General features: G+C 38.8%; 1 protein-coding gene and 1 non-coding gene across 2 annotated transcripts; one reads left to right on the top strand and one right to left on the bottom strand.

Annotated features, from left to right (window-relative positions):
* Positions 1-81,941: 81,941 nt before the first annotated feature.
* Trnad-auc lies at positions 81,942-82,013 on the bottom strand. The gene has a single exon. It is a non-coding gene; the product is annotated as a tRNA-Asp (tRNA).
* Positions 82,014-84,784: 2,771 nt separating this feature from the next.
* LOC5573874 (calexcitin-1) lies at positions 84,785-245,458 on the top strand. The gene is made up of 7 exons (XM_001654857.2): positions 84,785-85,084; positions 185,657-185,782; positions 209,024-209,076; positions 209,155-209,274; positions 220,995-221,071; positions 244,453-244,588; positions 244,946-245,458. Exons 2-7 carry the CDS (start codon positions 185,722-185,724, stop codon positions 245,054-245,056), a joined length of 558 nt encoding a protein of 185 aa, XP_001654907.2. The 5' UTR covers positions 84,785-85,084; positions 185,657-185,721; the 3' UTR covers positions 245,057-245,458.
* The last annotated feature ends 7,603 nt before the right edge of the window (positions 245,459-253,061 follow it).

Here is a 253,061-nt window from a genome sequence, read left to right as displayed (position 1 = left end):
CGGACACCTGGCTTCTTTTAGTTGTCTTCTTTTCATCCATAAGCCCAGTTGTGAATTTTCCACCCTTGCGTGTTACGTAAAAACAGTGTTGCCATTTGTATGGAAGACGGTACACTATTTCACAAAAAAATATTCGTAATTATTATTTATTTTTTAATTGTATTGATTAGGTGAATTATAGTGTATTCTTCTTCTTGGCATTACGTCCTCACTGGGACAGAGCCTGCTTCTCAGCTTAGTGTTCAATGAGCACTTCCACAGTTATTAACTGAGAGCTTTTATTTCCAAAGTGGCCATTTTCGCACACGTATATCGTGTGGCAGGTGCGATAATACTTTATGGCCAGGGAAAGGAAATTTCCATTACGAAAAGATCCTGGACCGACCGGGAATCGAACCCAGACACCTTCAAAATGGCTTTGCTCTGTAGCCGCGGACACTAAATTTGTTTTTTTTTCAGTTTGTTTTTCAATTCGAATAATTTCAATCGATTCAATTTGTCATATATTTACTTTAGACATATTTATAGGGCCTTCCTTAGCCAAGTGGTTACAGTCCACGGCTACAAAACAAAGCCATGCTAAAGGGTTCTGGGTTCGATTCCTGGTCGGTCCAGGATCTTTTCGTAATCGAAATTTTCTTGACTTCCCTGAGCATAGAGTATCATCTTATCTGCCACACGATATACGAATGCAAAAATGGCAACTTTGGCAAAGAAAGCTCATAATTAATAACTGTGGAAGTGTTCAGTGAACACTAAGCTGAGAAGTAGGCTCTGTCCTAGTGAGGAAGTAATGCTAAAAAAAGAAGAAAAAGGCATATCTATCAAAGGCAAAAGTTCTGTCACTTCGCCTTGTGCCGTCTTCTCCTGGAAAAGTTACTATTACTTGTAGTTTTGCAACATACAGTTTCAAATTTTTTATTCATTCCGATCTGATTTTGTTTCACTTTTTTGTTAGGTTTACATCAGTCGGCTACGAACTTTTATGCATAACCGCAAAAAATAACGACCCAATATAGTAATCCGGCAACACGGGCAAAACCAAAACAAACGCATCCGATGGTAACTTTCCACACGCAGCTACACACTCGCAGACATCAAATTCAACCAATCAGCGACTGGATCACAAACTGGATTCAATTTTATTCCCAGTTGTCCTATCTTTATCTTAGGTTTCAATATTCAATTTTTTACATTGACGATACCTAACTGCACTTCGTATCTATCAGATCACTGTGCCCAATGGAGAGGAGGACGACAACACTGCTGGACATTCGTTCGAACAACGCCTTTCACAAGAAGAAGAAGGAGAAGGACGAGGTGGTGAGACAAACAACGTAGTGGAGACAGACAAGGTGAAGAATCAGACAACGAGGTAGAGACAGTACAACGTGGCGAGTCAAGACAACGTGGTAGAGGCAGGAAGAGGCAGCGAGACAAGGCAACGAGGACGGGACACAAATAGGTGGCGAGACAAGACAACGAGGAAGAGACACACTCAGAAGAGAATTGAAGGATACCAACGAATGCTAAGGAGCTGGGAAGGTTGAATTGACAACGTGGAAGGGACATTAGTAGATTGTATGAGAGTCATTTACAAAGAAATCAGACAAACATTGAGATGAGGCAGAGAGACAAGATCGTAGCGGCATAAAAGAAGAAAATTAGAACATTGAATTAGTAAAGAAGGAAAATGTTATTGCAATTTAAAGTAGACACACAGGTAGATCAATACTAAAAATTCAGGCGGCCGGTATGTTTGATACGTAATTTAACAATGAATTTTTATGAATCACACACAAGTACTGGAAACACACGATCCACAAAAACACAACACAAAAGAACAACACGGAACAACAAAACAGCAATAGGCATGCACACATAACAATCAGGCAGTTGAGATCTAACCGCCGCCGCTTGATACCACACAAATCGATCGAGCCAAATAAACGGGAAATAAGTAAAATTGCGCGCGTTTTGATTTGTTATCCCTACGGAATCATTTGAGCCCGATACAGTGACGAATTTCATGAACAGCAGTGATTCCCAAAGTGGGCGAATTCGCCCCCCGGGGGGCGATTTTCAGGTGCAAGGGGCGAAAATTTATAAAACTGAATTTGGGGGGCGAAAAAGTTAGAAAGGGGGCGAAAATTATGGTATGACAGCAATTTAAAAACAATAATTAATTCAAAGTTTGTAAGAGACACTCATATTTCAATGAAAGCATCTACATCTGAAAAAAAAAATTGACTCCTAACTATTTCATCTGTGTGTGTACCTCTAAACGCGCTTGATTTTTATTATGATAGACAAATTTTTCGATTTTAATTGAGATCTGAATGGTTTTTGACTAATATAACATTTAATGTATTTTGAAAGAAGAAAATATGTGAGAACTTCTAGCGATATTTTAAATTTATTTCCAAGTTTAATGTAATGTTTGGTAGCTTTTTGGCGATCTTTGGAATAGGGCAGATTAAGTTTTTATTACATTTTTTTTTTTTTTTTTTTTTATTAGGCTCATGCGCCATTAGGCATTACGGAGCCGAGTTCTTTTGATTTTATTTACAAATTCATGGTGTTTTCTTAATTTTCTATGTTAGTTTTGGGGAACCGAAAAACTCGCGGTTTGGTCGAGGTTAGGGGTAACAATAATTTAAAGGAAGGGATAGGACAATGGGATCGTTCCGTTGACATTCAGCAGCTTTAAGGTGTGACGTGTTTGCTTTGCTGCTGGTCGAACGTTGAGTGGACAATGACAACCTGTAACGATACAAAAAGACGGGTTTCGAGGGGACACAAGGTGGACAAGTGGACCGACAAGAAAGGGGAGTTAAACAAGAATGTTAGCTTGTTTCAAAAAATTGTACATAAGCTTCATGTACACAAAGTCAAGTTTACCCAACACATCCCTAATGTCTTCCTTTTCTGGTTTCCCTTGGGCCCTGAGGGATGCACAAAAATCAGATCTGGCAAAACCGTATTCGGGGCATTCCCAAACTACGTGGTTGATATCTTGGTAACCTGCACCGCAGCTGCAGTGATTGCTATCTGTGAGCCCTATTCGATAGAAGTGAGAGCCTAGAGAGTAGTGATTGGACATAAGACGACACATTACCTTAATAAAGTCTCGGCTTAAGTCCAACCCCTTGAACCACGGCTTCTTCGATACCCGCGGGAGAATGGAATGTAACCACCTGCCCAATTCTCCGGCATCCCACTTTTGTTGCCAGCTGACCAATGCATGTTGACGAGCCATTGAAAAAAATTCATTGAAGGCAATTTGTCGATCATAAATATCGCCTTCCATAGCGCCCACCTTGGCAAGCGAGTCCGCTTTCTCATTGCCCGGAATCGAGCAATGCGAAGGGACCCAGGCCAAGGTGATAGTATATGATTCATTCGATAGAGCACTCAATGTAGATCGTATTTCACCGAGGAAATACGGAGAGTGCTTTACCGGCCTCATTGAACGAATAGCCTCTATGGAGCTAAGGCTATCCGTAAAAATGAAATATTGATCAGAGGGAAGAGAGGCAATTCGCTCTAATGCGTAATGTATAGCCGTCAATTCTGCGATATACACGGAGCAAGGGTTCTGAAGTTTATATGCGGCGCTATGAAACTCATTATATACACCAAATCCAGTGGAATCATTTGTTTTTGACCCGTCTGTGTAAAACCTTCTATCGCAGCTGACGTGACCGAACTTGCTTGCAAAAATTTTTGGTATTTGCTCCGAACGAAGCAGATCTGGTATTCCACGGATATCTTGCTTCATGGTCAGATCAAAAACTACAGCGGAACTTGAGAAGTCAGGGAAGCAACCGTGATTGGAAAGATTCAAAGAAGGGTTAACCTCCAGAGTCATGTACGCGTAGTACAATGTCATAAATCTTGTTTGAGGATTTCGTTCGATTAGCTTCTCAAAATTTTCAATTACCAACGGGTTTAACACTTCACAGCGGATGAGGAACCTTAACGACAATTCCACGAACCGATCTGATAAAGGCAGTATTCCTGCTAACACCTCTAAGCTCATGGTATGAGTCGAGTTCATACAGCCTAAAGCGATCCGAAGACAGCGATACTGAATACGCTGGAGCTTCAGAATGTGTGTTTTCGCGGCGGATTGGAAGCAAAAACTACCGTATTCAAGAACCGACAGAATCGTGGTGCGATAGAGCTTTATCAGATCATCCGGGTGGGCTCCCCACCATGTTCCTGTGAGTGTACGCATGAAGTTGATTCGTTGTTGGCACTTCTGATACAGATATCTAATTTGTTTTCCCCAGGTGCATTTAGAATCAAACCAGACCCCTAAATACATATGTGATAAACCTTGAGAGAGTTCCTTACCCATGAATTGAAGCTCTAGATCCGCAGGATTACGCTTCCTAGAAAAGACAACTAACTCAGTTTTCTCCGGAGAGAATTCGATACCCAGCTTCACAGCCCATGCAGACAAATTGTCCAGAGTATCTTGCAACGGTCCTTGCAAATCGTCCGCCTCTGGTCCTGTGACAGAAACAACGGCGTCATCCGCAAGCTGTCTTAACGAGCAATTTCTCATGAGACAATCATCAATATCTCTTACGTAAAAATTGTAAAGAAGAGGACTTAAACACGAGCCCTGGGGGAGACCCATGTAACTTATTCGCAAAGTTGTCGAGTTTCCATGTGAGAAAAACATATGCTTCTCAGACAACAAATTGTACAAGTAGTTGTTCAAAATCGGGGAAAGTCCACACTCGTGGAGTTTGTCTGAAAGGACATCTACGCAAACTGCATCAAAAGCCCCCTTAATATCCAAAAAGACTGAGCCCATTTGTTCTTTTTGAGCATAGGCCAGTTGAATTTCAGTAGAAAACAACGCAAGACAATCGCTCGTTCCTTTGCCTCTGCGGAATCCAAATTGAGTATCTGAGAGAAGGCCATTCGATTCAACCCATTTGTCCAGCCGAAAGAGAATCATCTTCTCTAACAACTTTCGAAGACACGACAACATCGCAATAGGACGGTACGAGTTGTAGTCCGAAGCAGGCTTTCCTGGTTTTTGGATGGCAATAACTCTCACTTGTCTCCAATCATCCGGAACAATGTTGCTCTCCAAGAATGCATTGAATAAGTTCAACAAGCGTCTCTTTGCGACGTCTGGGAGGTTTTTGAGCAAGTTGAACTTAATCCTGTCCATACCTGGGGCAGAATTGTTACATGAAAGGAGAGCAAGTGAGAATTCTGCCATCGAAAAAGTTGAGTCCATTTCATTCCTTTCGTCTGGATAATCTCGTGTGATCGTTTGCACTTGGACAGAATCCGGGCAAACTTTCTTGGCGAAGTCGAATATCCATCGAGAAGAGCTTTCACGATCCTCGTTTACCGATTGTACGTTCCGCATTCTTCTACCGACCGTCCACAAGGTTCGCATCGAGGTTTCCCGTGATAATCCGTTGACGAAGTTTCTCCAGTAACCGCGTTTCTTCGCTTTCACGAGGCTCTTGAACTTGCGGTCAAGAGAACAATACCGATCGTAGTTATCGCGCGTGCCACGTTTCCGATATTCTTTAAACGCATCTGATCTTTCGCGATAGACTCCGGTGCATTCGCCATCCCACCACGGGGTGGGCGGCCGACGTCGTACTGAAGATCCTGAAACCGGTTTACGCTGAGCTTGAAGAGCACTGTTTATAATCAACGCGGATAAGAATTGATATTCTTCCAGCGGTGGAAGTATATCGACCGATTGCTCACCTACGGAGATCGCTTCAGCGTATTTTCCCCAGTCGATATGCTTCGTGAGGTCATACGCTACGTCGATCTGGTGTGTTCGACACGAATTATTGGTAACTGAAATTTTGATAGGCAGGTGATCACTACCATGGGGATCCTGAATTACTTTCCACATGCAATCCAATGATAATGAATTCGAACAGATTGAGAGGTCTAACATACTTGGGGGATCTGGAGGTTTTATTCGTGTTGCTTCCCCAGTGTTCAAGATTGTCAGATTGAAGTAGTCGCAAAGATCATATATTAAAGTTGCGCGATTGTCGTCCTTCGGTGACCCCCAGGCTGTACCGTGAGAATTAAAATCTCCTAGGATCAACCATGGCGCAGGCATAGCTTCGCATATTGCCTCAAGGTCTCTGCGAGATACTCTAGCATTTGGCGGTATGTATACACTGGCTATGCTGAGGCTTTTCCCTCGAGCTGTGATATGACATGCAACTACTTCAATGCCTGTCATCGAGGGGAAGTCGATTCTGTAAAAGGAGTGGAGCTTATTAATCCCCAAGAGCACCCCTCCATATCCATCCCCTCGATCCAGACGAATAATATTAAAATCGTGGGAAGAGATATTTTTATCAGAAGTTAGCCATGTTTCACAAAGAGCAAATATGTCACAGCGAGTGCTGTGTACTAAAAATTTGAACGCCTCCATATTTTTTATAAGACTTCTACAATTCCACTGTAGCACTTCGATCATATCTCCGACCTCATTGGATAAGTTAGCCATCGAAAGATATGAACGAGTCAAGAATCGGCCACTTTGAAGCTATTTGCTTTAGAAAAGGTTTCACCAAAGAAAGTGCCATGTTGATTAGGTTTCTCGTTTCGGGTGAAATCTGAAACATTTCGAAGATGAAATCCACTATCCCAGAAAGAGTCAGTTTACCGGAAGCACTGTTTGGCTCCTGCTGACGAGTTGGTTGAGTTTCTGGGCGAAAAACTGGGGCAACTGGGGTTTTAGATGTTCCCGGAAGTGACGGAAATTCTCCAGCTGAAAATTTGAAACCTGGAGGTGAGGATTTTTTGGTATTTCCGCCATTTCTTGATTTTGCCAAAGGGTTTTGAGGAGAGTTTTGAACAACAGGAACGTTCTGAGAAGCCTGTTGCTTCAAGTGCCGTTTTGTAACCGCACGCTTCCTTTTCGTTCCTGTTTCAATTATGGTATACTCTTCCCCATCCTCAGAGTCATCGCATTGATCATTATCCGGCAGGGATGCGAAGATATTGTTACTGGTTATAGAGTGGGCCGATGGAACAACAGTCGGAGCGATCTTTTTCAGCATATCTGCATAAGATCGCCTAGACCGTTGTTTCAGGGAGTTTATGGTATGTTTCTCCCGCTCTAGGTACTTCGGGCATGCACTGAGCTCGTGAGGAGCTTGGCCACAAGAGGTACATCTTGGCTCCATATTGCAGGAACCATCGGCATGTTGTTCGCCACACTTACCGCAGCGTGGTTTGTTGCTGCAGTAAGGTGCAGTGTGGCCCAACTGCCGGCACTTTTCACAGTGCATAACCGTCGGTACGTAGAGACGGACGGGTAATCGAAGACGCCCAATCACAAGGACGCTTGGTAAGGCTGATCCGGAGAAGGTCACACGAAACGAATTTGACGGCTGTTTTGAGCCATCGGGGAACACTTTGTTCATTTGATTTGCATCAAGAACAGGGGCTAGCGGAACGGCACGATTTTTAAACCCACCAGCTCCTGACATGATGTCTGCGCGAGTCAAGTTATGCTCCGTGACCACTCCATAACATTCGACCTCTCGACTGGGAATGTAGACTCTGTACTCCATCAAAAAGAGCTCAAAGGCAGCAATTCTATTCGCCTGGTCGCGGTCACCGACTGTGACACGCAACTTATCACGGCTGGGTGAATCTATCTCGAGGATACCTCGAAACGATTTTGCCAGATCCCTTTCAATTTGAAGTTTGTTCAATGGTTTACCATTCGCTTTGGGCCGAAAGAAAACCAGAAAGGGACCCTTAGATCCGGGTGGGTAAGCTTTACGGCGGGGGGGCGCCGGGTTTGAGGAGGAACCAGAGGGGGGAAACGCATGGGATTGGCTTAAACTGCCGGGCAGACCAGAATTAGTAACCATTTGCTTTTGAGACGAATGCGGTAAATCATGAAGAGAGGGATTAACATCTCCTGACAATGCAGTACCTGAGTGTACTGGAGGCACAGATGAGGGAGATAAAGGAGGAGAAGGAGTATCATCATCGATGGTCTCCATACCCTCACTATGTTGGGTTTTTAGAATTTGAGCTATCTGACCCAAAACTAACTCATCGTCAGAAGAGACTAAATATTCCGGCGAGCCCCCGCCAGTATCATTTGGTTCCATTGCGGAGCAATTTTTGCTCTACCGCAAAGGAAGGTCAACACTCTAATGAGCAACTCTAACTCTAACTTCACTTAATTTAATCACACTGTTTTCAAAGGAATTAAATAAAAACCAACTTACGTGCTATAACTAGTATGGCGAGAAATTCCTAATAGTGTAAAATAAAAAAAAAAAAAATAAAATAAACAAAAAAAATATTGACGAAAAAAAATATATATAACGAAAAAAAAAATTAACAAGAAAAAAAATTAACGAAGAGAAAAAAAAATAACGAAAAAAGTATTTACAAAAAAAAAATGTAATAATAAAAAAAGAGAAAAAAAAATATATATATTTATTTACAAAAAAAAAAAAAAAAATAAAGCGGAAAAAAAACTAATTAATTGAGCAATAAAACACTCCGAGACCACTGTGTCACACGGTGTGTGAATATTACTCCAACAAAATGTTTTGAAAAAATTATCAAAAAATATGCCAATTAATTGAGCGAAAGAGCACTTCGAGACCACTGTGAGAATATCACTCTAACAACGGGGACTAACAGCAACCAAGTAATGCGGATGGTATGGAACTGGAGAGGAACAATACCTACAATCTCCTTTCTGCTGCTTTAGCTGCGAGGACAGATGTACCGGCGTGGTGCGATCGTCTATTTCTGCAGCTTTTTTTGATGCGATGAAACGATGACGCCGATCGCCTTTGTTCTGCCACGTGGTGCGAATTAGATGGTGCCTCTTGTGGTATTATTGCCACCGATTAATGCTGGTGGTGATGTGGTTAAAGATGTTCAGTCTACCAAACTGGGCTCGGCCAATGGTAGCTGCTCCTTGTGCGGGTGCACTATCGGCAATATGCTTTCCAATCGTAGCCAGGAAAAAAACCATATACTTGGAAAAAACACTGGTGAACTTCGGTTTCGGTATGTCACAAAGCGCGATAGTCGACTGACTCGGGCGAGCACTCAACAAGGAATGAAGTTTTTATTACTTCTCACGCATTTGTTTTACTACTCATTTTGATATTTTGTTTTAAAAAATGGGCCTTGGTGTCATAAAAGTGCATGGTTCAAAGCCTGAAAAATAAAATTTGCGCTGAACGTTATATTTCGGTAAATGGAAAGTTGAAGAATAGTCTGAGTTTACTTATATTTTTTATAAATTGTATTATTTTTATATTTGCGATAATTTTTGCAAATTTGTACAAATCTTTTCGAAATTTATGAATTTTAAATCAGAACAGACTTTAGATTGGACTGTTTCCAGAACTGCAGAAAATGTATTAAAAAAATTCTTAAATGTATTTCTACAACTTAATAAACTTTTAAAAGAAGACAAAAAAGCAAAGTGAACTACAATTGTTTCGTTGATCGAACAGAAGCCAAAATAATAGATTTCTTGATATGAAAACAATTGATGCATAATATAGATATTGCACAACTCTTTTATGGATATACAAGTAGAAGACATTCTCTTTGGGGTATTTTAAATGAAGTATTATGATTGACTACTACACCCTTTAAATTTGACCAATTTTCGATGCACTTATGATGAGATTTTGATCAATACTCCAACGTAAGTTTACTACTTAATACAAATGATTAAATTTCGTATCAGGGGGGCGATTCCAAAATATATTGGTCTAAAGGGGGCGAAAGTCAAAAAAGTTTGGGAAACACTGGTCTAAAGCAACCATGGCCCGAACGGACCTGTGTCAGGTGGAATGTTAGTTCCCCATGGCGCCTATTGACCCAGATATCTAACCTTGGAATCAACCTGTGAGTCCACACTCCCTTGGTGGAACTGCCCCACGCACGCTGCCATTTGACCATGGAGGCCAGTCTGGCAGTCCTGCGTATGCCTCTTGTGCCGCGCCTTTCGAAGCACTCTATGTCTTTCATGATAAGGATACCAATAGGCACCATACCGGTGATGACGCAGAGTGCATCATGTAACACAGTACGGTACGCGCTCGCAACCCTCAGGCACATTAGCCTATAAGTACTCTCTAGCTTGCTACGGTAGCTATCGGTACTCAAAGCCGTGCCCCAAGCCGGGCCACCATACCTCAGTATGGACGAGGCGACACTGGCCAGAAGCTTACGCTTACTGGCGTACACCGCAGAGCTATTGGACATCATCCGGGACAGTGCCACAATAGCTGTGGAGGCTCTCTTGCAGGCATAATCGACATGGCTACCGAAGGTAAGCTTATCGTCGATCATCACCCCCAAGTGTTTAACGGAGCGCTTCGAAGTGATTGTGCAGTTGCCTACACTGATCACAGTTTGCTGCACCGACTTTCGGTTGTTGACAACAACAGCCTCAGTTTTGTGGTGAGCCAATTCCAGTTTCCTGGAGCTCGTCCACTCCTCCACAATTGCGATCGAGTGGGCTGCAGTCAATTCCACTTCTTCGATCGATTCACCGTAGACCTCCAGCGTAATATCGCCGGCAAAGCCAACGATGACCACACCCGCCGGGAATTTTAATCTCAACACCTCGTCGTACATGACATTCCATAACACCGGACCCATGATGGAACCTTGAGGGACTCCTGAGGTTATGTGAAAGCACTTCCGACCCGCCTCTGTGTCATAGACTAATACCCGATTCTGGAAGTCACTTCCGAGAATCTTTTACAGGTACTCGGGTATCCCCAGACGCAGGAGCGCATCAGCAATAGCCGCCCAACTGGCACTATGGAATGCGTTCCTTACATCCAGAGTCACTACTGCGCAGTAGCGAATCCCCGTTCTCTTACGCTGGAGTGCTATCTCAGCGGTTTTCTTAACCGTCAGAATAGCGTCAGGTGGACCTCCCTTTGCGGAAGCCGAACTGGTTGCTTGAAAGACCATTTACACCCTCGGTGTACCTCAACAGTCTGTTGAGGATGATCTTCTCGAGCACCTTCCCCACCGTGTCAATCAAGCATATTGGTCTATACGCCGACGGGTCACCGGGTGGTTTCCCTGCCTTTGGCAATAGTACCAGGCTCTGCCTCTTCCACACATCTTGAAAAACTCCCTTGTCCAGGCATATCTGCATAGCAGATTTGAACATACAGGGAGCCTCCAAGATTGCGAGTTTGAGGGCCAGGTTTGGAACTCCGTCCGGACCTGGTGCCTTCCCCATGCTTAGGGATTTTGCAATCCCTACAAGTTCCTCATCGGTTACTCTATCCTCATCGCCAGCCCCAATCCTCGGCTGTCCTACTAAAGGAGGCCATGGGCTAGGGTTGTGGCGCGGAAAGAGCCCCTCGATGATCCCTTCCAGCATCTCTGGAGGTTGCTCGTAGGAGCAATTCCACCTCTTGTCTTCGCCATAACGATCCTGTAGGCATCACCCCACGGGTTCGCGTTGGCACTCTGACAGAGTCCCTCAAAGCCGGCGTTTTTGCTTGCCCTTATCTCGGACTTAAGCGCGACTTTGGCGCCCATCGTTCTTCACGCTCCTGCTCGGTACGTGCTCGCTGCATCCGCCTCCTGGCCCGTAGGCAGGCACGGCGCAGGTTCGCAATTGCTTGAGTCCACCAGTACGTCGGTGGTCTCCCATTTCTAGGGTGGACTTTCCTAGGCATGGTCGCATCGCATGTACGCGAAAGCAGCGCTACCAGTTCGTCCCCGCTTAGGCCGAGTAGATTACGCTCAGGACGGAGCGCCTCCTTTAGTACTTCGTCATTGAAGTACGATGTCTTCCACCTACGAGGGCTTGGTCTTGACCTAGCCGCCGTTTCCTCTACGCGCTGCCTGCTGTTGTTGTAGTCGATACTGCAGCGAACCGTCAGGTGGTCGCTGTGAGTGTAGGTATTGTCTACCCTCCAGTTCGAACTACTCGTTAGGCCAGGACTACAAAAAGTAACGTCGATAATCGACTCCGCTCCGTTTCGGCTGAAACCAGATCGACATCTAGCACGGCCGGTGCCTCTAGCAGGATTTGACCCCGCTGGTTCGTGATACGGCTTCCCCATTCCATGGCCCAGGCATTGAAGTCACCCGCTATTACTACTGGCCTTCGCCCTGTCAGCACGGTCGTCATCCAGTCCAGCATCTGCGTGAACTGCTCGTTCGGCCAACTCGGAGGCGCATAGCAGCTACAGAAGAGCACCACGTTTACCTTGGCGATCACGAAGCCCTCGTATGTAGTAGACACCAACTCCTGGACGGGGTATTTACCCGTCGTCCATATCGCCGCCATTTTTCCGGATCCATCCACGACCCAGTTGCCGTTGCCGGCGGGTACTCGGTATGGGTCCGATATGATGGCGATGTCTGTCCCCCACTCAGCAACTGCCTGGTATAGCAGTTGCTGAGCTGCGTCACAGTGGTTCAGGTTCAGCTGCGTTACCTGCACTGTGACTTTTCGTTTATGGCTCGTTTGAAGGTCGGGCACCTTGAGCCTCCGGTTGGATGCTTGTTGTTCACGGACTTGCCTGAACAAATCAAGCACTTGGGAGGGTTCTTGCAGCCTAGTGCCTTATGACTTTCCTCACCACAACGCCTACACAACTTGGTCGTATTAGGGCTTTTACTTGTGTCCTGGTTCCCTACACCTAAAGCAGATCACCGGTTGCTCATGTATGTTCAGTGAACATACTGACCAACCAACCTTGATTTTCCCTACCTTAGCGGACTTATTTGCGTCCGCCACAGGTAGGTGTACTAAGGCCATCTGAGTACCTGTCGGACCTTTCCGTAGCTGAACGGCGGTGGTGGGCACCTGAACTTCGCACTGTTGCCGCAGTGCCGTGACGAGCTCTTCTGCGTTGGTGATCTCGTCAAGGTTCATTACCTTCAGAGTCACTGACTGCGTCAGAGCTCTCACTTCAACACCCTCGCCAAGGGAGGTACACAAATTATGTCACGCTAAATTTAAACTTTTCGACCCCCACTTGTCACACTTGTATGAGTCCTCCGAAAATTTTGTAATGCTTGTCACGCTTGGCTCGACCACCTCCCCCCCCCCCTTGGAGCGTGACGTAATTAGTGCATGACCCCCAAGGACCTCTTCCGCCAAACTTTTGTAGGCGGCGCCCTTGCGCTCCTTGTCGCGCTTAAGCTCGAGGATCATTTCACCTGTACGAGTGCGTCTGACACTGCGTACGTCGGCTCCTAGATTTGCGAGCTTCGCGTCACTGCGCATCGCTTTCAGAACTTCCGAGTACTTGGACTCTTCCGTCTTGATGATGATCGCATCACCCTTTTCGCGCTTGGCACCTACCCTCCTACCTTTCTTAGGCCTGGCATCCTGCGCTCCTGAACCTCCTGCTTCTTTCTCTTCTTCTTTCTCACTACGGTTGTCCAGGGGGCGTCCCCCCCCCCCCCCTGATCCGCCCTAACCTGTGGTGATTGAGGACCTCTCAGAGGTCGCAACCCCCTGTTCCCATCACTCCGTGAGGGGCCAGCCTTTTCGGGCCCACCCTTCTCGGCTTTCCGGGACGCCTGGCTGGGGTCCGATTTTCCGGCATTGCTACCGGTTTTCGGGGTTAATATCCGCCTGGCCTTGCGAGCTCCGCCGGGTAGCTCCTCCCCTGACGGCTGCCTCGCGCGCTTCTGCGATTGCTTGTTGTAAGCATTCGCTTCCGCACTTTTGGGGCTACCCGCGAAGACGAAGGGCTCCGTCTGGGTAGACTTCGGCACCTTCAATTCCACGGTTTCTGCCGCAGCCACAGTCGCCATGGGTTCAGCATGGTTCTGCTTTGCCGCCAACATTGACTTACGAAGTCTGAACAGGGCCTGCTGTGCATCCACTTCCATCGCAGAGAGCCCATCTCTACTTCTATTGATGGCCCTCATCAACCACGCTCCATCCATAACCTCACCCGATGCGTTAGCCGGGGATGAAATATGGTTTCCAGCACTGGCACTACGTGCACTGCTGCCTCCTCCTGCTTCCACTCTCCTCAACGGAGACCTAGCTAACCCACTTCTTGCGAAAGGGTTCGCTTCCCTACTACTGCTACTACCTGCACTACCACTACTATTTTGATTTTGGTTTGAAATTGTACTCATTTTTGGATCCCACGAGTAGCACGGGAAAGAGGTCCACCACGCCAGAGCCCTGCATCAACGCGGTAAGGGACAAAATACTGTGAGGGGTGCCCAGGTGCCCCACAGGCTCCGTTAATGGCCGAACATCTTTTTCACCCCTTCGACCACACATTCCTCAGCACGGTTTTTCGCTTCACACCTTGAATTGGGGTTACCCTGTTTGGTGGACTCTTACCACCGGAACCGGTCATCCATAGTTCTATTCTATTAGCCGGAAACTACACAGCAAAAGGGAATGGTTTAGTGGGTCGGGGATGTAGTCCTGTCTATTGCTTTGCATGTAGTAAACGGTCCCCAACCCCACACTCCTGGACTTTCAGGATGAGCAGATTATCCCCCCATAGCTTAAAAAAGGGAGCAGTGTTACGATAGACGGGGATACGTTCGAAGTGGTCGATGAGTTCGTCTACCTTGGATCCTTGACCCTAATCGTCTTTAGTGGGTCAGTATAAGTGCAACATCAATGGATCGTACCTGCTTTGCTCTTGTCCACAGTTGATCAGCAGAAGTTTTCTCGTTTATTTTGTATGGGGAAAGGCATCTAACTTCATTTTTTTCGTAAATGAAAGCAGTAATCGAAAAAATATTTGATAGGCGTGATAGCCATCATCATTACGTACAACCGGAACCAAATATTGTTTTCTAAAATAGTTCCCAATTTTGAAAAATAGCTCGTTAGATGCATTTCGCCATACAACTATCATTCGGGTTACCTTTTAGCGATTTTTCGTGCATAGACACTAGCGCATGTGCGTTACGGTGTGGCGAGTAGGGAATCAGAGCATGCATGTAACCATTCCTCCCCCTTCCCCACATTGTTCTGCATTCGGACGTGGCAGGCGCCATTGTTGCCTAAAAATAGAAGATCACCAGCACTAATACACTGAGGGTGTCTGTTAATACCAAGCAGTCATCTGGTTGGTTCCTTGTGTAAGTTTAGCTGATCTGGCGATACTGGAGTGGCATCTACGGGCGGCCAATCAAGCTCATACTCAAACCAGTTATATATTTCAATAATAATCAATATTCTTCTTCTTCTTGGCATTACGTCCTCACTGGGATAAAGCCTGCTTCTCAGCTTAGTGTTCAATTAGCACTTACACTGTTATTAATTGAACGCTTTCTTTGCCAAAGTTGCCATTTTCGCATTCGTATATCGTGGGCAGGTACGATGATACTCTATGCCCAGGGAAGTCAAGGAAATTTCCATTACGAAAAGATCCTGGACTCCTGCGATTTCGGACAGAGTTTTGACTATTTCGCCCTTCACCTCCGCGAAACTGTACAACGCGGTTATCTACAAACACGGCTGGGGTCTCCACGTTCGGCCCCTTAGGCTGAGTCTCTCTGCTTGGAATCTTGTATCTTCCGCCGAACAAAGTTACTACCAATGACAGTTTTTTCTGGCATTAATCACTTTTTTCTCCTTTTCAGCTTCAACGGACACTTTTCTGGCACCGTACTGAGGTTCTAACTCCCGTACTTCAACACTAGCCTTTTTCTAATTTTTCTGGGATTCTCAATGGCGCACTTCTAGATCGCACGATAGCTCAAGGCAAAAAAGACCGTGTCTTCCAGTTGAAATTCGGAAAGAGCAGCCTCGGCCACTGGTATAAATTCTCGGGACTCCTCTCTCTAGTCCCATTTGCAACCAGTATTATCCCCATTATTGCAGACAAAGCGCACACGCTAGGCCAGCTCCGCGCAGACCATGTGTTAAAACTACACAGAATGAGGCAACTAATGCAGAACGGCTGACTGAGCGAAAATTCTGTGTAGGTCGCACTCATTCTGTGAGTAGCCGACGTGTTGGCCTTCGGCTGTGCGGGGATCAATGGAAACGAAACTGACAATTGTAGGAGTTTTCTCAAAATAGGCCGAAACCAATACAACACCTTTTGCAACACATATTCTTTCTTTTATTTTATTTTATTCAGCACTTATTTTTTTACTTTTCGTTACATTTTTATTCACTTCACCACACAACTGCGACTGCTTTCCACTACAATAATCTCCAAACTGAAGTCGTTCGAGAGTCAGTGCTAGTTCCTTCAATCGTACATGTTCGTTTTCTCGTCGTCCGTGCGAACGAACGTCGTCATCGTCATCATCAGCTTCGGTGTCGTTTTGAGACGATCGGATGAATCGTCACCGTACTGCGCGCACGACTTCGAATTCGTCTTGGCTTGATGATCCTAAATAATGCACTGATAGAAACAAAGCAATTATATTGAATTGACAAGTTACTCAAATACATACTTACTAAACCATTATTTTATTTCTACTGTATATCATTACTACAACAATCATCTCCCGCGCGGCAGCAAACAGTTGGCCGTTGGTAAGATGGGGAGTTTTCCGGGATTTTTTTCTAGCGAAAAGCCGGAACATGGTCGCAAATGCGAAAGTTTTTTCCCCATTTGCTTCCGTTTCGGCTATTCAAATGAAAAAAATTCTGAAAAACTTTTAAATTGTAATGTTTTTTTAAATGTTTCCAGAAGCAAAACAAAAATGAAAGCGAATTCCGCATTCCAAGAGTTCCTCCTCTGTGCGCATTTCACTCATTCGGTTTGTTTACCACCGTTTGCACAAAACTATGTACCGTCAAGCTACCATTCACCGTGCATTTAAGAAAAATGGCACTTCAAAAAAATATCTAACTTTTCCGAATAATTTAAAGCGTACTAGAATACCACTACGTAGCGTGAAAATATATAATAATTCAGGGAAAAATTTAAAACTAGTTATGCATAACTAAAAATTACCCAAAAATTATGTTTTAAAATGTCATGCTAGGGTCGCCTCGTACCGTTCTATGTCACCATTTACCGTGCGTATAGTTTTCGTCATGATTTAATTTTGTATCTTAAAGAAACGTTGTTGATGGAGCAACTATGTTGCTAGTAGTGGACGCACTCATTTTTAAGAGTATTCAAATCTTCATTTACAATAAAAACCATAAAAAGTTTAAAAATTGGCTAAATAATTATTTTTCATTAAAATCGTTATAAGAGGTTTGACTGTATTGTCCAAACCATTCCATATTCACTCAAAAACTAAATATGAAGTAGTTTAATGACGATATAACAATAAACCTAATATTACCGAATAATTGCATGCCTTTTACACTTATGCACGGTAATAGGAACCGTATATATTGAAAAGGATCCATTCACCGAGCATTTGGGTTTAGACTGAAACACAATAAAAAAATCTAATTTGCATAAAATCTCATTGCTCATACAATGAAATACATCTTACTTATAGTATCCACAGTGAAAACTTGTTGAAATTTTGAAAAATTTCATATTCTATAGTTAAAATGAAAAATGTGAATTATTGACGTTTCTACTAAGAATGTTGAACAATCTCATTATCAAACAGAATTCACATGATTTTGACTACATAAACTAGGTTTTTCATAAGTCTTTGTGACAAAAACTACTTCAATTCATCAGTTTTATCTTATTTTGCTGACAAAAGTATAATTTGTAAAAATTGTAAGAATATTATGTAGGAATTTGTATGTGTGCACGATGAATGGAGGCCGCACGGTGACTGGTGACTTAACGGTACAGCCCCCTTTGCACAGAATCTGTGCTGCACGAAGAGAGGCCGTTTTGTGCGCTCGGCACTCATTTTTGAGTTTAGCAAGTTTAGCGTGTAGGTAGGCCAAAGTTGTAGAATGTACAAAAGGTGTGATAGAAGTGCACTGTAATGAATAAGTGCAAAGAAGACATCATCTTGATTCGACGTAACCCTGAGCTGCTATTACACTTTGACGAAGCGTGTACACTTTTGTGACAGTCCAATTCGGGGTGCAATAGACAATAAGACAAGCAGCAAAGGTACTTAGCTCAAAACAGTGAATGTTCCTTCCGCTGAAATATTTCGTTCCGCATTTTCAAGCCATGATTCCGAGGATGTCGGGGATTAAGATATGGCCTGTCGTCAGCGGCACTGATTTTGCCGCCAGATTTTCCGGAAGGTAAACAAATGCGGTGCCTAAGCACAAAAAATAATACACGTCTTATCATGTTGATCGGGTTATCGATAGCGATGGGCTACCACCCACTGTCTGTGTGGTTGATAATATTAGATGCGGTATTAAGCGTGTGACGGCTAAAGTACGTCACGGTTAAAATCAGATAAGAGCAGACATAGAAGTATGTGACAAATTCTCTATAAGCTGTTAAAAGTTATCAGTAAAGATTAAATTAAGGTTTGGATGATCGTTGATTAATTCTTCATACCGAAGCATTAAGGAGATACAAACATTATGGAACTTAATACGTACATCGTACTTTTGTGAGGTGCGTAGATAAATTGTTTTGGTTGGCGGAATCTACTTAAGTAATAAAGTATGATACCTCAGTGCTCCACTATGAGTAATGTTCATATCAGTTAAATCCTTTAAGGGGCTCATGCTTTAGGTTTTATCGATGGACTTGTTAGCGGAAGTGAAATTTCATTAGCGATGGTAATAACGTTAAACCAAAAACGATAGTTCAAACAAATTGTTTAATATAATTTTCAAATGTCAATAGTTAGCAAATCTAACAACACAGTAACATTTTGGCAATATATTCGCTGATGTGTGCATGAATTGAATCCAATAATTTCAAAATAGTGAAAGCCTTAGAAGAAAGTTTTACAATGAGCCATTGGACGTAGCTACCTCGTTAAGCATAGCAAGTGGGACCTCGACCTATCCAGTTTCATGCGTCAATCCACATCAGTAAATCAACCATTGCAATAACGGGATTGATAAATTATAAATTTGCAATTTTGAGTAAACATTTAATGTGCATAATGGATCAATCATAAAATACGTAACGCTTAAGGAGGAAAACGTTCATTAATGGATATGTCACATCGCACTTAATACTAACTGAAAATTTCTTACCAAAAGCGTAAAAAACATGTTCAAAACCCTTTCTAAGTCGTTAACCCTCTAATACCAGTTTGCCTCGTGCGTTCGCCGCGTTCAGACGCAAAATCACTGCGCTGATAGGGTTCGTTCGAGTTTTTTTTGTATACACCTAGGGTGTAGAATATCTTCTGTTTTCGCGTCAGTTTTTCTGGCGACACTCTGTGTGAATTGCATTAGTAAATGCACAACGCAACATGGCTCAAGTGAAACCAAGAGAAAATACATTCAGGGTTGACCTGACCAACTTCCCGAAGCGTCCTTCATTCGAGGATTTGCACTTGTTTGTGCACAACGTTCTGGGCTTGAAGCTGGAACAGGTGGTGAGACTGCAGATGAACCATGTGCAGAACTGTGTACATGTCAAATGTGCAACCCTCAAAATTGCACAGGACACGGTCGATCTACATAACGGTAAGCACGAGATCACCATCAACAAAACCAAGGTCAAGGTTAGATTGGTAATGGAGGATGGGGGCGTAGAGGTTAAGATTCACGACCTCTCTGAAAACATCCGAAACGACGACATTGTGGCGTACCTCAAACAATATGGCGAGGTCATTATTCTCCAAGAACAGATGTGGGGAGATATCTACACATTCAAAAGCAGACCATCGGGAGTCCGAGTAGCCAAAATGATCTTACGCAGACACATCAAGTCGTTCGTAACGATACAGGGCGAACAGACACTTGTTACATACAGAGGGCAACCACAGACGTGCAAGCATTGTATGAATGCCATACACACTGGCATTTCATGCGTTGAAAACAAAAAGCTAATTGGCCAAAAAAACGATCTCAATGCAAGGCTGAATTCAGATCGTCAGAGAACTCAAGGGTATGCGGGAGTACTCAGTTCTCCACCGCCTGACCAAGAAGCGCTCTCCATGAACTTCGTTGATTTGAACGAACACAACCGCAAAGCTGCGGCAGTTTCTAATACATCGACGAGTACTCAATCCAAGGAAGAAATCGTCGTGAAGATGGCGAGTGATGCGAATGAACCCCAATCATCAGCGGGACCTGCCTCCTCAGATGCTGCGAGTGCTGAGTAACTTATTGAAAATGTGGATCAACCTAACGATGTGGAACTCAACAAGGCTCTCACTGGAGCGAGCTGGGCTCAACTTGTCAATGCGGAATCACCGAATGATGTACAAATGCAGCTTTCCAATCGCCCTAATGGTCAAAGCAGAGATTCGTCTCTACTTGATGAAGCCAGAGGGGGATCGACAAAGATCGTACCTACACAGGTAAGAACTGACATCAGTCCGACGAGCGTTTTCAAAAAACCGCAGGATGGTAACTGTGGTGGCAGTGACTACTCCATGGAAATATCCGACAACGAAGGTAATGCATATCAATGTTCATCTGAAAAAGAGTTCACGACTGTTAGGAAAGGCCGAGATCGATCTAAGAAGCAAAGAGTAGGAAAATAGATTTGCGATGGCCAATCGAACATCTAGTTATAACATAGCCAGCATCAACACTAACGCAATTTCAAGCAACACTAAAATTCAGGCCTTACGTACATTTATCAGATTAACAGATTTAGACATAATCTTACTACAAGAAGTTGAAGATCCATACCTTACAATACCGGGTTTCAATGTGATAACCAACGTTGATAGCCAAAAACGAGGAACCGCGATAGCTTTGAAATCCCACATGACATGTTCAAATATTGAACGTAGTCTTGACAGTCGAGTGATAACCGTTACTTTGGAAGGTAGTGTAAAGATTGTTAATATCTATGCTCCATCGGGAATTACAAATTATGCTAGCAGAGAGAACTTTTTCCAAAATATTGTACAATTTTACCTACAGTCGACCACGGAACACTTAGTGTTAGGTGGCGATTTCAATTGTGTTGTATCACATAAGGATGCAACCGGAACTAGCAACTTCAGTCCAGCTTTGGGGAATATGCTAAACAGTTTGCACCTAAAAGATACGTGGGATCTGCTCAAACCGAACCAAATTCAGTACAGTTACATTCGACCGAACTGTGCATCTCGTCTTGATCGATTATATATTTCGGAATCTTTGATAGAACAGCTTCGAACAGCGGAATTTTATGTAACATTGTTCTCTGATCATAAATCTTATAAAATTAGATGCTGTTTGCCGAATCAGGGTAGAAATTTTGGAAAGGGTTTTTGGTCAATACGTGCTCATGTTTTGACAGAACATAACATGCAGGAATTCGAAATCAAATGGAATCGCTGGCTTCGCGAACGTAGAAATTTTAGCAGCTGGATGTCTTGGTGGGTGAATTGTGCCAAACCAAAAATTAGAAGTTTTTTTCGGTGGAAAACAAACGAATAATTTCGAACATTTCATGCAGAAAACGAAGTTCTGTATCATCGACTAAGAACAGCATATGATAACTTATACCAAAATCCAACGGGAATGACAGAAATTAACAAAATTAAGGGGATAATGCTCTTGTTGCAAAATCAATTTTCGCATTCTTTCGAAAGACTGAATGATAAACTCATCTCGGGAGAAAAACTTTCAACTTTTCAGTTAGCTGACCGTATTAAACGGAAGAAGAATAGTACAATTACTACAATTACTGACAATGGTAGAGTTTTGCGCAATTTAGACGACATTGAAAGTCACGTTTTCAATTACTTCAACCAGCTTTACGCCACTCAGAATCATCAACCAAGTAAGAACTTTCCCAGCAATCGAACAATAGATATGAATTGTGTAGCTAATAATGAAGCAATGAATGAAATTACAACTGAAGACATATTTTTTGCCATTCAATCAGCGGCTGGCAGAAAATCGCCTGGGAATGATGGCATTCCAAAAGAATTTTACGTTAAAGCTTTTGACATTATTCATAGACAATTGAATTTAATTTTAAATGAAGCGCTCCAAGGAAACTTGCCTTTAGAGTTTTTGGAAGGAGTAATTGTTCTATGCAGAAAAAACTCCAATCATTCATCAATAACAGCATATAGACCCATCACTTTGTTGAATTGTGACTACAAATTATTAGCTCGAATTTTAAAGTTACGTTTGGAAAAAATAATGATAAATAACCGAATCCTAAATGAAAATCAAAAATGCTCCAACTCAGGTAAGAATATTTTTGAGGCAGTTTTAGGAATTAAAGATAAAATAGCTGAAATTAACTGTAAACGCAAGGTAGGAAAACTAATTTCATTCGACTTAGATCACGCTTTTGATCGGGTCGATCAAAATTACTTACTCAGTATTATGAGAGAAATTCGGTTCAACAATGATTTGATCGCAATACTGGAGAAAATTATGCAAAATTCACGATCTAAAATTCTTATAAATGGACATCTATCCCAAAATGTTCCCATCCAACGATCCATACGCCAGGGCGACCCTCTGAGCATGCATTTATTTGTAATATATCTGCATCCGTTAATAGAAAAGTTATGTACAATCTGTGATAACCGGCTGGAACTGGTTGTTGCTTACGCAGACGACATTTCCGTAATTATAGTTGATGATCATAAAATTGGAGTAGTAAGACAAGCTTTTGAAAATTTTGGGCTCTGCTCAGGAGCAGTTTTAAATTTAGCAAAAACAATAGCTCTCAACATTGGATCGAACAATGATCGGTCCAATATGTATGAATGGTTGAATAAACACGATTCTGTAAAAATCTTAGGGATAACTTATTTCAATTCACTCAAGAGGACAATTGACCACAACTGGACTGAAATTATTCGAAGTACATCACGACTAATGTGGCTGTACAAAACTAGACTTCTTTCTTTGCACCAAAAGATTATTCTCTTAAACACATTTATAACATCTAAACTGTGGTTTGCAGCATCAATTTTAAGTATTCCAAATGCCATACTAGCTAGGATAACATCGCAAATGGGATACTTTATTTGGGGCAGGTATTCTACAAGGATAGCGATGGATCAGCTGTCACTTCCCTTTGATAAAGGGGGCTTAAATCTTCAATTGCCGATGCACAAATGCAAGGCCCTTTTAATAAATCGATTTTTGAGATGCAAGCAAAATTTACCTTTCTCAAATTCATTTGAAGAGCTTATGAGCAACCCACCCCATATTCAAGGAATTCCGGCTCTATACCCTTGTCTTAAAGTAATTGCTAAAGAAGTGCCTTATCTTCCGGAGCACATTATTGAACATCTATCAGCAATTGAGCTACATAAATATTATAAATCTAAGTTAAGTACACCGAAGGTAATGATAGAACAATCCACTGTATCCTGGAGTAAGATTTGGAGTAACATAAGGAATAAATCTTTATCACCAGATGAGAAATCATGCTCTTACTTGCTAGTAAATGGTAAAATACCTCACGCTACTTTGCTTTATCGGCAAAATAGGTTACAGAGTCCGATGTGTCAAATCTGTCGAGGTGCAAATGAAGATCTCGAGCATAAATTTTCAGTTTAAAAAAAAAAATAATAATATGTGTGTATGTATTTGTAAATAATGTTCTTAATAAATGTGTTTATAAAAAAAAAAATACCCAACCCCGCCTTTAGACGGGGTACACTTTGGAATTTTGTGTATTTTTTCGTAGCTTGGAAATCAAAATGATTTTATTTTTGGCTTATACCTCATAACTCAAACTCATAACACGCATATAAGAAATTTTTTTTATGACTTTCGAAACTTTTTTGTATTTTTAGAAATTGTTTGAAAAATTGCATTCTTATATAACCTACAAATGCCTGGGCTTCATTTAACGTGTAATATAAAAAATCGTACCTTTTATATTTTTATAAGATTAACCTATCACAAACGAAGAGCCTGGTGGTATTGAAATCATTTCAAATCTGTTTTTCCGTTAGTTACACGGAAAATAAAATACGCTCCGAAAAAAAAATTGAAAATTTAATATTTTTCAAAATACCGTAACAATTAAAATTTTTATTATTGCCAAAAATCAACAACTAGAATAGGCTTCAAGAAAAAATGAAAAAAGCTAGGGATGTTCAAAAATAAAAATTATAAAAATCAAAAACCAAAATTTAAAAATTTGCGAATAGAAATAAATAAATGCCCAAAACGTGTTTAGAACGATTTTAGATAACGAAAAATAATACTTAAATCGAAAAATAAAAATTTGGGTATTAGAGGGTTAATTAAAAAGGAGCACGTAAACATTCAATAATTGACGAAATTGTATATGTGTTAAGCTATTATTGTTGTGCATGGCAGAAAACCACTTAATGAGATAGAATTGTTTTCCGCAATGGGTTACATGCATGGCCTGATTCGCTACTCGCCACATAGTAACGCACATGCGCTAGTGTCTATGCACGAAAAATCGCTAAAAGGTAACGCGAAAAATATTTGTATGGTGAAAAGCATCTAACGAATTTTTTCTCAAAATTGGGAACTATTTTTTCGTTTTTCAAAAATAAGAAATATATAGAAAATTAGTCATTTTCACTCCTTTTTAAACAATTACGTAATTCGAGATTGACTTTTTTTTCATTTAAAAAAAAACATTTGTTTGAATGTTTAAATGCTGCTTTATAAAAATATGTTTGAAACGTGATTTGATTCCGATGTTTTTTTTTTGATAGGACCAACTACATATGAACATATGAACATATGAATTTAAAATAAAATACCTGTTCATCGTAAGCAGCTACTTAAAATTGTGATAAATTGTGTCACGATTTATCAAGCAAATCTCGCGTTTAGTTTCATACATGCGTATCTACAATGATCGATTACTCTTCTTCGACTTTCTCCTTGAATTAGTATACGAAAATGAATGGATTTTTGTAATATTTTATGATGCACTACGACGAAGAACGATAAAAACTTTCTAGTAATTCGAAAACAGCAGTCAAAAACAGTCGTCCGGCCAAGTTATTAGCTAAAGAGAAAATCGATCAACGCAGTTACGCCCTTATGATACTGAACGAGAAATTGAAAATGGCGATGAACTGACAATTGTTAGATGGAGCACATGGTTGTAAAAATAAAAGTATTTTGTGTACTAAATGCATTCCGTATCATTGTATCTTCAACTTTATAGAAGAATATCCCCTTGAAAAACTTTTCCTAAATGAGCTATGACGGAAGGTCCCACTTACCCCGGATTCTCTCTTGCCCCGGGCTACCTTACTTCTTGGACTATTGCTATTGAAAATGAAATGAAAGAGTGAATCTCGGATTTCACAACTTGCTTCTAGAAAATTAGAATTCAAATTAATATAATAGCAATCATACTAACCCAATGAAGCACTGACTAAAGACCCATTCTGATAGAAATTTGAATTTGGTGCAAAAAGTCTGGATTTTGAATACCTTTGTTTTATCAAATATATGGTATTTGGCACAGGTGTTTCCACCTAATAAAAGCCACCTTGCACAAATAAATGCAAGTTGTTGGATGTTTTTATGGAACCGACAGATCTTTAAGGTTTCCCGTAATCAATTGTACCTGGATGAGAGTAAAGGAGGACTCTCTCTCATTGACCCTGTCCTCAAATGCAAAGCATTATTCGTAAAAAACGTTCTGTTTTCTGTCCATGATGAGGATCCAATCGATCATTTCATGATGATTCAGAATCAAAACAACTTTTTAAAGGCCAACGCAAGAGAATGGTTATCTTACGCTTTAGAGATAACCTCAAATCCTTTATTGACTTCCACAAAGTCCATTTATAATGCTCTACTTGCAGAGCAAAGTTGCATTGTAAAGGTAGAGAAGGAAATGCCTGACCTTCAATGGGATATAGTCTGGGAAAACTTTAGCAAATCGTTCCTATCATCTAACGCTAAAGAAGGACTTTACATGTGTTTGAATGATATTGTTACTACTAAAGTTAAGCAGTTTAGAAACCAGATAAGAGGAATAAGTTCTGATAGTTGTGAGTTTTGTGGACAGCTAGACACAACAGAGCACCGTGTTAAACAATGCATAGGATCAGAAGAAATATGGAGTTGGATACATGAATTGATTGTGAAGAGACTAAATTTAAGTTTTGATGATCCTGAAGAAATTATTGGTGTTTCTATGAATACGGCAGCCTGCCAAGAAAAAGCAGCACTCTGGTTTGTTTGTGAAGCAATTGCGTTCAACTTGAAAAATTTTGGAAGGAATAATAGAATGTATAAGTTTCAACAATATCTTCGACAACAACGGTGGAATAATAAGGACGCAGTACACAAGTGTTTTAAAAATTGTTTGTATGTATTTTAAAAGATGTGTTTAATAAATAGTGGTTGCGTGCCACAAAAAAAAACCCGTTTACTGAAATGATCGTACCGTAATCCGGGATAATATTGATAATTTTTTTTTGAATAATGTTTTAAAAAGGTCGTTACTTACTAAAATATTGGCACCTGATGCCGAATATGAAGGCCAAATTCTAACAAATCATTTACTTTCTCAATTACTTTAAAATCAAAACTCCATGGACTGCAGGAATACGCCTCAATGTAGGCAATTTCATAAGGGAATTTCGGATAGGAAGCCGGATCCTACTCTTGGCACTTTCAATACACTTCGGCAGTGGGGGTTTTTGACAGCTACAGAGTTAATATTTGGCCACAAAATGAGTCATACTGAAGGGCTTCTTATTGCAAAGTTTCAGACAATTTGGTGGAGAAAAAAACCCCATGCCAAAGTGAATCTTGGAAGTGCCCAAGTGGTTCTGCGCCCTACTTCAAAGCTATTCGCTCATTTTGCTACATTGACATTCGTATAAACACTTTGAAGACAGAATCGTTTTTAGCGATTTATAAAAAAGTAAAATCAGCTTATACCATTTGCACTCAAGTGAAGCATGAATCTTCGGTAGTGAGATCGACAAACGTTGAAATCAGTGTTTCAAAAAATTAATTAATTTACGCATTAATAGAGCTCAATTTTTGCAAAAACCTTAATTTTCATAAGCTCACTATGAATATAAAAAAGAGACGCACCATTCATACATTGAAAATGTTCGATCGAAAAATGTTGATTCATACTTTCTACGAGGATGGTCATTCCGATCAATGTTACCCCGTTCTACGATAGAGTAAGGTGGGATAAAAGTTTGACTTTAGTAGTATAATCAAAGTTTCCAGAACAACAATAGCAGTAGAAACAAAATAAATACCATACAGTGAACGTTCCACATATTGGCTACAATTTTTCTGAACAACTTGTGTCAAAATATTTAACCATTTTTAGTTATAACAGTTTTAAAATTGATTATCCTAAACGAACTTTTGCTCCACCGGTGGGGCAAGAGTTCGAATCTAGTGTTGGGCAAAATTTTGCTGGCTAAAACACAAAATATTGATATTTTTATGACAGGCATACTTTATACCAGCCGTAAACGTATGTTTGCCGAAAAATACACACTAAATTTTCATCGGAAAATTGCCCAAAACAGGGTTAATTGTATGTACCGAAAAATAACAATTTTTCGCTAAACTAATTGAAAATGTAAAATTTTTACGACATTTTTTGCATGATTAGGCAAATTTCGCTTGATTGGAAGATCATATGTGGATTTTAGACTATTTACATTTTTTTTCCGTGAGTTTATACATGGGTCGAATTTTTGCATCACTATGGGCCAAAAATTGTTTCCATGCATTTATGCAAAAACTAATACACCTCAAAGCATCCTCATGATAGGCCTAGAAATGCCTTCACATACAATATTGCAAAACATTTCATCTTTATTTGGTTCCATGCAATGAAAGTTTGACCAACAATCACAATATGTATGTCGAAAAACAACAAATAGCCATAACTTTTCAAATCTCAATCTATTTTTATAATATTTGGAGTGAAAGTCTCTTACTTGAAAAGCATTTGAAGTTTTGTTTTGAACGTAGCTAAATATCTTGAAAAAAAAAAAAACTCTTGCCCCACTCGAAATATTGCCCACTTTACTCTACATAAAATAAACTTTATGCCTGCAAAGGAAAATACAAATACAATTAATTCAGGTAGCATGTGTGCTTCCGATTTTAATACCTATGTGAACAATTGCTACATACATCATGTTAATATCCCAAACTATGTCTGAAGGTGTCATAGTTGGGGTAACCCTTGAATGCGTAAGTTATTTTGTGTACTTTTAAAAACCTTAACATTGATTTTTTTACATATTTTATTGAGCGTTCTGACCGCACTCGGATCAAATTGATTAAAGTGTTACATTTTTTATTTTGTAAATCGATTCATCGACCACTAAGTAGCCTTTCAATGGCTTTTTATGCCCGATGATGACGTCATACGATGAGCTATTACATGTTGATATCTGCTTGATGCAAAATTTCAATAAACCATTGCTGATGACACTAGAGAGAATATAGATTAGACTGGTTTATTTTGGTTATTTTTATTTGATTATTGTACTTGTGATGGCGTGCAAATGGGTGTGGTGATAAACGACGAATTCCAAAACGTCGCTCCAAAACATCGAATGCCAAAACGTCAAAAGGACAAATTTTCGAAGGGACAAAACGTCGAAAGGAGAGAATTGTCAGTGCGCATCGTGCTGTTCGTGCACATATTCTTCCTGCTCTCGGAAATTTTTTAAAACTACCTAAACAGTAAACTCAGTGCTCTAAAAATAGTAATTTTCAGTTCGGTTATTCACTGAATATGGTTGCAACTATAAACAAAAGAAAGGTTGAATCTCTGAATTCAAAACTTCCCTACAAAAAAGTGGGTTTTAAACCTGTCACGAAAAGCGGAAGAAATAAAGTTTCTCCGGAATGCGCGCTTTCATCCAAGGGTAAAATGGATTATGTTGACAATTGCATCGAAATGAGCAATCAGTTCGATGCTCTAGATAAATTTTCCGAACACCAAATCAAAGCAGTCCCTAGCCCAGACTCTTTAAGCAATGACTGCCGCCTATCGTGGTCAGTTGTTCCGAATTAGGAGGATTTAAAAAGGAGATCTTGAACTCCATTAGGGGAATCAAGGCTTCCTTCCAAATCGCTAAGAAAAGAGACTGTCGCGTTTTGCCGGAAACTCTTAAAGATCACGAACTTTTTCTCAAACATCTTGAAGAGAAGAAGCACAATTTTTACTTATGACGACAAAACTGAACGTTTGTTCAAAGTCGTCTTGAATGGTCTTTCAAGTGACTATAAGTCACCTGAAGATATCAAAAATGGAATAAACGATTTCCTTGAATTTTCCCCGGCCCAAGTAATCATTATGAAAAGAGGAACCCTATCTGGCATTGTTCTGGAACGGCTTTCTCAAGAATATTATTTAGTTTACTTTAACAAAAATGATTTGAATAATTTTAGAGCTTCAGAAAAACCAAAACTCGATGTCCGTGTAATATGGGAACAATTCCAGAAACCAGGAGGAAATGTTCATGACCCCACTAAGTGCCGTCGGTATCAAAAGTGGGATCAAGGTACAAAACATCGCCGTATGGATACTAAATGCATGATACCCTATCTTGAACCGGTCTAGTTGAACCAACAGGTGTATGTTGAGCATGAGTGGTGTTTGCCAATTTAATGGTATCGACTCTTCAGCCTACCAAATGCAGTCGGGATAGAAGTGACATAATTTCGCATCACAGACAAATATTTGTTGTACTCCGTGTATAGCCCGTGTTTTAGAAGGCGTTGGGAGTTCAATTAAATCACTATTAAATTGACCCAATGACGAACTCTAGTACGTTTGTTTTATGATGTGACGTTCGTTCAAGAGATATCACCGGATGCGAGATCCATTACGCACAATGATAGTATGACGGAGTTGAAAGTCAATTGTGTTATGATGTTGAAGTTTCGATATGATTGGTTGCATTGTGAAGAAGATTTTAAAATTTTCCATCTAACCAAAGTAATTTACAATGAAAACATTATTTAGATGACATGAAAACCCATATGGGATTTTTGTAACATATATCCAAGGCAGCATCGGAAAATACAAGCATGAATGTTTCTTTACCAAGCACAACGACCGACTTAACCATAGTAACTTGTGCTGTAGAAAGTACTACTTCTTTGCAAACTGAAGATACTTCCAAGTATGGAAGGATTTACACCTATCGGGATCATTCATAAATCGTAACTAGTTGACATCTAGCGGAGGTGCTGCTGTGTCTACTTCGGTTGCCGGGTGCCGCAGGTGTTGACGAGTTTGCTGCTATGCTGGGTAGTAGCTTGTTACGCGGGAGGTGTTGCAATCCTGCAACGTAAGATAGTGACACTCTTTCTGCTTTTTCTTAACAGGTGAAACTTTCGAGGTGTTATTCAAATCAAAGAGGATGACATTAAGACATTAAATGGTGGACATTAAATTAAATCAATAGTGAAGCACTATTGATATAACATGAAGTGTGTTCTTGCTTGTAGTTACAGAAATTGTAAAAAAAATATTTCAGAACGGGAAATTATTTTGTTAAAATGTTTGTTTTTCAAAGTTGACACATGTTTTTTTGAGATACACAACAAAAAGTTCTTATTTTTCATTCAATGACGCAAGGGGCGATCCATTAATTACTTAAGACAATTTTCGGGGTTTTTCAACGCCTCTTCTCTCCATGGAAAGATTTGTTGTGACGGATTTCACGCCAACTCGACAAAGGGATTGGCAGCACCCCTTCAGAATTCAATGAAACTTTCTGGGTGTGAAGACTATGTGAAACTAAGATACTTTACATACTTTGTTTTTTCAAAATCGATCTAGACTAACATTTGGAAAGGGTCAAAGTTTTTTTTTACTTTTTTTTATAAACCCGTATAACTCGAAAACGGTAAGACCTACAAAAAAGTGTTGTATGGGGGACTGTCGTGAAATTTCCTGACGTTTTAGAAAAAAAATGTTGAAAAAATAAAAACACATTTTCTACACTGAAAAAAATAAAATTAAAAACTTTAAAGTCGATTTAAAAAAAACGGCCATTTCAGATTTTGATCATCCTTTAGCAAAAAGTTTCGTAATTAAATTTACTAAAAGTCGTCCATACATTGCAAATTGGGCATATTTTAGGGAAAAAAGTTTTTCAAACAACGAATTTTTCAAGTCCAAAACTGATTTTTTTTTCAAAGATTTTGTTCTAACTGACGGTTTAGAACAAAATCTATGATATAATCGTGTTTTCAAGTGATAAATGAGTTTGAATCAGAAATAAATTGTATTTTTTATTGAGAATTGTTAAAAAACGGAATTATGCTGTGATTATGTTTTTTAAATGAAGGCAATCTATGGATTTCGCCTCTGCCTATGAGAAAATCAACTCCGTGTAACAATCCGACGGATTTTTATGGTTCGAAAGATTGCAAACATTGAAAAGGAACAACCTGATCCATACCCCATTAAATTTTCTTCTAGAAAATACTACTAAACGTACCTGCGTTACAAGCCAGATGAATAAGAAATAATGTTTGTATTGTTATCTACCTAAAATGTCCGTTAACGACTTGAGTTACTCCACAATCACCGCGTGAGTGTATAGAAAGATAGGTTTTTAACTTATAATTGTCGTTCTACCTATGCATATAACTATTTAAGCTTGATGTCAATAAAACTCTTTTCATTTTATCTAAGTCATATGTGAAAAGAAGTTAAAGATGGATCAACAAGATTTATCGCGCATTAAAATTTCGAGATGTTGCGCCGGTATAAACAATCCTAAGTGCAGGCGTAGCCAGTTGCGAAACTTGTCACCAACAATGATCGAACACATACGTGCTATGGGATATAGTCATCAGCTTGATGAAACTATGCATATTTGTGAGTCATGTCACTTAGTGATCAGGCTCCACAGAAGTCCGCCTAAGAAAAAACGACGTTCGGGTAGAGACGAAGTGAATCAAAATCCACAACCACCAACAAGCGGTCAGGCCTCCAATGAAATGCTAGGTAAGATAAATTTACTTTGCAGCACATTAAACGACAATGATTGTTTACATAGAACCCATATCAATATATTAATTCGACATTATTGTATATTTCAGAAGCAGTCCCGTCCTGTTCACCTTTGCCATCCGTCCCATCAGCGGATGAATTACTAGGCCCCTACAACGTGGAAAAATTCAACAGTATTATTGAAACTTTGAATTTATCCCCAATCTCGTCGAGAAACATGAGGAGCTTGGACTATCGAATTAAAAAGTCAGTGGAGATCACCAAAGCTGTACGTCATGACATACTAGGCATGGATGCAATGGACGTCGACAAGGTGGAGGCATTCGAGGAAATCATCAATCAGTTGAAAGAAAAATTCAACTCACCTGGTATTGACAGAAATGACCAGTTGAAAATATGATCGGTTCTTTCTAAGTCGTGGTCGATCAACAAAATTGTCGAGGAGTTCGAGGCACCAACTTACATGGTAAAACAAGTGAAACAACTTGTGAATGAACAGGGCATTCTATGTACCACAAAGGCTCGAAGTGGGCATGGAATTAGTGAAACAGATAAACAGGTTGTTATTGATTTCTTTGATAGTGATGATATTAGTAGGCCTATGCCAGGAGCCAATGACTTCGTTTCTGAGTACCGAAATGGTACTAAAGAACAAGTTCAAAAGCGTCTATTGATGATGTCTCTTAAAGAGGCGTACATGATTTTTGAAGAAAGATGCCAAAATGTAGAAATTGGTTTTACTTTGTTTACTATGTTGAGGCCTAAACATTGTAGGCTTCTCGATAGCACAGGAATTCACAATGTATTTGTGTGCACATACCACGAAAATGTTAAATTAATGCTTAACAGTTTAGGAATTGTCTCTCAGGCAGAAATTTGTGAAAAACTGTTATGCGATGTTTTAGTAAGAACGACTGATTGTTTTTTTCGAGAATGTGAAAAGTGTAATTCCAAAGAAAATATTACAGGAGAACTAATCTCGCTTTTAAAGGAAAGCGACAAAGAAGATGTAGTTTTTCAGCAATGGCTCACCACCGATCGCTGTAATTTAGAAACTATAATAAAGCCTGTTGAAGAATTTGTTACGTATTTCGTGGAGAAAGTTGATAAGCTAATAACTTATGATTTTATTTGCAAAGAACAGCCTTCTTTTCTATTAAACAAAAAAAACTCCTTAAAACAAGGTGAAATACTGGTAATTAGCGACTGATCGGTATCCACCGACCATGGTTTCAAGAAATTGAATTATGTCTGTAAATATTGTACATAAAACTAACCCTAATTTTAAGATAATTGAATTCGATTTGAACTAACTCACAGTAAATACTGAGCCACCCTAATTGGATTCAAACGTGCTCACGAGAGCTCAAATGAGAGTAAGCATACTCTGCAATGGCCAAGCTGCTGTTGACCATCTATCTTATACCTACGACCAGTTAGTTCGAAATACATCTCGGTAGCGTTCAGAAGGTAGCTCTGTCGGTCGTTTTTACTACCTACTCGTCTGATCTCGTCCATTGAGTAGCCGTGTAATAAAGTGGTGCAACAAACTGGGCAAAGATAGAATTTCGTTGATCGATCCGAAAGATATTTGCGGTAGTGGCCAAGGGGCAATATAATCATTTAAATCAATTACGTGTCGGTTTGTGATATTGCATTCGGTGTGCGTGGGCGATCTAAACGATCGAATCTTTGATCGAGTGAAAGTGATATCATTCTACCTTCGGTGAAGAAGGAGAAGATTCATCGTGAAGCAATCAAGTGGTGCTGATTTATGTTCTACGTTCCTGTGCTCCGTTCGAAGCTCGAACGGGAAGTAAAACCTTCGATCCCGGCACATACAGAGTCCCCGGCTCGTTCATTGGTCCTTCGAGCCGGATCGGAGGACAATCCAAGCCAGGAATCAGCGACGGAGGCAAGTTGGCGCCATCGTGGTAAGTGGTCAAAAGCGGTGACCACACAAAAGGTAGGCCATTCAATCTTTTTCTTTGTGGAGATAGTTTGGGCCTATTCTCTCACGGCCGTGCCAATATTTCGCGCCGATTACGGAGGCAAGGAATGGCGGCAAATTTTGCATGCTAATCTGGGGGAGATCGCACACAGCGCAAAGCAGTACGGTGGAAGCCGAAAAGCAACGGCATATGAAGGCATTTTTTCATTTCGCATGATTGTGGTGGCTAATTGGGCAAATTGATTGCCGTTTTTGACTATTTGCATTTGCGCCCAAGTCGCCGTGCTACACCGTGCTGGGTGGTGGAGATAAAAAGGCAGGGCTCAGTCAACAAGGCAAGGTGGCGTTATAGCGGACACGCGTAACGTAAAAAGGGTTCGTCGCGACGGGAAGGATTAATCGTATCGAATTATCGCACCCTTTTCGGTCGATCGCGTTCGTGTAGAGGTAGCAAGACGTGACGGGAAGGAGTATATCGTTCGATTGCTTGGTACCTCCGTCGTATATTCGCGTTTGGGTAGTGCATCGCGACGGGAAGGAGCAAATCGTTCGATCTTGTGCTACTCACGTTCGGTTCGCGTAGGAACGGCACACCGCGTCGGGAAGGAGATTTCGTATCGATTTGTGTCGTTTTTCGTTTTTCGCGCGTGGTTCGAGTGGTGTGAAAGATGTCGAACAAACAGCGGAAAAAGCTAGAAGAGGATCTTCTGAAGCTGAAGCGTGTGATTGCGGTTCGAGGTGTGGTGGAAAAGTTCGTTGCGGAGTACAATCATCAGCGGGATTCTAACCAAGTGGCGGTTCGGCTGGAAACGTTGGATAGGATCTATAAGGAGTTCCAGCATGTGCAAAGCGAAGTGGAGATGCTGGATAGCGAGAAGTTTGAGGAGCACATCGAAGTTCGAACTGTCTTCGAGAATAGATACTGTGTTCTGAAGGGATTTTTACTCTCAAAGGCAGCCAACAGTGGACCCGCAATGAATTCGACGATGATCAACAGTTTCGCTCACCACACAGCAGCTAGCTTCCACCATCGACTGCCGAAGATTGACCTTCCGAAGTTCAGTGGCGACGAATCAAGGTGGATATCGTTCAGAGACAATTTTCTGTCAATGATCCACAGCAACGACGACATTCCAACCGTCAACAAACTCCATTATCTGTTGCAGTCATTGGAGGGAGAGGCGAGAAAACCGTTTGAAAGTGTAGACATTCAAGCGGATAATTACGCGTCCACCTGGGACGCGTTGATGAAGCGGTATGACAACAAGCGGTACCTGAAGAAAGAACTGTTCCGAGGATTGTTTGATCTACCGGGGATGAAAAAGGAGTCTGCACAGGAGCTCAACACGTTGGTAGATGACTTTCAGCGACACGTGAAAGCTCTAGCCAAGTTAGGGGAGCCTGTCGACCACTGGGATACTCCACTCATCTTTATTCTCTCCAACAAACTCGACTCTGCAACACTCCGTGCCTGGGAACAAGAGACCCGACAGCAAGATGAAGTTACGTACGCCGAGCTGATCGAGTTTCTCGGACAGCACGTCCGAATGCTGAAATCCGTTGCCAGCGATCTGCAACAACGTTCCCAACCGACTAGCAACAAGGTGGTCGGCCAGTTCATGAAGAAGCCTCCCGTCAAATCCGTTGCGAACGCCGCCACAGCCGAATCAAAGACGACCGTTCAACTATGCACCGTTTGCAAGCAAGATCACCAGTTAGTCCAGTGTCCAACTTTCACCAAGCTGTCCATACCCCAACGACGAGAGTTGGTAGTCCAGCGAAGCTTGTGTTGGAACTGCTTCCGCCCTGGCCATCAAGCACGAGTTTGCAAATCGAAGTTCAGTTGCCGAACTTGTCGAGCCAGACACCACACTATGCTGCACGATCAAACAGCACCTCTGAAAAAGCCCAGCACCCCTGCCGCAACGTTGAATCCGCCTACACATCAACCGAATCCATCCGCAACAGCGAGTGCGGGGACCTCCGGATCAGCGAATCCACCGGAAGTCAGCATTGCTGTACATTCGAAATACAGCACGGTCCTACTGGAAACGGTTTCGCTTCTCATCGTCGACCACCGTGGCAGAGAAATACCCGTTAGAGCACTCCTAGACTCCGCATCGATGTCCAATTTCATCACGAAGAAGTTAGCGAACGATCTTGGCATCCGCCGAGCTACCGTAGATGTCACCGTCTCCGGTCTATGAGAATCCGTTAAGAAGGTGAAGCGACAGATCACCGCTACAATCAAATCGAAAACGAACCCATTTCCCACCACACTCGAATTTCTGGTAATGAAAAAGCCCACCGCACATCTTCCAACCATTACCATCGACACTTCGGCATGGAACATGCCAAACGTTCCATTGGCCGACCCGCACTTCCACATTCCGGGCATGATCGACATCGTTATCGGTGGAGAATGCTATCATGAACTCCACACAGGCAATCGCCTATCAATTGGCGACGGTCTTCCACTACTTGTCGACACGCACTTCGGGTGGACCGTTTCTGGGAAAACATCCACCATTCCCGCCGTAGCACCGCCAGTGTGTTACCTATCGACCGTCGACCAAACTCTTGAATCATCGCTTCAACGGTTCTGGGAACTAGAAGCAGTCGATCATGGCCCTACGCATTCCGCAGAAGAGAAAAAGTGCGAGGAAATCTACGCCAACACCACCACTCGAACTCACGATGGAAGGTACGTCGTACGCCTTCCCCGGTCCGATAATCCGCAAGTCACCCTCGGTGAATCACGAAAAATTGCCACCCGCCGATTCTACAGCCTTGAGAGACGCCTTGAAAGAGATGCCACCTTAAAGAGCTCGTACCACGAATTCGTCGAAGAGTACCTCCGCCTTGGACACATGAGAAAGCTCGATTCCGTCGATGATAATTCTCCACACTGTTATCTGCCTCACCATCCGGTGTTCAAGGAGAGTAGCACCACCACAAAGGTGCGCGTGGTTTTCGATGCCTCCTGTAAGACCTCCTCCGGCATGTCGCTCAATGATACACTGCTTGTCGGCCCCGTTGTACAACAGAACCTCGACTCCATCATCATCCGCTTTCGTTTTCACGCTGTTGCCATCGTCGCTGACGTGGAGAAAATGTACCGGCAAATCCTGCATTCTCCTGATGATCAGCGGTTTCTCCGAGTGCTGTTTCGCCGACGACCGTCGGATCCTCTCGATACCTACGAACTACTCACAGTTACGTATGGGACAGCCTCAGCCCCTTTCTTGGCAACACGCACGCTACAGCAACTAGCGAAGGACGAAGGACATAACTACCCCGAAGCCGAGGAAGCTGTCGTCGAAGATTTCTATGTGGATGACGTCTTAACAGGAGCGAACAACCTGGAGTCTGCTTCGGAAAAACGTCGTTAACTATCCGCAATGCTGGCATCGGCCGGTTTCCCGTTGAAGAAGTGGGCTTCCAATGTTCCAGAAGCGTTAGCCGATATTCCACCAGAAGACTTGGCGATCAAACCCTTGCATGATCTGCAAGATGATCAGTCGGTATCAACCCTTGGACTAGTGTGGGATACAAGGACCGATATGTTACGGTTCAACGTCGACCTTCCACTACCGGCAGCCGTTCTCACGAAGAGGAAAGTTATCTCCTACATCGCCAAGATCTTCGATCCTCTCGGCCTTGTTGGCCCCGCAATAGCTACGGCAAAGCTTATCATGCAACGCTTGTGGAAGCTGAAGAACGAAGATAAGTCGCCGTACGAATGGGACCGTCCACTACCGGATAAGCTGCAAGATGAATGGAAGCAGTTTCATGCAACACTCCCGATTCTCGCTGAAATCAAAATTTCCCGCTTCGTATCACTTCCTGATGTTTCCAAAACCGAGCTACATTTTTTCTCCGATGCCTCCGAAGTAGCGTATGGAGCTTGCTGCTACGTCCGTACGTTGAATGCAGAAGAGGTGAAGGTTCAAGCCAAGCCAATCAAGTCAAGTAGCAGCATTCTGTCGACAGCTGACCTTGAAGCCGCCGATCGTGCACTAGTTCGTCTTGCCCAATCACAACTCTACTCGGAAGAGCTAACCGCTGGCAAGAATTCGCTGAAGTCCTCCTCGCTCAAGCTGCTGAAGCCTCATGTCCATGATGACGGAATCCTCCGTGTTGGTGGACGCCTTTCGAATGCCGAAATTCCGGACAGCGTCAAGCATCCAATCGTCTTATCTGCAAAACATCCCTTGGCACAACTACTTGCCGAACACTACCACAAGGTTCTGCTCCACGCCGGACCGCAACTGATGCTGGCAACAATGCGCCAGAAATATTGGGTCATCGGAGGAAGGAATCTTGTTCGTCGTACGTATCACCGTTGTGTCAAGTGCTTCCGGAACAAACCCATCCTCATTCAGCAGAGCACAGCAGATCTTCCAAAATCTCGTGTCACTCCTGCACGTCCCTTCGCCATCTCCGGTGTCGATTATTGCGGGCCTGTGTTTATCAAGTCGCCCATCCGCAATCGAGCACCAACCAAGGCCTACATCGGCATCTTCGTTTGTTTCGCTACAAGAGCTGTACATTAGAGTGGTTCAAAAAATCGTTTTTGCTCCACACCGCTCATTCGATTCTAGATCAAATTCTGAGTGTCCTCCCAAAATTTGAGCTCATTTGGATGAAAACTGAGACTGCACAAGCCCTTCAAAGTTTATATGGGAATTACTATGGGAAAAGCAACCAATTCATTCAATCGGTCATAGTATTTGCCCATGTGCTCTTGGAGATTAGAACTACGTTGATACTGTGAGATACATTCATCAGCTACAACTTTGCCGAAGACCGTTTTCAAATCGGACGCCTCAGTAATTAGTTATTGATTTATATCCAGTCACAAATTCTTCAGCAGTGCTCATTTAACTTCTGAACAGGCAACATTGCTGCACCTGGCGCGAAAGATAGCACGCACAAATCATGGCTACTATGTTTTACTGCATATATCCAGTGATGCCTGCAGAGCAGACCAATAATTATAGCCAAAGTTTTACAACTCATTCAAAAATCAATAACTAATTACTGGGGCGTCCGATGTAAAAACGGTCTTCGGCAAAGTTGTAGCTAATGAATGTATCTCACGGTATCAACGTAGTTATAATCGCCAAGAGCACATGGGCAAATACTATGACCGATTGAATGAATTGGTTGCTTTTCCCATAGTAATTCCCATCTAAACTTTGAAGGGCTTGTGCAGTCTCAGTTTTCATCCAAATGAGCTCAAATTTTGGGAGGACACTCAGAATTTAATCTAGAATCGAATGAGCGGTGTGGAGCAAAAACGATTTTTTGAACCACTCTACTGTACATATTGAGTTGATTACGGATCTCTCCACACCAGCCTTCTTATCGGCACTCCGCCGATTCGTTGCCCGTCGCGGCCTTGTTCGAGAAATTCACTCGGACAACGGGACCGCCTTCAAGGGAGCAGCTAACACTCTCCATCGAATTTTCGAAATGCTGAAGTCCAGTAATGCAGACCGAAATCAGATCCAGACCTGGTGCGCTGAAAGGCAGATCCAGTGGAAGTTCATCCCTCCCCGCGCACCACACTTCGGTGGATTGTGGGAAGCCGCGGTGAAGTCAGCAAAGCACCATCTCCTGCGTGAAATCGGTAATATTAGTCTGCCGTATGAAGATATGGTTACGTTGCTGGCGCAGATAGAAATGTGCCTCAACTCGAGACCGTTGACTCCCATCCCGTCCGATCCAGCTGATTTAGAAGTGCTGACACCCGGTCACTTCCTGGTGGGATCAAACCTTCAAGCCGTTCCAGAACCAAGCTGCATCGATACTCCAGACAACCGGTTGAATCACTGGCAGTTCACCCAGAAGCTGTTCCAGCGTATTTGGGCTCGTTGGTATCCCGAATACCTCGCACAACTCCAATCGCGTGCAACGAAAGGTTGTAAGTCACCAGTCCCGGTCCGGGTGGGCCAAATTGTAGTCATCAAGGACAAAAATCTGGCTCCAGTGCAGTGGCCGTTTGGAAGAATCACCCAGTTGCATCCAGGGAAGGACGGAGTTGTTCGCGTCGTTACGATGAAGACTGCCAATGCCGATGGCGTAGTGAGGCCAGTTGCGAAGGTCGCAATTCTGCCTATTCCAACGGATGTTGAACAAGAACAATCAACAAGCAACAGTTCCTGATTCTCCAAAGACCGGTAGAGCTGTCCGGAACATGCTCAACGCGCATTTGAAGCGCTATCAGGTGATTAGCGTTTCAATAATTTATCATGTATCCGTTCCATCTACCGGGTCTTCCGTTGTTTCTAGTTCGTTTATGCCCTCGTAATTCATCAACCAATCGTCGATCGTCGCTGCAGTTCGCCAGGCCAGCCTGATCATCATCAAATCCTCAAGAAGTCCAGCAATCACCAACCCTGAAGTACCTCAAGTATGCTGTAGCTACAAAGACCGGTAGAGCAGTCCGAAACTGGCTCAATGCGCATAAAAGGCGCAATGAGGTTATCTTCCATCAATTCTCATCCGTTAAATCGTCACTCGCTCATCTCTATTATTCAACATATCTGGTCCGGAGCCTACAAAGATCGGTAGAGTAGTCCGAAACTGCTCAACGCGCAAATTGCGCGCAATCAGGGGATTGTCGCTCCAATATCCATAGTTAACCCGTTCGATCTACCGGATCTTTCGTAGTTCCAGATCATCGTTCCATTCATCCCCATCGTACCTCGTCTTTAATCAGCCGGGCTGAATCCTCAATCAGTCGTGAGGGAATGAATGGCTCCATTCACCAAGGTCTTCCTTCGGTCAAGCGCGTGAAGAGAAGTCGATCGTCGGAGTAGCCGTTAAGAGAGCACGAGAGCGTGATAGTAGAGAGAGGAGAGTAGTTATTGAAACAACCCAATTGTTTCAAGGTGGCCGGAATGATCGGTATCCACCGACCATGGTTTCAAGAAATTGAATTATGTCTGTAAATATTGTACATAAAACTAACCCTAATTTTAAGATAATTGAATTCGATTTGAACTAACTCACAGTAAATACTGAGCCACCCTAATTGGATTCAAACGTGCTCACGAGAGCTCAAATGAGAGTAAGCATACTCTGCAATGGCCAAGCTGCTGTTGACCATCTATCTTATACCTACGACCAGTTAGTTCGAAATACATCTCGGTAGCGTTCAGAAGGTAGCTCTGTCGGTCGTTTTTACTACCTACTCGTCTGATCTCGTCCATTGAGTAGCCGTGTAATAAAGTGGTGCAACAAACTGGGCAAAGATAGAATTTCGTTGATCGATCCGAAAGATATTTGCGGTAGTGGCCAAGGGGCAATATAATCATTTAAATCAATTACGTGTCGGTTTGTGATATTGCATTCGGTGTGCGTGGGCGATCTAAACGATCGAATCTTTGATCGAGTGAAAGTGATATCATTCTACCTTCGGTGAAGAAGGAGAAGATTCATCGTGAAGCAATCAAGTGGTGCTGATTTATGTTCTACGTTCCTGTGCTCCGTTCGAAGCTCGAACGGGAAGTAAAACCTTCGATCCCGGCACATACAGAGTCCCCGGCTCGTTCAGCGACTTTTCTGAAAATTATAGTTTTATCATACAAAACGCTGCTCAAGGATACACTGGAATAATTCCCAAGCAACGATACACCCATTCGAGATTTACCATAAAAAAGATAATAAATTGGAAAACGTTAGTTTTATTATAATATTAGAAGTGTTGACCCATGATACAGTAGCAGTTCAGCTATTTATTTCAAAATTGATACATTTTGTTAAACAAAAAAAAAATTCTCAAAAGTTATTTTTATGTCAGATGAAGCTGCAGCTCATTATAAAAATAAAAAAAAATTGCCAGCTTATGTAATTTCAAGAAAATATAGGGGAACATGGCCCAATTCGGACCTAGTAACAGTTTTTTGGCCATATCTTTTCAGTATGATGAACGACATGAAACATTTTATGTTTACGTAAACGTCTAATTCAGCGCGCACACTTTTCTCTCAGCGAGTTTTGGAATATCTCCTACCGGAACATGACTAGACATGTTTGAACAAAACGCTCCAGAAGGTCCGAATTGGATCAACCCTGTTCCAATTCGGACCCGCCATGTTCTAATTCGGACCACCCTAAGTCTTATCGTTTTGGCTATGGTAGTTATAAAATATAACTCCGATTTGTTTGGTTTCAAAGCTTATTGAACTTCTTCTGTAAGCTCAAGCATAAAAAATAAACCCAATTTGTGAAAAATTTTAATTTAATTCGAGTCAGATTTAGCTCAAGAAAAGGTGAATTTCTTTAAAAAAAACGAGGGTGAATTTCAAAACTGGTTCAAATCTAAGATCAGTTTACTCTCCCTAACTCGATTTTGAACGGACCATCATATATGGGAGATATCATAAGATAAAAATAAAGAACACATATATTTTTTTATTTTGGAGCTTTTTGTTATTTTGACAAAATACATTCAAAAAATTCTTGAATATACTAAAATTTCAACACATTTAAACTTTGCATGAAAATATCGGGTTAAAAAGGTGAACTAAAAAGGTTCTCAGCAATCGTATACGTCTTTTTGTATCGTATTGTCAAACTGTTTTGGGAAGCCGTATCCAAACTAGGCTGGAGATGCTTTTCAAGTAGCTGGATTATTGATTCCTTTATTTTTTGGTAGTCTACCGTATTTGTTAGATTTTTTCGAAGACTTTTTCTTGGCCGCACCAGAAACAAAGACATCATCGATCAATAATACAACTTTTGTGATTTTCTACCAAGTCGAGAAGACTTTCACGGGGTGGAGCTCTTGGAATAGACTGAGTGCTCGTTGAAAATCAAGAGGTCCCTTTTGGACCATATCCAAAGGTCCGGATTGGACCAACACATATTTTGTGATTTTCAAACTAGTTGAGCACAAACAGTGCATAGATATACCAAAACCATATGATCAGATGAAAGTTCAGGCTTGGAGGATTCGATTATAAAATAACACAGAAACATTGGAGATTTATTGTCACTAATAGAAGCTTGGAAAAAATGCTAACCAACAGCACACCAGAGCACTTCAAAACAACAAACTATTATAAAAGTCAAACGAATTAACTGAAAGGCGTCAAATTTATTGTGTTAGATCCAAGCCAGACGGTGGCTAGAACAACGGTACTCACGATCTCTACAGTTACGCCAGTATTGAGAAATGCTTGATGGTCCGAATTAGAACAGGGTCCGAATTGGACCAGGTTCCCCTATGGATTGGAAGCAGAATGGCACTTTTTTGCCACATCCCACGGCAAAGGCCCCTGTGACGCTATTGGTGGCACTCTCAAGCGAATGGAAAAGGACTTTAAAAATTCGTTGTTATAAAAACTTTTTTCCCTAAAATATGCCCAATTTGCAATGTATGGACGACTTTTAGTAAATTTAATTACGAAACTTTTTGCTAAAGGATGATCAAAATCTGAAATGGCCGTTTTTTTAAAATCGACTTTAAAGTTTTGAATCATTGTTTTTTCGGTGTAGTAAATGTTTTTTTTTATTTTTTCAATATTTTTTTCTAAAACTTCAGGAAATTTCACGACAGTCCCCCATACAACACTTTTTTTAGGTCTTACCGTTTTCGAGTTATACGGGTTTATAAAAAAAGTAAAAACAAACTTTGACCCTTTTCAAATGTTAGTCTAGATCGATTTTGAAAATACAAAATATGCAAAGTATCTTAGTTTCACATACTTTTGACATCCAGAAAGTTTCATTGAATTCTGAAGGGGTGCTGCCAATCGCGTGTCGAGTTGGCGTGAAATCCGTCTTGTATGAAAATTAAAAATAAATTGTATGGCGCGTAAGAAATGTCAAACCCCCCCTCCCCCCATACACGCTTACATAATTGATGGACAGCCCCTAACGGAACCTTCTTTAGCTGAGTGGTTAAGGTCCACGGCTACAAAGCAAAGCCATGCTGAAGGTGCCTGGCAAAGAAAGCACTCAGTTAATAACTGTGGAAGTGCTCATAAGAACACTAAGCTGAGAAGCAGGTCCTGCCCCAATGAGGGCAAGCCAAGGAGAAGAAGATGAAAGGAAGGAAAGCGATTATTTGCGCAAATTTGCGTGTGGTAAATTTGAACCCTGTTTAAGAATCGCTATGAATACCGCAACAATAGTTACAGCCTACATGTAGAACCATACTGACACAAAATGAATCGTACAGCTAGTGTACAGATGTTATATCAAATAGGATGGAAGTAATTGTGTTCCATATCAAGTTACTGAATTTGCATTCCGAGAACGAAAAGCTAACGTATCCTACTATGGTAATAATAAAGTTTGGTTCCCGCAGCCTCTCGTTTGGGAACCACGACAGTTGAAACGGAGAAGCTTTTATTGTCACGGTGTAAAGCATTCGGTGGTGTAGAATCTGTAGCGCCTTCTTTAGGACACTAGCAGCAACGAATATCACGTTGTGTGTACACACGTTTAAAGTTATAGATGAATATGTTGATACCGAGCTTTAAGGAAACATATCAGGAAACAGGTAATTATAATTAGTTTATCTTAAAACAGCCAATAAAATAAATCGAAAGAAACAATTCTTAGGTATAAATTCGCGATTAAGAATTAAAAAGAAGCATTTATGAATATATTTTTTGCTGAAAAAATGTCAGGGAGGGTGTCCCAGAAAGTATGGGCACGACTTCACCGTACTGCCATATCGAGATAAGTGCAGATAAAAATATGATTTTCACTATACCATTTAATTCCATTGTATCCTTTGACAGATACGCTTAGAAAGTTTTTGTTTCTGTTTTCAAATTCTGACGTGTTAATATTTGCATATGAACACGTTTACAACCTACATAGACTTTTAAGGGGGCGAGAGACATGGGCGTAGCCAGGTTTTATGTTTTTCATGGAGGAGAAGAGCGGCCCGCACAATTTCATTCTCAATTTCCTTCCAAAATGATCTTTATACACAACCTATGCACTCTTTTTGCGTGAACCATAAATCTATGCAGGATATCCACCCTACTTTTTCACAGTAAGCAAAGAAAGGTCCTGAACGCGTTTTGAGTAACGGGTCCGTTTAATGTCTTGGAGAATTACTTATTGGAAAATTCTGAAGATTCGATTCGTAGTGACCCCTTTGAACGGAGATTTTGCTCTGACCATTTAGACAACCGGAATAAATCTGAATGCTAGTTCTGCATGGAATTATCTTAAAAAATTTCTTAGGACACCGAAATCCCTAAAAAAAATCATACGATCAACTTAAAAGAATTTAGCTTTTTTTCCTAGAAATTTCTTCAAAGTGCATTGCCTCGGTAGTCTTCTCGGAATTCTTTTAAGTATAATTCATAGAATGTTTCAAGTAGAGATTGCTTTATAAATTTTCCTCAAAAATATTTGATATTCATCCAGAAGTTTTTATAGAATCACTTCAAAAATTTTATAAGCTTTTCATCAAGAAATGGACATGGAATTGTTGTAAAAAAATACAACAAAATGTTATTTTAAAGGATCCATTCAAGAGCTCATGGAGTAATTCAATATAACATGAGGAGCAAATTTTAAAGGAATATTTTGATATATTACTGACTAAAAACACCAAAAATGTAAGAAGAAGTAAAAAAAGATATTCCTTTAAAATTATAATTACTTCATAGGAAATTCCGGGCGTAGTTTCTGGACGAGTTCAAAAGGGAACGCATTAGGAAAATTTAATCTTAAACGAATACTTTGAAAAATCCAGTATGTTTCTGGAACAATTTATAAATTTATTAAATTAGTATTTTTAAAAAAAGTTTCATTAGCTTTCCATAGAATAATTTTTATTATTATTTTTTTTTTTTAGGGGCCCAGATAGCCGTAGCGGTAAACGCGCAGCTATTCAGCAAGACCAAGCTGAGGGTCGTGGGTTCGAATCCCACCGGTCGAGGATCTTTTCGGGTTTGAAATTTTCTCGACTTCCCAGGGCATAGAGTATCTTCGTACCTGCCACACGATATACACATGCAAAAATGGTCATTGGCATAGTAAGCTCTCAGTTAATAACTGTGGAAGTGCTCATAAGAACACTAAGCTGAGAAGCAGGCTTTGTCCCAGTGGGGACGTAACGCCAGAAAGAAGAAGAATAATTTTCAATGAACTATTAAGAGAAAATCTTGGAGGAATTCGCGAATCAAGCTAGACACCTAGTTTTTTTTTCGTGAACTCGGCTATGTTTTTCAATTTTAACCAATAATTGTCAGGTTGCTTAATAGCAAAGCACGATTTACTGATACTCGAGATCTTATGAAATTCGTTTGTCGACTACTGGGCTGTGTATATCTCCATTGCGGGCTGTTGATAAACCCTTAGAACAATTTCTGGCAAGATGTTTTGAAAAGCCTGATTGTTTGGTAGACTCTATGAGTTTTAATTCCCGTAGTAAAATTGTTCTATCGTACAGAGGGCAGGAGGCATTGCCATTGCCTCTTCTGGCTAAGCCTGCTCCTCAGCTTAGTGTTCTTATGAGCACTTCCACAGTTATTAACTGAGAGCTTGCTTTGCCAATTGATCATTTTTTGCATTTGTATATCGTGTGGCAGTTACGATGATACTATATGCCCTGGGAGTCGAGAAAATTTCCAACCCGAAAAGATCCTCGACCGGTGGGATTCGATCCCAAGACCCTCAGCTTGGTCTTGCTGTATATAGGGATGGTCGGGTTTCACATTTTTCAAACCCGAACCCGACCCGTACCCGACTTATTTTATTACTTCAAACCCGGACCCGACCCGAATCCGAGACGATATTTGAACAGCAAACCCGGACCCGACCCGAACCCGAAAATGTTTGGCTGTTTAAACCCGAACCCGATCTAAAACCCGAAACATTTTTGTAAAAACAAAACCGAATAAAACCCGAGTTCTAAAAGATGGGATTCGAACCCAAGACCCTCAGCTTGGTCTTGCTGTATATAGGGATGGTCGGGTTTCACATTTTTCAAACCCGAACCCGACCCGTACCCGACTTATTTTATTATTTCAAACCCGGACCCGACCCGAATCCGAGACGATATCTGAACAGCAAACCCGGACCCGACCCGAACCCGAAAATTTTTGGCTGTTTAAACCCGAACCCGATCTAAAACCCGAAACATTTTTGTAAAAAAAATGGAATAAAACCCGAGTTCTAAAAGATGATAAATTCATCGTTCCTAATGCATAGGAAAGCTTTCAGGTGAATACTCTGCTCACAATTCTCACCCAACCCGACTTTTATCAAGCCCGAACCCGACCCGTATCCAATAATTTTGTAGCCTTCAAACCCGACCCGAACCCAAACCCGGAAAATGTCAAATTTTCAAACTCGAACCCGACCCGAACCCGACGGGTTATGTATTTAAAATAGGCTGACAAAATCGGGTCAAAAAGCTGACAAAATCGGGTCAGTACTGTATGTCATTGCTTATTTTTATCAATTTATCGGTAATATGTTTTTTGAGCTCTTTTTGAACGTATCAGTCCTCTGATCTCTCTTGATAGTCGGGGCGCTAATGTACCGGACGCTCTACCGCAACCGGAATCATTGGATCGATTCCGGCGTCTTGAAGGAGAAATGGACGTAGAGCTCTTGCTTCTTTCTGTTCGGGCTCTACCCGCTACCCCAAACGAATGCCAAAGCAACCAAGACCAGCAACTCTGACGCCTTATTACCCTCCTTCTTCTTCGTAAAGCAGCCTGGGCACCCCGAGTACCCCCACCCAGGAGGTAAGTTCCACTCTGTCAATAGCTTTCCCGGTACTCTCAGCTCGCCTAACTCCACAGTACCTGCACTCTCTGTTGGACTTCACAAGCAACGCTACCCAAATCGCATCGAACTTCACTGTCACTGACTGCTCCTTCAATGCCATCGTCAGGGCTTTCCGGAACATCCCTCTCAGACAACTAGTCGCAGCGGATAGATACCCCGTCTGGGCTCTCCGACCACTCCAACCCAGGTTCTAAGTCCCTCTTCGTCACTAGCCCTACTGGTGCCAGCACGGAATTATCCATCACCTCCTTCGGTTTGACCACCAGGCCTTCCGGAATTCCCAGGTTGGACACCTACTTAGCCTTACCTCAACATTTAATCCTAAGTAACCCTGATTCAGGCACAGCGCACTGTGTTTTATTTTCTCGATTTCATGCGCTTGTTGAATAGCGCCTAAACCGTTGATTTTGGCGATATAGTTTGTTCGGAGAAGTTTCTTGGTGTATTATTCCGGCAAACAACAAATCCTAGATCTCATCAACAAAACATGACTCACGGACACTTTCCCGTCAGAATGGAGTGATTCTCTAGATTTGTGCTCTTGAAAATTTGAAGTTTGGCTTCGATGCACCTTCATCTTAAATATATCGACTGATGCGTTGAAAATAAGAATTTCTTGATATTATTGCTTATCATGGCTGTTTTAATCAGTTGCTCTCCTATTGATAACTTGCCCTGATTTATCATTTATTGTTTATTAATTTAGCCATGACCTTCTTTTTTTAAATATAAATCAATAGTGTAGCATTGTAAATTTCCAGCAATCATTTGATTCAAAATTCCTTAATTATAAGCTATATTGTGTTAAAATTTGATATTCATTACGTATTGTATATTCGTGGGTACATTAACCTCAGGAAAAATATGGAATCAATTGCTAATCCTAATGCAGATACAATCATAAATACCTAGTATGCAGTTGATTTACATTACCATGCAACCGTGAACGTTCTGTAACGGAACTTCTACATGCTGCACAACATGGTGTTGACACATATTTATTCCCAGCTACCACCGATGGGTTAAACAAATGCCTTACACATTAATCATCATCATGGTTGCTCGTTTTCAAATTCACTTTGCCATAATGCTTCAATGGTGATGAGATTGCAGGATGGCAATTTGCATACACATCGGGTTCAATTATTGAAACATTACTATCGTTACGTAGGTATCATGTTTGGTTTTGCTGTCGAAGAGCATTCAAATTTGCAAATCATATTTTACAGTTGGGAAAAGGTGCTGATTTCGCTACAGCCGAACTGTGTTCGCAAGCAAAACTATGTTTAGGGAGCAATTCACGCTGAAACCAGGCCGCCATCGGCACACATCGTTAGAATTTCAATTTTATGTCACTGATTGCTAGTAAATGCAAAAAACTAAAGTGTGGTCGTTTTGGTTTTCTCAAATTGCTAGCTAGCTAACTTATTCTACTAGTTAAAATCAATTGCGGTTTCCTCAACACCGTGACCAGGCATTGAAAATGCACAGTTCATGAGCAAAGATTAGCCCATTTTAGGGTAACTTGATGCCGTGATTGAACAAGCTCGTTGAGCGTTGACGATCATTGATCAACCTTCTGCGTGATCAGCACAGATCAGCAGTAAAAACCAACTGAGCATGGCATCCCTTTGAAGAATTGAAATTATTCATAAAGTTGTTGCAGAATAAATAACGCATTAATGGTGCTATATAGGATTAACATGAAAAGTTAAGAAGTCTGTTTTTTCCAATATGAGAAAACGAGTCCTTGCGATATACAGTCAAACCTCCATGAGTCGATATCTGAAGGGACCATCGACTCATGGAAATATCGAGTCGTGGAAACAAATGCTTTGGAAAGCTGTTTGAGGGGACCATCGTAGTAACTATGAAATTTTGGTTTTAGTATGGTTCCATGAGTCGATATCGAGTTATGGAACATCGACTCATGGAGGTATCACTGTAGATTATAAATATTTGGTGTATTGATGTAAGTAGCGAGAATGTTAACCGCCGTACGAACTTCGTTTCCAGATTTACCCAATTATAATGCATTGAAATTGCAACCCAGGCGCCTCTGCCGAAATGTTTCAGGTTAAAGGATTATAGGCTTCTGTGTCACTGCTCGTATACAAATTTAAAGATTTTCATGCAAAACGCATTAAGAAGGACGGGAGGGAGGTGTAAAATTATCCATTTTGACGTTAATTAAAGATGAATGCTGTATTATAAGCATTTTTTAAATTATCAAACTTTGCAGTTCATTATGTTGTAGGAATGGGGTTCAATTGCGTTGATGACATACTTATATTTGTTATAATTAATATGTGAGTGTTTTTATATACTATGGCTAGCTAGTGGCTTGATAGGAAGATTTGTTTTAAAGTTTGGAATAATTTTGTAGCCTATAGGATAATAAATTGGAATCAAAGTCGTTTTTTTTTAATTAATTTTCTTTGAAACCAGTCTTTTCAAAACCACTGACGTTTAGAAATCAATATAGTTTGCTTCGATTTCAACGTCCTACACAGTAGTTGTGATAGCCATACACTTTGGGGTTGCCAAGTGATATTCCATGCTCATTGTTTATCTCTACAGTGAGCTTTCATGATCGCTAACTACAACTGAGCAGCGCTGTTCGCTCGTATCATAAGGTCGCTTTGATTGTCCAATGATCATACTCATCAAGCTCGCTCACGTCTTCAATGCCTGACCCTGACCAATTAGAAAGATGGCGTCTTCGACAAAGTTGTTCAGTAACTTAAGGACTATCATTGTTAGAGGCAGTTGATTAAAAATTTTGCCACCAGGTGGTGCTAGTGAGCATGAATCTTTTGTGTTCCAGATATCTCTGTAGCCTGAACACTTAGAAAGATGGCGTCTGTGGCAAAAATGTTTAATAAGCCAAGGGCTATCATCATTCAAGCCAAAATATTTGAGATTTTTCCACCAGGCGGCGCTAGTGTGCATGAAGTGGCTAAAATAATGATAGCTCTTGGCTTACTGAACAACTTTGCCGAAGACGCCATGTTTACTATTGGTCAGGATTCTGAGATATTTTTTTTCCTATTCTATATTTGGTAAGCTCTATCGTCCGCATGGGCACTACGCGAGCTGATTATCTATTGACATGTTATAGCACATAGTCACAGTTGATCATTACTCTACAATCATCCTATCTTTTTTATCGCATGTGCTGATCGATCCACCCCTATTTTAGTGATGTAGATTGGACTGGCCCAGCTCAGTATGGGAGAAAAATAAAGTTGTATGATTCCACGGGGCACCCCCCAGGATTATTTCTTGGGGTTAGAGGAAGCCTTTCTGAAAAATTCAGCTCATTTGGTCGTTTCATGAGCTGGCGCATTTTAATTGAAGTTAATATGGGATTTTCAGCTCAAACATATGAGAAACAGCACATCATCTACTGTTTGGTTCAGAAAAATTGATGATCGCGTTCAATTGGACCCAAAATATCAAAAACACTACTTGAAATAATAGCGAAGAATATTGTAGATGATTGTACCATGATCAAAATTAATAAAGTTGGTGTTTTAACCATCTGAAGTATATCATGCAATACTGCTTGTATTTCTTCAACATAGCTTGTTACCTTCAAGCTAAGCGCATCATAGCCGCCTATGACGCTGGGCGAGCTGAGGCACATGTCGCATGCATATAAGTGACTGTACGGGAGTGCTGATCTAAGCCTAACTTTCAACAACTGAAAAAAGTAATGAAAATGAGATTAAATCCATATACAACCTTCTGCAATTATGTTCATTAGAGAATCTACTAGTGTATTTGTCATTCTGGGCTTATTTGAACGCGAACAATTAGTATACGGAACGAAACAGTGACATAGGATCAAATTTCAATATATTTGAGACGATTATTCCATACAAACTTCATATCGATTGCGCCAGCTGGTGGAGCAACCAATTGAGTTGAAATTTTGAGAGAGAGAGAGAGTTTTTCTTACCCTAAGGCTTATATTTAGGGGGTGCCCCATTAAGTTTTACAACTGTTTTGTTTAAGGGCCAGTCTAATGTAGATGGGACATCGTGTTACACTGTTGTCGTTGTTCTATCGATTCCTTCAAGAATAGCCCATATGTGTTGGCTTTGTTGTCGGTTATTCCAGGTGTGGTGGTAGATGATTGCCATCCGAGAAAGACAAGATTGATCGCCGTGGTGAACTGATGCTTCCTGGCTTAGCAACGTATTACGTGGGGTGTCTTCCAGCGACTTTATGAAAAGTTGCTGGTGGGGTGACTGATGATCAAACCTTTGACATTCCGCTTATGAAGCGTAAGTGTAGCCAAAAATCGAAAAATATATTGTCTTGTTTTTCACCCTCTTCCCATTTCATGGATCAATTATTTATGATCCTAAAAATGTTAAAACATAAAGTTTATAGACGTTTCCTAATAAAATTCATAGGAGGGCTATGAATGTTTTAAAAATACGTGAAAAATTAATCAATTTCTGCATTTTGTTTATTGTGTCCGTAAACTTCACTTCCGATACATTTTAGAGTATTATGTGACATCTAGGAATCAGTTTTTATGTGAGTAATGAGGATAGAAATATACTCACTCCATAACTACATCACTATATTTGAAATACGTTTTTGAATATTTTAATAAATTTTAGTTTATGTACCAAATCTAAGCATACGACGGCTCAATCTTAATGCCTGTGGTAATCTTAATTACCTGTGACTTTTCTAGCTCAATTTTAGATGAATGACCACTCTGATTCATTTCTACTACCGAAGTAACCCAGGAATGGCCACCGGAGATACTCGTATTGCGGGAAATTTCAGTTTTTGTCCCAAAAGTAGGCATACGACGGCTCAATCTTCATGATTTTGAATATCTGGGTCATTTCTAGTTCAATTTTAGGTGAATGACCAGAAGATCGCAGAAAAACGGGCGCGCGGGCGGCTGCGTTTTGAAGTTTGTGTCACGTTTATCTCGTTCCGCATTTTTTTTTCGTTTCGGCTTGTGAAAATTAGATTCGGCGATGCCACGTGCAAATGTTTTGTGGGAATATATTTTTCAAAGTGATAAAAGTGTTTTTTTTTCCAGATATTAGTTGAGTTTTGTTTTACGTTTACTCGATTTACTTGCCTTTTGCTCGAGAGTGCTCCAACAATTGAATCCGTTTCGCGCGACTCGTTTTTTATGTCCTGTGTTTGTTAAACGTGTTGAAGAAATTGAATTTGGTTAGTGGATGGTCGATTCGGGATAGATTAAAAACTACAGTTTTAGTCGATTTTTCGTGCGGTGCGTGCATTTTGATAAGCAGAAGTTTGCGGCTCACGTTATTATTCATTATTAGAGGAGCGACGGATTGCAGTTTCTATAAAGGAATTTGGTGAGTTTGTTCTGATCAGCAGCGCATGTTCTCAATGCTTAAATATTAACCATTAGTCGGCCAGAACGTTCACCGAACGTTTCCTATGGCACTACCCTTTCCGAATGCTGATCCAATATCCCGTAACACCTATGAGAGGTCGTAGAGTTCTCTGCATCTTTCTTAAGTAGGTGTTCAATCAATCATCCTTTTCCATTCCCCAGCTTTCGCAAAGACGTGGCCAGGACAGCTCTCGACTATTGGAGGATGCGTCAATCTTGTTTAAGAATTAGAGGTTAGTCCCAAATTTCTGACTGTGGTAACGGGCGAGAAGGAGACAACCCTCATACAATGGTCTAGGATTGTACCACCTACGAATTTGTGCTTAATGCTTAATGCTAATGCTAATTTTAGGCGAATGACCACTCTGACTAATTGTGATCGAATAAAACCTGAAGTTCGTAGATAAAAAAGTCAATTTAGACGAATTGAGATGTAAAATTGTGAAAGATATTGGAACCGTCGGCCATCCTGAATCCTGAGTGGACATTTACTTTTAATTGTGTGAGAAAAGTCATGTGTGTTCATTCATCTATAATTGAACTAGCAGAGTCACAGTGATATAAAATCATGAAGATTGAGTTGTCGCATGCCTTCTTTTGGTGCATAAATTTAGTGGTGCCATATTACGGGTTTCCCGGTGGCCATTCCGGTGCTTCAAAAGAACCAGAATAGCCATCCATTAATTATTTTGGCAAAATACATACAAACATGAAAAATCGTAAATAATTCGAATATACATCCAAACATGAAAATTCGTAAATGTCATGTCTACCTATCTTAAGTGATATTCCTTATGACTCTGGTACCTTTTATTTGATCGTACCTACGGGATTTCTGAACTATAAATACGGGCTGCCGTAAGCGCAGAGAAGGAGACTTCCCGGACTGTGCACTGATTAACATATTATTTTATTCTTTATTTGCAGGATATAAAAGTGGCGACGAGGATCATGGAAACGTGTGTTGGCGATTATAGTTTTTCTTTGAGGTGGCGAGTTTGCCAATTTTATTTATTTGAGTATGGTGAAATTGCCAATTTGAGTTGAACTAAATTGTTCTTTAGAGCTGACGAAATCGTACATTGTGAACATAGTTGTTCTGTTGTGAAGCGAGATATTATATTGAGGTGAACGAAATTGTTCTTTAGTGTTGACGAAGTTGTCATATGTAATGTTGAGCAATATGAATCCAATGATTTGAATGTTTTGTTGTGTTTTTAGGTATATTTTCGATTGTTCGTTGTATCAGTTGTTAGAAAATGGAATTCTAAAGGGGAAAGGACTGTCATGTCTACCTATCTTAAGTGATATTCCTTATGACTCTGGTGCCTTTTATTTGATCGTACCTACGGGATTTCTGAACTATAAATACGGGCTGCCGTAAGCGCAGAGAAGGTGACTTCCCGGGCTGTGCACTGATTAACATATTATTTTATTCTTTATTTGCAGGATATAAAAGTTAATAAAATCGAAAACGACCCCAAGTCACAATTTGTAACTTGCAAATATACCAATATGTTTGTAACTAACAGGAATGAACATATAAAATAATGAAAATTTTCGCTTTAACTACTTTTTTCGATATGAATACACTTGTTACATTGTATAGTGATTTAATACATGTTTTCAGTGAGGGTGCTGAGCCAATAAAATCCTAATATATTAGTTATTGTTCAACAGTCATAATATTATATATGAGATGACTTCCCAATGTTTGGGAGAAACGATTTGACAATTTTCTCGTATATATTGTTAGCATCAAATCATTTATCATTCGTAAGTATTTGAAACATAAGGTTAATGGCATTAAGTGACATGTTCATGATTTGGTTTTTGTAGAGATTTCATGTGAAATTGACATTATTGATTTATAAGGGGCTTTCCTTAGCCGAGTGGCTAGACTCCGCGGCTACAAAGCAAAGCCATGCTGAAGATGTCTTGGTTCGAATCCCGGTCGGTCCAGGATCTTTTCGTAAAGGAAATTTCCTTGACTTCCCTGGGCTTAGAGTATCATCGTACCTGCCACATGATATTCGAATGCAAAAATGGCAACTTTGGCAAAGAAAGCTCTCAGTCAATAACTGTGGAAGTGCTCATAAGAAAACTTAGCTGAGAAGCGGGCTCTGTCCCAGTGAGGACGTCATGCTAAAAAGAAGAAGACTAATGTTAATATAAACATTCTTAACATGTTGACATTATTTGTTCAAACATTTTGATGGTTCTATGTTTCCCCTGGTTGACTTGCCCTCTCGGATATTTTTTTTGTATGAGAAGAATAATTCGAGAAAATTTTCCACTCGAAAAGATCCTTTTTCCGTTGAGCATTGCTGAACGAAAACAATCATTCCATCTTGTTAGGTTCATCTTTTTCTTGGCACTACGTCCTCACGGGACAGAGCATGTTTCTTAGCTTAGCGTTCTTATGAGCACTTCCACAGTTATTAACGGAGAGCTTGCTTTGCCAAAGTTGCCATTTTTCGCATTCGTATTTCGATTCGTATTCGATTATAATCCTGCCCAGGGAAGTCATGGAAATTTCCATTACGAAAAGATCCTGAACCGACCGGGAATCGAACCCAGACACCTTCAGCATGGCTTTGATTTGTAGCCGTGGACTCTAATCACTCGGCTAAGAAAGGCCTTATCTGTCAAGTAATACGTTTGAATTGTTCCTCAATATAATAGAAAACAGGACACTCAAAACTGCTGAACGTCATTCGTTAAATGGGTCGTCATTGTGCTTCTGCAATGGTGTGTCCATGGAATAATTGTTCTGCAACACGAATCAGTTGGCACCAATTTTATCTTTCACTTTACAGATACGGAAAATTAAATTTGAACGGATCAGCATCATATCGCAGAGCGTATTTTATATTATAGACTAAGAAGGTTGATAAGGTTGATGAGCTTATGGCTACGAGCCAGTTTATCAGAAGCGTGGCTGATTTATCTATCCTTTTTTTTATTTGTTTTTTAATTAACAAGATTTCAAGGACAAAAGGTTTTTTCAATTATGTAAAAATTAAAATAGTTACAAACCAATTTATCTTCTTCTTCTTGGCATTACGTCCTCACATGGGCAGAGCCTGCTTCTCAGCTTAGTGTTCTTATGAGCACTTCCACAGTTATTAATTGAGAGCTTCCTTTCCCAAAGTTGCCATTTCCGCATTCATACATCGTGTGGCAGGTACGATGCACTATGGTCGGAAAAATATAAAGTTTGGTCAAAACTAGTTTTATCGCCTTAATCGTTGAAATGTGTATTCTGAATATATTACACTGTTCGACAAAAAATTTTTTTTGGATGGATCAGGGACGCGTTTATATGGGTCTTGAAGTGCAAGAAAAGTATAGAAAGAGACCGTTTTCAAATGATTTGCAGCACCCCTGGATTATTTTTTGATAAAGCTTGAAAATTTGGCATTTTTAATCACAAAAAGTATTAAAAGCAAAATATTAATATCTTTTTAAATTCAATTATACAACCATTGACTTTGTCAAATCAATATTTTTTAGCACTGGATGACTTCAAGGAAACGTGCACCATTTCAGAAGAATATTGGCATCTATTTTGTATATGAATTTGGAATGTTAACGATCATCAAGCAAGTACCGTAAAACGGGGTAACTTTGATAGTTTTTTCGATGAAAACTTCTATATTTATGCATGCTGTTTCAAAGAATTACAATTTATATTTTTAAAACAAGTACTGACATCCTAGCTATCGATTGCACTTGATAGATTGCCAAAAGATTTATTCTGAATGGATGTATAATTTTTCATATAATCGAAAGTCGGTTTTCTGTTTTGGGGTAACTTTGATAATGCAGTATAAATCGAACAAGATTGAATGAATTACAGAACATTTATAGGGCGTTGCATACCTCTATGCGTTTAACGCTATATGGAAATTTGTGACTTAGATTACAAAAATGGTCCCAGTTTGTGAAAAAGGTTTTCGCTAAGAAATTTGAGACAGAATTCATGTTCTACTATAACTAGGCTATCATGGGTAAGTGACGAACTCATTATGACTTTATCAAATAGTGGTCGTAGAACAGATTGTTTGTAAGCGTTTCAAAAATGCTAAAATCTTGTAAATTTTTAATATTTGTATAAAAATCGTCAAATGCACTTGATTCAAACGAAAATAGCTTTGACATGAAGTGTCATATTAATACTCTTTACTTTTGCATTCGTTTTTCCTAACTAATTGACAGAAACTTCGTTATTTCGTTCAGTATGTTGGGGGTCTCGCACTATCAAAGTTACCCGCATTATCAAAGTTACTTCGTTTTACGGTACGTGAGGATGTGCACCATATAAATACTACTTTTTTCTATTTCATACTTCTGGTTCATTATGTAATAATTATTATAGGTTCAAGAAGAAGCTTGATTAGGATTTGATTCTTTTCTCCATTAGATAAAGCAATGAGCAATGGAATCCGGTAACATTTGATTTCAACAAGGATACGACAACTACGGAAAATTTATGTGTCTGCTATATTTATATGGGCTGGTTGGTCTAATAAACTCTCAGCAGAAATACGAAATTGATATAGGTTGGACACTGACATGTAAGTGGTCTTACATGCGCTAGCTGGTTTATCAGGAGACGATGTCTGTGATAACATTGTTATTTGCGATTTCTAAATATTTCGAAAGGTTCTCATTAAAAATAGTTTACTTATCGTGAGATTAATTTTCATCAGAATATCCCTACAAAAATTACAGAATAACAGAAAATAGCAATAAATAATTTAGTAATCAACATTGTTACATTTTTTGCGAAAGCCGCTCAGGCAGGCATGAGCTCTTTATGATTCAGTTTTTGCACAATGCTGATCATTTGTGAAAACTGATTTAGTGGTAACATGCCTGCTTGTTACTTGTAAGATAAAACAATTTCTGGTTAAACCATTTCCGATTTTTTTTATTCTACATTTCACATATTTTTCGGCAATTTTAATCAAACTTTCAGTTTTCAGATTAAGAATAAATTACACAAAAAATTGTGATAGAATCTAAATGAATAAAAACACTTATTTTATATGTCTTCCTGTTTAAAGAAAGAAAAACAGACATAACGTGAAGTTTCGCAAAAATGTTTATCATAAATGTATTGATAAATTGTTTCTTCACTTAATCGAAAAGCAGTTTTTACTCATTTAGAGGATATGGGAATGGGGGTTCATAAATGGACACGTTTGGCCTCATAAGGGAAACGAGTTTAAAATTAATTTTAATGGTCGACTTCTTTATGTTTCCAATATGCTTACAACTAATCCCATTTGAAGAAAACATCCCATTGAATAAGAAACTAACGCTTCATTTGAAAGTTTGATTAAATTTTGATTAAAGTTTGATAAAAAATTTAAAAAAAAGGTTTAACCAGATTTTTTTTCATATTACAAGTAAGAAGCAGGCATGTTACCACTTAACCAGTTTTCACAAATGATTAGCATTGTGTACAAATCGAATCAAAAAGAGCTCATGCCTGCCTGAGTGGTTGTCGAGTGGAGTCACAACAAACGTGTAGTACGTATCAAAATCTTTGGAAATCGCAAATAACAATATTGTCACATTGTTCATAGACTTCGCCATCGGTTCCTGATAAACCGACTAGCTCATGTAAGACCACTTACATGTCAGTGTCTAACCTAATTTTGTATTACTGCTAAGAGTTTATTAGACCAACCAGCCCATATAAATATAACAGACACACAAATTTTCCGTTGTCGTCGTATCCTTATTGAAATCAAATGTTACTGGATTGCATTGCTCATTGCTTTATCTAATGGAGCAAAGAATCAAATCCTAATCAAGCTTCTTCTTGAACCTATAATAATTATTATATAACGAACCAGATGTGTGAAATAGAAAAAAGTAGTATTTATATGGTGCACATCCTCACGTACTTGCTTGATGAACGTTAACATTCCAAATTCATATACAAAATGGATGCCAATATTCTTCTGAAATGGTGCACGTTTCTTTGAAGTCATCCAGTGCTAAAAAATATTGATTTGACAAATTCAATGGTTGTATAATTGAATTTAAAAAAATATTGATATTTTGCTTATTACAGGGTGATTACTAATTCCTGTCAGTAAAGTAAATGATCGTAGATAAAAGATGTATGTATGAATTTTAATTTCCAGTGCACATCCTGTTTCGCATATCTATAAAGTTTGTTTTGACAAAGTAAAGATTAAATCTTTTTTCATTTACCTTAGTTTTTAGCCATATGTGTTGTTTTAAAGGCATTGCACCTGGCACGCACGTTTTCCACAGATTTGTATTTTTGACTAAACTCCGCTGGAAAAATTGCCTGATTGAAACAGCATGTTACCACAATCTTAAAGGCTAACTAGGAAATAGCATAAGACTGATTATGGAAAAATTTAGCGAAAAAAATATGTCATTTTTGGTTAAAATGTATGCTTTTGAATAACGTTCGTGTTAACTGTAATGCTTCTGAAACAACGCATGTGGCTGGAAATTGAGGTTAAAAAATTAATATGTTATCTATGTATAGCGAAAATAAATGTTCTAGGTGTCCAAAACTGAATATGCACTGGTAATTAAAATTCATACAACCATATTTTTTCTATGATTACTTATTTTACTGACAGGATATAATAATCACCCTGTACACTTTTTGTGATTAAAAATGCCAAATTTTCAAGCTTTATCAAAAAATAATCCAGGGGTGCTGCAAATCATTTGAAAACGGTCTCTTTCTAAACTTTTCTTGCACTTCAAGACCCATATAAACGCGTCCCTGATCCATCCAATTTTTTTTTGTCGAACAGTGTTATTTGTCATTTCTATTGTTTCAGAATGGGTTATTCACATATTACTTACCATTTTATTTATTTATTTTTTAATTAGAAGTGCAATCAAATTTAGCTGAAAGCACAAATTGTGTTTGTATTTGACCGAGTTTGATCAAAATGTGTATGAAGAGTGGTTAAATATATTTTTAATGAATTTTGTATGAGAAATATCCAAATATGTGTAAAATATTATATTATTCAAATAGTTCTTACTTGAAAATCAGCAAACCTCTGCAAATTTTTTTAACATTTTTGTAAGATCTAAGGATGCTTTTCGATATGCAATATTCGAAATGGCGGCGATATGAGGCGATAAGAGTTGTTTTCATGTTCAAAATCATCTAAGTTACTAAAATGTATTATTGAATTGTATTAAACTTTAACCAAATTTATTTTTCCAAGTAGAAAAATACGTCTTAGAAGTCAATGAAATTTAAATTTTAGGTCAATTTCAGTTAAGGATCATAATAATATAATACATGGGGTATATTTTAAAATGATAAAAACATAAAAATCTCAAAAAAAGTTTTTGGTAGTTTTGGCTGCTCTTTTATATGGAGCCCGGCCATTGTGCGATGATACTCCATGTCCAGAGAAGTCAAGGAAATTTCCATTACGAAAAGATCCTGGACCGACCGGGATTCGAACTCAGACACCTTGAGCATGGCTTTGCTTTGTAGCCGTGGATTCTAACCACTCGGCTACGAAAGGCCAGTTTTTATTCAAGGTAGAAAATATAGAAGACATTGAAAAAAAACTTCAAATTTTAAAGGGCAAATCGAAACATTACACAACCGTTTGCGCTGAAATAAATATAAATCAATTCACTTGTATAGAATATACGGAAAGGCTATACACCTACCAAAGTGGAAGCGATATACGCGACTTTCAGCGAGTTTTTCCTCTAAATTGAGGATTCATGGAACACCGGTTGGGAATTATGGGCCAAAACCAACACGATCAAATTCGCTGTACTGGCTACGGTTAATGTCAAAAATAATACATTTATATCACGTGAAGACTATTAACTATGAGAGAGACAAAAGGTCGACAAACGGTTCTGCATACATCACAAATCCATTAGACTGACTGAACATTAACGCCACGGATTAATTTGGATAGCTGAATGCACTTCGTTTTCATTATCTCCAGTGAAGTGCCAGAAGTTAATTGGATTATTCTTCTCCACGAAAACCGCTTATTCGTTATCATACAATGTATCTTTATTCCCCTCTGCAGTGACATCAAGGTAAACATCATACAATCATGCCATATAAAAGTTAGCATTATCGTATAATACTTCAAAAAATGCGACAACCGGGTGGCCCCGCATCGTTATCACTTATCGCCGCAGTTGCGAATATGCATTTTGGATAGGTATCCCAAACACAGATGGGCCATCAGCTGTTTTATTGGATAACGTCTGGTCTTTTGTTGGCACCGAACCGTTCAACTGTTGAGATTTTACAGGAATCCGTAATAGTTGTTTTTGCAATTTCTCTTCGTAATAAGCTGTTTTTCATCACGCCAATCTGTCATGAAACGATCTACTTTCCTGTACTGAAAAATACAGAACGGGAATAGTCATTACCTAACTGAAACCAGTGCTGTAAGGATTCATTACGCAACGCTTTCTCATTACGCAATTGTTTGAGTTGCGTAATGAATCATAACACAACAATTTATCAGAAATTGTAAAATAATGATGTATGCATTAATTTCTGATTCCCTCAAGTGGTCTCCTACGAAATTGCAAAAAAATGTTGTACGTAACTCGTTGCAGAACTCGATTTTTACAGCACTCGTCGTAATTATCCTACTCGGCAAGCCTCGTAGAATAAATTAACGACCCGTGCTGTAAAAATCATCATTCTGCAACTTGTTCCGTAAACTACTTTTACGGAACAAGCTGTAGAATGATGCTTTTTACAGCACGAGTCGTAAATTGCCGAGTAGGATAATTACGACGAGTGCTGTAAAAATCGAGTTCTGCAACGAGTTACGTACAACATTTTTTGCAATTTTGTAGAAGATCACTTGAAGGTGTTAGAAATTATATCGGAATGCATTCACCATCATTTGTAACAATTGTGTAATGAATCAATCCATCACTGGTTTCAGTTGCGTAATGACTATTCCCGCACTGCATACTTCAGCGCAGGAACGTAGGCCGTTTCATGACAGATTGGCGTGATGAAAAACAGCCTATTACGATGAGAAATTGCAAACAATAATTTTAGTGTGATGGCTGTGTCTCTCCAAGTTCGATTTTGACCCACGCTCTCCAGATCCTGTTGTACACTAAAACCTCAATTTACGAAGTCTTTTTTTACACTACCCTAATTTAAGTCACTTTTTTACGAAGTGATCTCAATTTACGTCACTTTTTTACGCAGTGCGTAAATTGAGTTTTGACAATTCTGTGGGAATTTGTTGACCTTCGTTTGGGGAAAACCGTTGGTAACCCATACAATATGGGTATTTTTGGAACGGGCACGATGATGGGATGACGAAAATCCATGTCCAACATCATTTTGGAATCCAAGATGGCGACCTCCGGTTGGAGAATATTGTTGACGAAAATCGATGTCTGACGCCATTTTTAAATTCAATTCACCAACCTGAATAAACGAAGTTTGTTTTTACGCAAATCCAATTGACGTCACTTGTTCAACGAAGTAAATTCATGAACATCAGTACAGATCACCCAGACGACCAGAAATCGCATGAAAGTTCACGTTACAACTCGTTTATTCATACTAATTACATCAATCCCGCAAAACACCATAGATAAACTCGTCAGATTGATGAGCTTCCTCGCATAAAACACTTCTTTTCTGAGTTCATTTATACATTTTGTTTAGTCCCGTACACTCGTACAAACAAAATCGGATCACTCCGTAGCAGCTGTCAAATCAACATTTGTTATCATAAGTTAAGTCGCATAAGATCACAAGTTAGTTCGGTAGAATATTTATACACTCGCATTGTATGTTATTATTCATCACATTATATATGCACGCATATCGCCTCCACTTTTGCACGTAGAAGGCCTTTTCGCGACATCTTTTAAGTGAAATGTTGCACATACAAAGCCTCCAGGTGATTTCGTTATACGTACATTTTGGTTGTCTGGGCAGTACATTGATCCATTTGCTTATATTAAGGCGAAGTAGGCCGTCATTGAAATTTGTACTGGGCATCGATGATTATGGCCAATCCGTCTTACGATTGCGAGTTAAAGAAAATCACTAGGTTTTGCATTGACATTGCTGAAAATGTATCAGCATACTTTCTGTATGTAAGCGCAAGTAGCGCAAGTATACTTTTATGAATCAATATTACTTAAGATGACTGAGTTTTATCACATTGAAATTGCAATCTGCAAAATCAACATGACTACCGAAACGAATGATGGGCTACTTAGTCTTAAAAATTTAGATTTTATGCTATAAATAAGTATGATACACTGTAACCTCAATTTACGAACTAGATCGGGGGTGCGCAAATTGAGTTGGTGCGTAAATTGAATCAGTGCGTAAATCGAGGGAGCTCAGTTCGTAAAACGAGGTTTTGCCAATTAATCATTTATATGTAGAAGAATGTCTCTCAATACTGGACCCTAAAAGAGTGTTATATTTTTTAGAAGCGTTTGTATTGTCAGATCCAAGTTTTGATAATTAAGTGAGTACAACATGTGTTCTAGTTCATCCAAAAACTTCCTGGAAAATATACCTGCAATAAACTGTCATATTTAGCGATCCTTTGATGTTTTTTGATATGGAACAGGCCCTTATCTATTCATAGTAGTAAAATGAGTATTTTTATTATTTGTGCCGATGTCCTAGGTCCTCCAAGGACTCCTTTGAATATAGGCCTTGGGATCTACGACCGTAATAAGAGATTAGCGGTAACTTTTCAATTACTCCACAGGCCCCTAACCATTCATGTGAGTAAACGGTGTATTGTAATAATTTGTGCGGATGTCCTAGGTCCTCCAAGGACCCCATTGGATATAGGCCTTGGGATCTACGACCGTAGTAAGATATTAGAGGTTACTTTTCAATTACTCCACAGGCCCCTAACCATTCATGTGAGTAAACGGTGTATTGTAATAATTTGTGCGGATGTCCTAGGTCCTCCAAGGACTCCATTGAATATGGGCCTAGGGATCTACGAACGTAATAAGAGATTAACGGTTACTTTTCAATTTCTCCACAGGCCCCTAACTATTCATGTTAGTAAACGGTGTATTGTAATAATTTGTGTGGATGTCCTAGGTCCTCCAAGGACTCCATTGAATATAGGCCTTGGGATCTACGACCGTTATAGGATATTAGAGGTTACTTTTCAATCACTCAACAGACCCCTAACCATTCATGTGAGTAAACGGTGTATTGTAATAATTAGTGCGGTTGTCTTAGGTCCTCCAAGAACCCCATTGAATATAGGCCTAGGGATCTACGACCGTTATAAGATATTAGAGGTTACTTTTCAATTACTCCACAGGCCCCTAACCATTTATGTGTGTAACGACCGTATTGTATAACCCATATTGCATGGGTTTCCAACGATTTCATCCAACCGGAGGTCACCATCTTGGATTTCAAAATGGCGTCGGACATCGATTTTCGTTATCCCCTCGTCGTGGCCGTTCCAAAAATACCTATAATGCATGAGTTTCCAACGATTTTTTCATACCGGGGGTGGCCATGTTGGATTCCAAAATGGCGTCGGACATCGATTTTCGTCATTCACTCACCGTGCCCGTTCCTAAAATACCCATATTGAATGAATTTCAAACGATTTTCTGAAACCGAAGGTCGCCATTTTGGATTCCAAAATGGCGTCGGACATCGATTTTCGTCATCCCCTCGTCGTGCCCGTTCCAAAAATACCCATATTGTATGGGTTTCCAACGATTTTCTCAAACCAGAGGTCGCCATATTGGATTCCAAAATGGCGTCGGACATCGATTTTCGTCATCCCCTCGTCGTGCCCGTTCCAAAAATACCCATATTGTATGGGTTTCCAACGATTTTCCCAAACCGGAGGTCAATGATTTCACACAGAATTGTCAAAACTCAATTTACGCACTGCGTAAAAAAAGTGACTTAAATTGAGTTTACTTCGTAAAAAAGTGACTTTAAAAAAAGTGACTCGTAAAAAAAAGACTTCGTAAATTGAGGTTTTAGTGTAAATGTACAACTACTTGACTTTGTAGATACTCAGTCCTATATATCGTGGAGTCCTTGGAAGTACAAAAACATCGGCACAACTCAATACAACACTTCGTTTGCTAATATGGACGGTAAGAGGCCTTTGCAATACAGTAATATCCCGATTTTGTCAGCCTCATGCTGCATTTATGGTTGACAAAATCGGGAAAGAGCTAAAATCGGGAAAAAATTTTCGACAGGTTTTAAGTTTTTTTTTTATTTAAGGGCTAAGTTTTATGATTTTGTTAATATGAACATTTTATTTTATTTACATTTTATATATACCGCAATTTAAGATAATATTGATCAGTTTCTTGGATAATTGTGAATAATTTAAAATTTTAAAATTTCGGTCTTTTGATGATTGTATAGCCGTGGCCAATTGACTATATGCACCCAATATTGCCGGTAAAGACGTGTTTACTCTGATTTGAATAAATATAAATTTTAGGCTGACAAAATCGGGAAAACAGGATACTAAAATCAGGGGTAGACAAAATCTGGTCAAAAATGGTGCTAAAATCGGGGGTAGATAAAATCGGGGGTAGACAAAATCGGGTCATTACTGTATTGCAGAACTATCTTTTGATGATTGGTTACGCTTGTATATCCTAATGCCCATATTTGATAGAGATTTCAGAGGACCAAGGACATCCGCACAAATTCATACAATACACCGTTTATTCACAGAAATGGTAAGGGGCCTTAGGAGTATTTGAAAACTATTTTCTAATCACTTATTATGGCCGTAGATACAAAGGCTTTTATTCAATGGAGTTCTTGGAGCTCCAAAAACATCCGTATAAATCAATAAAATATTCCGTTGATTTAAATGAATGGTTCAGAGACTGTGCCATATTAAAAAAAAACTACTTATAGACCATTGATCACGTTTGTAGATTCAAAGGCCTATATTCAATGAAGTCTTTGGAGGATCTAGGATATCGGTACAAATTATAACAATACTCATTTTACTGTTACATATAGATAAGGTCCTGTGTCATATCAAAAAAGCAACTATTGATAATTGGTTACGCTGTTACGCTTGTAGATCACAAGACCTATATTCGATATAGATCTTGGAGGACCTAGGACATCACATAAATTAATACAATACACTGTTTACTCGCATGAATGGTTAGGGCCTGTGGAGTATTTGAAAAATAACCTCTAATCTCCTATCACGGTCGTAGATCCCTAAGCCTATATTCAATGGAGTCCTTGGAGGACCTAGCACATCGGCACAAATTATGAACATACTTATTTTACTACCATGAATAGATAAGGACCTGTGCCATATCAAAAAAACATCAAAGGATCGCTAAATATGCCAGTACATTGCAGGTATATATTCCAGGAAGTTTTTGGATGAACTAGAACACCTGTTGTGCTCACTTAATTACCAAAACTTGGATCTGACAATACAAACGCTTATTAAAAATATAACAATCTTCTAGGGTCCAGTTTTGTGAGACATTCTTTTACATATAAATGATAAATAGATCTCCGTTAACTCATGTAGAATCATATGCCCAAACTCCAAAGAGTTCTTGGAAGACCTTAACGTGCCTGATTTAGAATCCAATGGTTTAATAATATGTTAATGGTGCTAAAAGAGCATATTTTTTTCTAAATAATATAAATTAATTTCATACAAGTAGACTCCAAACGGTAAAACCTCGTTTCACGACCTGAGCTCCCTCGTTTTACGCACTGATTCAATTTACGCATCAACTCAATTTACGCACCCCTGATCTTGTTCGTAAATTGAGGTTATAGTGTACCTGATTATGCCACCTCGCTCACTGTGCTTCACGCCTTCTTGTACCAACGGATTTGACGCGAGCACCATCTTTGCAGGGTTGTTGTCCGGTTGTCTCTCAGCATGCCCTGCCTATCGCACTTTTCCGGATTTCGACACCTTGATACCTTCCCAGCCAACCAAAATGTACGTTTAATGAAATCACCTGGAGGCTTTACATATGCAAAATTTCACTTATAAGATGTCGCGAAAAAGCCTTCTACGTACAAAAGTGGAGGCGATATACTTGCATATATTGCAGGACATATAATAAGCTTCCTCGATCAAATCAAATCTATCTTCAGATTGAAAAATGCAGTTTTAAGGAATTTATTTTATTTCTTCTCCGGAAAAAAATGTTTATTGATCAGATCAGAATTATATAGCATTTTCTTCCAAGGATGCTTAATGTTTCGTTGGCTCCACATACATTCTATGTTTTCTAGTTTATAGATGTCTGATGATAATTTTGATCTATTTCATTTGTATTTAGGTCAGTTTGGCATAGAAATATTCACAGTTTTTCAAAGTAAAGCTAATATTTTTAACAGGTAGGCGTTTTAATTAAACAACTAATAAATTATTAGTGAAGAGACAAAGCTTCTTCAATGCTAAATACGCTCCTTGGCACTTCGGTATTTGATTTGCTAATTGGCCTCTAAGAATTTGCAAATCGAATTCAATCTTCTTTGAGTCGAGTCTGTCGTTTCCCACCCGTCAACCGAAAGTATAAATTGCCGTTATGCAACTTTAGCATCCTGGCACGGATTCAACTGGTCTCGTTTTTTGGTGCAAATCCATTTTTAACATGCATGCGGTGCGAAGTGTTGTGGCAATACTGGACTTCGCTGTGTACAGCTATAGAGTATACGCCAGGGCACCAAGTGGCCAACATTTTGCGAAAGACAGATTTCACGCGTCTGGTTTGGGCTGGTGTGGCCTTCTGCTATGGCCGCAGCCACAATTTAGTAGGTCAGACGGACATTCATATTAGCGTTATTATGATTAATAAGAGCAAAAATAGGAGCAATCCACCAGCGATGGAGCCACATAACGAGTTTTGAAATAGGTTGCTTTAGTAGGTAGGAGATGTGGCATTTACCTGGAAACATTCGCAAACGTCATGGGGAAGTGAATATTATACCATTAGCACAGTTATGAATCAATTAGTGTTGAATCTAATTAACGCAATTCAATAAGACAATAAGTAATACATATTTTTTATATAAAGAGTTGTCCATTAACCACGTGGTCAGTTTTTTTTCTTCAGATTTTTCAAATTCCTCTTTCCCCCTCGTGACCCTTTGTCCATACATATTATTTTAATTTGTATGGACCGTGGTCTTAAGCCAGATCCCTTTCCTTCACCCATAAATGACCACGTGGCTAATGGATGGCCCCTCAAAGAGCGAAGTATTCTGTTTAAATTTCAAATGTAGGTTAGTAAACGGTTTTGTTTGTAGTGTTGGATCCTTTGGTTGCGTCACTTGCTCCTGCGGGGGCGGGTGATGTTGCGCGTCGCTCGCGTAGCACGATTAAATAGTGACGCGGATCGCGTTGGTAGTGTTTGATTTTTTGATCGTATCGCTTGCTCTTGCGAGGACGAGCAATGAACGCTTGTTCGACGTACAGTGCATTTATCGAATTATATCGCGAATCCGATTAGCCGTGAATATATCATGGATCACATCACCAATCAGATTTGACTCCCAGATCTTTGTCTTATACAACTAACGCAGATCCTTCCCACGACAAATGTGGAGAATGTGGCTCTCTACACTAGGAAAAAGAGTCATGATTTCAGAAGGAATGTGTATTTTTGTTTTTATGTATTAGTGAAAATACACCATGACTAACAGTCATGAGATCATGCACGGTGTGCTGGAACACACATATTATCGAACTTGCATGAACCTCCGATCTTTTTTCACTAAAAGTTAGCCTTGATAGTCAAAAGAAGCTTGCAGAATATTAAAAAATCTTTCATCGGCAAAAAATTGGAAAAAGACGATTTTTGTATTTTTACCCTTCTCCCATATATGAGTTCATAGGAGAATATTAGAGATACACTAATATGATGACTTTTAACGGCTTAATGATCAATTTGACATATCTTTAACATGAATGAATTCTTAGATGTTTTAAATTAAGCATCATTTCCTACATACACTCACACAATATGACCAGCCCATGGTGGTATGCCGTATTTTATATAATGGAAATTTCACTTTTCACTTCAGCAAAGCTCATACGAACGCTTTGTATTCTTCTTTCTGAATCAAATAAGTAATATTTTACGTATACGGTAAAGTTTTCTAATCAGAATAGGAATTCCCAGAAATGGATACACATGGCAGTATAGGCTGTATTCATGTGCTTATACGCGCAAAAGTCTTGAGAGAGGGTTCACTATAACATGATTAACAGTAAACGGCTTATAGCCTTAATGTGGTCTCAAGCTCATCGTGATACAAGTTTTGTGCTGTCACTTATCTACTCAAATGCAATGCGCACATTATATTTGGGGTTTGAAGTGCCTGATTTTGAGTAAAAGGGCTGGATTACTTCGGATCGACATTATGTCATCACTCCAATTATTTGTCATAGGATGAATAATAAATGTGGCGACGATGACAAATCGATCCAACGTAGTTCAGCACTTTTATTCAAGACTTCGCACTTATGGAGGGGGCAAATTTTGCGAAATAGACACAACAATTTCAATATCCAACATGGACACATACATTTTAGTATCGTAAAACGAAGTATCTTTGAAAATGCGGCTAACTTTGATAGTGCGGTATCCGCAACGTACTAAACAAAATAACAAAAATTATGTCATTCAGTTAAGCAAAACGAATACGAAACTAAGGGGTATCAGTGTGACACTTCACCTCTGAGCTGTTTTCGTGCCAATCGAGGGTATTTGAGGCTTTATATTCGAATATTTAAAAATGATGAGATTTTGGTACTTTCAAAACGCTCACAAACAATCTGTTTTACTATCACTATTTCATGAAACTATAATGAGTTCGGTACGTATGCTTGATGGCCTAGCTATAGTAGAACATGAATCCGGTATCAAACCTCATAGGGAAAAACAGTTTTACAATTTGGAATCATTTTCGTAATCAAAGTCACAAATTCCCATATAACATTAAAAGCCTAGAGGTATGCAACGCCTCATGTACTTTACGGGATTCATTCGATTTATACTCATTCATGTTCCAAAAACGATTGATTTATGGTGAATTCAATGTCGAAACATGATTATCGATAGATATCTATTCAGAGATATAGTTTTATACCCATTATTATCAATTTATAAATGTGTTTATCATGTTTGTTTTGACTGAAAACCGTTTTAAAGATGTTTCTTGTTCAATAAATTCTGTACTTTAATTGATAAAATCTAATCCAGTTTTTCTTTTAACACTTCAGTCGTCGCGCTGTTGTATTCTGTACAACACTGGTGGAAAAACCTCGCTCTTCGTTCCCAACAGCAGCGTGGTGGTTCTGACGGTGGCAAACCGCACGACGACTGGAAGGTTAACATTCTCCAATCCAATTCAAACTGTGATGATGTCAAACAATAGTTTGTTTTGGATTTTCATGTGCTTATCTACTCATTATCAATGTTACCCCATTACCGAAAACTGACTTTCGATTATATGAAAAACTATAGATTCATTAAGATCGAACCGTTATGCAATCTTTCATGCGCAATCGATAACTAACAAACCAGTGCTTGTTTTACAAATAAAAAATAAAATATTTAGATTTTCTCTAAAAAAAACTATCAAAGTTACCCCGTTTGATGGTATGTATTTAGTTTTAAGTATATGAATGTAACTAGGGATACGTTAATGATGTGAGGTTTTAGCAAACGCACCCAACCAGCGGCTGCAAGATTTCCATTTAAATCTGCATGACAACTTTACAAGTATTATATAATATTGTTACTCATACAAGAAATATAAGACTATCATAGTTTTTTTTTATTTTCACATCTTACATTTTCTGTATAAACCCTGTATATGTAACGATATTTTACAATATTTGTATGCGTTCTTGTTTTGGATGTAGACATACCGTATACAGGTTTACGTAGAATCTTCCTCCATCTTTCAATCAAAACAAATGTGAATAACAAGACCAGCTAGATGTGAACACACCATACAAAATTTAAACAGTACATTGCCCTATATAATTGTATGGCGGTTTATTTTAATGGTTGCATGTAATTATACAATTGTCTGTTATCTTAAAAAAGCTTCATGTTCAATAACGAACTCCAATGATTTCAATTATTCTGTAGAATAGGAAACATTGATTGAAACTTGATAAGTTGTAGTATGTTTACCTTAATAAATTTATGTTAAAATGCGATGTCGTTAATAAACGGCATACCACCATGGGCTGGTCACCTTGTGTATGGTGGTAGAAATTATGCTAAATTTGAAACGTCTTGTAATCGATTCGTGATCAAGGTATATCAAATAAGTCTTTGAGCTATTGCAATGCATCAAAATTAGTGTAACTCTAATATTCTCCTATGAACTCATATATGGGAGAAGGGTAAAAATACAAAAATCGACTTTTTTCAATTTTTTGCCGATGAAAGATTTTTTAATATTCCGCAAGCTTTTCTTGACTATAAAGGCTAACTTTTAGTGAAAAAAGATCGGAGGTTCATGCAAGTTCGATAATATGTGTGTTCCAGCACACCGTGATCATGAATCATTTTACCGTAACGCCAGCAGTGCGTTACTTTTTAATTTTTTTGCAACGACAAGGTTCAATTTTAATCATGAAATCATGAAGCATGTATGCTGGAACCATGAATGAAATTCATGAAAACATAAGCACTATTCATGGATTTTATTACATGTCATTGATTCTTATTTTTGATTTGAAAAGTGGAAATTTTGGTCATGAAATCATGAAGTAGGATCTAAAATCATGAATACAGTTCATGAAAACATGAGCACTATTAATGAAATTAGATACCTGTCATTTATGATTCCGATTTTGTTGCTGGAAAGTGGCAAGTTGAGTCTTGAAATCATGAAGCAGGATCATGGAATCATGAACTCTGTTCATGAAAACAATAATTTTACGTTAATCAAGATTCCAGTTTATATTTGTCATAGTTAAACAAATAACATGAGAGTTGTTATCGTTTCGGTCTTTGCGTTGGTAGTTTCAAAAAAAAAAAAACGTCTCGGATTTTTCTTTGAATCAGCAGCCCTTCACCCAGGGGAGACGGGTTGTTAACCACGTTACAGCAGAAGAAAAAAAAACATGAAAAACATTTCAACAATGTCAACCGTAACGAGTTCAACCAAGATCCACAACCAACCACATCTCTAGCAGGAACGCGAGCAACCAATGCTTAAGTTTATACGCAAAACGTACTTTCAAACATAAAATTAATTACAGTCACCCCACCGTTATGGATCAACTAATAGTTATTTTTCAGAACAAAATATGATTAAAAATCATGGTGACCATCATGGTGTTGTACAACCAAAACAAAATTACCTCTCGGGCAGTGCCGAATATACAGTCGCCTCTCCACATCTCGATATCGATCTGGATCAACTAATAGTTATTTTTCAGAACAAAATATGATTAAAAATCATGGTGACCATCATGGTGTTGTACAACCAAAACAAAATTACCTCTCGGGCAGTGCCGAATATACAGTCGCCTCTCCACATCTCGATATCGATATACCATCGACATAGGGAGAGATCGAGACAAAGAACAAATTTTTGATGAATACTAGATTGAAAAACACTCCGCTGCCAAGAAAGTAATACACACACAGACGTCTTCTTGCGCTCCTAATTTGTCTTGAATCCCAAAACTTTGGTCTAGTAACCTTCGATATTGGTCATATCGACATACAGAGAGAAAATCGAGAACAAAAAATCAACAGAAACGCATCGAGATACGGAGATATCGAGATACGGAGGATATCGAGATATGGAGAGTGAAAATGTATGCAGCCTGAAGGGACTTATGAAATCATCGACATAGGGAGAGATATCGAGATATAGAACATCGAGATGTGGAGAGTCGACTGTAGTTGTTTTCTTGAATACACATCAAAATTCGAGGTTATTCACGATAGAGTGCCAATTTCGATAGAAATTTAGAATGTTGTCCATCCCACAGATGTGGATTAGTAGGAGAGGAGGTTCAGTATTATGGATCAAATCGACTCATATTATGGATCAGAAAACAATAACAGCAATTTATCTGCGAGGTAAACGAATGGCGTGTTGGTGAAAACATACGTTTTTGCGTTTCTTTCGGAATAGTCTTATCATTGATTCATAACTGTGGTGTGGGTTTCGATGCCCCACAATTATGAATCAACGCTTCTAGAAATATGGTTGAAATTTTATGCTTAAGCGATTATTGATGGCTATGCTGTATAGATTAGGTTTCCTAGTACCGACCCATTTTGACGAGTACCGGTTCTACGGTACAGTAACTCTCAGTACCGGTAGTACCGGTAAAATACCGGTACTGGAGGACTTTTTTTTGAAATAATTATAAAGCATACAGAATTGGATAAAAAATTTGTAATTTTTCCAAATTCGTCAATAAACACAGGTTTGCTAAAGCTAATGCTTCATTTTTATGCATAATAACACTAAAAAAATATGATCTTAAAATATTAATGAGTAACCAGTTGAAACTTTATAACTCATGAAATACTCAAAAATATACGTTGAAATTCAAGTTTTGTCTAACGTGTTGAAACACATTCATTCAAATTTGTCTTTTTACCATCCACAGTGGACCGTTTCATAGGAAATTCGAAAAAGGTGCGAATGTATTGTGAAATATTGTTTGTGGTGCGGAAAAAACGTTAAAAATCAATAATTTATTGACTTTTGCACATGCATCGTGAAGTGTCAAAAAAATATTTCGCTTTGGACAGACTCTTGATACACGAATCATTCTGAACAATTTCTATCAATCTTCGTCATATAATTTAAGCACCTTCAAATGCTTTATCTTGAATGTTCTGTAACCTATGTGCCTAGTTGTCTGGAAAGCATGATATTTTTCATCGGCAGCTTCATTTGTATCCGATAATTCGATAATCCTGACACTTATATTGAGCTGTTCGGTAATCCAATCCGCATGGTTATTAAACTAATTAACTCATTACGCGTGGTAAAAATGGACAAATTATGGGTGAAATTATGAAAAAAATCCACGTGCTCGGCTGGGACTTGAACCCAGGGCTTTTGTATGCTAGACGAGCGCTTTACCAACTAAGCTACCGAGCCACTTGGTGACCCAGTAACTGAGTTGGTTACAAGTTTAGAATTCAAATCCCTACAGACCACGCGGACCCCTTTCATAAACAATATCCATCCATCTCATGTTCCTACACACGCGGAGCGAGCGAGTGCGATTTATTAAGTGTTGAAACTGTTTGCTTATCGTACCTACATCGCTTCCACAACAACTGTATTGTGGAAGAGTCGTCTAGCATACAAGAGTCCTGGGTTCAAGTCCCAGCCGAGCACGTGGATTTTTTTCATAATTTCACCCATAATTTGTCCATCTTTACCACGCGTAATGAGTTAATTAATTTCGATAATCCTGTTGGTAATCATAGGATCTGCTGAATAATTTCCGTTCAATAACATCACACTCAATTTTTTTTTAATTTTCAAAAACATGTTTAACGAAAACAAGATGCAAAAAATGAGCGTGCTTCTAATGTTTTTATTTATGGAGATAAACCATCCCCTTGCTAAAAATATGATAATAAGATAAACCTTTATGTAATACTCTATAGGGTTTAAGTCACCGTCGATTGTTATATTTGAAGATTGTTGATATTTTTCGGTGATTACTACACACTGAAACACGATTATAACGTTTCGGCTTACTGATTTTCAGCCATCATCAGATTTGTTCAAATTGATCGTTCACCACCAGTGTGGTTTTATTACTTTTATTACTTTATGTAATACGTTCGTTGATTGACCGGAGAAATTTACCAGTAACGTTCTTAACGAAACTTACGTATCATTTATTGTGAAGAAATTTATTCAAACGATTATTACAGATTTTTCATCAGTACCGAAAATACTGGTACTAAGTCCTTTATAGTACCGGTATTTCGGTACCAAAAAATGGTCGGTATTACCGGTACTTTCGGTACCGGTACTCCCGGTACCAAAACCCTAGTATAGATCTATGGTTAACATAGGCAAAATGTGTTCTGCGTAATTGCAACCTTTTTGATGAGATATTCTCCGTTCAATCCGAATCTGATATATATCTGTGTGCTATCCATAACTGGGGGGTGACTGAAGCAAACCGTTCCGGGTCTCACAAAATGCTAAACGATTGTTTGGTGATGAGACAGTTCTTTATTCTGGGGAGGTAGAAAGTGGAACTGGAAAATCCTACTTGTGTGAACCGTTCTATTGTAAAACGTGGTGGAACGTATCATATCCAAACAGTCAAAATCTCCGAAGAGCTTGTCAAGCAATTAAGTGAAGTTAAGTGAATATAAGATGAAAGCTTGCAAGTAAATTTTTGACGTAGGACTATGTCTTTCTTCTCTATACAGGAGTGGAATTGGAATTTCAAAACCAAGAGCGTTACGTTGGCATTTCAGCTCGTGATTTCGACTCGTGATGAAATCAACATTGGTCAAGTCAAGCCCCCTGAGTTGCTGATCCGAGGAGCTGCTAATCGAGCGTTGGACTAGTGAAATCGCTCAAGATTTCAAGAGTGAGCAATGTTTCCAGATTTCGACTTAAGCCCGGTGATCCACTACCCGTTGCTGTTGTGCGCCATCCACGCCACGAAACATGCAGCTGGTTCTTTTTATAAGCAAATAACTTGCTCAAATTTATACATTTGAGTTGAAGATTCCCCGTTCCACCATGGCAATCAACTTATAACATCCCGCAGTGTTATTTATCTGTAAGAGCATCAATGCCAACAATGCCATCGGCTCTTTTCAGGGCTATCAAATTAGTGAAAAAGAGTTAAAAGAGAAATATTTCCGACTTTATTTATGTCTTCTTATATTCCTAAATCAATTTCACAGCTTCATACAAAATTTAATTTCTCATAAAAAAATTATGACTCAAAAATTTGAAACTGTATTCGCGGACGCTGCTGCATTTAACATTTCACAACGATTGTAAAATAGAGTGGCATTTCCAACAGGGTCTTTGATGTTCCATATTTTCTGGGAACATTTTGATTAGGAAAATAGGCACATGTCACAAAATTGCAACATATTTAGAATGCTTTTGAAAAGACATTCTTATTGAACAGTTGTAATAATTTTGGCACCCATGCATTATAAATTTACCTTCATAATAAAGCAAACTATTGATTATCAATAGCTCGTATTGAATTTTTAGTTAATGTCAACCCTTCCAACAATTCATGTTCGACCAATTTCTCACGCATTAGCATTCTCCGCAATTCTCAAGTACCCATTTCGCAGATTGGTTGATCAGAGAGCGAAGGGCCCAAAAAGGAGGAGCATCATCTGCTATTCTAAGGTTATAAAAGATGCTTCCTTAGTCGGATTCAGTTTCATTCCATTTCCGCTTTCGAGCTGGTAAGTGCTCCTCCGAACTTGCTTAGCGAGAAGTACCTCGCTGCTAGAAACCTGCTGAGCTGTTAAGCTTCAAGCTGCCAATCCAGCATCTGGTTTGTGAAATCGCTCAAGATTTCTAAGATGACAGACCCCGCGCTTCCAGGTTTATTGAATAATATTTCCCGATCTATCATGATCTAAATATAGCAGTATTGTACAAAACTTGATTTGGTTCACATAATTTATCCCACATACAAGGGGACGGACCTGTTGTAGTGGTTAGAACACTCGCCTCTCACGCCGAGGACTTGGGATCGAATCCCATCCCCGAGATAGTCACCAAAATTTCAGTGACGACTTCCTTCGGAAGGGAAGTAAAACCGTTGGTCCCGAGATGAACTAGCCCAGGGCTAAAAATCTCGTTAATAAAGATAGAAAAAAAAAATTTATCCCACATAATCTTATAAATTTGAGAATTTACTCGTGGACGCCGCTGCAGCGCCGTCGGACCGTAATAGCATCATAGTACTCAGCATTGTATGGCATTTCTAACAGCATTGTTGATTTATCCTATAATGGGGGAACACTTCCTAAATTCTCGAGTACGGAAATCGGGAAATGTATTAAAATTGCAACAGATTTTAAATATTTTTAACTAAACTGTTTCTTGACCAGTTGTAATAAGCATCTATTGATCTGATATTTTTCTACATGTTAGTTTCAATAAAGAAATCCATTGCAAATGTCGTATTATATAATGAAGAGCATTCATATTAACGCTTGTATTGGGTTTCGAATTCCGATTTCCATAACTTTTATGCACAATAATCAGAAATATTTAAAATTTGCTCGAAGGCAAAACATTCGTGTTTTTTTTATTTATTGTAAACTATTGAAATAATGTTTTATTGTTCATCTGGTTGCGTCCATGAATTTTCAAAGATATTTATATAAATCCCTAACCAAGACATCAACTTCATTTAACTTATGTCCCAGATTGGTTGACCAGAAGAAGGTGGAGAATACGAAAAAGAGGAACATCGTCTGCTATTCAAATAGTGTAAAACATACTTGGGCTTATTCGACGAGTGGCGTGAAGTGACAATTGTTGGTCTCGTATATCGAGGGGACAATTCTTGACTCGAGTGAAGTTACTCACCGTGTAAATCAAATAGAGAGTCACTTCACTCGAGTCGAGAATTGTCACCTCGCTATACGAGACCGATCATTTTCACCTCCCGCCACTCGTAGAATAAACCCAACTACTTTCGACTGATTCTGTTCATTTCATTTCATCTTTCGAGCTAGTAAGAGCTCATCGTGATAATCGCCAGCCACAGTCTCAGTTTAGGACTGCGATGGCGGCCACAACTATCTCATTCTCCTACCCAAGTAACCACAAGCATTATAACATTGCACGTATTCTACTGCATATCAACAACATTGATGTAACATTGCCTTTATTCGACATATTTCAAGAGCTGTCAAGCAATATAGCATTAACTCCACATTACAACTGTATCAATGCACTAATATCACTTTATAAATTGCACTGCTGCACTAATGTTACTTTATAAATTGCTTCATTGCTTTATCGTCGTTTTTGCATTAGTGCAACTGTAAAAGGGCCCTTTTCCACTTTTAAACTACTTTAATGGTAGGCTTACGGCAATGCAGCTACATTATATATGCAATGATATAATGCTCCATGGTTACTTGGGTATGGACTGCTTCCTCTTCTTCTTCTTGGCGGCGGCAGCGGTGATGGCTTTGGCTTCGGACGACATCTTCTCTCGGTCGGTCGACGGTCGGTTTGATTTGAGCGAAGCAAGACAAAAGGAGGGGGGTCCTTCGCTATCGATGTCTGTGGCTGAGAAGCACGCCCGATCAGAGCAAGTCGATCTGTTGCCTGCTGAGATGCGATCCAAGCGGAGAGTGAAAAGCAAATATCGTCAACTTTTCTCTAGCACCCCTTTTTATTGATTTGCTTGAAATCAACGTTCTCTTTTACAACAGTTATTATACTATTTGGGCAGGTATGTAGGATTCAGTATGTAAACGACATGACCATTTTATGCCTTGTCTTTCGATTGAGGTGCTAATCAAGGAATTTCGTTAAGCCAGCAAAAAGTTATAAGAGTTTAAAATATGTCATGCCAACGTTACGCGCTTGGTTTTGAAATTCCAATTTCACTTCTATATAGAGTATTATTTACTTTATAAACTGAGCGGCATAATCAAATGCAAACACATTCAGTTTCCGGTGGTTAGTGCCTGTGCTTTTACTGGTCATAAGTCGCAAGGTGGAACTTTCCCCGGGGTCGTGTACGGCTATGATAAAAGTCAGGATAATCAATTGGTATATGTTGGTTTGCCGCGGGTTACTTCACTGCAAGGACTATTTTTGACAAACTCTACCAATTCTTTCATGTTCCATCACGCCAAAGGCAGCAATTCTCTTAAGATGGTTGACTTGAGAAACGAGCTGCAGCGCTTGGGCAATCATCGATTACAGTCGCTTGGAGATGAACTGCGTGAAATACTGGATCATAGCGGCCCTGTCTGTACATTGATGAGTATCAATGTGCAGATCCTAAATGCTCATGCAATTGATATTACTACAGACCAAATTCTGTAGAGTTCCTTGCACAGAGTGAGACTTGGATAGATGATCACTCCTCCGTCGACAATTCTGGCTACAGCTGCATCAACCAGTTCAAACGCCCAGGCGTGAGAGCTGGAGGTGTGGCGATTTACCAGAACTATACGGCCTTCAACATTGCTATTCCTCACACAATTCAAAAGATTAGTGAGGAATATGACGTTTGTGCGGCATCGATTATGGTTATGGATATTGATGTACTGCTAATAACAGTGTACATTTCGCCAGGTACTACTGTGCAAGATACGAAAATATTCATGACTCGTTGTTTATTCAATTATGTAAAACAAGGTACTCCTATTGTAGTCACCGGTGACTTTAATATTGACGTTTCCAAACAAGAAAATATTAAATATGTCGACTTCATGAATAAACATTTTAATTTAAAGTTGGCAAATCGTCCAAATGAAGCGACCACATAAGGTTGTTCCTGTTGATTTAACGTTTATTAAAAATTTAAGTGAAGAGTGCAGTCGATATTGTGCATACTTTTCTTGCCATAGATCGATTCTATCGATACTCACGATCGAAGCATCCGAGCTATCAAACATCTAATCTACTGAAAAAGTTTGGCGAACTACAGCTGGAGCCAGAAATGAAACCAATCACCCAACCAAACAACACAAGGAAGCGACGACCAAACAAACAAACTCAATCATCTGGAACATCACTGGATTATTCCTGGAAGACCAAACACTGGTTCTCGGATCCACAGAACGGCAAATGGCTTTTTTCAGAACCACCAAAATGAGTCCAAAAATCCGAAGCTATGAAAAAGCTTTCAAACCAAACGAAGTTGTGCCCATAGTAGTCCTACGTCAACCCCACCCACGATAATGTAACAGGAATTACCCACCCCATTTTTTTAACATCCAACTGCACCGATAGATTATTTGGGTAGTGAAATTGGAATCCTTTTCACACACACAAAAATTGTTTTGCTTAAATTTCACTCCAAAACACCACCGAACGACGTTTTGACTAAGGTTAAAAATAGGCGATAGTTAGATCTGTGTAACGCCCGGAGCACACAAATTCTTGAAAAAATATTCATGTTTTCATAACTTGTAGTCAAGGAATCATGAAACATAAAAATTTATGATTTCATAACTTTTTGTTCATGAATCCGTCTACGGTTTTTTTGTGTAAGGGATGACTCGCTGAGTGTTTGTATCGACTTTGAAGTTGTAAGATGAACTTTCTTCCCTGGTGACAAATAGATTCAGAAACGGTAGTTTTCCATCCATGGGTGAAATTGAAATCCTTGTGTACGCTGCTGATTGTATCTAAAATTTCAGCCAGATCGTTCCGCTTGATAACGCAGAAAATGTCGTCGATTTTGTAGATTTTTTTAGTGCTATTGGGTTGTTTCAATATGGATTATACTAAAATTTTAATTGAAAAACTTCAAATCTAGATTTCTTGAGATTGCACCTAATGTTTTTTTATTGGCTCAGAAGTGCAGAATGACCTCAGAAATCGATCCCTGTACTCAGATTTGATGGACATTTTTTCATAATAACGTTTCGTCGGGGCACCGTGGTTGTCTAACTAACATTCCTTTCCTTCTTCGATGAGAATGGTAAGCTAATCCCAAGCCCCATTAATTAAATCTCTGTACAACTTCGATTGCTCTGGTCAATCACGGAATAGTAACTACGAATTGTAGGTCATATATGCTCATGCTCGTTCTCAATTTAGGTCAGTAAACGGTTTTGTGTGTAATAAAAACTCGGGATTACCCAAAAAAAGAAGATTTTTTCAGCATGTACATTCATTGCTCATTTGTCCTACGAGACTTGCCAATCATTGTTGAAAAGAAATAAAAACAAGTATCACACAGCATTTTTTGCAATTGCAAAAAATATTGGATTATTTCTAGGAGCATCGATCCTCTTTGCAATCAGAATCCATTACCTGAGTTGAATTTGGATCGTCCAACGAATATATATATATTCATAAGTCATGGAGAAATCCAGAGCAAATCAAAGTAAGCACTCAGATATTAATTTGCCAACTACCAAAACAGAACTGAAAAGTATGGAGAGATCCCCCAGTACCGGACAGAACCCAATATCGAATATCTTCGAAAAAATGAAAAATCATGATCCAATCAAGATAATGTATTAGAACAAAAGGAAGCTATTATGAAAAGTAACAACAACACAACCTTGAAATATATACGCCTTTTAGAAAAAAGCAGATATGTTTGAGAACCGATACAACTTGGTGTGCCATAAATTTGAACTTATCTAATATAGATTTTGAATATGGAAACATACCTAATTTGGATCACGCGAGGATGATTGAATACAATCATTATTTGAAAGTATGAATATTCCGGACAGCTTGGTTTATTACATATCTTTGAATTTTTTGCGCTAGTATCTCAAAACATTTAATTTTTCATGGAATTCGTCAATAATGCTATCAAACATGCAATAAATATGAGAACCATACGAGCTGCTGAACAACTTTGCCGCGCTATCTTTCTAGGTGTTCAGGATCCTGAGACACCCACAAAACAAAAGTTTCATACGCCCTCGCGCCGCCTGGTTACAAAATCTAGCCCTTTAGCTATTGTACAATTTTCCTAAGACGCCATTTTTCTTGATGGTCACGATCCTGATACGTCCCCAAACAAAAGTTTTATAAATTAATTAACTCATTACACATTGTAAAAATGGATAAATTATGGGAGAAATTATGATAAATATCCACATGCTCGGCTTAGATTCGAACTCAGGACTCTTGTTTGATAGACGAGCGCTTTACCAACTAAGCTACCGAGCCATTTTTGCATTCGTTTATACTTTGGCAAGTATGTATGTAAGTACTCTAAGCCTTAGAAATTCGGGAAATATGCCAACCAGAAATATTTATGAATCGGCGGTATTCAGGCCCACCAGCTTGATCTTGTTGTATAGCTACACTTTACTGCTACGAATATTTATGCCCTAAATTATGAACAAATATTAACCAAAATCTGATCAAACGTGTATTTTTTTGTGATTTAATTTAAAAAAAAACTCGCCTAATTTAGATCGGTAAACTATATCTTAAAATTTAGGCTATAAAACGAAACGTTGCAGGCAAGGATAGTACAAATGAGACGAGTTGTTTTTGTTAAACATGTGTCAAATAATGCCAAATAATAACGAGGTCAATATAAATCGAAAAAAAAAACGCTTGTCAAATAAGGTGGGGTGCATTTGAGTAAATGAAACATGTCAGCATTTAAAGATATTTGTAATTATGATGGTTTTTATATTATCTTAAGTTAAAACAGCTAAAAATTCAATAAACACTAATCTTGCGAGGTACACGACTTACAAAAGTTCAATTTTCATTTTAGCTTTGTAATTTGAGGATAGCTAAAAATAAATCAATAATTAGTTTAGTGCCATGATAATAGAGAATAGGGACACCACGTCCATCTTTGGATTCCGAGATATTGCACCTCAACAGACCTACGTTTCCCTTGAATTTACTCGAATGAACTATTTTTTTCCGAACGTCAGACTTTTAGAGGTATGTAACACCCAATTCAGTAACAGCATGATAAACAAGAAAGAGCAATAAGCAATCATACTTAAAAAATATTTGTTCATTTTTGATTGAACACATAGGTATTACCAAGGATGTTGAGATCGGTGGAACTCGAAAGAACTGCCAACACAAATAAAGAAGGGCGAATATCAGTTGACCCAAAATAGGTCATTCGAGGGAAAGGGTTATTCGAATATTATAATTCTAATCATTGCTTATTTATTAACACGTCAAAACTTGGAGAGCAGAATATTCAAAGTAAAGTTACATATTCGTAGCCAGTTCAGACAAGACAAGCTGCAGAGATAAGTTGTAAGAACTGCTTATTTTAAAAAGAAAGGCAAATCATCTATGAAACGCAAATACTTGAAGATGGCACAAATTGACAAGATCAAGTGTCTAGATATCTTAGACTCATCTTCGATGCTTATAATTTTCCGGTTAATGGTCCTTGCGGGTAATGGCTTTCCGGTAAATGTACCTTTTCGATAAATGGTTTTCCGGTAAATTGTATTCCGGGTAATAGTTTTCTGGGTAATGTCGGAGAACCGATACTCAACTACTAAACATAGATCTTACTGAGTACTGAATCTTCGCCGAAGACAGTACTGTGCTATCTCTTAAGGTGAAGGTGAATCGAAGCCAAAGCTCAAATATTCAAGAGCACGGATCTGGAGAACCAATCATCTGTTTGAGTTAAAAACCTAATAGATTGGTCACCACCAGCCAGTGACCAATCGATTAAGTTTTCTAATGTTTGGTTCTCCAGATCCGTGCTCTTGAAAATTTGAAGTTTGGCTTCGATTCATCTTCACCTTACATGCTAGATATTCAACATCACCCCTAAATTGCTGAAATCACCTGGGCGTCCTATAACGTCCCCAACCATGTGTCTAATAGGAGATCTACCTGTATATCCTTGAATATCCAGTTTTTGTACGTGCCAACAAAGCACGTGTTTCATCCGATTTAATATCATTGCTCGGCTTTTGGAATTTTCCCGCCCAAATGAAAAAGCTTTTCCTTATGCTGTGAACGTGCGCGTTTGCCATACTCTCTTGCTCTTACCAAGAACTTTACGGTGCTCTCTTGTTTCGCTCACCAAAGACATTAATGATGATAACAGTTCATCAAAAGTCCTTTTCATGTCCCGGTATATTTCCACGAACATGCCGAACGAACTGCTGATCGCGTTCTTTCGGTATCTCACCCAAATTGCACCCGCCGGGAACTCGCCGATTGTGAGTGCTGCCATATCGGCGCTATCTGGGTGCGGGTGGGTGGTCCATAAAGAATTGAAATCAGCAACAGTAGGTGCAGCAGTTTCTCCAAGGATGCGGATTTTCTATGATATGAAATTTGAAAATCTCAATAATGTTTTTTGTCGTGGGTCGAAAAATATGGGTGTTAAACGTACTTAGTCATTGACTGTAAATAATCAGTCCACCTAATAGGGTCTAGAAGTTTTAGAAAAAAACTTTGATTTTATTTCATAACATGATAGAACGTGTTCATGCGACTACTTCGGCAAACTTTTTCATTATTATTTCTATTATCTAGATTTTCGGTCAACTGCTTACTAATTCATAATTCAATTTTAATTCTTAAAAAGGGTCGACAAAAGTTCACCCAAAATTTGGATTTAAATCATAGAGTGCGGTTAATTGAAAAAAGAAAAAACATGTTTTTTGAACTTAAACCTACACAACACATTTAAATATTAAGTTTATTTGTGTTTCTGGTCTTAGTTTCAGCGTTTGGTACAAAAATTAGGATAGGGTTACATGACCCTTTTGTTCCAACATTTCATTATTGTTAAAAATTCAATCTTCGAATTTTATGTTTAGACTCCAAAACCAAACGCAAATCGTAGACTTTTAATTTTTTAAGATGAACGTTGTCTTAGATTCGCACTATTAGAGGATAAACTGTAGTAGGTAACATGAACAAGCAATCCAACAACAGCGACCTGGTTGTATTACTGCCCTACATATAAAAGCGTCCCACCAGCGGGAAAGTTTCTGCATTTCGTCGTTCCGTGTCCGTGGTGCGAGTTTACTTGTGTTCGCTTGTCGTCCGAGTTGTACATCCTGTAGGAGCCATTGTGCGGTTTGCTTCCTCTTCCTGCTCCAAGTCGGTTGATTGAGTCAATTGTTCAACAAGCGGTCAGTGCCGGTGTGTCCGTCGATCGTCGATTAGTGATTTGTGTATTTGGCGGTTCCGAGATTTGCTCTGCTCGTGGTTTCCCGGAAAAAAGTTCGTTTGGCGTAACGGAATAGTTCCTTCAGATTGTCGATTAGCAACACTACTAACAGGTAGGAGGCATTGGTTAAGCTAGATGCTCATGAAAGGTTTTACTTATTTCTGTACAGTGAGTTTCGTATTTTAAATGTTAACCAGTTGAAATTATTGTTTTTAAGCTATATTTAAATACCTTCAGGACAATTGTGTAATATTGTTTTGAACAGTGCATAAGTTCTATAGTTGAGTTGAACTTTAATGTGATGTAACCATTGTAAGAGATTATTAATTATAAAGCTACTAGAATACATGTCAACAATCAAAATATTCAAGGCTATGCAGTTGTTAAATCATTGGTTCTAGTAAACCTATAAGCAGGTGAAATCAACTTTATCTCGTGGAATGACAATTTTTGAGTGTATTGCTTACAAACCCTAGAATGCTGGAGGTATCCCGTTATAAATTCATTGAAAAATATTTAGAGACATTACTCGAAAAAATCTTGCGGACATTAATAGGAAATTCTTTAGATGGCTCTTCAAAGAATGTCGGTAAACCTTGTTGAAAAGTTCTGTATGATTACTACAAAAACTTTCTTGGAAAATATATATTAATAAAAAATGCCTGTTTGAATTTTTACCAGCTCTTTGATGCATAACATAATCTGCATGGACTCTTACATAAATCGTGAGATTCATTCTTAAATTAAATCAGATTAATTCTGAGCAACTATCGACAAAATTCCCAATAAAACTCATGAATTATTTTTGGATGAATCTCTGCAAAATTGATGTAATTGAGTTGCTGGAGTGTTCCTCATACAATTCATAGAATCCTTAGAAAATGTCCTAGTTGATACCTGTGAGAATTTCCATTAAATTTCCTTGAGGGATTCCAGCGAAAATCCAAAACGATTACTCTGAAAAGTTTATGGAAGCACCTTTGAAAAAAAAAAGAAATATGGAAGATTTCTAGTTCCTATTCGATTTTCTAGATGACAGCCTAACTAAGATTTTGAATGCGTCATTGAAATAGTCATGTAGGTATTCGTGGTGTAATCACTTCATTGATATCTTTAAGCAAGAATACCTAAATAAATTTCAGGAGGAATTTTGTGAACACTTTTAAACGATCTCCACTGCAACATTTGAGATGATGACCATTGTCGTTTTGTAGGAGAATAGCTGAAAATGCATGGAAGAATTCATTTTACATTTTCGCGGTGTATGCAGGAAAGAATTGTGCAAGAAATGCCTGGATGTATTCCTGAATTAATTTCTCAAGTCATTCTCAAAAAATATTAGAACTTAGAAAATTCGTAGCAAAATTTGTTTGGCTACTTTGGAATGAATAACTAAACAAATTGGTGAGAAATTCTTTGTAGAATCTTTGTATACATCGCTGGAGGAATTTTTAAAGTCATCCTGGAATATGTCTGAGGTAATTTTAGAAGGATGTTCAAAAATATTAATTTTATATTTTCGAAAAACAAAATTTTGTAGAACATCCTTTGAGTGTATTGCTTAAAAAATCTCAAATGTGTGTCTTACAAAATCGTTTCATAATTAAGTTTTCTGAAAATACTATGGGAGAATTCTTAAGAAAACATTCCTTCGATATTTTCTAGTTGAATCCTTTGAGAATTCCTAGTAAAATTCCTCGAAATATTCCCAGAGAATGTTCAGTTAGAATACCTAGACGATCACCATGAGGGTTTTATGGAAGAAATGCTGATAGTAGGACTAGAAGAATTGTTGGAATTCACAGATGAAATCATGCAGAATTTCCTGGAATCATCCAGGCATTTCTAGCGTAATCGATAAATTTGTACAAGGATCCCTCTAAAAATCAGTTTCGAGATTTTAAAAAGTTGATTTTCGTCGGATAAAAACAACTTCTTTCAAGTTTTCAACATCATGCAAATGAACGTATAGCAGCGTGTAGTTCATCATACGCGTCAAGCTGTTGTTTAAAGGTTTCCCCAAATCAAAGCTATTCTTTACAGTGACAGCGACAAACAATCGCCGTGATTTCACCAATGGTTCGATGCATGCACAGTTTGATGAGCGTATCTGTGCTACAGCGACGCGATTTCGCAGCGATTCTCGTCGTGTCAGCCTAGAATTAAATATGCCAAAAACATATCGAGGCATTATTGGTCTCAAGGGGCGAAAGACCATAACGTTTGGGAAACACTGATCTAGATGGTTTTATATAAGAGCTTGCAGCGACATAACAACGAAATCGTCGTGAGTTTTTAAAAGTTTCAACAATTCTCATTCTTTTATTAACGATAGCTTTATAAATAATCATAACCATAGACTCACCAGATGGTTTCCTTTGACGTAGGAATAAACCTGCCCCCTCCCCAAGAAGTATTTCACGATGTTGAACATCAAACGAAAAAAAAACAATTTTAAATGAATGAGGAGATCAAACTTATGTGTTGAATAAGTTTAAGAATAAATTTATTTAATACCATTAAAAATGAACGTTGCCATTTTTCCGGTTGTAACGTGATTGGCCACCTCCATGACTACCTCGTTGATACTGTTCACGTTAAGCGAGGTTTATCCACACTAATTGCTGGAAACAGAAATGCGCACTTTAATTGTTGTTTTAGTTTTTCCAGACTCCGTTCGGGCCTTTTGAGATTTCCTATGCCCTAGAAAATTTATTTTTAATTTCCATATATAAAATCTTACCATGGGGGGATTGGGGGATGGAAGATTGTCTTAGGTAATAAATGGACAGCCCTTCCCTAAGTTTTTTTTCTTCAAAGTATTCAGATACCTTCACACTTGTAATACATTAGTATATCTAGCATTCCATTCAAGCATTGATTATGTGAAAATCCTTGAAGAAATTGTTTGAAAACACTGGATGAGTTCTTCATGGTGTTTTTTTTTTTTTTTTTTTTTATTTTTTTTAAGTTTCTTTATTAGTATCATTCCAAACATTACATTCATTTCTTATATCTACGTGTTCTGTGTTATTTGACAACACTATCATCCTAATTTGGTAAAACAAATTCAAGATTTAATTAACATTTTGTTAACAACATATTACATTTCATTTGCCGTAGCAGTTCAGTTTTTTTTACAGGTGAGTTGATTTCACCTGCTTATAAGAGAAAAAAAAACGTTTTTAATATACTTAACCTAACTTAACCTAAACATATAACGCATTAATCGTGGCAATAGAAGATTGTAACGATTTTTGCCTGAAATTATTAATGATTGTATTTGACATTTGTTCCAATGTTTCAACATTGGATATTCTATGTAACTCATTGGTACTATACCAGGGAGGAAGCCTCAGAATCATTTTCAAAATTTTATTTTGAATTCTCTGCAGAGCTTTCTTCCTGGTATTACAACAGCTAGTCCATATTGGTACAGCATACAACATGGCTGGCCTGAAAATTTGTTTGAATATCAACAGTTTGTTCTTAAGACAAAGTTTTGATTTTCTATTAATAAGGGGATAGAGACATTTTACATATTTATTACATTTGGCTTGAATGCCCTCAATGTGATTTTTGAAAGTTAAATTCTTATCTAGCATGAGCCCTAGATACTTAACTTCATCTGACCAATTTATTGGAACCCCTCTCATCGTGACAACATGTCTACTTGAAGGTTTCAAATAAAGAGCTTTTGGTTTATGTGGGAATATTATTAGTTGAGTTTTGGAAGCATTAGGAGAAATCTTCCATTTTTGCAAGTATGAAGAAAAAATATCCAAACTTTTTTGCAAACGACTACAGATGACACGCAGGCTTCGTCCTTTGGCGGAGAGGCCTGTGTCATCCGCAAATAAAGATTTTTGACATCCCTGAGGTAACTCAGGTAAGTCAGATGTGAAAATATTGTATAATATTGGTCCCAAAATGCTGCCTTGAGGAACACCAGCTCTTACAGGAAGTCTTTCAGATCTGGAGTTTTGATAATTCACCTGAAGTGTACGATTTGACAGATAACTTTGAATTATTCTAACAATGTATGTTGGAAAATTAAAGTTTTTTAATTTTACAATCAAACCTTCATGCCAAACACTGTCGAATGCTTTTTCTATGTCTAGAAGAGCAAGACCAGTAGAATAGCCTTCAGATTTGTTGGAACGGATCAAATTTGTTACACGTAAAAGTTGATGAGTGGTCGAATGTCCATGGCGGAATCCGAACTGTTCATTGGCAAAAATTGAATTTTCGTTGATGTGGGCCATCATTCTGTTCAAAATAACCTTTTCAAAAAGTTTACTGATGGAGGAAAGCAAACTGATTGGACGATAGCTAGAAGCTTCTGCAGGATTTTTGTCTGGTTTTAAAATTGGAACAACCTTAGCATTTTTCCATTTGTCAGGAAAATATGCTAATTGAAAACATTTGTTAAATATATCAACTAAAAATGATAAGCTACTTTCTGGAAGTTTCTTGATGAGGATGTAGAAAATTCCATCATCGCCAGGAGCTTTCATGTTTTTGAATTTTTTAATAATAGTTCTCACTTCTTCCAAATCAGTCTCCCAGGCATTATCGAAAACGTTCTCTTGATTGAGAATATTTTCGAACTCCTGAGTAAATTCATTTTCAATTGGACTAGTAAGTCCTAAATTAAAATTGTGCGCACTTTCAAACTGCATAGCAAGTTTTTGAGCTTTTTCGCAATTAGTTAGTAATAATTTGTTTTCCTCTTTCAATGCCGGTATTGGCTTCTGAGGTTTTTTCAAGATTTTCGATAATTTCCAAAAGGGCTTAGAGCCAGGGTCCAATTGAGAAATTTTATTTTCAAAATTTTTGTTTCTTAATTGCGCAAAACGTTTCTTGATTTCTTTCTGCAAATCCTGCCATATAATTTTCATAGCAGGATCGCGAGTGCGTTGAAATTGCCTTCTCCTCACGTTTTTAAGACGGATCAAGAGTTTAAGATCATCGTCTATAATCACGGATTCAAATTTTACTTCACATTTTGGAATTGCAATGCTCCGGGCTTCAACAATGGAATTTGTTAAAGTTTCAAGAGCATTGTCAATATCAAGTTTAGTTTCTAAAGAAATGTTAACATCAAGATTGGAGTCAACATACGTTTTATATATATTCCAGTCGGCTCGTAAATAATTGAAAGTGGAGCTGATAGGATTGAGAATCGCTTCTTGGGATATTTGAAATGTAACAGGGACATGATCAGAATCAAAATCAGCATGAGTAATCAGTTGGCTACAAAGATGACTAGAGTCGGTTAAGACCAAATCAATCGTAGATGGATTTCTAGAAGAGGAAAAACATGTGGGGCTATCAGGGTATTGAATTGAGAAATATCCTGAAGAGCACTCATCAAATAAAATTCTGCCGTTGGAATTACTTTGAGAATTATTCCATGACCGATGTTTGGCATTAAAGTCACCAATGACAAAAAATTTTGACTTATTGCGAGTCAATTTACGCAAGTCAGTTTGGAGCAAATTAACTTGCTGTCCAGTGCATTGAAAAGGCAAATAGGCAGCTATGAAAGTATATTTACCAAACTGTGTTTCAACAGAAACACCTAAAGTTTCAAAAACTTTAGTTTCAAATGATGAAAACAGTTGATGTTTTATACGCCTATGAATGATGATTGCAACTCCCCCACATGGCCCACCAAGTCGATCATTACGATAAACAAAAAAGTTAGGATCTCTTTTGAGTTTAGATCCAGGTTTTAAATACGTTTCGGTAATAACTGCTATATGCACGTTATTAACCGTAAGAAAATTAAACAGCTCGTCCTCTTTACCATTCAGAGAACGAGCATTCCAATTTAAAATATTTAAATTATTATTTGGATCCATTAGAAAAACGTAATCCAATAACAATTTGATTTGTAAATTTTACACCTACTTGGACTGCTTCAGTCATAGTGGTGGCTTTGAACATTGCATCAATCATTAGATTCAATTGTTCAGTTAGAAAATTAAAATCAGAGGCAGACATGTCATGTGATTTCCCATTGGAATTTCCGGTAGACGAAGAAGCGGAGTTACCTGTGGCGGTAGGGTTTTTTCCATTTGATTTGAAACAAGTAGAATGGGTACCCATGGATCGAACAGGGGAGGAGTTCGAATTTCCTGCTACGATATCGGCAAAGGATTTACCGTGGGTAGATACATTCGAAATAGAAAGATTCGAACGGCTACCCGACGGAATAAAATTAGTTTGTGAATGAGCATGATTATGATCTTCCTGATGGGTATGATTCATGATCAAGCGATCGTTAACTGAAAAATGAGCATTGTTCGATACTCTACCAGGCAAATTCCGGAAACGACCGTTATCGTAACGGATATTGTCTTTCATCTGCCTGGCACGAGCCTCAATGACCTTTTTGCGTGAAGGACAATTCCAAAAATTGGACTTGTGGTTAGCCCCGCAATTACAACATATGAATTTGGTGGTATCTTCCTTCACTGGACAGACGTCTTTGGCGTGAGAAGAACCTCCGCAAATCATGCATTTAGCATCCATGCGACAATTTTTTGTACCATGACCCCACTTTTGGCACCGACGGCACTGAGTGGGGTTCTGGTAATTTCCTCCAGGTTTCTGGAAATGTTCCCATGTCACACGGACATCAAACAAAAGTTTTGCTTTTTCTAAAGCTTTAATATTATTTAGTTCTTTTTTGTTAAAGTGAACTAAATAAAATTCTTGAGAAAGCCCTTTCCGAACAATGCCAGATTGGGTTCTCTTTTTCATAATGATTACTTGGACTGGGGAAAATCCAAGTAAATCATTTATTCCATTTTTGATCTCTTCAGGTGATTTATAGTCACTTGAGAGACCTTTCAAGACAACTTTGAACAAACGTTCAGTTTTGTCGTCATAAGTAAAAAATTTGTGCTTCTTCTCTTCAAGATATTTGAGAAGAAGCTCACGATCTTTAAGAGTTTCCGGCAAAACGCGACAGTCTCCTTTCTTTGCGATTTGGAAGGAAACCTTGATTCCCCTAATGGAGTTCAAGATCTCCTGCCTAAATCCCCCAAATTCGGAACAACTGACCACGATAGGCGGCACTCTTTGCTTCGTCACTTGAATCAAAGAGCCTGGGCTAGAGGCTGCTTCGATTTGGTGTTCGGAAAATTTGTCTAGAGCATCGAACTGATTGCTCATTTCGATACAATTATTCATTTCACCCTTGGAAGAAAGTTCGCATTCCGGGGAAGCGTCCTTTCTTCCATTCTTGCCACGTGTAGTGACAGTTTTAAAACCCACTTTTTTGGAAGGAAGTAGTGAATTCAGAGATTCACCCTTCCTTTTGTTAGTTGTTGATACCATGTTTAATTAATAAACGAAAGAAGACGTGACCTTCGAAAGGTTTTTTCCCAAGACGGTGTCCAAGAAGGATTACCACCGCTAGCTTTCGCCAACGGGTCCAACGAAAAATCGAAGGCACGGGTCCAAACAAGGATCGTAAAGGGATCAATAGTAGAAAAAATAGTACTGAAAAGTACTGTTTTAGTAGCACTGAAAAGTACCGTTTTTAATTTTAGCACTGAAAAGTACTGTTTTTGTAGCACTGAAAAGTACTGTTTTATTGCTTTAGGTAGTTTTTAAGAAAACTTCCAAGAGCAGAGAGAATTCGTGTACGCACAGCACGAAGGTACGATGCGCACTGTTCTTCATGGTGTTCCTTGAGGGAAACCCGTGGAAAGCACCTGATATGAATTCATTGGGACATTTATGCGAAGATTTTTAAAGAACATTCAAGAAGTATTCATAGAATGATTCTTAGAGTAATTGCTGAATAATTATCATTAAGTATTGGATAAATTTCTGGATGGCTTCAGGAAAAATATGTTTTTTGTCATGAATTAATTTATAAGGTCTTTATGAATGAATGGTGAATCTCACTTGTGCTTATTTTCTGTAAGAATGTCTAAATAGTTATTATTATTATTTTTATTATCGAGACTTTCAGCCGGAGGCTGGTTCGTCTCCAAAAATATCTAAATAGTTCTTTATTCTCAGAAAAATATATTAAAGTAATTTTGGATGAATCCCTGGTAATATTCATAAAGAAGCCCAAGAAAATCCTAAAAAAAAAAAAACAGAGAAAAGTGTGAACTAACATCTACAATATTTTCTTTCCATTATTAAGTGAGGATGTAATAATTTTAAAATAATATGTTTCCTTAGGGTTACCTTTTTTTGAAGAAATTGCTGAAAAAGTCACGAGAAAACAATTCTAGAGACATCTTAGGAGGAAAAAAAATAATGTGAATCTGTGCAGAAATTGCGAGAACAGAAATGCAGGAGTGAATGATGTATTTTAAGACCTTCTTCTGTAAAGGGACCGTCCATAAATGACGAAGCATTTTTTGGCCAGTTTTTGACACCCCCCTCCCCCATCTTAGCTATTTTCCCATACCTAGTACATGGTTTGTAGCAAAGTCGTAAACTCCCCCTCTCCTTAAAATGCTACGTCATTTATGGAAGGTCCCAAAATTTATGAAAATTGTAAGTTTCGAGAAACATTTGCATAAGAAATTTACAAAAACATTAATTGAATTCCTTAGAATATTTTTACCCATTTCTATGCGTATAGAACATTCCTAAAGAAATTTCAGACACTTTTGTAATCATTCCTGGAGAAATGCACGAATGTTATTATTTATTTATTTGGATTTACATCAATTATCTTGACCTCGCCAACAACATTTCGCCAATTCGCTCGGTTCATGGTCGCTTCTCTCCATCCTCGACTGCGACCCACGCTCTCCAGGTCCTGGTGCATCTGGTCAATCCACCTAGCTCGCTGCCTTCTTGTTCCGACCGGATTCGTAGCGAACACCATCTTTACAGGGTTGTTGTCCGGCATTCTTGCAACATGCCCGTAGAGGACTACTGGTCTTATGAGCGTTTTGTAGATCGTGCGTTTGGTGCGGGGGTGAATCTTTCTTGACCGCAGTTTCTTCTGGAGCCCATAGTAGGCACGACTTCTACTGATGATGTGCCTTCGTATTTCCCGACTAACATTGCTGTCAGCCGTCAACAAGGATCCGAGGTAGACGAACTCGTCCACCACCTCGAAGGTATCCCTGTCTATCGTGACACTGCTTCCTAGGCGGGCCTGTCGCGCTCAGTTCCGACAACCAGCATGTACTTTTTATCAGAGTTTTCGACGCATTCACCATTAGCCCGACTCTTCTTGCTTCGCGTTTAAGGCGGGTGAACAAATCTGCCACCATTTCAAATTTTCTCCCAATAATGTCCATGTAATCCGCGAACCAAACATAACTGAACATATTTAGGAAATTGTTGACAAGGGAATCGTTTTTGGCGATGTCGTTTTCAGCAACAATCGCATTTCTCTTGCTCATATCGTTTTCAGAACTCATGTGAGACATGATCCTTTGATCGTGCCATCCATAATCATGAAAACCATTGCTTGCAAAAATTGAAAAAAAGGAAGAAAATATCTCTATTTTAGCAAAAAAAAAACCTTAAAAGTTTATTAGCTAATAAATAGAAGGTAAAGAATCAAAATTCATGAGTTGAAAATTTTTCATCAATAAATGCTCGAACTTTTTATAAGGAAGGTCATTGTGATTATTTTTACTCCGCTGATCAATATTATCCCGGATTATGGTATCTCATTATCAAAATATGAAACATTCGTCAACAAACTAAAACTTTATTTTATCTCAAAAACAAAAAAGAATTCTATACAAGAAAAGTAAGAGTACAGATATTTATGTATTCAACTAATATTTGGAATGAAAAATCTTTTGAGTGATGTCCTATGGAAATCTTTCTCAAGCTCAAAGAGGAACCTCTTCATATTATCAAAAACATTCTATTTGAGGAATTTAATCTAAAGGTCCAAACTGAAACCGAGCCAATTCCTTCGGTTTAGTATTATTCAGGCGTATCTGCATTGATCGATTTCCTTCTTCGATATTAATCGAAATTGAGTATTTATTGATGACAATAAATAATCTCTTAGGCTTAGTTATTAGCTAAAGAGGAAATCGATTACTGTCGATACTGAACGCTAGATTCAATTAAAAAGAGATCCTAATCCAAAAATTCATTGTTTATGAGAAAAATCGAAAATAGTTCATATTATATGAATTTATATAGATTAGTATTGATTTTATTTGTTTGTGATTTTGTTTCACATCGACATTAGTGATGACTGTTAATTTAAATTTTCACTACGGAAATATTCATTCCTTGTCTAATCCAGTAAAAAAACTTCATTAATTCTTCCAACGAACACACGAGGAATCCCTTGTGATTCTTCCATGAACTTTTCATATATTCAACCATATGCTTTTGAAAGATGCCTCTGAGAATACCCACGGGGGTTTTTTTTTCACGAATTATTTCCGTATTTTTTTAGTTCTTTGTGCAAGAACTCTTTTACCGGTTTTTGCCGTACTCCTCCTGGGATTCAGAAGGAAAATAATTCCCGAGATTAGTTGTTATGATTCAACAGATTTTTCCTGAAGTTTCTTAAGCATTTCTGATTTGACCAGAAATTTTCGCATCTCTTGAAGGATTCCGTCAGAGAAATTATTTTAAAAATTTCTCCAAAAAGGTCCACTACTTTCTTTTTACATATAAATTTCAATCGTGAGTTTGAAATATAATCCAGTTCTTCATTAATAATTTGGTTAGAATTGTCTGAGAATTTCTCCAATATTTGACAGCATTTTCTTCAAGATCACTAATTCTCTTCAGAATTCTTCAAAAAATTTCTCAGAAAAACTCTAGGAAATTCTTCAAGGATTGCTTGTATAATTCGCTGCAAAAATTACCCAGAACTTCCAGCAAACAAAAAAAAAAAAAAAAAACTTTTGTGGATTATCCCAGGTGTTACTCTAAGGATTCCTTCTAATATTCTACAATATTTTGATAAATACAGAGGCTATTAAACAGGATTGATATGGGAAAATTTTCTTAGCGATTTCACAAAGAGTTCTACATCATTTTGATGTACAAATTAAAATCATTTTGATGTTACTCCTTGAATTACTATAAAACTCTCTTGGAAATCATATTTTAAAATTTCTTCATATATGCCTTCCTAAGAAAATTTAAAAAAATAATCATAAATTCCTACATCATTTTTTAGTGGAATACGTTCAACTGTTGCTTCAAAAATTCTTACGCAGTAATACTCAAAAATTTCCCGAGTTATTTGTTTAGGGATTTCTTAAGAAGTAATTTTTCCCCTGGGATTCTTCCTTGAAATTCATCAGAGATTCACCCAAGTATTTTCAGGAGATTAGTTTTTATACGAATTATCGATCTGTTTCAAACAATTATTTCAGTAGATTTACTAATGGATTTTGCATTTCATTCTTGAAGTAAAAAAAAAATATATCAAGAATTTTTATTTCGAATGCTGGTCCTGAAAATCTGCCATAAATACCATCGTGGAATTTACCCATTCTCCGTTTTGGGTTCAAAAACTACTCTAAAAATACCTCATTAGTTTGTGAAGGATTTCTTTTCAATTTTCTCTACGTATCACTCCTGAACCATGTCCATTATATATCAGAGTTCTAGAAAAAAAACATACAAAACAGTCTTCAAAAAATCCCACTCAAAGAGCTGCTGAGATCGAAAATCATCAAAGCAAGATTTATTTCGCGCGCATCTTTTGTTTGAATCCAGGCGTGCAATGAATCATGCCACGTGTGTGGAAGCATTGAATCCCAGGATTCAATCTTTGATCGATTGTTAGCCGGGTTAATGAATCGAGTAAGCATTGATATTTCATTCCATATCGGATGAAAACTTTTGTCTAAAAGGACACATTTAGAATGTGTCTGAATGATTTGATTATGCACAGCTGTTTCCAGTGAGTAGTTTCTGGGAACTAGTGACAATTTTTGGTATCATTCTGACCTGACGTAATGATTCCTCATGTAGACGAGACTCCTAGCTCCTAAACAGAAAATGTTTGAATTTCCGTTGAAATATGTCTTGATTAAACGAAACTCCGGCGTTCGATTTTTTGTTTAATTAATTTCTCCTTGAGTGAAAATAACCAAAACTAGTCCCAAACTGCAGTGGTGTGATACCATTTCTACTTTATCCTGATTTGATGAATTTCATTGCCTTCCGTATTACTTTTTCTGTTGTTTGGTGCCCCAATCCCCTATGAAACGTCAAATATTCCAGACGAAGAGCATTTCACCTTGAATCGATTACCTATGAGCATAATGACAGAGATTCAATTGTGGGATCGAATCCTTGCATAAATCACGCACGCTGAGATTGATAAAATTAGGATTCAAAACGGTCTCGCGCATTGAGATGATTTCAAACATGCTTGTTTAAATCTGGAAGCAGAAGGATGCTCTTAGAAGACTGATACAAAACAGTTTTGGCAGAAATTCGTTGAATGATTTCAGTATAAATTGGATTCTGAAAAATAAACTTTTTCTGTCGAAAAATCAGAAATTCGTCGAAATTTTTTAAAATTCTTTGTATTTTTTTATGAATTTCTTGGTAAACTTTACTTATGATTTGTAGGGGGTGCAGGTCGTTGGGCTGAATGCCGTTAGACCGAATGTCGTTAGGCCGAATGCCGTTAGACCGAAAGGGCTGTTAGGCCTAAAGGGTCGTTAGGCTGAAATAACATTTGATCATTTACTACTATTTCAAATGGCTAACACATTCATCAGTTATTTTTTCCTTCTTTTAATCGAAGGCTTTTTTTTCTAGTTGAATTTCGCAGCGATTATTGTCGGCTTCTAGGTTCATAAGAAATATCGACCATTTTCGGCCTAACGACCCTTTCGGCCTAACGGCATTCGGCCTAACGGAATAGAACCATTTGTAGGATGTTCTTTATCTTCCTTCATGAGTATTTAAAAAAAAAAAAGACAAAATGCCGGACGACACTTACCGCACGGCCACGAGGCCCACAAAGCATTGATATTTCATGAGTATGAAAAGATTTTTGTACGAAGCTTCTCAAAAAAGTGTCATGTGTAGAAAGGAGAACAAACAAAATGTTGCAGTAACAGATGGACAACGCAACAACGAAAGATAAGAGATTTGCTATTATATTTTTTCTAGAGGGTAATTTCTTTTTAACTTCTGGATTCCCTAGAATTCTGCTACATGTCATATAGGCTATCGGAACTGCTCAATAATTCCTTTCCATAATATGAATTTTGCCAATATTTGATTAAACTATTTCTCAAGACTTTTTATAAGGAAGATCCCTTTTTTTAGGGGGCCCAGATAGCCGTAGCGGTAAACGCGCAGCTATTCAGCAAGACCAAGCTGAGGGTCGTGGGTTCGAATCCCACCGATCGAGGATCTTTTCGGGTTGGAAATTTTCTCGACTTCCCAGGGCATAGAGTATCTTCGTACCTGTCACACGATATACACATGCAAAAATGGTCAATTGGCAAAAAAGCTCTCAGTTAATAACTGTGGAAGTGCTCATAAGAACACTAAGCTGAGAAGCAGGCTTTGTCCCAGTTGGGACGTAACGCCAAAAAGAAGAAGAAGATCCCTTTTTTTAAGGTATTTCAATAAATCTTTTCGCCATCCCCGTTTTACCCAGATTCTTTGACCTCTATGCTTATTTCGGAAGAAACAGTATAACTAAAGTATTTCAATAAATTTCCTATGAAGATTCGAAGGCAAGAGACATGTCAAAAAAATCATAGATAAGTTTTGTATATTCTGGGGATTTGAAGCAGTAGTAAAAAAACATAGAAGAATTTCCGACACAATTTGTGATGTATTTTGCATAAATTTCTGAAGGACTAATGGACTTCGCGACAAAAATTGTAATCAAATTTTGGGGAAAATAATTTGAAGGAATTTCAAGTAGAACTTTCAGAGTAACACCACAATAAATGATTTGGCAGAATCAATGAATATTTGAAGGAATTGCAAGCGAATTTTTTTGTTTTTGGAAGGTAAATAATATGTTTTTTTTTTTGGAAAATGTAGTTATGAGTTTAAGCGATATTCATGCAAAATTACTTTAGAAAAATGAAGCAAATCAAAAAAGGAACTTATTCCTGGGATAAAAAAAAACTATGGTAGATTTTGTTGGACTTTTTCACACCAGGTTAAGTTTCTGCCATACATCTAATAAAAATTTAACCTGATAAAAATTCCTTGAAAATATTTGTTTTGAATGAGGCCTGCGTTTTTGCCAAAACATCCTATTAAATTGTACCTTAAGTAATTTTGACTCCCAGCCATCGCCAGTTTTTTTTTTAGACGCTGACACGTTAATGCTTTCCAGTGGACGATTTGTCGAAGGAAGCACCACACTAGACAACGAATTAACATGTAACGCCCAGTAGCGCAGTCTAAATACGTTCCTGACAAAAAGTTTTCCGATCTGAAGTGGGAATCGAACCCACTCTCCTTGTCTCGATGCGGCTGATTGCTTGGTAACAATAGTCGCACGGCCACGAAGCCCACACGCTTGGTTCTCAAGGTTCTCAAACTTCCAATACAAACTCATAGAAGAATAAAAGTCGAGAACTGTCAAATCGTATGGGAAATCATTAAAAACGTTAATGACTTGAAAATAAGAGGATGTATCGAAAAAGTAATGAACAGAAATAGAGTATAGTGAGAATAGGTAACATTGCATGTTTGATTTACCTTTCAAAGTGCTTTCTTCGATTCAATTTTTTGATTTTACTACAAGCGAAAAAGAGCCTAAAACCCTAAATCAAGTGACTCAAGATTTCGAATGTTTTCTTAATCAAGAGAATGTTTTCCACAATTTTTCGGGGAATACTATGAAAGAAGTAAGAACAGCAGTCAACTCTCTCTTACTCGATATTCTGTATCTCGATACTTAACCTAACTCGATCTATCTGTTAGTCGATACCTGTCTAACTCGATGTTCCCTAACTTGCTGAGATCTGTTTCAGTTTCCCATTTCTCTCTAACTCGATATTTTCATAAAAAGTTACAAATATCCTTCAAATGACAATAAATTTCTTCAAATTGATTGTTTAGATCTTTTCGATAGTTAAATGAAGGCATACAAATAAAATAAACATAAAATTTTGAATTTTTGAAGGCTGTTCAATATCTGTCACGCAGAAAAATGTGGTAGAATTTTACTATTTTCCATGTTAAAATTACTATTTTCAATACATTTTTTTCATATTAAAAAATATGTGTTCTGAATCTCGATGCTTCCCTCACTCGATATCTTAGATATGAAAGCCGCTTGTGCTGATGGAATGTACTTCATCCTCATCAGTAAATTCTAGGAATTAGATTATCGTTCTTGGTGAATATATTTAAAAAATGTGTTCAGTAAGTACCTATATTTTCTCGACTAATGGAAAAATTTCCTTTTTAAACTGCTTCAAGCTTTAATTAAAACTTTACTCCATCAGTTAAACGTTTGAAAAAGTTATTTTGAATAGAACTATAGATAACATCAACAAATCGAAATAATTGATTTCTTTTTTATGTACCTTTCAATTTGTATTACTGCTCTTATGTTTACACATTAAGAATATATGTAAAACATGGGTATGTTGTCAGTTTTCAATAAAAAAATCTGATAAAATAAAATCAAACAGCCCTCTGGAAAGCACATGGTTTGAAAACCGAACGGATTAATTTACGCCACTTCGGATGAAGATATAAAATAAACACAAACAAGCACGGATAACTCTGTTCAACAAAGCTCGTCGAATTCCTCTTCAGCTTTATGGACGAGGCGCCAGCCCAGCGGAAACAGCACAAAAAATTGAAAGTGTGAGTAAGTGCTTCGCAGCAAGAGTTGAGAGGCAGAACATGTGCTAATGCAAGCTCCGTTGAATTCGAAAGTGAAAAAGCAACAACAGGGGTCGATGGGGTGCAAAAAAAGTTGAAACTTCAACGCAAATGGTTGTTTTTCATTTTAAAGTCTAATCAAGCTCCCTGTTTTCCATTTATTTTTTCTCATCCCTTTACGTATACCGTGCCATCGAATGGTTTACTTGGTTGAGTTGTAACTCGCGACCACAGGTCGTGTTTTCCATTTTTCCGGTGTAAAAGCCTGGAGCAAGACAACAAAGTGGTAACACGTCCGATATTTCAGGGAGTTTACTGCTTTGAGTTAACGGGGCATGAGTAGTATAAATTTTCACAAATTGAACCGTTTAGTTTTTTGATTAGTTAGCAAAAATAAATAGAGCCCAGTTTGTTGTTTGCTCTTTTTATTTGGATTTTCTAGTTGAAATTCTTATGTGGATTCAAGCAATTTCCATTTTGAGTTCTATTGTTTAAGTTCAATTTTTCCAAAATCAAATTGTATATGTCATGTATAGACAAAATGTGAGATTCGAACCAGTAGAGACATTTTCCTAAGTGCCTTCCCGTAACGCTTTCGATAATAAATTGTTTTAGCACAAAATATATTGCATAAGAGAACAGTAATTATTTGTGTCTCTTTCGATAAACAATTAATGACCTGTGTAGTGTTATTTGAAAACCACACATTTTCTTTTAACTTAAATTTAGAACCTCCTTCTAATGGAGACCTCAAGGGGAGTCTGATAGCATCCAAGCGAGGTTATAATAATGTTCATGTTAATGCTGTAGCATGCATTTTTAGATTATTCCACTGTGGCAGCTGTGAGTGGAGCTGGTGTTTCGCTATCTAGAAAGTGCCGTGTCGTGGTGGAGTCATGCAAAACACAGCTTATTTTTTCCTAGCAAATTGTGATGCCAGTTATAATCCATAGAAACGAGCGGAATATAGCCACCAAATAACACAAATCCAGCGCAATGAACGATAAAAGCGTTATACTTTGCGATCCTAATGATTATTACCGCCTAGTTACTGGAAGTTACTTACCGAACAGCGGAGCGCGGGTGTAGTTTGCTTGCTCGTAATCACGGTTCAGCTTTCTTGCTCCTGCATTTTTTTTTGTCACGAATGTCTTAATGTAAAGTTTGGGCATAGAAATCTGGTCGACAATACTTTGTGTTATATATTGTGAATCATTAAAAAAGTAGATTAAAATTGTTGATTTTAAAAGAAAAACAAAAACATGTACCAAATAAAATGGAACTTGAATAAAAAATAAAATAAGGGAAAACTATGAACATTTTTCACATTCAAAGCGCAACAAAAGATCCTATTATAAAGCAGAGCTTTTAAAAAAATAGAGCTAGAATAATGTTTCCAACTCTATTTAACCTAGATACTTTATTCTACCCCATTGATTTCTTATCTACTTGAAATTGTTACCAACAATATAATAGAGTAGGAAGAAAGCGAAACCGCAATTAATAAGTCATACCTCCATATAACGAGCAAAATATATGGTGCTTGCATATACTGTGGTAAATAAGATTCATAAACTGTGATTTTTTTATAGGATTGTGGTACAATTAAATTTGTCTTTTGTGCATTAATGCATCCTGTTTGTCTTATTATTATTTCTGACTATGTTAATTCTATTTAAGCAGCACCATGCTGGTTCTGACATTGTCAAATAACGTAATACATAGTTGGAAAGTTCACTTATCTCGGGAAAACTATTTTGCAAATGGTGGCTTGGGCAAAGTTGTTCATTGTTCAAGGCCTAACATGGGAAGAGCCTCGATCTTCCGAAATTTCTCTTCTGGCGGTGCTAGTGGGCATGCAATTTTATGATCTCAGGTATCCCAGACTGCCGAATAGGTGGTTAGAAAGATGGCGTCTTCGTCGAAGTTGTTCAGTATGACAAAGGCTAACTACAGGGTCGGGTTCGGTTTTGAAAATTTAAGTTTTTATTGTTTAATTTCGAGTTTGTTATTTACAGTATTATTTTTTCGGGTTCGGATCGGGTTTGGTATAAAATTATTGTCTCGGGTTCGAGTCGGGTCCGGGTTTGGAAAAATATAGGCGGGTCACCTGGTGGTTCTCCCGCCTTTTATAGTAGTACCTATTTATGTCGCTTCCATACATCCGGGAAGATTCTTTAATCTATGCAGCGTTGAATAGCAGTTCTGAGCACATTCGGATCCACATTGACAGCCGTTTTGAGGACATCATTTGGGATACCATCGGGTCCCGGTGCCTTATTTGACGCGAATGATTTACCTTTTTCAGCCAGCATTAGTTCGACACCCTTGCCATTTATTCTTTTTAATCTGTTGAATTCAGCGCTGGGGGTCATGGGCCTGTGTGGTGATGCGGGAAGAGTAATTGATTATCAATGGGTTACCTGCTTTGCTTTTGTTCACAGTTGATCAGCAGATCAATTTTGTATGGGGAAAGGCATCTAACTTCAAATTTCTCGTAAATGATAGCTTCAATCGAAACAAATAGTTGGTAGGCGTAATAGTCATTATCATTACGTGTAACCAGTACCAAATATTTTTTCGAATAAAGTTTTCAATTTTGAGAAATACAGTTAACTCTCCCTTACTCGATATCGAGTTAGAAAACCATAGAAAAGTTGGTTTTCATGGCTAACTCGATGGTCCCCTCGCACGCAGTTGCACTGCTTTTGTGTTCTGTAACTCTATACCTCCCTAACTCGATGGTCCCTTCGATATCGAGTAAGGGAGAGTTGACTGTAAATCGTTGGATGCATTTCGCCATACAAATATTTTTCGCGTAACCTTATAGCGATTTTTCGAACATAGACACAAGCGTATGTGCGTTACTATGTGGCGAGTAGCGAATCAGGGCATGCATGTAACCCATTCTGGTACAGACTATCTCTTGCGATAGAGTTGATTGCAGTTCTTCCAGCAATAAACAGTACCTTTGATTTAGATATGATCAGCTTTAAGCTAAAAACAACGGTTTTATTTTAGGATAAGTTTTGTGTACAAATTCATTTCAACTTACATTTAAGTCTCCGTACTATCGTTTTATCTAACACACAACAGTATTTTATAAGTTTCAATGTAACCTGTAGATAGTTCATAAGTTTAATTCTAGATTCAAGTATTCAATTGAATTTTACCTCTGCTATCAATAATATCAATTCACTTTAATTTTAGCTCAATCCAAGTCTCAATCACCGTCTGTTGATTTTTTTTTATTTTGCTCGTCATCCGTTTTGACATTCTACTCTAGCTGTCCTTCTGTCACAGGTAGTGGCTCACGATAGCTCTCCTCAGGGGTGTCCACTACGAGGGGTTGTTGCGGCGAACATCCTCCCCCCGGGGTCGTCTTAACTTCCGCTTCAACGACACTGGATTTTGCTACGTCCAACACTTCGTAGCAGGCCTTTTCAAAATTTCTCCTCCTGAAGTCTTCACTTCCGCTTGACGTGTCACACCCTCCTTGCCAGGAATAGTTCGGATTACTCGTCCTCGTAATCAATGGTTCCTAACGTTTTTCATCAACTACAAGTACAAACATACTTACTAGCGCACGCTTCTATACTCATCACCGTCATTCTGGCTCAGCAACTCGTGCTTATGAGCGAAAAACTACCTTTCCCGTTTAAGCCTTTCCTGAAGTTCCCGTTCATTATAAGTGCTCGCTCCTATTCGATCAACCCGCAGTCTTCAGTGGGCATATAGAGATCGGTTTCGGCAAATTTCGACTCGTAACACGAAGCCTTTGCGGAAAGCTTCTTTGGAGCTTACTTGTATTGTTTTTAAATAACACAGCCGCTTTGTAAACTTCTCATTTATTAAACTCGTAGAGCCGAACGTTTCGCCAATTTTCCTCAATGAACCCAATAGCACCTTCTGCTGCGTTATTGATGGCTGCTTCAGCAGTCCTCAAGAGCTCACACTGCTAGTCGCATCGTGTACTGAGTACACGTAGCCCAACAAAAGCACGCTTGAAGTATACAGCACGAGGCTGGGTGCTGCGGGCTATGCCTTGGAGCGAGACCTTTCTTTGGTGCAATTGCAACATACTATCATGAATCGATTGCAATTGCAACATACTCTTATGAATCGCAAAATGTGCCGATTTGAACACTTATTATTAATGAGATGTGAAAATATAGCATCGCTCTATAAAAAAAATCATGGCGCACCAGCTTGTTGTAACCCCGCATGAAGATGATCGAAGTGAATATTTTCCTGCTCTTCGCAAGAGTAGGCAGCGTGGATCGCATCCTTCACATTACCGAGCGATAGAAAATCACCCGATGATAGCGTCGGGAGAAACAACGATCCCAAAATGAAACACGAACGAATGAAGCACCCGAACGGTTGTTCGTGTTTATTCCCAGATTCTGTTTTGATACCTAGGAAGTACCATCGTGGCTCGTGTTTCCGATCGCTGTTCAGCAACATTGCACAAAAGTCAATTTGGACAAATTGAGATATAAAATTGTGAAAAATAATGGAATCGTTCTGGTGGAATCCGATCCCACGACTCCCAATACGCTAGACTGGGTGCGTTGACCAACTACGCCACAAGACGGTCGTAACGGACTTTGATTTAAAATTGACTGCATTCTCCGAAAAGAGGAGCACCCCTCCCGTCTGCATACAACCAAGGTCCTACCGGGGTTGGTTACCATATCTTTCCTATGATGAAGGTACCCCAGAGTCGGCTCCGCGGGACTGACTGTACAAGAGACTAAATACCAAAAGTAAAGTCTATTTTCAATCTTCAAGTACGTGAAGTTCCAATGGCATGCAATCATTGGCAATGTCCAGTTATTTACCATTATTCATATAACTTTTCAATGCTGAGTTCCATATTAGGTTATAAATACGTCAGATAGAAAAGAATAGAAACAGAAACCTTAAATGAGGAACCGTCACAATATTACTACCGGCTTAGAAAACAATCATCCCAGTCTTACGCAATAATCCTGCAAGCTCATCGTCTGCACAATAAAAATATGCCTCTATATATTGCACCGGTCAATAATAGAAACCCAGAGGAAGTTTTTCTATATCACAACGGTCCCGGCTCTGTCTCAATTCAAGGGTTTCGTCGTAATCCTCTCTTCCACACCGGAACCTCCGATAAAACAATAATTTTGCGAAAGCAACATCGAACCGTTTTACTTCCGATACAGCAACGAAGACCGTAAAAAGCGTAAGCAAAAACTATCAAAACCATATTACGGAAAGGCTTAGATATTGTCTGTCGATAGGCTTCACGGCACAGTCGACTCAAACGAATCGAGCTGAAGTCGTTAAAAAGCAATTGCTTGAATATTGCTTTTCCTGGTTCGTGTAGTCTGAAACCAAAATCTGTATCACTGCGACGGAGGGTGCGGTTAGACTTAATTATGCAACAGATTTTATTAGTAGCTTGCAGTCCAAAAAACGAGCAAACTTTGCCTATAATCGGCGTAATGGTAAAATGTGTTCTAGTGGAAAGTCATATTTTCAGCTCTTTAGTAAATCATTAAAAATTGCCTTCAAGAAGACGGGATGACATTGAACTTTCTTTGCCCCGTTATTTATGCCATTTTCTGATGGGAAATAAAACAAATTAGCTCAACAGCAGGCAAGCAGTGCTGAATGGGCAGAAAATTGGTGTAAGCACTTTTTGGCTTTAGGGTGTGGTTGGAAATGCTAGACCTCCAGTGCTGCTACATCCTTGATGAAGTTGGTCTGCATTGGGGGATACCCTGTGGCTTGGAAACTAAAGAGCTTTTTAATTGAGATTTACTCCGAATGACATGTGAAGTGAGAGCGCAGAAAACCACAAAATGATAAGCTTTTGGAATGCTGGAACCTATAGAAGCCCTTTTCCGGTAAGGTAGCTTCGTTAGGTGAACACACTTCCATCTTTTTATTCCAATTTTAAGCTAGCATTAGCCAGGTCCCATTTCAAACTCATGAGTTCTGTAGGATGTGTGTAGATACAGCATTGCAGGGTAAAATATAATCATCGGATGGATCTACGTCGTGCGCTAGAATATTAAAGAGCTGAAAACGAAATGTAAGCATGAGAATTAGATTCGCTCTAAAGTGTGAGCTGGTTTCTTGAATATTTACCCTTCAGAGCGTGATAGTTAACTCCTTGCTAGGAAAAAAATGACTGGTAATTATGTTTCGCTTTTAATGAGCTGCTCTGAATTCTGTTGCAACTTTATGACATAGGAAAGTATACGTTGCAAACCTGCAACTGATGAATATGAAAATTTAAAATAGATTGCAAAATATCGTTTTCAGTACGGGGTGTCGACATCGAAGTTTAAATTTTCTTTTGTTTCGCCATCCTTCGATCGATATTTATTCACCCAACTCTCCTTCGTTGAGTTAAGTTCGCGGTCATAAACAACGTCTGTTGGTATTCAAAACGAAGATGCTAGTTTTGACAATGATATCCGAATATTCTCGGGAGGAAAACCTCGATTTAGGAGTTGTAGAGTTAGAGATTGTGAAGACTGTCAGTCACATAACGTAAGCCATCGATAGCGTTTAGATGGACAACTGAGACTATGTAGGTGCTGCCTTAGATGCCATAGTACCAGGATTTGCTCAGATGTCTAAGAGTACTTACTCTACTTTTGATGGCGCTACGTGCTCCAAGACGTGACCTGCGCCACAATGTTACGCCAACTAACTCAATGGCTGCTAACCTCCAGCTCCTCGATCGCCCACACTTCCAAGATCCTGCTCCACTTGGTCAAACCACCTAGCTCGTTGCGCTCCCCTTCGTCTTGTACCTACCGGATTCGAGGTGAACACCAATTTTGCGGGATTGTTGTCCGGCATTCTCGCAATGTGCCCCGCCCATCGTATCCTTCCAGTTTTGACGACTTTCTGGATACTGAGTTCACCGTAGAGTTGCGCAAGCTCGTGGTTCATTCTTCTCCTCCATACGCCGTTCTCACATACTCCGCCGTAGATCGTCCTAAGCACACGTCGTTCAAAAACTCCTAGCGCTTGCAAGGTCCTCTTCGAGCATTGTCCACGTCTCATGCCCGTAGAGGACTACCGGTCTTATCAGCGTCTTGTACATGGTACACTTAATACAGAAGTGAAGTTTATCAGACCGCAAGATCTTGTGGAGTTCGTAGTAAGCACGATTTCCGGCAATGATACGTCTTCGAATTTCTCTGCTGCAGTTGTTATCTTACATTATCAATGATCCAAGGTAGACAAATTCGTCCACCACCTCGAACTCACCCCGTCGATCATCACGCTTCTGACAATGCGAGCTCTATCGCACTCGGTCCTCCAGCTAGCAGATATTTCATTTTCGACGTATTTACCTTCAACCCATCCCGGTCTACTTCACGTTTTAGCCTGGTATACTGTTCAGAAACCACCTGGATCGTTCTTCCAACAATGTTCACGTCGTCAGTAAAACAGATGAACTGGCTGGATTTATTGAAGATCGTGCCATAACACCTTCTAGCGCGATAATGAACAGGAGGTAGGAAAGACCATCGCCTTGTTGAAGACCTTTGCGTTTTCACACGACATCTTCACCCAGCATTGTACACTATCCATCGTTGCTTGATCAGTCTAGTCAGTTTCCCGGGAAAACCATTCTCGTCTATAGTCTTCAATAGCTCTTCGCGGTCGATGGTATCATAGCCCGCTTTGAAATCGATGAATAGGTGGTGCGTAGGGACTTGGTGCTCGCGACACATTTGGAGGATCTGCCGCAACATAAAGATTTGGTCTGTCGTCGATCGTCCGTCCACAAAACCGACATGATAACTTCCCACAAATCTGCTTGCAGGGGCGATAGACGGCGGAAGATGATCTGGGAAAGCACTTTATAGGCTGCGTTAAGAATCGCTCGATAGTCCTCACATTCTAACTTGTCACGCTTTTTGTATATTGGGTATATAACTCTCTCCTTTCACTCCTCCAGTAGCACTGCCGAACACGTTTTTGTCTCAAGCACCAAAATACCGCTATTTACCTAAGTAAGGGGTGCTGAATTCATTGCCGTTTTCGAAAATATCATAGCACGTCTAGTTTTTAAGATATTGGTTGTTGTAAATGCAAAATTTGACTATTTCAGCCAACTTGCATGCAAGTTTGCCAGCTTTTATGGCAATTTTTTTGCTTAATTTAACATAGAATTCAAACTTCATGTGTATAACAATACTTATCAACAAAGTTCATGATACTTTCGATGCTCGAAAGATATTTTTTGATGGTTTGGAAAAGTATTGTTTTAGGGCATATAAAAGAATCAAAGAATTTTCTATGGAAACTGATAGAAGCATGTTAGAAAAATCAATTCAATTCAAATTTATTCATGAAATTTCAACCAGATATAATTCTGAAATGGAAGTTAAAGTCCTATTTTGCATGCTTGGTGGATGAGAACACAAACAAATTTGAAAAATCATACTTTATATTATATATAAACATTAACGAATCCAGTATTTTACATTACCTTGGCGACCTGTAGCTACAAATTGTGACGTGCTGGAACATTTCTGAGAACGGCATCAGATTCAGCAACCCCAAATCTACTACAGACACATAATTTGGTCCTTGAGACACGCAAAAATGACATTATTGTTACGCTGTGCAGCTGTTCTGTATCCCAGAACCTGGCTATCAATCGGTGCAGTACCTGACCTGATTTTTCAACGAATTTGCAAAACAGGAAAACCTTTGGTAAGATGTTTGTGAATTCTTAAAAGAATTTGTGGAGAAAGTTCCTATGTTTATTTCTAGTGGATTATGTGAAGAAAAATTTTGCAAGTTCTCTGAAGACATTTCTGCTGGAATCTCTAAAAGAATTTCTGGAGGTATCCCTGGAGGAATTTCTAAGGGGTAGAGTAAAGTGGGGCAAAAGTTCGAGAGGGGTAAGAGTTTCTTTTTAAGATTTCTAGCTCAATTCAAAACAAATCTTATAAATGTCATGGTGGTTCAAATGCAATTCAAGTAAGAGACTTTCAATCCAAATATCATAAAAATCGATTGAGATTTGGAAAAGTTATGGCTATTTGTAGTTTTTCGATGTGAACATTGTAATTTTTGGTCAAACTTACGTTGCATGGAACCAATTGAAGATTAAATCTTTTTCAATATTTTATGTAAGGGCGTTTCTAGGCCTATCATAACGTTGCTTTGAGGTATATTAGTTTTTGCATAAATGCTTGAAAACAATTTTTGGCCCATAGTGGGGCAAAAGTTCGAATCAGCGGGGCAAAAGTTCGACCCATGTATAAAATTACGGAAAAATTTGCAAATTGCCTAAAATCCACATATTTTCTTCAAACTTAGTTAAATTTGTGTGATCGTGTGAAAACTGCTACCAAAATTTTACATTTCCACTTAGTTTTGCGAAAAACTGCTATTTTTGAGTATATTACAATCAACTCGGTTTTGGGTATTTTTTTGATGAAAATTTAGTGTGTATTTTTCGTCAAACTTTAGTTTACGGCTGGTGTAAAGTATGTCTGTCATAAAAAAATCGATATTTTGTGTTTTCGCCAGCGAACTTTTGCCCCACAGTAGATTCGAACTCTTGCCCCACCGGTGGGGCAAAAGTTCGAATAAGACAATCAATTTTGAAACTGTTATCACCAAAAATGGGTAAATATTTTAACACAAGTTTGTTCCGCAAAATTATAGCCAATATGTTGAAGGTTCACTGTATGGTATTTGTTTTGTTTTCACTGCTATTGTTTTCCTGGAAACTTTGATTATACCACTAAGGTCGAACTTTTGCCCCACCTTACTCTATTCGTGTTTCAGGAGGATTTTCTGAAAACATTCTTGGAAGTATTCTTGACGGAATTCCTTGTGCATTTCCTGGAATAATTCTTAGAAGAATTTCAAGAGAAATCTTATACCTCTATTGGGATTTCTGGAGGATATCCCCGATGAATTTCTGGTGGAATCTTTTAAAAAATTTCTAAAGAAGAAATATTTTGAGTAATTTGTTTGGAATTTTTCGTAGAAATTTCTGGAGGAATTCATGATGTAAATATCAGGAGAATGTTCTGAAAGAAAGTCTGGAGGGTTATATTGAGGAATCCTTGGTGGAATTTGGAAAATTCCTGGCGGAATTCTATGTGGCATAATCGCCCGCGATGCAATCTTCTCGTCCAAAACCGTCTGACACTCCTCGATGAGCCAACCGTTTCCTAGATTTCCTTCTACGAACCCAATGACACCTTCCACTGCGTTGTTAATGGCTGTTTTGACACTACTCCAGCAGTCCTCAAGAGGGGCTTCGGTGAGCTCTCCTTCTTCCAACGCAACGGCAACGCTGCATCAAGGCTTTGCGCGTAATCAGTCGCGACTTCGGGTAGTTCTAGTCGTTTCAGATTGTACGGTGGGGGGCGTCTGTACCAAATGTTGTTCATAATGGGGTTGTGCTACTTTTCCCCGAATGTCGGTTCTCCGAATGTCGTTTCCCGAACGCCAGTTCCCCGAAAGCCAGTTCCCCAAATATCCCGTTTCCCCGAATAGCGCATTTCCCCGAAAAGGGTTTGGCACTCATATTTTTCATAACTTTATACATTTTAGGAGGGTGAACGTACTGGTCATCTGATATGCCCCCTCTTCACTTGATTGGCAGTTCTTAAGAGTTTTACCGTCCTCAGCATTTTTTGGCAACATGTGTATAGTCGAGAATGATTAAATTCCGCCTTCTTTGGATTGCATATCATTCTTTCTAATTCACCATCCTACAACTGAAAACTATTATAGCAATTATTTGAACTGCTACCATTTTCGGGGAAACGGGGCATTCGAGGAAATGGGTAATTCGTGGAACTGGAGTTCGGAGAATTCGGGGAAAAGTAGCACAATCCATAATGGATAGTCTTTGGCGCACTTTAACCGTCACAAGGTAGTGGGCCGAATCGATGCGTGCGCCGCTATAGTTTCTGTCGTCGATGATGACCGAGAAGTGTCTTCCATCAATCAAAACGTGGTCGATTTGCGATTCAGTCTGTTGGGATGATCTCCAGGTGTACCGATACGGGAGACTGTGCTGTGCTAAAGCCGTTCTCGTTCGTAAGATGGTGAGCGCTGAACTTCCCTGTAATCGGTCTAAATTCCTCCTTTTGGCCAACATGAACGTTGAGATCTCCGATAACGATTTTTACATCATGGCTTGGGCAGCGGTCGTATTCACGTTCCAGCTGCGCGTAGAAACCGTCTTTATCGTCATCGTCACTTGCTTGGTGAGCGCTGTGCACGTTGATTATGCTTATATTGAAGAAACAGCCTTTGATCCTCAACTTGCACATTCTGTTGTCAATTTGCCACCACCCAATCACGCGCCTCTGCTTTTCGCCCATCCCGATTTAAGCTGTGCCCATCTCATGTCTGTTGGAGGCATGGACATGGAGAACAGACGCTCTGATAAGCTACACTCTCAGAAGAAATGAGCCCCCCTTCCCTGTCAGCATACAACCAAGGTCCCACCGGGGTTTGTTACCCGATCTTCCCCAAGGATACTCGTACCCCAGGTGGTACCACGGGGAGGTAGGGATAGGATTTACTGGACAAGAGGCCAAGGACCACTAATTGGGTCTATTTTATACCTGCAGGTACGCGAAGTACCAATGTTACGCATTGTCGAGTCATTTACCACCCATGTCTAAGAGTGTGGAGTAAATAGATGTCAGTTGCTTCACCACTCATTGTTAAGTCAACTCGGAGTTCAAAAGGGCAACCAAGGAATGAAACGCCGCTATAGTTAATGGTAGAACTTCTTAAAATAAGAAGAGTTACGGTGAGAATGTTGGCGCTGCAGCCATAGTTGGTAACCCTTCAAACTGACATGAAATATGAGTTTGTGAGTAGCAGTAGAGTATTATGTGAAATCTAGAAGATTTTAATCGGTGTAAGAGAGTGGAAAGAAATACTGGAAATCGTATGTGTATAAAAAACAATATTTGTGTGAAATTTAATTAAATAAAACCTTGTAATTTGACGGCTTTCTCAGTCTTATAAATTTAAACGACTAGTTTAAGTAAGCCCGATGTTTCGGTCCCGTGTATTGGACCTTTTTCAATGGATAACTAAAACTCAATACATAACTATAGAAACATAGACACATTTTACATTACACAATAAACAAACGGTTGACTGCCCGTCTTTCATCACCTTTCGTTGAGTTCTTTAAGGGAGGTGGAGCTTCTTGTAATGCCCTGGTTGAATATAGCGATCGTTTTTTATGAAAAAAATCGAGTTGACAAGAATGTTGCCGAACTGAGATTGTATGAGAGAAAAACAAAACATCAGTTTTACGAATACAAAGGCTAAGTTATCCACCAAAATTTGCCTTTTCATTCACATGATGGCGCATATCATTTCACAATCAATTTTATGGCTCATATTTCCAAAATGCCAAAAATTTCACGCCAAATCAACGACGAACAAGGACTGAGACATATCCTTGGTGGTGCCATTTCCTCGGATCACTTATTCTGCACCCAATAAATTCCAGTTCATCCTGAGTCATATTTTTCAATATTTTAGCGCAAACATTTTTATTTCAGTTTCGCGAGCTCTTCCATCGACTGCCAGCGAAACAGAAAAGAGTGAATGGCGATAGGTGGGCTGCCAATGGCAGTGCACGATGGGGGGCTGTTTTCGCTTCAACAGCTCGGATGAAGTCTTTGTTCCAACAACCAATATATGAGTGTGTTGCATGAGAGAACTTGGAGAGACGGGAATCCTGATTAATACCCCTTTAAGTTCTTCAAGCTTACACTTATGAAACAAGTAAAATATTCCTTGGATTATAAAGTACATTCCAACTATTCCAGAATAATAGTGAGGAAAATTGAATTGCATACTAATAACTTAATATGATGTTGCTTTGTGCCCCTATGAGTATCAGATATGAGATTTTCACAGAGAACTACAAATATGCACAATCATTAAACATATCAGAGTACAAAATAAATTGTTTGTAACATTTTTTCCGCACAAATTAACTACTATTAATCAAAGATTGTTTTGTGATAACTTTGAATATTTTTAATTCGACATTGTATTGTTCAAAATAACTGTAGTTTTGAACAACTTAATTTTTGATTGAATTTACAAACATCAAACTTTGAAAATCAATTATATATTGGTTGCCTCAAAATCAGTTTAATTGAGTATACAATATTTTGAAATGTTTGCTCAACATTTTGTTCTGCTTTAACTACATATCGAATGGTTGCTACATTATCGACTAGAAAAAAAATTACAAATATCATAACAAAGTGCGCGGCAAACTTTGATTTCATACAGCAGGTGATTATCATCCTTATTAGACTGGCCCTTAAACAAAAAAAGTTGTTAAACTCAACGGGGCACCCTCTAGATATGTGCGTTAGGTTAAGAAAAAAGCTCTCTCAAAATTTCAACACATTTGGTTGCTCTCCCAGCTGGCGCATTCAGTTCGAAGTTTGTATGGAATATTAATTTCAAACACACTGAAATTTGACCCTATGTCACTGTTTCGTTCCATATACTAGTTAATCGCATTCAATTGAGCGCAGAATGACAAATTCACTAGTTGATACCCTAATGAACATAGTTGCAGAAGGTTGTATCTAGATTTGAGCTCATTTGCTTTAACCTTTCAGTTGTAGAAAGTTAGGCTTAGATCAGCACTCTCGTACAATTACATATATGCATGCAACTTGTATCGCAGCTCGCCCAGCGTCATAGGTGGCTATGTTGCGCTTAGTGGCTACTACCCAGCTATGTTGAAGGAATACTAAGCAGTGTAGCAAATATACTTCAGATAGTTAAAACACATACTTTCTCAATTTTAATCATCATACAACCTTTTACAATATTGTTCGCTATGGTATCAAGTAGTGTTTTTGACATTCTGGGTTCAATTGAACACGATCACCAATTTTCCTGACCCAAATAGGAGATGATGTGCTGTTTCCCATATGTTTGAGCTGAAAATCCCATATTAACTTCAATTCAATTGCGACAGCTCATGGAACGTCCAAATGAGCTGAAATTTTCAGGAAGTCTTCCTCTATTCTTGAGGAATAACAGGGGGGGGGGGTGCCCCGTGGAATTATATAACTTTATTTTTCTCCCTGGATGATAATTCAAAGATTTCTTTGATAGATTCCTTAAAAACGAATCTATCAAAGAAATCTTTGAATTATCATCCAGGAACCCGAACCAAAACTTCAAATTTTCAAATGCATAAATCTGGAGAACCAAACATCCGTTGAAACTGAAAACTTTAGGTGATTATAGAACGAAGCCATACCTTAAATTTTTAAGAGCGCACGTCTTGAAAACCTAACAGCGCACCGCATTGAAAATTTATCCCATTGGTCACCACCAGCAAGCAAGCAGTTTGATCGATTTTCAACGCGAACTATTGTCAGATTTTTCAGTCTTGTGCACCTGAAAATTCAAAGTTTGGCTTCATTTTCTAATCACCTTAATAGATTGGTCACAAGCTGGTGGTGACCAATCGATAAAGTTTTCAGCTTAAACGGGTTTTCGGTTTTCCAGATTTGTTCTCCAGAAAATTTGAAGTTTTACTTCGATGCATCTTCACCTTAAAGGGATTTTTCTGGACACACTTAACATTTTTAAAGAAGTTTCCCAGTAATGTCATCATAAATTCTTTCGGAAATATATCTATGAATGCTTTCTAAAGTTTTTCAAAAGTTACTACAAATATATGACAAGAAATTCCTCAGAAGGCGCCGTCTAGGAATTCTATTAAAATCTGTAAAAAACGTTTAAAATTTTATATTTTTATGGATTTTTTTTTTGAACCGATTGCTGTAAGTATACATTTAAAAATTCATTAATCACACCTTCAGTTTTTTCCAACACTTTTTTGAGGATTTATTCCATAATCAATGCTGCAAATACTATAAGAAAACCTTTAGTAAATCGTCAAGAAATCTTTGAATTGATGGTTTCAGATATTCTCCCGGTTCTGTAAATAATGATTGCCATTTTTAGTAATATAGCTTGAAATTAATTTAAGAAATTATCCACAGAGGATATTTTTTTAGTATTAATGTATCACTCCAACATATTTTTCAGGACTTAGCTGATATATTATTTTTTTGCTAATAATATTTCTTGATGATTCGAAAGATATCTACATAAATTCAAGGAACATGGTTGGAAGGAACCTCTTCAGAAATCCATTGAAATTCTCTGAGATTATCAGGCATTTCAAGAAATTTGTTTTTTTTTTTTAAGAAATACCTGTGATTTCTTCTTGACTGATCATAATTTTTGAGTGATTTCTTGATTTGTTCTTCGAGTAATTACAAGTTTCAAATATTTTTTGGAAGAAGCCTGAAAAATAACCAAGAAGAAGCCCTTTTGGATATCGTTGGTAAAACCACTAGGTGAACTGTTTTATAAATCAATGGAGCGAAATTTAGGAAGCGGTTCCTACCGTAGGTACTGCGATGATTCCTTCGGAGCTCATCCAGGATTTCCTTCGGATATTCTCCATGGATTCTCAAGGAATTCCTTCAGTGTTCCTTCAGAAATTCGTCGGATTTCATCCAGAAATTTCTCAGATTTACTCTAGGAATTCCATTGAAGATCATGCTGGAATTCTTCTGGAAGTCCTCCAAACATTTCTGCAGAGTTCCCTATGACATTTCATCGGAGTTCTTCATGGAATTTCTTCTGAGTTCCTCCGGGAATTCCTCCAGATTTTCTCCGGGAATTATTTTGTAGCTCTATCGGAAATTCCTTTCATTTTCCTCTATAGTTCTTCCTTATTTTGTTTCGTATATTTTCCAGGAATTCTTCAGACTTCATCTAGTAATTCGTTGGAAATTCGCCAAAGTTCCACTAGGAATTCCCCTGAAGCTACTTCGGAAAATTCTCTACATTTCCTCATGGAAATTCTCCAGAGTTCCTTAGGAAATTCCTCAAGATTTTCTGCGGGAATACCTCTTCCGGCAATTCCTTCGAAGTTGATCCAGGATTTTTTTTTAAATTCTTCTAGATATTCTTCCGGACTTCCTCCAGCAATTCCTCTGGATTTCATCAAGCAATTCCTCGGAACTTCCTCCGAATTTCCACCTGGAATTCTCCCAGAGTTCTACCAAAAACCGAGTTTTACCGAGATTCGGAAAATAATTACCGAGATATCAGCTGTTGGGTTCTCGGCGAATCCGTTATACCAAGGTCGATTTCTTAATTTAAATGTGATTACTTTGGATTTCATCCAGTAATTCCTGGAAAGTTCCTCCGGAGATCCATCAGGAATGCCTTCGAATTTTGTCCTTAGTTTATGCAGGAATTCCTCCGGGGTTTCGCCAGGAACGCCTCCTGAGTTCCACCAAAAACGCATCCGGAGTTCCTTCAGAAACGCATCAGTCAGCTCCATGCACGGAGGAAAAACTCCATTTGTTTTGAATGTATTTAGTTAGTGTCTTTGAAGGTCTCTATGTTGCTTCGCGTTTGTATGTAGTTTTTTGTAGTGATTTTGCGTCGTTTACTTGGTGGTCAGTCCGAATCTGACTTTGAGACAGTTCTTTCGTTCTCTGCAGACTGGGACGGGTGAACTTTTTGGACTGGGCCTGTGAGGAAAAACCCGCCTTGATAACTTGTCCTCAGCCGTTTATTGGAGGAATTTATTTGTAGGATTTTCTTAAGTTGATGTGTCCGCTCGGAAACGTGAAGTACGACGGACTATTTGAGTCAGCCAGTCAGCTTACTCACTAATAAAGTGACCCTTCCCCAAGAAGGTCTCAAGCCGGGCAACGCATCTTTGTTGGGTGGTTTCCTTTCGGAGTGGCGCATAAGCTACCCAATTTCAAAAGTAAGTTCGACAGGCTGGCCCGTTATATTTGGCCTCCGAACGCCTCCGAAGTTCCTCCGGAAATTCCTTCAGAGTACCTTCGGAAATTCCTTTAGAGTACCCCGGGAATTCCTTCGGAGTTGCTTGAGAAATTCCTACGGAGTTCTTTCAGCACTTTTTTTTTATTTATCCTGCATTTCCTCCAAAGTTCCTCCAGAGCTCCACCGTGAATTGCTTTGTGGTTCCTTCATAGTTCCTTTTGGATTTTTTCCGAAGTTTTTCGAGGAATTCCTCTTAGAACTTTTTAGGCTTTCCATCATGATTACCTCCGGGAATTCTTCTGGAGTCCCTTCAGCAATTTTTTTGGAGTTCCTTCAACAAACCATCTTAAGCTCCTCCAAGAATCCTAAAGGAATTCCTTCAGAGTTCCTCCGGGAATTCTTTCAGAGTTGCTTCGGGGATTCCTATTAGAATTTCCTATTTTAGTTCCACCAGCAATTCCTCTGAAGTTCCTCTAGGAAATCTTCCAGAAATTCTTTCATATTTTTTGCCAGGAATTTCTTCGGAGCTCTACCGAGAATTCCTTCGGATTTCCTCCATGGATCCACCAGGAATTCTTTCGGAGTTTCTCCAAAAAATCCTCAGAGTTCCGCCAGGAATTCTTCAGATTTTTTTCACAACTTCCTCCAGGAAATTCTTCAGAGATCCTTGCAGAGTTGATCTTGGAATTCTTCCGGAAAAATCTCCCGAACTCTACCAAGAATTCCTTCGGAGCTCCGCTGCGAATGACTTTGGAATTTTTACGAAAATTTCTTTGAAATTCATCCAAGTTTGAAGTTTTACCAGAAATTCTTTAGTAGTTCCTTCTGAAATTCCTATAGAGTTTCTTCTGGAATTTCTCCGGAGTTCCTCCAGGAATTCTATCATAGTTCCTTCAGGAATTTCCCCGCGAGTTGCTTCAAGAATCCCGCTGGCAGATCCACCAAGAATTCTACCGGAGTTCCTCAAAGATTCCCTCCGGGAGTTATCCAGGAATTCCCGTGGGTGTTCCTCCAAAAATTCCACCAAGAGTTTCTCCATAAATTTCTTTAGGAGATCCTCCATGCATTTCTGAGGATTCCGTTCCGTTCTAAGGATGGAGTTCCTCCAAAAACTTTCTTTTGGAGTTCCTTCAAAAATTCCCTGAGACTTACTCCAAGAATTTCTTAGTTCGTCTTCTAAGTCGTAATTCCTCCGGAAAGAATACGATAAGTTTCACCAGTTCCAGTACCAGCAGAAACAATACGATAAGTTTTACGCTGAGATGACTACGCCAATAATGGAATAGTTGAACGTGTCAAAAATTGTCGGTTTTGTCAGAAATATTCTGGAACTATTTCAGAAGTAGTACGCTATCCTGATGGAAATCCTGTCCTGTCGCTCTTGACCGGGAAACTAACGTGCTGTGCTCAGTGTTGTTCCTGCTTTGTCAGTTGCAAGCGTTAATTGCAAATGCGGAGAGTGTCGAAATCCTCTTCGAACTGGTGGCATGAGTGTAGGTCCAAAAATTTGTATATACATCAAATAAACAAGAACAAAATTTTCTTTCAGGCTGAAAGCTGATAAGTCTAGAAATTGATCACTGTGGAGATACAAATACAAACGAAGTCCTTACTGCAGTAATCAGCTTTCTCGCTTTTTAGTTTTCCACTGAACATGGTCAGTACGTGACTCAGGATTTTCAGAGCATCTACTCAGCTTTAACAGCTTTATTCATACGGATTTCGATGTTTGAAAAGTAAATGTTTAAGTGCTCAGTTTTATCATACCATTCTGAGCAAATGCACAAGAAAATCTGACAGGTTGATTTGAATAAAGTAAAAGCTTTTGCTCCGTTTATTCATACGACCTTATGTTTGCAAGAATTGTCATCTATGGAGATGAAGAAAAGTTTATCGGTTCTTTTCTGGTTTGAAATTTAATCAGTACTGGATGTACACATTTGTTTCCAAATTGCAGTCTGTTCTAGTTTGTAATACAAAAGGATTTGAACCAGATTGATTTCAATTGATATATGTTCCGTCAACATGACACTCTTCTATATATAACCTCTATTAACTTCATTGATTCACACTTGTTTAAACTCTGCTTCACACTGAATAAGTCACCAAGGTATCTGCTTTGATTTTCACTTAAATCTAAATCAAGCTCATCCGAAAAAAATGTCGATTGAGAAATCATTGCAAAATGCTGCTTAATCATTAGTGTGCATGTCTACAATGACTAGAGTATGATGAGGCAAAAGTTTGACCTTTGTATAATTTTCAATATTTCCAGAAAATAACTATAACAGTCGAAAATAAATCAAGATAGCAACCCTTTTTTTAGGTTTCAACAGTTATGAAATTCATTGTCCTAAACGAACTTCTTCCCTATCAGGGAAGATACAGTCAACACTCCATAACTTGATATTGAAGGGACCATCGAGTGAGGAAATTAACAAGTAGGGGTGACCTATTTCGCATAAAGGCATTCCGTATAAGGACGATTCGCATAAGGACTTTTTGCATAATAGACATTTCGTATACAGCTGTTTTATATAAGGACAGGTAGCATTTTAAAGAATTCTCATTATACCAAATGTTTATTATGCCAACATTCCTTATACGAAACGTTCATATGTGAAACATCTTTATGCGAAATGTCCCACTCCCGTAACGAGTGCAAATGCGATGCAAGGGACAATCGAGGTAGCCGTGAATACCAACTTATATGTAAATTTTAGTCAATGGGGCTCTGCATAAAAATCTGTCTCTCTCAGTCCCTCCTTCATGAAATTAGTAAACAACAAAGCCAGTAAACGTCAAAATTTCATGAAAAATCAAAACAGTGCAGTGCCCCATTTGCAAGTTTTTCCGTGAGTTGGCTTGAACTTTTGCCCCACCATGGGTCAAAAACGGTTTGCAAACCTTTATATAAAAACTTCTACACTTCAAGACATCTTAGCGTAAAGCCAAGCTACGCCCCTACATAAAAATAGAATAATCTTTCATTTCTAGTTTGTTTCATACCATGGTAGTTTGATCGAAAATTATAATGTTTACGTACGAAATTAACAAATAGATATTTTTAAATCTCAATCGGTTTCTATAATTTTTGGAGTGAAATTATTTTCTTAAATAATATTCTTTACCTTGATCCAATAGCCAGATATCAATACCGTTCAGGCTGTCATAAAATCAAATGCTAGTGTTCCACTGCAGTAGTCGTGAAGATCAGAGATTGGGAGGTGTAAAAAACACTCATCTTCATCAGCTCATTGATGATAAATGGCTTGGTAGCAATTGCTTTTTTCGCCCTCCATACCGAATGCAATGTAAGAGTGGTTGTAGATTACAGGAAAAATATAGTTTCTTTTTTATTGATACCTAGTACATATGTAAAGGGTTGGCTCAACATTGGTATGAATTATTTCATCAATTTTCTATTGTGTTGTTTTCGAAGGACTAGAGCTAAAAGCGTTCATGTTAAGGATAACAATGTTTTTTTTTCGTTTTTCAACAACCAACCACCCTGTTGAATTTTCCTTCCTCCAACTTGCATTCAGCTCGAAATCGGCTTTATCAGTGATCGTAAATCTTCATCAATAAGCTGTCACTTTTGCTTTTTTTGAGTCAATAGTGCTATGTGTTTGGAAAGTGTACTCTAAAGTATTTTGCTTTTATGGTACCTCCAACATGTGGCACACATTGTTAGATTTTTTCCACGGTTACAGCAAAGCGCTCAAAATATCTTCCCGCTTATAGTTTCGATAATCTTTTGATGTCAGCCATTGGCGACAGACATTCCATGTTGAGTAATCAATAGAACCAGAATCTTGGATTCTTTGATGCCTGCAGTCACGTATCGACCTTCGTAAGATTAGACTTCAATTCGAGTGTTCGTGTCATGGGAACGTTCCGTCTTGCAAACAGACAAGAAGTCGAAGTTTGACGTACGGTGGGGTGCTGGATTACCGTTTGCGAAGCCTTGTTTGCTTTCGGTTATTTGGGGATGGTGAATAAAATATGTCAGTCGATTCGACTCTGGTGCATAGGAATGTGGCCTGTTTTTCCGGCATCATACCGTGCTGTTTTCAATTTCGGACAGTTTTGTATCCCAATTTTTTTTTGTTGCATTTGAATCAACACGATTCTTGGTTTGGTCATACTATCCAAACTACTTATTTTGTGGAAATTGATTCTTTGACAGAGAATGACGCAGTACCCGTACCCATCTAAGCGTACAGACCAAAACTGATGCGAGACCGGAACAAGGTGGCTAATCTCAGCGAGCTTCTGGCTGGGATATGCATGTGACAGCAAGATTTGAATGGGGCGCTTTTACCATGTGATGAATATGTTATTCGGCATTCATGTTATGCAGGCAAAAAAGTTTGAAATTGATTGACAACCGACTGTTTCTGGTGGATGCGGAATAAATCTGACTTTCCGATCTTTGGGATTCATTGAACATATCAGGAATCATGGGAAATTGGAAAAGGTGACCAATTTAAGGTTTTTATGCAATGCATATAGAGTGTGGTGGCTCATAATGATCCAAAGCAACAACTTAAATTACATTTCTCAAATTAACTAAGGCTCAACCATATTCGTTCATCTTTGATTTGAAAACTTATTTAACCATAGAAACTGTTATAAACTGTCATAAATAACTGAAACAAATAGTTATATTTAACTAGAGAAACTGAAATTCGGAGGGGCAGCCAAAAACAGATTGTTCATTTCAAGAGATCCCATTTCGTTAAAATGTTATGAGCCGAAGCATTATTCAAAAATGGCCTAAAAATGTCCTTGCTGAGGTTAGGGTGGTCCAAAAACTTAATATTTCTACCAGGGACTTTACCACTCAGCAAACACACAATCGATTTGCTTTTTAAACAAGGTATGAGTAGACAAACTTCATACTTATATTCATTACAAACATTCTTTCGTAAACTTCTCCAAAGATATTTTTTCCTGAGTAAGAGATAAGTACTCTATAATAAATCCAAGTTCTTAACAGAAAAGTTCTTCCAGAACTCTAATAATTATTAAAAAAAAAAAAAATAAAATCTAAATACACCCGATTCTGTTTTTTGCACGGGGGATGCGTACCCAACTAGAGGCTTGTAACAAAAATTTAATAAAATTTTATCAGAATATGATATGCATATCATGTTATGATATAATTTTGTTAGGCTCCGTTATCCATAAAACATAATAAAACAGAAATATAACATAATGTGTTTTATTTCCCTTTAAGATATTTTTTTGTTCATTTTTAACAACTTCATAACAAAATAAATAGATAGTTATACATTTCAATAACATACAATATTATCGTATATCGAACAGTATTATAATTTTGATACTTTGTATCAAACATTATAACTTGGTTTGATATGTTTTTGATAGAATTAAAACACATTTTGTTATGTTTATGTTACTATTCATACACTTTTTGTTATAATTTTAGTTATTTTAACAACATCCTGCATCAAGTTTGTAACAACCTATTTTCGGAAAAAACTTATAACATAATAACATATGCTGATATAATTTTGTTATGTACCCTTAGTCGGGTACCGTGCAAAAAAAGTTTTCAGTTCAAAATTTCAAAAACCGTTAAAAAAGTAACATAATTTCCCGACGATTCATCCAAAAATAAGGTTTTGGCGGAAAAAAATGTATGGAAACTTTTTTTGCACGGCCGTGTAAAATAAATCCGTGCAAAAACAGAATCGGGTGTAGTTGGTTATTCTCCGTCCCTATGTTGTGTCCATAGTAACCCAGGTTCGTATCCTGGCCACGGCACCATTATTGTAAGGACCCGCACCACATTTTTGGACACTTAATCGAAGTTTTACACATTGAACAACGGTTCTTTCTGGTTCCTTATCAGTTTTCTTTTAATACACGAATACTTGACTATTACCGAACCTACTTATATTATACTTTGATTCGAGAAGCGAAAGGCAGATACAATGAAATTGTCGAACGATACGAAACCGGCAAGGTAAGGCTTTATTGACTACTGAGAACATGTTTTGTATTTTTATAAGGGGGAAATCTGCAAACGGAACCCCTGAGAAGGTAACTCAGGGAGTGTGGGGATATCGCACCAACGACAACCCAATAAAACCAGCCAAGGCGAATTTGCAAGTTGCGGGAGCTAAGCTGGTTACGTAGATGTTTGCTTTCCGAATAATAGATTTTTTGAATCTATGTTTGGAGCACATAAAATCGGGTGAATCGATTCTCTTCATTCGATTCTTTGGTTCGATTCATTTTGTTGAAATCATTAAATATTTTTAATGAGTGCTCTATTGATTTTCGAAACTGATTTGATTGAAAGATGTTGAAATCGAATGCAAATGCATTTGATCTCAATTCAAGCTTCATAAATGTCAATGTTCATCCGATTCGAATCGATTCGAAAACATCGATTCAGCAGTTCAAATGTGAATCGATTCAGTAACATCGATGTTCTGGACAAATTTGCCCAACGCTAACACCACCAAGCCTGCCTCTATTTCTTTCTGCAACCATGTACTTAATTTTGGTAGAATTAATGGTCAAGCCTATCCTCGCTTCAGAGACACGAAGGCCTTCTCAACCCACATGCAATCTTCTTGCTTCAATCCGTGTAACGTCACAAACGAGGTTGACAGCTCGTCTGCAATCTGAACACTTGATTTCGAACCATCCAGCATAGCACGTATCGGACTTTCGCCGGAAAAGCATGTTCAGACATTATCTGCCACAGCTCATTTATTTTCACTGAGTCGTACGCCGCCTTGTCATCAATAAACAGATGGTGAGTCTGCCAGTTCTACTCCTGAAATTTATCTAGGATCATTCGCAAGGTAAACATTTGGTCCGTTATTGAGCGCAACCCACGAAAACCAGGTTGGTATTCGTCGCCGAAGGACTGCTTGAACGGTCTCAAATAGGACCGTATTTGGAACGCAGAATTCAGCAGGGTAATTCCTCTATAATTTGCACACTACACTCTGCATCCTTTCGTGTAGATTGTATGTATGAGGCCATCCAACAAGCCGGTGGACATGTCTACGTCCTCACATACCTTCAGGTGTACTCGGTGGGTCAACTGGTATAGCTGCTCACTGCTAGAGCATGACAGCTCACCATAGTAGAATGTCCGAATGCGTCTACCCAAAGTTATTAAACAAAAGGCACTTCCTAGTGTTTAAAAAAAAAAAATACATTTTATCACAAAATCCAAATGTCATCGCTTTGGCATGTAGTTTTTTCGACATAGATTTGCTTGTATGTGTTTAGTGAACATGTTTGAGCAGAAATAGAAATTTTTGATTACACTCAGAATTCCTTTTATTCTAAATACTACGAAAAACCCTATGTTGGACCCGTTTGTCTGCAACTCAAATTCCAAAGCGATGGATGACGTATGATTATTCGACATAAAATCGATTGCAAAAGTCAAGTGAACATGTTCGAGTGAAAAAAATAAATTTATGATAACACTTAAATTTTACATTATCTTAAAAACTACACAAACAACGTATTTTCTGAGCTTGGTCGTCTGTTATTAACTTGGTACTTAAGAAGTTGAATAATAGACAACAAGTACAAAAATGAATTTCGGCTCCGTAAAGCATTTAAAAAGATTGAGCCTCAAATAAATGAATTGGTTAAACAAAATCTAAATTTAAGGTGTAGTTGTTTCGGCATGGAGAAAGCGTGTGAACATTTTTGTACAGAAAAAAAAACAATTTTTAATAACTAGGTACTATTGTTTTGCTCCGTTTGCATGTAAATTGCAATTTAAAGCTAGGATATGTAATTTTCTCAACATAAATTTGCTTGTAGAGGTGAAGTCATTTGTTTTTTCGTCCTATTTTAAGTGAAAGCAATTTGGAGTGTAACCCTAAATTTATATTTCTGCCAAACTATGTTCACTAAACGTCTACAAGCAAGTTCATGTAAAAAACTACTTGTCATTATCTTCGATTATGATTAGCAGACAAACAAGTTCAGGTAATAGGTTTTCCGTAGTATGTTAAGCATAATACATTTTGAATGTATTCATTTTTTTTTTGTATTCAAACATGCCTTCTTCACTTAATGAGTAAACCATTATCAGGAAAACTTAATATCAAGGATTTGTTTTACAATCTACATGCAAATTAATATAAAAACGGTTTTTTTTTTGTAGTAGCTTCGGTAAATAAATTTTGAGTGCAGTCAAAAATTTATGATTTTATCCCAATACGTTAGCTCAACTCCTATAAAAAAAATCGTGTCGAAAAATCTACATGTCGTAGCTTTTAATTTTGATTTACAACGAATAAACTTAGGAAATACTTTACATTAAAACTAGGTTTTATTACCATTTTTTGTGATGCCGAAAATTTATTTTCCTATTCAAACATGTTCACTTGAGCGAGGAGATTTCGACTGATATGGGAGTTTTGGAGCTAGTCATTTCGTCGCTGCAGTCTTGGGTAATCAAAATAACTGTTTTAGATCTTTGAACCAGCCGTTAGCGCCTGTATAGTAGTGGCACTTTTTAGTGAAACATAAAAAAACATAGGCTACAGTTCACTTGATTGAATTATCCGCTTTACTTTCTTAAACTTAAAGCCGATAGTTTTACGTTAGACCATACGAAATACGACTAAAAAGAAATTTTGCCCTGAAGAAGATAATTCCATAGTAATTAAGTTTCCACAATTAATGTCTAAGAAATTCTCTTAAAATGACACCGTTGGTTTTCTGATAATAATTTCATATCTATAATGTCAACAATGTCACATGCGTATCCTCATTCCATCATCCATTGTATTATTATTTTATTGCACATGTTTTTTTGGCTTTTCTGTTTCTACTGGATCTTGGCCTATCTTCAGTAACATGTTCTGCACTACAGCATTGTCATATCTGAAATTGTGAACACATTTTTCAATTGCACGTCAAATAATTTAAAAAAATAATGCTGAGCTAATTGTCCACTCGAAGGACCCGAATCGAACCCATCATCTTCGGACTTGCAGTCCAATCGTTTCACTCTTGATCATCCGGATACTACCGCAATGATATCGCGATAATGAGTTTTTACTCCCATTCATGTCTGCTGCAACGCGGCAGATGGCATCGCCAGATAGCTTCAACGACTGGGGTTCTTAATTTCCTTATTACCCCGGCAAACAGTTTACGAGCCGTCGCACGCTGCTTTCCCACCATTTTCTTCCGGCTTCGCTATACAGCGAACGGTTTTATCCCTAATAATTATGGGACTCATATTTCCTCATTTTCCTCAATCTGGATTTTGCTTTTTGCCCTGCATATAGTCGACCCCCAGCATTAAAAGCAAGGGGTATATATTACATCAAAATTGCCGTAAAAGCTTTCGGCTTGCTTTTCAGTTCAAAGGATATTTGCGTTCATTTGATTACTTTTCTCTGTCCTTGATAAACACCGAAATCTAGGTTGGGATGCGCGCTGCATTTAAAACATGGTTTGTCGCAAGAAATCGATTTTCATTCTAAGAAGATTTCTCCATACCTTGCAGAAAGCGAGAACTACTTCGGCTGTGGAATCCTTAAATAAACAGCTCTTATATGGTAATTATGCATTCTGCATTATGCAGTAATATCAAACGAGAGCTTGAATAGTTCAAACTGCGGAATTGGTCTTGTGGTGCTTAGACACTTTACAAACACAAACTACCGATGTTTAATGTCGTCCCGACATTCGTAGTACATAGCCGTCTGGTTCTCAAATAGCTTCAGCGGTATGTGCACAGCTATTCAATGTCTTTGTGCTTGCCAGGCGATAAACAAAGACGCAAGCTGTCAGCTAATAACTGTGGAAGTGCTTGTAGAACACTAAGCTGATAGGCAGGCTTTGTCCCAGTAGGGACGTAACGCCATACAGAAAAGAAGAAGGAAACGTTGTTCTTACATTGCGATTCAGGATGCTGAATTCTGAAAAGCAACGGCTTCTACCTGCTGATGTTTATGTATCAATTTGCATAAAATCCAATACTGTAGATGTACTCTATGGCAAGATCAGCGTGGGGTGGTTATCGTTGAAACTTTAACCTACGGAAGGCCCCGTGGAGAAGAAGCTCCACAGTACGGTACATTCGACGATTACGCCTTATTTACGAAGTCAATTCAACCCCAAGCGTTCAACGAGGGGAACTGAAGGGAACGCGCATAATCTTAATCATAAACAGTGGTAATAAATGCATAAACATTTTCAATTATGCGATAACAAAGCATATGAATAAATCTGATGTAGTTTGAGGAGACAAGTTAGCAGAGCAAGTTCAGAGATAAAATGAACAAGACTATGAAGATATTTTGATATGACATAATTTCTGTCAATCGTTAACTTTGTCTTTCTCTGAAACAGGTAAACCGAAATTAATGGAACAACATTAGTAGTAGAAAAAATGTGTCATAAATAGATTAGTGCATTGTACAGAATATGTAATAGTAGTTTACAGAACAAGTGGCAGAATGATGCTTTTTACAGCACGAGTCGTAAATTTATCCTACGAGGCTTGCCGAGAAGGAAAATTACGATGAGTGCAGTAAAAATCGAGTTCTGCAACGAGTTACGTACCACATTTTTTTTGCAATTTCGTAGAAGACCACTTGAGGGTTTCAGAAGTTATATTGAAATGCATTCACCATTATTTCACAATTTCTGAAAAAAAAAAAAATGTGTTATGATTCATTACGCAACTCAAAACAGTTATGTAATGAGAAAGCGTTTCGTAATGCATCATTAAAGTACTGTTTTCAGTTGTGTAATGACAATTCTCGCACTGCATACTTCAGTGTAGGAAAGTAGGCTGTTACGATGAGAAGTTGCAAAAAAAAATTAACTTAATACAACACGCTGAGAGTTGTGATAAGTTTTAACGTTGTAGTAGACTTAGTTATCAATGAATACTCGTTGAGCATCTGCAGTCTAATAAGAAAATAACATTCAGATCAGAACATACTTATCGGCGTAGAAAGGATTTTTTTCTGGAGGGGGCTTAGGGAGGCCTAGCAAATTCTTGGATTACCGAAGTAATGTCGGGGCCCAGATAGCCGTAGCGGTAAACGCGCAGCTATTCAGCAAGACCAAGCTGAGGGTCGTGGGTTCGAATCCCACCGGTCGAGGATTTTTTCGGGTTGGAAATTTTCTCGACTTCCCAGGCCATAGAGTATCATCGTACCTGCCACACGATATACACATGCAAAAATGGTCATTGGCATAATAAGCTCTCAGTTAATAACTGTGGAAGTGCTCATAAGAACACTAAGCTGAGAAACACGCTCTGTCCCAGTGGGGACGTAACGCCAGAAAGAAGAAGAAGAAGCGAAGTAATGTCGCTCGCAATAATCATGATTTTCACAAATTTCATAGTTTCCATAAATTCGCGTTGATTTTATCGGTTTTGGATTTTGTCTCATATCTCTGCATATCAGGGATACTTGTAAATTTCATTATTATGCGTAATTCATTCTTTGTCTAATCAAGTAAAAAAACCCATCAAGAATTCTTCTGAAGAACTAACGATGAGTATCTCTTTGTAGTTCTTGTACGAACTTTTCAGATATTGGGGTTCTCTTAATGAACTATATCTGCGCTTTTCCAGTGCTTTCTCCAAGAACGTCTTTATCAGTTTTTACTGAGTTCCTGCTGAGACTCTCACGGAAAATCATTCCCGAGATTAGTAGTAACTATTTAATAGATTTTTTCCTGGAGTTTTTTAGGCTTTCTAATATGACCATATTTTTCGACAAATCTGTATCAAATTGCTCAAAAGAACATTTTAATTGTTAGTTGAAAGTTTCATTCAGTTGTTCATAAATAATTTTTTGAAGATTTTCAGGAATAACTGATTAATAAAATTTTATGGTCAGATTTATGATCTCGAGCATGAGCATGAGCATGAGCATGATTGACCGCCCGCAGATGCTTCTCCGTTATTGCAAAAACAGCTGTACTTACATAGGGAACCAACAGACACTACTCGGGATCAGTAGCATCCTCAATGAGTAAGTACTGGTGCTCTCATTATTATAACAAACAATAACGGCACCGGCTGCGTCCGAATGCAGGTCAATTTAGGGATGGGAGGGAAATATTGACGTGTTACTTGCTTTACGGAAGCCGAGGAGTCCTCTGCACTTTCACAAGTAGACACTGGGAGTTTGGATATGGGAAAGGTTTGGGTAAAGGATTCGTTTTGGTAAACGATAAATATATAATTTGAAATTAATGCGCCTAATCTAATTCGCGATATTGCTCGATAAAAGCATTGATCGCCGAATAAGTGTTCGTCGCTCGCCCCACAGGAGCAAGCAACCAGGTCGAAGGATCAAACAATACTAACACTCGCGCCGCTTTTTCACTTTTCCCCGAACGACGCGCGACATGTTTGATCCTGCCCTCGTCGCTCGCCCCCGCAGAAGCAAGCAACCAGGTCGAAGGATCAAACAATACTAACACTCGCGGCGCTTTTTCACTTCTTCCCGAACGACGCGCGACATGTTTGGTCCTGCCCTCGTCGCTCGCCTCCGCAGGAGCAAGCAACCAGGTCGAAGGATCAAACAATACTAACACTCGCGGCGCTCTTTTACTTCTTCCCGAACGACGCGCGACAAGTTTGATGCTGCCCTCGTCGCTCGCCCCCGCAGGAGCAAGCAACCAGGTCGAAGGATCAAACAAGATTTATGATATCCAAGAAATACTACCAAAATTGTCTTCAACATCACCAACTACCGAGAATGGATGCTTTCCCCAAATTCTTCAGAGTACACTAACAGTTTTTCCAAATTTTCCTTCGAGATTCTTTCTCCATATTCCTTCAATAAATATTTTAGGAAATCTCTCAGATATTCTTGAAAACTTCACAGCAAAAATTCAATCTTTCAAGATTCCTCCTTATATTATAAGATTTTAAATAAATAATTTAACATGATTCGATTCACAAAATGTTTGCAGTCATTTTTCAGAGAAATTTTTCTAAAATATCTGCTTTTTTACAAAAACTCTCTAAGCTTTTCTTTAGATTCATTTAAAAAAAATATATTTTTTTTTTGAATGAATCATTGCAAAGTTTTAAGCGGAATAGTTCAGTTATTCTTTCATATTTGTTTTTGAGGAATTTGTCCAGATTTCATCCTTTGGAATATCGTCCTAGGATCATTACAAAAATTCATCAGAAATCCACCCAAGCATTTTCCAGAGATTTTTTACCTACCATTATCGATTCTACTGGGAATTTTTCAAATAAAATCTTTCAACAGAATAACAAAAGAATTTGACAATTAATTTTCAAACATCCCAAAAAATATTCTACAGAAATTCTGTCAGGTATTCTTTCATGTTCTAAAAATTACTCCATATTTTTCCGAATGTTAATTCAAGGCTTCTTCTATGAAGAATATCTAGAAATCTCTTCATTCTCTATATTTGGCTCAAAAATTTCTCGAGAAATAGCTCAATACCTTTTAGGATATCTTCATAAATTACTCTAAAAATCACTTCGTTAGCTTCTGTTAATTTATTTTTTCTTATTCAAGTTCAAACTGAATTAAAAAAATCTGGGTTTTTGTCGGGAAATTCAACAAGTGACCTTAGAATTTTTTAACCTTTTTGGCGTTCTGACGATGTATCTCTCAGAAAAAGCTTTGGCGTTATTTTTGTGTAGGATTAACTACAAAAAATCTTGTTAATTTTTATCGTCTTATATAACAGACAATGATTTGTTATAAAACGGATGGTGTTTTTGATGACGGTTTTTGTATTTAACATCTTGAAAATGTTTTGCATGATCTCCGATGTTTCATGATAGTATGGCGAACAGATTAATCTAAAAACTATTTTTTTCCTGCTTGCAGAAATTCCGAACAAACTATTTTGGAATGAATATTTAATTGTTGTTGTTGTGTTGTTGTAGAACTCTGGAGTTTTAACGTGAAAATATTGGCGGTATTTTTCAAGAACATTGCCAAAGATGTCTTATAGTTAAATTAATAATTTAGAACTTGAAGGAAATTTTGGCATTGCTTTCAATATTCTTTGAGGAATTCCTGATGGACTTTCAGAAATCAGGAGCCATACGTATAAGAATCCTGATTTTTTTTCAAAACTCCTAGAATTTGTTTTTCTGCTTTAGATTTTTTAAAATAAGCACTTTTAATAAGAATCTAAAGCAGAAATACAAATTATAGGAGTTTTGAAAAAAATCAGGATTCTATGGAGAAAGGTTTTTGTACGAAGTTGCTCAAGGGAGCATCATGCGAAAGAAGAAGAAACATCAATATGTTAAAGCTGATCGAAACAACAGATGTAAGAGAAACAGTCAAAGATAAGTGATTATCTATAATCTTTTCTCTAGAGGTGAAAAACAACAGGATAATTAAAATCCTTCGAATAAAAAAAAATCTACGAGCTCCATCAGAACCTTCTTTAGAAATTATTCATGAAATCTAGCAGAATTCCTTCTTTAATTTCTGGAGTCCCCATTATTCCGACAAACAGCCTCTAGGAATCCCCCCTAGGAAATGCACAAGAAAATCGATTCTGTAATATATATTTCTTACAGAGTTGATAAAACTATTTCTAAAGTTTAAAACATTAAATCTTTAAAATTTTCTTCATGAGTTTCTCAATAAATCCCTCTCCAGTAATTTTGCTAAGGAATCCACTAATTATGATCGTGGTTTACGGCTAACCAGCCGAGTGGAATTTTAACAAATTGCAATTGCAAATTATATGTAATGTTTAGTTTTTCGGTATGGTAGAAGCACCGGTTTTGGCCATACGCCAGTTGTAGCCATAGTGGATTATACATTGTTTTACATAGCCAATCAGCATAAAACCTTTTGTGTTCAGTAGATCACATTCACATGATAGAGCTACATTCATTTACTCGTCCAAATTGATTCAAAATATAAGAAAAACAATTCATTTTCCTTATAATTTTAATTCCCATACACCTAATTTGGCCAGGGCACTCCTAATTTGGCCACTCTTATGAGAAATCAATGCGATTGGCCAATTTAGGAACCGAAGTTAAATCTCTGGCCGAAACTGGTTCCGTTGGCCTATATTGGCCAACGGGATTTTCAAAACGAAAAAATGGTTTTAGATCAGTTTTGATATTTTACACACATAATATGGATTGAAAGCTTGCATTTGACATATTTGTAGTTTAAATACGGCTTCCCATTTAATTTTTATCGACAATTTCTCTTAGGCTGGCCAAAACCGGTGTTTTTACCCTAGTTGTTGAACTTCCGCTCGGCTTGGCCGTAGGCCACGATCATAATTAATTAAGCAAATAGTAATTACAATGTCGCTGGTTTGAATGCAGTTGCAAAAAAGCAGTTAAGTGTTGCTAAGAAGCCATTTGACTTGAAACATTTTGATACCATTTTGCAGATAAAGCTTCACTTTGTTTCGCCTTGTCTTGATGATAATGTCATTTCCTTCCTTAACCGGGTGGTTAGATTTCGCGGCAAAGCCATGCTGCAGGCGTGTGGGTTCGATTCTCGGTCGGTCCAGAATCTTTTCGCAATGAAATTTTCCTTGACGTCTCTGGGCATAAATGCCACACGAATGCAAAAATGGCAACTTTGGCAAAAAAGCTCTCAGTTTATAACTTTGGAAGTGCTCATTGAACACTGAGTTCGGTTTTGCGTCGTCCGATAGATTTTGCTCACGGTTTCGCGCGTGTTTTCGTCGCCGGAGAATTTTTTTTTTGTTTTGGAGCATCTTGCTGGGTAGGTAGGGAGTCGATGCCGGTTATGGACCCTTTGCGTATTATGGACCCCCTACAGAAAAACATAAAATTAACACTCAAAGCAACTTTATTCCTATGAAAATCCACCGGGGGAACTTCGATTACATTGTTAGTCAGCAGTTTCAGGCAAAATATTTGGTTTGAGAAGCATAAATACAAATATTTGAACAGTTTTGTAAATGAAACCACACAAAAGGGTCCATAATACGCATTTCCAGGTGGGTCCATAATAGGCTCGTCGGCAGCGAGCCGGATTACATGGGAATCAAATGGAGGGTCCATAATACGCAACGTCAAATTTGTAAACAATCCTATTATGGACCCCGGGAGGGTCCATAATAGGCATTCGGACAACAGTTTTTCAAATGCATATTTCGCTGGAAAAATCGAATGATTTTGTTTGTTTCATAGACGTACTATGAAGTAAAGACATTGAATTTGTTGTTAGACTCCACAAAACGTATATGCGTCTGAGATATCATTGCGGAAAAGCGTCTGGAATGAATTTCAGCTACTAAGGGGTCCATTACTAGCATTGAAACCCTATTTGGGAAGGCCCAAGCAAGACGGTTTGTTTTCGGGACGCCAAGAAGTTTTGCTGTCAGTGTCAGTTTTGTGTTCAGTCGAGAATGGATTACCAACTGGTGAGTTCGTTTCATGCTTATGATAACACATTTTTTCTTGAAAGCGTAACTTTTATGTAATACTAGTGGCCGCGGCAAACTTCGTCTTGCCATCAAGTAGGCTGTTGAAAAACGCCATGTATCGTCCCATACAAAATGAAAGTTCCTTTCACGCTCATTTTTCCGACTTTCCCGGTGAATATCCTAGGATTTTTATACACCTAAACACGTCGGAACCCTTGACGAACAGAACGGAAAAAGAATCATTCAAATCCGTTTACCCGTTCGTGAGCCATTTCGTGACATACAAACACCATTCCATTTTTATTTATATAGATTAAAACAAACTTTGTATGGTTCGTCACTATAAGTGTCGGCATTATGCTTTTTTCTTATAGAATTTAAATATACATATATTTTTCTCTTTTTGACGTTATTAAAAATTATCTTTTGAATAGTTCGACATTGTGAATGTTGACGTATTTTCTTAAACTTCTACCATATCGAGACAAAATGCACAGTTATACACATATGTAATTTTCAAACAAATTATGTATGGTTCGTCACTACAAGTGTCGGCATTATTCCTGTTCATATAATTGAAAATATATACATGTAATTTTCAGTTTTCGTCATTTATAAAAACGTCTTTTGAATTGTTCGACATTATAGATGTTGACATATTTTTTAAAGCTACTACCAAAAACTTCTCGAGACAATAATACAAAACTAGCTTTAAATATAAGTCGTATACTTCCCCGTTGTCCATGGATCGCATCACCGCATGATTGTGGAGATGCAGAGGTATTTTCGGTCTATAGAAGCAACAATCATTACACCCTAACATTCCTTCCCCATCCCAACTGACTTTAAGGACTTGGCCGGCGCCGTTATTGATCAATAATATTAGATCTGCTAAAATTGCACTTCGAGAGTAAGCGGAAACTCCCATCCCTTTATCATTTGGATCGTAGTGCAATTCTTACCAGTTCCGATCAATCACGGAGTAGCAACCATTGACATGTACGTACAGTCAGTCTATGCTATGCTATGCTATGCTACGCTTGGAAGTGCTCATTGAACACTAAGCTGAGGAGCAGGACCTGTCCCAGTGAAGACGTAAAGCCAAGAAGAAAAAGAACAGTTCGTTTTCACAAAAAAGAATGCTTTGTTTATTCAAACTTCAGTTATTATATCGCAGCTGAGAACATTTTTTTCTTTTCAAAGCACATACCATACCTGAGGAGAGGAGAATAACTCGAAATAACTTATGCATACCATATTTTGGTATCATACCATTTATTAGGTATTGTTCAGTTGTCAACACCTCATTTTGGTATTTTAATGGTATTGGATAAAAAGGTTTAAAATAATTAAAAATACTTCATTTTGGTATTCGATAGCTATTGAGGACTGCTGGAGGTATTGCACTACTATAGAAAAATTTCACTTTTATATGAAAATCCATCATGTATTATTAAGATATTATAATACCTGATCCAATTATCAGCTTGGTATTAGAATAATATGCAGAAAATACTATTTGAGGTATTTTAGCTCTTATGCAGGGCTCATTCAGGTTGTAAGTACTGGAACTTATCTGGTATGCAATACCTTGGTTTGGTAATCAGTAGTTATTTTCTTCTGCTCGGGTACCGATGATTTTAGTACCAAGAGGAGAAACTCCTAAGGCAGCTACTTTAAACACGCCACTGCATTCGATAATCAAGCTTGGTTAGCCCGAATGTTTTTCAAGGAACGAGAAGGAGGTTTTAAATGTCATACTTTAATTCAGACTGGGTTGATTTCCTTGAGGATAATCCAATGCGTCGAATTGTACGTACTTGTGGTACATCTTTTGTACTCTGAATGAATTGAATTATTCATATCACAAAAATATATTCTCTTCACGCTTTGAATGTGCCAGTAAAAGAGTCAATCTACAAAATCAACATTTTTTTCCATTAGCCTTACATTTATCCATTTCTCTATCTCTTACAGGTACGGCCACTCTTTCTTCGGTTTCTGTAATTCGAATACATTGTATCTAGGAAACAGGTTGCGGCACTGATAAGGTTCGTATGTTAAGGAAACAAACACATGTCAATGCTAGACGGTTTGAAAGTTGAGCAGGTATTTCTGCGGGAATGGCACTAGATATGCCCATTTTATGTGTTCATAGCAAACAGTAGAGCAAGGTGTGACGTTTTTGATTTTCTGTGGTAAACACACATGGTCTGTGAAGCTGAACGCGCTGTCAAGTCTCTTTAATGCAATGAATAAGAGTAAGAGAAAGAAGCAAGAGTGCAGAAAAAAGGCTGCCCGTAGTTAAATTAAAGCATGTTCAATATTTTAGTCTTTTAGTTGATAAGTTTTTGTTAAGTGGTGAAACTTTCATTCATATGTCAAGCTATTTTGCGTTTTATTAATTTCAAGCTATTTTGTGTTCTATTAATCAAAAACGAAAAACGCAATTCCAAATTAATTCAAAGTCCGCTAAAACTGTCTGATTTTAAGGTTGTCCAAAAAAAAAATAATAACTAGTAAAATCAGGTGCTTCGAAAATCTGCTTGTATATATTGGCTTATATTAGAGACGAAAAACTTTCGTCATCAAGGCATTTAAGTTGTCAAAAGACTTTTCAGTCACATTGGACGTAGTTTTACAAAAAAAAAAAAATATGTACAAATACAATCAAATTTAGGTCAGTTCATTTTTAACATCGACTTCTTTTCAATATGAAAACTTTTCAATATTTAATTTGTCAAACCTAAGCCCAGAAAACCACATTATACATTATAATTAGCTGCTGAAAAAACTCTTGTCAATTCAAACTTACCGCCACTTTAATAAATCACAAACGGTCACGGATTGGATTAGTGCTTAATAGTAGCATTATTTGGGTCATGATCTTTGTTAAACGTGATTGGTGTAAGCAAAGTGCAGGTGATGATGATGCTCCGATTGAACTTCAATCTCCAAAACGTGACCCGGATTTGTTGGCCTGCTTTATGGTATGGCTACAGGATCCAGTCCAAGTGAAATATGGATGATGTATATGCATGTGAGTGGAGTTTAAATATGATGCCCTTTTCTACTTGTATGACCTACTCACTTCATATCATCATCGATGGTAGCCATCTGTTAGACTACTGTTAGAGAAAGTACCTACCATCTTATCAAAGCACTAATGGAAAATTGTTTAAAAGAATTTGGGGAAAATGCATTATTATTCCTTACATTCTTCCTAAAAAAAATAGCTATCCAAAACTTAATTTATCTCTATTAAACTTTTCAGCGGGATGGTCAGTTCCTGGTTGGATTGAAGCAATACAATAATAAGTGTGTTTAAAAACATTAGGTTCTTAGACAGAAATATCAATTTGGACAAATAGATACAAAAAATTGTATGAAAAATATGCAATTGTTCTGGTGTGCTTCGATCCCATGACTCCCAGTATGCTAGACAAAGCGCGTCAACCAACTACGCCACATAACGGGATAACGTTTCCGCAGCGTCGTCGGCCAACCTGAAAATTAAGTCAGTCGTGGCCCGACTTTCTACCTCATAATTTCTCATCTCCTTCAGCATATTTGCATTCCGTTCTGCGGTGAGGTGTTTGAATGTTCGGGTTGAAAACGATCATATGTCCCAATTTGTTATTTTTTTTTTGTTTGTTAGAATTCTTCACGGGGTTGTTATATCGACAAGTTTCTCCGAGTATTTTGAAAAAAAAAAAAAAAAATCTTTGAGGGAAAATTTACCGATAAAAATCTCATAACGACTCCTTTCATGAATCATGACCGGGTTCTTTCCAGGAAACTACGCAGGGTCCCACACAATACTAGATTAGATTACTTTCAAAAATTTGGACAAGATTCTCCACAAAAATGTTGACTGGATTCCCGAAAGCAATTTCAATAGGGTTCTATGAAAATCTTGATAGGATTTTCTGAATGTTTGAAAAAATATCTCACTGGTAATAGACTTTTACGCGAATCTTAAAGGATTCACAAGGAAAACCTTAACGGCATTAATTAAAAAAGCTCGCCACAGCTACAATTTCTTCTCAGAAATATCAAGCAGTAAAAACACTACTCATAATAAAGCTTCCAACAGTTTCTCTAACGACAACTGTTGATACCGTCAAAGCATTTTCGAACAAAATCACTGAGATATGCCAGAAAATGAAAAAAAAATCAAACATGAATACTTTCAAACATCTTCTGAAATATCAGGAATAATTTTAAGGATTTCATATGACCGAACAAAAAAATGTTTGAATATTCCAAGTGCTCTTTCCTGAATTTCTCCAGAAGAAAAAAAAAACATTTGTGATATTCCGAGAACTCGCATAGATTGTTTTTTATAAGTTGTTCTTTAAATTTTCCCATGAATTTCTGGATTTTCTCGAAAATAAGATATTTTGAATTTTCGGAATAGTTCTGAATTTTTTTCAGATATCTTTTTTCTCAAAGTTTTTGATTTTGTGCTCACTTAAAAAACACGGCGCGAGACTGGACGCGACACTTTTTATTGTTCTTAAAAACATCTAATTTCATATGCTATCAAGAATTATTCCAGGTATTACTTCAAAGAATTCCTACAGGCGGTTTCTGCAGGAATCCATTGTTTCCTAAGAAGTTTAACGGGAAATCTGTTTTATGACGTGGCATGACTACTGAAGTCTTAAATAGAATGCTCGATCAAAACCTTAAGTGGCAAACGAGTTGTTATCCCCTCTACCATCGGCCTAATTTTTTTTTTATCATGGAAAAATGTTCAAACCGCTATAACTCTTTTGTTTCTCAATATTTTAGCACCATTTGTTTTTACAAATCCCGCAGGAACTCTTCAAGAATCTGCGCCTTAATTGATCATCGGTCATTTGGTTTTGAAAATATCCCGATGTTCCTTTAGGGGCCGACATTTTTCATAAAAAATGTTTTGGTCGCCATTTAGTTTTTAGTCAATTTATTAAAAAATAAAATACATGCAATATCAAGTAATACGGAGCTTTTCTGGAAAAGGTCATACAAATCGGTTTAGCTGTCTCCAAGAAATCTCAAAACTACAACATGATGTTTTTTGAATGTTTAAGGTGAAGATGAATCGAAGCCAAATTTCAATTTTTCAAGAGCACGGATCTGGAGAACCAAATATCCGTTTGAGCTGAAAACCTAATCGATTGGTCACCACCAGCTAGTGACCAATCGATTAATTTTCAGCTGAAACGGATGTTTGGTTCTCCAGATCCGTGCTCTTGAAAATTTGAAATTTAGCTTCGAGATTTGTTTCCGGACGGAATGATACCAGAAACATAAATGCTCATTACTCAAAACCGGCTACACCATTTGTTTCATTTTCTCACAATAGGCTCGCATCAAAGCATTGTTTCCAAAACCGAATAACCGTACATGAGAAAAACATCTGTAGCCTGAGATACTTACGTGATTTATGGCTACGCATCAGTTCCCCCAAGAAATTTCGGTATATCTCCGGATCCAGATGACCAATGATCAAAATCTACACAAATTCTAAAAGTGGAAGTGTTTTTGAGAACGCGTGAAAAATGGTGCAAAAATTTTGAACAATAAAAAAGTTATTGAAATTTGAATAATTTTTGTGATGGAAAAATGATGTTGCTAGTAGAGGGGTTAATCTGTTGTTTCATTATCGGAAACTTGAAATCATACGCGTTTTCAATCGTATTCATTTTAATTAATGACAACTCACTAAGCTAACAGAACAAAGAATCATCTAAATGTGTTCATTGAAGTGTTTTGATAGAAAAATATTGAAAATTCAATGTTTTGGTTTTGGTTTCCGAGAAAAGTCGAATGGCGACGAAGCAGTATATAACACTTCCTTAAATTAAAATTCCACATTAGAAAAAATCATTAAAATTTACGTCATATTTGCCCGACATGTTAAAGCTAGTCAAATGACGTAAATTTAAATCACAAATTACGTAATTTTCGGCACATTTAATTGAATATTGTTCGGATCACAAACATTTTCTGTCACATTGTACGTGAATAGTCAAGAATGTCGTATTTTTGAGTTCAAATACTTCAAAATTCATTTTTGTAATATACCTAGTAGTTTCTCGATTATATTACGGATCAACACAATTTTGGCGTAATAAACTGATGCGTGAAGTATACCACATAACTTTCATTTAAATCTGTCTAAAACAAAGCAGAAATTGGTCAAGCAGCAAATTATTGATAATTCGAAGGTTATCGCTCAATGCAAAATCTATGAAAATCATACAATTAAGGCTAAGTAGCCCCTCATTCGTTTTGGCAACAATGATGACTTTTCAGCATGCATTTCAAAGTGATAAAACTCAGTCTTGATAGTTTATATTGACTTGACAAAGAATCACTGTACGCGCTAACATGCATAAAGTATATTTATAATTATTATTCAATCAAAGCGTCATATTATTCAATCTCCGAAAATATGCCAACGATCGATAGAACTGTTACATACGCCGAACAATATAGTTAACAGGTCGAGGCGACAAATTTTTGCCTGTTTAGTGTTAGTAGTGACCAACACTACAACATATAGCCGTTCAAGACCAGGACGTTAGACAACGATTTGTCTGTTAAAACAAATTTTCAACTTCTATTAATTTCTCGCGTTGCTCGCTTGCGATTCTATCCATCTTGTCATTTCATTACTTTCGTTACTCCCTTTCACTCTGAGTATAGGTATTGTATTCACCGAAAAAAGCCAATAAATTTTCATCATAATAATGCATAAAGTATGCTGATACTTCTTCAGCTATGTCAGTGCAAAACCAACTGATTTTCTTTGATTCGAAATCGTGAGATGAATTAGCAACAATCATTAACGACGCGTACAAATTTCAATGACGGGCTACTTCGCCTTAATGTGGCGTGATAAAAATTAGCTGTGATATAATCGACGAAAACTGTACATAAATGGAGACATATTCTTATTTATCTGATCTTGCATTACAACGCCACCAAATAATTTAATTATTGTTCTTGAGCTGATGCATCCTTTATCTCAAATTGGAAACAGGTTGGTTTCCATGGTCCGCAGTACTGACATTTCCTCCTTTGTATTGACCTTCATTTCCTGCGCTCTTTTAGCACCATTCAGGTGTTCACCGAAGTACTGATTCCACCTTTCGAACACCTCACGTTAATTTTTTGATAGAACTTCAACGATTCCTAAGACCAGCACAACGTAACGTAACTTTTTTTTATGTGATTGTGCTCCTTTAAACAAGAAATGATTTTGCCTGGATTGATTTGCTAATAATCGCACTTCTAGCCTACCCAATTTTAAATTACAACAGGACGATTCTGTACCAATATAACCACCAAGATAATCCATACAACTAGGATGCGTGGCTGAAACTAAGAAGCAAAATAGCGATATGATAAACTAAAATTAATTGCCTATATACTCCACTCTGTGGCCAATCACGAAAGCTGATCATAATTGAATTTCGTCCCGTCAATGTGTGTTTTATTATTTTTCAATTTGTTTAATTACAATAATGAAGCAAGAGCCCATCAGAGCTCGTTGTGGCTGCTTTTGTTATCGTATGACTGGGAATGCTTCAATGAAGTTCCTCTACCGCTATTTCAATGGCCAATAAAGTAAACCTATTTATATGAATTTTCAGGCTTATTTTCTCTCGATGGCCAGGTCATCAGCTATAGTGCTATGTTGAGTATTGAGCTGGGTGGTGTGCATTGGAACGTGAAACCTGAACGGGTGATCAGTTGATATTTGTAATTAATTGATGAAGTTGAAAGTATTTGCCAGTAGAGAGGTATGTGATTTTTTTCGGGTAATAAATATGCAAAACGAAGGCCATTAATATCGAGAAAATAAACCTGAACTTTTAATGGAGAGAACGTACAACTTTCAGGAATATTGGGTTATGTATAAAGTGCTTGCAGCAAAAAATCTATCACCATAAAATCAATTCTCCTGCATCATGATAGGAATTTTAATTTATAACCATTCCCGAGAATTTCATTTGACGAGGGGATTATTCGATTCGTGTTTCCATCCTTTATTTCTGCTTTGCACAATACAACACAAACTGCACCTTGTATAGCGCTAGATTAGGTTCCTCTTACCCGTTGTTCGTTTCCGTTTCCGGTTCTCGTTCGCTTACATCGCTAAACACAGCTTTGTCAAGCTTTATATCTCAGATTCACATGTTGATTCCTGCTACAAGAAAGGCAATTACTGTGTAATTACAGCGACTTAGTAGCGATTGGGTGATGTTCTCTTTCACTTATCGTGTGTAGGGTGCCCAAGTAACAATTTTAGTTTTACGAATTACTTCCAGGGTGCTATGAATAAACGCCGATAAAACCACGGCCAAGATACTTTTGCCTTCATCGCATCTCCCAAAACCTCTTGTAGACTATAACGTGACTAGTTGGCCCACTCTAAAAGAGGCTATGCAGTGTATAGCTATGTCAACCAAATAAAGCAAAATAGCATTGATGGGGCCTTCCTTAGCCGAGTGGTTAGAGTCTGCGGCTACAAAGCAAAGCCATGCTGAAGGTGTCTGGGTTGGATTCCCGGTCGGTCCAGGATCTTTTCGTAATGGAAATTACCTTGAATTTCCTGGGCAAAAACAACGAATGCGAAAATGGCAACTTTGGCAAAGGAAGCTTTCAGTTAATAACTGTTTAAGTGCTCATAAGAACTCTAAGCTGAGAAGCAGGCTCTGTCCCAGTGGGGACGTCAATGCCAATAAGAAAAAGAAGAAGATTACCGCAATGAAATTGGTTGAAATTTTCAAACAAAAAAAATGCAATGTTATTACTCGAAAAAACATGTATACTAATTCGAGCAAAAATAGACGAACCTGCAATCATAACATTTAAAATTCTATCAAAATAATGCTGATAACGTGATTTGACTCGCTACCCTCAGCATGATTTTTCTGAATAGCTGTACGCTTATGCTCTCTGTTATTATGCACGATGAATTGGCTTCTTGCTGTATTCGACTCCATTCCACTGGAAAGTCTAAGGAAGGTTATTATTTATTCACTAGCATCTTAAGATGAGTAATTTCCTGCTAAAGCTGGCAGGGGCTTTGGACATAATTAAAAACAGCCAATTTGAGCAACTCTCTTGAAGTCCAATTTAAGATTGCTATTCTTCCGCTAACAACACAACTTGACAACATTTGCACCAAACCCAGGATCAAATGAATCCCGCTGAAGGGGAAATTTTACGAAACGCTGGCAAAGAAAATAATCTTCCGATACGCCTATTGCCATCGCTTTCGCAGATCGACCATGACTGAGCAGATGTTCGAAGCCATCCACGGTCTACCGATTGATAATGTTATTTCTTCTGGGATACTGGTTGCGGACGGATGTGGTTCGGGATCTGTTTTCTTGAATCAAAGCGTATCCGCATCTTTCTTCTCGTATTTCCAGTTAAATCCTTGCAGCAAAATGGCCAGCAAAAGTTGAAAATATTATCCGCAAGCTTCTTTTGCACGATTTTATCAATTGAGTCGCCGGCGTGCTAAGACCGGAAGAGTTCGAAACAGAACCATTATCCTCCGGTTCCATTGGGACTTCGTTATTGGAAGCACAGAACAGATGGCCATTTTTTGGAATGAATGTTAAAATGTTTTTGGAAGCGATTTACACACGGTGAAAAATAAAGCTGTGAAGCTATAGATTAAGCGATGGAACTGAGTTTTTAATTTGGAAATTTTTTGAAAGCTGAATAATTGTACGTTAGAATTTCAATTTTATGTCACTGATCACTAGTTTATGCTAAAACTAACGGGTGGTCGTTCCGGTCTACCAAATTGGTGGACACCTTGTATGCAAGCTAGTTAAACAGTTTACGAAAAAGCCCGTTTTATGATAAATCTATCTTTATCTATCGATAAAGGTATTTTAGGTGATATGTCTCATATTTCCCTTGGAACACATAGCAAACTTAATGTCATCGTATAGAGGAAGGATATAGATTTCATTTTAAGCTAAAATAAATTGGCGATTATTTTGAATTTAGACGCCATCTTGAATTTTGTAAGAAAACTCGACTTTTGACCATTAGCACACCGATCGTGTTGAATTAAAGGATCAACATCAGAAAGCTTTTCCTAGAATGTCGGTTCCCCGAATGTCATTGTCCCGAATGCCAGTTCCCCGAATACCAGTTCTCCGAATACCCCGTTTCCCCGAATAACCCATTTACTCAAAAAGTGCTTGGCACTCATAATTCTCATAACTTTATCCATTTCAGGGTAGTGACCAAGGTAACAATGGTAGCTGAATAATAGTTTATTCAGACGAAAAGATGCTGTATAAACGATTGTCCGACATTTCCCCAAAAACCATTTCTCCAAATGCAATTTCCTCGAATGACGTTTTCCCGAATGAACTATTTCCCCGAAAACTAATTTCCCGAATGTACCACTTCCCCAAAAAAATTGTAATGTAATTGACGTACTGAACGGTATTCATAATCCTGCTGCCAAAAAGTGTTGAACGTGCAAGCTGATCTAAGATTAGACGACAATTGATCAATTAGTTATGAAATGCAAGTGTTTCAAGTACCAGATGTTCAAAATAATGTATGTAAAGTATGTAAAGGATCGCCTTCGTCATCTACTGTCCGTGATCGGACAGTAGTTGACGAGGGAAATCCTTCCGGAAAGGAGGATCCCTGCTTCGGTGGCCAATTCCTCTTCGGAATGCCAGGGTTGCTCGGCCAATTCCTTCTCCTGAAGGAATGCCTGGGGTGTCGATAGCTCAGACTGTGAATATGATTTCTCAACAACAGTACTGAAAAGGACTACTAGGCTGCATTTCGAGAATGGGTGCACTATATATAATGAACTTCCTACTACTGTCTAGATGGTGACTGAGAAAGGCGCCAACCAATCAGTGCAAGACAGTTGGCGATGCGTCGGGTGGTGAGATGATGCAGAGCTCAAGCTGGTCGGTCAGGTTGCGTGAAGTAGTGTGTGTGTGGTTCAGGTAGGAAACAGAGTGGATCTAGATAAGAGTGGCGTCAATGTCAAAATTGGAATAGCGGCGAACTGTCATTTCCATACAAATCCGCGTTCCAATCGAGCAGGAGACCTGTCAAAACTGGAACATGACGTCACTCTTGTTTACAGGCACTCTAGTAGGAAAGGGTGTTTGTTAGTGGTGGTAGCCGAAATACTCGCGGCGACTCGAGGTTAGTTCAAGCGTATGCTGGAATAAGGGCGTAAGTCGCATGATCGATTTCTCTTCATCGATCCTCTCTTCTGTTATTTTTTTTGATATATTTATCAATAAGGAAGGGCCTTCTAATAAATTTCTGATGAAATTAGTTGCAGTTGCAAGTAGAACAATATTAACACAGCAAAGCTTCAAAGAATTGTTTACGATTAGACCAGTAATATTAGGAAAAACAAACTATGTTTAAAATAAATAACGCGGTAGTAATAATCGTAGATAGCCTAGACACGGTATGCTGAACTGTCAGATGCGTCCCAAATCAATAAATTCTTTCTAAGATCTCATGCTGTGAAGATCTTATTTGGGTCACGTTTTTGAATCCTGCAAACTGTTTCCAACCAGTCACACTTTATTTCATGATTCTGCCGTTGTCCGTTTAGTCAGATGTTTTTAAGATGAATTATGTTCAGACAAATGACATTAAGCATCAGATTTGTTCATCTCTTGAATATTCTTTCGAAACCCACATTCTACATTAAATGCATTTTTATCGATTCTTAGGTAAATAAATGTTTAATACTGAACTTATCATTTAACCTATCGATAAAAATTGTCATCAATTTTGAATCCAAATGTCTCGTCTTTCGTTTTCGATTCAAATTATCCATAAGAGAATCATTCATTGAAAGTGATTATCAAACTTTCTGAATATAGCCTATTACACCGATAATTTAAAAAAGAAGCAAATGAAAAATATCTTTGGAAAAAGCTTTCGGGGAAATGGTTTTCGGGAGAAAATCCTTCGGGAAGGAATCTTTCGGGGAAATATCGGACAATCTCTGATGATTTGATTCAAAACAAATTAGTTTTTTTTTGTGATAGCCTGATGAAAAAACCAAGCCCATGATAGGCAGTTTCATTGGAAGCGGTATTTTTGGCTTACGGACGACATTTGGCCGAATCATCTTTCGGCTAAGTTTTGCTTTCTTAGAATAATAGGCTGTTATTTATAGTTATACTGTTCAAACATTCAGGTGCACTTAGCTGATAATATTTCGATATGAAATTTCCCTTGGTTGTTTTCAACCAGTCAAAGTTAATTTCATAGGTCTGCCGTTTCCCGTCCAGTCGGATGTTATTTAGATAAATTATGTCCGTATAAATGACCTTATGCATCAGATTTGTTCATTTCTTGAATATTCTTTCAAAATTTTGCTACATTTTATGTATTTTTTTAAGTTTCTTAGAATATTGAACTTTGAAAAAATGTATTTGCAAAAGCTTTTTGCTTTCGGAGAAACAGTACATTCGGGGAAACAGTTCGTTTGGGGGAAAAGTTTTCGGAAGAAAATGCTTCGGAAAAAAATCATTCGTCAAAATGGTTTTCGAGGAAACGGGTCATTCGGGGAAATGGCAATCGGGCAAAAGTAACATAATCCACAACACACCATTTTTAAACAAAGTGTGTCAACTTTCATATGCATGGTTAAGTATTATATACAGTCAGTGACATAAGTTAGTAACCAAATGCTGTTTTTCCATACAAAATGCCCAAGTTTGGGGTGCTGTATCTCAGCTTCTGGTAGTCCGAATTGGCTGAAATTTGGATGACGAACTACAAATAACTTGAAATTTTGCCTTTAAGGGAATTATTACATTGCAGTCATTTTACATAGAGTTTCAGAGGGTTGTTCAAAGACAAAAGTAAGTAACCGAAAGACTTTTTAATTTCATTCGAAAACGGTATATCGTGGAAAGTTGGTCTGTTCCACAAAGTTGTTCAATTTCAGAAGTCACACAAGTTGCATCTGCTCATTGTTCTTTCTAGTTCACCACCCTATCACTGAAGACTGTTCCTGCTTTTTTAAACTGCATAATTTTTCGGAGAAACGTATTATTCGGGGATATAGCATTTGGGAAAAAGGGATTTCCTTGGAACTGGCGTTTGGTAAAATGACACTCGGGGAATAGTAGCTCAATCCAACCATAGTACTCCAAACCCACAAATCAAAAAATCAAAATAATCCATCTGTGCCATTGCTTAATCGAGGCACAATAAGAATCCTACCGATAACTCCCCAAAATTAGAATGAACTAAACTTATAAGAGAATGATTGTTGTCAAAAAAGGTAAAATTTACCTATTTTACGGGATTTTTTGTACAAGTTCTTTTATGGAATTCATGAAAATTATTTAAATTTGTCTATAGCTTAGCTTAGCTTAGACTGACTACACATATCAATGGTTGCTATTCCGTGATTGACCGAAGTCAGTGAAAATGCACAAAGAATCAACTAGAAGTTCGGCTGGGAATGGCTATAAGCTTCTTCAGTGTGCATAATTCAGTGCCTCAATTTATAAAGGGTCAATAACGGCGCCGGCCATGTCCTTGTAGTCAGGTGGGATTGGGGGAAAGAATGTTAGTGTGTAACCTTTGCTCTTTGGAGACCGTGTTTGCCTCTGCATCTCCTCATAGGTTACTGGGAGGGATGTTTGTTAATGGGGAGGATCGTTGGGTCACAGGATTCACTTTGATAAGCGATTAGACCATGATAAATAATTTTTTGTGAGATATAAACATGCTTATATGTAAATATAATATTTTCATTTGAAATGACAAATTCTATGATGATGAAAATTATGCCGATACTCGTAGTTACGAACCCTTCAAAGTTTGTTGAACAAATACCTTAATGGAACATTCCTAACACTCTTATTCTTATGCCGACACTTACAGTGACGAACCATCCAAATTTTGTTGAATAAAGTGAAACATTTGCAAGTCTACACTTGTAGTGTCGAACCATTCGAAGTTTTTTTTAATTACAAAAATAAAGGTAAAAAGAAAGGGGTGTTTTTAAAAACAAAAAAATATTAAACATAAATAATTCATGAATCAGAGTTTATGTCGACACTCACAGTGACGAACCATTCATAGTTTGTTGAAAAATCATATTTACGATTAAATGTGCTGTCATATATACCTTATAGATTAGAAATAGTTGCATGAAACGAGCTCACCAATTGATCCCAGGATGCCCAGATAGCCGTAGCGGTAAACGCGCAGCTATTCAGCAAGAGCAAGCTGAGGGTCGTGGGTTCGAATCCCACCGGTCGAGGATCTTTTCGGGTTGGAAATTTTCTCGACTTCCCAGGGCATAGAGTATCTTCGTACCTGCCACACGATATACGCATGCAAAAGTGGTCATGGCATAGTAAGCTCTCAGTTAATAACTGTGGAAGTGCTCATAAGAACACTAAGCTGAGAAGCAGGCTCTGTCCCAGTGGGGACGTCCCCAGCAACACGCATGTTATAATGGTGTATTATCAACTGATATATGACCAAAACTAGTCATATATAAGTTGATAATACACAATTATAACATGTGTGTTACTCGGGGTAACGCCAGAAAGAAGAAGAAGAATTGATCCGTCATCCTTGACTGAGCAGCAACAATCCACTTTCAGCTTCACTCGTTTGCTCGGCAATATAAAAGCACTCAGAGAAAATAGGCGCGCGACTTCTAACTTTTTCACTTCTAACAACCGACGCGCGACATGTTTGATCCTGCCCTCATCGCCCTCCCTCGCAGGAGCAAGCGTCAAGGTCGAAAGATCAAACACTACTCATTAATTAAATTTGTCTATATATTAAGAAATAGTTAACAGATTCCTCATATTTTTCCGCTGAATATTGTTTCGAAGCTTTTAGAGATTGTTATTTTTCACATTTCCATTAAATTAAGAAATATTTTAAAATAAATTGACAAATTCCTGTAGTTTTATTTCGAGGAAATCTGGAAGTTAAATTTATATCATGCAGCCCAGGATGAAACGAGATAAGTCGTTGAAACATTTCGAAAGTAAGACACAAACTTTCGTCACGTTTCATCGCTTTTCATTCACAACCCTTTCCTTGTTTTCCACATAAGGCGGGTCCATTGACAAACACCAACCAGGAAGCCAAAAGTGCATTGTGATTCAGCTGGTACTCTCAGTTCAGGTTGACTTTATTTCTTATATTTGATATTCGTCCTCCGTTTACCACACTTTATCAGCCGCTCGGAGCCATCGTAATAGTGGTGCTTTGTGTCAGGATCAGAATTTCAGGTGCCATGGAGTCAACTGCCCTGGACATACCTCCTTCGAATGAGCAAGGGACCAAGTAACCATCATCAACGTCGTCATCACCAAGCTGAACTAGTTCGCCCTGGGGACGGGAATGGGCCTTTACTGTGTTAGCACTTTCCGGTGGCTTTTCGGCAAAAGGTGACTAGAATAAGAAAAGGCTAAACAAAGCTGCCTTTCACATTGCATTTGCTTTCCTCTGTTGCACATAGGAGTAACTGTGCCAAATTTCTGGCCATACTTCAAAACTAATGGTAATTACATTCGATGTAATGGGGTAGAATCTCGTATAAAACATTAAGAGGAATAAGAACGTTCAATCTTCATTGATAAAATACAAAGAATTCTGAAGATTTTTTTAAAGAAATTCACTTGATTAAATTCTAACTGTTTTTTTTTTGAGCATTCGTAAAAGTTGCGTTAAGTTTTAGATTCCCATAGACTACAATTTATTGGATTTCGTATAAGATCTATAAAAAGTTTTTTTCAGTAAAAAATGAGTCGTGCCTCTCAAATGCCGATGAATAGACTGTACCGAGAAATTTGTTTGCGTATATATTTATATATTTGGTTCTCATTTAAGCATGATAATCACCTCCGTTTAACCGATTGGAAATGTAAAAAAATCCAACGGTATTTAATTAAAACCTTGGAAGTTGTGAAGTTCCTGTTGAAAAGTTGATTTGATTCAGGGGACCCAGATAGCTGAAGCGGTAAAAGTGCAGCTAATCAATAAGAACGTCGTCGGTTCGAACCCCACCGGTATAGAGTATCTTCGTACTTGCCACACGATATACGAATGCAAACATGGTTAATGGTTGGTAATGCTCTCAGTTTCGCACTTCTTTCAAAGCTAGAAACTTTCACCTACCCCGGCTATCTGGGATGCCAATAGGGTTTAGGCTCTGTGGCTCTCACTCAACGTTCTATTACGGATGCACGTCGCGAGTATATTACAGAGAAAAAAAAAGGGAAAAACGACTCTGTATCACGCCACCTCTATTTGGCTTGGGCTACAAGTCCGATGTCCCCCCGGAACTACCTCATGGTTACTCCAGGGGACTAAGGGCTTGTTGATGCCTCTACGCCATTTCGTAACCTCTGTCTGCGACTTGTCTCTGCTCCGTCACTTACATTTTAGGGCAAGCCGCACGCCTGGGCCATGTGAGATTTTTGATCATAGATGCTCCTGTGCTTGTTGGTTCTCTGGACTTAACTGCACTGCTCGGCATGCTCTACGGGCGGACCGGTTGGATGCCAAGATCGGTCTTGCGATTCCGGTTGAGGGATGACTTCCTGTACGCTAGCGCCCCGACCACACAAAGCCCGTGATCGATACTACCCAAAGTTGTGATCGATATTACTCGGCGTAGTTCCCGACGGTGAAGCTATCCCACTCTGATGGAGAGTTCCCCGTCTGGTATTCAGTAACGTTACGCGTTGTTCTTATTCTGTTGTACGCCGGTAGAGTGCCAAAGTCGGCCCAGCAATTCCGGTTGGAGGATGGCTTCCAGTTCACTGGCGCCCCGACGACTCAATCCGATACGGACTACTCAGAATAGTCCCCGACGGTGGATCAATCCTACTCCGACAAAGATATCCCTGACGGCGGAAGATCTCCCGAACCGTTGTTGTCCGGGCAGATGCCGAGGTCGGTCTTGCGATTCTGGTGAAGGGACACTACCAGTTCACAGGCGCCCCGACGACCATTTGCTAGTGCAACTACGCGATCAGTCCGATCCCCGACAATGAACTTGATATACTCCGAAGCTGGCCGGGCAGATCCCGAGGTCGGTCCTGCGATTCCTGTGGAGAGAAGCTTCCGGTACACAAGCACTCCGACGATTGCCGGTGCTGTTTCGCGATCTACTCAGCTAGTCTCCGGAGAAGGATCTAGCCTTCTCCGGCTCGATGGTGGTCGGTATGGTGCCGAAGTCAGTGCTGCGATTCTGGTAGAGGAAGGCTTCCGGTTCCCAGGGGCCCCGACTACCCATCACCGATACTACGTGACGCTCGAACCACTCGGTCTAGTCCCTGACGGAGGATCTAGCCTACTCTGATCGCGACCCGACGCCATTTGGTCTTCTCGCTACATCTGTTGCAGCGACGACATGATATGCGTTATCGCTCTGTTCACAGCGTTTTCGGAAATTTTGCATACGTAATCAACGTGGCTGTTGAAATTCAGCCGATCGACAATCATTACTCTCAGGTGCTTCAGCACGCGATTCAGTGCAATCACATACCTTCTGACACATATGCTGAACCGCCTTGCAGTTGCTGACTAGCAGTACTTCTGCTTTGTGGTGAACTATCTGCAGTTTAACTACGCTCGTCCAGCCCCCTTGATTGTGTCAATTGTTTTTATCACTGACATCTCCACTTCCTCCTTCCGTCTCGCCCATCACCGTTATTGACACATCATCCGCAATACCAACAATCTTCGTCTTCCTGGGTAGCCTCAGTGTCAAGACTCCGTCGTACATCTCGTTCCAAAGAATTGAACCGAGAATAGAACCTTGAGAGACGCCCGCTTTCACTTGCATTGACTTCTGACCTTCATTTGTTTCGTACACCAGGATTCTGCTCAGGATGTAGCTCTTCAGGATCTTGCACAAATAGCCGGGAACCTTCTGTGCAGTGCTGCGGCGATGGCCTCCCATATGGCGCTGTTGAATGCGTTTTTCACATCTATCGTTACCATGGCGCAGTATTGATCTCCTCTTCGTTTCTGCTTCGACGTATTTTCAGAACACTCGAGTACTGCTCGAATTACGTCTACCAGGAGTTTTCCGAGCGTATCCAGCAGGCAAATAGGACAAAACGAGGCCGTATCTCCCAGTGGGTTCCATGGCTTTGGCAGCAGTACCAGTTTCTGGATTCCATATTCCTGGAAAGTTACCTTCGTCAAGGCACTTCTGTAACAGCTTCCTAAACATATTCGGATATGCCAGAATTTCAGCTTTCAGCGCTACGTTCGATATTCCATCTGGACCAGGGGATTTCTTCGGTTTTAGTCGTTTCACTGCTTCTACAAGCTCGTCGCTAGACACTTGCCATTCATCGACGATTGCTTCTGAGTCTTCGCCTTGCGGCGTTAGTGGCCAGGACGCTGGATCGTAAAGTTTAATAATAACCGTTAGATAATTTTTATTATAATGTACATTATAGACCTATTATGAAGCATGATGATGGTTTCTGATTCAAAATGTGTTCAATGCAGTATAATCTATGCTCTTACATCATATAAATGTATAACAGGCAATTTAAAAGTCTTCACACATTTTGGCCACACACACAAATTGGTACTTTTACTCCTATGTGATGTAGTCCGGTTTTCCGTTTCTTCACTGCCCACAGGTGTTGGCTGCTGCAAGTGATGCATGGCGTCAGCTTAGAAGTGGAACAGCTTATCGGGACTCAATTGTAGGAAAGTGTGTAGATAAATTATTTAATTTGCATTTAGAAAGGTTTTCTAGTTGCAGTTGCTGCTAGTCGCTTTTACCTTAAATGTGCAGCAGTGTCCAGCCAGGGCAACAACGAACGAATGGCGAGGGATAATTCTAAACGGCTTTCGTAGTTAAAAGAGGGTGCTTGTCAATTAAAACTTTCCGCTTTCAACTGCCGGAAGTGAAATACCGAAAAATGGTCCAATTGCTACGAAGTGTTCCATCAGCAAACAAAGCAAAAATTGAATAACACATCCGAAATGAAGAGGGTGAAGAAGTTTCTAGTTTGAACTGCTGCTACTTTTAGCCAACCTCACATGAACATGTGTGTGCGAATAGAGCTTCTCACTGGAGATTAAAGTTAAAATTTATGAGCTTTGTTGAATTTTGTGCCATATTTCCCTCAACTCGTTGGGAATAGACTGCCAAAGGCAATCGACATTTAGAACGTTCACAGCTGTAGGACTGCGCAAAGGAAGTTGACATTGTTATAGCATCCATTTACCAACGTCGCAGAGGAAATTGGGCCGGGATGTTGAACATGCTGTTTGGGGCCAATCGACCCGACCTGAAAGTCATTTACTCAAACTGTGATCATTATCGCCGTTGGGCTTTTGACTAATAGCTGGCTCGTGAGTTTGTTCTAAAATCTGTTCTGATTCGGAGTCATAAATATCAAGCAATTAGTTAATTAGTTTAGATGTATTTGCCGGTTGTAAAAGTAAAAAAGTTTTAAACTATCCCAAATTTCCTAATTGACATTTACATATGCCGAAGCAATGAGACAGGAGTTATCAGTTATATTTTTTTTATTTATGCATTCTTACAATAATCACAGCTTTTTACAAAAATTTTTTCGTTCTTCCAAGCATTGAAGAAGCATTCTACTTTTAATAACGATTTTTTTAACGATTCATAATTTACAAAATTTGTTAAAAAAAAACATAAAGAAAATTGAAAAAGCAGACTTTGTTTTAGTTGAAATGTTCTACAAACAGAAGAACAGAATTTTATTTTAAAATTATTTATAATGTTTTACCAACTGTGCATATGTTTGTTTTTCTTGAAAGATTAATGAAAAGGTTTTACATCAATTACAAGCACATACAATCAATGTTACTTGACAAAGCACTCTATTTTACAGCACCTACTTTTAAATCAATCAATTAAAATCCGTTTAAACGATTGTGAAATCGATTCATTGCAGAATCGAACTTGGAGGCAAACACGACCAACTGTATATCAAGCACTTTGAATTTCGAACGCCTCCAGTCTCTTTCACCTGATAATGGATAATCACCTGAATTCTCAATCAATCAATGTGGTACATTTTTCGCGTAGATGGAAGATTTTTGCCTCTACCATTAAATATCTGCAAGTAGTAATGCAGTAGTCTACCAACAATTTCAACTTTTGAAATCTGATTTTGTTTTAATTATGGTATAGTTTTGTTCATCAACTCAAACTTGTTCTTACAAAAATTACACAACATTTGTTATTTGTGATAAATTTTGATGTAATTGTACTACAATTTTGTTGTAACCCACTTGTAATCCAGAAGAAGTCACTGTAAATTTTATATATTTTAGTTTTTTTGATACGTCAACCCATGTCATCAGTACCCGACCTACTGAGGCCATGGGTTTACTTAACAAATAAAAAACTAAAATGTTTAAAATGTACAGTGACTTTTTCTTTAAGAATGATTAATACTCTATTGAAATAGAACTTCCCGGGAAACAGATAATTAGGGTAGATGAACCAATAGTAGAGGTACTAAGTACGATTGAACTTCATTTTAATGTAATGTTAATGTTGTAACGGGTGGTAAATGACTGGACAATGCGTACCATTGGTACTTCGTGTACCTGCAGGTATAAAATAGACCCCATTTGTGGTCCTTAGCCTCTTGTCCAGTAACTGTTATCCCTACCTCCCCGTGGTGCCGCCTGGGTTACGAGTAATCATAAGGAAGATCGGGTAACCAACCCTGGTGGGACCTTGGTCGTATGCTGACAGGGAAGGGGGGCTCCTTTCTTCTGAGGGTGTAGCTTATCAGAGCGTCTGTTCTCCATGTTAGGGGCGGCTCAAAACAGCGTCTGTTTTCCATGTTAGGAGCGGCTGATCCTTGTCCTAGTGCCAGCGTGGGACTCTAAACAGTGATGTGCACGATGATCCTCCGGCGAAACAGGGTGCAGGCCTTACAAGCCCCATCAGTACAGCAAGGCAGCCGTCAAAAAGATACAAACAGAAGCGAAGACAGCAAACCCATCTATTCCGGGATAAAAAGCGCCGCCTGGAAGAATTGGAGTGCGAAGAGATGGAGCAGCTGTATCGTTCTCAAGAAACACGTAAGTTCTACAAGAAACTGAATGCATCCCGCAAAGGCTTTGTGCCGCGAGCCGAAATGTGGCGGGATGAAGATGGAGGTATCTTGACGGACGAACGTGAGGTGATTGAAAGATGGAAGCAGCACTACGATGAACACCTAAACGGCGCAGAGGAGGAAGATCAAGACAGCAGGAGGATTGGCTTCATCAGTACGGCGGATGAAGGAGACGTGCCAACTCCCACAATAGGTGAAATTAAGGATGCTATCAAACAGCTGAAGAACACCAAAGCAGCTGGTAAGGATGGTATTGGAGCGGAACTTATTAAAATGGGCCCGGACAGGTTGGCCACTTGTCTGCACCGATTGATAGCCAGGATCTGGGATACAGAACAGCTACCGGAGGAGTGGAAGGAGGGAATAATATACCCAATGTACAAAAAGGGTGACAAGTTATAATGTGAGAACTATCGAGCGATCACTATTCCTAACGCAGCTTATAAAGTGCTTTCCCAGATAATCTTCCGCCGTCTATCGCCACTGGCAAGCAGATTTGTGGGAAGTTATCAAGCCGGTTTTGTGGACGGGCGATCGCCGACAAACCATATCTTTATGTTGCGGCAGATCCTCCAAAAGTGTCGCGAATATCAAGTCCCTTCGCACCACCTGTTCATCGATTTCAAAGCGGCCTATGATACCATCGACCGCGAAGAGCTATGGAAGATTATGGACGAGAATGATTTTCCCGGAAAACTGACTAGATTGATTAAAGCAACGATGGATAGTGTACAGTACTGTGTGAAGATTTCGGGTGCATTATCGGACCCGTTTGAAACACGCAAAGAACTTCGGCAAGGTGATGGTCTTTCCTGCCTCCTGTTCAATATTGCGCTAGAAGGTGTCATGAAACGGGTGGGCTTCAACATGCGGGCACGATCTTCAATAAATCCAGCCAGTTCATCTGCTTTGCTGACGACGTGGACATTGTCAGAAGAACGTTCCAGGTGGTTTCTGAACAGTATACCAGGCTGAAACGTGAAGCAGATCGGGTTAGATTGAAGGTAAATACGTCGAAAACGAAATATCTGCCGGCTGGAGGAACCGAGCGCGGTAGAGCTCGCATTGGCAGATGCGTGATAATCGACGGGGATGAGTTCGAGGTGGTGGACGAATTTGTCTACCTCGGATCATTGATAACGTCGGATAATAACTGCAGCAGAGAAATTCGAAGACGTATTATTGCCGGAAGTCGTGCTTACTACGGACTCCACAAGACCTTGCGGTCTGGTAAACTTCACTTTCGTACTAAGTATACCATGTACAATACGCTGATAAGACCGGTAGTCCTCTACGGGCATGAGACGTGGACAATGCTCGAAGAGGACCTGCAAGCGCTAGGAGTTTTTGAACGACGTGTGCTTAGGGCGATCTTTGGTGGAGTATGTGAGAACGGCGTATGGAGGAGAAGAATGAACTACTAGCTTGCGCAACTCTACGGTGAACCCAGTATCCAGAAAGTCGCCAAAGCTGGAAGGATACGATGGGCGGGGCACGTTGTGAGAATGCAATAACAATCCCGCAAAAATGGTGTTCACCTCAAATCCGGCCGGTACAAGACGAAGGGGAGCGCAACGAGCTAGGTGGTTTGACTAAGTGGAGCAGGATCTTGGAAGTGTGGGGCGATCGAGAAACTGGAGGTTAGCAGCCATGGACCGAGTTAATTGGCGTAACATTGTGGCGCAGGTCATGTCTTGAAGGACGTAGAGCCAGCAAAAGTAAGTAATGTTGTAACGGGAAGTAACGACCATTGACTTAATGAGAAAAATGATTTCATCGCAGTAACCCTCGGCATGTCAGTGAAAAATAAAACCTCCACTATTGGTACACTGTTCCTTTAGTTGCGGTATATTTTTAATTTGTGTTGCTATAGTTGCGGTCTGGGGGGGAGAAACCGATATGAAATTTCTGTACGTCATAGTGAGCCGAGATTCTGCTGTCACGAACTGTCACTGTGAGCCCGGATCTTAAACAGTGGGCAAACATGAAAAAAGCGCGTAATTGATCAAAACGTATTTTTGCATTTCATCAAATGTGACAAAAAAATCAACTGTAAGCTATTCATGCCTATTCAAAAGCAGTGTCACGATAGCACCTCTCATTCTGATTGAATATAAAGTATTCAATTACGCATCAATTTACTTTCTCTAATAAAATCAAAAATGAACAGCATAGAAAACTTTGGCCCTTTTTCCATGTTTGTCCAAAAAGATCGAAAGTACACAACAAAAGAAAACTAGCGGTGTTTGGTTAAATGCACTACCCTATTATTGTAGTAGCGCATGTCGAATATAGATGTCCTTAGAGTTAGATCCATCGATGTATGTATTAATAAAGCTTAGAAGTTTCTATACCTCCGCCATGACAGGACGGTTAATTTTAACCCCTTTCGTTATTAATTAAAACACAACGTAGGAAGAAAAATTTATCCCATGCACGATTAAGCGGTTTTCATCAAATCTGCCTTGATTGTCGTTGGCAAGGTGGAGTTTTCTTGCAGTTTGAAAAAAACTTCAAGCCATATTTTGTGTGTAGTATCTTGGCCTCCCTCCCAGGTTGTGGTATCCGTTGTTTTCTTCTGGAATCCTCCATTATAGGAACACTTTACCGCAACTATTGGTACAAGTAAGAACACTTTTAGCAATGTTAGTGTTATTTCATCAGTTATAAGGCTCAAGAATCCATCATCCAATCATCAGCAATCACCAAAAATGAAAAACCAGTTTTTTTTGTTCAAATTGAAAGATATGCTCATGAAATTCTATCAGTGCTGTAAACATTCGACATTTTGCGCGACGTTCGTTTCGTTGCCATGGTCAGCAGTCACAGCACGAGATTTAGAATGAACGTCAACAACCACAAAATAAGTGTCAATTGAATGTCGTCTGATACGTTGATATTTGCATAAATCATAAGTTTTGCATAGAATTCAGACATCGGATCGTAAACAACATGAATAGTTTGTTCTTGCCTGTTATGTCGAATGTGACACACATACAGTGAAAGCAGAACAGAAACAAACAAATGCGTAACGTTTCCTAACGAAGCTATCGTGGTCAGTGGCATTCAATTGACTTTTTTCTTTCCGACATTCGTTTTTTCGCTCGTGTTGTGAATGTTTAAGGGAAGCGCTGCCGAATATCAGCGAAAACGTGTCGACTACCGTGATTGCTTACAACACTGAATTCTATCACTGCATTACAGATAGCAAGTGCAATGCGATGATAGATTTTCATAAACATTGCATCGGTTTTTAGCAAAATAAAACTGGTTTTGAAAATTTGTAAAACAATGATGGTTATTTTCCTCTTAAGGCAATTTGAACGCTCTTTTTCCGTGTATCAACAAGCTAATACGTCGATTGGTAGTGTCGGTTCTGTGGCTAGTGAAATAAAATCAGTGAAACCGGCACTACCGCAACTATATGAACACCCACAACTAATGGATCACTTACCCTAGCTCTTGGGAATTGAAAATTATAGGAAATACCATTTCCGCGTAACTTAAAAAAAAAACTGCGTGGAAAATATCGTAAAAAATCGGCATTACAAGACGTCCGACAAAAAAAAAATATATGTACTTTCAAATAACAAAGCATTTCCAATTTGATTAATGGATGATCCCCCAAAACAATCCTAATGAATCGGCTTGGAGCACATCGCAGACTCGTTCATGCGTTTCTTTCCAATCACATTACGAGCTCTAAAGTGATGAAAACTCATCGGTTCAAACGGGAGGCAGCATTCCATTTGGGCGATTTGTCGTGTCCAGTTTCAATAACCGTGGATATGCACATTCAGTTAGCAGCATGCCATTCGTTGTGGGTTGCTAGGTATAGAGAGTTAGATATATGCTGCTGAGAACTTGGTGACAACTAGAACGATGATGCGAGGACGTGCCAACAAGTGTCACTTGAAAATTTAATGGATAGCTTTCACTCTTCATTAGACACTGATTTCCGGAGCATGTGTGGTAAAGGATATGTGGTAGCGTGCGTGCACGGTTCGTCGAGCGGTTCGTGATTATGTTGAAGCTTTGGGTGGAACTTGAATTTAATTACGTCCAATGATTAAACCGCAATTAACTTCTTCTCTGTTCTAATTACATAACACTTTGACTGTGAATTTATCTGTTTCAAAGCCACTGTTTCATGAGAATTGGAAGCTATAGAAAAAGATTTTTTGTAGTTGATAGACAATGCACACAGCATTTGTCACTTCCGTTAGACTTAGAGCTGATTGTGCTACTTTTCGTTATTCTTTTTCGGATTCAGATTTTCCTCACTGATTTCGATTTTCTTCTTTCATTCTTATTTCCAACTTGTATCCACAAGTTGCAATTGCTTTGCGCCAGTAGTTGATAATCCCGTAGTACTTTGTCATTAGCCTTTTTGTTATAAAATGTGGGATTGGTGGACCCATTGTTGCAATGCCCTCTTGGCCCTCGTGCCAGCTTCCATGTTTTGGAGGACTGCCCGTAGTCGCATTTTTATTATAAACCATGCGCCGTTTTGCTACGTATTCACCCTTGAAAGGTTTCAGAGTATGTACATTTTAGCGATACCAGCTAAAGAAAGCGCTGTAGTCTGCCGCACCAAGTTGTTGCAGCTAAGATTTGAGTTACTCAGCAGTCCTTATTGCGGTTCATGGCCTCGACTAGTCCTCGACTGTCACTACACGTTAAATACTAGAGCTAAAGCCTGCCAGAGGCCTTTACCCGCAATATTCCGACTTGAGTTTGTACCGATCCTCTCCTTTCTCATCGAGAACATCAATCGGTTACTGACATTCCTCTTCATTTTGGTATCTGGGTTTTTGATCATCTTTTATGGGTTCTCCTAAGAGCCGGATTCCATTATTACGAGGCAATGTGATTTGAAGTAATTTTACATTCGGGGTTATGACACATTCGGGGTAGTGGATTTCGGATTGATGGCATTCGGGCAACAATACTTCCTGTATTTATCTAACTTCTTTCGCAATTTAAACATATGGTCCGTGGTTGATCGACCAAAAAACCAGCCTGGTATTCATTGATGGAGCACAGCGGAGACCGCTTCATCATTTTGTAAAATACGACAGTATTTTGTAAGTTCAATTGAGTAGAGAGATTTTTTTCTGAATCTGGCGCATTATAGTCGATGATTATTTATTAGTCGCATCGTTTTACAATCTCTCGTTTTCTTTTTTTAATCTTGGAATTACGTCCACACTAGACATATACTGATTCTCAGCTGAGTGTTCGATAGGCAACTCAAAATTTATTAACTAAAAGCAATTGTCAAAGTTCTCATGTTCGCATTCGTATATCGTGTATCGACGTCGGGGCCAATCGCGGCGCTAACATCGACTCTGACCACTATTACGCGTTGCAAGAAAAATTTTGATTCCTGGAAAAATCCAGGGCAATCTGTTGGAAAATTTTCTACTATATTAATCACTAGTGGTCCCGGCAAACTTCGTCTTGCCATCAAGTAGGCTGTTCAAAAACGCTGTGGATTGTCCCATACAAAATGACAGTTCCATTCACTCTCGTTCATCCAATTTTCCCGGTAAATATTCTTAGATTTTTATTCACACAAACACTTCGAAACCCTTGACGAACAAATCAGAGAAAGAATCATTCGATTTAGTTGACCCTCGTGACATACAAACACCATTCCATTTTTATTTATATAGAAGATAGAAGATAGTCACCCGCGACCTCAAATATTGAACTATGTTTGTTTATGACACAGCACAGTATATGCGCTGTCAACGGGCCATTTTGTCCCGCTACACCAAATGGATTATGTTGATTTTTATATGATAATTCTGATAAGAGATAGCCAGTGTTCTGAGTTAGAGAACCTGTGTATTTAAATTCTCTAATCCGGAGCTTTTGAATGAATCAAGTGGCCCAACATTGACAGGTTAGGGATGGAGCAATAGGGTCCTAAAGCCCTGTCTCAATTTTAGTACCCAACGCTTAAGTTTAGGACAGAAACACATGTTTACTCAATTTTTAAATAATTAAATGTTTTTTGTACTTAAACCAATGAATTTAAGTACAAAAAACATTTTTTTATGATTTTTGAGATTTTGTCACACCCTTTGGTTTAAACTCAAATGTTGGGTATATTTTGTTTTCCGTGTCTCTTCCGAAATGTCAGATAGGAACAACCCCAGTGTTAAAACTATATGCCCTGTGGCATTTTTGTCGAAAAAGTGAATGTCAAACAAGATCACAAGTGTAAATGTTCATATTTGGAACCATTTTTAAAATTGAAGTTTAAAAATGTTATAGCCGTTATTTGAGCTGGAAAACTTGCTAAAGTAGTTGCAATAACATGCTCTTTCGTATTATTAAATAAAAACAAGAATTCATTAAACATTTTATGTATTCCTCTCTGAATCGTAGAAGAAAATGCTCAATGAGTGATCCGTTTCTCGATAGCTAGCAAAAGAGCCCGGGTCGCTTATGCACTTCAATGATGTATCAATTAAACGGTTCGTGACCACATCGTCGGATTACAAGGTCTATTTTCTAAGTTTTTGACTTTGAAAAGTCAAGGACTGATTAGGTTTATCTGCTGATCGTCACATCATACCCCATTTAAGAAACAGTAACTTAAACGAAAGGTTAGAATAACACAGCGGCATTAAGAAACTATTGTCATGCTGCTTACTGTCATCAAATTCAATCCACTCTCCTACTACTGAGTTGCAGTGCTTGCTATGGTTCATTTGTTCTATGCGGAGATTGCTCGCTTCGCTCCGCGAAGCAATCCAAATTTTTAAATTTCCCCGCAATATTTTTCCTTCTTTTATATGTCAGCTATTTTTTCGAATTATCTTGTTGGCAATTATTTTATTCTCATTCTTTCTGAAACAGTGCCTGCTTATCAGCTCAGTATGCACTTTCGCAATTCAAGGATTCATTCACAAATTTCATAACACCAAACATTTATATTTTTGTCCCCTACCCACCCCCTCGTATCATTTTTTTTTGTATGTAAATTCTCCATATTGTGTATGAGCTGTAACATTTTTTACCCCCTTCAGCATTACGAAAGTTGTGAATAGGCCTTCAATAAAATCCCAAGTAACATTGATAGCGGAAAAACAGCTTATTCAGCTAAAATTATGTTTGTATAGCCTCGTTTTAGTTGAATAAGCTGTTATTCGGCTACTAATGTTACCTGGGTTTGAATGACTGAGAGCTTTTCTTGACAATTTAACATTCTTGAACATGTGCCTCTATGCCCAGAGACGTCATGGAAATGTTCAATGCATAAGATCCGCCACCGGAGGAATTTGAACCCATAACCCTCAATATAGTCTTGCTGAGCAGCTACGTGATCACCGGTATTTGGACTTCTTGGTGGTGTTCATATTTCAATTTTGTTTTTCAACAAATATTTTCCTTTATAGGCTGCAAATATTTCACCAGAAATTTACCCTTATTTCTTAAATAGGCTGTTCTTTCATTTTTCGTTAAATAAGCTAGTCACTAATATTTCCATATAGAACAGCTTGTTTTAAAGAAATATATCGTGACGGCATTCACTAAAGTGAATCCTGCTCTGATTGTAATCAGAAATTTTCCCTTCCTTTTATCTTCTTGTATTAAAACATGCAGGTCTCTTATGGATTTGCTCATCACTTTTCTGCCATCATAATTTCATCATTGTCTTGAATAAGAAAAAATATTTTATTTTTTTCTGTGGTTGTCTTATCGAAATTCACATTGGTGATCCCACAAAAGTTTTTACTGTAGCGGCAATCAGAGGCCGTCGTTTTTCTAACATATACAAGTGTATTAACGTTTCCTCGCTATAGCGGAACGGTTGTCTATTTAAGCGGGTGCCATAGAATAACACTTGCAGTGACTATCTCAGGGTGATTTTCCATTTCCATCGTTTACGAAATAAAATTATCTTAAATCCAAATACTAGTAGCCCGACATCTACAAAAATGAGTAGAGGAAGTAGGTACCGTCGTCCAATAAGAGACTATACTACATCCTAATTTTGTGCATATTATAGCTATCCTTTTCATAATGAAATCACCCTTCTTTCAAAAACAGGCAATTCTTCAGAGAATTGCAATGTGGCTGTCTGAATCTCATCAACATAAGAGGACAAATCCAAACAAAATTTTGTATGTAGACATTATTTGCTGAAAAACTAGCTGCTTTTTCGGGATAATGGCGTTCGGGGTAGTGGCATTCGGGGTAGTGTCATAGAGTCCTACTCCACAGTTACTCATTGAGTGCTTTCTGTGTCAAAACTACCATTTTCGCATTTGTATATCGTGTGGCAGGTACGACGATTCTCTATGCCCATAGAAATCAAGGAATCTAATCACTCAGATAAGGAGGGCCCTTATGATCCTTTTGGAACCGGTCGAGTTATGAACCTTTTGGAATCCAAATCAGCTCAGAAAATTTTCTAATTTGAAGAAATGGTAAAAAGAACTTTATTTGTAGAGACATTTTATGTATTTGTAAAATGTCAGTCATATCGTCATTTTCTTTAAAACACATTTAAAAAGAACATTCATTAACTTAGATTTTTTCACGTGCTACTTTTTTTGAATTTGTATACCATTAGAATGCACAAAGATACCCTTTTCCCAGAATGGAAAACCGAGAAAATTTCCATCCCATAAGGGTCCTTAACCGGACCGAATTGAAGCTCGGTAAAGCCAGCAGCTTATTTACCTGCCCATGGGATCACATTTCAAAATTTTGTATTTCTCCAGGCATTTCATTGCACTATTGGTTTCTGATACATACATCAGACTTGTAGGCGGAAGCCGGCAGTGAATGGCACTGAGCAAGATTGTAAAAACCGCATTTTTAATTATGGAGCTTTGAGGAAGTAAAAAGCACGTACGAGCTTCTGGGTAGGATTTCATCGCAGCTGCTGCTCTAGTTAATCAACTTTATTTCACTCGTTTTCCTCGGCTGCCAGTCTGCTACACGAGTGCCGTGCTCAATGTCGGAAGTAATTTTCTAATGACGTTTGCGTGATTGGCTCCAGTTTTCTCACAGAGGAACAGAGGTTATCCCTTTCACTGAATGATAAAATGTAGTGGCACATTTTGCTGAAATTTAGGTGCTGCGTTTTTAATTCGGTTTGGAATTTGGAAGATTGTGGAACAAAAAATGTTTCACAAATAAAAATCTCAATTCTAGCGCAACACATTGCCAATGTCAAAACTGTTTTTTTTACCGGAGCGAAAACGACGAGACTTAAAGACAAGAAGGACAAGCAAATGATAAATTCCTTTCATCCCAGGTGTCACTCCTTGTCTTTCACAAAGGAGTATGAACGGAATTCAATCAGTTCCGGAATATTAATTTCCATGGTGGTGGCTGTATGACATTCTTTTGATCGATATCCAATTTCTTTTAACGGTGAGTTTGTTTTTTTACTTTATTCCTTGAACAGATGTGCCAAGACATCAGTTAAGCTTCGGCTTTCGTCAGACGATTGGAATTTAATTCATGTCAGACAGAAAGTACAAATACGGACAAAGAAGGTTACTGTGAAAACAATTCAGCATGGGGACAATTCTAAAATTCTAAGGAAATGATTAACTTTTTGAAAATTTATCTACTGTAGTCAATTTAATTAACAATAGCAATAAAATAAAAATTGTTTTTTATGATTCCAACGGAACCGTTTCTTAACGAAATACACCGAATGATTTCGTTGAACAAACGATCAACGTTACATTAAAAATGTTTATCCAATACGTGTAGCATTAGTGAAAGACAAACGCTTAAATACGAAAACGATAGTTTACGAACTGTTAGACGTGTATTTTGCGAACCATTCGTAAAGTTTATATATTGCGATACTGGTTCAAGCACAATTATTGCGCGTGGTTAACGAAAATAGAGCTATATGTACAGTGAGTCACAGGGAAAATCGTCCACCTTGAACATTACCAGAAAAGTAATTCGTACTATTCATGTATAGAACAAGAATTCAAATTAAATGGCTAGTTACGTTAGTTCGGCAAGGGCCTTGATAATTGTATGCAATTCAAGTCATTGAATATTAAAAGAATAAATTAAGCTTTAAATTTGTAAAAATAACCAATAATGAGGTCACAGTGAAAATCGTCCACCTTGCCGTTATGAATGATTTTTGAGGTAATATTATAAAGTTTTCTAAAAATCAGGCCTATCCTCGCTGTTTCCCTCTTCTGAGGCACGAAGGCCCCCTCAACCGACCAGCGATGATAGTGCCGTTTATTTACACGCCAGACAGTGTTTGGGTTTTGATCCGAATAAGCCGAACGAACCATATTCGGTGAGTGTAACAGTTCGTGGTACATCGCAATCGGAGAGCCCTATGAATGTTGCTATTCACTCTCTCGTTTGGTATGTGACGAGAGAGCATTCAAGACACATGAGGCTCTCACAGACTACAACGGTATCGAGCCATTCGGGTAATTTATGTTTTGCATAAAATTGGTAATAACTTTTTATATTTTCTGGTAATGCAACCCTAAACAATTTGATTCTAATCTATTGGATAATCGAACACACGTTTGATTGCCAACATTGCACAGAAAATGGAAAATATTCGCCTCTGTTGGTGGTGTGAGTCTGTCTTTTTTCTTTCGTGGCTCTTTACCTTTCACGAACGATAAATGTCATGCATGTTGTGAATGTAGGCGGATAAATGGGATGAAATAATTATGGCTCATGTGTCAATGATTGTTAAATTTTACAAAGCCTCACGCAAGATCTCCTAATAGCAACCTCGAGTGCAATGTTGAACAGTTAATTCAAAAATGCGTCTCCCTGCTTTAATCCGTCTATTGTCAAAAATAAGATCGACAGCTCGTCTGCGATCCGCACACTTGATTTCAAGCAATCAAGCGTAGACGTATCAGCCTAATTAGTTTCGCCAGAAAACCAAGTTCAGACATAATCTGATCTCATCACAGCTCATTTCTTTGCACTGAGTCCTACGGCGCCTTGAAATCAATAAACATGTGGTGAGTCTGCAAGTTTTATTTCCGGAATTTATCAAAGATCATTCCCAAGGTAAACATCTGATTCGTTGTCGAGTGGCCCTCACAAAAACCAACTTGGTATTTCTTGACGAGGGACTCCTCGAGCGGTCTCAGTCTGTTAAGGATGCGCGACAGTATTTTGTACGCCGAATGCAGCATGGTAATTCCTCTGTAATTGGCACACTTCATTCTGTGCCCTTTCATTCAGATTGGGTGTCTAATGCCATCCAACCAGCCGATGGGCATTCCTTCGTCCTCCTATACTTTCAGAAGTACTCGGTGGATCGACTGGTAAAGCTGTTCACATCCGTGCTTAGAAGCTTGACTAGGATCTCATCCTTTCCAGCAGCCTTACAGTGTTTCAGTTCGCTGAAAGCCTTATTAATCTTTCCTCTGGTCGGTGGGTCCACAGCTTGATCGTCATCATCAAATTTCTCAATTTATCAATTTTCACCGCTTAACAATTGCTGAAAGTGCTTCTTCCACCTGGCAATCACCGCCGTTTTATCGGTCAGCGAATTCCCTTCTCGATCATTGCACATGGTGTGCACTGGTATTGCGCCGTTGTCACAGCTTCGTAGATAGGGTTCCATAGGCTGTTGACAACTCCAGAAACGATGGTTCTTCCCAACTGATCGTCCAGCTGCTGTCGGTACTGTGCAGCTACCCCATCAGTGTTAGTTCTGAAACTCGAGATGCAGGACATCCAGGCTCGAATTTTTGGTACAACGAGATAACAATCCGAGTCGATATTAGGGCCTCAGATGGCCCTGATGTCCATGACACCTGAGAAATGTCGCCCATCAACCAGTATGTGGTCTATTTGGGAGCAGGCATCGAAGTTCGGTAGTCGTCAGGTGTGTTTGCGAATAGTCATACGTGCGAAGTAGGTACTGCTGATTGTCATCCTTCTAGCAGCAGCGAAGGTTACAAGCTGCACGTCATTATCATTGGTAACGGAATGGAAGCTTTTGGTTCCAATGACTGATGGTACTGCTGATTGCCATCCTTCTAGCAGCAGCGAAGGTTACAAGCTGCAGGTCATTATCATTGGTAACGGAATGGAAGCTTTTGGTTCCAATGACGGGATGGCAGAAGCCTTCTTTCACGATCTGTGAATCTCAGTCACCGATGACTATCTTGGCATCTTGTTTTGGGCATTCTGCGTAGGCCTTATCTAGGAACTCATAGAACACATCCGTCGTGCCATCGGGCTTATCGTTCGTTAGTGCATATATACTGATCATACTGTAGTTGAAAAGCTTGCCCTGCATTCTCAACACACATATTCGGTCACTTACTGGTTTCCACCGAATAACTCGCTTCATCTGATTCCGAATTACTATGATGCCAACTCCACGTTTTGCTCTGTCGCCGCCACTGTAGTAGATGTGGTACTTCAACGAAGTGTTGGCGATAGAATCCACCACTCGGAATTCACGTTCTCCGGTTTTCTGGAAGCGTATTTCCTGGATAGCTGCCACTTTAATGCTGACATTCTGTAGTTTACGAGCCTGGAGCTCAACACATTCAAAGGTCTCACGTTCCACTATCCGACTTTCCAATCATTTCATTTATTTAGTTATCCACCCACTTAGCTCACTGCGCTCTACGCCTTTTTATACCAACCGAATCCGAAGCGAACAGGGTTGCTGTTGGACATTCTTGCTACATGCCCAGCCCATCGTATCCTTCAAGCTTTGGCCACCGTATGGATATTGGGTTCGCCGTAGAGTTGGGCGAGCTCGTGGTTCATCCTTCGCCACCACAAACCTTTTTCCTGCACACCACCAAAGACCGTCCAAAGCAGGTCGTACAGGTCTGCCATCTTCCGCGATCTGGATCTCGTTAAAATCGTACCCCGGCTCTCCGCATAACACCTTCTAGCGCAATATTGAACAACAGGCACGAAAGTCCACCTTGTCGTAGTCCCTGGCGGGATCCAAACGAACTGAAAAGTTCGCCTGAAACCTTGGCACAATTCTGCACACCTTACATCGTCGTTCTTATCAGTCTCGTGAGCTTCTCGGGAAAGCTGTTCTCGTCCATGATGTTCCTTAGCTGTACGCGGTCAATACTATCGTATGCCGCCTTGAAATCGATAAAAAGTTGATGCGTTGGGACCTGCTATTCACGACATTTTTGGAGGATTTGCCGTACAGTAATGATCTGATCCGTTGTCGATCGGCCGTCAACGAAGCCGGCTTGATAACTTCCCACGAACTCGTTTACTACAGGTGATAGACGACGGAAGATAAACTGGGATAATACTTTGTAGGCCGCAGTTAGAATGGTGATCGCTCAAAATTTCTCACGATCTAATTTGTTGCCTTTCTTGTAGATGGGGCATATTACCCCTTTCTTCCACTCCTCCGTTAGCTATTCTGTTTCCCAGATTGTGCCTATCTGCCGGTGCAGACAAATGCGCAGCCTCTCCGGGCACATCTTTAAGAGTTTAGCTTCGAGACAATCCTTACCAGCAGCTAAATTGTTCTTGAGCTGGTGAATGGCATTCTTAACCTCTCTTAAAGTGGGGTCGCAATACTGACGAAGGCATTTCCTATGCTGTCCCGTCCTTAATTGCCTGTGCTCTCAGTACCATTCAGGTGATAGTCTAAGTGCTGCTTCCAGCTTTCGATCTCCTCACGCTCGTCCTTCAAGATGCTCCCAGCCTTATCCCTGCACATCTGCATTCTTTTCCTCCAAAATCTGCTAACATTCCTATTCGAACCAATCATTCCGTCGACTCCGTCCCACGTACCCAACGTTGCTCTTGGCTGCATTGTTGATGGGTGCTTTCACTGTTCTTCAGCAGTCTTCAAGAGGGTCTTCCGCTAGCTCACCCTCTTCCGGTAATGCAGCCTCGAGCTGCTGCGCATATGCAGCTGCGAAACCCGGTTGCTTAAGCTGCTCTAGGTCATACCGGGGTGGCCGTCGGTACCATACTTTATTAACACTTCAGTCGTCGCGCTGTTGTATTTTGTACAACACTGTTGAAAAAAACCTCGCTTTTCGTGCACAACAGTAGCGTGGTGGTTCTGACGGTGGCAAACCGCGCGACGACTGGAAGGTTAACGACGGAGAGTTTTGGGCGCAGATTAACCATCACCCGATAGTGGTTAGAGTCGATGTTAGCGTCAGACTAGTTCCTTATGACGATAATGTCGGAGAAGTGCCGTCCATCAATCAGTTATTTTGTATTTGACTTTAATGTATCGCGTGAAAGAAATAAGTGTAATTTTAGACGTGTCTTATGTTAGTATAAATTTGACTTCGTCACTTTATGTCTTAGTTTTAAGAATTTTGTCATTGGGGTGACCATTTTACCTGTTGACTTATAATAAATAAATAAGAACGTGGTCGGTTCTTTATTCTGTCTGCTGTGGTGATCTCCAGGTGTATCGGTATGAAAGGCTGTGCTGGAAGTAGATGTTACAAATGGCCATATTCTTGGAAGCGGCGAAATCAAACAGTCGTAAGCCGTTGTCGTTCGTCAGCCGGTGGGCGCTGAACTCTCCAATAGTCGGTCTGTATTCGTCCTCCTGGCCAACCTGAGCGTTAGATCTTCAATGATGATTTTGACGTCGTGGCTTAGGCAGCTGTCGTACTTGCGTTCGAGTTACGCGGAAAAATCATCTTTATTATCGTCAGTGCTTCCGGAGTGAGGGCTGTGCTGGTTTATTATGCTGGAAAATCATTCAATGTCCTTTATTCATTGCCAGGTCTGCACTCGTTAAATCCATCCGCTTGCTCTACTTTTGCCTTTCTTGGTTGGTGAAGAGGTTTCGATACCTACCTACATCGAGCTAGAGAGATTGTTCGCTTGTTTTTTTTACATGATGACCACTGTCATAGCCATCACAATGCTGCATAGCCTCAAATGCAATTCTATAAACGTACTTATTGTTGATAGAATTCAAGTTAGTAGAGCACAAGTAAACGGAGGTTTTAGAGTTTTTAAAGTTATTGTTGAAGCTAAAAAACGGAGTTTTCAATTTAGATCACACAACCATATTTTGAGCTGAAATAACTTTATCCACTAATTACATACCATAAACCATGTTGCTTATTTAAAAACTAATTTCCTGATGACAAGTTAAAATTTCAGTAAATATTATGCCAGCTGACCTTATCCATCCATCTGTTCAACAAAGACTGCCCCAATTAAGATTCAGCAGAAACATCGCGCCCTGATGTAGGTAAGCCGAGATACTGATTCTGTTGTTTCTGTACCTTTTCACAGGCCATTCTGATAAACCTGTTCGCTCCCTAGCCTGCTCATTCTGGTATGCGGCTACCGTTTCTACAGCAATCTAGATGATGACGTATACTATTTTACGAGATGCTATAAGTTAGCCCCCTCGACTTCCATCGGCCTAAACGACCAACTTTCGGCATTTCATTTCCTTGTCAGGCAGTTGAATATGTGAGTGAAGTGCCGTCGGACAGGAAAAATGAAATTACTGGAAGCATGACGCCGAGGGAGAGTTTTTGGATAATGTTAACAAAAAGTGAGCCTGAGATGGCACGGAATGTGAACTGGGTGAAGGTGGTTGCAGCAAATCTTTTGTTTCTTTATTACTCTGGGGACTTACCGGTGTGTGTGCTCAGCTCGTGTACTCGTGGCTTTCGCCGGAACCATCTGCTGGCAAGTGGTTTACGGTTAGCTGCAGCTCACGTGAAACTTGAGCGATATATTTACATAAATTTTCATGAAGATTTTCACGGCGTGGTTGAAATGTGAGGACACCGTATAAAAGGATCCATTGTGTGGAAATGAACGAGATAAAATGTGTACAGAAGGTATACACCTGCACCAGCAGTGGTAGGATTCCGAATCTGTCAAGCATTTTCAGTTACATTTGAATAAACCCCGGGTAGTGGAAAATAAGGATAATAAAAAATCTAGACCCAACTTTTTGTTTCGAATCTCTTTAAATTTATTGACCAAATCCAATATTGTTGTTAGTGAGCGACTCTGAAATCAGTGGCAGGGTGAGTCGATAATTATTGCGACTGTTTAGATTGGTTAGTATATTGCCACAAATTATTTTGAGCAATTTCACCTGGTGCTTAATATTTTAGCCGGAAGTGTGAAATTTTTCAAATTTTGTGATAATGAAATTGAGTATATTTGTAGTTCACTGCCAACATTTCATGCCGATTGCTCATATGGAAACAAAGTTACAGCATGCTAAAGTTGAGCATTTTGTATGAAAATCGGCTTTCACTACTATTATTCTGAACACCATGTACAGTTGTGATTCTTAGTTTTAAGATAAAACTATAATTTTGAGAAAGATATTGACTTGTTAATGCTTACAGTGAACGATTTTCCCTTTGAATGAAGCACCACATTTTCATGATGGTGCGATATTTGCCAGAAAACCAATCGCCAGAAAACTATTCGCCAGAATGTACCATTTACCAGAAAACCATTTCCCAGAATGTACCATTCGCCAGAAAGTAACATTCCCCAGAATTGTTTTTCTTATTGATTTTGATCAATTAATGCATAATGAAATATCTCGAGATCCAAAGATGGACGTCTCAATATTCGACTTGTGCCACTTTTCATATCTTCAAGAGCACTAAATTGAACTATAATAGTACTCATTTTAAGCTTTCTACTAGTGCACAGAGCGGAGGCAATATAACACTGTTATTCTACATCTCTTAGGAGATTTTTGCCTGTGAGGATTTCATACAATATTCTAAGCTGTTTTACCTAGTTTTAATATCGAGAAGATTGCGTTTCCTTCCACCGTGAGCTGTTCTCTATCAGAATATTGTATTGCTCATAACTTTTTGATACCCCGAATGCCGTTTCCCCGAGCACCGGTTACGCAAATGCATTTTCTCGAGTAGTCTATTTCCCCGAAAACGCTTTGGCACTTATAATTTTCATAACTTTTTATGTCTCAAGGTGATGAACGGGTCTTAGGATATGCACCCTTCTTTTTTGATAAGTGGTTCTTTAAAGTTTCTCTGAACAAAGCATTTTGTCTTGTTTTCTTTATAGTTATTTCTAGTTCACCACTCTGTCTCTGATGATTGCTACTAATGCATTTTGAACTGCATCTATGTTGGTGCCGTCTATAAACCACGTGGTCGTTCAAGGGGAGGGGGGAGATCTGGGGTAGAAGGGGGTGGTTTTATCTTAATACCACGATTCATACAAATTTCGGGTCATTAGGGAGAATGGATGGCGGGGAAATGATATTCGAGGGAACAACATTCGGGTAAAAATAGACCAACTTGTTTTTAGTGATAATGGTCACTCAAATTTCAGTGCATGAGAAAGTATTCATAAATGAGTCATTGCCTATTGCTACTTGATATGGTTTGGGACAAATACGAATTCTCTATTCTTCATATATAGGATGTTCTCATTAATTTTACAACTTTCATATTTGTCTGAAAGCTCCTGAAAGTTGTTATAGTAAATGTAGCTTTGGTTTGAGAGTGGAGGCATTAATAAATTTATCGAACAGACGGCACAAATAGTTGCAACGTATATTGAAATATTGTAAATATTCAATGAACTAGCTTTTAAGAAGCAACAAAACTTTAAAGAACAGCTTATTATGAAAAGAAGGGAGAACCACTTGAGAAATATTCCAAACCATAATTCCCTGTAAAACGTAATATTATAAAAAAAAACATTTACTTACTTACTTACTTACTTATTTGGCTTTACATCAATTATCTTGATAAAGCCTCGCCAACAATAATTCGCCAATTCACTCGGTTCATGGCCGCTTCTCTCCATCCTCGACTGTGACCCACGCTCTCCAGGTCCTGGTGCATCTGGTCAATCCACCTAGCTCGCTGCGCAACACGCCTTCTTGTTCCGCCCGGATTCGTAGCGAACACCATCTTTACATGGTTGTTGTCCGGCATTCTTGCAACATGCCCTGTCCAGCGTATCCTTCCAACTTTAGCTACCTTCACGATACAGGGTTCTCCTTCGCCGCCACACGCCGTTTTCCTGTACGCCGCCGAAGATCGTCCTTAGCACTCGGCGTTCAAAAACCCCAGTCCTCCTCGAGCATAGTCCACGCCTCATGCCCATAGAGGACTACCGGTCTTATGAGCGTTTTGTACATCGTACATTTGGTGCGGGGGTGATTCTTTCTGGACCGTAGTTTCGTCTGGAGCCCATAGTAAGCACGACTTCCGCTGATGATGCGCCTTCATATTTCCGACTAACATTGTTGTCAGCCGTCAACAAGGATCCGAGGTAGACGAATTCCACGAAGTCCACCACCTCGAAGGTATCTCCCTCTATCGTAACACTGCTTCCTAGGCGGGTCCTGTCGCGCTCAGTTCCGCCAACCAGCATGTACTTTGTTTTCGACGCATTCACGCCCAACTCTTGTTGCTTCGCGTTTTAAGCGGGTGAACAAATCTGCCACCGTTTCAAATTTACTCCCGATAATATCCATGTCGTCCGCGAAGCAAACAAATTGTCCAGATCTCGTGAAAATCGTACCTCGACTGTTAAGTCCGGCTCTCCGCATAACACCTTCAAGCGCAATATTGAACAACAGGCACGAAAGTCCATCGCCCTATCGTAGTCCCCGCCGAGACTCGAACGAACTGGAGTGTTCGCCCGAGATCTTCACGCAGTTTTGCACACCGTCCATCGTTGCTCTGATCAATCTTGTGAAAACATTTATTGAAACTGAAAAATTCAGAAAGAAAATTGTTTGGAATTTACTAATTATAAAACAACATAATCTCATGCTATAACATCTGTATAACAATACTGGCAACGTATATTAAAATCTCGTAAATATTCAATGAATTAGTCCATAAGATGCAACACAATTTTGAAGAACAGCTTATGATGAAGAGAAGGGTGAAACTCTTGTGAAGTCTTCCAAACCATCATACCCTTTTACAGGGACAACATATATTAAAAAAAACCTTACCTTATTATCCGTCATGCTGAATATCAAATCTTTACATCAGTAAGTAGTATCTTCCACACATAGTGTATCAGCTTTAAATGAATGCAATTGTTATTCTATTGTATATTTCCTTTTTTCAAGTTCCACGGTCCCTCAGGTTTAAGTGCTGTTTTTTTTTTTTAATTCATATATATTTAGCTTCAAATATTGATGTTGATCGTGAAATGCTAGAGAAATCGATTTTAGTTTTGAACCGTTAGGAAGTCATGTGTTTCTAGTCGAACAATTAGAATACTAGAATCACAAAACCCTAAACGGATATTCGAAGCTGGCTCACTAATTCAATTGGAGATGGTGTCCAAGAGACCCTGTCCTTTTTTTTAGTGTACTAACAAAAATAATCTTACAACATTTTTTAACGCTCTGGCTCGATTATTTCTTCTACAATTGCAAACTTGATTGATCTGAAAAAGAAAATATATATATAAAAAATCTAGCGGGTGGTCCATTCTGGGGAATGGTACGCTCAACACGGCTTTTTTAAAGGTCGTTCGACCACTACGAACCTTCTGGAATTTGTAAGTTACTCACTGAGTGCAATGGATAAAGGTTACTTCGTAGAAGCTCTTTACACTGACTTTAGTAAAGCATTTGATAAACTTGACATTCCAATGTTGACTTTCAAGCTTGAAAAAATGGGAATCGAAATGAGTCTCCTTAAGTGGATCAAGTCCTATTTAAACGACCGTCAGCAAATAGTAAAATTCAATGGGAAAAGATCAAATTCAATATATGTTACATCTGGAGTACCTCAAGGCTCACACTTAGGCCCTCTTTTTTTTTATTTTATATGTTAATGACGTTTCTTATATTCTAAACAAACTGAGGGTCCTTATATATGCTGACGACATGAAGCTATTTTTAGAAATAAAGAATGATGACGATCATAATGTTTTTAAGAATGAGATACAAATTTTCTACACGTGGTGCTGCAAAAGTTTATTGGAATTGAATATAAAGAAATGTAACCTCATAAGTTATAGCAGAAAACGAACCACACCAAATATGTCTATTGTTTTAGGAAACGAACATGTAAATAAATGTGATAAAATAAGAGACTTAGGAGTTATCTTAGACTCAAAACTATCATTTGTAGATCACTATAATGCAATAATTCATAGAGCAGGAAATATGCTCAATTTCATAAAACGATTTGGCCAACACTTTCGTGATCCTTACACATTAAAAATACTTCATGTTGCGTATGTAAGATCAATATTAGAATATTGTAGTATTGTTTGGTCACCTTACACAAAAAAACATGAAGAACGTATAGAATCGATACAAAAGTAGTTTTTATTATACGCACTACGTAATTTAGGCTGGTCAGTACTTCCTCTACCATCATATGAATCACGATGCATGCTTATCAATATGAAATCACTGAAAGTGCGTCGTGATTATGCTATGGTTTCTTTTGTTAACGATATTGTTTCACAGCGCATTGATTCTGCTGATATACTTTCAAAACTGAATTTTTATACTCCAACTCGTCACCTGCGAAATCGTTACTTGTTTACAGTAGGTCATCATCGCACGAATTATTGTGAAATGATTGATGTTAACATGTCTCGAACAAAACTGAAAAAAATACTTTTTTGATATACAAAACAATAGTAACTGAGGAATGTATTATGAATCGAGTATACTTAACAAATTTATAATATATAAACACATAGATATTAAGAACACAATGTAATTTAGAATGGTCTACAAAATGCTTGACGTCAAAAATAAATAAATAAATAAATTCTGGCGAATTGTTTTCTGGCGATTGGTACTTTCTGGCAATTGGTTTTCTGGCATATGGTACTTTCTGGCGGATATCATTGTGTCGAACAGTTTTCTGGCAAATGATTTTCTGGCAAATATCGCACAATCCATTTTCATGCATTCAACATCCAGTAACAGTGTGTTTCGTATATTTGTAGCGGGCCCCCGGCTAGGACACTGGTTTTTTTCGGAATATTGATCAAACTGTTTCTTCTCACAATTTTCTCCACAATTTATTAAAAAGTCGTCACAATTCACTAGCTTAAATTATTAATTAAAATTAAATTAAAAGGGATTAAGAAGTCGTCACAATTCACTAGCTTTCCGCCCTTAGAATCGTTCTTAAGGAATCGATGGAGACACTTTCACTTTTCCCTCGATTCTGATCGCGTATGTGGGTGGTTCCACCAATACCCGAAATATACTTTATCCACCTATACTTTATCCACCTTATATCACTATCAAATACTCTCGACCCGAATTGGCCCGCTCGTCAATTTGGCAGAAAATGCCCACTGACCTTTGAACGAAAATGTCGAAAACGAACGGCACACCTCGTCAGAACTGGGGACCGTCAGAACTGCAACGCGTCGTACACACCCGGACTCCTCCGGTCAGAACTGCAACCCCCGCCGCCAGCGATCGGGGCGTTTTATCGCGCTCCCGCGGGGAACTCAATCTCCCAATCTGAAAATAAAGAGAGAAAGAGAAAAGCCAGAACGAGCGTTGCTCTGGCTCAGTTAGTACAGCCATGTGACCGAGACCTTGTTGGGGCGTTCAGTCAGCGCTGTCGGGTGACACACAAACAAAAATTAAAACAAAAACATTCTCCGGCATTGGGGCACGTTAACGAACAACAAGCAGTAAGGTTCTTGGCTTCTGCTTACATCGCTTGTTGCTAGTTAACCTAGTGAAAACCCACATCTGATGAAATCCACCAACTTGCGTGGAACATCATCGAAAAAATAAAAGGGTTCTTTCCTAGATCAATGGTGATCATTGATCTTTTGAATTATTCGATACGGGGAGGGGAATGCTTCTTTCGGTCGGCAGGACCGCTACATATTGTTATGTATAAAATACCAAGAAAGTGTCTGAATATCTGAATCTCACCACCAGGCATCGCTGGACGAACAGAATGGGCCGCCATTGGGGGAGGTGTAGAAGGAGCCATGGTGGGGCGAATATATGATACTGCGGGAAACTTAGGAACTGCTCTGGATCATGATCAAGCTAAATGTGGAACAAGATAGACGTCTTAGAAAGTTTACGAAGCCAAAACAGAGAATATGAGTTTAGTGATAGACAGTGCTGCCCATAACTGCATATTTGTAACATTCGACAAAAGTAGGCATTGAGTAAATGGGATACCAACTATGGATTTTTTTTGCAGTATGGGAGGGAACTAAAATTTCAAAACATCACTAAAAATTTTGTACAACTCATATTACATATTGGGTGAATAGACAGAAAATAATTCTGATAGAAATTTCGTTGCCACTGCATTACGAGATCCATGTATAATCTCAATGTGACTGTTATGCGGTTACAGTTGCCAATGTGACAAAACAACTTGGTATTTTTTTTCGAATTTTCTAGAACAATCTCACAGATTTCAGTAAGTTGATCGAAAGTATTTATCATTTAATGACTCTCCACGGTATTAACTCGAAATCGACAAAAATGTCGAATGTGACTTTTATGCAGTTATGGGCAGAGTGGTAGAAGTGAAAAACTCCGGAGCACCCAGGACCATTGCTGGGAATGGTAATAGTTGTAGGCTTAAATTTCGCGAAAATCACGTGGCTCTTTCCAGCACCATAGTTCAAAAACGTGAATATCATCAGGTAGCCTATGTTGGGTGCATAAATTTTCTGGAACATTAGTGTCATTGAAGGCATTAAATGCGGGAAAAAGAACATTTTTCTACAGTAATTTTGGGTTGCCCTTAGCAACTGGTGTTTTGCAATTTTCAAGGCTTTTTGCCTACACGGGTAAAAATCAAAATCCAAAAACAAGATTATGACTCATGATATCATGATTCCAGCGTGTTTTCGTCTTATGAAAATACACCATGATTTGGACTCATGATATCATGAGTCAGATTGCCGTAACGCAACAAATGCGTTTTGTAGCCGATTGCTCGGAATCATGATTCAAATGCCAAAAAAGCTGAATCGCGCATCCGTTTATGATCGACAAAATAAAAAAAAAGCTAAAAAAGCATACATTGAGATTCGAGCCAAGAACCTTCCGATTGTAAGACACGTGCTCTACCACTCAACCGCTTCGTCATCTTGAATTGAGAGTGATCGATACGAATGAGATGAAGCAAAGTGCGCCGCTTAATGTTTTCACACTGGAGGTTACGCTTATGAGGAATCATGATTATGACTCCAGGAACCATGATTTGTGATCCTGAAATTATGACCTAACCAATTTATGAATTTCATGATTTGTAAATCATGGTGTGGGGATCAGATTTTTATCCGTGTACAGCAGCGATGGGCGTGAGTTTCACTGGCTTCACTGACTGTGATTGGCTTTGTTTGGTTACTGTAGAGTGAATTTCAGATTTTTTTCCAACCCTGTCCAGGACCCTTAGTATTACTCTTGGTGTTACCCGCAGTGCTGCCCTAGGAATGACCTTGGCCGTTTCATTGGCGTGGACCTTGGCGTTGAATCTTGGCCGTTATGTAGAGTTGTCCTACCGCCTCAAAGAGTACGTTGCAGTACTCGTACATTACCCTCGAGACTGCACAGTGAGCAAAGTAGTGTCTTGTGCTTTGGTCCGCCTCTGCAAACGTCAGCAGCAACGCAGCATCGTTAAGCCAGAGTCCTGAGGAAGACAAGACAGGAGGAAGGAAACAGTGAGAGGAGTCACGGTCGCCGGCCAGATGAAGGAAGGATTGAACCGGCGGCGTTGATGGATAGACAAAGGTGTGGTAGCGGAACAAGGAAGGAGCCCCGTCACACGAAGAAGTAAAAAGAGAGATAGTGGAAGGTAGGAGATAGGCAGTAAGGAAGTGGGAAGAAATTAAGGTACCTGTGTGCAAGAAAAACTAATAAAGCTATTTTTTTATTCTTCATTAAGGTGAATTTTAGCACATTGTCATATGGCTAGTTCTTCACCTGTCTGGGAATGCCAGATGGGCATCCCACGAAAAATGAGTAAGGAAGGATGGTCAGAGGGGCCAGCATTTGAGCCCAACCATGGGGTGTCCCCTTTTGTGTGTGTGTTTTTTTTATCGTAGGACGATAGACACAACTTTTTAAAAAAGGGGTACGTGCGCCTTTGCTGGGTTCACGATTTCTGCAGCCGAGAAAAAGAGAAAGGATCGTCAGCGTGATTGCGATTGATGATAGATGGTGTTCGTACAGAGGGTAGTTACCGATAACAAAAAAAAAAATTACATGAGTTACATTGTCCACATTGTCCACACTTTTGACAGATGGATATGCCATCAAAGTTATAGGCGAAACGGGTATGTCCGGTCCTAAGGCACGAAATTATGTTCTGGTCGCGGAGTAATGAGAGCTCTTCCCAACAAGAAGTATCTCCCTTTACCTTCCGAAGCCGAGCCGAAGTATTTTGATGCCACTCTTGGGCCCAATAGTCTCTAACGGATTTAGCGACCCAGCGTTTTACGTCTGGGAGTGGAACGGAAAGGGTAAAAAGAGACATTTGGTGTCCCGCACCAGCTAACAAGATTGCAGCCACATTTCCTTGAATACCGCAATGCCCAGGAACCCAGGTAAATGTGACTGTCTCTGGAGTATGGGCTCGTATACTCTGTATCCACGGGTAGGACGGCCGTTCTGACTGCAAGGCTGATAGAAAGCTTGTCGAATCGGTGAGGATGAGGATTGGAGCACTCGCTGGTTAGATGTATGCATAAAAGATGGCCACCGCTGCAGCAGAAACTGAACACTCAGTTGCAAGGCTTTGACATAGTGTCAGATCGGCGCCGGAGAGGCCGATACCTACTCCACGCTGGGAAAGAGAGCCGTCTATGTATCTGTTCCGGGTATTTAGTCCGCAGAAGTTCCAGTACGGACGTTCTAAGCACCGTAGAGTCATCGCCACTAAGGAATGTCTTTTTTTTCTGCTCGTCTATGTTTGGAGAGGAAGCTGCCAACTGTACGCTCCATACCAGTGTACTCCTCAGGGAGGATACGATCTGCTTAATAACCCTATCGTTTCCAGCTGTTTTTGAAGCGTAAGTAGCCGCTTTGCGGCAGATGGCTGCGTGCACTCGATGGCGGAATGGGAGGATACCAGCTTCTGCACAGGCTGCTTCGGCGGGGGTTGATGGAAGTAAATCAGGGGTAGTGCGGACGTACCTTTTGAAAATCAATGAGAGGATTTCTAGGAAATTTGTTGACTCAAACAGGTGATCTCGGGACCGTAAAGTAGCCTGCTATCTACGATAGCTTGTGCTACCCTGAAGCGCGTTGATCGATTGTTTGATCTATGCGGCTTGGATATCGTTATAATGATGTTTAGACGGGATCGACAGTTCGTTTTGACAGCATTGAAGTGATCCTTAAATAGCAGGTTATGGTCAATCAAAATTCCTAAAGTCCTAACAGTTTTCCTGTTTGGAATGGGTTGCCCTTGAATTTTGATTTCTAGAATCACTAGTTTGTGTCGTGAGTTACAAACGTGGCCGCGGATGCATTCAGCTGCGAAGAGGGAAAACCAACGAAAGAAGCCCATTTGTGTACTGCCGTTAATATTGCTTGCGCTTTGACTCTAGTGCGCCTAGGAGTATGACCAATGGCTACCAACAAGATGTCGTCAGCATATACACAAATGTAAATGTCATGCGTCAAGTTTTCAAATACTCCATTCATCGCTACCAGGAACAGCGTAACCGCGATGACCGAACCTTGTGGGAACCCAGTTTCCTCGGCGAAGGCGCTTGAGCTGTGGTTCCCTACTGCAACACGAAAAGATCGATGCAGAAGAAAGTTTTTTAGTAAGCCAATCAGGTTTCCGGGAGACCCAATCTGTCAGTTGTTTTAGTACCAAAGGCGTCCATATTCTGTTGAACGTCTTGGAAACGAAGTCTGCATGCTGTCCTTTTGTCCGCGTATCATGAAGGAGGTAAAACTCTTCTAATTCGAGAAGATGATTGATGTTTGATTGGTAGATTTTCCAGTCCGCCCGATTGCAACACCACCTGGAGCGTCTGGTAATTGCAGAAATCTGAATCGGATAATGATCACTTGCCATAGGAACTTGTAAGCTATGGAGCGACTTGCCATTGATAAATCTATGGACGAAGCGACACGGCCGTTGTAGAAGGTGGGTGAACCGTCATTTAAGGATATCATGTCCGAATCTTTTAGGGCGTTAAGGATAGCTGTTCCGAGTGGATCTGTCCAATCGCCACCCTAGATTTGATGGTGCGTATTGAATAGCGGTAGTTGACGTACGATTCACCTCCTGCAGAGCAATAACCCAAGGGGATCTGACGTGTTTCAGTTCTCGGATGGTGAGTTTCTTGAATGGGTTGATGAAGATGATGTATCTTTGCTGTTCTCAGAGTGATGACTGGGAAAATTCGGAGGATTGTAGCAGCGGAACGATTCAGCGAGTCCCCACCCGAGGGATACTCCGGAGATCTTGACGACACAGGCATTTTCCAGGGGAACTCCATCGAAACTATATGAAGAGAACCCGGAATAATCTTTGCTTCCTACACGGGAACAAATCCATTCTCAAAATCTGGAATCTGAGTCATGATTTTGGGAATAAAGTGTGTTTTTATGTTATGAAAATACACCATGAATTATATTCACGAAATCATGAATTATATCATCGTAACACGCACCGTGCGTTACGATATTTTCCGTTGACAGCAAATCATGACTATGATTCCTAGAATCATGAATAATCGAACTTGGAATCATGAACTGAATTCCGGAAAACGAAATTATTATTCATGAATACGGGTGCAAATCGTTTATGATTCCATGGCTTTTTTTGTAGGCCATGAATAAAAATCATGTAAATTGGTATCCTATTCATGAATTTGGATGGAAAGTATCAGCTGTCAGTTTGCGCGAGTGTCAAAACTCAGAGGTCGTCATTGTTGTTTACTCGTAGTGCCCCGAGCAAGATTCCCGTTTCCCTCTTCTGGCGAAGTGGTGATTTCGACAGAAAAAGCGGTGTGTTGACGGAAAACGGAGAATACAAAGAGTCACCTCCATCAAGCAGCACGGCGGGAGGTGCATCCGAAAACACAGAACCCCCTGTTCAAATATCGTCGAAGTCCGTGGCAAGTGTTGGCAGTAGTGCACCGGATGAGGAACCACCACCTCCAGGAACGGAAGATACGGCATCGGTCCAAACGACGTCGTTGAATACCCTGGGATCACCAACAGTGATGCCATTGACGATGAACATGAAGAGGGGGAATCGAAAGCGACGACGATGAAGAGGAAGGACGGTTGGAGTACGATGACATTAGTTCCAGAGAAAAGACCAACATTGGATGATGAGTTGGGAAAGATCCATCAGATTACCGGTGCCAGCAGCAATGACCTGAGACATTGCGGTAATGTATTTGTAATGTGTGGAACAGACTGTCGACTTGCTGGTGTTGTTGAGTCGATCCCTGGAAAAGATGGTCAAAACAGTATTTGGTATTTAAGTCTTTGTTCGTATAACACTGCGGAACATTTTTTATTTTCGTCTCAAGCACTAAAATACCGCTATCTTCCTTATTTAGGGTTGCCGTTTTCAAAAATATCACGTCTGTTTTTTTTTTTTGAAATAAGGCACCGTGGAGTAAGTGGATGCAGAAAAATCAATAACCAACTTCATTGTTATGTACAGCTAACCTGAATAATGTAATCCAAACTTTTTTTTCTGTGGGAAGCAAATGAAATTTCACATTTTTTAATTCTTATGAACAACATTAATATCACCACCGACGCAGAAAATTTTCAAACCGGTTCTTACTGACAAAACTGACAGATGCGCGTAACGCCCAGAGTGTTTATGATTATTATTCATGGAGCGGTTCGTTTTTGTTCATGATATTTTATATTTTCATCATGATCTCATGAAGTTGATTCATGGTTTCATGAGATATTTTGTTTTTCTTTTCATGATTTTTTATTCATGATAACGGGAACAGATTTTTTTCCGTGTAGCTGCAAGGGGCACTCAAACGATAAGGTGTCAAGGCATCGGTGGTGGTCACCCAGACGCTGTGAAATAGGGCGTACAGCTAATGTGAGAGCGGCAGTGATTCCGTCGGAGTTGATTTGTTTGGAGAAAAGGGGCTGGTTATCCAAAGAAAATGGCCCGGGGGTGCCTGATGATAGTGGCAATAAAACGGGCGGTGGTGGTGCCACTGCAATGGCACCGGGATTAAGGTTCTCACAATACAGCGCATTGCAGTTCCGAAGCTAGAATAATCGCCAGAGATCGCCCATTGTCCTCCATAAAAATTCTGAACATAGACCTCGATAGGTATTTTTACGATGAAGAATATTGCCGAAGACCACGAAACAATCTGACACTTGTGGAAAAAGTTATTCAATTAAACCCTATTGGCAAGGCGAGGTCGATTAACACGTAAAGGAATAACAATAATAACAAAATCGAGCAAAATTTCCGAATAGTCTATGCTTAATAATTTTTTTCACAAGCATCGGATTGCTTTGCGGTGTTCGGCAATGTAGTTCATCGTAGAAATACCTATCGAGATCTGAGTTCAGAATTTTAATAGAGGACAATGGGCGACCTCTGGCGATTTTTCTATGTAAAAGTAAGTTTTTCCATAGTAAATCCTATACAAACTTTGAACGGCTGGCTCTATATAGTTTTCTATGATCGAGCTGAAATTTTGCACAGTTGTTATGGGACCTAAATGTAATCCAAAAAGTGGACTGGAGCGAGAATCTAAATTTTTCATATAACAGTGTCCCAGGCTACTGGTCATCCATTAAAAGTGACCTGGGGGCCATGTCGTTGGAACGGAAGGAATGGTATGTTGCGGTATGGACGCTCCAGTGGATTGGAATTCCCGAGGTGTCCAGATGAGGCGCAACTACTCTGGGATCGGAGACTGGAAAAGGGGCGCTCGGAATGTATTGTGCTCATGACGGGGTTCTTATTGAAATAATAACAAACGTGGCTTGATTTATGAAATATCAACACGTGGTTTTTTCGAGTACGGTTATCTAAATTAATGCAACAATCACCAGCATGTACGTCAACAGCACGCACATGGGAAGAAGTTATTTTGAAAGGCTGCCCCTCCTTCTGTAATTTATATTGGTTGATGATTTTTTTTCGACAAGAAAAGTTTTGTTCGGCCGCAATTTTCGTTCAAATTCATTACCATCGAATTTATCTTCATTTCCTTCCTCGTTTTGCAGTTTGTCTACAACCGCTGCTAACTGGGAAAGACGTGCGAGCGTTGAGAGCAACAGCTGCCAAGATGCTAAAAAATATAAATGCTCACCCGTTTCAGAATCGGACGTGGTTTATTTCGACTTCTGGCAAACGAACCGCCCATGTTCGCTGGAAAGCATGGGACGAGCTTGTGGGTTCCTCTGTGGCATTGGTGACAATGGAAACAGGCCAAGGCTAGAAATTCCTTTCCTTGAATAGAAGCCAATTTGTTTAAAGCATTTTTATATTGCAGACAAAATTGCACTAGCAAAAGTTTAAAAAAATTAAAAATCGAGAGATATGAAAATCTAAATTGAGAAACATTAAGGAAGACAGTCTTCTAACTACTGTTAGAATATTCTAGTTTTCTTCAAGTGTATTTACGGAAGTTTTAATTTAAAAGTAACAAAATAAAACCTATTCCGACTCACACGAAGGCAGTCTATATTTCAAATCAAATCAGTCATACCAATGCTATGGAGACATGTTGGAAAATCCATAAGTCAAACGCACCGAACGAATCACAAAATCGAAATCTCCATTTTGCTCGATTATCCTGCTTTCTGAAGTGGAAGTTGAATAGGCACACGAACATATATTTTGTGCTTTTATTCAAAATGTCTCCTTTTCGATTCTGAATCTTTTTGAAATCGACCAGCAGTTCAATCCATTGGAAACGTAGTATCGAGGATTGAAATTTTTTTATAGCTACGGGTAACTCCACTTTGTGCTTAGTCTCAGACCGAAGAGGAAAAGTATAACTAGGCTGAATAGATTTGAAAATTAATCAATAATGTTGGACATTGATGACTGTCGACAAGCATTTACGGATTGTTTTTCTATATACTACACAGTTCGAACGAAACGTGTAAATTTCTGAGCCATATAATGCACATAATTGGAGCGTGGAATATCACGGACATTTACATGATATGTCATGTAATCTTCAATTATATGTCATGTAATCCAGCAGGATCCTGTGTGATTGCATTACATATAACACATTTTTACATTATTTCAGACATAAATTTACATGACGTCATGTTTACATCGCATGAATGAAGTTTACATGACGTGTAATCTTCATTATTTTTAACTGTGTACAGTAATTTATATATTTCACCTTCACAATAATCTCTTTATGTGCACATACCATATTGATAGTCTAATGAACGGTTCCCAGTACCCTGTATGCATCTTAACGTTCTATTTGTTTTTCTTGCTATTATATTTCAGATAACACCATCCACCAGGGTCTTCCTTTTTACAAAATAGTAAACAAAATCAACGAAACAACAACGATGGCTGCTATCTCCGAATTTCGCAAGAAGAAGCTTTTGTACGTTTTCCACGTGTTCTTTGGTAAGTATTAAATATGAAATCAGTTTTCCAATTCCGAACATATTTCAGTCTTTATATAATAATCTTTGTTAAATTGACAAAAAAAATGATCTTCCTAACGGCTGAAGATCTTTTCTCGTTTTTTCATCATAGGTTCGAATTAACTGCAAATTATAATTTATTTAATTTAGTACTGCTTAAAATTTGAAGCATTTAATAAACTCTGTAGAGTTATAAGACATCTCCGGTCATACCATTTTTATTTTTTTAATTATTTAAATTATTTAGTTTTAATTTTTAATTAACTTACAATTTCACCATAGTTTTGTGAAAAACTGCTGCTCTATTGCTGCTTTCGGGAAAACATGCATGTTCTTATGAATTAAAATGCTTGCCAATCTGAAAATTCCACGGTAACTCTTTAACACAAAGTTGTTCTTGTAATTGAGAATGAATTTGCTCAGAAGAAATCCTGCTTGGGTAATTTCTTAGATACTCAAGATGTTTTTATATCGTGTCTTTCTATGCCATTTTGAAGGGTGCACAAAATCAGGGGCTACCTTCAATTATTAGGGGGACTGGGGGTAGTTTGCCCACGTTAAGGAAAACAGCGATTTTAGATGTGAAAAACATAATTTAATGTTTTTTTTGAATTATGGTCGGATAAACAAACATGTTTTTTTTCAAATAGTAGAAACAGCTCCATCTTAGCTTTTCTGGGGTTTATAAATTATTTAAAAAAAAATGCTTGCTTAACTACATATGTATTACTTGTTTTTAATTATGAATCATGGTTTACGGCTAACCAGCCGAGTGGAAGTTTAACAACTAGGTACCGAAAATCTAAACATTACATATACTTTGCAATTGGATTAAATCGACATATTGATGTGAAGTTTTGCGAAAAAGTTACACGTTTTCTCAGAGAGAATCGAACGGAGAGTAGTGAGTTCGATTCTCAATGAGAAGACGTGTAGGGGAACTGGGGGTAATATGCCCATAGGGGGCAAAACGCGCCACCCTCGATTTGGCCGAACGGTGTGGTTTGGAATAGGGGAACTGGGTGTAAAATGCGCCGTTGGGGTAAAACGCGTCACCCTTGTTTTGAACGAACGACATGCTTTGGGACGCTGTTTTTCACCCGAGATAATAGAAAATTTATTAAAATGCTTCTCCATATATATTTTTAAGTGTTTTCCTGGCAAAAATCGTAAAAAACTCGAAAAAACGTTTTTCGCTGTTTTCGTTGTAATTTTGTGTTATTTTCTAGGTTATTTTCCAGGTCGATATAATATAAAACTTTTGAAACCGAGAATCGACTTGTGCACTCCCATAGTTTGTATTCCATGCGAAAAAAAGTGTTGAATTTATCCTTAAAAAGCGTATTGAAGGACTCAAACTTTAATCAACTCGTTGGGCAAAACGGCCACACCTATTTCATAACACCAACACAGCCGTTTGAATTCAAATTCCAGCAAACGTATTGCCAAGCTGTAGTTATGGGCCAATTTGAACCTTACAACCTATAATATGTGATCAAACGTCCTTATGTATACAACCTATTTGCAAGCATGATTGCGCATGCGTGCGCGCGAACGACTAACGCCGAGATCAGGTGGCGCGTTTTACCCCGCAAAAAATAAAAAATGCAGATAACGTCGTTATGTATACAACCTATTTGCAAGCATGATTGCGCATGCGTGCGCGCGAACGACTAACGCCGAGATCAGGTGGCGCGTTTTACCCCGCAAAAAATAAAAAATGCAGATAAGCAAGCATTTTAGAAAAAATGATTTATAAACTCCAGTAAAAAGAAAATGGATCGCTGTTTCTACTATTTGATAGAAAACATGTTTGTCTATGAGAAAGTGAATAAAAAAAAGGCTCATAATAATGTTCTTCATAGCTAGAGGGCGCGTTTTACCCCCAGTTACCCTACTTTTTTTCATCCTAGGTTATAGAAAATGGATAAAAATGCTTCTCTTAATATATTTTTATGTGTTTTTCTCAAGAAAATCATAAAAAACGTATAAAAACGTTTTTTGCTATTTTCGTTGCAATTTTGTGCGATCTTCAAGGTCAAATTTTAGGTCGATATATAACCAAATTTTTGAAACTATCGCCGAGAGCCAACTTGTGCACTGTCATAGTTTGTATAACATGCAAAAAATATGTTGAATTTGTCCTTAAAAAGCTTATTGAAGGACCTAAACTTTAATCAACTCTGGGGGCCAGGGATGGAAAATGTACTGTAGCAAACATATACCACCTCGACATTCACATTTTTCTACACGACCATCAAAATCCAAAGCAAACCATGACCGTTCAAAACAAAAAATGTCATGGCTCTTCAAAACTGTTATCTTCTTCTTCGCAACGTTTTTCCAAACCCGAATGCGAAATGACTCTAGCACAGTGGTGACGATTTTTCCGGTTTTCGGGGTTTTGCAGTTTTGCTCGATAGAGGCAGCATGAAATTGAACTTGTTTATATGTATCGCAACGGAATGATTGTGCTCTTGCTGTTAGCGCTAATAGGTTTCTATTAGTTGAAAATACAAGCGAAATATTAGCGATTGAATGATTTAACATATTTTTTAATTATCACCTCGAGATGGCTGCCCGAAAACGGTCATAGTGGAGAGACAAAAACAGTCAAGCAGAGTGTGAACCGTTGGCAGCGCAACGCCTGATGGTATTGATGCTGCTGCTGCTTTGTGTTTTGGTTGACTGGCAGAATCGATGAAATGTGGCAAATTGTGATCACAGTTCTCAAGCCTGCTGGGGGCAAAACGCCCACCCCTATTTCATAACACCAAAACAGCCGTTTGAATTCAAATTCTACCAAGCGTAATGCCATTTGGAGTTACGGGCAATTTGGAAACTTACAAATGTACATTTTTCACATCAGCATGTATACTATTATTTAACAATAACATCTGAACAAACGCCCGGATGTATGCAACGCCCCCAATGGGCATATTACCCCCAGTTCCCCTACCAATTGGAAACATCAAATGCTCAAAAACCGACATATTTTAGTGTTTTTCGGATGTCCCCTTGGAAGAGTCTTATAATTACTTTTGTTGAATATCATAGCAAATACGCTATTGAGGCAACTCAATAATAGCGGTTTTACAATCTATGGATTTTCCGACTACTATCGAGATTTGCTAGTTGATATGTGAATAAGAACCTTGTTCGAACTGATGCAAAGTAATCTACAGGTAATTGAGGAATACAGACGCAAATGTGGCCTTGTGGTTTACCCGAATAATATCGATCTTTATACGAATAGACGAAACCGCGGTGAAATTCGGCCTCATGATATAATAAATCAGGTGAAGTAGGTACGTCAGAGTCATTCAAGATTTCGAACTTTCCTAGACACCTCACATGGAACGCAGAATCGAGAAACCCCAAGAATATCAAATGAATATACGCAATTTTGTTCGACCAATCTACGGATGTCTACGGACAAACAGGCGAAGGGAGACGAATCTAGTCGATATTGTATTTGATTAAATTCCAAATGGGATGGTCTTGAAAATATGAAGATGCTACGGTGCTACATTTTCTTGATTTTACTATTAGGGAACTGAAACTGAAACAATTAAACACATCTAAAATTCTACCGAAAATTCAAAAGAGACTGAGGCATCAGCGTTGGAAAAAGCACGTATAGTTAATCCTGGAAGTTGTTAGTTATCCAAGAGCTCAGGGGCCCAGATAGCCGTAGTGGTAAACGCGCAGCTATTCAGCAAGACCATGCTGAGGGTCGTGGGTTCGAATCCCACCGGTCGAGGATCTTTTCGGGTTGGAAATTTACTCGACTTCCCAGGGCATAGAGTATCTTCGTACCTGCCACACAATATACGCATGCAAAAAAGGTCATTGGCACAATAAACTCTCAGTTAATAACTGTGGAAGTGCTTATAAGAACACTAAGCTGAGAAGCAGGCTCTGTCCCAGTAGGGACATAACGCCAGAAAGAAGAAGAAGCTCATGTGCTTTTCTGAAAGCATTCGCTCCTTATTTGCAAAGACTAGTTGAATTTCTGATTGCACTTCTGTGTACATGTTCTTCGTCAGTCTCAGCTTCTAGCTGCTCTACTAGTTCGCTGTTGGAGCTTAATGTCATCATAAACGGTGTTTCGGTGACTACTCATTTTGCCCAATTGACTTTAAACCTCGCCGGGGCTATAGACAGCTTTCTGTGCGACGGCGCATACTTCTCTTGGGCTGGCCTCATGTCAGAGCCCAGTGAAACTTGTACTAGACGCTCATGTGCATTTCGTTGCTCTACGATGACTCGTTCTACGCTGCTGCTTTTCGAGCTCTCCTGGTTGACCAGATAGATGCCGAGATTGGTCCAGTGATTCCGGTAGGAGAATGTTCACTGGCGACCCAAAACTGGTTATAACGATCGATGCTACTCGGCCTAGTCCCCGACGGTAGAGCTAACCTACTCTGGCTACTCGCTTCTTCATGATTCGATACTGGCCGGTGGAGTGCCGAAGCCGGTCCATCGATTCCACTTGGAAGATGGCTTCCGGTTCACTGGGGCTCCGACGGTTTAAGCCGGTGATACGCTAGGTACTATTCAGAGATTGGATCTATTCTACTCCGACGAAGATTTCCCCGGCGGCAGAAGATCTCCGAAACCGATGCTATTCGGGCAGATGGCGAGGTCGGTTCGGCGATTACGTTGGCGGTGTTACTACGCGATCTACTCAACTAGCCCCGACGGTGGACGTAGTATATTCTGAAACTATCCGGGAAGATGCGGAGGTCGATCCTGTGATTCCGACTCAAGGAAACATCCGGTTCACAGGCGCCATTTTCTGGTGCTGTTTTGCGAATTACTAAGCTGGACCCCAGCGGTAGACTCAGTCTACTCCAATTTTACGTTGGTCTGCCAAGTGTCAGGGTCGGTTCTGCAGTTTCGGTTGGAGGATGACTTTCGGTTTGCAGGCATTCCGACGACTTATTACCGACACTACGCTACGCCCGCTCTACTCGATCTAGTCCTCGATGGAGGTTCTAGCCTACTCCGATCACGGCCCGTAGCTTCTTTGCAACGACGACATAATCTGCGTTATCCCCCCGTTCACCGCATTCCAAGTGCTTTCATGCTGGTACATGTTCTGCATGATGTTGTCCGAATTTAGTACACTTGCAATTTCTAACATCATCTCGCTTCGTATATCTCTAAACCGAGGGCAATTGGATATAACATACTTCGGTGTCTCATCTATATTTGGACTGACCGGAAAATGTGGAGACTCTGCGTGTCCGAATCTGTTCAGATATTTCCGGAAGCACCCATGGCCTGAGAAAAAAAACTGGTTCAGGATGAAATTAACTTTTCCGTGTTTTCTGGTCGTCCACATCGACACGTTAGTAATGGGCTTGTGGGTCAACCTTTCTTTCCCCGAGTTATTCCACTCCTGCTGCCACTTGGCCATTGTATCCCATCTGATGAAATTCCTCATATTCCTTGTGTCCCTTGCTATGCATGCTATGTCCTCAGCCAAAGTGATGCAGATGGCATTCCAGCTATAACGCACACTGCCTCTGACAATATAGAGCGGTAGATACTCGCCATCTGTCTAGCCATGATCTAGAACGTACATGCCATCTTCTCTTGGTTATGTTTGGTTATGTTCTTCTGGTCCTCCAATGTTGGGCATTATCCTATTTTGGAGATGAACCAGCCTAGGGCTGAAAATCTCCTTAATAAAGCTAGAATAATAATAATTATCCTAGCCACAGTGTTAGCTGCTTTCGCTGCCTTTTCGCAGGCGTAGTCTACGTAGCCTGGCGGCGACCATTACACGATGGCTCAAACTGCTGAACCGCCCTCTAGTTGTTGAACAGCATCAACTACGTTTTGTGATGGGCCAACTGCAGCTTGACTCTAGTCATCCGCCGTCAGCATCTCCACCTCCTCCGCAGTCTTACCAGTTATCGCAAGCACGACGTTATCAGCAAACCCGATGATCTCGACTTCATTCGGCAGTGCTCTGTGGATCTCTGTGGAACTCCCGCCGTTACTTTAATTGAAATCCGTCCCTAGTTAATGTCGTTAACCAATACCCGGTTCTGAAAATAGCTTTGCAGAACTTTACACAGATATTCGGAGACCAGTATTCTGCGTAGGCGATAGCCTCCCAACTAGCACTATTGATCGCGTTCTTAATATCTATCGTTACCCCTGCGCAGTATCGATTGCCTTTTCTCTTCTGTTTGGATGTTTTCTGCGGGCATGCGATGACCGTCCGAATATCATCCACCGTCAAAGTCATTTTACGGAATCCGAACTGCCTTTTCGTCAATCCGTTCTCGCCTTCCGTGTGGATCGTCAGCCTGCCGAGGATGACCTTCTTCAGAAGTTTATCAATAGTATCTAGCAATTTACATTACCAGTCAGGCTAAGACCTAGGTGGCCTCTGTTGTGCGTAGGAGACATCTCCATTCGATTCGATCCATAGCTGCCCGTCGCCAGCCAAGCATTCTACGAAGAGACCGCAGATCGTCGTTCGACTCGCCTAGCTTCAGCCTTTAGTCGGATGTACTCAAAGTTGCGTGCAACAATATCAATGTCGTCGGCAGCAAAACCAGCTTCAGCACCTTCCATCTATCTGGGTAGCAGCCTTCCGCTAGACTCTTCAGCAACGCTGTCCTTAATATATTTGGGAACGCCAAAATTGCTGCCCTTAGCGATGCGTTAGGGATACCATCTGGACCGAGAGCTTCATTCAACTTCATCTTTGCCGGCATTTTCTTCATCTACGTCAGCTTACGGTGTGGGCTGCCACATGGTGGGAGCATGCGTACAAAAGAGTCTGCCCACTATCAACTTTAGTTTGATGGGGCACATTTCAGATGGTGTTACTGGAACCTTGATCTTCGCCATCACTACTCGATAGGCGTTGCCCTAGGGGTTTGCGTCCCGTTTGAACGCGGCTCTGGTCAGCTGGTAGGTCACCTTACGCTCTTCCATGCTGGCTTCCGATCTAGCTCTCTGCGCGAGTCTTCTTGCTCTTAAGCAGGCTGCACGGAGGGTGCTGAGACTGTTATTCCACCAGTATGCAGGACGATGAAAAGTGTACTGCGATTTGTCAAACTTGGGTACCTTTTGCACTACCGAGGGACCAAATGCAGTACTAGAAGAGGTACCCAATCTGAGCCCGAGTGGGACGGACCTGATCACACGCTCTTGCCAACGCTTCTGACATATCTCCTACATCCATGTTCAGAGCGTCGCTTACTGCTTGGAGTACTTCGACGAAAATATCCTTGTCGAAATGCTTAGTCTTCCACTTATGTTATCCATTCCTCCTCTGCCGTACTGCCCAACTTCTCTGGCCAATTCAGTAGTGGATCGCTTGATGATTAATTTGGGTGTATTCTTCGCTTTCTACTACTACTTGTACCCTCTTGCATTGGTCAGTCTACTATCACACTCTACGGCCCAAGCATTAAAGTCTCCTCAGATGATTACCAGCGTTCGACTGATCAGCATGTCGGTTAGAACATCCAACATCTGGGTGTACTGCGCACGAAGATTCCGTTAATTTTGACGATCACGAAACCATCGTTTGAGCGTTCGAATGCTTCCAGGATGGGGGATCGGTTCATTACTTGGATTTTTTTTTTCTCTGATGGTCCCATTGGGCCGTATTTGGTCCCACCTCCACCCCATACGCTTCGTTAGTAGTTGGGAGGCTTATTGGACGAGTTATCATAGTGATATTTGGTTTTTAATTCATGTTTCTTCATTTTCTTTTTAACTTTCATTCTTGCTCCCGCGTATGTCCATCATCATGATTCATATCAATCCATCTTTGACACATCTTATACACATTGGGCCGTATGAATAAAATGTAGTAAAATTGAGTTTACTACATCCTCGGTAGTAAACGCTATATGTGGAACACGAGTGGAACATGTTTGTGTCATTTTCTTTTCTACACCTTTCGAACATACTACACACAACGCATTGCTATGAATAAAGGTAGCATTTACTACAAAGCTACTGGTAGTTAGCTTCAGAGGTTGCTACACATGCTTTGAGATTGCGGAATTGAATGGAATAATTTACTTTTGAGTAAAAATCATGGGAAAACGATATGAGTTTTGATATTTCGGAAGGTATTTTGAGTTTTGCTTAGGAATTCTGAGGTTACGAAAACATTCGCCCCGCCAATGCTGAGATTCCGGTAAGATTACCGGCAGTAGCAATTTGTAATATCCGTGTGAATTCTGGCATTACGATAAACATAATTATTTTCTAGGAATTTTAGGATGTCGGTAGGAATTCAGATATTTATAATGTAATTTGGAATTTTACTTGTAAACTCTTACATCTCAGATTTCCTTTTGAATTCCGGAATTCCTGTAGGAACTTTGGGATTCCGATATGGATGTCGGATTTTTTATGATAATTCTGGAAGTTTAAATAACATTCTAGGAATATTGCGGAAATATTAGGAATCTGGTAAAAACTCTAGAATTGGGGTGGGAATGGGATTCCGAATATTAATCTCTTGGAATTCTGTGGGTATCTTTGAGACGGTATTTCTGTAAGAATCTATGAGATTGCGGTGGGATTCCTGCGAATTATTGTGTGAATATTTGTAATTCTGAAAATCAATCTTCGTAATTATTGTAAAAACCTTGAAGATTCCGTTGATCTCCAGTTCCGTTGGAATTTCAAAGCAAAGCTTTAATATAAACGATTTGAATGTCGGTAAATATTTTATAGATTTCAATGGGATTTTTTGTGAAATCGACAAGAATTTTGATAATTTCAAAGGGAACCCTGGTGTTATAGGGGAGATCCTCATTGAATTCTAACGACTACCAATGGAATCACTACAATTTCTAAATCTCGACATTCTAAGTTCTAGACATTCCAAGGATACTATCAGAAACTCCACCAAAATAACGAGAATATCGCAGAAACACTTAGAACTTCCGGAATTCAACATGCTGTTAAGAAAACACACGGGGAGCATCAAAATTCTACCGCAATTTCACCAGAATCTCAGTACTGGTGCTAGAAAATATGTGGTTCCAAATTTGATAGCTGTAATCTCAAGATCTCTTTATAGATGTTAAGCTTGTATTTAAAAAATCATCAATCACTGGCGTTGGCGAAGGCCGAAAAGCACCCAGAAAATTCTTTGATGTACCATCATCATAAAATCATAGACTTAAAGAGAATACCAGACTAATCGCAAAATTACACTACAAATTTTGTCAAATAACAGCACCTTCATGATTTGTGCAAATTGTCGCGTAATCGATTAGATTCCATGCATTTTCTTCATATGCATGATTGTATTAATTTTAGGCGTCACTCTGAATAGATTGTTCTTTACGTGCAGCATCACTCTGCACTCTGAATGGAAATTTCTTAACGTGCAGCTTCAGTCACTGCTCATGTTCGAAAGTAGTATTGTCGCACCGCCACCAAACCGGATCGCGCCAGTGAGACTCGCGACGCGCCTCAACTCGCGCGATTTTGAAATCAGTTTTTTAGTGTGGCGCTGCATTCTTACGATTTTTATGAACACAGCGCACTATTCACATATTAGCTGCGACGCACGGGGCCCGAGAAAACAATAATTATAAATAAATGTTGGTCTTGATTTCTACCGGATACATAATAAGTACTACATGTTCGAAAAGTTTTTTATTCATACCAAAAGTGTAGTAAACATTGTGGATTTTGTTTTTGAGTAGATGCTACATGTAGTAAAGTTCAAAGTTTTTTATTCATATCACCCATTCTCTTGAATGAATAAATGCTGTTTGCCTGCTTTACTTCGGTAGGTAGTCGGTTGAAGAGATGGAATCCTTTGAAAAAGAGACAGTTTTGAGTTCCAGTTTTCTTAAAGTTCGGTAGTCGTAGATCCGATGCTGCTTTTGTGTTATAATTAAGTATACACGAATAAAAATCTGATCCCCACACCATGATTTACAAATCATGAAATTCATAAATTGCTTAGGTCATAATATCAGGATCACAAATCATGGTTCCTGGAGTCATAATCATGATTCCTCAAAAGCGTAACATCCAGTGTGAAAACACTAAGCGGCGCACTTTGCTTCATCTCATTCGTATCGATCACTCTCAATTCAAGATGACGAAGCGGTTGAGTGGTAGAATTCGTGTCTCACAATCGGAAGGTTCTTGGCTCGAATCTCAATATTTGCTATTTTTAACTTTTTTTTTATTTTGTCGATCATAAACGGATGCGCGACTCAGCATTTTTGGCATTTGAATCATGATTCCGAGCAATCAGCTACAAAAACCTAACGCGTGTGTTGCGTTACGGCAATCTGACTCATGATATCATGAGTCCAAATCATGGTGTATTTTCATAAGACGAAAACACGCTGGAATCATGATATCATGAGTCATAATCTTGTTTTTGGATTCTGATTTCTACCCGTGTATCCGTTCCATATTGAATATTTTCTGCCAAGTACGTTGGTAGTAATTGATTCTTAATTTTGAATACGAATTCTAATGTTCTTACAATGATCCTCTCCTCGACATTCATCCATTGGAGACACTCACGCATAGTAGCTGAAGAAGTTGTACGATGACACCCTAGTATAAGTCACATAGACTTGTTCTGTATTTTCTGCATTCGACGTTTTTGTCTTCTGTTGGCAATAGCTTTCGAACCATTTCAAGACTGAACCTCTCACGCCAATCTTAAACAATACCCCTAACAATTTAGTCCTATCAATAGTTTTAAATGCTCGCTTTAAGTCTATAAACACTGCTAGGATCACTTTTTTGCTCGTTTCCACTTCAATAATAATAAATTGAGTGCTGTTTCACACGAGTGATTTCTTCTGAAGCCAGATTGTTCATTAATCAAAATGTTTTTATTCTCTAGGAACTCGCATAGCTGTTCTTTAACGACTAACTCTAGCACTTTTTCGTATAGTGGCAACATGTTGATAGGCCTACGATCTTCTGGTCTCTTTGATTGAGCCACTTTTGGTAAAGGCACAACCAAAAATTTTTTCAAGATGAAGGAAATTCCATCAACGACTTATTTATAACACATAAAAATTCATTCTTTATTGTTTGAAATCCATCCCAAAAGACTTTTGTGCTTAGATTATTAACACCTCCGCAAACCTTCAACCCATTTACTACTTTTTCCAAATTGGTCATGCTTATTTCATGAAATACGTTCCACTCTACAATTCCAATTTGGGGCAACTCAACGTTTCCTTCAACTATTGGTACATCTGCAATACTGTTATGGATATATTTGATGCTCTCAACGAAAAATTCATTCAATTTGTTTGATTTCACTGTTACGTCACAGATTGCCGTCATCTCTTCTCTGTCTGTATTTTTGCGTCACAATGATTGAGGTTCACCTGCGTTATCTTCATCATCATTACTGCCCTGTCTTTGCCTTCTGATATTTGGGGCATTTGAAGCCACCCGTTGTATGGGCGTAACCATCCTCCGCTTTACACAACATGCACCACATTTTCTGCAATGTTCGGACCTGTCCGGGCCTTTGCAGTTTAATGCATGGTGGCCGAAATCCATGCATCTGAACCATCTCTCCACAGAATTTGTCTCCCGAGGGATCAAACCTAGGCAGACCGACCATCTCATATTGACTTTACCAGCCTCGACGAGTGTTTTGGCTGATGCGGCTGGTAATCAAATCGTCGCTATTTGCATACCACCGTACGCTTTACTCAGCCGGTAGGACTTCAGTGCCTCTTCCAGGTTGCATTGAGACAACAGTGCACCCCTCACATCGTCTTGTGTTGTGATCTCGTCCAGTTCTCTACATTCGATCACTGCTTTGGGACGATTCAAATATGACGTCCATCGTTTTTTGAGATTTCTAGACCCCCCCTCCCTCCTCTGTCACGCTTTTTCCAATACCTTCTACACGTACTGTCACACTTTCGTAGACCCCCCCCCCTCCCCCTAATGATGGACGTCATTTTTGGATGATCCCTTTCTGGAATAAGGCTCTCACACTTGCCTCGTTGCCAAGCAACTTTCCGACTAGCTCCCTGCAGGCCGAACACTTGATCGGCGGATCTTTTTTGAGTTCAAAGAGCATATCTCTTTTCCGGCTGCACCTGGTTCTGATCACGTTTTTACCCAGCTGCTTCAGCTCTGGATCCTTCCTCACTCTCCTGCGAATCGCCGCGTAGGTTGTCTTGTCACTTGCCCCAATGACAAGAGCATCACCCTTGAATCTCTCTTCCTTCTTCGGTTCTTTTCTTTTTCTCTTCCTCTTCTCACGTGCTGAATTCTTCTCCTTTTGACCTTTCATGGTGCGCCATTCGCTGCCGTCAAGCAGAAGCAAGCAGAATTGCTGACGCACTCATTGTCGCTTCTCTGCTTTTAAGGATATTCCTCTTCTCATGGTGTATCCCTCGTTCCCAAGCTCCCACCTGGCACTCCCTGACACTAGCTGATGTCAGAAGGACAACACTGCCCAGGTTGCAGTACGCAACCCTCAACTGGCGGTCTTTGTCATCGTTTGACCCGTGGATGCGTGAGGTAGGGACATGTTGGACGCTCCTTCCTGGTTGTTGATGGTGAGTCGACACCTACATTCCTGGGGCCTTCCTTAGCCGAGTGGTTAAAGTCCACGGCTACAAAGCAAAGCCAGGCTGAAGGTGTTTGGGTTCGATTTCCGGTCGGTCCAGGATTAGAGTATCATCGTACCTGCCACATGATATACGAATGCGAAAATGGCAAATAAGGCGAAGGAAGCTCTCAGTTATGACCTGTGGAACTACTCTTAGAACCCTACGCTGAGTATCTGGTTCTGTCCCAGTGGGGACGTTAATGCCAAGAAGAAGAATATACCTGTCAATATTCTACTGTACTGTTCTGCGCCACTAATGCCAATTATGTACCCCGTGGAAAACTTTAGCCTTATTTTCGGGGTTAAACAGCTGATACACAAGGTAATTAAATGTTTGAATGGAAATCTTAAACGTCAGCAAAATAAACAAAAATGGCTCACAATACTTTTTTGTGTCAAATTTATTACTTTTGACGTGTATCGTTCTAATCATGGCGATTACAATATTTTGATTCTTGTTATATGGTGATGGAAAATTTCTTCATACCGACACTACTTTTATATTATTGTCAAATGGAATCGTGATAAGGGACACTCATCAAAATTTCATGCATAACGAACTATTCATCGGTTGAAAATTTCATTCAACGCTTTCTTTATTGTCCGTGAAAAACAAAAGATCCCTTGCGCTTGCCACCGACCTCATCCAGCTGGAAAATTATAAACGACAGCTTGCTGTTTGATGTGGCATCGTTTTTGATGTCCTTTCAAGCTATCCCATATGGTGTGGTCATATACGTGTAGGCTTGAAACGACAATTTTATTACTACTCAGGATACGGTATTGTGTCCCAGCACGGCATAAATTTGATCGGAATAAATATTTTGATTTTTGATTGATTCCAGGCTCCTGCTATATTTTTCAACACAAGATAGTTTATGCTTAACACTAGAAACAGGAAACTAGTTTGTGAATTCCATAACATTGTTTTCCTATACGGTTTTGAAATTTACGAAGTACAGCGCTAGAACTCTACACGTGGGTAAATTTATGGCATTTGAGAATATTTCCACCTTTTTTATCTGGAGGAAGTGAACCAGTTTTGAAATGGAAAACGATATTCAGAGTCAGAAGATTCATGCTCATTCCTGTGTCAACATGTCAAGGAAAGACACATGGGGAAATTTATGGGCTCTGATAATGAGCGGCTGTCTGTTTGGATTGCCTAGCTGAATATGTCGTCGTAGGGTAACTGTTCCATTGTCCGTCTGATCATTCTATTTTAATACGATTAGTGATTCGATATGATCTTGTGATCCAAGATTACGCCAAAATTGTGCATTTCGATATGACTGAATTTAACAAAAGAAGGAATTTCAGTTTTACCTTCTTACTTATATAGGCAATTTAGTTGCTCGTTGTCTTACAATTCCTCATCTGTTTCTAGATAACAAACGGATAAACAACATAAATTATGTAAATTTGTGTAGTTTTGTTTTCTAATCGCAATAGTTTTCAGGAGAAACTAAAGATTTTTGAAAAATGCTCCATCATTCAGAAACTCCTCAGTAAATATTTATCTATAATTTCTTCAACTATTTCGCAAAAAAATCTTCATAGTATACTCTAAAGAGTTTTCTACCACAAAATATCTGTGGGAATTTTATTAAATAATTTTTCGTGAAATAACTAAGAACAAGGTATTTCCAGAAGCTCTTACGGTAATTCTGAATCAGCCAAGAACTTTTACATAGTTTGCTGTGGGAGTTCTATAGGCCTCTGTAAATCACCAAGAGATTCAGCAATGCTTTGATAGATTATATCAAAACCGATCGCTAGTTCAGCAAACGTTAGTACCACCACACTCGTGCTTCGTGTAGCACTATGCGACTGGTATTAGATTAATCCATTACTTCTTTCAAAGATTCTTCTAGAATCTTCTGATAATTCTCTATGGTGTTCCAGAAACTTTTAAAGAATTACTTTCAGGAATGAAATTTGTTCCATAACATATACAGGTTGTATGATATTTTCCAGAATGGACAATTTGCCAGAAAACCATTTGCCAGAATTGACCATTCCCCAGAAAGACCATTCCCCAGAAAATAATATTGCTTCATTACTAAAAAAATGAATCCTTAAAATTATTATGATTTTCAGCATACGACTAAATTAAAACGAAAAACAATTGTTCGTGAGATTTTCACTTTTTTGTACGATAAAATGTTTTAACAAACTATGGTAAATATCATAGGCTTTTGAACTTTTCATAGTTTCCGAAAAATTACTATTTTTTTCATTGCTGTGATGATCATCTTTCAGACTATTCTATAATACCCATTAGAGACACTTCTATTTTCAACATTTTGTTTTCCCTTTTTTGAGTATTAAGCTTTTTTTTTTTTTTCTATCTTTATTAACGAGATTTTTAGCCCTGGGCTAGTTCATCTCGGGACCAACGGCTTTACTTCCCTTCCGAAGGAAGTCGTCACTGAAAATTTTTAGTGACTATTTCGGGGATGGGATTCGATCCCAGGTCCTCGGCGTGAGAGGCGTGTGTTCTAACCACTACACCAGGTCCGTCCCCAGTATTAAGCTGTTCTGTAGAACTAATTTATACGAGGACTTATATGCTTCATAGGAGATTCACCAATGATATGGCTGTTCTTCTTAATTGTACTGAAAATTTGTTGTTATGTCAACAATACTTCGTCATCTCAGTTTTCAATAAATACAGTGATTAAAAATTTTAAATGAAAGACAGGTGGAAATAAAAATACTGCAATGTGGATTTGAGCGAAATAATAAAATGCAAAAATCTTCAAATTGATAGTCAATGAGACAGGCAAATAAAAAAGCTATATTGGAATTTGTAACCATGACACACATACGATTCGTAATCTTCTAGCGAGTGAATCTCCGTTACCCATTTGTTTCTAACAGCAGTTGACTGAATATAAGAAAAAAAAAAATGCGGTCAGAGGCTTCCACCGTGGATCATGCCCACGAGGCAGTCCTACAAAGGATTTCTGAATATATCCGGTACCAGATAGTTGAAACTTACAATCAGGGCTATTACTGAAAATTGAAGTATTTGTGGGCAGCCTGTCGCAAATGATATAAAATTATCTTATAATTTAAACACACGTGGTTCAAAATTATTTTCAAGATAACAAAAGTTATTTTTTGCATAATTAATTCAGATATATGACCGAAAGGACGTTTAGCTGACATTTGCCTTCTTCATTTGAGTTACAGTGATAACATAATTATTGGCGCCAAACTGATGATGTTTTAAATATAATTTTCCCTTATTTCAATGAAAGGCTGTTCTTTTAATTGTTTTGCGATATTTCACAAAGATACACTCTTCAGTCAAATATCCATTCGACAAAAATATGTTTGCCCAATATTTTCGCTCTTTTTTCTCAGGTCAGTTATGCAGGAAAAATGTAAATCTGATGGCAGTTCCACCATAAATCTTTCACGTTGTGAAAATTGCATAAAAATGTAAGCGAAAGATTGTAACAAAATGATTTGGCGCAACATCCACGACGCGAATTATATGTTGCTGCAGTAGGGATGCTAAAGTCCAATTCATTTTTCGCAGTAGCTATGCAGTGCTAGTAGTCCACTCTTCTGGATAAAATTATCTGAAAGTTGGTTATACAATGTCTCGTGCTATAAGTACAAATAAGGAGCTGGATCCTGTTCCCGGCACTTTTGATTCACTCGGTAGTGTTTTTTAAGGCTACTGTACTCATAATTGGACACAATATGCTTCGCATTCATGTGCTTCTTATTGCAAAGTTTTACATAATTCGACCGAGAAACACTCTCCAAGCCAAAGTGAATCATGGAAGTGCCCAGGTAGCTCTGCACCCAAAATACTCAAATGACAATTTTTAATACTCCGGTAGCCTTAAGTATTCCAAATTTTTTTCAAACAATAAATTTCATATCAATGTTGAACATTTATTAAAAACAAAGGATTCTGGGGAATGGTTTTCTGGCAAATGGTCCATTCTGGGGAATGGCTTTCTGGCGAATGGTTCATTCTTGGGAATGGTTTTCAGGCAAAAATCATTCTGGCAAATGGATTCTGGCAAATGGTTTTCTGGCAAATGTCAGACAATCCATATACAGGACTGTAGATTTTTTTTCAGAAATCATGCAATGATCTATTCAGAAATGCCATGGAGGCTTGGTCTACTATTTTTTTTTAACGGTTAAAGAAGTACTTGAAATAGATCTTTTAGTTAATGGAATATTTTAATTGTCTAGTTCTCGGCTATTCCAGTCTAAGGAATTGTAAGGTTTTGAAGTTTACTTGTACACGACGAACACGTATCAAATGTACAGATTAAAATTTAAAATGCGAAAAGAAACCACGTGCTCCGTTGGGGATTGAACCAACGACTCCCTATTTGTAAGGTGAGCGCTTCAACTTACAAACTGCGGAGCTCCTTGAGAAAGTCTGATGCTCGGTGGCGAACTGAATTCGATTGCCCCAAAGAACATGGCATCATCATTTCGCAGTCTAAACCTTTTTCGGATGTATGACTTGTACATTTGGCACATACATCGTCGCGTGCAAGCGAGAGAGATGTTATTTCTAGTTGTCGGCATTGTCCGTTGCTGCAAATGAGAGGGGGCTTTTTCACTTGGATTTTTGTACAATACAACAACTTGCCTGGAGCGGAATTGCCCAAACTCCAACTGACGCTACAGCTTGCTAAACCAGCGGATTGTTGCAGGTACCTCGACGAGATGGAACGGATTAGTTTCGCATCATAATCCTGTGGACTTGGAAACAAACGCGTTGTTTCACATTGTTTGGACTTCACAGGACTTCTTGACTGGGCTGGACGCTCACAATTACGATTACCTCGGTACGAGGGTCTTGGATGGAAGATCAGGTTGGATTCAAACGATACGCTGTCCCGGAGACCCGAGACGGGTAGCAAGTTATGCCTCATCGCTGGTAGATGTTGCGTTATCCCTTATCGAACGAGGAACGAGGAACGAAGCGAGAACTGCGACCTGCAGTGGTAAGGCAACGTACTTTCTTTCTTCGAGGGAAGTTGGATCAAGCTACTCTGCGGCGACATCTGAAATCTCAGGCCAGAACTCTCGACTTTGATCCAACCAAACTTACCCACTGAACCACAAAGAGGTATTCAAGCTGTGTTGCTGTTATACCTCGCGAAAGCACGACAACTGAATTTTTGATCCCTGCGACATGGTTCCAGGTTCCACCTTTGGTCAGGTGTTGGATCTCGGACACTCTGCTCGTAACAAAAATCTGCCATCTGGACGGTGTTGACGCAAACCAGAACTTCACGATGTTGGAATCGGTCCAGAAATACGACGGGATAGCCAACGCGGTCGCTTGGCTGGTCTTCTCATATAGATGGCTCAGATGAAGGGCGGATGGAAGCTCTAATCGGGGCATCCACTGCTTACGTTTCTTCTTTTTCAAATCCTCCAGAGGCGCAACTTGTGATTTCGACATCTTCAACTGAATTCGCATTGAACCGTCCGCGTAGGTACATCGAAGGTATAGGCAAGCGCCGTACGCGCTATCGGAAGCGTCGAAAAATCCATTCCATTCGGTCGAGATATAGTGTGCCGGTAACAATGCATTGCAACATTGCAATGGTTGTAATGTACCAGTTGATTGGACTATGGAATAAAATGAACATATTTCGATAAAAACGACATGTGCTATTTTTGGTGTCTCTGATTAAGTCGATTTGCCAAATTTCAGCTTTATATTTTATCAAAAAGTCATATAAATAATTAAGGTTATGCAAAAAATTTGCTCCCTTGCCCCAGTAGTAGCCGTCGTGTTCCAGTAGTGGATCAACGGATGGAAGCAGTTTTTAAAATGGATGTATAAAAATGAAGAAAAGCTCTAGAGATGATCTTTATGCTTCATTCTGAAGATATTTACTGCTGTTCCGAGGGTAGAATGTTAAACCTATGTAAAAATTTACCATTTTGTTTAAAATTCCTTGCATCATTCCCGAACGTCTACTACTGGAGCACTAGTGCAACTACTGGAACACGTGTACCAATAGTGGCTCAAGCGATTTTATGTTTAAAAATTAGTTTCATCACTCTTTTTATATTTTTTCCCATATAGTATAGGTTGAAATCTTTCTGTTGAAAAAAAAAAAGATCTCTGTTAAGGCTTTTCATTATTTTGTTATGATTTTTTATAGCTTAGGTAGTCCACTAATGGCACCGGCACCCTAGTGATAAATTCTAGGGAGCTAAGATTCCTACGATAGTTCAACCAGAAAGTTTGCAGGTTCACCGAGAGCGGATCATCCCAATTCGCATGCAATTTCCACAAAGTCTGGATGAAGATTTTAGCTACGACGACTACCTGTCCTATCAGTCCCAAGGGATCAAAGAGTTTGGACGCATCGGAACCCACAATTCGTTTTGTAATCTCCGACGCTGAATTCAACTTGGGCAACTTCACAAAGGTGCCTTTTGTCTGGCACTAGCGTCCCTTTTTACCGCGAAACAATTCCAAATTACGCGCTACTGTCCGACACCGCGATTGATCCGGTTCGAAGGACTCGAAGGACACTTTTTTGTTGGCAGTCAATGAACTACACTTTATTTCGCATAATGATAAACACTTTATTTTGGTAGCAAAATACAAGCGGGTTTATTCCGACCGAACACGATGGAGGTTTATTTTTAACCTTCCAGTCGTCGCGCGGTTTGCCACGGTCAGAACCACCGCGCTGCAGTTGTGAACGTAAAGCGAGGTTTTTTAACTGGTTTCTGTCCACTTTCACAAGCGTTGGTTCAGAATTGTCTGGACCAAAACACACGATCGAGAAACGATCGGTGCAACAAGCCTATTCCATATCACGTATAGGATATTGTACGCGTATTGCGCGTCTACAATGTAATTCATGTTTTGGTGGACGTGAACGACAACACAGTAGTGTTGCATTTCAACACGTTCAGTTTACGTTTGAACGAGGGATCAAGTATGCTTGAACAATGAGCAGCTCAAAAATTTGTACAAAACATGTTTGATAAACTCAAAGCCCTTTTGGAGTAGAACAGGATAAATCTGCTCATTAAGATTTGAAAAAAGCAAAACTAAGTGCTCATTGAATCGATTCAGTAGTTGCGATACTGCGAGCTGATGCCAGAGATTTGTAACTACACTCCCGTGCAAAAGTTTGGGTTCACCCCGTCAAAAACATACAAAAGTGTTCTGTCCATATCTCTGTGATTACACGTCCAATTGAAACTGTTTAAGCCGCATTCGAAAGGCAAAGAGTTATTCTTACTTCGTATGTATTTTTCCAAAAACTTTTTTTTAATTTTGTATACTAAATTTATACTTGAAGTTGTGACATTTTTCAAAAAACACACTGAAAATCATGTCTAATTTTCTCAGCATTGGGTCGTCAAAAATTTCAAATCAAAATGTCATTAGAATCGTAATCTTATATTTTTTGAAGAGCACTCATGAAATTTTTGCGGAAAAATCTGAAAAGTATTCAAAATCAATGAAACAGTCAGTCAAGTCATCGTACAAAAGTTTGGGTTCACCCCTCAGTATGATGCAAATCGTGCAAAAGTTTGGGTTCACCTGAACCACACGCACATCATTTTTGTCAATATCTCTGCCATTTTTCAACCGATTTTAATAGTTTAAAGCTTTTTCGAGCGCAAATAATGGCTCGTACATGATTGGTTTGAGTTTTCACAGATTTAAGTAAGTTCAGGTGAACCCAAACTTTTGCACGATACACCATACTGAGGGGTGAACCCAAACTTTTGCACGATGACTTGACTTACTGTTTCATTGATTTTGAATACTTTTCAGATTTTTCCGCAAAAATTTCATGAGAGCTCTTTAAAGAATATAAGATTACAATTCTAAAGACACTTTGTTTTAAAATTTTGGTCGATCCAATGCTGAGGAAATTAGTAATGTTTTTTTTTTAAAATGACATAACTTTAAGTACAAATTTAGAACACAAAGTTCAAAGAATGTTTTTGGAAAAATACATACGAAGTAAGAATAACTCTTTGCCTTTTGAATGCGGCTTAAAGAGTTTGAATTGGACGTGTAATCACAGAGATATGGACTGAACACTTTTGCATGTTTTTTAGGAGGTGGACCCAAACTTATGCACGGGAGTGTACATTAAAAGACATTTGGTTCACCCCGAGATGCTGATTCCACCCATCCGGGGATTTATGTATTGAATAAACATTGCAGAACTTCTCCATCAGAAGAAGTAAAATTATCATAAGGTAAGCGAATGTCGTTCACTTGGAGAATCTTAGATTTTGCAAGGATTTTGTTTAGTTGGCTGACTTCACTAAAACTGGAATATTTGAACAAAGGTTTTTTCAGCCGGATCGTTCAGAAGATCGAAGAGCCTTGAACGTCTCTGATCCAGCTGAACGGAATCTGTTCCAACTCCTTCTACATTGTTTCCTGAGTCTAGTCAGATCTGTATTCCACCATAGGTCCCTCTTGTAGCCTTCACAGACCACAGAAGACATGCTTCTTCAAATGCTTCCATAATGTAGTATCAACGGCATCATCCAAATACCTTAGATTTTCAATGGACTAAGAATATCCATGAGGTTTGGTCGCATCCAATTCAATATAGAGTTTCCAGTTTGTTGACCGAGGATTCGTAAAACAAAAGCAATGCCTGCAAAATTACATTTGAGTGTTCAAAGAAGTTGTAGCGATGATCAGATAATGCTTGCTCATCTAATACATGCCAATTCGTCAACTCGTGACTAATTCTGTCCCAGGTTCAGTGTTGAAAAGGAACTCAAATTTATGTTTCGAACCTTTTTAATGAATACTGCTACATCCTTCTGATTATTTATTACGAAAGTCGTGATGATATGTTTAAAAGGTACTTGAAACATTTTCTTGCGTTGTATTAGGCTTTCTTTTTAAAACAGTTAATATATTGAAAATTTCATGAGAAAATTGACTCGACATATTAAATTTATCTGCTGGCAACGCGTTAGCCTAATTTTTGTAACAACTGTCGAGAACTGCTTTGAATTTCTTTTTTACAAGCTTTTCCTCAAGAGCAAATGTTTTTCTGAAATTCCCAGAGATATTGAATTGAGTTTTCTAAGTTCACATACATTCCCATTGTCTACCCAGCAAGCTAAAAGTACCACCGAAATAAACGCCCACCAAACTTCAACACTCGTTTACCAGCATTCTTCCAAGATGGACAAAAATGCATCTTCCTCCAGATTAAAATGGTTCACCCAAACGGGATCTGTCTGCAATGCAATCACCTTTTTGGATGCCGGAGCTGGAAGGAGGATGAAGCAACGACGATAAATTCAACATGTCCCTCCCTCTGTCCATTGTGCATTTACGTTTTTTCACCTAACACTTTTCCGACCTGTGTGTTAGCAGTAAAATGGATTACTAGCTTACACGTATCCGGAATGGATGGTTAGATTTTTCTCAGCTCACACAATTCGAGCAGGTCCTTTATGCAGTAACAAGTGGACTTCTGGGTCACAAACTGCAATCGTATAGATCAGGGTTATTCAAACGGTGGTTCTCGGATCTTTAGGGAGCTGAGACGGCATCTCAAGGAGTCTGTGAAGCCCTTGACTAACAATTGGATGGGGCCTTCCTTAGCCGAGTGGTTAGAGTCCGCGGCTACAAAGCAAAGCCATGCTGAAGTATCTGGGTTCGATTCCCGGTTGGTCTAAGATCTTTTCATAATGGAAATTTCTTTGACTTCCCTGGGCATAGAGTATAATCGTACCTGCCACACGATATACGATTGCGAAAATGGCAACATAGGCAAAGAATGCTCTCAGTAAATAACTATGGAAGTGCTGTTAGAACACTACGCTGAGTAGCCGGCTCTGTCCCGGTGGGGACGTTAATGACAAGAAAAAAAAAGAAAAAAGGATTGAAAAAAAAAAAATTCTGAAATTATTCCAAATTATGAGGTAGAATTTTTATGCAATGTTTCACTTACATATGTAGTAGTGACTCTTGCGAAGATTTTTAATAAATGTCTGACAAGCGTTTCAAGAGATTGTGTTGAAATTTTAAGGAATTCTTCCGGCCGTGAATTGATTCATAATAGCCCATTAGCGAGTTTCATAAAATGTTCAAAGCAGTATCCAGAAGTGAGGCTTGATGGACACATAACCAACATTAACTACATTTCTAGGCAAGAATCTCATGCATTATGGGACTCCATAAACATTTACTAAAAGAATATTCATTTTTCAAGCGATGTCTATAAAACTTAAAAGGGGATCGTAGATTCAAAAAAGTTTGAGAACGGCTGGTATAGATGGCAATCGGTTTTCAAGGACGGTTGAGCACAGCACAGGATTGAGATACGATAGATGTAGTAACCGAATCCGAAATGGGAGAATAAGACTAGTGTAATCGAGTTGAGTGATTTGAATAATGGGTTCACAATGAGCTTTCAAAAGTTCGAATGTGATCGATTAGATTCGCTCTAAGCCGGAAGGTTAGTTTGTCTTTCAGGGAAAACACATTTGAATAATTGATTGTTTTGGTTTGATGCTCTTTTATTGTGTGATAGAGGACCTACAACAGATCCAATAATTTATCCATTTTGTTTTAATTTGCAGACATTAACCAGAGCGGAGAAATCGACCGCAAGGATTTCGAGCTGGCAATTAACGTAAGAGTCACAACCACAATTTAGAACCCAACCCCCGAATCACTCGTTAATATGAATCATTTTTCATCATTCCGACAGAAAATTTGTGAGCTGCGAGGCTGGCCGGAGGGACACGCCAAGAACAAGGAGACCCACGATGCCATGTTCAAGATCTGGGACGGTTTGCGAACGAAGGCCGACAAGGATAACGATGGCCAGGTAAGCAGGATTTTCCGAGGGACTAAATTTATTGGCGCTCAATGATGCGCACCATTTTCCGCATGATGCTACAGTTTGTAAAATGAATGGGATTTACAAGTTAACTAGGGTTTCAATGCTAGTAATGGACCCCTTAGTAGCTGAAATTCTTTCTAGACGCTTTTCCGCAATGATATCTCAGACGCATATACGTTTTGTGAAGTCTAACAACAAATTCAATGTCTTTACTTTATAGTACGTTTATGAAACATACAAAATCATTCGATTTTTCCAGCGAAATATGCATTTGAAAAACTGTTGTCCGGATGCCTATTATGGACCCTCCCGGGGTCCATAATAGGATTGTTTACAAATTTGACGTTGCGTATTATGGACCCTCCATTTGATTCCCATGTAATCCGGCTTGCTGCCGACGAGCCTATTATGGACCCACCTAGAAATGCGTATTATGGACCCTCTTGTGTGGTTTCATTTACAAAACTGTTCAAATATCTGTATTCATGCGTCTCAAACCAAATATTTTGCCTGAAACTGCTGACTAACAATGTAATCGAAGTTCCCCCGGTGGATTTTCATAGGAATAAAGTTGCTTTGAGTATTAATTTTATGTTTTTCTGTAGGGGGTCCATAATACGCAAAGGGTCCATAACCGGCATCGACTCCCTAATCTCGAGGTCGGGCCACTCGGCACGGAGACCCTAAACAATGATATTGTATCAAATTCGAAAAATGGACCGGTATCGAAATTAAGTGGTTTACCTATATCACAGACGGCGATTAACTTTTCACCTTTGTGACCGACTGAATTTTTCAATTGGTTTGATTTGTGTTATTATGTTTTCTTTGTTCCTCAATTGTACACTGAAACGGGTCAATTGAAAATTAGTTTGTATGGAATTTTGAAGTTTGATATCAAACAGACTACGAACCAGACTAGGGCTTTGAGAAAGCTAGTGTAAAACTATGTTAGCTAGACGCATATTAGCCTTGGTGATATAGGTCAGCAATGAACTCCGTGGGATCAGGTCTTGAAATCTATAAGCGTAACCTGGGGGATGCGAATTAAAAATCAACAAGCAGCCAGGCTGCTGTCCAACTAAAATTTTCGATAAGGCGAAGTTTGAAATTTGTACGTGTCGTTGATGATTGTTGCTAATTCATCTCACGATTAATAATCAAAGAAAATTAGTTGGTTTTGCACTGACACACCTGAAAAAGTATCAGCATACTTTATGCATGTTGGCGCGTACAGTGATACTTGTTCAAGTCTCACTAAACAATCAAGGCTGAGTTTTATTACTTTGAAATGTAAGCTGAAAAGTCATCATTGTTGCCAAAACGAATGACGGGCTACTTAGCCTTAAAATGATCTGAGTAAAATTGTATCTGAGAAATATACGGTCTTAGTTTCGTTACGCTAAATTTTTTTTATACAATTTAAGTAACACAAAGACTGGTAAGTGCTAAAGAAAAGTTGTGGCTGGTCCAAATGATTCATAAATCTTTTACAGCTGTTGTAAAAAGTGTTTCTAGTTAACATACGGTTAGAAACTTTCTTTTAAATCTATTAATTGGATGTATTGTCTGTATTGAACTGATGAAGCTTTGTGTGAAATATTTCAAGTGTGCACTTTGAGAAGAGATCGCAGCAGTCTGTGAGCGCGAGTGGACGTGAAAAAAATTCGGCTGTCATTTTTTGTGCAGTAAAAGTTTTAGAAAGAAATTATCTGGCCAGTGCTCTCTACATGAGTGTGATTTGTAGTGAATGGTGTTATCGGTGCAATTTAAGCTGTGCAGGACGAGTAGATCGGTTTTCGAAGAAGCAATGTGTTGTGGTGTGCCGTTCGGTTTCTTGCTAGGGAAATAATGCTACCTGAGCCTATCGGTTGGCGTACGTGGTAATACAAACCACTGTTGGAAATGGATTGGTCATCTTACCAGCTATACCCAATTGGGAGATCCGGTGAGTTTGTTCCAAATTATTAACAGAATATTGTTCGCAATAGTTGAATTTTGATAAGTGCCGCTGGAACGATTTGTTACTTTTTTTGTGATATGCATCGTCGGTTCGGGATCACGGATAATCGAATGGTTTGCGTGTGGGTGGAAATATGTTTTGAATTTGCCACTATTTCCACATTTTCACCGTTTCTGAGCGTTTAAACATAAAGAGGAGCTTTTTTTTCTTTTTTATTATTTTTTTTAGAATTGCCGCCATTTGTTCAATATAAGTTGGATACGTTTTTTTTGTTTCTAATGTTCAATTTTCGAATAGTCAAAAAAATAAACATTAGGTTTGTAGATCTTACGCGTAGCGGTTTTCTGTTTTTTCTGTTACCTTCTATTCTTTTCCTCCGATGACCCTTGAGGGATCGGTTCTGCTTTTAAATCATTAATATGCAGATACACACACTTTATTCGTCGCAAACATAATCATTTGAAACGGAAAGTACTATGCGGAATTTAATTAACCATATATCTTAAATACGATAAATATCTTCTCTTTGATTGCCGGCATTCAAAAGATTAAATTCAAAACGCTTAAACAATAAATGCCATGGGTTTATCGCTAGCTTTCAAAGCGAATCCTGACTTTTTTTTTCCTCTCCCAACCCCCACCTCCGTAGCACTTATGAGGGTGTCGCTGAGTCGGTGGCCTCTCATTAAGTAGGTGCTACATCAACATTTCCTTCCCCTATCCCAAGTTACGGTAAAGATGGGCGTGGCCAGGAATAGCGATATTTATGGTTTTGGTCTTCTTGTTTAAGATTGGATCAAGGAATATTCCCCATCCTTGTTCTTGAAAGCAGTCCGAATGAGATTATCAAAAAGAAACATAAATATTGCTAGTATCCAATCTACGAAGTATATCGTAACTACGCTAACGCTAACGCTAGTATTTTAAGTGTGCACTTTGAATGTGGTTTCCTGCGAGACAAGTAAACAAACGACAGTTAGCACTGGTGCACGGTGTACTATATTTAAGAAGGTGATATATTCCGAAAACTGACAGCTACTTGACGACGTCATTCCTATCCACCTCGAACAAATTTTCAAAAAAATTGATCTAGTGGTCCGGATGGTATATGGTACGATAGGAGTGACGTCACATGTTTTCAACCAAACTTGATGTTTACATCAGTGAAGAGCCTGCCTTGTTAATTTTTTATGCCGTGCACTGGTGGAAAAAATTGTGTTCAATTTGTACGACCTAAATGTTCGAATTCGCACCCCAGTAACCCGTGAATTTCTACAGGATTATGAACTAGATTGATTCCTATATGGACTAATTTAATTATATGCTACCAAGATTTGAGCTCAACGACCGTTCAAGATTATCCAAGAACTATTTTGAGTATAGGTAGTTATTGGTGCTTCAAAGGACCTTTCAGAACCCAGAAAACTAAGATGATACCCATACATGCTCAAATAGTTAGGTTCTATCATGTTTGGAAATCAACTACTCATTCGAGTACAGGCTTTTAGATCAACACACATAATCAGTAATCTCTCGAAGGCTTATGAACATAATTGGTCGGCGTTAAGTCAGAGGGAACCAAGTACAAAATCTGGGAAAATTGGATTATTCTTTCATTAGATGCGAAATTACTTTACCTCCATTTCATTTTGATCAGATTTGATGAATGCTGTATATTGTATATATAAATTTACTTTGAATTATCAATAAAAATCGATAAAAGTGTGCAATCAGAGTGGACCAAGTGCATATTACCATAACAGCGAAAATGATCAGTGCGCTGAGGAATGCGAAGAAATGAAACCATTTCAAGAGATTTGTCAGATTTGTCGACATCGAATGATTCTTCTACTCATCTATCAATTTAAATTCATAAACATTACTAAATTCGATGCATTTGATTTTGATTTTTGGTCATTTATCATATCTTGATGGATGGTCAAAAATTGCAACAAATTCTGTGCAGACAGAGCGGACCAAGTGTTTAAAAGCAATAAACTGATTGTTTATTGCTTTTTTTTATTCGATTTCAAAGTCCGATAGAAGTTCATGGTAGTTCTATGATGTATGTATGGCATGTCCTAGAACACGCTTGATGGACAAGTATATTTTGGTCGGTACTCAAGTTTTTCACTTAGTCCACTCTGACTGAACGCATATTTGAATATATCTGGTCTCCAATGCCCTGACTCTGCAAAACCAAGCTATCAAAATGCCACTAATGTCGGGATTGACGATATGGATTATTGAAGAATTTTCGAAGGGTCTTGATAATCTGTTTATCTTATAGGTATGCACCCAGTTTGACCATGCAAGCATTAAGTGATTGTTATTTTCCTAGAAATTGTTGAAAGTAATACGAAGACGTGTAGAAATATTGAACCAAAATTTTAACGAGGTCAAAAATTAGAGAGCGTTAGGCTCTAAGTCCATTTTTCTCAAAATATGAAAAATGTCACTTGGTCCACTCTGACTTAACGCCAACCAATTAATGTCATATTTTGAGTACAGCAGCTGGAACAGACCTTTGAATCGACTAGCGTATCAAGTGATCTTTCTGAGGATTATGCACAAGGTTGATACCTTTACTGGCTTATTTAATCATACTCTTACATGATTTGAGTGAAACGACTATTTATGGTTATCCAAAAATGTGTTGAGTACAGGTTATCAGATCTACGAAAGCAACGAGTGACATTTAAGATCCTTTTGAACTACACAGCTTAAAATATGTTGTAAATTAATTTTTATTTCAACGCAGACATTTGAAGAGTAAACGTCAGTTTCAAAGACCAATATCTTATTTTTTGTTTGTCTATTTCCAGTGGTGTAAAGGAAACCCTTTCTTTTTGTTCACCACCTGTGCTGTTAACGAGTCAAATACAATAAAAACTTAACTTGCAAAGCACTCTTAAATTCTACAAAACTCACAATACATACGGTTCCCAAACTCTAGACACCCCCTTTTAAAAACTGATTCTGATGTCGAGCAGTTGACCGCAGGAGAAAGCATATTATAATAAACCACACCTCGAATGAATAACGAGTTGAAATAGTACATTGAGTTATTGGGAGGGATCGTCGACAACAACTTTCGATTTTCATCATCTTATGAAGGAACACACAAGAGCGGTGAGCAAAGAAGTTTGAAATGGACAGCCGATGAAGTGCCGTTGCAAATGACTAACCCCGAGCAGAAGAAAATAACTACTGAATACCAAATTGAGGTATTCCATACCAGATAATTTCCAATACTACATACCTGAATGAGGTATGAATCAGCCCTGCATAAGAGGTAAAATACCTGAAATAATATCTCAAGCATATTCTACGAACAGCAAACTGATAACTAGATCAGGTATTGTAATACCTCAATAATACTTGATGGATTTTCATATAAAAACGAAATTTTTCAATTGTGGTTCAATACCTCCAGCAGACATCAATAGCTGTTTAATACCTCAATGAAGTATTTTTAATTGTTTTCAAGATTTTTTTCAATACCATTATAATACCAAATTGAGGTATTGATAACTGAACAATACCTAATTTTGGTATGATACCAAAAAATGGTATGCATAAGTTATTGGGGAGTTATTTGTTCCTCCTCGGGACGTGCGCATAGCGGTTCAGCCCATAAACAAAACGTACGCAGGAACGTAGTCTGTCCATTGAATAGGCGCAGGATCTGCCATGAAGTAGTTCGTCGAAAATTAAGTGTGGAAAAATGAGAGCTTTGAACAGTTTCAGACGCGTACTAATAGGAGCACCAGAAGAACAAGAATAAAGCGATCTGAGGCATGCGAGAATTTTCCCACATTGCTAATTCACAAGGCCTTCCCATTGCACGTCTGATTGAAAAGTGAATTCAAGATTGGCAGCACTTCTTGCCCACTCTATAGTCTGTCCATCCATACTGATAATAGGCAGCAACTCCGTTTGAACGATGTTCCTCCGACGATTCTTTACTAGCAATACTTTGCTTTTTGATTGGTTAACAAAAAGCTGATTTTGTTGAGACCATTCCGTGATTCTCTCGAGGTCCATATGCACCATATTGATAAGATCACGAGTACAGGGACCAAGGTGACAGATATACAACTATACATCGTCTGCATACAGTTGTATCGAACAGTACTTTAAGACGGTAGGCAAATCGTTGATATGAGAGCAGAACAATAATGGCACCGTACTATCAAATTGACATATTTCGTATTGAGGCAATTCAACGGAAATTTCTGCGCTTTGCTCTGCGACATCTCCCATGGAACGATCCAATTAACTTGCACAGATATGAAGATCGTTGCAAGTTAATCGGCTTAGAATTGTTGAGTGTTCGCCGTGAAGTTTCAAAAAATCTTTTTGTTTCCGACCTTCTCCAATCGAGAATAGATTGCGCTCAACTTTTATCTCTCCTCAATATAAATGTTCCATACCGTCAACTTCGACCGAACTCCTTCCTATTTTTGCGCGGTGCTCGCACAAACTACGGGCATCACGAACCATTTATAAGTATGTGCCGATCGTTCAACCGTTTTTTCAATGAATTTGATTTTCATCGTTCCCATCCAACTCTTCGTAAAAAAATCCATCTGGTTCTGGCAAGCTAGGTTTATATTAGTCATAGTTATTATGTAGATTTAAGTAATCTTTGTATCAGTTGGAAAAAAATGTAATAGTCTGTTGATACGAAAAGAAGAGGAGGTTTTGCGCCCATTTGAGAAAGAGCTCAATATAGCTGCAGTGTGGTAATGGCTAAGACCAAAGGTGCCATAGCGCCTCAAGAAAAGTCACCCGAGTTGCTGCGATCGATAATCGATGTACTCTTCCCGCATCATCCCACAAGCCCATAACCCCCAGCGCCGTATGCGGCAGATGAAGTTGCTCAATCGCAACTCCACAGTCAGACACTCAATTTTGTCCTTTGATTCCGATGACAAGCCGATACTGCGATAGCGACAGATAGCGATACTGCGATTGCTGTTCCTTGCGGAAAGCCAAGATTCAGTAAAACATGCAACCGATACTCTAGAATTACGCAGGAGTTCCTTCACTTCATTCAACTTGGATGAGACGCCTTGAAGAATCGATTCCGAGATGGCACAGCTTTAGATCTCGCTTATGTAAGTAGTCGCTGTAGAAGTCGTCACGGTCATTTCGTAGCGCAAACTGCAATATAATAAGATCATCGTTTTGGGTGCTCGGTCTCGATCTCAGTTCGTCGACAGATGGAATGGATCATTTCTGCAGATCTAAGTGTTTCCACATTGCGTTGAAATATGACGTCAGCTTTTCATCCTTGCGATACGGGATACCATTCACAACTAGCTCGTTCCTGTTTTGGAGATTGTCGGTATCCTGCGATATAACGTCCACTCATTCGTCGAGAGGACAGCGCGCATCTTTGTTGCTTTTGAGCTTAGCATAGCAGTCTGCCTTAGAGGAGTTGATGTCGTGAAGAACAGCTTCAAGTTTCCCATCTAGATCAGCGTTTACGGTGTCTATTTTTTCACTGATGTTGACACTAATTTCCTCGACCCGTGCTAATGTCTGCGCAAACTCATAGCTTGCATTACGGCCTCCAACGATAAAGGCTCGGGGATGTTATCAAAATCGCCATCCGATCGTATGCGCTTTGCAATGTTTTCGTTGCTCTTGCCACTTGGCTGAGTACGATGTAGTGACATTTTTGTTTTTTACTGTGTTTATATACGGCGGAAGTGGATAACACGTATACGACCGCGGAAGACACTCAGAACTTTACTGGGATTACTTCGAGGTATAACAAAAACGATTACATTTCACTAATGCGAATTTGCTAAGCTGAGTCACTATTCACAACACATACTACCGTCAGTGTTGCCCCCAGCCATGATTATCCAAAGGGATTCAAAATCATGTTTTATTTTCAGTTGAAAATCGAATGTTTTTTTATTCAAGTTTTCCATTGTGCTGTATCAACACAACACAACTTTAGTATACTTTCACAGTAGTCTTCAGATGACAATGCTTTGAAATCTTAGAAATCTTTTTTCTGTATTGAAGTTTGATTTTACCAAGTTATAAGTTCAACGACTCTCAGAGGTTATCGTAGAACTCTGATACGATTCGTCTTTCAGGACTTTATCGTCGGTGCTTCGACTGTATTTTCTTGTTGATATTGGATTGGCATTTCAGTTTTGACAAAATAAAAAACTGGTTACAACTATAATCAATTGGCTCTCTAAAATATAATAGTCAGCTTTACATTCACATACAAAATTATGTTCAGCCAAAATAAACTAAAAAAAAAATCACTGGTTATGCTTGTAGATTTGAGAAATTTATTGAAGTTCATGGATATCTGCTTCTCAGCTTAGTGTTCTTATGAGCACTTCCACAGTTATTAACTGGGAGCTTACTTTGCCAAAGTTGCCATTTTCGCATTCGTATATCGTGTGGAAGGCACAATGATATTTTATGCCAAGAAAAGTCAAGGAAATTTCCATTACAAAAAGATCCTGGACCGACTGGGAATCGAATCCAGACACCTTCAGCATGGCTTTGCTTTGTAGCCGTGGACTCAAACCACTCGACTAATGAATGCCCCTGTCTTCTGTCCTTATTCTTCCTTTTTTCTGTCCCAGTCTTTAAAAATAAAAATTTTCTTCTGGAAATCTGTCTAATCATCTTGTTCCATTCGCTCTCAAGATTCGGAAACGGAAGAAAACGAAACTGTCGGCATTCTTCTGATGCAGTCAGATGGAAGCTCCTCTTGTTCACTCACGAACAGTGAGAATAAATTTGCATTTGTTGCATTTCATCGTCACCGTTTAACTAGGAGAACTAGTAGTCCACAGGTGCTCGTGTGTGCCTGCTTGCAAAGTTTTCAAAGGGAAGTTCAAACAACGGAGGAGGTGGACAGGAGTAAAGTTTTGGCTTTCTCACCAAAAACTTCATTCTATGCAGAAGAACTTGAATGATGACACTGTAGACATGAGGATCCAAACTTGAGCGCAAAAGTAATTTTTGTTATGTATCAGTTTTTTAGGTTAGTGCAATTTAAAATATTAAGCAGGGTTATTTAACGGCACTGTACCGGTAAACGCGCAGCTATTCAACAAGATCTAGCTGGTGGTCGTAGTTTTGAATCCCACCGGTCTAGGATCCTTTCGGGTTGGGAATTTCCTCGACTTCCCAGGGCATAGAGTATTTTAGTACCTGCCACACGATATACACATACAAAAAAAAAAATGATCAAATGTCAGAGAAAGCTCTTAGCTGAGAAGCAGGCCCAGTGGAGACGCCAAAACAAAAATGAAGAAGGATTGTTTAACGAAAATAAATTTTCTGTGACCCATGTTTGAAGATCATTATTTTATCTGATCGTTATACGGTTCAACAAATTGAATTGTTAAAATTGTTTTGCCATCTAGTTTTTTTTTTGTTTTCCCAACTTTCGAAGAAGCCGATTTTAACTTTGAAAGAATCATTAAAATCCATTGGTTCTTACTCGAGCCAATTTGTGAAATAAAAACGCCATTCAATTGTATTTATATATGAGAAGGATTTCATCTAGCTTAAAATGTTCATTTTACCGATACCAGATATCGATGTAGAACAAAAATTCATGGCTCTATAACTCTATAAAAAAATGGAATGAAGTATTGAGTAATGAAGAGTATACTGTATTTTATTCTTTCAAGTACGCCATTCCCAAAGCTTGTTAATCTCTGACAACACAAAATTCGATTTAATTCCATTGGCCATCGCATTTTGTAATATGAGATATTATGCATTGAAATACCATTTGTCTATGTCATTTTAATAGCTTTTAGCTAAAAGGAACGTAACATCATACATCAGAAAATTTTGGTCCGAGCTGGATGGATCAAAATGGCATTAATTGAAGAAAGTGATGACATGTTGCTATTCAGAACAGAAAGGTTAGCGATAACGTGAGTAACCTGGCATATTGCTTTATTGACATCTTTCAGTGGACACGTTTTCCCGTTTCTGCACGTTTCTCGAGTGAAATCGTAAAAAAGTTTTTTTTTAACAAGATTTACTTCATTTGATCTCTCTGTTGGTGAACGAGACCTCGTTCAACAACCGATATGGAGCTGTTTACGTAAGTTTTCCTTAGTCGGCCAGCCTTCTCTACCGACCACGGAATAGCTTCGATTGGCAGCACAACTTTTGGGTGCTGCTATGAAATTAGTTGGTTGTGGAAAAAACCGGCATTTATATCTTCCTTCGTGCATGTTTGTTCTGTTCCCAACACACGCTGTGATACCAACCGGTCGATAGATGATGAATATTACTTTCCAGACTTCAATGAGAAAAACGTAGCCTTGATGTATGAGCTATAATATGGTCATGGGTGGATAGTTCGTAACTCTAGTCAGTATAAACGAAAGGATAAAAGGTTCTTTTGAAATTAGTTCGCCATGTGAGCTGCTGTAGCGGAAATTGAGTAGATTCGTGATCTAATGCAGTATGCAAAAAAGGTTGTTCAATCAATGGATATTAAATAATTTATATGCAAACAGGGTCAATTATAACTCAATGTATTGGAATACAGCAGATACCAATGGAGGTTCAGTTCTTTGTTTACCAATTAAATGCATTGCAGTGATTAATTTGAATCAAAAGTTGATCAGTGAATGATGTATGATTAATTTTCAGAATTTTCTTTAATGAGTACATTGCCATTAATCGTATATCAATACAATATGCAAAAAGTATGCATTAAAATTAACATTACGTTGTTATGTATCAATTCATTTAAATGTAAGTTCCGTAAAACGGGGAACGCCAATAGAACAGGAATGAAAATATAAGACACAAGATAAACTAAAATAAGAATTAATATCAACATTCATTGCATCATCATCTGTATTATATCTTGAAGAAACAGAAATACTTGAGATTAGCAGGTTCTGATAATTGTAATACTAAACTAATGCCTTTTTTATGTTTTTTGGTTTACTGGAGTATACAATTAATACCAATCGTAAGTAACCATCGTCAGACATTCAGCATTATGATGAAATTTCATACTACTCAAGACTTTATGGACGGTGCATCATATACACACCTTTCGATATCAAATGAAGATAAACCTGAAATCCTTGTCCTCGTAGGAACATTGGTGCTTAGTTGCTTTTTATAGTCTGATGAAAGCTCACCATAAACCAAAAACCAGGAAACATTACGAGCTGTTTCAATAGTTTTAGTGCTGCTGCAGTCGTTAACTTTCTGCGAACATAAAACACAATGCACACAAGCCTTGGTACAGTCACCTCAATGCAGCTTATGAAATTGAAGCTATCTTATCTCTTTTCTTCGACTCTCTGCAGTTACGAACCATATAGGACGGAAGTTTTCCCTCAATTTAGATTTCTATAAGCTTTTCAGCAGTTATTAGATGAGAGATTTGTTTTTTGTATTTCTATGCTACGGGTTTATAAATTTAAACATACGTTCGTGAATATATTGTTTAATTGGGCAAGCACGAGGATACATGCCTTTGAGTAGCTTTGAATCCAACAACCTACAGCATGGTCTGTGATAACCAACTGCGCAAGAGGAGGCTCCAAGGTATATACAAACGACATCTGTAGTTATTGTTACGACATGCTCTTTAGTGCTCGTCAACAGTCGTACATTAGATTGAAAAATATGTTTTATTATACTAAAAAAATCTGTTGTCAATATCAATGGTACTTTCACTAATTCATATTCTATTTTCTTTTTACAGGTCTCTGTAGATGAGTGGTGCAATATGTGGGACGCTTATGCCAAAAACCCAAACGCCGTCCTAGATTGGCAAGTGCGGTGAGTGTTGAAGATAAATGTTTATGAGTTGATTTAAATTTCGTTTGTTTTATTTCGTGAGCGCCACCACAATCCAGATCAATAATAGGATCAGAACATAATAATGTTTGATTTTACAGCCTTCCAATACGGTTGTGAAATAAAAACTTGGGTGCGAACCAACTCTACCGAATTTGGGGAAGCAAAACGGCAATAGCTCGCGAAAAAGGTCAACCCTTAAATTTTTAATTAATTATTATTAGCGGAAGATACGTGCTATGGTGGTTATTTTCCATGGTTTGGAACGGCGTCTCTTCTAAATGAGTAGAAGATGTTTAACCCTCATAGGTCCATGTCGCTTATAGATACCGTTTTGATTCATATTACGGACAGCTTCAAATTCCGGACACTCTCGTTTGTATGGGAAACATTTCACACGAAATGTTTCAATTTTCGCCGTCCAAAAGATCTCATTTTTGAAGCTCGTTTTATTAGGTGTTTTCCATAAATATCATTGCAAATTTATAAAGCCCAACTACCTTACCGTGAGGGAGCGTCCGGAATAAGAATCATGAAAAGGCCACACGTTTTGATTTATTTAAAATTATTCAAGTTGCGGACGCGTATTCTTTACCCACCATCCGAAAGTTAAGGGCTTCCGACGCTCGATAACGTTAAAAAATTATACAGAATGATTTATTTTGTATGGTCCAAGCTGGGTTATACTTCACTGAGGCCTTAAGTGTCCGTAATATGAAGCAAAACGGTATATACAGCATATAAATTGTTTAAACTTTTATTCAACACTAATACAGTGGGATTCTGTTCTTGGCACTAATTCAACATTTTTCTGTTGCCAAAAACGGAGCCGTCCTAAAACTGGAACCCATGTTTTCTATTTTATGTTTCAATAATTATTTTTTAGAATATCATTGAAATGTTTTTGCAAAATCCTTATGAATCCATATGATGGCCAGACTTTGAAACGGTCCGTTTCAAGCATATTTCCGTAGAATAGAACAATGCTATGGATATTTGCACTCGTAATGTGAATTTTGACAGACGATCTACATAATTTTTATATGATTAATGTGTATAATTTGTATGTAAGGGCGATGTAGGAGCAATAATGGCAAAAGTGACCTTTATTCAAGAATTGGACATTCCCTTTATACTGTTGTTAGAGACAAGACTGATTCGGGCACCGATCTTTCAGCAGGGCAAATAAAAATCTGATTTGCCGCATGCTACTTTATACGTTACTGAGCATTTTAATATATATATTCACATTTTTCGAATCACCATCGAACAATAACATCTGATTAAACGCCCTTATGTATGCAACGTATTTGCAAGCAAGATTGCGCATGCGTGCGCGCGAACGACTAACGCCGAGATCAGGTGGAGCGTTTTACCCCGCAAAAAATAAAAATGCAGATAAGCAAGCATTTTATAGAAATTGATTTATTAACTCCAGAAAAAAAATGGATGGCTTTTTCTACTTTTTGATAGAAAACATGTTTGTCTATGAGATAGTGAATAAAAAAAGGCTTATAATAATGTTCTTCATCCCTTAGAGGGCGCGCTTTACCCCCAGTTACCCTACCAAGCTACAAAGTCAGGTGAACAAACATCATCCAGGTCACATTTTTAAGCTCTGAAAAAAGGCCGAAGGCTTTGTTAGCGTGGATGCTGTCACAGATTAATAGCACAACATGTCGTTCATCTACATCAGTTGGCATCCGTGGTCAAAGATTTTCTGAAAACAGCGGTGATGGCTTTGGCTTCGGACGGCATCTTCTCTCGGTCGGTTGACGGTCAGTTTGATTTGTGTGCAGCAAGAAAAACGGGCGGATCCTTCGCTATCGCTGTCTGTGCCTGAGAAGCACGCCCGGTCAGAGCAGCCGATCTGTTGCCTGCTGAGATGCGATCCAAGCGGAGAGTGGAAAACAAATGACGTCAACTTTTCTCTAGTACCCCTATTTATAGATTTGGTTGAAATCAACGTTCTCTTTTAAAACAGTTATTAAACTATTTGGACAGGTCTGTGGGATTTAGTAAGTAAACAACATGAACCTTTGATGTCTTGTCTTTCAATTGAGGTACTAATCAAGGAATTTCGTTAAGCCAGCAAAAAGTTATAAACGTTCAACATATTTCATGCCAACGTAACGCCCTTGGTATTGAAATTCCAATTTCACTCTTGTATAGAGAAGAAAGACGTAGTCCTACGTCAAAAAATGTAATACATAAATTGTTTCTAAATCAGAGCTTATGCCGATGCTCACAATGACGAACCATTCATAGTTTGTGGAAAAATCTTATTTACGTCCCAACGTTGTAACGATTAAATGTGCGGTCATATATATTTTATAGATTAGAAACAAAAGAATGAAATGAGCTCACCAAATGATCCGTCATCCTTGACTGAGCACCCACAATCTACTTTCAGCTTCATTCGTTTGCCCGGCTATATAAAAGCACTCAGTTAAAAAAAGGGACGGGACCCGAGGAAAGACAAACTGAGATTGCTCGGGCTTTCTCCACTCACTGCCCGGCAAAAAGAACGCGCAACCCGAGAGGGAAAAACAAGCTGTCGATTGCTCAAATTTTCTCGACGCACTGCCCGGCTGAAAAGCCTCATAAGGCCGCTATTAAAACATAGAATCCTAAAAAGGTTCTCCAGGATAGTCCCAGCTCAGAAACTCCTAGTCTCAGCTAGGGATTCTCAGGATCTCGTAAGAATCATTTTGAATATTAAGTGTGGCTCGTATCCATGATATTTTACTCCAGTCAGAGCACCATTAGTATAGAATGTAAGAAAAACGAATGTCATACAGAATCTTTACTGGCTTCTGTTTTGACCCATCATATTATTTCACTTATTTCACAATATTGATAGATTTTTCTCATATTTTGGAATAATTTTAAATAAAAAAGCGACATAACATGTAAGCCCGGAAATGAAACCGGTGGGTCATCAATTTATGTGGGAATATATAAGTTGAGTTTTGGAATCTTCAGGAGAATCGGAGATGAACAAGCCATAGGGCTGAAAATCTCCTTAATAGAGATAATAATAATAATAAATCTTCAGGAGAAATCTTCCAATTTTGCAAAGAAGAATAAGATATATCCAAACTTTTTTGCAATCTACTACAGGTGACAAACAGGCTTCGTTCTTTAATGGAGGGGCCTAGTTGATCCGCAAACACGGAGTTTTGACATCACATCAGGTTAGTCAGATGTGAAAATATTACATAATATTGGTCCCAAAATGCTGCCTTGAGGAACATCTGCTCTTACAGTAAGTCTTGAAGACTTGGAGCTCTGATAATAAGCCTGAAGTGTACGATTTGTTAGATAACCTAGGATTATTCTAACAATGTATGTCGGAAAATTGTTTTCTTTTTTTAATTTTAAATTCAAACCTACACGAACACGAACACTGTCGAATGTTTTTTCTATGTCTAGAAGAGTTGATGTGAACTATCATTCTATTCAAAATGACTTTTTCAAAATGTTTACTGATGAAGGAAAGTATGCTGATTGGACGAAAGCTAGAAGATTCTGCAAGATAAAATTAAAATTGGTACAATCTTGGCGTTTTTCCATTTGACAGGAAAATATGCCAACTGAAAACATTTGTTAAATGTATCAATCAAAGAGATAAGCTTCTCTCTGGTAGTTTCTTGAAGAGGATTTAAAAATAGCATCATGGCCAGTTTCTTTCAATATTCCAGTCAGCGCGTAAACAATTCAAAGTGGAGCTTATAGGATTGAGAATCGCTTCATGGGATATTTGAAATGTAACAGGGACATGATCAGAATCAAAATCAATATGAGTAATCAGTTGACTACAATGGTGACTAGAATCGGTTAAGACCAAATCTATCGTAAAAAGGTTTTTCTCGAAGAGGAAACATAATTAGGGCTAACAGGGTATTGAATTGAGAAATATCCTGAAGAGCATTCTTCAAATGAGGTTATGCCGTTGTAATTGCTCTACGAATTATTCCATGAGCGATTAAAGTTGAGTTAGGCATTAAAGTCACCAATGACGAATTTTATTGACTTATTGCGAGTCAATTTTCGCTTGTTAGTTTGAAGCAGATTATTCTACTACCCACGGCATTGAAAAGGCATGGAAGTGAATTTACCAAGCAGCTATGGAAGTGAATTTACCATGCTGTGGTTCAAAAGAAACACCCAAAGTTACAACAACTTCAGTTTCAAATGACGAGATAAGGTGATGTTTTATACTATGAATGATGATTGCAACTCCCCCACATGTTCCATCTAGTCGACCATTATGATAAATTAAAAAGTTTGGAATTCTTTTGAGATGGGATACAGGTTTTTAATAAGTTTCAGTAATAACATTTCTGAAAAAAAAACCATTTGCCTATACATTTGAAGATATAGCAAATCATTAAATAAATCTTGAAATTCCGTGCTGATTTTCTGAAGAGTGTATAAATTCTCCCAACAAGCAGAACAGGTACCTTTAAGGGTTCAAACGAAGATAAGCATGCGGATTGGGTGTGCTCTTTCAAACCTCACTGTGTCAATAGACGACAGAAAGACGTTCTCGTACATATTTGGTTAGCATGTCGAGGGTGCCGCAACCGTTTCATCCCGCAATATCGGGTTCGCTTGTACCTACTGGGCTGAAGTACAATAAAACGGCTTTTATTAGCTTTACATAAATTGTTTCCTGGTGGGGATGAGGACATTTTCTGCGTAATGCGAAGCTCTTCCCGCCGCAGATACAGATTTTTGCGGTTATATACGCTTGATTCAACGTCACTTGTGGAGTGTAAGGTAAACAGACAAGTATAATAAATTTAAATTGATTTACTTTCGGAAGTAGGGTAGCTTTGAAGTAGATATAGTATTGAGTCCATGCTTACTAGACTCGATTTTGAGTTCAGTACCTAGATGACATTGAAGACTGCCTGACAGTTTAGCTTGTAATACGCGTATCTATCGAAAGATAGAGGCAGATCTCCCATAATGCAAAAGAGCACCCAATACATGACATCGTTGGAAAATGGAGAAATTATAATGTTTTGGGTAAGTGTTCCCTTAGTTGTGCGTGTTCCTATAGTTGCAGTAGTGCCGTTTTCACTGATTTTAATACATTAGCCACAGAACCGACACTGCCAATTAACGTATTGGGTTGTTGATATACGGATTAATTAAAAAGAGCATGCAAATTGCTTTAAAACTGATGAAATATCACTAAAATTGCTAAAACTTTTCTTACTTGTACCAATAGTTGCGGTAAAGTGTTCCTATAGTGGAGGATCCCATAAGAAACCCACGGATACCGCAACTATAGGAACACAAATTAAAAATATACCGCAACTAAAGGCACAGTGTACCAGTGGAGGTATTGTTTTTCACTGAAATGCCGTGGATTACTGCGATGAAATCATTTTTTCATTAAGTCAATGGTCGTTACTTCCCGTTACAACATTAACATGTACATTAATTGCGCTTCTTGAATTTTAGCTCTCAAATGAAAATCAATCGAGCTTAGTACCTCCACTTTTGGTACATCTACCCTAATTCCAACACGAATGCACTCAGGTGTAAAGTGTCGTAAATACACAATCTATTAATCAATCTATAATGAATAAAAAAACGACGTATCTTCTTATATTTGAACTTAATTATCAATGCCCGAAGATCATAAGAGAGTAATTGTTTTATTTTTATCAATGAGATGTTTAGCCCTGGACTAGATTATATCAGGACCAACGGCTATTGTAAAAGTATATTCAAATACAATTTTGCTTGTTGGAATAATAATAATTTGAAATACATAGGGTCGATGTACCAATAGCCGCATAGCTTAGAACAAAAATTCGTATAAAATCGAAAAGTAACGCTAGCGGCATTATTTTTACATCATCTGAAAGCTTTTTATCTTGGTTTTGTGGGAAAAATATGAAAACTACGAAAACTCATATGTTTGTATTTATTATCGCTTGTGCCACTATAGGAATACATGTGCCTATAGTAGCACTATTTCTAATTTCTGTTCCTATAGTAGCACTAGCATCACGGCGTTGTCAAAATACTAATCAAAACCGTATTTTTACAAAGCTTCTATATTTTTCCTTAGAAAAGTGGATCAAAAGCTTTCGTTTGATGTAAAAAAGTTCTTAATTCATTAAATATGTTGTATAATAAAAAATAGTTTCTCTCAGTAGTGCTACTATAGGAACAATAGGTTTACTATAGGCGCAAGGGAGCTCAAATTTTAAGCAAAACTAATTATTTCGATCATTTTTTGAACAAAATCTAGCTGTGTATCAATGGTACTTAGATAAATAGCTCTTGACCTTCATGTCAAAAAATATTTTGAAAAGATTTATAGCAAAACGGCCGTAAAAAGCCACTAGTGCGACTATAGGGGACTGTCCACTAAGGGAACACTGACCCTATAAGAAAAAAAAATGATATTCATAACAACATTGTTGAAGGCCTATTGCCTACCATGACAATAAGAGAATTATATAATTTTTAATGGACGTCGTGAAGACCAAGTTCAACTCAAATAGCTCATATCATTATTCAAGATGCTTTGAATTGATAACCCATCTCTTCTACTAAACAATGGGAATATTGAGTGAAGAGCGAGTATTGAAGCTTCGATACTTCAAGGTTGTGTTTGGCCACTATTAAAGATTGATAAATTACGTATATATACTAAAACAATGTTTTATAATATTGCATAAACTCAATAATTTATTAGTTTAGAATTTAATAACTAAGGTGTTTAGTACTAAATGATCTCCCTATACAAATTTGATTTGGAATTAATTATCATGATAGTCAAATTTAATTTCTTCAAACGCATAACAACCAAATTGTCAATACAGATTAAACGAAGGAGAGCTCTTGACAGTCAATTTGATTCTACTGGTATGCGTTTAAATGAATAAATTTCGTTCTGTCAAATCAACTTCTGCGCCTCGAGCCTTATTGATGACTAACTCTATTGAAATATATTCACTGTGACTAGCTGTGAAAACATCAGCTGAGAGCTTATCTTCCAAATTCATCAGCACTTGCGGCGATCGAATCGGAAAATCGATTTGCACTTCAGTGATTTGGTGCTCACTGCAGGAGTGCGTGTCGCAGCATCTATCTTTTTCCGCTACGCAGTGGATCATGCATTTCACCACCTATAACGGTGGCGGAAATACGAATAAAAAATAGTGACCCCCTAACAACTATCCACCGGCGGGTACCAGTCAGGAATCTAGCAAACGAACGGATCCAATCAAATATCGCAGCTCGTAAAACTCTCTTCGGCAGTCGAACCACAACGCGACTAACAAACGAGCGAAAATTGGTTGGGAAGTGTTCGCATTCCTGAGCAGGATTCGATTACAGTTCGAGGAAAAAATATGCACGATAGATTGCGAACTTCGACGAATGATTTTGAATAATTTTACTAGTACTATTTTTAATAATGCAAATACAACTAACCGGTTCAAGAACAAAAGTTTGATTTTTTTTAAAGTCGTGAGATTTTACTTAACTAATTTGTACACATAACTTCGACCTTTTGGCCCTTTTTTCCACTTCGACTTTTTGTCCTTGTGATGTATTGTCTTTAAACCTTTTGTATCATTCTCAAGATCATAACGATTGCTGACTAAGATACCATTCATACATTCTTATGGCCTGAAAGTCCGGTGTAATGGATCACCTTGAAATTATGAGATATCCTCGCTAGCGCGACTTCTGATAGCGATATTCATTCTTTTGGTATTCTTGTTTTTGTTAATGATTGGAACAATGTATACTCCCCTGCCTTGTTCCTGAAAGCAGTTAGAAAGAGATTATTAAAATGAGACATAAATATTGCTAGTATCTAATCTACGAAGTATAGCGTAACTACGCTTACGCTAACGCTACGCTTACCGTTCGCTAACGCGACTTCTGGTTTCTCAATGCCTCACAGTTGGCCCACTGTTCTACACTGTCCTTTATATTTCAAGAAATGCTCTCTATATTGTGTTCATTCCATTTGCAATGCTTGTTGCAGAACTGATTGGTTTCAGATCGTGACTTCCGGTGATAATAAATATCGGACGTCCTCGATCGATTTGGGAAGATTTGTCTCCTTTCTGCTTATTATGATTTTTCCTAGGATACTTGATGGTGAGTACGACTTTTCTCCTACGGCAACAGAGAATTGCAATTGTTACGATAATTAACGTGCTAGTTGAGATACCACCAAAGAGTCCATTTCCTGTATTCAAATTATTCGAGTTGCATATGATCAATCCGATGTCGGTTCTTTTATGGCGCCCAATGTAGGTAGTGTCATTCGAAAAACACACCAAGCCGTTCCCATAGGGGACGTTAGCCACAAGGAAGGACGTCTCAAGTAATACTGTTTCATATGGTATACCCTCTTCAACATCTAATCCAATTTCTCTCGCCGTTCCCTTACGGTACCTTTCCATCTAGTATTCATTGCTTTCTTCTCCATGCTCCCTCTTACTTCGAGCAAATAGACCGATATGCCGATAAACAATTTCAATAATGTATCGGCTTCTGTCGTTTCAGAATTGCCTTCTTCTATATTTTTATTAATTTCAGTAGGGTTGTCAGTTTTTCGACTAAGGGCATCTGCCACAACATTTGGCTTTCCTTGTTTGCCTCCGTTTTGTTAAATGACCTACTAGAAGATGCGATAGGTCTTTGTGTTTTGTCCTGTATTTGAGAAGGCATAGCTCCCGTCCGTCGCTAGCGTCCGTAGGTAAAATTAACGGCAGGTTGAAATCGGGGTATGCTAGAATTTGGTTTGAGGCTATACCCAAGTAACCAGTAAGCACGGTAACAGCATTATATGCGCATATAGGGTAATCATTTGATGCATGTCAGTTTTATATACGCATATAATGCTATTATAATGCCACAAAAGGCGAAATAGCGTGCCATTATAGTGCCAAGATATAACCGTGCTTCTCTGCACCACTAATGCTGATATAAGACCACGTGAGAAACGTCAGTTGTTTTCGCCAAATTTTTAGGGCGAATATTTTGTGCTTTTGCGTACGCAGCCAGAGAGCTTTCGCGTATGCGGCCAAGCAACTGGTACACGAGGTAAATAAATAAATGAATGAAAACGGAAACCTCTAATAGTAGGGTGATGTGCTAGTATCCATCGTATTAAGCATTGATCAGTGAGAAATGCAATTTTCCCAGTATTGCAGGGAATGATGCTGATACAAACCGATGCCAAACAATTCTTTCTCATAACGGCTTTAGCATTGTACAATAACATTTTGATAAATCTTGATCTCTTTTTGGAAATAATGCAAAAAAAAAATGCATCTTACCGTATTCTAAGTCCGTCATATCGTTTTCAACTCCGTCGCAATCAGTTTCCAGATTCGTCTCACAACTTACGGCTCACTGTGTGCATTGAGTGGTTAAAACACAACATATCAACGCTATAATAAAATGTTTTACTAGAATATATAGATCTACGGGCATCTCCCTCCATTCCTTCAGCATGATGGAATATACTAATTTCCTTTAAAATTAATTGTTCGTCATCAAAATTCAGCCCAAACATATGAACACAATTCCTTTTGACCGTACAATTATGGCATTTGCTCACAGTACAGCGAAAATAACACAATCAAAGGAACTGTATTTTTACGTCGAGCGTCGCGCACACATTGATGCGCACAAGCTTTTTTTTCTCAGTACGACGAATTGAACTTTGTTTACATTCTCAAATATACGCGGCGGGTGAGAACATTTCGTAAAATTGGATGATTTATTGAAGTTTTACGGCGTGTGATTGGAATGAAATCCTTCAGTGAAGAAGTACGAAGGTTTTCCATAGTGAAAATAAGTGCCTGGCAAAGTAAGTCACCCACAGGTGTGGGAAGAAACTTGTGTTGGAAAGTGGTGTGGTTCAGTCGATCGCTAAGCATTTCTCCCAAATCGTGTTCGTCCATGCGATTTCGGTGGAAAAGTGCAAAGTGGATAATTGAACTGAAGTTATTTACCGAAATACAGTAGTTTTATTGCATTTTTGGTGTACAAGTGTACAAACCATAACAGCTTTCAAAAAAGTACACTTGGATAATGAATCTATCTTGCAGGTAAGTTTGAATATCCGCCGTAGTGGAACATTTAAAGTTTGATACGACGAATAGTAGCGCTTACGACGAAGTAGAACAAAACCCTATGCAAAAAAATGTAATAAAATGATACAGATACCCGGTCAACCAGCCAGTGATTTTCAATAGCGATCGATATAGATTCGTTTTGAACCGTTAGCGATCGCCATCGTTGGCTAAAGATCTATAAAGAATTATGAAAACTGGTTGGTCGGGTAGTACTTCTCCGTATCAGACATATTCGTTTTGGTAGTTTTCATCCTTCTGAGGACTTGCAATTGCCACATTTTGATCCTCGTTTTATGATGATGAAATTCCTCATTTTGCGTCTCGAGACAGGTGTATCTCTTGTTAAGTATTTAGGTATTGATTTCGAAATTTTAGAGTAGTCTTTAAAAAAGTGGTATTTTCCAGCCGATGTTTTTTTTTTTAATTTGATCTGGGTTTGGTCTAATTCTTTCTGGTGTAACAATGTGTCCAAGATATTCAGTTTCCCTCTGTAAAAACTCGCATTTGTCCAATTGAATTTTGTTGGTTGTTGGATGGGTCTTACCTCCGAATTCGGAATCTTTCGGTGGGCTCCACGGTCGTGTAGGCGTGATGATTCTTGCAGGTCGGTTGAAACGATGGCGCGGTTGTGGATGGAGTTACGATAGTTGGATGGGACTTACCGCCGAAGGAAGGGTGTTGGATTTCTTTCGATGACCTCTTCAGAGAAAACGCACGGGATTTAGTAGCGCTGATTTCTTGAAGCTGGAATTTAAATTTATCAATAAATGACCTGATAGAAGCTGACTCAACTACTCACAAATTGGTCTTCCTTTAGCTGCCGAACAGACTGGAATCCAATTACTGTTTCGGATCTACTCAGGATCCGTTAAACTAATGAATCGAGTTCGTGTTAACCTAATATCGTTAACAATTGGTTACAATACTGTAAGTTGAAAAAAAAAATCATTGTACAGCTTACTGCTAGTTAATGACGAATTCTGCTGGAACTCATTCTCCGACTCCTCAGGTTTTCATCCGTAATAATAACACTTAATTGTTAATTAATCTAAATAAATCGTTTCACACGTTTTGTAGTGACATGTAAACCACTGATGCCGATGTTTGTATGATAATCCCTGGCTCCCTACGATAATCAAAAGTAACGCGACTTTAGGCGCGGGATCCGTCCCCAGGATCATTAACCTACTTGTATGGGCTTGTAGGGTTGGGAAGTCCCCGGTGTACAAAAAGTACAGTTGGGTAAATGGCTTCCTTTCTGGCACTTTAAAGATGTCCATCATGTTTGTTACGCTTTGAACCAACATCACTAAGCCAGGTACACTATCATTCAGACATAATAACAAATAATTTAGTATTTAGTTAGTTGTTCAATATACACACTGGAAACACACACATGTACTGAATGAATTACACTTTGAGGTAACTGCGCACAGTTTTCATTAACTTCTGCAGTGGCAAATAAACCAAATAAATAAATAAATAAAAATAAAAATATTTTCTAATTATCGCCTGACACCTGATTGCTGACAGTTAGTTGATTTGACTGTAGCGCTTGCGGAAACGTTCGCTTGTCACTCGCGTACAAATGGGCAAACACGCAACCAGAGGCGTTGTTCGGTAAGTTAGAGCAGCGCTGCCAGTATCGGCAACAAAGGGTCTTAGGGAAGCCCATCGGTCGTTGGGTTCGGGTTGTACAATCGTTACGTATGTGAGTAGAGTCTGGCTTCCTTAGGAAAGCAAATAAGGGCCACCAATGAAGCGGAATCGTTTGCAAGGGCATCGCGGATACTGCCGGGAATTTTATTTGTTCTTGTGTGGTGTTCGTACAGAGAGCAGTGGCAGATTGCGTGTTCTGATGAGTTGTGTACACCGCAAAGAGCACATTCTTGACGGAATGATCTCCGATCAAAACTGTAGGCAAAACGGGTATGTCCGGTCCTAAGGCGTGAAATATCTTGCTGGTCGTGGAGCGAGGAGTGCTCTTCTCAACTAGAGGTATCTCCCTTTATCATTTGAAGCTGTACCGAGGTATTTTGGTGCCACTCTTGGGCCCAGTAGTTTCTAACGGATTTGGCAGCTCAGCGTTTTACGTCTGAAGGTGGAACAGAGAGGGTGATGCGTGACATTTGGTGTCCCGTACCAGCTAATAAGTCTGCCGTCACATTTCCTTGAATACCACATTGCCCAAGGACCCAGATAAAGGTGACTGTCCCAGGAGTATGGGCACGTTTACCCTGTATCCGCGGGTGAGATGGCCGATCAGAATGTAAGGCTGATAGAACGCTGGCGGAATCGGTGAGGATGAGGATTAGAGCACTCGCTGTTGAGATGGCTGCATAAAAGATGGCCGCTGCTTTGGTAGAGAAAACCGAACATTCAATTGGCAGACTTTGACAGAGTGTCAGATCGGTGCTGGAGATACCGATACCTACTCCACGCTGGGAAAGAGAGCCGTCTGTGTAACGATGTATGTATGTGTTCTGGGTGTTTAGTCCGCAGGAATTCCAGTACGGACGTTCTAAGCACCGTGGAGTCGTTGCCACTACGGAAAGTCTGTTTTATCTGCTCGTCTATGTTTGAAGGGGGAAGCTTCCAACTGCTCGCTCCATGCCAGTGGACTCTTGCCACAGGGGGAAGACTGGAATTGGCAATCTCGCGGAGGATTCGATCTGCTGCTTGCGCTTTGACTTTGGTACGCTTAGGAGTATGACCAAGGGCTACCAGCATGATGTCATCAGCATATACAAAACTGTAAATAGGGAACCAGATCCTATTCTTGGCACTTTTGATTCACTTCGGCAGTGGGATTTTTTTGAAAACTATTGAGCTCATATTTGGCCACAATATGCGTCGCCTGGATGTACTTCTTATTGCAAAGTTTCAGCCAATTCAGCTGGAAAAAACCCACTATGCCAAAGTGAATCATAGAAGTACACAATTCAGTGTCGTAAAAATTCAGCCAAATGATTCCCGATCAGTGCGAAAATGAACAAAAACAAACTCCGCTAGCATGAAGCCAATCTGACTGTGAGAGCGAATGCGACGAGAAAGAGAGTGGGTGCAACACACGTGCACATACAGTTTCACCCACTGTTGGTGTCATTTCAAAATTCAATTTCACCTAGAGGCATTTAAATTTAAATTTATTATAGAAAATTACAAACGAATTTTATATTACTGGCGTAAGAAAACGACAATATGATGCCTCCAGTGGATGAATCATGATTGTCTTTTAATAATAAAATACAATCAGTCGGACATTGTCCCGTAGATGGGCTACATCGCGCCCGAAACCGGTCGACAGAAAAGTAATTTTTAAGACTTTTTGACGATAGTAAGAACTATTAGTGTTATGTCTTGTCTCGCGTCGCGTTTCGTGAATGTCGTGTTGTTCTTACGTTAGCACAAATCACACAAATTGATAGTGAATAAAATACAACTTTTGCAATTTGCAGATGTTTTTGTGGGGTATTCTGATGGAAATGCATTTTTTCACAAGCGAAATTGAATTTGCTGCCACCGAATGTCAGTAGGTGTATGAGAATCAGTGTAGAAAAAGTAATTGAAAAACTGAATGTATGTTCTACCAAATTCGTGCAAGTATTGTCAAAAAACATTCACCCAAAGAAGAATTCAACGATGACGGATCCTACTGAGGGTAGGTATTGTTAACTGTATATTGAAATATGCAGACACTGACCCAATTAGCTCTGCACCCTATCTGATGGAAAACTTTCAAACACTTCGTTTATTGCTATTAGGAACAGCGTAACCGCGATGACCGACCCTTGTGGGATTGCTGAGGAAACTAGCAAAGCCGCTAGAGCTGTGATTCCCTACTGCAACCCGGAACGATCGATCTAGAAGAAAGTTTTTAAGGAAGCCAATTAGGTTCTCGGAAAAACCCCATTCCGTCAGTTGTTTTAGTATCAATGGCGTCCATTTTATATTGAATACCTTGGAGATATCCAGCAGAGCTGTTCTCCTTTAGTCCGCGCATCGTGAAGGAGGTCTTCGATTGAGGCGAAGTAAGAACCAGTGCCGTATCTCGGCCTGAAGGCATGCTGTCGATGCCCGAGGCGACCATCCACATCAATCTGCTCTTTTAACCGCCGATTAACCATCCTGTCGACCACATTCGAGAGGCAGTAGGTGAGAGATATGGGACGATATTTGGCTGTGTCCGAAGATGCTACGTTGTTTTTGGGAATAGGGATGACGAGACTTTCTCTCCATTCGTACGGTAATAACCGGTGGTGCACATACTATTAATTAGCTTCAACAGTTTCACTTTGGCTCCGAGGAGGAGGTTTCCTCCTAAGTGGGTAGCCAATGCCATCAGGGCCGGCGGAATTACCGGCACTTGACCTGAGGGCAAAGTTAAGCTCTCGCATGGAGAAGGAGTAATTTATCGGAATGTTGCCATGGTCCTCTGGTATCACGAAATTGGATAAGCTGGATTGGATGTTTGTGATTTTTACGATTTTACGACGAAAAACTGGATTGTATGCATCGATACTGACTAGGCTACCAAAGTAGTTTCCTAGTGCTTCGGCAACCGCAGAAGGTCCAGTGATCGTTGAGCCTTGGATTTCGAATCACTGTGCAGCGGCTACTCCACTCCACTGCCCATGCTTAAAGTCATCAGCTATCACGATTAGACCATCTACCATCTGGGAAAATTTCTCTATCGACCACATTGGGGGCACATAACAGCTGCAATAGAACCTGATTTTAGTGATTTTTAGTGTCACTACGCGCACTTAGTGGGTTTCACAGAAGGATATTCTATTTCTTAATTTCATAACGGGCATGCGACTCTCTAGCGAAACCAGACGAGATATCCGATCAATTTGGAACGCTTTAAGTCCTTAAGGACATCACTAAGAAGAATAAATGTCTTTCACACGTGAAGAATGCAATGTGACACTAATCACTGCGCACTATTACACGCACGCAAGTAGCTCTCTACTTAAGTAGACTTCACTTCGAGTTTTAAATCTCGATCTCGTATACTGGTATTTTAGATTCCGTATTACAACGAATAACACCTTGTCCACATGTTCCGAGGACTTTTATACTAATCTTCCTCCTCATTCTAGTAGAATTCACTCTCTCTCTCTCTCCCAGATATTGCCAATACCCCATTTCCGGATTTTTAGTTAAACTCAGACGCCAAGTTTTGTAACTCTGTGGATGGGTTTGTTTTGACGATTGGTTTTAGTTTAAGCTATCTGAATGTGTAAATATTGTTGTTATTAGAGAGTGGTTTTTGTGCATTGATAAGTAAACCTGACTAGAACAAAAATTAATAGAAAGTTAAGTGTGACTTACATTGTCATCTTTTGGGTTGCGGGAAACTATTAAGAGATCAGGAACGGATCTCACTCCCGAGGCGGCGACAAAACTCCACCTGTGTTAGGTTACCGTACATAAGTAGAATTGGAAATGAATTGAATATGGAAATTTCAGTACTCCTATATTTATTTTAAACTTTGCATGTACAGATTGTGACCCGTCGGTTACAAGCTTGACCGTTTCCAAGAATGTTAGAATCCAGGGTTGTTCTGCTTCCCAATCAGTTTGTCCAATCCTCCGACTCGGGTCCCTATTCCAATCTGTAGCTGATAACGAAACCCATCGCCGCCAGCCAGAGTGCGAATTTTATCTATTCATTCAAGTGCGATTGGATGAAAGCGAAGTGAACCAGGTAAATGGAGATGTGCGGAGTTGCGATTGATGCACGGGAGTGGTTTTTACGACTTAACAATTTCGTATGGACGCCAGCTTCTACTATCGGCCGGAACCCCGTTTCACAGGTGAACAAAGAAAGTTTATGTCAAAGCAACTGCTCGTGAATATGTATGGCATCAGAAGCTCAACTTTCGTCGGTGGGCAAAAAACTACATTATTCATGGACACTAAGAGGCTCGTTTGCTAAATGCAGGTCAGGACCCCACGAGGAAAATAGCACGGGTCCATTTGTTATAGACTTTCGTCTGATTGAGATGATAAATGTTATCGATTTAGAATGTCTATTGCATTGATTCATATTCTGATAGATACAATCTGATCAAGGGTTAGCGTGCTTCTGAATATTTATTATGATGCATTTTTTGAAATCGGAAGAAACAGAATAGAGAACAAACTTCTCAATATACATAGTTTGACGTTCCTCTCGGTTAGCCACAATTAAATGTGAATATTTTTTTTATCTAGTTGAAAATCAAACTTCAAGGGCAAAATAGTGGCCAAATAGGCTTTATCATTTTTCGAGACTAATTCAAATGTGATCAACTGCATTCCCCAGATAAAGGACATAAGAAAAGAAATACACTACACTTTTTATATTAAATTTAGGGGAGGGATTATTATAGTATGTTTAAAACTACAAATTGAACTTTAACACTTCACTTTTTGCAAAAAAATAAAATACTAAAATCACTAATAAGGCGAGCAAATACCTTTAAACTCTAATATATGGGCCCAGATAGCCGTAGCGGTAAACGCGCAGCTATTCAGCAAGACCAAGCTGAGGGTCGTGGGTTCGAATTCCACCGGTCGAGGATCTTTTCGGGTTGGAAATTTTCTCGACTTCCCAGGGCATAGAGTATCTTCGTACCTGGCACACGATATACACATGCAAAAAATGGTCATTGGCATAGTAAGCTCTCAGTTAATAACTGTGGAAGTGCTCATAAGAACACTAAGCTGAGAAGCAGGCTCTGTCCTAGTAGGGACGTAACGCCAGAAAGAAGAAGAAGAAGATATGTTGCTTATCTTGACAGATAGGCCTATTTCGTCTGCGACAGACTTCTTCAGTGTCGAGACTCGATATTAGAGTTAAAAGGTATTTGCACGCCTCACTAGTGATTTTAGTATTTTATTTTTTTGCAAAAAGGAAGTGTTAAAGTTCAATTTGTAATTTTAAAGAAATACAGTAAATACTTCATTACTCAATATATGAGAGATTATCGAGTTAGAAAGGTATCAAGTTATAGTACACAAAACCAGTGCAAATGCGAACCAAGAGACCATCGAGATAGCCATTGAAGCCAACTTTTGCTACGGTTCTCTAACTTGATTTTGAGGTCAGGTCAGATGTAAATGTAATTGAGTATTAGCTCCATCTCACCCAGACTATTCTACAGCTACAGCTACATTCTACAGCTAAAAACAGTTGTTTGGTTTTCTAAATTTGAGCTCTTGAAAATTCGAAGTTTGGCTTGGACGCATCTTCACCTTAACATGTGAGCTCAATTTCTCCATTCCACAATATATCAAAAACTTCGTCATAACGTATATAAATAAATTCATAAATAAATCTTTCCAGCCAATTAGCAGATATGAAAAAATAAACGATTGAGCTGTTTCAACAATACCTTTCTCAACGTATACCACCAATGCAAAACAGCAAAATGTAGAATCTATGCCTGTTAAGCGGACATAATGCGATTTTGTGAATAGTTTTAATTTCGTTAGGAAATTCTACCCAATCACCTCCCGGAAGCAAGAACTATATCCGTGTTCAACATCTTGCAGTGAAGAAGATGTTGCTTTCCATAGCTAGCTTCTTCACTCGATAAAATCAACATAAAGAAACGATGATGGCATCCATTACACTGCGCCGACATCGAACGTCTTGTTTCATGCTATACCTACCTAGTGCTCAACAGCTCGCTGCTTGATGAACGCGATAGCTCTGGTGGCAGCCGGCGATGTATTCATTCGCCCTAACAAGATAAGCTTCTCTACTTTGTTAACACAAAAGGAAAACACATTCCAGCCTCTGGTGGAAATGAAGATCCGACTATGAGAACTGAATGGCAGCAGAAGCTGCAGCCACTCACTAGGGAAATGAAGTGATTTTATGGAGATGTAATTGGCGAAATTAAGAGCTCAAAATGGATGACTGAACAGAATGGATGGGGATGAGCTGCCGAAGCACTCGTTTTCCGTTCGCGAAGACTTTTTGGTAGAGTATGATAGTAGGGTAGGTGTACCAGTTATAGATGCAATATGTAAACGGTTTGAATGAAAATCAGGTTCAAGCAGTGTTTCTGAAACGTGAGCATGACGTGTTGATGTTGATTACTAGTTTTACTGCCGTGAATCACAAATCAGTCCCATCTGTAAAAAGTAGGGATTGAGAAAATGGGCTGTGATGTTTCCAAACTCGTTTTCCATACGAATATTCCAAAAATCCCAGAAGATTTGAACATGATCAGATCTTAATGAAACATACACAATTTGCTCTTCACTTCAATATCTTTTCGAGAAAAATATAGAGATGATCAAAACCCGGTTCTTTTTTGTGTTATACGGGGCGGAATTCTAGCTCTATCATATGAATGTGATCTACTGAACACAAAAGGTTTCATGCTGATTGCTTATGTAAAACGGTGTATAATCCACTATGGCTACAACCGGCATATGGCCAAAACCGGTGCTTCTACCCTATGCGATTACTTTTCATTAGGGATGGTACACAAATTATGTCACGCTAAATTTCAACTTTTTTGACCCCCTTCCCTCACGTTTTATGTATGAGTCCTCCAAAAATTTTGTAAGACTTGTCACGCTTGGCTTAACCCCCTCTCCTCCCTTGGAGCGTGACGTAATCTGTGCATGACCCCTTACGGAACAATTTGACTTGCTGTTTTTTCATATTTTTTTTTTCGAACAAATCATATTATCTTATGAGTGGATCTGAAAAAGCAATGGAAAATATGTTGAAAAATGAACTCAACTCTATTTTGACGAAAATGCAGATGGGACTGACTTGCGATTCACGGCAGTTTAGGTCTTACAAAAAAAAAACTAAATGCACAGTTTAAGTATTAAATTTACTTTAAGCTTTCACCCCAAAAGTGTGCCAATTGTGGGCCATCAATTATTTCCATAAAATGAAATCAAATGTCTTTCTAAACCATTGATGCAAATTGAATGAAAATGAACGAATGAATAATCATGGTAATTTAGCACAAAACTTGAAGATAATGCCTTCATAAAATTCCTTCGTGAAAAACTTTTACTTCTTCTTTATCACAGTGAAAAACTTTTACTTCTTCTGTTCACAGCCTTCATAGTATCGCCATAATTGGCTTTTCATACAAGAGTTTGAACCAGATATAGCCATTGTTGGAAAAAAAGTAGTTTACGGTACAAGTTGCAGAATAATGATTTTTACTGCACGAGTCATAAATAATTATGACGAGTGCTGTAAAAATCGAGTTCTGCAACGAGTTACGTACAATATATTTTGCAATTTCGTAGAAGACCACTTGAGGGTATCAGAAATCATATTGGAATGCATTCACCATTATTTTATAATTTCTGCAAAATTGTTGTGTTATGATTCATTACGCAACTCAAAACAGTTGCGTTTCATGACAGATTAGCGGGAGGAAAAACTACCTATTACGATGAGAAATTGCAAAAACATATTATTTGCAATTCCGTTGCATATCATTGTTCTTTGCTATAATACAGGATGAATGGCATAATGGCCTACTTTTCCTATCAATAGAAACAGTACAGAAAATTGCTACTTTTCAGCACTCTTTTCGGTGCTGAAAAGTAGCACTTTTCAGTACTGTTTCAAATATTTCAGTCGTTTCAAATGACATCTAGTTGTCTACGAATGTCTCAATAACTTACAAATGAACCACTAATTCTATATCGGTGGGTGGTCCGAATCCGACTCAGGGGATTTTGATTTGGAAGCAGAATGTTCAGCGGGTGTAGAGGAGGCTGTAATAGGGTCAGCTTTTCCACTAGCACGTAAACTCAATGTTTCACGCTACATTTTGTGTTGTTAGTTTGCCACATGAATTGCAACTGTACAACATCATTTAAAATTACTCTGGTCTATCCTTCAATGTACAATAAGGATCAGCATTAATGGGAACATGAAAAAATGTGATAGACTTCTACTGTGTGTACATCACAGCTTTTTTTTCTGTTTCTGTTCGGGATGAACCACTGCGACCAGTTTTCTTTGATCTTTTGTGGTATACCCGTGTCCTTTGTTTAGTGCATGTCTTCTACTCCATTACTATTGAGAAATAATGAAGTAGTCGTTTTTTATTCAAATATCATACCTTACCATTTTGCATAGAGCCTCTTTAGAGAAAGATACCGCTAATTATACCTTTTGGAGAAAACAGTTTGTCACCATTAAACTCTCAAAAGCTCGCCCCTTAATCAGGTTCGGCCACTAAGCTGGTTGAATGATACAGATTTTTACCATGTATTGGTACTCTAGCGTATCAAATTATTGCTTCTACTTATAAGATTCAAAGTCGTTTTTGGAAACTGTGAACAGGTTTCATCGCATGAAACATTTAGATTCCTTGAAACAGAAAGCTTATTTTAGAATTTAAGAGCTCTGCTACTCCACCGATTCGGAATCGTTTCCCTCCTAGATATCGAATGATAAACTCTTGAACTCGGAAAGAAATTGTCTCATGAGTTGAAACCAACCTCAGTTGCTGATTGAGCCATTTTTCCACTTCGACCTCCTCATCATCTAGGACAAATAGGTGGGTCTTAGTGGCTTGTTACTCTCTTATACTCTTCCGACCGCAACTTATAAGCATTCACAAGAACAGATACAACAAGAGTACAATATGGTAGATCTTACCCCGTAACGCACCTCGAAAAGGTGATCTTCCCGCGTTACGGAAAAAAATGCTTGTTAGTCTGTTCTAATTTCACTGCACTTTGGCTGCACGAAATGAAAAAATCTAAGCACATAATTTTCAGCATTTTTATTAAAAAATAGGAGAAAAAATATTTCTCCGTTTTTAAATTGATTTTTTTTTTAACTTTTTGCCGAAATCAATCCATAAATTATTTGCAGTACCATTGACTACCTTATCCGTCATTTTGACAAGAAAATGTCAAAACCAGACGGTTTCTCAGTTTTACGTTTGGTATTTCCCAAAACTTTTTATCTGTGGGGTACATATACAATTTGGTGGATTGATACTTATTTTTACTAAGATCGAATTTATTGTGCTAATACCTTAGACATATGTACCATACCATTCTATGACGTCAGGTATGTAATGACTGCAGGCTTGGTCGGGTGAGCATTTCACGTGACCTTTGTTTGATTGAATGCATGTGAAAAGTCTATTCTAAGCATAAGCTTTCGCGTTCAAACTCCGATAACATTTTCAAATATGTATGGGGTGGTACACAAATTATGTCGCGCTAAATTTAAACTTTTTCGACCCACTCACCCCCCCCCCTTGTCACGTTTATTATATGAGTCCTTCGTAAATTTTGTAAGGCTTGTCACGCTTGGCTTGACCTCCTCTCCCCCCTTGAAGCGTGACGTAATTTGTGCATGACCTTCATGAAAATTTTAGCACTGCGTCCGAATCAAAAAGCTGTAATACTAGGACAAATACTAAGTGGAAAGACTTTACAAAACACTCCAAAGAAATGCTTTGTTCGAGTAAATTGCCAATTATTGCACAGCCTACAAATTGGCCTATCGAATCGATTATTGCACACTCATAAGATAAGTTTTCTAAACATAATGTTAATTATATACTTCAATTGTGAGTTTTCCACTCCTTGTTTCAAACAAACTACGAAATCTACACATTTTCTTTTATGCCAAGATGTATAGAAGTACGACACTTAATTGCATTTAACTCAGATAAATAAGCAAAACTTTATTTATTTATTTATTTGACGTCAAATATTTTGTAGACAATTCTAAATTACATTGTGTTCTTAATATCTATGTATTTATATACTATAAATATGTTGAGTATACTCGATTCATAATACATTCCTCAGTTACTATTGTTTTGTATATCAGTATTTTTTCAGTTTTGTTCGAGACATGTTAACATCAATCATTTCACAATGCTGATTATTTATAGTGATCATTTGATTCAACGGACTAAATTAAGCGTAGTTCGTGCGATGATGACCTAAAGTGAACAAGTAACGATTGCGAAAGTGACGAGTAGGAGTATAAAAATTCAGTTTTGAAAGTATATCAGCAGAATCAATGCGCTGTGAAACAATATCGTTAACAAAAGAAACCATAGCATAATCACGACGCACTTTCAGTGATTTCATATTGATAAGCATGCATCGTGATTCATATGATGGTAGAGGAAGTACTGACCAGCCTTAATTACGTAGTGCGTATAATAAAAACTTGCTTTTGATTCTATACGTTCTTCTTGTTTTTTTTTTTTTTTGTGTAAGGTGACCAAACAATACTACAATATTCTAATATTGATCTTACATACGCAACATAAAGCATTTTTAATGTGTAAGGATCACGAAAGTGTTGACCAAATCGTTTTATGAAATTGAGCATATTTTCTGCTCTATGAATTATTGCATTATAGTGATCTTTGGTATAGAAAGCTCTCAGTTAATAACTGTGGAACTGATCATAAGAACACTTAGCTGAGAAGCTGGCTCTGTCCCAGTGGGGACGTAATGCCAGAAAGAAGAAGAAGTGATCTACAAATGATTGTTTTGAGTCTAAGATAATTCCTAAGTCCCTTATTTTATCACATTTTTTTACATGTTCGTTTCCTAAAACAATAGACATATTTGGTGTGGTTCGTTTTCTGCTATAACTTATGAGGTTACATTTTTTTTATATTCAATTCCAATAAACTTTTGCAGCACCACGTGTAGAAAATTTGTATCTCATTCTTAAAAACATTATGATCGTCATCATTCTTTATTTCTAAAAATATATAAAAAAGCAAACTTTATCGGGAAGTGAGCGTGTGACAAAAACGTAATGACACTGTATTGCAAAGTAAAATCCTCAGTGCTTTTTGTTCGAAAATAACAGACGCATCATCCAGCCAAAGCTTAGCCTACAATTTATTGCCATCACGAGTTGCCCCGGGGAAGATGTCAGCAGCCAAAAATGCGGGTTAATGTGTCATTTCGTTTAGTCTCCCTAAGAACTGTTGATGATGATGATGGTGGTGAGCTTAAGAAGGCGGCGGCAAATGTTTAATTAGTTTTGGTGGTGTTGTTGCTTTGAAGCGAAAACTTAACCGCGCAAAGATATCTGGTACCCCGAGGGAAAAGCTGGTGATTAAGAGGTGTGAATTTCAAGCTTGTTTTTCCAGGTGGTGGCACGAATAAATCAATTACGCTCTTTGATCGGATCCTTGCTGTTTTACTAGGGGTGAAACTTATTTTAATATAACTTCTATTTTTCAGATACATGAACTTCATGTTTGACCTGGAGGACGCTTCCAACGATGGGACCATCGACTCGGGTGAATTTTCTACCGTTTATTCGAGCTATGGCGTCGATAAGAACGAATGCCTGGAGGCGTTCAAGAAGATGTCAAAGGTAATAAATCTTTGTTGTGCTTTTTCAGTCTGATATTGGGAAAATTCTCAAGCAAATGGGATGATTGATTTTCTTCCAATTTAAACATCAGTTGTTTGTGACGTTTCTTAGTTCAGTAGTTCAATTTTACCAGTTTTATGCTTTAGTTACGATTAGCCACCATACATTGTGGAGGGTCATCCATTGACTACGTTATGCAACTGTGTTTCTTGTAGATAATTTTCAGCCCAAAACGCAAATCGCGTAGAAACTTTAGCACAAACATTCCGCTCCTACAATCATGTCGTTCTTAATGGATGAACCCTTGTTACAAAAATATTATCAATTAATATTATTTTCTCTTTCTTCACTCTCCAGGGCGCCACCGAGGTGAACCGGGACCAATTTGCTGAGTTGTGGCGCGAATACTTCTCATCGGACGATTCAAGTGCTCCGGGAAATTTCATCTTCGGCAAGACCGCCTTCTAACATGCTACCGTCGTCAGCAAGCCCTAAAGAGAGATGCTTCCTGTCAGCTCTTCATGCTCATCGAATGTATTGAATCGATATAATTGATAAAACAAAATATACATAACTCAAAATCGCACACTTTATCAAATGAGGGGAACATGGAATCAATTTAACGCTAAATGTAATCCCCATCTCATGCCAACACTGTTTTCTAAACTAATCAAGAGTCTTTACTATCTTGTTGCAGACTATAATTATGTTATTAGAGATTCGAATTTTCAGTGAAATTGATTATTCTGACGTACTAGACTATTTCCTAATTGGCTATTGCAAACTAGTCGGTAATATTTTTGATTATGTCAGCCTTTCGCAAACTATCAACCATACGATGTCATTGCTAGAATAAACGTGTGTAACGAAGCTTTTGTGATTGTGTATCTCTGCTAAAGAAATCCCTTCTCGAGAAATTCCGCCATTTCCAAAGCTACATCTCAACAGCTCTATTTTACCAGCAGCTTCAAAGTTTGAAGCTTGATTTGCATTAAAACTCCCATAAATTCACCCGGAACTTCAAACTGCATACTCTTCTGGGTTAACAATAATTCAACCCACCTGTTTCCAGCAAGAAGTTTGAGTTCGAGACGTGAATGATAAAAACTCAAAAGAACAAACCCGTTGGCTACATGCAATGCAGTGGTGCACTTGAATCCCGAAAGAAAAACAAAACTTATTACAGATTTGTGCTGGTGCAGCAACTATCGAAAAATTTGTTTTGATCCTTTCATCGTAAATTTATTGCGCACGAGTTGGATTTTCTGGCCGAAAAATACTTGCAATTCTATGATAAATGATGACAAATCCCTTATGATTATTCAGAACGTGAACAAGCATACAAGTGACTAGCAATATGCAATGGAAGGTGTTCAACTTTTTTTTACGTAAGGAGATTTTCAACTGTTTGCTGATACATAGTACATCGTGACTCACGGAATTTATTTTCTGAGTGATTAAAAAGTTTTAAAAGATATCTATGGATAATGCTTATTGCAATGCTCATATAAAGAGAGAATTTTTCAACGACGAATTTTTAAATATTTTGAATGAAATGAAAATTTTTCTGGAATTTGAACCAGATGGGTAAATATTTTGGGCTGTGTGTGTAGCAACAATTTCAAACTTGAATATCTTCTCGTCCCTTTGAATGAATTTAAATTCATCATTACAGACTAACTGCACTCGCTGCACTCGCTGATGGACGTATCATTTTGTATTTTCGGGCACTTTTCGTCCTTATGCCATTTCCAATCATAAGTTTCAATTCTATGCAAGGGTTGGTATATGACTGTCAATGCTTCAGGTGGTTGTCATTGGCTCTTCTGCAAATATTGACAATGAAAGTAATGTGATATGTTACTCTACATGTGAATATACAGTCATTCATAGAACTCAGTCTGGCCGACCAAGGATTGATCTGTCGTTTTGACAGGTGATGTTATATTTTAACTGAAGAATATAGAAGGGGGAAATCATGATGTTGCTCATCAATACCGGTAATATCAGCCACACACCCTGACCGGAGGCGAGAGGGTTTTGGGAAGAGTCGAATGCAGTCACTTACAATGACAGACAATGACAATGTAATCAATCGCTAATAACAACTGCAGTGTTAACAATACACTTTGGTGCAAATATTCCGGCTTAACTCCAAAATAAAATACAAAAGCTTTGTCCATATCTCATTGCATTGGATCCGTTTATTATTTACCAAAGAAGCTATGAGAGAGGAGAATTGAGATATTTCACACGTCACACAATTTATTTTTATTTTTCATACCAAACAAAACATTATAGGGTCGATGTACCAATAGCCGCATAGCTAAGAACAAATATTCGTATAAAATCGAAAAATAACGCTAGCGTCATTATTTTTACATCATCTGAAAGCTTTTTATCTTGGTTTTGTGGGAAAAATATGAAAACTGCGAAAAATCATATGTTTGCATTTATTATCGCTTGTGTCACTATAGGAATACATGTGCCTATAGTAGCACTATTTCTAATTTCTGTTCCTATAGTAGCACTAGCATCACGGCGTTGGCAAAATACTAATCAAAACCGTATTTTTACAAAGCTTTTATATTTTTCCTTCAAAGTGTGGATCAAATGCTTTCGTTTGATGTAAAAGAAGTACTTAATTCATTGATTATTTCGTATAATAAAAAATAGTTTCTCTCAGTAGTGCTACTATAGGAACAATAGGTTAACTATAGGCGCAAGGGAGCTCAAATTTTAAGCAAAACTAATTATTTCGATCATTTTTTGAACAAAATCAAGCTGTGTATCAATGGTACTTAGATAAATAGCTCCTGACCTCCATGTCAAAAAATATTTTGAAAAGATTCATAGCAAAACGGCCGTAAAAAGCCACTAGTGCGACTATAGGGGACTGTCCACTAAGGGAACACTGACCCTAATGGTGGGGAGAATCGGTTCAAAAACCCGAAAATTGTAGTATGTGATTAATGGGCAGCACTTCTCAGCTCTTCCGATTGTGACTCTCTTTAGATGGATCTTTCTTGACCTAGCGGAAACGTCCGCAGCTACATATTGCTTCGTGACCTAGCCATGTTGATGAAGTCTGGGTTCGACTCCCAGTCGGTCCAGAATTTTCTCGTATTGGAGATTTGCTTGGCTTCCCTGGACATAGAGCACCATCGTGGTAACAGTGGGACGAAACAGAAAATAGACGGCCAAATCAACTTAAAGGCGTTCTAGCCCATAGGTTTCTTTGGGACATTGTTTTGAAGTAGCATTCCGAGGAATAATAAATAAATTAGGGCGATCTTTACTTTGGCAAATTTTAAGGTTTTTTTTTTTATTTTCAACTACTTTGCTAAACATACTTGATATGTTTGACTTCGTTTTCACGGTTAAATTTGCAATTTAACCTATTTTGGTATAAATATTGTTTTTCTATGCTCCATGTACAATTTATGAATATGATTTATATATTACAATTATACACAACTTTGCCGATCAAACCAATGCATATACTTTGATATACCTTGATGCCTCATCATGTCAGCTTTTTTTACCATGTCTTTATAAGAGTACAACAATAAGTCTATCAACATTTGCAATCAAATCTGAAATTATCTGCATTGATGTTTGATGTTTGACCGTGGAGTCCGACTGCATCTACGCCAGTTCATGCGGGAGTGTATGGATTGGGGAAAAGGCATGGGATCAGTGTTTGGATTTTGATCCGAATAAGCTGATCGAACCATATTCAGAGAGTGTAACGGTTCGCGAATCATAACAGTTCGTGGCACATCGCATTCGGAGAGCCCTATAAATGTGAACATTCACTCTCTCGTTTGGTATGTGGTACGAGAGCGTTCAAGAGCAGCAACTCTCACAGACTGCAACAGTATCGTGCCACTCGGGTGATTTATGTTTTGCATAAAATTGGTAATAACTTTCATATTTTCTGATAATGCACTCTTTAACAACCTAATTATAATTTATTGGACTATTGAACACCCCTTTGATTGCAAACAGAGCACAGAAAATGAAAAGTATTCGCCTCTGTTTCTTGATCAGAATGAGAATGGGTCAGCGAATGTTACAAGTGTTGACACACCATGATCGGCGCCAAACAGTGGGTGGTGTGTGTCTGTCTTGTTTATGTTCAAGGCTCGTTATTTTCCACGAACGATAAATGTCATGGGTGCAACTGGTCCATGTCTGAACGATGTTCTAATGATCGGTCCTACCGTCCAGGATAATCTGTTTTCGATAATCCTTCGATTCCGAAAGCATCGTTATGCAATAACCGCTGACATCTCCAAAATGTACAGAAGAATCCGGGTTAATGAAAGTTATTCTGGTTTTCAAAGACTTTTTTGGAGGGAAAACTCCGATTTTCCACTCCAGATTATTGAGTTGACTACCGTCACTTATGGGACAACCAGTGCCCTATAATTGGCCACCCGAACACTTTTGCAGTTTAAAAGTCACTTACACATTAATGCTACCAGTGGACGATTTAGCCTTTGAAGGAAACACCACAAGTGCCACGTGATCAATCATAGCGATTTTCAATAGCGTCCATGGTAGTAGAAGAGGATGTCTATATAGATGACGTAGTGACGGGAGCTGATACCGTTAAACATGCCGTCAAGCTTCGGCCGGATTTGAGAAATCTATTCAACTCTGGTGGTTTCCCAGTGCATGGAAGTTTTCTTAAAAACTACCTAAAGCAATCAATCAGTACTTTTCAGTGCTATATAAACAGCGCTTTTCAGTGCTAAAATTTAAAACGGTACTTTTCAGTGCTACTAAAACAGTACTTTTCAGTACTATTTTTTCTACTATTGATCCCTTTACGATGTTGGACCCGTGCCTTCAATTTTTCGTTGGACCCGTTGGCGAAAGCTAGCGGTGGTAATCCTTCTTGGACACCGTCTTGGGAAAAAACCTCTCGAAGGTCACGTCTTCTTTCATTTATTAACTAAACATGGTATTAACAACTAACAAAAGGAAGGGTGAATCTCTGAATTCACAACTTCCTTCCAACAAAGTGGGATTTAAAACTGTCACTAAATGTGGCAAGAATGGAAAAAAGGACGTTTCCCCGGAATGCGAACTTTCTTCCAAGGGTGAAATGAATAATTGTATCGAAATGAGCAATCAGTACGATGCTCTAGATAAATTTTCCGAACACCAAATCGAAGCAGCCTCTAGCCCAGGTTCTTTGATTCAAGTGAGAAAGCAAAGAGTGCCGCCTGTCGTGGTCAGTTGTTCCGAATTTGAGGGATTTAGGCAGGAGATCTTGAACCCCATTAGGGGAATCAAGGTTTCCTTCCAAATCGCAAAGAAAGGAGACTGTCGCGTTTTGCCGGAAACTCTTAAAAATCGCGAACTTCTTCTCAGACATCTTGAAGAGAAGAAGCACATTTTTTTACTAATGACGATAAAAGTGACGTTTGTTCAAAGTTGTCTTGAAAGGTCTCTCAAGTGACTATAAGTCACCTGAAGAGATCAAAAATGGAATAAATGATTTACTTGTATTTTCCCCAGTTCAAGTAATCATTATGAAAAAGAGAACCCAATTTGGCATTGTTCGGAAAGGGCTTTCTCAAGAATATTATTTAGTTCACTTTAACAAAAAAGAACTTTATAATATTAAAGCTTTAGAAAAAGCAAAACTTTTGTTCGATGTCCGTGTGACATAGGAGCAGGAGGAAATTACCAGAACCCCACTCAGTGCCGTCGTTGCCAAAAGTGGGGTCATGGTACAAAAAATTGTCGCATGGCTGCTAAATGTATGATTTGCGGAGGTTCTTCTCACGCCAAGGACGTCTGTCCAGTGAGGGAAGATACCACCAAGTTCATATGCTCTAATTGCGTGGCTAATCATAAGTCAAATTTTTGGGATTGTCCTTCACGCAAGAGAGTCGTTGAGGCTCGTGCCGGGCAGATGAAAGATAATATCCGTTACGATAACGGCAAATCCTGAATTTCCCTGTTACAATATCGAACAATACTCATTTTTCAGTTAACGATCGCTTGATAAGAAATCATACCCATCAGGAAGATCATAATCATGCTTATTCAAAACTAATTTTCTTCCGTCGGGTAGCCGTTCGAATCTTTCAATTTCGAATGTATCTACCCACGGTAAATCCTTTGCCGATATCGTAGCAGGAAATATGAACTCCTCCCCTATTTGTACTATGAGTACCCATTCTAATTGTTTCAAATCAAATGAAAAAAAAAACCTTACCGCCACAGGTAACATCTACTCCGCCTCTTCGTCTACCGAAAATTCTAATGGGAAATCATCAGATAATGTACCCACTTCAAGTGATATGTCTGCCTCTGATTTTAATTTTCTAACTGAACAATTGAATCTAATGATTGATGCAATGTTCAAAGCCACCACTATGACTGAAGCAGTCCAAGTAGGTGTAAAATTTACAAATCAAATTGTTATTGGATTACGTTTTTCTAATGGATCCAAATAATAATTTAAATATTTTAAATTGGAATGCTCGTTCTCTGAATGGTAAAGAGGACGAGCTGTTTAATTTTCTCACAGCTAATAACGTGCATATAGCAGTTATTACTGAAACTTATTTGAAACCTGGATCTAAACACAAAAGAGATCCTAACTTTTTTGTTTATCGTGATGATCGACTTGATGGGGCATGTGGGGGAGTTGCAATCATCATTCATATGCGTATAAAACATCAACTATTTTCGTCATTTGAAACTAAAGTTTTTGAAACTGTTGAAACACAGCTTGGTAAATATACTTTTATAGCTGCCCATTTGTCTTTTCAATGCTCTGGACAGCAAGTTAAATTGCTCCAAACTTACTTGCGAAAATTGACTCGCAATTTGTCAAATTTTTTTGTCATTGGTGACTTTAATGCCAAACATCGGTCATGGAATAATTCTCAAAGTAATTCCAACGGCAGAATTTTATTTGATGAGTGCTCTTCAGGATATTTCTCAATTCAATACCCTGATAGCCCAACATGTTTTTCCTTTTCGAGAAAACCATCTACGATTGACTTGGTTTTAACCGACTCTAGTCATCTTTGTAGCCAATTAGTTACTCATGCTGATTTTGATTCTGATCATGTCCCTGTTACATTTCAAATATCCCATGAAGGGATTCTCAATCATACCAGCTCCACTTTCAATTATTTTCGAACCAACTGGAATATATATGAAACGTATATTGACTCTAATCTTGTTGTTAACATTTCTTTAGAAACAATACTTGATATTGACAATGCTCTTGAAACTTTAACAAATTCCAATATTTTAGTGATCTTCGTTTGAAAATTTGACGTTCTTCCGAATTATACCGACAGAAACTTTTTGTGGCGAGAAGGCTGCTAATATTAAACATCATAAATTTTCGCTTCTTTCAAACAAAGGTTATTCTGTTGAGTAATTAGATCAAACCAGGGCTGTGAATGGTAATAGTAGTAGACTTGAATTTCGCGAAACTCACATGGCTCAACAAGCGCGCTCTAAATGGTTCAAGGGATCCTAGAATGTAATTCCTGGATTGATCGTTCTGGTTAAGGAAAACAATCTTCCACCACAGTCATGGAAGCTGGGCAAGATCTTGAAGGTTTATCCTGGCAAGGATTTGATAGTTAGGGTAGTAGATGTAAAAACTGCAACCGGGGTATACCGTCGTCCAGTTTCATGACTCACACCACTTCGAATAGGAGAAAACGATGACGCACTCCTATCTACAGATTAACAGTTGATCCCAGCGGGTATATGTTCGGTTCAAAACCGAAGATTAGTTTTAAGTCATTTTTGTTTTATTTGTTTTTTTTCCATTTTTTTTCTTAAAATCCGTCCTTAAAATTACCGTTTTATGAATCCAAAACCATTGCCCCTTTTTCCACTTCCAATATAAATAATTCATTTTCGCCTCTTTTGGAGACAAGGGAATCTCATGACTTCTATAATGCTAGCGCTTGAGCTACTGAACAACTTTGTCGAAGACGCTTTTTTTCTAAGTGGTCAGGATCCTGAGATATCCGCAAAACAAAGGTTTCCAGCTAACTTGCAAACAACAAAAACCGCAAAACAAAAGTTTATTGCTCACTAGCGCGGCGTCAAAATCTCGAATTGACGAAGACATTATCTTTTTAATTGGTAAGGATTCTGAAATTTCCGAAAAACAAAGGATTCATGCTCACTATCGTCCCTAGCTGGCTAAATTTCGAACCTCATGGCTTTTATAATGATAGCACTTGAGCTGCCGAAGACGCTGTCTTTCTATGTGATCAGGATCCAGAGATATCAAGAAAACAACATTTCGATGCTTACCGTGATGAATCAATACCCGGACGCTTAAGACGAAGTAGGCCATCATTGAAATTTGTACGAGTCGTTGATGATTGTTACTAATTCATCTCACGATTTCGAATCAAAGAAAATCAGTTGGTTTTGTACTGACACAGCTGAAAAAGTGTCAGCATACTTT

Source organism: Aedes aegypti, chromosome 1 (genome assembly GCF_002204515.2).
Source record: "Aedes aegypti strain LVP_AGWG chromosome 1, AaegL5.0 Primary Assembly, whole genome shotgun sequence".
NCBI classification, from domain to species: Eukaryota; Metazoa; Arthropoda; class Insecta; order Diptera; family Culicidae; genus Aedes; species Aedes aegypti.
This window is presented reverse-complemented; position numbering and strand designations above follow the sequence as displayed.

Coding starts and splice junctions, on each gene's coding strand:
- LOC5573874 (XM_001654857.2), top strand. CDS start 185,722: ATGGCTGCTATCTCCGAATTTCGCAAGAAGAAGCTTTTGTACGTTTTC. Junction 221,072..244,452: donor GTCCTAGATTGGCAAGTGCG/GTGAGTGTTGAA, acceptor TCTATTTTTCAG/ATACATGAACTTCATGTTTG. Junction 244,589..244,945: donor CGTTCAAGAAGATGTCAAAG/GTAATAAATCTT, acceptor TTCACTCTCCAG/GGCGCCACCGAGGTGAACCG.